This window comes from Lampetra fluviatilis, chromosome 10 (genome assembly GCF_964198595.1).
Source record: "Lampetra fluviatilis chromosome 10, kcLamFluv1.1, whole genome shotgun sequence".
Lineage (NCBI taxonomy): Eukaryota > Metazoa > Chordata > Hyperoartia > Petromyzontiformes > Petromyzontidae > Lampetra > Lampetra fluviatilis.
Window position 1 is genome coordinate 5,968,331 of NC_136284.1, and position 270,551 is coordinate 6,238,881.

The following is a 270,551-nucleotide window of genomic DNA, read 5'->3' on the forward strand; positions in this document are numbered from 1 at the left end:
GGGGGGGGTAATTGACCATTCTTTACCACGCTGGTTAGTGCGGGCTGGTGAAGGCGTTGGAGCATAGTTGTGAGGGCATATAAGCACACCACATCTGATTTTTATTACTGGCGAAGCGTCGCCAGTAACCGGTAATTACTGGCGAAACGTCGTATTCAGATTGTAAATGTTGTGGATTTGCTCTCCAACACACTTACTAATTGGCTGTGTCGGTTGGTGGCGGGTTTAATGACACATATTTACGCGATTTAACCACCCAAAAAACCTGCATTATGGACATCTGATTTTGCTACTGCTGCTGCTGTTTATACTGCTGGGTGGAGAGAGATAAGGGATATTTAATTCACTTGCCCATCATTTCAACTTCGACGCCAGATCGAATCGAATGGGCGACATCTGGATTGCAAGTCCAGTGTGCTGCCCCTGAACACCACGGCAGCCATCCATTGAAGTATTCATGCGCCCTAAACATACACATCCTTGCTTATCACTGGTCCTGTTGGTTTAGATGCGTATCACGATTGCTTGGTCTCATGGAGCAATGGCCAGCGAGAGGTCTGACGCGACAGGGAGGATGAGGAGTAGTCTCCCACAAAGAATGTGGGCGCAGAAATAGAATCTGTGGTGGCGCGTGGCCAATGCCTAGAGTTCAAATAAACTTCAGCGCATGCAGACAAGTTAATAAAGCCAAACGTGAGAGGTTTAACGCTCATCAGAACTGGCAGCATATAATAGCATTTAAAGTTTACGGTGGGTGTCGTGATTCCACACTCTGTCGCAGCACGTTGGCTGAAAAGTAAACTTCTTTACCTCCTTCTCGTGAAATTAGTTTTCCAAATTGATTTTAGTCGCGCATCTCTCCACACACTACACACCTGAAGCATACGTAACTAGTCTGAGACAAGCATAGTCAATCATACACACAGATAACTCGCTTTCCCCTTCCCCCTCCCCATATGCGCTGATAACTAAACACAATTATATTATCAAAGGAAGGAAATAAGAGTGATAGCGCAGTGGGTAGGGCACTTCGCTACGCACCCGGGTATCTGAAATCGTCTCCCGGCATCGGCGAACATCAGTGGGCAGTGATAGTTGAACCGTACAAGTTCCGTCCCTCCACCTTCACCCACTCAGCCGCACTGATCAGCGTACTGATGTTACCGTCCACCGCATCACCGACACAGCTTTGGGGGAGCCCTTCATCCAGCAGTGGATTGGCATAAGGATGCAATTATTATAATTGTATTTAATTAAAGGACGAGTGTATTGAAAGTTAAAAAAACGCTGGGTGTTAATTCTAAAAGCCAATGCTCAAAACATTGTGTCCGCTTTCATCAATGAATAATAGGCTACTTGGGACAGGCTGCGTGGCTAAAAGATTCGCATACCACGGTCGCAATAATTCCCGAGAAAGCCAGGAGTGGCGCCAGCTGATTAACTGTCACTTGTGTTAACGTCACAGAGATCATTCATTCAATTTGTGCCCGCCCGGACAATATGCATATGGTACTGTCCTCCGTGAGGATTTATTCGTACACGTAATGATGAATAAACGCACTGGCTCCGCCCTATGACCGAATCACCCGAAATCCATCCCATCTCGTCATATCCCACAGATGTTAAGCAGCTTGAATTGGTGACCGCAATGCACAATAGGTGTTATAGGCTGTGGGACTACGTTGTGGGCAGTGTCGAAATACACCGTTGTGCTATGCTTCTAACCGCCCACGTCCATGCTCCCTGCCGACACCAAACCACGGTGGGAAGGGGCCGTGAGAGGCCTCCTACAGTGGTGTATTGACTAAAAAGGGCTTTTTATACGCCGTATCTGTCAGTGTATATCATCATCATCCATTATTCTCTATCCACTGGGTGAAGCCACCCCACCCACGCGGTAGCTGTCCCTCGCGGGTCATGTTGCTGCCACCCTGCATCTCACACGTGTACATTCACTGATCCCATCGCTGCATCTTCCGCGGCGGTCGTCATCTTGAGCGCGTTGTAAGTACATATATAGAGGTAAAGCTAGAAGTGCAACCCTGCAATTGCTTTTACACACACCTCTGTCAGCGGAAGGGTTTCCACTGGAGAAGCCATCTCGAGGGCATTTGGTCTACTCTTCCATGCTGGCCGGACGTCTTGGAGGAAGTGGGAGTACCCACACTTTACCCCACCACACGTGACCTGCCCATCGACTGTGGTAAACCTCATTATTACACCTCCGCGTACACTTTGCACATTTTTTGTTAAACTGCCGCTGCGGGACATCGAACCTGCGCCATCTGGATTGCCAAGTCCCATGTGCGAACCCACACGATGACACCACGCGCGGCAGCATCCCATCGCGGCATTTTAAATACAGTCTCCCCATAAATGCGAATCCTTATCCTGTGTATTTCTTGCAACTTCACCGAGTCTCATCGTGAATGCCGGGTCTCATAAACCAACAGCCAGCCACTGCACTCACGCAACACGGGGGGGGAGGATCCCATATGCAGTCTACACATTAATGAAAGGATGAAACCCACTTGCCACCGCTGCGGGTTTAAGGCGGACTGCCCGTGGCCGCCGGGGTTTATAAAGCGACTGAGTGAGAGCCGCACACACGGGGCCCGCGTGCGGGGAAACGCGACATGCGGTCGAGGCGGCGAGCGAGCGCCACGCAGCTCCGGGGAGACGCGCCGAATCGATTCACGCGGGTACTGCGGCACACGCGCGGACGCACGCGCGCGACGAGTCCCTGATGCTTTGCGGATTGGTCGTTGCCAGAAACGTCGCAGATTACACATATATATGTTTTATACTCTTTGGTTCTTTTGGTAAAGTCACGTAGGTGAAAATAAAAAATAATAAAATACATAAAATAAAATGAAAATAACTAAATTAAATCACGACGTTTCGGGCGCAACACAAGCGTCCGTCATCAGGTGGGGACAGACGCTTGTGTTGCGCCCGAAACGTCGTGATTTTATTTAGTTATTTTCAATTTTATGTTATTTATTTTATTTTCACCTCCGTGACTTTACCGAAAAAACCAAAGAGTATGGATCCTTGCAGTCACGAAAACTTCAAATCGATATATGTTTTGTTTCTATTTTAATGCAGTGTCATTGATGAATATGTTTTGGATTTAGAAATTCAGTAAAGTCGGGTCATAGGACTTTGCAGGCTCTTTGTCATATTGTTGAAATATATGAATGTGGCTGTTGGGGCAGGGAGTGGCGCAGTGGTTAGTGCACTGCGCTGTGAACCCGGCAAAGAATTCGTTAACCGTTCATAACATCGGTGGTGATATATATTTGGACCGCTCATTGCTATCCCTCCCCTTTCACCCACTCGCACATTACATAGCGTGGTGAATTATGGTCAAATAACCCCCACGGGCTGTACAGTATGGTGACGCCCTCATCCATTAGTGACCACATATTGTTTGACGAATATTCGGTATACTGTGTAGGGAAACGCCGGGTCAGTGATACAGAGAATCGGCATATGCCTATAGAGACAGTGACTGTGCTCGCGAGTTGAGAATTCTGGCATTAAGATAGTACTGATTAAGTGGCATTAAACTCGCGGAGTTGTTAAAGGTCCCTTGATAAGCTATGAGAAAGTTCGCCGTTAATGTACGTTGGTTTTGTGGCCAAATTAGAAATGCATCTTTCTCGTATTATGGTGTAGAAGTGATTACATCTTCGTAAAAATATGAGTCCCTAGTCTTAAGCTCTCTCCTGTCAAATTACTCCTTTGGGATTGTACATCACAAACATCACTCCCCTCACGTGAAAACTTGGCAGAACCCTCCTGAAAAAGAGTCATGAGGCTCTTAGAGGCTTTCTTTGGTAAACAAACGTAATATAAATAATAAAAACTGCGTGGAAAACGCGCCTGTTATGTTTTCGTGTTAGTTTTACCTCCAGGGTACACACCAAAGCTTAGCGAATAGCTCTCTTGAAAATATTCACTAGGTTCTTACCAGTTAGTATATAATCTGGACGTAGGCAAAACTTGGAGATTAATTGACGACTAAATATTTTCCAGATAGCTGGTAGACTTAAGTTCAGTTTCAGTTTTATTTATTAGCTATAACCCTGTGAGCCATGAGGCTCTTGACTCGGGTGCAACCGCAACAAAACAAAACATGAACAAGACACATCTTAAAGTGATTATACGCAACAGAAAAAATCCTGGAAAAAACAGCAAAGTCTTCCAGAAAAATCACCGCATTTCAACGCTATGTAGGTACGTGACTAGTAGCCATAGCCCAGAGGCCTATTTTATGTAGTGATCCGGGTGCTGACCCGGACAAACCCGGTCGAAATGACGCCCTGGACTAACTAAAGTCAGCCTACTCCGCATGCCGTGTTGTAGAGGCTGTACATTCAACAATGGTAATACCTATTCTTAGTTCTTTCGGTAAGGTCACGTAGAAGGGAAATAATAAAATAATAAAAATTAAACATAATAAAATACGCTGCCAAGCTTAGCAGTGTTCATTAGGACGCTGTCTTTCAAACAGCTCTGTTCTTCACCTGAGGACGGCTGCTTGCGTTGTGGCCGAAACGTCGTGAGAATTTAATTGTTGTATTTTTATTATTTTATTATTTCCCTTCTACGTGACTTTACCGAAAGAACCAATAATATGAATCCCTGCAGTCACGAAAGCTTTAAATCGAAATGTAATGGTAATACCATAAAGGGGTGCACGTTTGCTTTGAATCGGGAGCCGTGAGTTCGATGCACGGTTGTGGATAATATCGGTGGCAAGCGATATCTGATTCGGCCATGGCCCTCTCTCCCCATTCACCAACCTACGCTTGCCAGCATGATGAGGTACGTTAAACATTCTCTGTTTTCGACACATTCGTCAATAACACTGCCTTAAAAGAAAAACAATAGGCGACGTTTCGAGTGATATCCCTTCTTCATAGCACATGAAGAATGTGCTATGAAACGCATGGAATATTTTTTTTCTATTGAATGCCAATAACTCAATTAGGCTTTCTTAAGTACATAATTGGCGTGATTGTTACGTTTCATCGTGCTATTAGTAAAACGTATAGAGAGCATGCTAAATTACCTAATTGTTAATTAAAGGTGTGTGTGTGTGTGTATTCACAGTGTATTGGTTACGTCGTGTATCTTATGGGATTAAAATACACGACAGTTCACAATCCTTATCAATTAAAATCGCGAATTAGAAATTCTCATTTGCTTCGCGATAGAGCCTCATATTAATTACACGTTTCGGGTTTTGCACTAATTTAATGAACACACGCGTACGTGTGTTGCCATCACAATAACGAGTGGTATCAGTGAAAAGCACTGCTGCAGAATTAACTGACGACCCTCATACATTCAATATAACAACTAATATTCCTGACCGGGAATCCTCTAGCTCAGCGGTGGCCAATCCACCAAGCACTGGTGCATCCCAACGGGCTCTGCGATCCACCAGGAAAAAATATCTATGACCAACAATTACCCGGATGCAGAGGTCGCAAACGGGTTTTGATTCCTTACCCGTACCCATACCCGGCCGCACCAGGGTCGCAAACGGGTACCCGATACCCGCACCCTACCCGATACCCGGCTACCCGTACCCGGCCGGGTATCGGGTAGGGTACGGGTACGGGTACCCGATTGCGACCTCTGGGATGAAGCCATGTTTCAGACGCGGGTGGGTTGATTCTAGGAACTTGAATTGTGAGAAGAGACAAGACGTTGGGAAATGAGTGACAAACGGTGACTCACCAGTTACTCACGGCCTACCCGTACCCATACCCGGCCGCACCAGGGTCGCAAACGGCTACCCGTACCCGTACCCGGTCGGTTACGGGTAGCCGGGTATCGGGTAGGGTACGGGTATCGGGTACCCGGTTGCGACCTCTGCCCGGATGAATGTAACCGTGCAATATCCGAGACAGCAGTGTCATTCATTGCTAGGCCTGCGGGCGACTGGCAGCCCCTGGTTGGCTTTTCGTGCGGATCCTGGCGCGCGGCCCCCCATCACAATGCACAGAGTGTGTACAAACGCCCCCCACCATCATCCATAATAGAGGTGTTTTTTTGGGTTAGATCGCGTAAATATATAAATGTGTCGTTAAAACCCGCCAACATCCGACACAGCCAACTAGTAAGGGTTGTCAATAAACAGAACGTGGCCAATTCGTCACTGGTACAGCACACCGGTGTGTTGGAGAGCCAAGCCACAAGATTTACAATCTGAGTACGACGTATCGCCAGTCGTTACAACTAGCTTCATCAGGCGACAGCCAGATTTGTGGAGAAGTCCACCTGTTTCGTTCCTTATATAGAGGCGTAGATGTGGTGACCACACATCTGCGCTCTTGCGCAAAGTGGGGGTGGGGGGGGGGTTAATGAGTCAATGGCTGTGTCGGGTGGTGGTGGGTTTAAACGATACATTTATATATTTATGGATGATAAAAGCCATGCTGTCAAACCCAATGGTTTCAAATGTGTGGCGGCCCTCAACACTGATGTCTTATCGGCGAAAGTGTCCCCCCCTCTGGAAATGAGAACACTGCTCTTAGAGTACTGGCATACACATTAAGCACTAGCGCTATCTATCCATCGATGTTATTGTTTAATGTATTAATTCTTCGTTGGGGATTTTTTTTGCCGTCATCACTTGGTTAAACAAAATAAACTAGAAACATGGCACTTATTGTATTGTTATCTCTTGGTCACCCCATTCTATGTGAACCACCACCTTTCCATGTAAACCACCAATCCTTGCCTCTAAAGCACTGGATAAACAACCTTTGGTAAATACAGCATAGTAACATGTACTCTCCGGTGTGCTGTCAGTTTGTGCTTCGAGTTGTTCGGCAAGATGTCAGACGTGCTTCTCCATGTGCTCTTTCGGATCCTGAAGCTATCTTGCTAAACAGTGTGCGGTACAACCCAAAATAACGCTTCCTCAGCACCAGAAACTATAACCGAGAAAAAAATATCTTTTGACTAAATACATTTAGTATTCAACATGAATGTAACGGGGTTTTTTTTGTCGGAGCCTGCATGAAAAGCCCTAGCCGAGAGCCTTCACAGATAGGTCGTCGCAGAGCCTGGCTATTAATGGTGGTTAGAAGTTAGAAGAATACAAGCGCAGGCACCCAGGGAGCACAACAACAGACGTAATTCGAAAGAGAAGTAGCTGAGTGGGGAATCACGAGTGCAAAACAGCTTAGCGTGTCTCCACCTGCAGGCATCACTTTCTTTGTCAATCAGTCGGGTGTCTCGATTTGCAGTGAGGGTATACCTTACTAACATTGAGTCAATGCATTTAATATTCTTTAAAGCTCATGGGCATGGATGGATGCGGGCAGGGGTACAAATGGGATGCTTGTCCAAGGCCATAAACGCCAAAGAGGCCCACGATTGTAACATAAGTATACTGTAATGTAGTGTGTCCTGGCTGCAACGGTGGAGGAATTTGTGTGTGTTAGGGGAGGGATCTTTTCTACGCTGCTGCCCCATAGGCAAAGATAACCTACACCTGACTCTGCCGATGAATGTAGTTGATATATTTTGATTCATTTTAAATACTTTGTGCAAAATGGACTTTAATTGCCAAAAAATGGCATGCATGCATACAATGCCTCTGAGGTTAACTGGCACAATTTTCTAAGGTCTTATGACAATTTGGTGCATCTGTATGTTGAATGGAGCAATCGTTGCTGTCGTCTGTATGATTGTGCAACATGTACATGTGCAATGGTCCCGCAATTATAGAGAGGGCTCCACAAATAATATGGATTTCTCTCGGTGCTGATCTCTTTTTGGTGTTTCTTTAACCGCTTTCCCATGACCACTGAAAAGTAGGCTGGGCAGGGTTTACAAAATGGGCTTGGTCAGAATTCCCCCAGCACTCTCACCGGGACAAGTGAGCTGCACCATGGCAACATGGACAACTGGGCCATGTAACTCAACTTTTAGTGGGCTGCTTAGCTTTCTTTGCAAAATGAGCTATGCTGGGCCACCCTCAAACAGCCATGGCGTCTCTCGATTAGGTCAACTTAAGAGCCAATGTTTTACGATAACAACGCGGTGAAAATGTACAAAAATATCATACGACGTGATTGATGCTGCTGCATTGCCAGTGGTGCACAAGCACAGTACAAAAACATCAACACATTCGTCAATAACACTGTGGCCTTGAATGGAAAACGATATAATAGGCAACGTTTCGTTCAATGCTCCTTCTTCATAAGCACATACATAAAGAAATGCAATATGATCACGTGACATAACATAAGCATGTTCTCGTACCTTATTTAATAAGTAAGTGTGGCGAAAGCCGGAGAGAAAATGCTAAACGTGCAGCCCAACCTCGAAATCGGCACTGGCAATACATTAAACCTTGTTACAAACAATGATAACTCAGGGTTGCTTCCTTGAGGCAGTGGAGGGAACAGAGAGGCGGTGAGCAAGAGGTCCTGTTGAACTCATGGATGCGGACAATAGGACAAGAAACGGCCTGGACTTGACCTTTCCAGGAATGGACCAATCACTACCTGGGGTCTGATTTCTGTGGCCATGGAAGTGCAGCATTTGTCACTCTCTGTCTGTCTCAAGGCCCCATTTAGGCCCGCTCCCCATTCAACAGCATCGAGACAGTTCTGAGAATTAACGACATGGCAGATAACGCATAAATGACAGTTATATGTGATGTCCACCAGCTTGTAACATGTCACAGTATGCTGGCCCAATGGTCGGAGGTGAGTTGGGCACGTCATTACATCCTCCAACCGTCATTTGAATATTGGTGCGTGCGCCTCTGTGCTGATTAAACACATTCCTGCGGAGGGAGCTGGTAGGAACGTTGGGTTGCTCGGTCAATGGCCAGGGTCAACGGCGGCGTGGTGTATTCCGCAAATATGCCCGACTGTGAGGGCGGGCACAAGCCGGCGTGAGTAGGTTAAACGTTGAGTTTTATAAGGGCACCACGGGGTGACCAGCCCCTCCCCACCCAGCCCCACCCCTCCCACCCAGCCCCACCCTCCCCACCCAGCCCCTCCCCACCCAGCCCCTCCCAACCCTCCCCACCCAGCCCCTCCCCACCCACCCCTCTCCAACCAGCCCCACCCCTCCCATTTTTGGATGCACGACGGACGGACGGACACAATAATCCCCTGTGGGCTGGTGGAACCAGGAGGTTCCTACCAGTATTATGGATCCTAAAGTAGGTTGGCCCAGCACACTTCCCCAGCAGTCGTGGAAACGCCGCACGTATGCCCATCAACAAAGCATTGAGCAATTGAATGCGGGAGCCGTGCAACACTGTGCACGGCGTGCGTGGAGCGTGAATTCACTGGCCATGTCACTGAAAGCCAGGTGGCGCCATTTGCTTTAACGCTATGAGCAACACACGGAACTGAGGGAAGCATAACAGTTTAATGATTCAAGCTGCTTGTGGATAAGTTGAATTGCTACGATGCTGAGAAGGGCAGTGGAAAACACAGAATGAACCTGTAACGCAGCAGGGGTGAATCGTGAGTGGGTAATCGAGAAGAGAAGTGTGCATAAAAGGTACGGCGTGCTCCACAATTAATGACTTGCACCTGTGCACGTCCCAAAAGATCTTCACGGAGCACCACAGGTGCAGCGTTTTAATATGTGGACCGTGTCCATTTCCCTCCGGGGGTGTTTTCAAGTCGCGTCCAAAGCTTTGCGAGCTCTCTCTCTCTCTCTATTCCACGCCAAGAGCAAAATACAAGTGCATGTGAAATGTTGAGATCCTTAATTTCTTTGGGGACCTTTATGTTGTTCCCAGTTAGCCCAAAGCAGACAGTTCGTGACTGTCTATTGGCTTGTGGCAAACGATACGAGAGCATGGAGCCTGGGGGAGCAATCAGTCTTCCGGCATGTCCTCAACATGCTGCTTACGACTAATAGGACAAATTAAAGCTATTGTGCAGTAGCTCAGCCATTCACTCTCAAACGCATTCGCATGCTACTGCATGATCAATGCCAGAATATACTGGCGCGTAAAAAAGCACGTTGTTAACAGTTACTATAATATCAGCAGTCTCGCTATGTTATTATGGCGTTAACAGTGGGTGTTCACTCGGTTGAAGGTCGTTCATATAATATTTCAAATGCATTTTTCTGGAGTTATGTATATTAATAATGTGAGACCATTAGTATGAATAGCATTTTTATGAAACTGTATATTTATTTGACAAGGCAATGCAATCTCTAGCCATGATTTGTAAAAAAAAAACGATAGTAATTTGATAAATATATAAATGTAACTGAATGTGTCAAAATGGCAAGGAAAAAAATGACTTCATTTCTAGAATCATCATTTCACACACAAAAACATGAAACAGGTTTATATTTTGCGAATGTGCCTAGTGCTGTGAGTGTGGCTTTAGGATGGAATAATTTATCAACCTTCGTGCGATTGTTTTCATGCCATTTTTTTCTGCCTTGCAAGGGATTTTGTTTTGTCTCTTACCAGTAAATCACACAACCTCTAAAATTGACACGGACCCCATTTGTGAATACAACACACCGTGCCATATGTAACGACAAGCACACGCCTATCACCCATCCCGCGAGTGTGCAGGTCAGGTTGAGTCTATAAAACATCAATAAGTAATTATTGTCCTTTTGGCATATTTCAAGTTTGAGTTTGTGGTTACAGTGACACGTGATGTCGCACATACCATACACGCGTTATATTTACAGGGCGCGTTTCATATGTAATACGTTGATGGGCACGATATCCAATTAGTGTTTGGTTCACTGCAGAGCCTATAAGTCCACGAGTGACCTGATTTAATCAGCTCATTGGAATTTCTGAGCAGTCCAGAAAGTGGATACTGCTCTTCACATTCCTTGAGCCTCAAATCCTTTTCATGGGAGAAGCGGTCGATCGGTGACTAATGAAGGCACCAATTAATCTCTCTCAATGCTGGTGGCCTCGCCGGTGTAGTGCATCAAAGGTGCGTGTCTTCTTGGTTCGCGTGCCTGCAGAGGCGTCAACAATATATCTTACACATGCCATCATGCTGTGTATGCACACGGTATCATCATCATCATCCGCCGTGGACAATCCACTTTCTGATGAATGTTTCACCAAGCCGTGGCCACCTCTTACGATCCCGCGATGTAATAATCCACTTATCACCTGCGCACGACCTGACACACACGATATCTGTAACATTTATGTTACGGTGTGTGTACATATGCGCATTTGACAACCCACACTGACAAGCGTGGTGAAGTATGGACAAGCATAGCCCATGACCAACAACAACATTGGGAGGCTCTAATTCAGCATTAGATTGACAAAGGGCAGTGATTGTAAATATATAAACATATACCCAGTGTACAACTTAAGCAGGAGATCGTGTACTGCACATATGCAGCACTATATATAGAAAAAAACAACCTTGCTTTTGAGTCAGCAGCTGCAGTATACATATTTGATCAGAAAAAAATCTGGACAAAAAGGCATTTGCTACAGTGGAACAATTTTGTTTTGTATGTGACAGACTTTCATGGTCTGTGTGCTCTCTTTTGGATTGAGTACTACAAATGTATTAATGTACCGCTTGTTTGTCAATCAACTGCTGGATGAGGGCTTCCCCACAACATGTGGGTATGAGGGGCTATTTGACCCTTCACCACACTGGTTAGTGCAGGTTTGGTAAAGCTGGGGAGAATAAGCGTGGGAGCATAGTCGTGTAGTGTTACAGCGCCGGCCTTTGGACAGCAGAGGCAACTGTGGTGGACAGACTGCACACACACGCCGGTGAGCGTGAGCACGGGTGTGTTGGCAGAGCAGAGGAACTAGGATAAGGGTCACAGAGGACCCCATTTGGAGGCCGCTGGAACCTGCTAGCGGGTTCGAGAAGGGAGGCGCGGTCAGGGCGGAGCCAGGCCGCGCTGGGAGCATAAAAGGAGCTGAGAGTGGGGGCTCGAGGCTGCCGGTTCTAGGAGTGGACTCGTCTCATCGTCGCTGTCGTCTCGTCGCCGTCGTCGCTAAACATCTCCGCTAGATATTGCGCTACAAGATAGTAGTTGGCTATCTCAGTCAGCTCCGTCAGTGTTAGATGGCTAGTGTAATGTACAGGCTAGGCTGAGCTACTGTGGAGAGTGTGCGGACGAGACCGTGAAAGTTGTTAATTTGAAAGTGCCTCCGAGAAACTCTGGCTTTGAATCGTTGACACTACAGTAGTACAACACATTTTACCTCACTGCCCTATTGACCACAGTGTATCCCCAATCTAATAATACATTTACCTCCTGCAGTTAAGTTTTTATAACTATACATTGGATGCATACTGCCTCGATAGCTCATTTGAGCAATGAATTGGAAATCCCAATCCATTGGAAACACAGTCCATCATCCATCTGGTGGTCAATAATACAAGTGTAGTGACTGACTTGGAGACGTAACTTCTTGGAGGCAATTATTTCATTAAACACCAAGCACACTTTGTACACGTTATACAATACACACCCTACACTGTTACACGTTCTCTGTCTCTCGCTTATACGCAACTCTACACTGGTTGCTAGCTGACAACACAACGCTAGCCGTCTGACACTGACGGCGCTGAACCGAGACAGCCAACTACGTCTAGCAGCGCAAAATATATCAGATGAGACGACAGCGGCGATGGTGACGATCTTCAGCAGCAATGCCGATGTCGACGGGGATCCCACTCCAAACGACAGCCCCGAGCTCCCATTCGGGGTCCCCTTTTACCCTGTTAGCGTGGCCTCGCTCCGCCCCGGCCACGCCCCCCTTCTGGAACCTACGAGCGGGCTCTCGACGTGTCCTTTCCATAACCTTTCCCCTAGATCCCTCTCGGGTCTATCACGTGGCCTGCTGTCAGTCAGGGCTGCTACAAGCTGCAGAATTCCCTTCCCTGTCAGCAGCCATCGCTATGCTACTTAGTGACCAATTCTATGTCACGACCCAAGGACCGATTGGTGGGCATATATATGAATAGCCTGATTAGATTGTTATTGCGTTGTTCATGCAAATTCCATCTCACAATTGCTGAAGAACCACAGACTGGAACCACAGGCTGCCAGGTAGTGAGCTGGCGCCATCTATTGCTCTGCAGTTCTCTATGTATTAAGATGTTGTCAGTCAATTAATGTGTTTACACATGTGGGAGGAAAATGGAACACCTGGAGAACCCCACGCATGCGAGGGGGCAACGCTCAATCCCATACAGAAGGGACAGATGATATTCGTCCTCACTTTGCTGGGCTGCATTGATCTGCGAGCCAGGACATCGAGGCCCACGGGAAGGGAATTTTGTAACATTTGTGATTTGTGCAATCCGCCAATCTACGCCTCCACTATGCTAAATTAGCAATGGTGGGTCGAGATTGGGCCCTGTCAGAGGGCAGTGGAATTTCCACCACTGGCTTGGGATCGTAAATGGAGATGTGCATTTGTCACCGCTTGAAAAATCAAGGGGACATGCTGACTTTGCCTTGACATGTGCAGCAAGCTGTAAATACGTGTGTGAATTATGTATGTGTAACAGACATTCCACACGCATTTCCAGACGCGATATTATTTTCCTTTACCGTATTTCCAATCGCACGCAGTTACTTCCCACCGACCCAATTTAAAAACTTCCATTACCGTCCCTGTAATTAAGACAAAGCCGTTACAATTTTACCACTACCGTACTTCCTGGCGTTTAATTAAATTTGGGTTTTCATATTTAAGCATTCTCTTTAATTTACTCACTGCAATTAGCTGTGTATTCTATGAACATAAAACTAGCACATATTGTTGCATTGCGCGTCGTCTCCTCCTCCCCAGCTGTGTTTTCTTACGACTATTTAAAGTTTATTTTCTACGCACGCAGGCGAAATAAAAAAACCCATCTCGACATCTCTTGTGGAATCTAGATAATTGAATGAATGGGGGGTGGGTGGGGGGCACGTGGGCTGCATGGCTGAGCTAGCGATCTTTTTTTGGAGAAACAGGCAGCGCCGGATGGATTTATAACATTAGCATGTAGATCGCACTGGCTTAGCTCACTCTCACCCAAAACCCAACCCCACCGTACTCGCTTCCTCGCCACAAATGCCGTCGTCCCACGGTTCGCAATGAATGAAAGCAGCGTGCGCGGCGGCGGTGGCAGCAGCGTGCGCGGCCCTCTGTATCCAAGCGTCTGACAGGCTGCCTGCCGGCAGGGTTGGCTATTGGTGGGGCTATCTCGCGCGCGCAGCCTGGAATTCACAAGGAGGCCGTCCCATCTCCCCCCCTCCTCCTCCCGCCTCCTGTGCCGTGCGCTTCTCTGCCTGAGATTTCCTTCCCTCGGTTCCGCGGGAGACCGGCGTCTTCCCACCCCTCGCCCGAGTGTGAGCAACGTGAGCGCACGTTTGTGCACCAAGCGTCTGGTGGAGGAGGTTGGGGAGGGGGGGGTGGTGCTGGCGAAGCTGCGTGGTACGGCGCAGATGGGATCGCGGTTGGCGAGCTGTATCGGCGGACGATCATCGTGGCCCTCCGCGACGCTTCTCAGCTTCCTCGGGTCACTGCTCGAGCCAGGCAGGAACGAAAAGGGGTTGTTGCAGCGCCCGTTCCACGGCCTGTATATTTAATTACAGCCACATTCTGCGTTGCTGTACGTTACGCGCGCACTCGGGATGACACCGACAATCCATCTCGCTCTTAACGTTCCCTCGGAGAACGGACCTTGTGATATACAATTGGATTTTTGTTTCTCAGGAGCGGTGCCACCGCTTGGCCGATAATTGCTCGTTGCTTAATTCTTCTCTGAAGTCGCGCCGTCGGCGAAGACAGCCGCAGCAGAGGAGGTGCAAGATTTCAGAAGGGGTTTTTTTTTTAAATCTGAGAGTCTTCTGAGAGAGAGAGAAAGGACAGTTGACTCTGCTGCTTTGGATGGGAGTGCTCCATCTCTCTCATCCTCGGGGATACTGTGCATACGGAATCCAATATCCTGATATTCCCAGAGGAGAGGTCTTGAGGGTTGTACCCAGCAGAAACAGCAGCAGCAGCTGCAGCAGAGTCACAGTGGGATGTGATCCTATGCATGATGCTCGACGTCATTCGCGGAATCCCGTGCAATCACGTTGCTGTGCTCGGAGAAGTAGGCGGATTTTTTTTTTAAAGGATTTTGGAATGTCCGTATGACAAGCGTGGATCTTCCTGCAGCAGTGGGCATAGAATCTAATTTTCTCATCTTCTACCCGGCGGATTATCCCCGCGTGAGTACTGCATGCGTGCAAGTGTGTGTGTGTGTTTGTCGATGATATTGCAAAGGGGGAACTTGCAGAGCTGTGGCTGAGGGTGAATGGCTCTCAGGTGTTGCTGCAAGATCTAAAATGAAATGGAAGCAGGGTCCTTATTCCAGTGATAGACTCTGTTCAGCATGCTTTATATCTATTCAGTCTGGGGGCTTCGGATAAAGCGTGTGCCTATCTTGGGGAGGAACATCTTGTGGTTTAAGCTCTACAGAGCTGATATTTTTGATTATTTGTGGTTGTATTAATGTATTATACAATTGTACCGGGCACTTTAAATGCAAATTGTGTGTGCATTTGACACGATGTATAGAGATTGTTTATTCATAACATCTAGTTTAATTTTACATCTTGAATAATACATCACTATATGACAAAGAGCATATTGCATTTACATTTGCTATCATACAAACGATGAAACTCCAATACTAAATCATTTTAAAAAAATATACTTAACGTGAGTAGTACGCATGAACGACATGTCACTGAATGCCATACGTGGACCATCAAAATGTGTTTATTAAAAGTTATTCGTTGCTAACAGCAGTGAGAGATTAAATTACAAATTGCGGACATATGTACTTCATCCAGATGGATCAATTTTAATGAGTTTAAGGGGCGTATACGTGCAAATAACTGTTCACGCCTTGCATTTCTAGGGGTGAGGTCCAGTGCTGGACCAGCCTGGGGTGGTGGCCTCAGGAAATCCCTGCGAGGGGAGCTCAATTGTCCGCTCCAGAGTTGTCCAGGACACCGCCGCCACCACCGCAGTGAAGATGGACCTGAAGGGCGCTCGCTCTGAGGAGAACGTGGAGATGCTCGGACACTCCACGCTGGAGAGCTTCGCCGGGAGCTCGAGTCTGCACGGCATCAGCCACATCTTCTCGCCGGGCCGGCTGTCGGTGCGTCGCCTCCTGTGGGCCTTCGCTTTCCTGGGCTCGCTGGCCTTCTTCGTGCTCGAGTGCGCCGAGCGCGTGCAGTACTTCCTGGAGTACCCGCACGTCACCAAGCTGGACGAGATGACGGCTCACCTCATCGTCTTCCCGGCCGTCACCTTCTGCAACCTCAACGAGTTCCGATTCACGCGCGTGACGCGCAACGACCTGTACCACGTGGGCGAGCTGCTTCACCTTCTGAACGAGCGCATGGAGATCCCCAACATGCACCTGGCCGAGGCGCACGTCTTGGCGCAGCTCAAGGAGCGCACCGACTTCCGCACGTACAAGCCCCGGCCGTTCAGCATGCGGGAGTTCCACGAACGCACGGGGCACGAGCTGCGGGAAATGCTGCTCTCCTGCAAGTACCGCGGGGAGTCCTGCTTTCAAGAGGACTTCCAAACCGTGAGTGGCCCACCGGCCCTCCTTGCCCCACCACCACCCCCCCGACCCCGTAACAGAATCACCTACCGACACCACCACTGCCACCACCGCCTCTGCCGTCGTCGCCACATATCACCATCACCACCGCCTCCCGGTTATCGCAACTTTTATGATTAACTTAAAACAAATTTTTATGAACAAGTCTTACTGCAGACACGGAAAGGAGGCATGCTTTCGAGAAGACCAGGACTCTCAGAGCATGTGTGTCTTCCTGTTACATATTCAACTACGGACACCGCCACACACCACCCTCCCCTGTAGTTTGCCACTTCATTCCCCGCCCCCCTCCATCATACAAAATACGTGAACACACATGAACACACGTGAACACACGTGAACACACGTGTAACTAAAGAAATGGTAGCATTTGGTGGTCCACTGATGAATTTTATTGTTGGTGATGTTTATATGTTCTTTTCTCTGGGAGGAATGCTATAGGATGGCATGTTTTTTTTGTGTTCCCAAATAAAGTCGAAGAAAATTAGCAGGCTACCATCACCATCACACACCACCTACCGGTTACACCAACTCTTGTAATAGACCGCAAAGAGAAACTTAATTAAGAAGCCTGAATGGAGACAAGGTGGAGAGGAATGCTTCCCAGTAGACGACCAAGGACTTTCAGGCCGTCAGTGCCCTTCCTAATACAAAAATAAGAGAGGACCTAACCATACCACCACACATCATCTCTTGGTTATACCGGACTCTTATGATAAATTGGGAGAAAAAATTGCTTATTACAAAGCACAAATGGAGACAGAGAGAGCGAGGTACATGTTGCAGCAAATCATTATTGAGGACTTTCAAACCGTGAGTGCCCTCCCGTGAAAAGAAATCACATAACGCCACCACCACCACCACACGCACCATCTCCAGTTGGTTCTTGTGATGAACTGAGAATAGAGACCGAATTAAAAGCCTGCACGGAGACAGAGAAAAAAGGCACACTTCCAAACAGATCACTATGAGAATGAGAAATGCATAATATGTTTTTCCGAGTTGATCGTGCTGAAATGTAACAGTGGTATCTCTGTGTGCGTTCAATCTATTTTAAACTTGTGAGTTATTTCAGACATTGTTGTGTCGGAAGTTTCAATTAATGTAGCATTAAATAGAATGTATTGGTTCATTACGTATTGGATAGAATAATAAGAGCTGATTGGTAGATTTACAATAATATTAATGCTGCATTATGATTGTGCCTACATCATTTCCAGTTCTAGTTATCGCCTCATTTGAGGTGAAGTGGTGGTGCAGTGGTGATCGCACTGCACTTAGAACTCGGCAACCGACGCTTGATGCCGATCCACAGCTAACATCAAGTAGTGAGTGATATTTGTACTGGTCTTGGGCAGCCCTACTCCCCATTTCACCAACCAGCACTGGCCAGCTTGGTGAAGTATGGTCATACATACCTCATGAACAATAGAATTGGAGAAGCCTTCATCCAAAAGTGGATTGATAAAGGAAAAGGGCTGTAAATGAAAAAAAGTCGTATATTATAATAATCATAATATAGGTTTTTGGGTCAGATCGCGTTATTTATAAATGTGTTGTAACCCTCCACCACCCGACACGGCCAAATAGTAAAAAATGTGTCACGTTTTTTAAAGGACAAAATAATTCACTTCTTTAGCCCACCGGTGTGCTGAAGAGAGAATCAACAGCATTTTAATAATAATAATAATACCAAAAAGTACACATTCAAGACCAACACTTTATATTGCATTTTCTATTTTTTGTTAATAAACATGCCATGACTGAGGCAATGTTTGGAAGCCTTAATCCAGCAGTGGATTGATACAGCGCTGTAAAACCCATGTTGCTATACAAACACCTTCAAACCTGTATTTTGTCAAAATCTGCAATTACTTGGTGGGCAGTTAAATTAACAAGTGCAAATTACTATCGATTCGTAAATACGGTGCTTGTTTCATGTGTCACGGGTTGGTAAAAATAATATAATAAAGATTTGTGTGGAACAGAGCGGTTCGCTTTTTTGGCAAGCAGTTTAAGAAATCGGTTTCTTCCAACATGTTCCTTTGTAAAATGCCACAGAGGTCAGGCAAATCAACGTAGGTTCAACATCACAGCACTTGTCCCTGATCCATCAACAGGTGATCAAAAAACAAATAACACGGATCCAGTCGAGATGTAAACATTTCTGAGAAGGCATGTGACACCAAATAAAGTAAATCGATCGGAAAGAAAGTAAAGTGGAAAAATAATGTTCGGCCCTTCCATCGCGATATGACAACTGCTAACACGAGCACATTGCAGTGCACACATTCTCACAACACATGAGGAAAATGAGAAGAAATGCAGCAATAACGGGTGCCATTCAGGCAGTTGTTTACCAGCGCATGTTTATACTTGGCCACTGCGGAGCTCCTGAGGTGCTTGTGAATTGAACGATGCGTGCAATAGAGGCAGATAAATGCACCTCAATGCAAAATACACCATGGCGTGTATCATGGGAGGCAACGGCTGCTGGTTGTATGGATTGGGGGTGATGAGAGAGGGGACATGCGTTCAGGGGCCTGCCCGGTCCCTTCCCAATATTGTCTTAAAATGACTCATTCCCTCAATAATTAGGTCCTCAAATCTGCTGTGGGACATGTCCTGTGTGATTCAGCACTCTGCAGCATGGCGTCCTTCTATCTAAGTCTCCCGTGTGGTTTTCAGGGTTGGACCGTGTGACGTTCGGCAGGATGTCTGATGTTTTGCTCCGCGTTTTGCAGACTTATTTAGGAAACTGAATTTCAGTGTTTCGATTCAAAAATTGTCAGCCTTCTGAATGTCAGCTTCCAGAAGAATCTCCCAGCGTGTTGAGCTGAAATTCGACATTGCGCCGAGCGACACGCGGGACGACCTGGAAACGCTTTGGAGAGATACACAGCACAACCGCAAAAACCTGCATAGAGATGAGGGGAGGGGGATATCCCAGTCTGGAGTAAAATTCGACTTTTGTCTCCCTGGGATCACTAAAACCGGTACTATTTTTTTCAAGAAAGTCAACCGTGTTTGTCCGAGGTATATGTATTTACCAGAGGTGTGGACTCGAGTCATGTGACTTGGACTCGAGTCAGACTCGAGTCATGAATTTGATGACTTGCGACTCGACTTGGACTTGCATAACAATGACTTTGTCCCACCTATGAGATGTGGACTCGAGTCATGTGACTTGGACTCGAGTCAGACTCGAGTAATGAATTTGATGACTTGCGACTCGACTTGGACTTGCATAACAATGACTTTGTCCCACCTCTGGTATTTACAGTCACGACTCTCTCACGAGAATGTGGATTTTCTATTCGTGTTTCAAGTCTATGATCAAAAATACCTGGAATGAGCACGGTTTTTTGTCAAGTAACATAATAATTACTTATTTTCCCAGGAAAGCCACACTCAGCCCAAGGGCTCTTTTTATGAATGTCATGCATTGGATTTTTATTTAAAGGTATTTTTCAGAAGATGTATGAGTGTTTATTCAAGTGGGAAGAAACTGGAACACCCAGAGAAAATCCACGCAGACGAGGGGGGGCAACACCCTATCCCCATACAGATCGAAACTCGTGGAGTTTAGTCCAGTTGCTGTACTGCCTTCTGGAAAGCTGGGGTATTGACACCTCCATGCCCACGGGAAGGGCGTTTCAGAACTCTTGTTTGATCCACCAACCCTTGCCTCCACAGTGCTGGATCATAGATGTGCGCCACCACTACCCGGCATGTATCGAAATCTAAGAAGAATTGAGCCTGAAAAGTGCTTGGATGGATGACCATCATGCACATCAGACGGGTGCAGTACATGTTGTAGGCAGTATAGGAAAGTGCAGCAAACTCCATTGTTGTTTTGCGAAGCGCGTTTAGAGTGTTTGGCTGATATAAATCTCCAATGATAAGCTACTTTGTTGAGCTATCATTTGTGGCCAGGTCGTTCCTGAAAAAAATCTATATAGCTCGGTGGACCTTATCTGACAAAATAAAAAAATAGTTTAATAGTTTAAATAGTTTGGTTCAAGTTTAGAGCTGTGGAGAGGAGATTAGCACCACCCATGCTCATTAGAGCAGGAACGTTCTTTTACCTTTGAGCAGTACAAGCACGTGTGTGTAAACCACCAAGACTAAGGTTGATACTGAATATTTGTGGAGTTCGTCTGTGATGTTCATGTATGATTTAGCAGAGTAAAAAGACCGTGTATTCATTCATTGGGTTTAATTTACCATCTAGGATGCTCCGTTCTCAGGGTGAAGAGGTGAGTTAAATTTCACCAAACCTGGAGGCGGCCTGGGTGTTATGCAGCCATAAAGTCCACAGGACGGACAAACGTTTCATGGTGGGTTTTCAAAATGTGCACGGAGGCCTGACAGTGTTGTTATCGTAGATTTCAAATTTGTGTTGTGACTTTTGAAAATTGTGTTTTGCTCATACGTGAAATGCATGAAGTGGCAATTGCCTCCGGTTCATTCCAATTACTTTAAGCTGCCACCTGCGCCTGGTGGATAAACGCTTTATTAGTATAAAAATATATATATATGCTGGCACTCAGGGATTTTCCCTCTACACTAAATGACTGCCTTTGAATATTTTGCGTGATAAAGTATTTTTTAGTCGTGAAAAATTAATTTTGCTGGGACTTATCCTTTCACGGATTGGGAATAATACATGTACAGTGTAATCGCGCTAAACATTGAATACTTCCGGCTGCTGGCTACCCTTTGATAATTTCCCATAACCAGGCATCGTATATATTTGGCCACATTTATGCAATTTCACACGGCGATGAAAGTAAAACAAAAATGGAAATGTGGGTGAATAAAAGAAGAAATAGCCTTCTCGCAGAATTGAGGCCCTCATGCAAGATTGTCAGCTCATGCCATCTACGTCGTTGAGATTGCGGGGAAGGAGCCGGTTTTTGGAATCGTGCAGTAAGACAGGACATGCAACCACAACTCTGGGTCCACAGAAGCCCTAAGCTCTGATACATTATGCATAGTGCACTGATTTTAAGACATGCGTTTACAAAAAAAACACCCGATGATGGATTTTAGTTATTCGAGCATTAAATCATCTCCCTTCAACAAAAATTGCCAGAGTTATTTTCCACAAACATAAAATCCGTTTTGTGTTAAATGACAAATTGAACATCATATGAACCTGAATGATCTAATGTATTAAAAAAAACGTTTAAAAACTCAAGTTTAAATCAAGCAGGTAACCTGTAGGTGACTGTTTAAACATGTGTTTTATTACCCATTTAAAATTTACTACTACCCAGTTTTAATCTTGCAGCATTGTCCCATTACTTAATTTACAATTCACCTCTCATCGTGCAAGGTAGTGAATGTAAGCGCACTATTGCGTAACGAGTGCAGGCACAATCCGAACATCCAAACATAGTCAAAGTTAACAAGAAAAATGATTTATAGTTGCTTTGAAAGACTGTAAATAGATTCATTGCGTCTTGTTTGTGTGTTTTTTTTTTGCTCTCAATTGTAATGCATGGAAGCTAACGTTGAACTGAAGGTTCTGTGATATGATCAGGGCAGTTATGTGTTGTGTGATTAATGCTTCGTTCGCCCTTCCCGTCTCATTGCTCCGCCTAACGCATTGCCCTCCCATCTTCTACCGCCCCCGCCGGTACCCCCTCCCATCTAACCAAAAGCTTCCCTGGGATGGAAACTGTAAAAGTTGATAGCATCTCTTTTTATTGCCTTCAGTTCTAAAGACTGAATTGCCACCATCATATTGAAAGCATTAAAATCCAATAGCCGCCAGAGTTATCGTGGACCTCATGAATAGATGCACCGTGGAATAAACAAAATAATTATTATTTATGTCCTCATCTTATCAAGGTGACTGGCCTGGTGGGGCCGTAATGCGATGTGTACTTTATATCATTCATGTTTTTTTCCTCCCTCGCCGCGCTCGCTCCGTGCACGCATTTGCTCGCCGTGTAATATACACACAGGGCGCGTCTTGTGTGCCCATACCAGATGTGCAAGTGTATCGTGTGTCGTGCGGCATCAGCAAAAGTGAGCCTGATCGATGCCGCTTTGTAAGATGACACGCGCGCATGGATTTGCACGTGCTCGAGAGACGGGCGGTAGGGTAGGGATTGGATCGCGAACGCCAAGGGCCCCGACGCGACCGCGAGCGGTAACCGAACACGTGGCTAATGGATCCAGGTCGCCAAAGATCTGGCCGATGGGGTTCGATTCCCATGGAATGCCCGCCGGGCAGCCCAGACTCGTGTGTAACGAGCACCCTGCATCACGCCGCCGCATCACACACTGCTGACATTGTCCGACTTCAGCACATTCTGTATCGGATCCGTTGTGGAACCTTGCTACAGGCGAACCGCGGAGCCTGCCAGGGTGGCCGTTAATTTAAGTGCTTCGCAATGACAGCTGCTTTTTTGCCGATTGCCTGACCAATGGCCATGCAATAATGACCAGTTGGAAAAAGAACATTTTATTCTGCTTTCGCCCATCTGTTCGTGGTACATTTCTCCTGCTATAGCATTAAAAGGTCACAATTGTTGACAATTCCGCAAAACGTATTTTATGACTGTTGGAGACTTCCATCCAACAATAGACTGGGAAAGGGCTGTACATATACCATACAGTACTGCAAAAAATACACACTCGGGCTTTAAATGTGTATTTTTTATCCTATTGCCATTTTGCTACAATTCCTTGTTATTTTTCTGCATTTAAGTAACATTTGTTTTAATTGATTGTTATAATAATGTAAACATTTCTTGAATACTTAACAAAATTATAACACTACGTAAAAAGTTAATTGTACCATATTGTCAAAAGGGTTACACCGATATTTGCAACATACAAACACAGATTGCGTTTTTGTACCAAGTAGCAAGGACTGTCCATAGTCTGTGGAGCTTGAAAGGAAGATATGTTTTACTTGCAATTCATTTCCCCCCTTGCCGTGGTATTTGAATTTCTGTCCATTATGAGCATGGGCCTATTCATCAACATTATTTACGAGCTGGTGCATTTATTGGAACCAGTGCATTCATTTACTAAGTGCATTCATTTACGACGCATTTGCTTGCACAGGGCATTTATTTTCTGCATGTGGGGAGTGTCTGTGAGAGGCTGGCTCTTTAACAAATTGGGGGGAGGGGGTGGGAATGGTTCCCTTTCTCGCACTGTCCCCATTATATTGAACTGAAAAGCAGATGGCATTCATCCTGCCAAAAACAAAATGCCACTTAGGTGTTATTTTTATTTATTTAACTAGGTGAGACCCTTTTTAAATTGCAATATTTTTTTTCTAGGCGGATTTTGGCAACTAATGAGGGAAAGACCAAAGCTATTGCTATACTTCAAATATGTCTTTCTTTCATGGGAGCGGCTTGTGGCCTAACACCATTTATTCTTGTTAATGGCGTCACGCAACCTTTAAAATCTACAGTACAGTACTTTAAAGGGGATGGGGCCTTTTGGTAACTCCCCAAAGCGTCTTCGAGGCAGCTGTGGAGGCTGAACCATTAACCGTCTGTAAACCGCTCCAGTGGACAGAGATGGTCAGTCACAGTGTAAATATTGGACGCAGAGGGTTAAATTGCCTGCTGACATCCTGGTAGCAAATGAAGAATAAATGAAATCATAAAGGGGGCTTTTATTTGGGAAGCTACAGAAGCAAATTTATTACAATTACAACCATTGAGTCGTCGATTTCCGTAAAAAAGGTGAAATATTATTGTACGATAACGGGCATCTTAGCCACCAGGAAAGACAAGCCCTAAAGCAGGGGTGGGGAACCTTTTTTTCTGCCAAGGGCCATTTGGATATTTATAACATCATTCGCGGGCCATATAAAATTATCAACTTAAAAATTTGCCTGTTATATTTGGTCAAAGATTTAATGAACTCACCCCTAATGTGATGGCTGGAACTGCTTCTCTTTGGCGAGGCGTGTGATGATGTTAGCTGGTATTGATGATGTTGCTACTCGCAACTGCTTTTCCAAGTTTGCTCCTAGATTCATTGAATTTCAAGTCCCGCCTGCGGTTGCCTTGGCAGGGCCAGACCAAATGATTTCGCGGGCCTTATACAGCCCATGGACCGGACGTTTCCCACCCCTGCCCTAAAGCATGACTTTCTTCTAGATTTGAAGCTTTCGTGACTGCAAGGATTCATATTCTTAGGTTTTTTCGGTAAAGTCACGTAGGTAAAAAAATTAAAATTAATAAAAGTAAAATAGAAATATTTTTGTTTTATCTTACTTGATGCAGCAGTCGTGTTGTGACAGTTCTACCTGAAGACGGAAGCTTGTGTTGCCTCCGAAACGTCGTGATTTTTATTTTATTTTTATTTTACTTTTATTAATTTTAATTTTTTACCAACGTGACTTTACCGAAAAAACCTAAGAACATGACTTTCTTGACATGCCGGATTTATACGACGGCATTATCTCACCACAAAAGGTGCAACAAATTGTCTCAAAAAGGGTGGCCCCTTAACCATCCCCCGTACCGGCTGAACGGGACACGTTGGCGTCACAAACTACACAACACTCGTGCATTTTTTCGCCGAACACTGTACACAAGGATGATAATATTCGGTCTGTACAACAACGTGCGCTTGGCCGCCCGCAATGCTGGTAGATGGAGCTCCTCTTGCGATGTGAGTTAGGGTGAGATCGGGGCAACGGTTAAGTATGGGGCCGGCAGGTTTTGATAGAGTAGGGGACCGGCTGGCGGGTCGGGAGGTTGAAGTGATCCCTCACTGCGCTTGCAGGTTTCCCCGGTATACTGTGAAAGAGGGCAGATTGAGAAGACAACGAATTGTATTGAAGTGAGATTGAAATCACGGCCCGCAGCTGTCGTGGGTAGTTTGTAAAACCAGCGGTGGACGAATCTGTCTCCCATCATCACTGGGCTGTGCTCCTGTCTGAAGGCTTCAGCTGTGGCCGACACCCAGCCGTTTTAGGGGCCGTCCATAAATGACGTCACGCGATTTTGGACGATTTTTGACCCCCCCCCCCTTCGTCACACGGCGTCACAAAAAGTCAGACCCCCCCCCTCAAATATGACGTCACAAAGCTCTGCCCCCCCCCCCTCCGAAAAAAATAAAACATGCTTCAAATCGCTTTAAACTATTGTCATTGTAGTGCGTATTTAATGTGGCGCTGCACTCTGATGTTGTAGGTGAAAACATGTATTAAAAAGTCTATTTAATTAAATAGAACGTGTTGTCTATATTTATTTAAAGTTGCGCATTTTCATGTGACGTCACATTTCTCAAACTCCCCCCACCCTCTTCTTGGTTCTTTCGGTAAAGTCACGTAGAATGGAAATAATAAAATAAAACATAATAAAATAATTCTCACGACGTTTCGGCCACAACGCAAGCAGCCATCCTCAGGTGAAGACCAGGTCTGTCGGGGAGACAGCGTCACACATCGTCACAAATGTCTGACCCCCCCCTCCCTAGGTGCGTGACGTCATTTATGGACGGCCTCTTATGAGTGCACACGGTATTCTCCCGAAGGCCCTCGCCAGTGAAACTGCGAGGCTGCCCCATAGCGTCGGCGAGGGGCCTGGGGGGGGGGGGGGGGCTCCCCCTCTACCCAAATGCTCAGCTCCCCAATTCTAAATGGGTTTTAGTTTGACGATTGTTTCACATTAACTCTGCCGTGCCCCCCCCCCTCCCTGAGTTTTAGTATGCACCCCCCTCCCCCGCTCCCTTCTTTAAACAAAGTCATGCTACAAGGTTGTTGACAGCGCAATTATACTGCAGATTAACCGAATTTGTGAATTAATGCATGTTACCCGTTGTTAACGTTTATAGCATCCATCCGCGTCCTCTCGTCACACGTGCGCTGAGCATTAAGATTTGTGCTGCGCGTGACTGCAGCGGTGTGATGTATGGAGTACCACTAGAGGCAATGAATGAGTGGTAGCATTTTCCGTAATGGCTTGATGGTGTCGTCTTGACCCAGCTAAGAGGGGACTCTCTATGTACATTTGTCTTGTCGGTCTCCTGCCAGCCGTACCACGCACAATTTCAGTGCTCACGGCATGCACTCATCCGAAAGTGTATCCACACACGAGTGGTTAGATCGGTGCTTTGAGAAGGCGTTCTGAAAATAATTTAAAACAACACGGGTGTTTTTACACGGCTGGGTTGCCACATAGGGAAATTGTTCAAGCAGGTGGGTGGAAGCAATTGTAAGAAGAGAAATCATCGAGATAGAACAAAGCGGTAACACTGGCTACGGAAAGAGGACCATGATGGAAATTCATTTAGCCCCATCGTCGCAAAGTAGCTGACTGAAGGAACATATTATGAAGACTCCAAAACGTCTACATTTTCTCTTATGTGTTGTTTAAATGTGGCTGGTTGGTCACTATTGCTCAATTGCTTGATGGTAACGGAAAACAATATCCATAATGCAGTTCTTCAGGAACTGGTGGTATTGCACTATGCGTAAGGCTGAGAGATGTTTGTAGACAGCATGTTTTTGTGCAAACTGTATGCTCGGCATGTGATGCTATACAGCAGCGTGGTGACACAGATATCTGCTTTGAAAGGCAAACTGTGTGAATCTCATCTTCTTTGGTTTTTCGGTAAAGTCACGTAGATAAACAAAAAAGGAAATAAATAAATTAAAACTTCGACGTTTCAATCACAACACAAGCGATCGTCTCCTGTTTTATTATGACACGCTTTTATTTAACTCACTGTCGTTGTTGTATCCTCAAATCTTGTAACTCAATTTTAACCCACTTCCCAATGTGCTATCGACTGCAAACTTGGTATACGTATGTCATACTGATGACATCATAAAAAAAATATTTAAAACATTAATTTTATGTTATGTTTCGGCTTGGCTCTAATTGTCCACGGTAAACTGATGTTGGCTGTAAATCACCACCGGCCCCTTACGTTATGGCAAACTTCGGAGCCATTTCCTGGAGTCGTGGAGTTCTACCATTACTCGTACGGTACATTTCATTAAAGCGTGTTTCTAAAAAAGTGTTTAAATATGACTTATTTTTCAACGTTTTGTTAACGGTTTTACTTAACTTTGACTCCTAAGTTTGTTGTGGTCAAATCTTGTAATCAAAATTTAGTCTACTTCCTGTTGTCCAATGAATTCCAAATGTTGCACACGTACTCAGATGCGGTGACAATGCGTGCCTCTATCAAAAGCGGCATCAATGAATTGGCTCTTTTAAAGCAATTAACATTTTGTATGGACGGAAAATTAATTAAATATTTATTTGGGGAGGTCTAAAACGCCGCGGTCCTTAAACTCTGGAATCGCGTCGCCCAAGAAGCAGGCGCCACGTGTCGTCTCAGGTGCCATCACTCCACACAAACAAAAGTTGTACATTGAAGATTCATTCATAAAATAATCAATTAATTCCAGTAAGCGTTGACGTGGGAGCAGACGCCGCATCATTGGCGTACTTCTCGACCGTGAGTTAAATGAAGTTGTGAATAAAACTGTTGTTTTTTTTATACTTGTTTTTTTATTCCTCCTGAAGACGATCCGCTTGTGTTGTGATCGAAACGTCGTAGTTTATTTATTTATTTTGTTTACTTTATATTTTTGTTATTTTTTGTTATTTTCATTGTTATTTTTCTTCTATCTACGTGACTTTACCGAAATAACCAAATAACACGAATTCCTGCAGTCACGAAAGTTTTCAGTGCGAATCTCTTTGTCCCGTTCACAGAGCGTCCAATCACTTGACTCATCATCATCACTCGCAGCCAAGATCGATCCACTGCTGGATGAAGGCGTACCCGGGCCGTTGCCAAGCCGTCTTGGCCATGCGATGCAACAATCAATCCCTTCGGCACCTGCACACGAGCCGATCTCATCGCTCCAAATCCTCGGTCGATGTCCCCTCGAGCATGTTTCTCTCCTTTGGCTGCCACCACCAACCAGGTCGTTCGTCTCGACCACCGGCCATTCGTTATCCATTCGAGGCACCGTTTCCCTGCTCGAGCTCGCGAAATTTGACCCAATAATGAACATTTGGCGCCCTACGGTGGAGTCAAACTGTGCTGCTCCTCGTGCTCTGAATGTGTGTGGACCATGCGTGCACGTGGCGCATGCTATCCTACAGTGAGGGGAAAAAGTATTTGATCCCCTGCTGATTTTGTACGTTTGCCCACTGACAAAGAAATGATCAGTCTATAATTTTAATGGTAGGTTTATTTGAACAGTGAGAGACAGAATAACAACAACAAAATCCAGAAAAACGTATGTCAAAAATGTTATAAATTGATTTGCATTTTAATGAGGGAAATAAGTATTTGACCCCCTCTCAATCAGAAAGATTTCTGGCTCCCAGGTGTCTTTTATACAGGTAACGAGCTGAGATTATGAGCACACTCTTAAAGGGACTGCTCCTAATCTCAGATTGTTACCTGTATTAAAGACACCTGTTCACAAGCAATCAATAAATCAGATTCCAAACTCTCCACCATGGCCAAGACCAAAGAGCTCTCCAAGGATGTCAGGGAAAAGATTGTAAACCTACACAAGGCTGGAATGAGCTACAAGACCATCTCTAAGCAGCTTGGTGAGAAGGTGACATCAGTTGGTGCGATTAATCGCAAATGGAAGAAACACAAAAGAACCGTCAATCTCCCTCGGCCTGGGGCTCCATGCAAGATCTCACCTCGTGGAGTTGCAATGATCATGAGAACGGTGAGGAATCAGCCCAGAACTACACGGGAGGATCTTGTCAATGATCTCAAGGCAGCTGGGACCATAGTCATCAAGAAAACAGTTGGTAACACACTACGCCGTGAAGGACTGAAATCTTGCAGGGCCCACAAGGTCCCCCTGCTCAAGAAAGCACATATACATGCCCATCTGAAGTTTGCCAATGAACATCTGAATGATTCAGAGGACAACTGGGTGAAAGTGTTGTGGGCAGATGAGACCAAAATGAAGCTCTTTGGCATCAACTCAATTCGCCGTGTTTGGAGGAGGAGGAATGCTGCCTATGACCCCAAGAACACCATCCCCACCGTCACACATGGAGGTGGAAACATTATGCTTTGGGGGTGTTTTTCTGCTAAGGGGACAGGACAACTTCACCGCAGCAAAGGGACGATGGACAGGGCCATGTACCGTCAAATATTGGGTGAGAACCTCCTTCCCTCAGCCAAGTCATTGAAAATGGGTCGTGGATGGTGTATTCCAGCATGACAATGACCCAAAACACACGGCCAAGGCAACAAAGGAGTGGCTCAAGAAGAAGCACATTAAGGTCCTGGAGTGGCCTAGCCAGTCTCCAGACCTTAATCCCATCGGAAATCTGTGGAGGGAGCTGAAGGTTCGAGTTGCCAAACGTCAGCCTCGAAACCTTAATGACTTGGAGAAGATCTGCAAAGAGGAGTGGGACAAAATCCCTCCTGAGATGTGTGCAAACCTGGTGGCCAACTACAAGAAACGTCTGACCTCTGTGATTGCCAACAAGGGTTTTGCCACTAAGTACTAAGTCATGTTTTGCAGAGGGGTCAAATACTTATCTCCCTCATTAAAATGCAAATTAATTTATAACATTTTTGACATGCGTTTTTCTGGATTTTTGTTGTTGTTATTCTGTCTCTCACTGTTCAAATAAACCTACCATTAAAATTATAGACTGATCATTTTTTTTGTCAGTGGACAAACGTACAAAATCAGCAGGGGATCAAATACTTTTTTCCCTCACTGTATATGCAGGCTACGTCTGTGGGTGGCAGCACCGTAGTAGTCGCAGCGAGACCTTGTTTAAAGGAAGGGCATTCACAAACAACCTCAGGGGAGGGGGGGGCAACGACACGGACAGTATTGAATACACTTTGAAAACAAATGTTACAATCGAAAGAGAATGTGTAATTACGTAATCTGCTTTTGCCTTTACATGCATGTCTGCTCTTAACGCTCGCCGCTATGTTTGCATTGGACCAACATTTACTGACTTGGCTATAATAATTTACAATTTAGAAGGGGGGGCTGAGCCCCCCCCCATCCCGCATGCTATCGGCCCAGTGGGTGGCATTGCGTGTTCTGTTTGCATAAACTCTCATGCGTGCCACTGCGAATGAAAGCAAAGATAATGAAATTACGTCCCTGATATAATTCTCATTGATATTGCAGCGAATGCTCAAATATCACCGGAATTAAATATCAATAGCTAGTTTGGCAAATGCATTGATATTTGCATTCCGTGCGCATCCTCGTACCCATCCGTGGGCACATTTCATTAACATTCCATAAGCACGTCGTCATTACAATCGGTGTACGTTCACAAACAGTACACGGTACTGTACGTACATTCCTCTTTTTGCTCGCACGTGAATTCCACTGATACACATGATCGTCGTCAATGCTCTCCTTACATCATCAAGAATTTGGGAGGCGGTAGGGGAGGGCGGTGATGCAGTGGTTGGCACACGAGACTTTGAATGCGGCGACCTGAGTTCGATTTCCTAGCTTTGGCTAATATTGGTGGTGAGTGAGATCTGAGTCAGCCCTAGGTGGTGAGTGATGTCTGAGTCAGCCCTAGGTGGTGAGTGATATCTAAACCAGTTCGAGGCACCCCTCCCATTTCACCAACCCTGCTGTGACCATCGTGGTGAAGTATGGTCAAACAACCGACACGGTGTCGGGAAGCCTGTATCTACAAGTCGCTTGACAATGGCGCTATAAATAAATAAACTGTAGTACACAATCATTGTACAATAAAACAAAATGCACCTGTATGGCGTGCACGTTCTAAGAGCCTCGCATTGAGTTCCACAAGCATGTTTGGCGCAGTTCACACATGCAGCAGGCATCGAGGTTATGCCTGAGCCGTTGTGTTCATTTGTACGTAAGTAGTTTGCTTAGAGGCTGTACAGTATTAATTATTGTTTTAATATGGTACAGAAATTACAGATAAGACATAATTTTGTGTTAATACTGGTAGGAACCTCCTGGTTACACCAGCCCACAGAGGATTGTTGTGTCCGTTGTGCAGGAAGGGGCTGGGTGGGGAGGGAGGGGCTGGATGGGGAGGGGACGGTGGGGAGGGGCTGGGTGGGGAGGGTGGGACTGGGTGGGGAGGGTGGGGAGGGGCTGGATGGGTGGTGGGAGGGGTGGGGCTGGGTGGGGAGGGGCTGGTCACCCCGTGGTGCCCTTAAAAACTCAACGTTTAACCTACTCACGCCGGCTTGTGCCCGCCCTCACAGTCGGGCATATTTTGCGGAATACACCACGCCGCCGTTGACCCTGGCCATTGACCGAGCAACCCAACGTCCCTACCAGCTCCCTCCGCAGGAATGTGTTTGTAACCTTGTAGTAGAGATTAAACCGCATTAAGAATGAGCAGATTGTGTTTGCCGGGGATGTTTTGCGCAGCACAAGGAACTCTTTCAGACTCGCCACAGTTGAACGTGTGCCAATTGTTGCGAAATCAATTATATAATAGGAATGGGCAGACTAATGTGAAGCCAATTAATTTCAAGGTGCTAGAAGAGTCGGAGTCGCTAGGGGAATGAGGAAACGAGGTACTATGTATTAATTAGCATGTGAGGAACGGATATGGGTGCTGTCAAAATAAACACATAAAGCACCGTCTTCCTACATCAGAGGGTGTTGGTTTGCACTTTATGAGCTCTGCATGCTGGAAACTCTCTGAAGGCCTTTATCAAGTTTTGTTTGAAGCTTTCTCTTATAGTTTTCTATTAGTTACTTTGAAAATGTTTTGGGAGACGTGTAGGTAGATTTGTTTATGGTCTTTGAAGGATGTGTTTTTGAGGTTAGGTGTTGATTGCATTTTGTAGTGGTGCTGCTTATGCGATTATCATGATTAAAAACGGAAATGTACTTCTTAAATGCATTTCCCTATCAAAGAGTTGCTACATTCTGTTTTTTTTTGTGGGACAGAAAGAGGAATGTATGGATTCGAGAAAACAAGCAGGGCTTAATCACATCATTTAAAAAAAATATTTTGGCAAAGAAACACATTCCTGCGGAGGGAGCTAGTAGGAACGTTGGGTTGCTCGGTCAATGGCCAGGGTCAACGGCGGCGTGGTGTATTCCGCAAATATGGCCGACTGTGAGGGCGGGCACAAGCCGGCGTGAGTAGGTTAAACGTTGAGTTTTATAAGGACACCACGGGGTGACCAGCCCCTCCCCACCCAGCCCACCCCACCCCTCCCACCCCCACCCAGCCCCACCCTCTCCACCTCTCACCCAGCCCCATCCTCCCCACCCAGCCCTTCCTCACCCAGCCCCACCCTCCCCACCCAGCCCCTCCCCACCCAGCCCCTCCCCTCCCCACCCAGCCCCACCCTCCCCACCCAGCCCCTCCCCACCCTCCCTTCCCCACCCAGCCCCTCCCCACCCAGCCCCTCCTTGCACGACAGACACAATAATCCCCTGTAGGGCTGGTGTAACCAGGAGGTTCCTACCAGTACAAGAGGGCTTAATCACATCATTTAAAAATGGATTTTGGCAGGACAGGTAACTAGAAGGAATGATGGCCAATTGCAAAGAATAATGATGGAGCGGCAGGGAAGGGAGGAGGGGACATGCGCAAGAGTACGGCCGGCCATACGGAACAATGCAATCATCTCGCGTGCAGGGGCTGGATGGATGACTTCATCACAGCATTGTGTGAGACAGCGACAGCTTGGGGAGGCCTTCATCCAGCAGTGGAGTGACCATGATATGATGATTGATGTTTGTGTTAAATGAAATATATGTAAAGTTGCTCCCCTCCCTGTTGTTGATGAAAGATATACATATTTTGGATGGCTGGCCATCATCAAAAAGAGATATTGTTTGACATGCATGTGGAATTCATACAGCTGGATAAAACAAAATACTATTCGTGTTCTTATTATTTATATTACCCTCGTATTGTGTTAAGGAAAGTATAAAGAGTGAAACTCATTACATACAGTTAATTTAATTACTATTTGTATTATAAAGCCTTGCACGTTTTAATATCTGTTGTAGTCATGCATTAAACAATATTGAATTAGATGATTGCTGTTTCATTAGCTTTTTGGTTTTGATGTCTCATTAGTTTAATATGTTAACAAAGCCATCTAAAAGGTCAAAGTGGAACTTGCCAATATCCATACAGAGTGCTGATAATTAATGGATTTGTGCAAATTGTCATGTTGAGTGTTTAGTTCCAGTAGAAAATAGCTCGCTTGCTGAACAACCTGCCAATTCCACCATGTGCCATCTCTGGCTTTAACCAAATTACCAATGTGATGCAGAGTAATTGCCATGCTGAGGACACTTAGCGTTCGGTGGCAGCTGACATAAACCGTACGTTATTAGCATAATAAAATAGTTGTGTGGGGCTTTCCATGCGAGCTGCTAAAGATCACAAAAGGTGGAAAGACCCATGTCGTGGGCATCAACTGTCAGTTTTGAGGATGACACCAGATGTGTGTGGCCTGATGGGAGGTAGTGGGATGGCAGCCTAACGATAGTACGCCTAATGATTTTGCCAAACAAAATAGATGTACATCTGCCTCGCCACTTACGTTCAGTTCGTCTGAACAAGCGATTAAATTATCTCAATAATGAACTGTGGCTTTCACTTTGCCTTTCACGGTGGCTGAGAAATAGATGTGAGCATTTTAATAATGATTCGCCATTAAGAGCAGAACTAAAGAATACAATTGCTTATGGCCAATTGCTGACTTTAAAACTGCAGTAATTAATAATGTTGGATTACAATTAAATGCACATTTTGGTCAGTAGAATGGAAGAGACTCGATGTTTTTTTTTTCAGCCAGCCTTCAGAATATGCATGTTTGTACATCTGCCATGCTGAAGTGCTAATTCATTTCCGTAAATATTCTTCACGTTATTTGTATTCTTTATTCACTTTATATAAGCACGGAATAGACAATGAAGCAACAATAGATACCCCATTGATGTATAATGACCCTCTTACATTCTGGCTTCTCAATGGGTGATTGGATATTGTAAAAGTAATGGCTCTATATTTTACAGAGGAGAGCGTTCAAATATGTAATAAGTGTATTGAGACTCTTTGGGTCTTTCGGTAAAATTCCTGGAGTCACGAAAGCTTGAAGTCAAGATTTCAGTGTATTCAAGTTGGTGGGAGATATGCAGAGGGATGAAATGTAACATTGCTTTCTCCAAATATGTCCAGCCAACCGTAGGCCCTCCTTCCGGAGGTGCACCCCGTTGGGACTACGTCTAGATCCTTGAAGGATCTGTGAGGCCCTCACACAATCCAGCCTGCTGGTTAACCCCAGGATGGATCGTTGGTAGACCAGCCTGAATGTTTCTCATTGGCGTAGATGTTCCTTCGGATGGGTCTAGGTGTTTCACAAGAATCGAGAAGGTAGGAGATACTGTGGCCGATAACACCTGGAGCTTAATACGGAGCAACAGACAAAGGTAGCTTCCACACACCGTTACACAACTGATAAAAATATAATGCCACTCGACACATCCGGAGTGAGACCTCTGCTACCAAATCGGAACTAGTCATGTGAACACTGGCCAGGCATGGGAACTCGTCCATTCTCTCCACGACTGCCTCATGACTCATGGGGAAGTGAGGGGGTGGAGTGTTTTATGATACAAAATACCCAGGCAAGTGGTTTGTTTTTGTGGGGCTGATAGGGCCCCACCTCTTAGTGGCACATTCCAGGTTCGGCAGCAGTCTCCAACTCCACAAAGTGAGCAGCAATTACCAGATCATTAGCATACATAACATTTTTAACCAATAGGAAGCTATCCCTTGACCGCACATGGGCATCAGTCAGGCTCCCATTATAATGGTAGGAACCACCTGGTTCCACCAGCCCACAGGGGATTATTGTGTTCGTCCGTCCGTGGTGCATCCAAAAATGGGAGGGGTGGGGCTGGGTGGAGAGGGTGGGGAGGGGCTGGGTGGGGAGGGTGGGGAGGGGCTGGGTGGGGAGGGGAGGGTGGGGAGGGGCTGGGTGGGGAGGGTGGGGCTGGGTGGGGAGGGAGTGGTCACCCCGTGGTGCCCTTATAAAACTCAACGTTTAACCTACTCACGCCGGTTTGTGCCCGCCCTCACAATCGGCCATATTTGCGGAATACACCACGCCGCCGTTGACCCTGGCCATTGACCGAGCCACCCAACGTTCCTATCAGCTCCCTCCGCAGGAATGTGTTATCTGTACCTGATGGAAATTCCTCTGGTACAGCCATGGAAAGCCCCTAAAACTACTATGTTAAATAATCTAGAAGCCAGAGGGAAACCCAGTTGCACCCCAAGGTGAACAAGAAATGGCTCTGCGCCATCATGAAGGTCCTTAATGATTGTAAGCAGAGAGTTCGGGACCCTGAAAGCACAAATGATAACCTTGGAACAACACAGACACTTAATTCCTCCAGACACTTCGATTGTACCTGTGGCACAATTACCACTTAAACACTGCCATCTGTACCCAATTAAGAAAAAAACCCATTGTGGTTTCTCTTTGTAAGGGAATTAAAATAAGACACAAATACTTTGGTATTTTTGTGAGGTGATGCATTTGATCACGAGCGATGATCTACAGGTGGAGTTTAACATTTCGACGTTTTTGGTTTTTGCTCTTTCATGAAGTGTAGGGTGGTATGATTGTCATTTAGTTGTACGTGCTTTAAAGCACGATGCCTATTTCATGAATCGTACATGGTGAATGCACAGTTCTTTAGGGTCAAGTTCTCAGCAGAGAAGGTTTTTGGCAGGAGTTTAAACTTGGTAGCTTTTTACAAGCTTTGAAGTGAGGGTCTGCTCGTTTAAATGTTGTAGACTTGCACTATAACGCTTTTCGCGATGTACTTGGTAACGAGGTGTTAACAGATGATTTATTTTTGTTGTCAACAATGGCATTGAATTTTGTACCTCTACCTTTGCATTCCTTAGCTGCGATTATTAAGAGGTGTTCAATATCTGCTGTGATAAAATAAAATAAAAAAGCAAAGCAAGGTCATGATGGCAAGCGTGCAAAGTAAGAACACTTACGCCGACTTGTGAGAGCCATGCAATTGCTGAAATGTTCAAGATGTACGATTGAGCCTGGAATAGGGTGGAGAGCAGTGATTTGCGCACTGCACGATGCACCCAGTGACCTGAGTTTGATTTCCAGCTGGGGTGAACGTCACTGGTGAGTGATATTCGAAGTGGTCCTGTGACCCTCCCTCCCCTCCCCCGCCCACTTCACCAATCCACACTGACCAGCGAGATGAACCCCAATGACCCATAAAGTCTGGAGAAGTCTTCATTCCAGAAGTGGATTGATAAAGGGCTGTAAACTTGATGTGAAGCTTTCGTGACTGCAGGAATTACTCTTTGGTTCTGTCGGTAAAGTCACGTATGTGTGTCTCAGTGTTGTCTCTCTCTCTGCTTGTGTGTCTGTCTGTGTGTCTCAGTGTTGTCTCTCTCTCAAATTTAGTTCTACATGTTGACGGTTGCTTGTGTTGCAATCGAAACGTCGTATTATATTATTTAATTTATTTTCTTCCACGTGACTTTACCGAAAGAACCAAAGAGAAAAGGGCTGTAAGGTAAGGTGTAAGGTTATTTAGCAATTCAGCTTCCAGACTGTGATTAAAAACTCAAAATTAAAGTTCTTATTTATGAAACTGTCTGAGCTGCTTGATGTACTGACAGTAATTTGCGGTAACATTACAGAGACATTACCAAGGACTCTAATACATCACTCTCTTATTGCTGCGACTCCATTTATATTTTTGAGTGACGATGCTGGAATTAAGTAATCACGTGTAATGTTACGAGTAATGTTACGTGTAATGTTATTAATTGTGAATCTGTAACAAAAAATAACGAAGATGTAAACTCAGGGTTGGAATTGCTCTTTTTTTTGCAAACTCTAATGCAGTATCAATCGTACCATAGTACTGTTCTTGAAAACGTGTGCGAATTTCTCAAAAACACTTTTGAGGTCTCTTTATGCATTTACATCAATTGAGCTCGACTCACGGGAACGGTGGCAGCCCCCGAGGCCTCTCTGCGATTAACACACAGCGGTCTCTAATCTCGTCCCCACCCTCTGCAGGATTAAGGCTTTCGTGCCCAACGAACTCTGCAGTCTTTGCTCACATCCTACTGCCCAGACACCCAAAAGGAGCCCACACTGAGGCCTGTTTGTAGGCCGTCCCAATGTCCCCCGTGGCATTGCGACGGGGCAAAACAATAAAGAAAGAAAGAAATGCACCGTCAATTTAAGGTCTTTAATTTTGTACCTTTTTGCATGAAGCTTGAATGCCGAATGGACGTCAAGGAACTATTGCGGTCGCCACTCAACAGGAGCCATGTTTACGATGCAAAGGTCTGAGCAGCAAAGGGTTATGCGAGTGTGCGACGTGGCACAGCGAGCCTGTACCACACGGAGAGCCGGCAACCACTCATGCATGAGATTGCATTTCGTCACTCAGGGCCTCTCGGTGGCTCACGGTCCCGAGGAGACGGTGAGGGGCTCCAGCCTTGCGAGTGGCTAAGAGGCCACGTTTGAGGTCTGCCAATAATTTTGCCAAAGCAACCGGCCAATGATCGGAGTAATATACGGCTTTGGCTCTGCATTATTTCGCCATGAGCTGCTCTAGATTAATGGTCTTGAGTTGTGATGGCTCCGTTCCACGCGAGAGGCAATCCCAGTGCGGGGTTTTGCGGTCCATTAGCCCTTGCTGTAATCGCGCAGGTGTGATTACGATTAAAGTATTATATTTCGCAAACAATAATACGAAGAGGGATAATTAGCATTGCATAGAAGTGATGATCAAGAATGCACTTGCACATTGCAGAGTGTGCCGCCAGTGTGGGTGCTTTGTCTCGCATTTGTGGAACCATCTCGCGTTTTTTCCTCATATCCAGCAGCTGCCAGTGCTGGGAAAGAATGATCCTGCTCATTCATGTGGCTTGGTTTCTTTACACCTTCCTTATATAGAAAGAAAAGCATTTGCGTATATATTTGAAAACATGTTTTAAGTCTAATTTTAAATATTGTATTCTTGTGTTTGGCTTTGTGTAGGAAACTCATAAATCCACATTCAGATCCAGCCAAAGCGCAGCCTCGTGAGAAGCTGATTGGATGTCTTTAACGCCTCCGCCGAGTTTAACCGAGGTTCACAGCGTGCTCCCCCAGGGTCTGCACAGGATTTCCACAGTCGCATGCCACTGGGCTCTCTCTTAATGGGTGGTGAAATGCATCCGACATAACATGTTTGCAAAATTATACAAACAAAAAAACACTGTCGGTTATGTTATAGGTCAAGAGGTCAAGGGTCAGGTAGAGTGAGCGGCTTGCAATAGAAAGGTTGCAAGTTCAAATTTTGGTGAGGTTGACTCGTGCATCCGTCTGACATCATTAAAATGAGTACCACTTTGTTGGGAAGTAAATAGTGGTTAACCTATGGATAGGCTTGCCTCTGCAATAAAAATGTAGAACATACACAACTGGCGCAGCGATGTAAGCTCGTTTGAGCAGGACATCACTCTTGACCGTTGACATCTGGCATAGCAACGTCTTAGCAAAGAAAAAAAATCCCCACACTGTTTCTAGGTCAAGAGGGCAAAGGTTAGATGCAGCGAGTGTCTCCGGAATCATTAAAGCTTGCTGCAGCCCATAGGTTGCTGAGCGATGAGCAAAGCAGACTCCTCACTTATTAGTGTTTGATTGACAATGCCGTTGCAGAGGCAGTTAATGTACATGTGGCACATGCAGCATTGTTTTTCGGTGCGTCAGTGTGGAGCGGTTTAGCAGCCATACACACTGAGCCATAAATCTGGCAGCCTGAGTTTGATTGCTGGCCGTGGCTAACATCAGTAGGTGAGCGATAGCTGGACTGGTCCTAGGTCCCCCCCCCCCCTCCTTTACTCACCCTGAACAGTGCGGCGAAATATGCTGTAACAAACCAAATAGCCGGATGGACAAAGGGCTATAAAAAAAAAACGTACATCAGCAATGATGGAAGTATTCCACGGTCGTCCCCAACGATGACCCCAAAAATCCTAAAACCGCCTCTGGTTTTTTTGTGGCCGTTGCGGGAAAAAAATAATTTAATGCGTCATTAGCTGCAACACGTTGTAAAATGCGTGCTTTATCAGCTGCCGCATGCTGCGTACTGATGGGCGGAAATAAACTCATGGTAGAGCAGATGTATGCATGGTTAACCTCCTGTAACCTGCAGGCACTCTTCAGAGAGGCCGTGTTGGTCAAACTCAAGAGCCAGCCCGGGGCCCCGTTGTAAATCCTGCAGGAGCCACGGGACTCATGGGGCCTTGAGGATTCAAACACTTTGTGTGGCATTGCTTGCAGTGTTCCATGCCAGGTGCAGGAACTTCTGGCATGCGCACCACACTTATGTTGCACTCTTGTGCTACCAACACTTCCACAACATATTGACAGTTATTGAATTTGGAATCCTTTAGAACAAGCCTGCAGAGCCAAACAAAGCTGAAGATATAGATATAGGTGAGGAGGGGTAAAAGAAAACATAGATAAGGCTTAAAATTTTGATTTAATGCTTTCGTGACTGCAGGGATTCATCTTCTTGGTTCTTTCGGTAAAGTCACGTAGAAGGGAAATAATAATAAAATAAAAATAAAAACATAATAAAATACAATTCCCACGACGTTTCGGCCACAACACAAGCAGCCGTCATCAGGTGAAGAACAGGTCTGTCGGAAAGACAGCGTCAGACCTGTTCTTCACCTGAGGACGGCTGCTTGCGTTGTGGCCGAAACGTCGTGAGAATTGTATTTTATTATGTTTAATTTTTATTATTTTATTATTTGCCTTCTACGTGACTTTACCGAAAGAACCAAGAAGGCTTAACATATTGCAATGTTGCTATATAAATGGATGTATTGTTTAGTAACCATGGAATGTGCCGTCTGTTTTTGTTGCTTCTTAAAGTAATCAATGTTTTCTTGCCGGCACGTTTGCAGTCACGTGGGGACTGATCACTGACCCGCAGCAAGCGAGGAGCAGCTAATAATGATGCCAGTGCCTGAGCAAAGATACTTTATGGTTCACGAGTAATCCACAATACGCATAATCCACAACATGGATAATTGAGAGTCAACTGCATTGTGTTTTCATTATTGGGGTTTGAGCCAGATGCACGCTTTCCTCTGCCACGACGGGTGAATACATTCCCACTCAGTCTTGCTCGGTTTGTCACATTGCACCTTACCATTAACACCCAGTGCTTGCACGCACAAGATGTATACCTATCTAGTGAGTTCACAATATTAATTTTATCCAATTGTACATCCACAATCTGAGTACCTTGCTCACCTAGCTAAGCTCGCTATATCCCATCTTCCCTTTTATGACCTCCCAAACCATTACCAGCCCAACAGCTGTTCCCAAAGGGAGCCTTACATTCATTGGCATGGGGATCTGGGTGGGGGATCTAGCTTGCTTCTACTAGCTTCCTTGGGGAAATGATCTTACACACACACAAGCTAATCCATTCTTGTTTGCATTACTCACTGGCACACTAAACGAGTTGATTTTATGGAATTGTCGAGAAAAATTATGGTGAGCTGAAATCAATGCTGCATTTTTCATCTAATGCCACAGTTGATAAAGTTAAATGCTGAACTAACGTCGGCGTGGCGTGTTCTCCATTGCAAGGGGCTCGCGGGTGTGTGTGTGGGTGTAGTGACGAGCGAGAAGGGATCGGTGCGCATCGCCCACGAGCAAACAGCATGTTTAATTTGCTGTCTTGCTTAATCTCATTGCAGGTGCAGAAACACAAGCCACGGTATCTCGCAGCTCTTGATACCAGTGCACTGAGAGCTACCATCGGTAGGATTACTGTAAATATTGCATTTTATAATGGAGTTCGTTTTTTTGCAGAATGCTTTATGGTATAACTATATAATATGTACTCAGATATAGACACGCAAATCTTGCGTATATGCTCAAACCGTCTCGTGTTCCTCCTTTGCAGATACAGTAACTTATCGGCAACCATAGATCCATCTTTAAGATGAATTGTTTTCTGCACCCAGTAAATTTGAGCACATCAATGTATTCTGCCCATGGAAAGGTCAAATGAATTTGACTTCCTCTTTTCCAATAAGAAAGGAATTATTAGCTATGGTGCTATGGTGGAACTAAATAAAAATGTGTGGGAGCTCATTTAGATAAGGCTGTTGCAAAGGAGGCCTAGGGTTTGGAAATATAAACTGCATTATGGCCTTTAACTCTCCTCTTCCTTCCCTTTCCGTGGCGATAATACCTTTCGCCCCAAATTTAAATGGCCTATTGGGATTTTTTCCCTTCAGCTATCCAACGCCTTTGCTGTGACGTCTCTCAAGTCTGTATCATTGGCTCTGTTCTCAATATACTGTACTTCCATTGCCTTGGTGAAAAATCCCTGACCAGCACTTTCATGTTGATAAAACTAAACTTTGTGCCTTCAGTCTCTTTCCTTACCTAAAGCTGCTCCTTGTTAATGTCACAGTGCTGTTTGTTGCTGGATTATCTAAAAATTGTCTTGAGTGCAACTTCCTTAATCAAGAGGGATCCATGCCTTTGCCACACCCGGGCACCATTTAACCCCTCCGTTGCATCTGTTCCAGATGGAAAGTCTGTTGGTAAAGCTATGGAATGATTGTCAAACTATGAGATCCAGAGGTGGGCCGTCAGGGCCCAGCAAGGCCTTCTCTGCTGGCCTAGAGATTGTTAGAATCAGAATTTTTTTTTATGACTTAATATATATTTTCATTAATGCTATATGTATTTTACAAACTTCGTTCCCATCAGTGTATTGACGTCATTTCATTGCTACTCTCTCTCGCAGTTGTGCTGCTTCCAGTGCAGCTCATAAATTAGAGCTTTTATCCAATCAGATTTTCCACCTGTGCTGTCTCCGCCTCTCTGGGTGAAAAATCAACCCTGATGCCTTCAGAATGTCGAGTGAATCCCCTCTGCTGTTGAAGCAAATGGGGACGATGTTGTTGATTGTCATTACTTAACCAATCGGATTTCGAGTTTGCCATGTTGCGCGTGTTCTTTGACACGCCGGAGCCTTCTAGCTGGCCTAGCCGCCTACGTCAGCATTTTTCGTGTGGCATGATCGGAGGGCCAGTTAGCTAACTGAAGTTAAACTAGCTAGCACGTAACGTAGCATCATCATAACATTTATTACAACTTTTTTTAGTGACGTTTAGATTTTTAGATGTAGTGCTTTAGATTTTTCTTTCTGCGGGGAAGACTGTTGAATCCTGATTGTGTTATTTGTGTTTTACGGCATTTTTGATTGCTAGGTGGTCGTATGAGTCAATGTATCTGCATCATGGGACCTCCTTTGCCAGTACCAAAATATAAGAATAGTTTTTTCCCCTTTTTTTCTGGCAACAAAACTGAAACCTTTTTACGAGGAATCATGTCTGCATTAACCACCATACTTGTGGTCAGAATACAAACAAAAAACATACTCTGATCATATATGCATTGTCCTTGAAACTGATTGGTCCACACCAGAGACAGCTTTCTTTTGAGCCTTATCTCAAACGGTGTTAGACCAGAGGACGCCAAAAGGCGTACAGCACAAAGACAATGTATTATCAGAGTAATGAGAGCTCGGGGTGAGCATCTACATCACGGGACCTCCTTTGCCAGTTCCAAAATATAAGATTAGTTTTTTCCCCTTTTTTCTGGCAACAAAACTGAAACCAAATCAGTTTCAAGGACAATGCATTTTTGATCAGAGTATGTTTTTTGTTTGTATTCTGACCACAAGTATTGTGGTTAATACAGACATGATTCCTTGTAAAAAGGTTTCAGTTTTGTTGCCATTAAAAAGGGAAAAAAACTATTCTTATATTTTGATCAGAGTATGTTTTTTGTTTGCCACACAGCTTTTCCTGAGCCTGTCATTAATCATGAAAGTCTTTGATGATCATGAGCAAGCGCTAAAGGATTCCAAAAGTATATAGAACAACCCAAAGTTCTGGCCTATCAATGGTTTCTTAAGCAATGATCAGGTTAATTAAGGAAAGGTGTATGTCCTTTTGAAATTCTGTTCACTTCCTCTGTAGCACATGGATAGAGAATGTGGCATCCATGCAGCACCGTATCTCGATGCACCCACATTGGGGTTCCACAAGCTTCTCCTCAGCATGCCTTACAAATGCTATTGGATAATCGTTGCAAGGATCTTTGCCATTACCTTAAGAAGGGAGATGACTCAATAGGTTGTGCAATCCACATGGTCCCTTTTTTATGTTGTGAGCAAGACAGACTTGCACAAAATCACCACTCTCCATGAGTCATTTCTTTTGGAAGGTAATCCCTGACTGAAGCGTGATGTGTTCCCAACTCAAAATCACTCAGTACACTTTCTTGGCAGAGGGAATGCACGACTACAAGCAACATCAGCAGCTATTAAGACTGGACAGCGAGTAGCAAAACATTTCCCAACAGGCTCAATAAAAGCTTGTCCAACCTGGTGATGCCGGGACCGCATTCCGTATGGGTGTTAGCTGCGGTAGTGCAAGTGTAGTGACTGACTCGGAGACACTAAGAGTAGGAGGCACTCTATCTATTAACAGCCTTCACAGTCCACACAGAGTAACTACAGCTCCCAGTCAGGACAGCTGGCAGACTTCCCGACTGACGATGTCGAGCAGGTGAAGACGTGGACAGCAGCGAAGACTCCAGCAGCACGACGAGGGGATCCCACTCCAGGCAACAGCCCCGAGCTCCCACTCGGGGTCCCCTTTTATCCTCCCACCGTGGCCTCGCTTTGCCCCAGCCACGCCCTATTTCTAGAACATACTAGCGGGTTCTCAGGCTTCCCTCACGTGCCCCCTCTGTAACATTTCCCCTACATCCCTCTCTGGTTTATCACGTGACCTGCTGTCAGACAGGGCTGCTGCAACTGCAGATCCCTTTCTCTGCCAGCAACCAGCGCTATGCTACGTAGTGACCAATTTTATTTCACTACACAAGTGTAATAAACCACTGCGACGACGATCTGTAACTTGTGTCTTCTTTATCATTAATAATTCTTTACAGCTGGACAGCTCCACGCTCTTCACTCTGACGCGGCTGCACTCCCATTCCCGCGCGGTTAGATGTTGTCGCTCGCGCCAGCTCGCTCACTTCCGCTCCCGCGCGCCGCTGACAGGCGGCTCGCAAGGAGGAAGCCTCCGGCCCGTCACGTGGCCGCTGGCGTTCCGGAGGAGCGAGACGTGGTCCCGCTCCTTGACTCCACACACTGACCCCGAGCCCCTTCCGGCTTCCCCTTATATCCCCTGACCTACGTCACCAAGCCCCGCCTACAGCCACGTCCCTTCCCGACCATTCTAGATGGTTACTCCCCAGGGCCTTTGAGCACCGCCCTTGAACTTCGGCAAATCCCTCTGATTGGTTGATGGCCCAGGCGGCGGAGCCTATTCCACCGATCGGCGATCGTCGGTGAACTCTCGTATTACACAGGTATCAATGAGTGGGACTATCTTGGCCAGGCCAAGAACATGAGCCGTGCCTGCGGAGAACAAGACGATGCTTCATCTGCTCAAGAGGAGCCACGACTCTTAAAGCTGATGATTTAAGCACTGTCATTGAGGCTGTGTGAGGGCCTGTGCCCACATGCTTATCACTGGCCTGACTATATTGATATTATGGACATGAAATTATGATGACATCCAGCCACTCGTTGTGTGGCTACTACTTATGACCTCTAAAACCTACACGACATCTACAAGGTCAGCGTCCTCAGACCCAATGATTGTTATTTTGGGCATAGTTGTTGCTTGTCTCCTAAGGCCTCAGAAATGCTCAGCAAATCTGCCAATTATCATCCTTCCCCTTTATGATAGAAGTTAGAGTGGTATTGCAAGTAACATTTTTTGATGGTATTCAAGTGTGTGTTGTGATCATGTAGCAAACACAATAAAAGCCTAAGAGTACAATATGATACCCATTGGGGGTATGACGCCAGATTTAAAATACGATGCTATAAAGTTTAGAAACTATGCTCTCTTTATGGATCAATTTAAAAGCACTCTTCGACTAGATCAATAACATGTTATAGCAAAATGCACATGACATTTTCAAAATCCATTTAAAAAATTCCGCTGATGTTAAATTGCCACAGTCCGATGTTTGCTTGTATCGTGATGAATTAAACATAATTACCTTAGGCTACTGTAATTGTATTGCTAGAGTTTGCGCCAGTCTTTAACTTAAATATAGATTTGTTTTTATTAAATTGCAGCATCTTGTCTTTTGATTTTTTGCAGCATTTCACTGTGAAATAGCAAAGTCTGTAATCTGCAGGAGTGTGAATTATTACAAATGTTATTTAGTTTCACTGTAACGTGCGCTTCTGATTGTTTGGGACGATGCCCTAAGCCTTCCCTTGTGTCATTCAGTGCCGTGGAAATTGGTCCTTTTAAGTTTGAAGCTTGGAAGTTTCTCATATTGTTCCCATAATTTGAGTCGTGACCTTGAGAATACCTCCACCGACCGCAAGGGAATGATGCATACACAATGAAACATATCAGACACATCCACTTGTTTTTATCTTGTCTGGCTTAAGTCAGATTACCCATTTCAGTTTTCATACAGGGCAACCTTTATCAGAATATAAAGTTGTTTCAAAGACATGACAAGTAGACAAACAAGCATGGTAGAGATGCACACCGGGAATTACGTTGAGAGACAGAAGGAGGGGCACATGGATGGGAGAAGATAAGCAGGGTTAATGACATCATTCGTAATGTTCAGAAAAATAAGTGGACTTGGGCAGGACATGCTAGTAGAAGGGATGATGGCTGATTGTCAAGAAAATGATGGCGTGGCAGCCAAGGGATGGAACGCATACCAGAGGATATCGTCTGGAAATTTTGAGCAATGACACCACCTCGTGTGCAGGTGCTGGATGGATGATTGCATCGTAGGATTGTGAGAGATGGTCACGGCTTCGGGGAAGCCTTTATCCAACGGTGAATTTATCAAGGCTGATGATGAATTTGATTTCAGTATTGCATGTGTTAAGTTCAGTTGTGCTCTATGTTCTGTTTCGTTGGTAGTTTTATACGAGGGTTTTTCAAAAAGCAAAGATACTTCTGATATAGTTGTGTCGTGAATGGGGCATAAGACTGGTGCACTTGCAAAATACATATTTTCTGCTATATTTTGCAACTACATGGCAGATTTCGATTTAAAGCTTTCGTGACTGCAGGGATTCATCTTCTTGGTTCTTTCGGTACAGTCACGTACAAGGGAAGTAATAAAATAATAAAAATTAAACATAATAAAATAATTCTCGCGACGTTTCGGCCACAACGCAAGCAGCCGTCCCTGAGGACGGCTGGCCGAAACGTCGTGAGAATTATTTTATTATGTTTTATTTTTATTATTTTATTACTTCCCTTCTACGTGACTTTACCGAAAGAACCAAGAAGATACATGGCAGATGTACCATGTGATCAAATATGGTGGCTCTCTTGCACAACTGCAAGTAAGGAAAGCAGTGAGCCTTTGCACGTTTTATGTCATCTCGGTATGTAAAAGCAAGTGATATTTATGAAAGGAATTTGGTAGAAACGTGGCAACGTTTACAAATGGGTGTAATGGCTGCAAGCAGAGCGTAAGCACGTAATGACGACAAAAGTGTTAATCCAGTTGATGCTTTAACTCCGGCTAACATCTCTGATGTGGAAACATTATTTTCAATAACAGGAGAGCAGAAATTAAGAACTTGTTAGCGATAATTGATTATTGAATCAACTGTTCCCGATTTTTTGTATGTATTTAAAATAAACGATAAACTATTTTCATTTCACCACGTAAGGCCCACTGAGCTATATCGCTCTTTTTCAGAAGCGACCTGGTCACAAATGATTGCTCAACATAGTCGCTTATCACATTGAAAATGTATCATCATCATCATCACCACGATTCATGGGCAGATAGTCCATAAGTGTCCACTGCATTTTTCATCATTTGTTTCCACTTTCCTCTATCTTGTGCCAATATGCTAAAGTAGTGCCACGTCTTTCTGGCACCAATCTCTTATGTCGTCGTCGCCAAACCATTCTCTGTTAGGTCTTCCTCTCTTTCCTTTTCCTTAACATTTTCCAAACAACACCACTTTTAATCCTATATATGTATCCAAATAGTGGCAGTTTCCTTCTCAACACTGCATGCAACATCCGGTCTTTTTCTTACTTCTACGTTGGTCACTCTTTGGGTCCAGCAAATAAATTTCGAGTGAAAATATATTATCTATGTCAGTCCCTCTTAATGTCAAAGTTTCACAGGCATACACCGTTGTACTGAACACGCACGTTCTTAAGATGTTCAGTTTAGTCTTGTAGCTGATTTGTCTGCTTCTCCAGATGCTATTGAATCCTGCCATTACTCCATTTGCCTTTGCAATCCTCACTTTTATGTCTTTCGTGCAGTGGTTGTCACATGCCAGTAGACTTCTCAAGTATACAAATTCCTTTACATTCACAGTCTTGCTGCTTTCTATTATACTTCTCAATGGCATCCCTTCCGAACACCATCGGCTTTGTATTTTCCACATGAATCCTCAGTCCTAAATCCTTAACTGACTTATTCAGCATATGCATATTTTCCTGCAACATTCTTCCATCAGATCTATGCCGTCCGCGAATGTCAGGTTATTTATGTTTTCTCCTTGCATAGATATTCCTTTGCCACTGTCCTGAATGGCATACATCACTGTTTCGAATTAGGTGACGAACTTGCGTGCGCCTTTTGGCGTCATCTGGTCCAACCCATGTGAGGCTAGGCTCTAAGTAAAACTGTCTCGGGTGTGGACCAATCAACTTCAAGGACAGTGCACATTATCAGATTTGTGTTTTTTGTTTGCATTATGACTGCAGGTATTGTGGTCTATGCAAACATGACTCCATGTAAAAAGGTGTCAGTTTTGTTGCCAGATAGAAGGGTAAAAAACAATTATCAGGTGACGAACTTGTTTAGTGATAGTCGATCTCCCTGTCCCATACCCATTGTTGTTGGGAACCAGTCTCTTATTTCCTGTCCAAACTTTACTGCTGACTACCTATATATTGCAGAATCTGTATCAGTATTTCCTACTCTTTACGAGCCTAATGTTTCCCAAGTTATATTTCGCTTTGTCGATTTAAATGCATTCTGGAAATCTATGGAACAGTTGTAAACCAGCCTCTTTCTTATATTTGCTTTCTCTGCTATAAGCCTTAACATCAAGATTTGCTGTACTGTGTTCCTATCTTTCCTCAACCCTGCCGTTCATTCGCCAAATAATCCTCAGTCTGTGCTTTTAATAGATGTAATAGGACTATCATGAGTATCTTCCCCACGTGATTCATTTAGTGCGATGGTTCTGTCATCTTTATAATCGGTGACATCTCCTTTTTTGGGTATCATCTAAATTACGGATTTTGTCCACTCTTCTGCTATTCCCCTTCTCTGCATACTTGTTTGCATAACTCATGGATTTATTTTATAAGTCCATTCTCTCCAGCTTTAATCATTTCTCCGCTTATGACATCCACTCGTGAACTTTTTTTTCCAGATGTTTTATTGCCTTTTATACTTCTTCGTACCATAATTTTTTGTTCATCATCCCTCGGTGGTGGAGATATATTTTCTAGTTCATCCAGCAGCTCTTTATTTTCTCGATCCATATCCCTACACAAATCGCTGCAATGCTCAGTCCATTTATTTTTTGCTCTTCTTCGTCCATCACATTTATAGCAGCCAAATACTCCAAACGCATGTCTCAAAATCTGGAGGGAAAAACCGGAGGACCCGAAGAAAAAAACTCTATGTGACCACGGGGAGAACATGCAAACTCCAAATATACAGCAGGTGTCAGGGTCGGGATCGAACCGACGACCTCCTGTATATCAGGCGAGGTAGTTAACATATTTCCACCATCGCACCTCATTTAGTGCTACGATTGCCTATATGTGTTCGTATATACACACACACATTAAATTTTGGTTAATTGTGGTGTGTGGTTAATTACGAGTCATTTCTGGATTTGTGTGTTGGTCAATTCAGCGCACTTTTCCCATACAGGTAAGGTCCGAGCATGTGGCTACTCCAGCGTCTGTTGAGTGAGCTGCACTCAGGCACAGTCTGCTGATTGGGGTTTACGTTGCAGAAGAGCTATCAAGAACAGTTTGTGAGGTGTCGCTCCATGGCGTGATATGGCTGTTGCATTGGAGGAAATAATGGTGCATGGACTCTGTATTAAGATGCATCAAATGAAATGAAATCGTGAGTAGATTTAGTATTTGTGCAAATTTTAGAGCGCAAAGCTATCACAAAGGCGCTGTGTGTCACCGACGATCGTATAGACTAGTAATTCCACAGGGGGCGATATCATTGAGTTTTAAATTAAAATAGCAGGTCATCTTTAAAATTTGGCAAATTTATATCGTGACTCCAGCACACATGGCCGATTTGTTTTCGAATAACCGCATGGGTTTTTAAATATTTACTGTGAAGCAGACGGCGCATGCTATATATAGTTAATACACCCGCAGTATTAACCAGGGCTGCTGCCCGGCTCCCAATCAGGAACCTCTGCAGTCAGTAGCAATGTCACCAGCCCAACAAGAAGGTGAAGCTTTATAGGAAGATGGGTTAACGTCACAACCTTTGTGAATAGAAAATCTGCTTTCTTACCTCCGTTACTATCCGTGCATGGATTTTTGTGAGAAAATTTAAATAATATCTAAAGGGATCCAGGGAACCCACTTTGGGATTAATTATATGCTGTAGTCATTAGTCACAGATGTTCACATAGTTCGTTTACTTAGTAAAAATGTATTTTGTCCAACTTCATTTCTGGACCCAGGGGTTGTTTAGGATAAACATGTTGAATGCGCACAACTGCAGAGGCAATCGTGCAGTTTTGAGGAAATAAAGTTTGGAAGATGTGGTTGCTTTCCTGCTTCTCGTACAGTGAATGTATTGATCAGCCACACAGGGATGAGAAGTATTAACGAAAGAAAATAATGGTTCACATCACCCCCCATCCCCTCCACACACACACTTCCTTTTTTTATCTCAGCGATTCAATTAATGTGATTCAGGATTGTGAATTGATTACATCATATTTTTTACACGAGGAATATAGCAGCCTCACGTGACAGTAAGGGGGCACGTTAATCCTCTACATACAACTCTACATACGATACGAACTGAAAAATAGATTCTTACACACAATTCCAAGCCATTGTTTTTTTTTGCTTTAGGCTCAATGTTAGCAATTGAAGCTATGCGTTGTTAGGCCCCTATTTAAATTCATAACCTCGGTTTTCTGGGCCGGAACGCCTTGCTGCAGGGTTACCCGCTTTGCTGCAGCAATAACCGAATTCATTCTCTAAACCCCAGCAGTGGTTCAGGCGATTGAAAGCAAAGCAATGAAACACTGTAATTTAAAACATATTGCAGCACTGCTGTGAAGGAAATTTTGAGAATGTTGGTAATAATTTTATTTTTTTCAGAATACCGCCGTGGAATCTTTAAACCAATTTGCTTAAAATAGATTGGACTCTGTGGCGATGATGCTTTCATCGCCTAATGAGTACTGCAAAATATTACCATCGTTCCTTGCACGATAACAGAACTCTTTTGAGATTTAAATATTCTTATTTTAAAGCCCTATCATAAAACATTCATATTTGAATTGTATAATTTGCATAAAAAAAGCAATTCCATTGACATTATATCTTGAATAATATCAAGGTACATAATTATTTACAACAAAAATACGCTACTTAATAACTAGATGTCAGGAGGACATAGAAAACATTTTACATTGGTACATGTTACGAATGTAAATGCAACGGCCATGATTTTCTTTGTTTACAGCGAATATTTAACTTTGCTCCTAAATGCCAGGTTTGACATGAAACAAACTCATTACTTTGGAGCAAGAGGCACAGCTGCCTTTCCATCTGCTGGTGTGGAAACTTTCTGGAACCATTTCTAATAACAACCAAAGTCATATTTACTTGAAAATGCAGCCGGGCACGTATGTGGCCATATCATCTGTTCAGCGTCACCCCCCCCCTCACTCCAACTGTGGCCCTGCAGAGGCATTCTGATGAAGGTTCTCTTATCGCTATACAAATACTCGGTCCGTTCTATACTTTGGCTTCCCAGCTCATGGAGGCCCTTTAATAAAGTGGACCTGATTCGTGCAGAACTTTTGGCCGTCATCAGTCACTTTTTGGCTCGATGTATGTACATATGTTGAACTTATTTCGCACCTTATGTAGCCAAGCGTGCTAATCGGAGGTGCGGTGGAAGGACAACAATCTAAACACAAAAAGTTCTAAAGAAATGAGTTTTCAATATAGATTGAATGGCGCCCGTCTTTGCATTAATTCAAGTGTAGCCGATTCTGCACGAAAGAAAAAAAACAATGCCAATCATCAGCTACTCATCCACAATTGGGGTTGCCTAAGGAGGGTGTCAATCACTCTGTGTGTGGCATGGCTTGTGTGTGGAGTGCTGCCATGGTTCGTGTGCTTGAAACCTCCAATCCACAAGATTTCTGTAGAATTTTCACACACAAAAAGATGAGAGCACATTTTTACGCTCTGAACCTTGCAGCTAGTGGCAGAATTGAGGGACTCGTGTGCATGAACAAGAAGACTGTGATGACAAAAGTAGATAAAGGCAAGAATGATGATGAAGGCGATAATGACAATGGCGTTGCTGTTGCAACCGTTGTTGCTGATTTTGCTTTTGCTACCGGTGATAATGACTGATAAAGATAATGCTGATGATGACAATGATGAAGATGATGCTGCAGAGAAAAAAGACCTCTGTAAGTCCTAAGACTAATTTTGACAATATTTTGCATGTGGTAGGAAACTGCAGTTACCTGAGGAAAGCCATGCTTGGAGGAGATAACAATCAAACTTCCACACATTGTTTCAAGCAAGGCCGTAATTATAATATATATTGGGGGGACACATCTCCCCAATATGCAAATATGCTCAAAATGTCCCCCCCAATATATTGCTATAAACAATATTTTTTTTAAAGAATAACAACAATTTGCTTAACCTTGGCCACAATATCTTAGATTTGTCTTCATATAACAAAGCATAGATTTCTATTTATATGATTGTGGTTATGGTTGTACTTTATTAATCCCTAATCTCTGCCATTACATATGTATTGTTGTAAAGGGACGGACTTGTAAACTTCTTTATGGCACACACTGTTTATTGTCTTAATACACAGTCCTTATCACACAAAGGGGTATAAGGTCCCCTCACCCGTTACCCTGGGAAGGTACAGCCTCCTGACCCTGCACAGCTCACACTCACTCTTTGCTCATATTCTACGAAGGTACAGCCTTCGGACTTGCTGTCTATCTAATCTTCCTGCTAGCCTAGCGTCCTCCGGCTGGGACCTAGGGGAGGCACACCGACCCGCCGCTGGCCCGGCGGGTCCCCGACCTCTGGTCGCTCAAGACCTTCGCCCTCACAAGGGCGGGAAGGCTGGGAGCCAGGGTCCTATCCAGGACCTATCTCCCCTGACCACTGGTTACACTGAGCCCCAGCCCTGACGAGGGCTGGAAGGCTTGGTCCAGGGTCCTAGCTGTCTTCAGCCGACTTGGGTCTTCGTGTAGCAGAACTCCACAAGAGCTCTCAGCGCTCTGGCTTTTATACCTGTTCGTGGCCGGGTTGTCCAATCCCCGGCCACCTCGTGGACCCCTCCGATTGGTCCTTCCCAATCAGGCGTTTGGATCCTACCTCACCCCATTTGACCCTGACCGTTAGATTGAGCGGGAAAACCTTGTTTACTGACTGCTCTCTCACAGCTTGCGAACAGCGAGTAGTTATCACCACTACACATACAATGAAACAAGAAAAGGTAACAAAGAAAAAACAGAGCAATGTAATACAATACACTATTAGACATTATTGTAAAAAAATATATGAAAAGTCCATCCCATGTGTTAGTGAAATTTTTTCATATTTTGGCAGGAAATTAGTTTTCAAATTTATATATTTTTTTCTGGGGGGGGGGGACCCCTAGACCCCCTGGAAGATTTGGTCCCCCCCAATGTTGACTCCTACGGCCTTGGCTTCAAGTATCCACTTGCTGTACTCTCCTCTCCTGGCCATTTCGCAGCCCAGCGTATTTTGGAGTTACTAAAATCATAATGTTATCCTCCAACCTCCATAAGTGATGGATTGCCAGCGTTGTTGCACACACTGCACCAGACACTCATTCAAGGCTTCGTTTTGCAGAACTTATATGTATTGAAAGAAAAGCACAAAACCAAATTCTACATTAATTGAGCCCAATGTGTCTTTTTTAAAGATGTTTTCTTGTTCATGTTGTTTTTTGTTTGTTGCGGTTGCACCCAATTCAAGAGCCGAATGGCTCACAGGGCTATACCTAATAAATTAACTTGAAATAAACTTGAACTTGTCTTGTAAAGGAGTGCTGGGACAAATTAAATTATTACATTGATTTCCTTTGTTACTTTAAATGTACTGTTTTTTTTATTTCTCTCAATACATGCATTTGTAAGTCCTAACATGTCTCCCAGGGTTGTATTGCTGAGTAACCTTTATTGCCCCCAGTGCAATATCCAGATTCATGTCCTGTGCCATTCTCATAATGTTTCACTCACAAACACCGTATTTTATATACGGATATTTAGTACTGTGCATAGGAGGTGAAATCTTGCACCTCCTCACACCACTGCTAGTGGAAGGACCTACACTCGAGGTAGTGCTAGAATGCCTCTATAGAAGGTATTTTGGCCTACTCTTTCACATTGACCAGACATCTCAGAAGAGGTGAAGGTCGCCACACTTGACCTGCCGATCAACTTACTGAGGTGTACCCATTTATACTGCTGGATGGACAGAGGCAGGGGGTTTAGGAACTTGCCCGATATTTCGACTGCCATGCCACGAATATTGAAGCAGCAACTTCTGGATTGCAAGTCCATTGCGCTAGCCATTACACCATGGAAGAATTTCATATTGTGCAAATATTTAAATAATCATTTCTATTCCCTAGGATTTTTGTGTGGGTTTTTTCACATTTCCTGCAGCGGCTGATCTTAGCGGGGGCCGGGGGGGGGGGGTGCTACGCTCTAACAATGAGAGGCATTCAGACGGCGCGGTTGGGAGGGCACTGCCGCCAAGTTTCTGTTGCCATCGCCGCTTCCTAAAGTCGGTACGGAAAGCGACTAATTAGACTTGAAATTTTGACACGGTCGCTAAAAGTGTGCCCGTTATATCTGTTGACTTATCTCACAAGGAGCCATATTCGTTAGCTCGGCCATCTCAGCTCGGTGAGAGAAAGCAGCATTTCTAATCATGGGGTGGTGGGGGGGGGGGTGGCCGGGGTGGTGGGGGTCAGAAAATAACTTGATATTATGAGTGTTACTCATCTGACATAGGGTTGTGTTATGTAATTCATAATGCACAGAGGTTTCATGCTGGTCTATGATGTTGTCGAAATGTTAATGGTGTGGCAGCGACCATGGCCTCTGTCTAATTTAAGAGTTTCATTAACGTGAGTTGGCTGTGTTTGTAATGTGCTTGAAGTACTGCAGAGGTGATGGGTGAACCATCGTAAACTTAACCCCACCGTTGCGCCGTTTTTTTTTATTTGGCTTGAGCAGCAAAATGATTGTGTTTAACTACATGCATCGACACAGTGAATACATAATTTGAGATGTGAAAATGCTTCCTGAAAATAATAAAATAACACAACGTTCTTTTGCATTCTTTTCATTTCAGGGAAAAAAAGCATTGTTATTCAATTGCATTTTGTGATTACCTGAAAACCCCTTTGTTGGCAATAACAAGAAATTTAGGAAACCAGGCACAGAGACACAGAGTACTTTCATAAAGCATAATTTGATTTTCTGACTGTAATTTTCATTTATTAAAATCAAAGGATTGTTTTAGGTAATGCAATTAGGCATTGCTTGTTATGCATAACTAAGTTGATTATGGAGTGGAGTGGTGATGCAGTGGTTAGCACGTCGATACACCTGGTGGCGTGAGTTTAATTCCTGGCTACGGCTACAAAACAGTGGTAAGTGATATCTGACCTGGTACTGGCCTTCTCCCTTCACCAACCCAGCATGGTGAAGTATGGTTCGACAAAGGGCTGTAAATTTTATACAACTGATAATACAAATTTTAAACTAGGCTTTACACTATATATATGGTGTGTTCTAGAAACAAATTTTTATACAGTTTTATATTTACATATTTTATCTGTTATATTTGTGCCCAAATAAATGGTTGAAATGGTGTTAGGAGAAAGCAGTCTGTTTATTGTTCTGCACACTTTTTTGATACAATTATGAGGGCCAATGCCTGCCAAATATAATTACATTTGAACTATTTGGGAGCGCAATGTAATTTAAGATTGATTAAACAATTCTCAGAACACTCTTGAACAACATTGCCTAAAAATAAAAATATATAATCAGTGATGTTTCGGGCAGTATTGTTGATGAGTGTGTTTAGTTATTTATTCATGAATTATGCTCGTGTCTCACTGCCGAGGCCGCATCACCAAATAATTTGTACATTTTTTACGATTCATAGTCGATTTTCGGTCACAGTTATGACATTAAGCGACTTCACTAGCCAAAATAGTGGAGCAAATTAAATTGTCACGTGTACTAGCATTTAACGCCCTGGTTAATATTGTTTCAGCTTACCGGGTAGTTGAAGAAGCATTCTCAGAACTAAATTTAGCAATGGGATGCAATATTTTGCTTGAAACTATGTCAAGCATCATCAGGAAAAGGTCGAGGAAGCTAAAATAAAATTCCAAGAAGTCAGACTTCCTGCATTATTATTCTGTCAAACATTGTATCTAATTGCTACTTGTATTGTGACAATCGTTCTTCAACTTTCCAGTGAACTGAAACAATAATACATTGGATCGTCAGTTACTTGTACACCACATGACAATTTCCTTTGATTGGCTCTGTCGGCTGGCGGAGGGTTTTAGTGACATAAATATCATTACTTTGCCTAACCGAAAAAACAACCATTAATCATAATTACATTGGCTGCAACAATCTACGTGTTAATGGAATTTATAATAATAATAATAATAATTTTGCAACTTGTGTTTTGGCATAAATGCTACAGCTTTATAATGAGAAAAAAATGCAATCTTAAAAAGGTATTTTAATGTGCTGTATCGTGCGACTAAATACATTTCTCTTTACATTCTTATACCGCTTACCAAAATCTTTATTCATAATATAAAACCTTATTGTCTGGCAACATTCTTGAAAATGCTCTCCAGTCCAAACGGTTAAGAGGAACTTTTCCAGCCGACTCCAGGCTCGTGTAAACCCCCCAAAAATATATATTACGTGCTGTGCTTGAACATATAGGTGGGGAAAATGTGGTGCAAAAACATCACTGGGGGGAAGGGAGTGGAAGAAAATGTTGCAATGTAAACATGCTCAATAAACCGCGCAGACGTGACACGTGTAAATGAAGCTCAGCATGCCGGCTGGCGCAAAGGAGTGGCATTAAGAGTTTGAGCATGCACAAGCCCGCAGCCAGCTGGTGTCCGTAGTGAGATGGTTAGATCTTGTTTGATGTTGCTGTTCTATGCTCGATCATGAGATTAATGAAACTGGCCTGGCATTTGCAAGCGCTCGTTCCTGACGGCGGAGGCAGGGGGACTGGGTGGTGGGGTTGTCGACGCCGCTGTTGGCGGTGTGGCGACGTAGCGTTGGTGCGGTCCCTCCGAGCGAGCGGCACGGGTTTTGGACAAAATCCATGCCTGTCTAAGCTGTTGTGACATCTGCCAGCCGACGCATTATGGCCATGAGATTGTAAAATTCGGTGAAACATTGATTTTTTTTTCACCACCACACCATTTACTATCATCTCATATGTTTCCGAACAAGCATCTGCTCTGTACTCAATCTCCACAACATAACAGTTACGGCAATTTACAGACCCTTGACAATCCACTGTTGGATGAAAGCCTCCCTACACCGTATTGGTCAATGGCAAGTCGTTGCACCATACTTCACCACACTACTCAGTGCGGGTTGGTGAAGGAGGATGTCCTGCCGATGTTAGCCGTGGCCAGGAATACATCTTAGGTTGACATGTCCATAGCGCGGTGCACATCCACTACGCCACCTCTCCTACAACGGTATTGCAGTATTCTCTTATCTTTTCTAAGTGGCATCTGCACTATGCTCAATCTGCACGATCATGGCCATGTTACGTATAACGAATGGGACATCGGGTGTAGCGGTTAGGGGAGATTAAAGCGAGGATTTGAAAACCGCAGAATCACCTGGTTCAATCATGCTGTGATGTTATGGAAACTGATGGGGCTGCCTTGTGTAGCCGGATGTTTAGTCAGACTTTCTTATCAGGTGGGTTTATTCGATGAACCCGTTCATCACGGGCCGCTTGTCTTCTGATGTAACTGCAACACCGGCATGTATTTATTGCCAGATCATGGTTGAACACTGATACGACCGCTAATACTTGCTTCCCCATAAATTGCTAGTTGCGCAGAGTAATGGGTGTTATTGCTGTTGTAAGGATCGCCTTTTGTTGGCGTCAGTCCTCCTGGCAAAAGTCACGTGCTTATCATGTTTAAATAAACACCGACAGGATATTCCTTTCTATATATATAAAAAATGCATCACTTAAGTAGTTGGAGCACCTCTACAGCCTGAATAAAATGACACATTACGTTATATAAATAGACATAAATGCACACCACCGAGAGGGTGACCCACTAAAGATATGCAGCGAAGATGGCATCAGCTCATGTGCCGTAGCTATATTGATCGTTGCATCACGGATGGATTATTGCATCAGATCGTGGGGGATAGCGACGACTTTTAAAGGCTTTCACTTTAGCAGTGGACAGATCGTAGCTGATGATGAGCTACATCTGTTGACACTATTCACAAACACCTTCTCGTTCTGGTTCCTTCCCTCTCACCGCTCAACGTTGGGATGCCCTCCCGTCGTCTCTTTTCTCAAGCTCTTAAAACCCTTGCTACATTCGAGGAGCATATTCACGCACCTTTTACAAATCTAATAGTGTTGCTTTGTCGTTGGCTGCGCTTGAAATTTTTGGTCTTTGCTCAGCAACTTTGTAAATATGTATGTACGCATGCACGCACGCACGTGCCTGTGTGTGTGTGTAAACCACCCGATGATGTCAACAGATTTGAACCGTGGCTGAAATCTGCGGCTTCGTGCACTTGTAGCCACAGGGCTCAATACAAACACCCAAGGCTTAAAGAATCGAACAACGGCGACGCAATGGGCCTTGACAATTGAGCGTGAGGCGCAATCCACAAGGACGAAGCGTGCCGCCGCAGCCGGGCTACCCGGCACAAGCGGGTTTCCGCCCGTTATTTGTGGCGACAGGCAGAAGGAACGGCGGCGGCGGAGGCTGTGCCGGGAAGCCGTGCATTTCACCTGCCGTGATGACAGCTCCAAGGCTCAGGCGTGTTACTTAAAGGTTATTGATGGCAAGAACACCCGGGCCAGGCCAAGGGCACGGGTAGCATGAGGAGACCTTTCTGAAGCAAATTGTGTTTTATCCAGCACTTTAAATATCACACCATGCATAACAGGTGGCAGGCAGGAAGCAATTAAACTGCACGCAGGTCATGCTTTATGTACGTTTTAAAAGAAAAATAATTGATGCCCTTGTTTATTTTGTGTCCTATTGCGAGTGACGCTTAATGCGCGTGTGTTTTTCTGCCCTTCTCGTCTCTCGTGTGTTATTTTGCTTTAAAGTTTACAAACCACCGGTGGACGTGTAATCCTGAATTACCCATTTACATTGCAAGTGGCAATATCGTGCCCGCGTCTGTTTCATGGCCCAGTGGCAGAGCGAGCGGCTCTCAATCGTAAGGTTTCGAGCTCGAATCCTGGTTGGGGGTTGACTCGGCTCCATCGTTTTTTTTCTGGGACAGATGAAAGTAGTACCATTTTGTCAACAGCGAGGTGCCTTATGAATGGTCTTGCCCCTTCCATAGGAATGTCGAATTCCAGCACTGGCTCAGGGCCACAAACAGAAGGGGTGAGCATTGCCTCGTTGCTCATTGAAGCAGAAAATCAATTTGACTCTTTTTTTTTCTCCACTTTGAATGTTTCGTAATGTGTGCGGGTTGGTGTGCATGTGATCTACAAAAAAGTTTGGTGTTGCGCTCGGAAGCACCGCTATATCGGCTGAGATGAGATCTACGGCACCGTCAGTCGCGCGCAAAAGCCCCAGCCCGTGTTGTCGTTGCGTACGTTAATAAGGGCAGACTTACAAAGTACTCTGGAATCTAAATAACACACTGTATACATAATAGATTGATTGCGCATTGGCTGACTGTCTCCGTGGAGCTCACTGGGGACGTAAAAATTGGCAGGAGGATCCAAGAGAGAAGTCAAACGTCGAGGGAGATACGCACTCGCTGACACCACCTTTATTGCTGTTGGCAAGGATTTGCAGCGCCGCAGCTTAATTGACATACAAGCGCACTAATAGGGGGGGGGGGTGGGCTGCACTGTGATGGCGTGATATTTGCAACGCCACCTTGACCAGTGGTAGCACCTGCTCGAAACTCACCACGGCCAAGCGGGGCATTGCTTAATGTCACACTCGGAGGCCCAAATTGCTTTTTGTTTTTGTGCGCCATACGTTATTGTTTCTAGCTACCAGACACATGGCGAAAGTTGTAGAACATAGACTTATTCGTTGTGCCCTTAATTTAACCAGGAGATGAAAAAACACCCCATTGAGACTCATGAAGCATTGCTTCTTTTGCAAGGGTGACCTACAAAGTAGGTCTCCTTGATGGTGCTGTACAGCTTTGAGATGTGTTTTCGCGTCGTGCTGTATGTTGTTTGGCACGGTGTCTGACGTTTTGCTCCGCATGCCCCGGGAGCTTCTTCAGAAGCTCTCTCAGCGTGTGGAGTGAATTTTTGGACAACATCGCCGTACGTGCTCGGAGCTTCTTCATGAACCTAAAAGGCACATGGCGCGAAACGTCAAACGTCATACAGAGCAACATTCAGTATGAGCTGAAACCACATCAGAGAGCAAAATACAATCTGGCTGATCAGGGTATTCCACCAGCATGGTCCTGCTGGTGTTCCTGATCTTGTTTTCCCTTTCAACGCTTATTCAGCTGGCAACGGTTAACTGCGCGATGCACTTGGTCCAGATTGCGCGTCACAACTGAATTCTCAATATTGCTCAGGTGGCCAGCTTCTGTATGCCACCAATGCTGTGCCTGCACTAACTATTCAACGATTTCCTGGTGCCCGATGCTGACACATTTTTGGCGGCGACGAGCGTGCAAATTCAGCGACACCTTGGAAACGAACTGGGCGTGGGATTGTTGTCGGTGTCCACGGGCACAAGTCCCCGCTCCTTCCTTTGTTTGCTCCACGGCAAAGCGAGAAGGACAAGAGTCAAGGGCAGCAGCAGCGAAGGGTGATGGGTGTTCATTGGAGCGCGTGCACGTGCTCGCTCGCCTCTATCTTCATCTCAATGCCTCTCTCCGTCCACGGTGTGGATTGCGCGTCAGAGAAGAACGAGCCTGCGCGACAGCTCCCTCTGGTCTGGTTTAGGTTGTGAGAGAGAGGATCTTTTGACCCAATGCCCCGCTTTTACAATTTATTTGATGAAGGCATATATTTTATCTACATATAATGTTCATCACATACACATGCTTGTGTTTATAAGCCTGCCTGTAATAATGCCTCCCTCCCTCCCACCCCTAGAGCTGTCACTTGCGGTTTTACGCTGGCCTCACTTTCACTTCGCCGCTGCAATTATATTGAGGTTAATTTGCAAATTGTTTAGCCATGCGAATGTATCGCACGGGCTAATCCTAAACAGATTTCCTTGATTTAATCCATTCAATCGCGTCTGACTATCTTCTGCAGATTTCACGAAAAAAGTCTAATTAGGGTGCAGAATTAACTTGACTTTACGGCACCGAAATGCATTTCAGTCACACACGAGTGAGGGTTGCTGCATGGCGGTCGTGATGTGATGCGGTGGTGCTGCCAAAGGCCACAGATACACTTGCCATCCTCAGATGGATGTAACTCACTACTTTTTTTCCGGCGTGGTGCACAGACTCTGCTTAACAGCACCTGTGTAGTAAAGACGACGAGTCCCACAATTAATATGGTCTAGTGCCTTTCTTTACCTATGGCTGCTATCAATGAAAGCTTTGATTTTAAAATAATAAAATGTTGTCCTCTATCCCAATTGTATTCCAATTGTGCTCCCAGTTACATGTCATGAGACGAAGGTGCAGTATATTATTTATAAAACTCTCGATGAGCAGTGGTGCACCACACGTTAAAGAATGGCCTGCAAAATAAGTTATCAGAAATTACATCTGAGAGCCCTTCCAGGAACTGTCTATCTGCTTCTGCACGTGCCGTGCTGTCACACTTAATTTGGAAAAAACTTGCAGCTCTGACAATTAAAAAATTGTTTTTACTGGTAGGAACCTCCTGGTTACACCAGCCCACAGGGGATTATTGTGTCCGTCCGTCCGTCTTGCAGGGAGGGGCTGAGTGGGGAGGGGAGGATGGGGAGGAGCTGGGTGGGGAGGGTGGGGAGGGGCAGGGTGGGGAGGGTGAGGCTGGGTGGGGGGTGGGTGGGGTGGGGCTGGGTGGGGGGTGGGGCTGGGTGGGGAGGGGCTGGTCCCCCCGTAGTGCCCTTATAAAACTGAACGTTTAACCTACTCACGCCGGCTTGTGCCCGCCCTCACAGTCGGGCATATTTGTGGAATACACCACGCCGCCGTTGACCCTGGCCATTGACCGAGCAACCCAACGTTCCTACCAGCTCCCTCCGCAGGAATGTGTTTACTGTCATAACAACCACATTGAATAAGATGGTATTTGCTATATACTTTGGTGGTCAAACTGAGACTATCAACCTGATAGATGTGTTAATTACAGATGTCTGGACAGATTTCAAACCCAGGATGTGGTGTCAGCTCAAATCTCTGACTCCTCAGCCTGGAAGCCACCTCACCCTGAGACCTTTCAAACGTGTTCATTTGTGCAGGTCATCTGTAAGTTGTGTACCTTGTTTTTTGCCTTTCTATTCTTGTTCTTGAAAATACCATTAACAAAAAAATAGAAATCACAGGAATTGGTGAATGATATTTCTTAAGATGTTGGTTTCTTTATTATGTTTTGAAGATTATTGAGTAGCTCTTATACCTGGTTCTGTGCTCATAAGGTTACACCTCTCACCTTTATTTATTCACAACCTTTGTAAGAGAGCAGACTTGTTTACTTAGTTTATTCTACGTCATATATAGGGCTCACATTCTTAAGTCCATGTAAACAGATTTGTACTCGAGGCTGGAGATAACATGCCCTCATTAAAAATGCATTCACGCACGATCGCAATAATTTACTGCTGTGCCAGTTGTCAATTGAAATGGCTGTGATGCAGTGGAAAGGGAGTTTGCATTTGTGTTGGTGTTGTACAATTGTAAATCCCTTTTGTGAGAGAAATATTTGACAACCGCAGCATAACTGCCGCGGTTTGTTCCTTTCCCCATGTGCACTCTATATGACGCATGCGAGCCCGGGTGAGTCAGCGTAGCGTTTTGACAGTGGACTGTGCCAAGAGATCGAATCATTTATTAAATTACGGTGAGATGACTGATGTGTCTCACCGGCATTACTATTCACATTGTTTTACATTGTGCAACATTGGGATGTGCGCCCGATTTTATTATTCATTCGAAAAATTATCTTAAAATCAGGACTAGATATGAAATTTTTGACGTTCCTAATTTTTAGTTTGGTTCGGAGCATTCCAGAAGCTCTAAGTGAGGGCACTTTGATACTGGCACCTACGCACTTTTTGTCACCAACAGCTGTGTCACTTGGCATCGGGATACTAGAACTTTGTGAGCACAAAAACATTTAACACGAGCACATAATGTAAATGAATTGAAAATGTTCCAAAATTGTCCGAAATGTTTTCATCCAAAACGGATCCCTAGTGTGTGCACACTTCTCATTGTAAAACGATGTATCATTGAAAATGTACAAAAACAAAAGGCAAAGCAACAATTTTCTAACGGTAACATTATTTACTGTAGATAGTACGTTTTTTGTGAGTATGGAAATGAACGTGGTACCAAGTGTTTGTGTGCTACATTTACTGCCCCATATCAGAGAGAGAGAGTGATTAATGAGTCAGAAAACACGTTTGGCCACTTATGTTGAGTTTAGAAATTCAGGGCCAGCAATACTGAGTTAATTAGTGTGCAGTTCTCTCCCCTCTCTACTCAGCTATACTCACACATGTCCAAAATTCACGAGTTACTGTGAGTGATTGGTTGATGAACGACTCTTCTGACAGAACACTGGACAGAGTCTGTAAAAATGAATCTGCCACACTGATAGCCGTGGAGTGCCTGCTGTCGTCAGGTCTGTGCTGTTGCCCCAATATCTCATGTTTTAGTTTTTTTCCTGTTGAGAGCTTTGCACTGACCTCTAACGTTTCTAAAATATAAAACCTGACACTTACTATTTTTTTAAAATAAGAAAAACACTTCTCAAAGCAGCATGTCATTCATGAGATGCCTTACCTCTGAAACTGTACTGTATACTCTGTTGATATAATGTTTAGATTATATACTGTACCACATTTATTGCATTTTAGAAGTCCAAACATTAAAATTGCTTGTTTAAAACTTTTCTCTGAAGTGTTACGAGCCAAACATTTTCAAATGTGCTGTGTAATGTTGCCATTGGCATTTTAATGAATAAATGATTAACATTTTATTTTTCCAGGAGTTCTAGGAAATAAAATGTGACTACAACGTGCGGGGAAGGATCCAATTGTAAATGGCTTTGAGGCATCAGAACATCAGACTTAAACAGAGGAATAAAAAAATATATATTAGCTGTGCATACTTAATAGTAAATGTCACATCTTGGTATGAAAACATTTTTGATGCAGTATTCGTAATAATATGCATTTAGAAATCCATGCATAATTGCTCGTTTTTTTATATTTCATATATTTATTTTGTTTGATTAAAGTGAATGTTGGATAATTTTTTATTTCCACAGAGAGAATTTTATTTCATGTGCTGCATTAATTAATCACACTTTTGTTCGGCGTGCCAAGGCTTGCATAATATAATCACATTAAATGACATATATGCATACAAAAAAGTAAAAACAACACGCAGATTTGTGTTTGATTTTTGTTAACTTTTTTTTGACCACCAAATTATTTTGGAAAAATACGAACAAATACTGAAGATAGTACTTGCAATTATATATATTTAAATCAAACATTAGTTACCTACATTTTTGTAAGAATCATTTTTAAACTTATGTCCTCCTGTGTTTTTGCTGTTTGTCTTTACACGTTTATCATAATTTTTGATTCGTATTAAAACACTGTCTTGGTGGCGGGTCTGTGGCACCCTCTGGCTACCAGGGTCGGGTCATCCAGAAGGACTTTTGCATACCCAGGGGCTCGTACTTATGTGACTTTTGTTTCTCGCATGAAATGTAGAATAACGGACGCATTTTATTGTTTAATAAAAATCATAATGACAAATTAAGTAATTATTCTCATTCCACCATCCATCCATGTGTGTGTCTTTAGTGACTGGTCACAACCAAGCCAATGGCTCCGTTGAATATTAGGGTCCACTGTCCAGGTCAGGTTAGGCCTTCTCAAAATACAAACTTGCAGTTTGGTCAGATAATTATTTTTTGGTTTCCCCCCCCCCCCTTTATTGCTCATATGCGAGTTACAAGCAGAATAGTAATCTCACAGGAAATCCTTAGTAATGTAATGATGATATTTTTTGTAAATGACAGCATTGTGCGGATATATGTATTGGTGATATTGACGCATTTTAATATGTGATTACAACTTTAAAAAATCTAATATTAGTACAGAATGATTCGTAATAATGCAGTAGTAACGATAACTGAAAATATTGATGCCTCTCAAGAGCAATTTGCATGTTACCCAAGTCATAAGCTCCTGGCATCTCTCAATCCTTTTCTATGTTTAAACTTCATGCTTTCCCTTCCACCGTCCCACCTATCCAACAGCCACCTTCTCATCATTTATCTGTACGCGGCTTGCCAGATTATTATCACTTGGTAAAAGGTGCCCAAACTTCTGCACAGTAAGAGGCCAAAAAGCACCACATTTTGCCAGAGTACATTTAAAAGAAGAACACACGTTTCGAAAAGTATTCTTTCTGATTATTTTGCACAACTCAAAGAAAATCCCAAATGTGCACAAAAATCACCCAATCTGTCAATCCTTTATGTACCGAGAGCCAATTCATTGGGCCGTTCACTTTGCACCACGAGGAACACTCTTGCAGAGTTCACTTTCTCTCTCATTTCCCCTTCATCTCCACTTGTAATATCAGGCTGGTGACCTTCATTTTTTCACATGCAGTTTTCCCCCCTTCTTCCTCCTTCTTCCTCCTCCTCCCTCCACTGATCATGTTCTGTGTTTATTCTAACGGAAATTGCCAACCGTTTTTATTCGAAATGTCGTTCTTGCTTCAGACCAGCCGCTACTTTCTCTGAACTTTGTGACTGGTTTGGATGAAAAAATAACCACCAGATGCATACAATGATGACCACAGGTTTTATTCGATTGAACCAAAAAGTCTCTGTCTGCTCATTCCTGCCAGAAATAAGTGCGTAATTATTATAATGCTAATTTATTTCCAAGGAAATACTCAATGAGTCTCAAAATGTTTGACTACTATACGTAAGAAATACTAAACACATCAGGGCAAAAATATGGGAAAACAGAGGGTAAGAAAAGTATAACATTAATGAGTCTTTGAAATGTGGGAGGAAATTACCCATAGAAAACCTCTGCATACAAAGCCATGAAACTGAACGTTCTGTGAAATCCATTGCTGGATTGACATCTCCTGGCCACCTCATAGCCAAATTCCTACAACATTTGGCAAGCCATGGTGGTCACCCATCAATCTATTAACCAAGCTCAGACTTTTTTGGCTTTTGGGATCTGACGACATTATGTGTATTTGGTCGTATGTGGTTTTTTTTCACGTGGATTCCCTAGCATTTATTCTATGCCTACTGTGTACATTTATACTCAAAAGAACTAATACAAAACTGGAACTCTCCCAATTGATTTAAAAATGCGTTCATTTCAACTTGTGCTTGGCTAAAAAATTAGGCCCACATACAAAATTATACCACATAATTTTTCGCCAAACAGCTAAATGGTCTCATAATCCTTCTGATTTATCACAGCTCCACACATTGTCGTTGTGACCCAATGTCTTACACCAGGTCTGATTGCAGTTTTGTATATCACTCGCTTGACCTGAAAAGTGTCTTGTTTTACAAAATTCTGCACAGTGTTCAAGTGGTACCACATCCATTCCCTGCTCCTGCAATTATACGACCTTTCCAATTCCAATCATGATTAATATCTTTGCCTGGCTGCTTGAGATTCCGTGCACAAGTCGTGTCATTTGAATTTCATTGCCCTAAAAAAATGTTTGCTCAGACCACTGTAACTGTATTCACTTTATTACATTCTTAAAACTACCTCAGGCTGATACTGCAAGGTGTGCAATCAAGACAATAACATTTACAGTGCAGCATTTAGTATCATGCATATACATGTAATGTATTGTGTGTACAAACCTGAACATTAATTTAAGGTTATGTGGTCAGGAATGCTGCCATGGTGTAATGGTGGCACACGGGATGTCCAATTAATTCAAAGGTCGCTGGTTCTTCTCTCAGAGGCGCAGTTGACACAATGGGGCAAAGTCTTAAATGCTCCCCGTCGCTTCTGTCCACCCAGCTATATATATGGATACACCGCAGGCAATCGCTGGGTTGCATGTGATGAGGGTAAAGTGTGGGTACTCTAATCTCTTCCAAGAATGCCTGCTCGGTGTGGAAGAGTAGGCCAAATGCCCTCTATAGGGGCTGCATCTTGCGTAATCAGGCTGGTGCTGCGTTAGACATTTGTGCCATGGAGAGTCAAATGATTACAAACTAATTGATATGCAACAGATGGATCGTGCTTCTTCAGCACACAGTTGAAGTTCCCTTTGGTCTGATGCAGATTGTAATGCTTACAAATGACTGTTTCTGAAGTCAGAACACAGAGTTAACAGCGGCCTATTGGATAATCATCCAATTAGGACATACACAGACCCAGAGTAGATTAATCGTCACGTCCACACTGCAATGCATGGTTTACAATATTTTAAAGCAATTTGTATGTTGTACTTAGACGTTCTTCCATGAATATAATATCTGCACCAACACGTGTAACGTGCAGTGCAGTCAGTCGCTCATAAGTGATTCGTAACTTTATTAGTCAGAGGGTAAAACAAAAAACACTTTGAAGGAAAGCCACATTGACCAAGATAAGTAGTAGGTCATAAAGTATGATCACGTGTGCGATACACACTGCCACTTCATTGTAATGTGTCTCGACATGTACAAGTGTGCTTTTCCCAGACTTGTGGGCATTGCTTCATACATAATGCACATGTTCAGCCTTTTATCAGTTTGCTGCTGGATGAGCACTGCCCACCCTCCCCAACCTTCATATCGGGCAGGTCTTGAGGGTTATTTTACCACACTTCACCATGCTGGTCAAAACAGGTTGGTGAAAGCATGGAGCATATATGTGGAGGGCATAGAAGTACAGTACAATGATGGATGTTGCTGCACCGACCCCTGTTGCTCACACTGGTGTGCAAGGTGATCGCCCATATTCAAGCGTTATCTGTCTTAAGCTTCCGAAATCTGACGAGATTTGGTGCATTGCAGGTGATTCGGTCGTCGGCAGCTTCATCAATCAATCTCCATATATATAAAAGGCAAAGTTGTGAATATGTGTGTCTGTTCAAAATGTTTAGCGTACTTCCCGACATGCAACAAATTTGCCATGTGGGTACTTTCCAGACTGTACACCATGCAAAAATAAAAATAAAACTTTTTTTGGGGGGGGGAGCTCAATAATGTAGAGATTTTTTGCACAGCAAATGAGCTGTGACGTCAAATCTGTCATGTGACCCGCGCATGTGGAAGCGTAACGCATTGTAGTGTAGCGGGTAGCGCGCCGCGCTACGAACCTGGCGACCCGAGTTCGATTCCCGCTCACGGCCACCGCCGCTGACGATTATTTGAACCGGTCCTGGGCCTCCCCACTAGGTCCACTCAGTCTCAAACAATAACTGGTGTGGTGTGTGTGAACATCGCCACTGGGGAGACAAAGGCGGCCGGGCGTGGTGAATAAAGTCCCGGGCGAAGCCTGGGTAGTACAGCTAGTATCTGTATAAAAGAAAATGCGTTTGAAGTGAATCACCTCACCTCTGGATTAAACGATGTTGCTGCTCTTGGAAAACCCAGAAGTTGTTCACTCCCCCTGCATGTGCTTCATCTACTCCTCCTCACACAGGAGACACGTGGACGGAGGCTCATGCAACGCACCACACTTGACAGACCTTGCCCCCTTGGTTTCAGTTGGAACAGTTTTACGTTTGAAATTCCATATCGATCCATACAGGATATAAATATTTCTGCATTGAAAATATACAGCCGTGGTAACGTATCATTTGTTTTGCAATAAATGCACATTTTCACACAATGGAAACATGGCTACAGCAATAAACATAATATAACAATTTTAATTGCCTTCGTTAATCAACGAATTAAGCTGAGGGTAATTAAGTGTGTGTTTTCGTGATTTACTGCCACTAATTAGATTTACCGAAATCGTACCTTGCCGTTTCACTCATGGCCAAATAGGGTTATAACAAATGATTTGTGTACAAATGGATTTGTGTAATCTTGTCTCTTTCGCAGTAAACAAAATTAAGTGCCATTGTTTTATATTTTAGTGCCAAACGCAGGCATTGCAGTTTTTTTCATTTAAACATAAAACAATGTTTCTTGTTGTTTAAACTTCACATTCTCATTAGCGAGAGGCTCTCATCCGTGCGCGTCTGTACTGCAGGATCATACAACAACAGAATAATCTTCCAATTCTTTGTCCTGCCCTCTATCAGATCGCAGCTGGGAAGTCAATCAGATACGAATTCTAACTCCCCCCTCCACCAGCGTTTATTTGACAAAACAATATAAAAGATTTGTCGGGTTGTTGCTACCAGCATATTCGAAATCTGGAATGTCATAAATGGAACTGTTGGCAGATTGGCCTTTAAATGAGAGTGCCAATATGTGAAATGGTCGAGCTTGTGAAATCTAGCAAGCAACATGAACAAACAAGTGTGGCCAGCAAGCAAAGACGATTTAATGCGGCACCGCATCAAGGTGCGTTACAAATTGCACGCGACCAACGGTGATGCTCTTTTCATTTTGCAAGAGATTTGTTTTTCAACGGGAATCCGTGCGATTTAATATCGCCTTTACTATAGCCAAAGAGCTCACAAAATCGAGTCATGGAGATGAAGTGTAAAGACAGTTCATCCTTGCTCCATCATGTATTGTAAATTGCAGCGATTCTTTGAAGAAAAAGAGTTAAAGTCAGGTTGACACTTTCAACAGGACATTAATGGATTACAGAAAGGTGTGACAAGATTTGTGGGCGCAACATGGTACTTGGGGTCTGGGTAAAGAGCCGCCGCTGATTGGACCAGACAAGGCCCTGTGAAGCGCAGGGAATATTATCACAATCCGTCTGGGCTGCGCACACAGGGTTTTCATAAGTGCAATTAATAACGGCACCGCAGACGCGTGTCTTAATTTGTTTGATTGAGTGTCTGATCTCGCGCTGGCTGGCTAATGCTAGGCCATGCTATTGCCTGTTGCAGTGCGTCTTGTTACAGAGTGAGGACTCCTGCACTGCCTAATTGGAACGTATTGGGTTTTGGCGCATTGTACTTGGTCTTTGTGATTGCATCGCAGACTTGACCCATCAGTGACCTTCCCGTGAGATCAGTGTGAAGAGTCTTTCCATCACTTCTGAACGTTACGCCAATGGAGACTGATAGGAGTGGCTTCCCATTTGAGAACATTGCTGGTTGCCAAAATTGGAGTGAGGCAGAGTCTGGAGAATCCAATTAAGTATCGTAGAGTTTTAAAGTGCTTTTAAATTGGTGACGCCTTTTTTAAAACATGAGCGCAATGAAAACTAAGAGTTTATAAATGTTTTGTGTTGCATGCATTGGCCTCTTTAAAGGAATTGTATTCCAAGTGAACTTTTTAATTATGCACATGTAGACATAAGCTAAATATTCCCAATACATTTATTTTAGTTTTTGATTGAAATGTCAATAACGTGTGGAACATTACTCTCGAAAATCAATGTGCATTAATAATATCGTAAAACATTTTGATAGAAATCTCATTTTAGAAAACAAACAAAAAACGTAGCATCGTTGAAAGCCACCTCTTTACATGCCAAAAAATCAGCAAAACATAAAATATATTTACATCCTCCATATATTAAGATGAACATAATCCATTAAAATGTCATGATTACATTCACCCCCCTCTCATCTTCGCACCTAATAGGCACACAGTGTTGACATCCTCTTACTCTATTTAAAACTGGAAGCAGGAAGAATTCTTCACAATTCTGGCAAATCGTCTGATGCAGCTGGTTGCAATCACCAGCAAAACATCGTCCTCAAAATGTAAACGTTGTGGGATTACTCTCCAACACACCGGTGTGCTGAAGCAGTAACTAATTGGCAAGTTGCGTTCGTGTGACAGCCCGTACTAATTGGCTGTGTCGGGTGGTTTGGGTTAACGGCAAATTTATATTTACGTGATTTAACCCAAAACAAAAACTTTATTATGAATAAAATGTTTTTTGCAGCAGTTCACATGTTTTATTTTATTGGAGTAGTTAATATGGAAAGGTGAACGAGCGGCCGACATTTCCTTGCTCATGAAGCTATAGAAATACCTCTCCATAGAACATTTGGCCTACTCTGCATGCTGGCCAGACACCTTGGGAAAAGGTGGCAATAGCCCCACACATTACTCCAGCACACGTGGCCAGCTGATCAACTGTGGTTTACCCAATTACACTGCTGTGTGGACAGAGGTGGTGGGGATTTAAATCACCTTGGCGATTATTTCAACCTCCTACCTCTGGATTGCAAGGCTAGTGTTTTTCAATTTTCTTGTACTTTGGGGTGTGGGTGTCGCAGTTGGACCAGCATTTATTGCCCATCCAGAGATGTGCTGAGAAGGCGTTGGAGCTGGGCCTTCACCTTGAATGGCTGCTGCAGTCCCTTGCGGGTGAGGGTGACCCAACAGTGTCGTTTGCCAGGGAGTTCCAAGGATTTTGACTCGTCGACGATGACACTGTGCTAACCATTACACTACGGAGTAGTTAATAGATATCGTGAATTAAATTAACCGACACGAGGTGGTGCACTCCGAGGCTGGCAGGCTTTCTGGGTCCAGACAGTTAAGCCCAGCAAGATCCTGGCCACGCGTGTGCGTTGTGTGCGGGAGCCACAGCGGGCTCCATGGCCCAGCCCCACGTTGCCACTAATCACGTCGCCACAAACCGCACTCGCGGTGTGCACATGCTGCCCGGAGCTCCAGGGAGGCGGCACCTCCTGAAGTGGCCCTGACAGCGCGACAAAGAGGATTTAGGAGCCTGAAGGGCAGCAGGGCCAAGTGCTGCCAATGGTCATTTGTATCCCGTCCCATCAGACGAAGGCAAAACGCATCTCGTTTTCTATTATCCTTGCCCAGCAATTGTGTTGCCGTGTAATCATTTTAGGCAATGAGTGTCTTACAAAGTATCCTTTGAGGCTGAGTCAGCCTTAAAGAAGCAATCTTATGGTCCTTATTTTAGGCTAAATCAATCTTGAAGAAGCCTGCGTAAGGTAGTAATTTAAGGATATCCTTGTGGTGAATGAAAAGAGCTTTAATAAATTTTTTTATATCTCAGATATGTTCCACCAACTTTTTGAATACTCCGATGTGAATTCACGTCTTTTTTTAGGACTTGAAACAACGTTGAGACATTTATCAAGTGTTGTATTAATGCATGACAAAATTAAATATAACACTAATAATTTATATCATTACCGATTTCCATTGTGAACAGCGTAAATATATTGAAACATTAGCAAAGTGCATCATAATCGGAACACTGACAACAACTGACACCAATCCCCTGGCTCCATGTTCCGGCAAACGTTCTGTCACCAAATATCCACAGAGACATCACGAAAACTGCAGAAAGTCTACACATTTTCTAGCCAACGACAAAATACCCTTCAAAGAAAACCTCAACAATGCACCTCGCCGCTGACTCAAGTCCCGATCCCCTTTGTGGGATCGCACCGTCGCCATCTTAGAATATCTTTGAGATACAAAAGAATGCTGTCAAACAGAACGAAACAATCCCGATGTCCAGCATAAACACCTCATTCGAGAGCCAAACATCGGTCAGACCTCCTGGCTTTCACATTCCTTGAAGACACTGGTGTAGCATTGACTGCATCAAAACATCCACAGGCTAATGCACACATCTCCTTTACGAATGGAAAATGAAAAGACAAGCCACAATGCCATTATGGACATGCAACCAAAATGTTGGACCATATCGTAAATGACAAGTATGCGCTTCTTCAATGGAGGAATATCAAATCTACACAAACTCCCTCCTGAAGCCTTCTCCTGGCCAGCAGACCTCGATATTGGCATTCTGCTCAATAAAACGCAAGAATAGAATAGCACATTGGCAAGGCCAATTGTAAAACAAAAAGTGAGCAGAATTTGGGAGGTGGGGAAATTCAATAACTGCAATAAAAGTAAAATATTCCATGAGAAAAGAATTTGTTCATCAACCTCTGTTCACATTTTTACATCTTCAAATGCCCGAATTCACATTACAATATGACATGTTAAAAGTGAATTGAATTTTCATAATTAACGAGCCGTGTTATTTAGCGTTTGCAAAATGACCTCAACACACATGTATGACATATGAGACCTCTCTCCATACAGCCCAGACTCCGTTATTGAGTGTTGCTGTAAGCACAACAGTTTGTGCGCTCTATATGAGAGCCACTGAAATGGTACAGCATTAAAATGAGTTTTGTATTTACACATTTTAGATAAAAAAAACATTTTTGGATGAGTAAGGATAATTTCTAATTTATTTCAGATTTTCAGATAATTTACATGAAGTAATAATTGTACATGTCTTCATGCTGACACAAGTGAGTTCCTGACCTGCCCCTACTGGACATCTGTGAATAAAGAGCTTCCTAGCTCATCGGATTCTTCTAGTATAGATAAAGATTCTGAATCTGACATCACTTTTGGTGACAATATTAGAGAAGCGCCGAAATAAAAATGAAAATTGCATAACTTCATGCAAAGATATATTTCAGAAAAATAAATCGGATCACCCAAAATGTGGTATCTCGGCCTGATTTTAAGATTAACCTAAAATTCGGGAACACATCCTAAGTACAGCAGTGTTTGTGTTCGACATGAAAGCCACGAAAAAGTGTGCATTATTAATGGGCCTATTGGGTGCCACGGTGGCGAGAGGGTAACTACCTCGCCTGGTATACAAGAGGTCGTGGGTTCAAATGTTCTCCCAGTGGTCGCGTGGATTTTTTTCTGAGACTTTTTCTCTCCACATCTATAATTATCAACATGCATTTAGAGTATTTGGCTGCTAGAAATGTCCACATGATAAGCCACTTCGCTGAGATATCATTTGTGGACAGGTCGCTCCAGAAAAATAGCTATACAGCTCCAGTGGGCTTTACCTGCCAAAATATCGTTTTTAATTATTTACTTTTAAAAAATGTAATCCAGACTTTTAAAAGAAACAATTTGCCAAAATACTATTTCAAGGTAAGCCAGGTTTGTCTACGTGGTCACCTACATCATTATCAGCTGTGAAACGCTCTGGGCTTTCCCGACTTTTCTCTGAGAAATATAACTGATAAATCATAAAATGTGAGTGTTTGTAAACTGTTGTTTTCATATGCCTGTTGTGGTTGTTAAAGAAACGTGCAATACACTCTGAGAGTGCAATGGGATGAAGAAAGGGAAATAATGGCTGCAGTATGGGTGATGTGTACTGTCCTGATGTGTGCAACCTTGTGGCTGATCGGATGCATGTAGTTGATGTAGGGGAGAGTGGCAGAGTTTTCAACGTCAATAGTTTAGCCTTTGACACCCAAACAAATCCCATCACCCAGTGACATTTCAGTCTCCGAAGGTTGCGGAAATAAAATTTGGAAGTCGTCAACAAAAACAGCATTTGCCATGCACCCACATAAAGCCATTCAAAAACATTCCATTTCCAAAAGGTCATAACATTGGAATTTTAATCTCCTGTGCACATTATGAAAACGAGTCAAGGGACAATTTAGGGCAAATTAATTATATTGATTGCGTGCTTTTTGAGCTTTGAGTGTCTGAGGTGGTTCAATTTGAGATTGGTGGGTTTTTTTTGTCTCCCGTTTAATGTAGGGAAAAAAAACCCCACCTAAATGAAAATTTTATTTTTGAATACTTTTTCGTCACGTACAATACTTGAACGTTTCATTGGATTATTTATGTACTTAGCACCGTAGCGATTGGCCCCAGCTTACACTGGCGAGAACTGCATTATTCTTATTGGTTATTTATTATAAGAAAAAATACAAATATCCTGCATCCAAAGTGAGCTTCAGCCTGACCTGTGGACTCCAGCTTGGTCTGGCCATGTGACTCAGATGAAAACACTAAGTGTCACACATTTCATATAACCTAAACCCATTCAGCATTCGCTTAGATGGCACATTAATTCAGTATTCACTTACAGCACAGAAGACTTTTGCATTCACTTATAGAACAGCTCAATACAGCACTCGACTACAACATGGCCCAATGCAGAAATTACGTATTTGCTTACAGCAGAGATAATGCAGTGTATTTACATACCGCACAGCTCAAATCGGAATTATCTTACAGCACAGATCAAATATAGCCAGGAGAGTAAACTAAAGAATTGACGGTAATATTTTTTCCTACGCGCGACGTAAAATAAATTTTTGTTAATTGAGGCCCCCTGGAAAATATGGACCGATTAATTATGTTTCACATTAAATAATACCCTTGTGGTACTTTACGAAAATATATATGAGGTGATTCAAATTAATTGCCAAATTCATTTATGGTTATAGATTAATGAAATTTGGTTCTTCAAGTTCAATTCTGATAAATTGTCACTGGGGAAACTTTACCTTTACGTCATAATTAATATCAAGTCACTGGTGATGGCCAGTTGCAGATACTACACTGAACTAATGATGTATTTTTTTTTAAACAATGAAAGACGTGGAACCTATATCTTTTCATATTTTAGGCAAGCTGAATGAAGTGAGGTCAGTAGCAAGTTCGAACACCTTGTCTAACTGGGGTATCTTGATCAGGATGGGACCAAGATGCCTCCAGTTAGGCAACGTGGGACCAAAGCAGGTGTCGGGTGCACTGAAGCCATCCTGAATTGATGTTTAAATGCCATAGGTCATTGCCAGTGAGTCCATTAGTTACATGGACCAGTAAACCTTCATTTAAATGATGGATATGCTTAAGACCCCTGCCTTTCCAGTAGCTAGTGATGCCCCTGAACTTGATGGAATTCATATTGCCAGCGGCAATAAATGAATGATTTGACTGGCCATTTTTTAACACAAGGCTACCATTTGTTTAGTTCCCCCCCCACCCCCTTTGTTTTGCTTTTATGACATTGAAATGGACAGTCAGAGTAATGAAGAATTCAGTAACTGCTACAGAATTCTGACAAATATCTTCACAGCTCATTACTGCCGGTGCCATGTAACACAACACGCGCACTGAAACTCAAGACTCTCTCTGCCCCATAAACACTCAGCCTCCCACCTCTGCCCAGCAAATTTTGCTCCCCAAAATTGAACATTTTTTTCTCGTCGCTTCTTCTCTACCAGGGTCCTTCTGGTGTCGCCGTTATTGCATGGGGCCGCGTTTTCACCGGCGCTGGCACGAGAGGGATGTTTGCCTCATTAACTTCCCTTTGCCCCCGCTCGTTACTGCGTTATAGCAATATGGGAGAACACGCGCGGCCCGATCAGTGACGAGCGTGGCGCTACGTTATTCCAGGTGTGCCAAACAGCGTTACATCTTGTTGCAATTTGGAGCCGCCGCTATAAATCTCGCCGCCTTCCCAGTCCGTAGGCAGTTAATGTTTCACATCTGTCTCACACTCGAGCAAACCTGCTTCGCACATGTGCGACAGCAGTGAGATGCGGATTGCTTCATTCGGCTGTTTCCATATTGTCCCGCTAAATTGGCCACCCACCTTCCAAAAGGAATGAAGCTCTCAGACTTTTCATTGAAATTTACATTCATGCTCTGCAATATATTTGTGATCTGACATCCTGTAGTGGGTGGCATGCTGGAATTGCACTGTAGGGGTACTGCGATGGATAAAAACAAGGTAGCTAAAACCTTGGAACAAAAACATTATTTATCTGATATTTTCTTAGTTTCACCAAGTACAGCAATATTAGATGAAGAAATCACAGTGGAAGATTTGTTGTGGTTGTGAAATGCGTAAGGGTCCTCATTCTTCTAAGCCTTTCAGCCAGTGTAAAATGTTTTGTTATATTACAACAGAGTATGTAATATTCATTAGTGTCGATGCTAGTAATTAAAATACACTGCTACAATGGCGAAAATTGTGAAATTTAGGCAGTGAGCACAGTGCTGTTTTTTTCTCATTTCCAAATCGATAATTCACTGCCATGCCACGTGATTCAGGGAACGTGAATTATTTAATGACAACTACATGAAATGTTATCGGAGGACCTCTCCTGGAGTTTCATCTTGAGGTCATGCTAAGGGAAATTAAGTAAAAACAACTAACCTTTAGAGGCCCTTTGTCATGTAGAGATATCAGTTACTGTGGATTAGGTATGCTTAATAGCCTTTATATTTACGTACTTGTGTGTTGTATATAATTGTAAACCTCTTGGTTTCAACAACACTATGCCTCATTCAATCTTATACAATTTACATGCAAAGGGTAGAAATGTTAACGTAAATCCCTGTTGTATGTTTTCAAAGTTACTTATTTTCAATAATGAATTACTCCACTCTTAGTCATAATTCACAATGTGTGTCATTAATCACTTCAAGATTCAGGGTCCACAATTCGAATCAGAAATGCTTTTCTTTTTGTCTCGTTTTCTTCTGTTTCATTTGTATCGTATCTCATATTGTTTTGTGTGGATCCATTAACCCAAATTTAACACGAGTTTTTTTTTTCATTGGTCATCAATAATATATGTTCATGCACCGATTCCATGCATATATTGTGAGCATAATAGTCAAATTTTAATGGCGAATTGCTTAACCATTACTTGCCCAATAATTCACCGCGTTTTGCACATCTTAAATAAAAAAAAAAATTATTGAATTGATGCATTAACTTGTTTCTCTTTAATTGCTACAGCGTTATCCACTTTACCATTTAAATTCACCGTGTGTGCATTTAAAATGAATTCGTTCAGTAAAGGTTAAACCGTCTGCGTGAACGATAAAATAAAGTACAGTGGTGCTCATTATTTAAAATTACAACTTTAATAAGGCTTCGCAGCAGGGGAGGGGCAAGGACATCGCCTTGCCTGGTTGCTGTATTGCAGCAGATGTGTAACTTGCAGGGTTTTAATCTCTCACTGATTATTTTCTGGGCTCCCCTAACCCCCCAGGCCCCCTCTGCTCCCCCGCTGGGAGGGGAAGAGGGGGTTACGTGTACCGCAGCAGGGACATATTTTCCATACCTCTGCTTTGGACAGCTCCGGCTGAAACCAAGCAAAGGTAATGCCCCATTTTCACGTTCTACAACGCCTTGCACGCTCCTTTACAAGTGCTGCCTCTGCCTCCATGCAAATCATGGCAATAAAATGTGAGCAAATCATAAATGTAACGAGCGCGCACGCTATCCAAACACTAAATGGCAAATGCATTGGCTGGCTGCTGCGGCATTAAACAAACACCTATAATTGCACACCTCGCAACGGAACTGCGATTCCACATTTCCAGTGTGTGTGTGTTCAACCTGGTTTTAATAACGTGTGATAATAATTTTACTTTCCGTGTTGCGGATGGCATCATCTCAGGGTAATGGTGCCAACGTTGCTTGTTCCCCTCGTGCCGGAGAGGATGGCGATAATTGACAGGAACGTGGACTCTGGCTCATAGTCGTCTGGTAATTAAGCCGTCAGGATGAGCGATGCGAGCGCGCAGACTATAAAATATTAAAAATATGCTCGGTTAAAATAACATTGCCTGCGGTGCACGGAGCTTAAATTTAAAAAGGGGCTTTCACAGAACTGCCTACATCAGCATGTCGCGTTGTTATAACAATGAGCCGCTGCCGTTATTTTGTCTAAATATTTATGTAAGAATGGATGTGGCCGTGGTGTAATGGTTATCGCAACTGCACTTGCAAACCATTCGAGCTCATAGCACGCCCGTTCAAACGAGAGGCAGGTTACTTTTCCAGTGGACGCCCTTCCAACAGCAGTGGTTTGAGCAATAGATTTCCGAGCTGCACCTTTATCTATATACAAAGAGAAGCTGCTGTATCCTTGTGGCAAGAGCGTTTATTCTCCGACAAATTAACGGTATAGTTTGCTGTCAAGGGAGCATATCTCATCCTTAGAGGTATCTCTAAAATATTTGTGATTAATTTGATTTTAAGCAAACCAGGCCAGCGAAATCAGTAAAGAAAAGCAAAGAGAAATATAGCCGTGAAAGTATGTGGGGGAAAGCTGTTAAACTATTCCTGCTATTTTCATCTTATTTTGAAAATGAAACACTGTGCAGTCAAAATGTGTGAAATATCGAATGACATTCCACTCTTTAATGAAGTCTGAAATATAATGTTCACCAATGGAAACCTAGTGTAATGAAGCTTTTGCATTAGCCAATGCTATATATTTTTATAATTTCACTTTCAAAGCAGCCGCACACCAAAGCCTAGCTTTAATAAAAGCACACGTTTTATTTGGTATAATAAGGGCTATCGTGGGTTGTGTGTTTTCTGAGAGATTAAGGTTCTGCTATCTGGTGAGATAAAGATGAATATCAGTATGTGATTTTTAAATGCTGCTGCTTTTCCCCCTAATTATTCTGAACTCTTTGAAATAATAAATGCCCCTAGCAAAGATACGTGTTCAATAGCACAGTAGCGACGATGATGCGTGCCATCCAGTAGTGCATTCCTGGCTCTCAATGCGTTGGTGTCTGACTTAAATTCTGATCAACTTGATGGCAGAGATTGTCTTTATTTGAAAAGAAAGCACGGATAGGATGACAACAAATTACATGTCCAAAATAAAATTCACATATATTAAACTTTGCTTATGACATTTTGCAGCCGCATGATGGACCAGTGAGATAACCTTGTGGATGTGTCACACATCACGAGTTGCCGTTGCTCGGAGTACAGAACAAATTCTGTTTTGTCGGTAAATTGTAAATTGGTTGGGACACCAGTAAGATGCAACTCATTCGGTTGTTAGCATCGACTTTCTCCAGCCAATTATAATTTTCTTCAAGGAGAAATTGTCACTAATGGATTTGTGCTCTCCGCAATATTATTATTATTATCACAAAATGCCGTTATGCCAGTTGGCTCTACGAGGCTCGGTGTGGCTTGACCCTGCTTGTAGTCGTTGGGGGTCACAGCTAGTTGTTAGCAGTGCTGAAGAACTACTGCACTATGGCTTAATATTGGTGAAGTGCACGGTTCATAACAACTGAAGAAAAAATAGTGGGCTTGGACAGGACACTTCGCTAGAAGACACGATGGCTGATGGTCCATGGTCAAGATTAATGAGAAAATGGCAGCCAACGAAGATGTGCAAGAGAGGGTGTCCACCACGGATAATGTAAGACTGTGAGCGATGGGGATATATCAGGGCTTACCATAATAACGAAGACTGTGTAGCCTTAGCCTTTTAAGTGGAGAGAACATGGGTTTAAATGTGTTCTCTGAAGGGAGGTGAATGGTGAGTGGCAGCGATTGAGTTTGAACTCGTGATTTCGTACGTTGCTGTGTTCTTTTGAACAAAAAGTAAGACTTTGATTCCAGGTTGTGGCATTAGGAAGAAAGCTGATGATGCATCAATGAATCTATCACAATCGAGTGTTAGTCCTACAATACGCTTCTGCGGCCGTCTGGAACGCTCTTTCTTCTGATATTAGGAAGCCATTCGAGCTATGCACTTTTAAATCTAGATTGAAAACTAATTTATTTAAAACTGAATTTTGTGTTTTGTCTGTTGTCCTTCTATCGCACGTCCGATGAGCACGGTTAGCTACTTACGTTGCAAACGATTTTCAACATATATACAATACATTCAATAAATTGTGTATGAACAGATTATTTCTAGATGTTGTGAATTACATGCACAACTGTGACAAAATGGTCCGATGATGCTGGATGTAATTACCATTTCAGCGGTGGGCTGAAGGAGTAACTGATTGCCACGTTTTGTTTACGTGACAAACATTACTAATTGGCAGTGTCGGGTGGTGGCGGTTTAGCGATACATTTATACTTACGCCATTTAACCCGACAACACCTTATTATAAATCATGTTGTTTTTTTAATTCACAAACAAAACTGCACGAGCAAGAGAGAGAAAGAGAAGAAAAGGAAACGCGGTGTTAAAAATGTGACAAAATGAAAACCACTCTCGAACCGAATCACGACTCTGAATTGTGGCAATTAATTGACTGCTCGTTGGGAAGAGTTCTTTAATGTGCATATTCATGAGGGTTCTTCGGTAGGATCTCCACTTTATCCAGTAGAATAATTTAAATTGCGCCTGTAACTGGTATAAAACTTAAGTGAAGCTGCCAAAATGTATCACCTTTGGGAAACCTATACAATATTCTTAGGCTTTTTCGGTAAAGTCACGTGACTTTACCGAAAAAACCTAAGAATGTGAATCCTTGCAGTCACGAAAGCTTCAAATCTAGAACCTATACAATGTTGCAAAGGTACAAACATTAAATTCGTTTAGTGTTGATATTGGTGTGCAGTAGTTATATGCATATATATGATATATTTATATAGCTGTGTTATTAAACCATCGCACACACGTGCGCACATGCCTTTATAGATGGGAAACAATATTTAAAATAGATGTAAGTTATGTTTTATTACGGTCCTTATAAAGTGACAATATTGGCCATCGCTGCCACGGCAGCATTACGATTTGTACACAAACAGCCACATTTTAATTACGTATAAAGTTTAAATCACGTCATGTAAAACCATTGCTCTTTTCTCTTATGAGAAGAGCAATGGGGGGGGGGAATGGAGGCGGTTGGTTATTTCGGGGTTCCATGAACTCCAGCACACACATCTGTTAGGCCCATTGCAGTCCTCCGCATTTGCGACTCTCACGATTGCGACGCGTAAAAGTGCTTCTGCTCTTCACGTGTCACGAGGGGAAAATGGCTCAAATTGAATGCTTATGTTCCTTTACACTAAAAGCCTCCCACTTCATCCTTCGACTAAGAGCCTCCCATTATGGAGAGAATGTATATTTGTATGAATGAATACGCCTTTCAGATTCACCGTGAGCGAATATGCAAATTGTGCATCTCCATCTATGTCATGTCTCTTGCGCGATAACTGAAAATGATTCACACACACGCAGAAGGGGGTAAAGGGAGAGGTGCAGCCCTGCAAGCGATTGCCCACACCCCTGTTGGTGGAAGGGCCTCCTCTCGAGTGCCTCTCTATAAGGTGTTTTGGCCCAGACATCTTGGGTAATGCGGGAGTACCCACACCTTACCCCACCACTTACGGAAGGCCCATTGACTGTATGGTATTCTTTGGGTCTTTTCAGTAAAGTCACGTAGATAGGTTCAAAGAAAATAACAAGAAAATATGACAAAAACTACGACGCTTCGATCACAACACAAGCGATCGTCATCAGGAGGAAAAAAGAGGGAGAAAGCTGCTGATTTAGACTGTTTTAAATGTTTAAAATGGGTGTAACCCAAGGGTCATAACCGAAGTGGGCAGGGCTAGTGATGTTAATGTGAGAGATTAGCATGTTAATGTAAGATCGGAGGGCAACCTCCACGACGATGGCGCGGAGGTGACTACGTTAATGTGAGAGATGAGCATGTTAATGGGTGATCACAGAGCAGCAAAGTCGAGCTCGGCGAGCGAGGTGGCTCTGTGAGTGTGGGAAATGTAACTTGTTAATGTAAAATCAGAGAGCCTAAAATAACAACTAACATCTGAAGGTGGTAGAATGTGAACATCACAGCCAGTTATTACTTAAACTGGTTGATAACGTCCTTCCAATGCTTGCTCAGTTTGTACCCATCTTCTCAATTGAAGTTGTGTGTATATGTGGATGGCTTCATGAACGAATCTTTGTTGATAGCCAGTGGGTTTGCAAAGTACCTTCGTCTTAGAGAAATCAATATCGTGTGAGCCCACCGCATTAAAACAATGATCAGCCATGGCCGAGGTTATTGGTCCGACCGTGTTTCAGATCTGCTTTATGTTCACGAACACGGTCCGAAACATGTCGCTTAGTTTCCCCAATGTAACTACTGCCGCAGACACAGCTTAGTTTGTAGACGCCGGAGTATTGCATGTCAGGGATTACATCCTTCACAGATGGGATCAGATCACGAATTTTATGTACTGTGTTAAATCGAACCTGGATCTTGTGTTTGCTCATAATTTTGCAGATGTTTTTGGTGACCCCTGCTATGTATGGCAAGGTGATCGTTTTGATTGGGTCCTCGGATGGTCCTTTCCCAATGGTTGGGGTGATAGCTTTACGGATTGTTTAGTCTGAATATCTATTCATCTTGAGAGCTTGGTGTACGTGTTCCAGTTCACTGGCTAGGTGAAATACATCGAGCTCTATGGTGTAGAGTGTTGATGAGGGAATTCTTCTTGGATGGATGGTGGTGGGAGTCAGGTTTTATATATGCATCCGTATGGGTGGCTTTCCTGTAGACAGTGTCCCATTGAGCCATCTGGTCTCCTTTCGATTAAAACATCCACGAATGGAAGCTTGCCATCCTTTTCCACCTCCATCAGGTGGGACAACCACAGCAAGAAAAACTGATGACGATTGCTTGTGTTGCGATCGAAACGTCGTGATCTATTATTTTTCTACCTACGTGACTTTACCGAAAGAACCAAAGAGTATGGATTCCTGCAGTCACGAAAGCTTCAAATCAAGATTACCTTTAACTTGTTTGTAGAAAGTTTCATTCCAGGTGACGTCGTAGTTTTTTGTTATTTTTTTTGTTATTAACTTTGAACCTATCTACGTGACTTTACCGAAAGACCCAAAAAATATGAATTCCTGCAGTCACGAAAACTTTAAGTCAAGATTTGACTGTACGGTTACTCATTTACACTACTGGGTGGATAGAGGTGAGGGGGTTTATACGAATGTATATAGAATACACAAACAAAAATTACAGTTTTTTTACGAAGTCGCTGCTGAATAAGGGTCCTCCTTAATCTTCTTGGTTCTTTCGGTAAAGTCACGTAGAAGGGAAGTAATAAAATAATAAAAATAAAAGATAATAAAATAATATAATAATATAATAATATATAAAATAATTATTTTTATTATTTTATTACTTCCCTTCTACGTGACTTTACCGAAAGAACCAAGAAGATGAATCCCTGCAGTCACGAAAGCTTTAAATCGAGGTCCTCCTTAAATTGTTGTGGTAATGTAGTTTTTTTGACTATACTACATCACTCTGGCCAGTGCACGTTGGTGAATGGCCCAGAGGGCTTACAGCCATTTTAGAAATTGCTCGCCACTGATGGTAGCCATGGATGGTAATCAAACCCAGGTTGGTGAGTTCATAGTGCAGTGTTGTCACTCACTGCTTAGCCACTGCTCCACCCCCACGGCCGACACCCGTGACGATTATCTGAAAATGGTCCTGGGCCTCCCCGAGGTCAACTCAGCCTCAAATGAGTACCTCGTGCGGTGTGTAAAAATCATCGCCGCTGGGGAGATGAAGGCGGTGAGGCATGGTGCTGGACATCCACCACCTCGTGTGCCGTGCCAGCCGTCATAGGTGCTCGCTAACAGCACTTTCCCCAACAGCCTGTTAAGGCTATACGGGGGATCTTTGTCTTTGTTTTGTCTTATAGGGCATTATTATCACTGAGAGTCTCATAACAGAATGTGATCCACCAATCCTTGCATATAAAGTGCTGGATTATCGACATAAGTCGCAATATCTGGTCTTTTAAAATAAAATATAATGTGCACGTGTATGTTATTTTGTTTGGCAGATTTTATTCCGTGCCCCCCCCATCCCCTTCCCCCCACCCCCCACCTCCTTACTTTTGTTCCTCTTACCTTGTCTTCCCTCCCTCCATATATAAAATCCTACCGCTTCCCGCTCGCTTGCAGTCCCTACATGAGTGGGGCAGTGAAACCAATCTTCTCCCCTCCCCTCGAGCCAGGAGCACTGAATTCGGGCTTCGGGCCACGGAATTTTTGTACCCTCCCCCCCAGCCCCTTCCCTTGTTACGGTTCGTGCTTTCTACCGGGTTCTTGCCAAATGAATAAAATTCTTGTTATAATCATCAAATGCCCTGGCATTATCGTACGAAACTTATCCATTGCTTGTCATGCAAAAGTAAAGGTAGCTGCTATGTGCCCCGGCCCCACAATTTTTTTTTAATTGTGATGCCCTTGTCAGCAAATCGAGCTCATCAGACAAGTGCTTCTGGAATGTGTTTTACTTTTCGTAGGTACCTAGGACTGATTGTCATTCTGCAGAGAGCTGCTAAAGAGAATGGAAAGCCAAGCCTAAGCCCTTTAGAATGCAAATGGTCACTATTGAATGTCACTGATTGAGCTGGTGATCAAGTTATTAAGTGGTATAGTGCCAAAATGTACACGAAGAAACTCAATGTTCTGTCTTTTAACATTTCTCCAACTTTTTTTGTACATTAACAGTTGGCTCTTTTTAATCGGCTTAATGTAACTTTTTGTTCAATATAGTTTAGGGTTTAAATTCGTAACATGTCCCTGTTTTCGCTCATGCTTGGTATAAACTTGACCATTAACTTAACTGTGCCGTTGGCCATAGGATAGAGTAGACGGCTGATTTGTCACAATTACGCCTCTCCCTCTGTATGTAGCACCTTTTACAGGTCGGAACAATAGTTCCACACTGCCACCAGGGATTATTTGTCTGTCATGCATAGCCCGTCCCAAACATGTACGTTCCCGGATTGGTTGAAGTACGTCACGTGACCGTGAGGTTTCTGTCGTGCACGAATGTGCTGTCCAACCAAGTTCCTACCTGCCCACTCCGAAGAAACGTGTTCATAATATACAAGATGTATTTATTTTTAAGATAGGTACTTATATATGGCAATGTTTTGGCGGGCAGTGGTTGGAACACTGTTCCATGATCCCAGCCACCTGAGTTTAATTCCTGGCCATGGTTAAGGTCAGTGGCAAGTGATGTCTGAGCTGATCCTGGTTCTCCACCCTCATTCACCAGTCGGTCATGACCTGCGTGGCAAAGTTTTGTCAAACGATACTCATGACTAAAAGGCACAGGGAGGCCTCCATCCAGCAATGGATTGACAAAGTACTGTGAATGATGACAGTTTATTTAATCATTATGTACATTTGTATATGATCATATGTCAGCATGAAACTACTGTACTTGTACCAGCCTCCGCCGATGTATATTTAAACCAAGACATTTCTCAAACATTCATGCAAAAACACAATTATCAATGCACGTTTATCTAGTTCAATTTTAAGCACTATATAAGTCCACCAACAGACTTTTCTATTAAAAGATTAGTGAAACTTTTTTTTAAAGTACCTAGAATGTCAGCAAAAACCCTACTTTGCATAATCCACAAAGCTGGTATTTTACTTACGATTAAAAATATCACATTACTGATTATAATGTAAATTGGACAGTGGTCTACGGTTATGATATAAACTTAGTGCTTTTTTCAGTGATAAAGGGTTTGTTGCAAGGATCTAACTTTTTAAATATAGACCTTACAGCTCATTTTCAGTCCACTGCTGGATGAAGGCATTCCGAATGCCATATTGGTCGTGGAGTTTGTTTGACCATACCGCATCATGCTGTTAAATGCGAGTTGTCGAAGGCATGACCCAGGACCAGGAATCAAACTCGAGTCATCAGGTGCATGGCGCATTGTGCTGTTGTGCCAGCACTTCACCTCCAACGTGACCGTAATTGGGGAATGTACGGTGATAATAAGATGACTAAAAACCTAAATAGAAAAGTTAGCCATCTCCACAAAACACAAACACGTTCAACGCCTGCTGCATTACAACGATTGTTTTCTCTCTCTCAGTGCACCCCCATCTTCAATATAAAGCGACTCCAATGAGCAACAAAGCTAATTAAGCAAAGTGTTTATAGCCAATAATAAGGTTAGCTTGAAGGGCAATGTCAAACTGCACGAAATTAGGAATTTCCAGCCAACGAACACGACTTGCCGACCTCTAGCAGCATGACTAGTGGTGCACATCGCCCAAGCTATCCCCTGGCGCATTTACACTTCCTTATAAACGCATCCCTCAAGCTGCCTTGTCATTCGCAGCCATGCCTGCCTGCCCCCCCCCCTGGCTCGCAGTACGTTGCTCTAGGCCACCGAGGGGTTGGGGAACGGGGATGCTGGAAGGGACTGAGCTCCTTCTGATTACTAAGCCCCCCCCTCCCCCCCCCCATCTAAATTCAAGTTTAAAAAAAAGTTGTTACGATTATTGACACAAGGGGCAATTAAGCAATGGCCGTTGCAGCCTCGAAGAAAGATAGCGGGTGAGAGCTGGAGGAGAGTGCATGATAAACAAAAGGAATATCATGTTGCAACTGATTCTGTTCGCAATTAACATTTGTACTCTTTGGATCCATACTCTTTGGTTCTTTCGGTAAAGTCACGTAGATAAAAAAACAATGTCGTTATTTTCATAACTAAATAATTTAGTTATTTTCATTTTATGATTTTTATTATTATGTTTATTTTTCATCTACGTGACTTTACCGAAAGAACCAAAGAGTATGGATCCTTGCAGTCACGAAAACTTCAAAACTAGAATTAACATTTGCTTAAGATTTGTTTATCGTTGACCACCTTTAAAAGCAAGGTCACGCTACGTGGCCGCATGCAACTCCCTCCCACCCCTGCCGCCCTTCCCCTCGCACGTGCGCTACGCCGCCTCTTCTCCCTGACTCTCAAGATCACTGCGCCCACTCTCTTGTCGGCTTGCCTGTGAGCCAGAGACCGCGTGCGCTCGGCGCGAGACCACGTGGCCCCGTGGCCCCGAGACCACGTGGCCGTGCTTGACACGCGCGGTGCAGTCCGAGTCGCGTCGCGCCTGAGAGAGCGCGTGGTCGCGCGTCTTCACGCACGCGCGCGTTCGTTGGTTCGCGTGTGTTGTCACACTCTGAAAGCAGTACAAACAAACACCCGACGGCTTTGGCGGCAGAGCCTTCGTTGCCATGCGGTGGGTTAAACTCAGGGGTGGGGAACCTTTTTACCTGCCAAGAGCCATTTGGATTTTTATAACATCATTCGCGGGCCATACAAAATTATGAACTTAAAAATTTGCCTGTTTATATTTGGTCCAACATTTAATTAACTCACCCCTAATGCGATGGCTGGAACTGCTTCTCTTTGGCGAGGCGTGTGATGTTAGCTGGTATTGATGATGTTGCTGCTACTCGCAACTGCTTTTCCAGATTTGCTCCTAGATTTATTGAATTTCGAGTCCTGCCTGCGGTTGCCTTTGGCAAGGCCAGACCCAAATTATTTCACGGGCCTTATACGGCCCGCGGGCCGGACGTTCCCCAACCCTGGATTAAAGCCTTGTTGCTCATTCACAGTCGCCGGGCAACAGAACTAGGAGCGTACGAGACCGAAGGTTGCGTGAGAGTAATTTGTAAGAGTTGGGTGATGTCTTGCAGGTGTGAGTGAACGGTTGGTGAGAGCTTCTGCGCATACAACTCACAGGCTTTCTAACCCTCAGCTCACTTATAATTATGATAGTATAAAATACAATTCCTTTGAACAACGAGAGACACACCCCTGCCCCTCCCCACATTTTACCGGTGACACGAAAAATAATAATAATAATAATAGAGAAATAGAACTCGGAGACGCAGGAAAATATTCCTAAATATTTCCTAACACTCGAGCCCTCACATCCCCCCGTCACCCTCCTGGGTATGTGTTAAAGGAAGTAGAGATGATAAACGGTGTAAAAACTATTCAAGTGAAATCTATCGGATTTGCTGCGGAAGAGTTGGTTGGTTTGGTCATGTCATGTGCACAAATTAAAATAACATTTGGAGAGAAAAAAAGGTTCCGTCTTACTATGGGTAGTTCAAAGGTCAAATCACTCTGCTTTCACCACTGAGACCCTGGCTTCTATTCCAGTTTTCAGTAACCCATGGCTCAACTGGGCCTTCAAGTGGTGAGTTAAGTCACCAATTACTGCACCAAAAGACCACGATATAACATTTAGTTTTCCAATTACATTTCTGCTCTGAGAATTAAAAATGTTGCTTTGACTGCTATGTGACAAAGATTATCTTGGCAGAGTAAATGGGAAAATATGCCACTATTATTTAAAGGATAAAGTGGCCACAGTGACACATATTTGTGCGGGGCACTTTCTGACACATGGATTTTTTTTTGGACTATTTAAGCCGCTTTGGAGGAGTAAGATGGCAACTTGAATGTTTAGAGATAGGGTTTGAGCAAGGAGCAATAGCCATATTACTGTAGAGGTCAGAGCTGGACTTTAACAAAGCAACTCGAAAATAATATTCTCACATATGAGTGTATGTGTATGCACAGGACGTTAGAATTTAAATTACTAAATAGGGTAGGTATCTTGTAAATTCAGAATGGAATATGACACGTAAGTGATGTAGATGTAATCAGGAATATGAACCTGTAATGGGTGGGATATTTGTGTATGGTGGAGGAGGGAAAGTTATCAGGACAGGCATTAAAGTGACACCCAGAGGTTGGTGACCAGGCACAGACCAAAATCCAGATGGAGAAATACGGACCTTTGCAACTGAGTGTTGATCTTTCAAAAAACTGGGTCGAGCATACATAAACAATGGTGAGGTGTCTTGGCAATAACAGCGTGGCTCAAAATGACTTCTTAACTTTAAAGGATAATCCCACTGTTGGGCTGCAGATGGGTTTTTTTTTGCTGGACCAAGATTACCTGCATGATGCATCCCATGTGGTTCTGTGAGTCCATTCAGTTCCTGCATTCAGGCGACCACAGATGATAGGGTGATAAGCCAAGAGGATGCCACACTGGCCACCTTCGAGGTAATAAATCACTTAGGCAGGAAATTGCTGTGCAAGAATGATCAATGGGAAAATTACGGCCCTTTGCGTAGGGGGGGTACTTTTTTCCAGCATGATTTAGTGGTAGTACTTTACCGTCTCACCACTGAGTGTGCAGCTGTGTTGCAAATTGCCTGTTGGCTCCCGAGGCTTCTAAGATCAAAAAATGCGACACCCTCGTTTGTTCTAATTGGTATACTACCTTGTATTGTCTTTTAAAAAATTATTGTACTCATCTTGTCCACAACCAAATCACGCCAAATTCTCCAAACTATTTCGTCAGAGCTTGAAAGATAAGTAGAATTTAAGCCGGTTAGTACTTGGAAGAATTACGAGGAAAGACCAGTGCTGAGTGTTACCGCCTCGAATGATTACATTTTCTCAATGCCAATGACTAAACATCCCAATGCAGAACCATCCAGAAAAACATCTTGAAATTCAGTAAAACTTTCCTGGGTATATAATTGGAATTCTTACGTTCATTTTCCACAGGCTGTCATTCTGACGGTACAGGCAGTGCAGAAATAGTTTGAATATCCTCGTGGTATTTGCTTCTCTGAAAATTCCAGGGACACCACTCTTTTGTGCTCTCCTTTAAATCAGTTAGACCCATTTCCTCCCATAGCTGAAAAGTGGGACTCTGCAAACGTACACGGAGGTCTGCACGATAGCTGCGATTTCGCACGTTCTCAAGCTACGACAGACAACAACTGAGGTGTGATAACTGCCATGTGCATGCGAAAGGCACTTTTTGTCACGTTCCACTGGGAGCATTTTCAAGGAAAGTGTGAGTGAGAGTGCTGGTATCTTGACAGGGTTTGATTGGCACACGGGGGGGGGGGGACATAATTGCTATTAATCTCTTGAAATTCAAGGCTGGAGCTGTCACTTGGTGGCAGTTTGTTCTACATTGGTGATGTAAATTGCTTGCAGTACAACCGCTATTATTACAAAGGTGTTGTTGCCCACCTGACATATCTTTCCACGTGCAGGAAGTGCGGTGGATTGCTGCCATACAATGGCGACATGGCAAGGACAAATCTTTTCACCATTGCGAGTTCAAAAATGTATCGTCTATGAAAATTGATACCAAGCGGTTCTTTGTGCGAATAAAAGTGTTACATTTATTTATTTATCTCCTCTTGTCAAAACAGATTATGACGATCTTGATTATGACGAGTTGGTAAAAGCTACATTTTGTCAGACATATCTACTAAGCGCATCGTTTTTGAGCTTTTGTGGCTTTTGAGTGTGAGCATTAAAATAGGTTTGTGTTCGTTTGTTCCTTTATGTTTACAGATGCCACTGCTGTCCTCGATGTTGTTTCATTAGAACATAGGTCAGGAGCTGAGGTCTTAGAGTCACGCAAAGTCCCATTCATCTTCTGATTTTAATGAATCGAAGACCTAGAAAACAAAGATCACCAAAAGATCACCCAGACCAACAAGCTAAACATGTGTGTGTGTATGTGTGCGTGTGGGAGAGGTGGTGCAGTGGTTAGCGTGCTGCGCTACGAGTCTGGTGACACGATTTTGATTCCTGCTCACGACCAACACCAGTGACGATTACCTGAAGCGGTCCTGGGCCTCCTCTATGTTGACTCAGCCTCAAATGAGTACTCGGTGCGGAGTGTAAACGTCGTCACTGGGGAGACAAAGGCAGCTGGGTGTGGTGCTGGCCACCCACCCCCTCGTGTGCCGTGCCGGCCTTCATAGGTGCTCGCTAACAGCACTTACCCCAACAGTCTGATAAGGCTATACGGGGGATCTTTGTCTTTTTTTTGCAGTGGTTAGTGCACTGCATTACAAACCTAGTGACCCAACTTCGATTTTCGCTCATTGTTAATATCAGTGACAAATTCTCTGAACTGGTCCTGAGACTTCTCTGTGTTGACCAAGCCTCAAATGAGTAACTTGTGCGGTGTGGAACATCGCCACTGCGGAGACAAATGTGGCCGGGGATGTTTCTGGCCAAACCAATCTTTGCTGACCTTTATAGGTTCTCGCTAAGAGCACTTTGCCTAACAGCCTGTGTAAGCTACACAGAATGCCTTTATCATTGTGTGTGCACATGCATGTACGTGTGAGTGCATGTATTAAGTTAATAGTGCACTTTGCAGCACTGACGTGTCTATAATGTATTGGCAGATTGAGCCTCTGTGTGTGGTTCCAATTTAATTTTACAACGTGAAATTACGTCTCCAATCCAGGAGTTATGCTGTTGGGGGAATACTACACTTAGATTATCCGGTTTTCTCAATTTTCCTTATGTTCACCTGCTGTGAAACTGTTCCAGAAATTGCAGCTCCGTGCCCAGTCATAGCACAAAAGAACAAGCTGGCAAACCAGTCTATAAAAGGGGGCCCACATTATTGAGGGATTTGATAGGACATAGAAATGTAAGCATGGAAACACGAGGTCTAAAATTGTACTGGCACCCAACAGAACGTGCATTTTTTTTCGGTTAATAAAAAAAAATTGGAATTATTTTGTGATACATTTCGCATAAAATTAAACAAGTACAGATGAGGTAATTGGTACCAGTAAGTTGTATGCACATTGAACTTCTTTCAGACCATACGTAGCCAACCATGCTAATCGGAGGTGCGAGAAAAAAAATCTGCTCGGTAAGTCTTGTAGCAATTTGTTTTTGAGTCTTTCCATTTTCATGAAAACATGTGACCGGCCTTGGCTGGACAGACGGACAAACGTCTGGATACAATATTTCCCAGTCGTGATAATGAGTAATCCATCGACTGACTACCATAAAACATCTGAACACATGATTTGGTGATACTGCATCGGCAGTAGTGCAAAAGCACAAATATAAAAAAAAAAACTCAACACGCTCTTCAATAACACTACCCTCATAGAAAAACATATATAATAGGTGACATATTTGGCAATGACCGTTATTCATCGCTCTTCAAATCAAACATATGTTTCACGATAGTGGTCCTTATATTGACAGCTCCTGATTTCGGCTTTGGTAACTACAAACTCCAGTTTGAGTTTTTTTTTCCAAACTCAGGTGATGTGTGCAGATAAATTACGTGAATAAATGTATATGATGATAAACAATGGCTAAATTCTCATGATGCCAATGGTGGAATCGGAGCTTATTCCAGCAGATGGCAGCACTGAAATCTGTGCAGCTTCCCATGAGAAATATTCCTCATTTCCACGAGCATTATAATTTGGTCGAAACTGGCCCAGAAATGGCCCAAGAGTGTCTCAGGAATAACACTCATTTCCCCACACTCTGTTAACAATGACGCTCCATGGGCTTGGCTTCGCTCCAGTTCCATCCCCCCCTTAACCTAATCTACCTCCGCCCCTTCTCCACTTTTTTGCGGCTGGGAGGTGGTGGTCGATGAGCGGTCTCAAAAAGTGAAGAGTTTTTTTAAAAGTAAAGTTAATTTTATTTTCTACGTGACCGTTAATCAACCAGGCTATGCATTAACTGTGTGTTCGGCGACTCTCTGCATTGCATTACATTACACTCTCTAATTTAGCTAAATTTGTTGTCAAACTTCCTATTTTTCTCTCGGCGTGTCTTTGTGTTGTGTCTTTTTCTGCTTGTGGGTCTGCCTATGCTGTTTCCGTGTCTGTGTTTTATCACATTTTACTACTAATTTAGCAATCTTTGGAAGAACGTTAATCAACCAGGCTATGCGTTAATTGTGTGTTCAGCGACCTTCTGTGTTGCATTGCATTACACTTCTTAATTTTACAAAATTTGCTTTCTCAAACTTTCGATTTTCTTGCTCTAAACCATTGTCTCTCCTCCGGCCACTGTGGTCCAGAATTCCATGCAGCTCCCTCCTTGTCCCCTCGTCTGTCAGCTGGTCCCCTCGTGTGTCCGCCTCCCCAGTCCTATCTCTGCCCCGGCTCCTCCCCCCTCTCTCTATTTAAGGCCTCGGCACAGATTCGTTGTCCTTCTGTTCGTCTTGGTGTGTGTCTCGCTCGGTGTGTCTTTGTGTTGTGTCTCTCTTTGCGTGTGTGTCTGCCTATGCTGTTCTCGTGTCTGTGTTTTATCATTCATTCCTACCTGATGATGGTTGCTTGTGTTGCAACCGAAACGTCGTATTCTATTATTATTTGATTTTATTTTCTACGTGACTTTACCGAAAGAACCAAAGAGTAAAGTTAACAAGTATGGGTTAGAGTCGACTCTTCTATGTTAGAGTGTTTTTTTAACAATCTTTCAATGTACACCTTTTAACATGGCTGGGGAAAGGTTGAACTAAGTGAGTGACATGGGCTGGCCCATGGAAACGAGGCATTGGTCTCGTTCTGGTCCAATGCGAGTGCATTCAAGGTGCACGATGCAACGTGTACATTGAAGTGCAATTCGTGCCCTCTTTTCACGTCTTCGTTTTCCCCAATTGTATCCCCATTGCACTGCCGGCTTCACGTCACGAAACAATGCATCGATCGCATCTCTCACAGTGCAGTGCAACTCCTTGTACTACAGAACAACCGATGGAAGCAGATATCACAAAACTACCTCTGATATCTCTTCGAGTGATCACTATGCCACACAGTCGAGGGGGCAGCACTTAGCACCCACTCTGCTACAGAGAGTAATCTTCGTCTATGACAGTTCAACCAATATTTGGAATTTTCAGCCAGATTAAGTTCAGAACCAATTTAAGTTCAGAACCAAATTTAACGTCAATAATTTTTTTGCAGAATTCATTGTTCATAAGGTTGAGATCATCAACTAACTACTCTTGAGAAGCTGGTTTGTTCACAGGTGGCTGCCTTGATTCGAACCCAGGTTCTGAATGGCGCCAGCTCAGCGGTTCTGACATTCTAACCACCCTACCACTTCAAACACAGTGTGTACCACTTATTCTTAGGTTTTTTCGGTAAAGTCACGTAGGTAAAACATTAAAATTAATAAAAGTAAAATAAAATAAAAATCACGACGTTTCGGAGGCAACACAAGCTTCCGTCTTCAGGTGGAACCGTCACAGCCACGACAGCTGTATCAAACACAGTGTGTACCACTCTATTCTTGCGTAAAATGGTAATTCAGGAGCTAAATGCCAATGTCGAGGTCTGCGAGCCAAGAGAGGGCTTCAGGAGGGAGTTCTGCTTTTCATCCTCATTTGAAAGAGCGCAGACGACCGCGGTTTACTATACGGTCTATACTTTGTTGTATAGCCAAAATCACACCGTGGCTTGTCTTTAATTTGTCATTCATGAAGGTGATACACATATCGGCCTGTTGATGTTCTAATGCGGTTGATGGTACATGATGTATGGCGTCCGTTTGACAATGTAGAGTTTGGTAGCTTTGCAGGCTCCATGATGGCAGAACTCACAGACGTTTCCCCGTTCATTCGGCCATCAAAACCTCCGTTGTGGCTTGACAAGGGTGGTGGATTTATTAAGTGAGGCATAGGTAACTTGATAAGACAATTGTGGACACTGATAAGGTGGTAGTGTTTGTTTGGCTTGAGTCTCACTCACGGTTGCCATTCATATGCCTGGCTTTTGTCAGGGCAGTGAGCCGAGCCGTGCCTGTCGAGTTCTTTCATTCATCTGCTGCAAGAATTGTGGGGTGTGGGTATGGGAGGGGTCTACCCTCAGGAAATAATTGCATTTGCAAAAGGGAGCTTGTTTTCATAATGATGGCTGTATCTCAGGGTTGAGCTTTTGGGAAATGAAGAAGCCTTCTCGGAGAAAGCCCTAGGTAGGCATTATGCAGAGAGCTATCAACTCAGCCGACATATAACTATTACACCATGCAAACCGAGGTTTGGCGATTATGCCACATGTCTCACACCGCCACTTCGAGAGCCCTTGAGGGCACTATTTCCTTGACGCAGGGCCTGTACAATATTGGTGCGAGTTTCTCATAATTGTTTTATCCATTCGATTGAAAACGATTTTTGATCGTTTGGTAAAACAGAACAGGGGTTTCATCGAAATTGACAGGCGTGTTTGTAATGCCATTTTGCATAAACTGCCTCCGTGAGCGATGGTGTCAGCGGTTTTCCGCTCGATGTGCGTACGCCCTTCAAGGCAGCTGGGAGCCGTTGTAATTACAGCCGGGCGGACGATAACGGCTCCCCCGTGGTCCACTTAAACAAGAGTCCACCCACGTAAGGCAGAAAGCTTTGCTTGCGTTAATGACCAGCCGTCGACATAGCCTGTGGTGATCCTGGTCTGCTGTCCTGCTGAGTGATTCTCGAGACTTGATGGCACAAGGGAGCGAGCAAGACAACATGCAGCCAGGCAAGGATTTTCGTGCTGTGTGCTCAACTTTTGTATTGTTGTTGATTTTTTTCCCCCGCACCCTTCGTTCCGCAGCACGCTCATTCAAAGACAAAGATCCCCCGTGTAGCCTTGACAGACTGTTGGGGCGAGTGCTGTTAGCGAGCACCTATGAAGGCTGAAACGGCACGTGAGTGGGTGGGCGGCCAACACAACGCCCGGCCGCATTTGTCTCCCGAGTGGCGATGTCATTTGAGGTTGAGTCGACCTAGGGGAGGCGCAGGACCCATTCAGATAATCATCACTGGTGTTGGCCGTGAGCGGGAATCGAACTCGGGTCGCCGGATTTGTAGCGCAGCGCACAAACCATTGCACAGCCGCTCCCCACTACACACACACACGTATGCATTGTGACAGTATTTTAAAATAATGCCTGGCTACAGATCGAGGAAAAGAAGGTGCTTTTAATAATTTAAGCGGTCGGCGAGATAGCCGCGTGGTTTTATCAAAAACCGCACCGGGCGGTGAAAAGCCATCAATTGGGGACGTCTCTCTCTCTCTCTTTCTCTTCACAAGTCTCCCAGCCGCATGCCCGCTGCGCGCAACGCGCTACGCCGAGCCACATAACGAACTCCTCCTTCGAGTTGATTTCGTCGCACCGCCCTTTTCGACGCCCTCTTCCATTCCCGCAGAATGTCACGCATTCGTACGTTGTCTAGCTATTGATTTCGTGACAAGGCTTTGACTAAACAATGTTTTAAACACACTCACACACACACGTTAGTTATTGCCAACTTCAGATGTCTCCCTGTCATTTGCAGTCAAACGTCCAGGTGAACTATTGTGCAGTGCTCTCCGTGATTATCTGAAGGCATTCATGAGCTTCGTTCCAAAGTAACCAGAGGGCTGATTCTCTTCTAAAACATATATCCATCCTCTGTGAAATCTTCAATTCCACCAGTATCTCATGTTTTGACAATCTGACAAAAACATGCCGGGCCTGTATAAGCAATGAGGCAAATATGCAGAGTATATTTACTGTTTACGTAATTTATTAAAAACTTCTTGCAGTAAAGGAGCGGGTTCATTGAAGCAATGAAGCATTATTTTTCCCTTGTAAGCATTTTTATCTATTTTGGGTACGCGTTAAAAAGATAACATCTCCATTACAAAATAACGGCACTCAATAACAGCCTCACAAAATGAGAATTTCTGTTCTGCCAAAGGTTATGTCCCTTTCGAGTCATCAACCGGATCCCAAGGTGATTATCTCCTCCCTTGTGACACAACATAACTCCGAGGCCAACGTTTATTTCAGAAATGCATCATGCTCCTGTGCTTACCACTCAGCACTTATATGAAAACAAGTTGCAGCGCCACTTTATCATCCTAATTACGACTCTCGAAACACCCCCACCCCCCCATATCGGTAGCCGTGGTACAAAAATCTCGTGCTCATCAGTTTTAGCTGTACCGTCTTGAGGATCCTGTGCGCACACGTCTCTCCTTGGCAAAGTGTGCAAGGCTGTTCTTGGCATGGAAAGATTACGGCTGGCCCTCACCGGCGTGCCTTTAAGTGGCCCACCGAGAGAGGGCTTGACCGCTGTGGGTCCTCTGCGGTCAGCATCAGCACTTTGTCGGAGCAATATTTATCCAGGTTCTCGTTAAACACCGGTCCCCGCTCTACGGGACCACTGTCGTCGGCGCTGTTGCGTCACGTGCGTACAAACCACCCCTTTCACCTATAAGGGCGGCTTTGGTCAAACGCACTGATCACTTTATTGTGTGATTATGAGCCGCGCGGCTGCAGGCTGCCTTCTAAATCTCTGAACTAACATTAATTGGCTCACTGAGAATCACGATTAAGATTGTTTTTGTTGAGCGGTTGTTAAAAGAGTTTTTGAAAAGTTTAGGACCCACGAAATGTTATTTATTTTCCCTCTGCTGAAGTCTTGACAATTCTTTTTTTGGAACATTACAAGTTGCGATAAACTCACAGAAATGCTGCATTTTTGGGCACGAGAACAACTGAACTGTAGCCGCCACAACACTGCCATTGCCGTAAAATACCAATGACGACAAAAGCACGTTTTCTGCCAACAACAAATTGCGCAAACCTTTTCTTAAAAAAAAAATGCCAATCAGCATAATCTGCAGCATGCCTCTGCCGTTCGAAGAGAGGGCAGCCGAGTCGCCCGCAAAGGGACGCGACCTGGAGAGGGAGCGGCGGCGGCAGCGGCAGCAGCAGCAGCGTGGGGGCGATGGAAGATTCGAACGGGAGGTGGACTCCCCGCCAGCACCTTCAGCGCCCCCGGCCGCGACAAGCGGCGGCGGCCGCTCGTTGTCAGACTTTGCCGGCGGTAGCACGCTGCACGGCGTGTCGCACGTGTTCGCGCCGGGCGAGCGGAGCGGGCTGACCGCACGGCGCACCCTCTGGGCCCTCGCCGTGATCGCCTCCATCGCCCTGCTGCTGCTGCAGTGCGTCGACCGCGTCGCTTACTACCTGCGGTACCCGCGCATCACCTCGCTGGACGAGACCTCCAACCCCAACGTGATCTTCCCGGCGGTCACCATTTGCAATTTCAACACCCTCCGCCGCTCGGCGCTCACGTACAACGACCTGTTTTGGACCGCCGAGCTCCTGGGTCTGCCCGAGGGCGTCATTGAAGCCGAAGTGGCCGGGGCCGATCTGGACGGCGAGCGTCCGAGCCTGGGCGCGTCGCTTGGGCTGCCCGGGGTGTCCACGGCGGACGCGCGGAGGCCGGGCCCCGGGAGGACGTTCAACATGTTGGAGCTGTATGCGAGGGCTGGCCACCGCATGGAGGACATGCTGCTGCAGTGCCGATATCGAGCCGTCGAATGCAAGCATGTCGACTTTGTCACAGTGAGTGCCGGTTCTGAGCCAAACCATTCGGGGACCATGGGGTTACTCGCAGGTGGATTGGCGTCTCGGCCGCACGTCCCGTTAGGCTGTCAGTTGTCGAGGTTTTGTTGTGGTTTTTGGGTTTTTTTAAATTGTTAAATATATTAATTGTGCTCCTTTCCAATGAAAGCAGAATAATACGAATTTTGGGGTTTTTTGATCTTCTAACCAGTCGTGAGTGCATCGTGGTGGGTTGGGGGTATGGTTTGAAATGACAGTTTTTGATTATTCTATAAACTTAAAGGTTTAAACTCTATTTTATATTGGTCCTTGGCGTGCAAATTAGCTCCAAAATGGCCTTTAAATAGTTTAATGTTTTTTTTCTGACAAGTCTAACCTCATTCAATCAGTAGATGCATAAGAGAACAAATGGATTTCCTTAATAAAATAAGCCAATCCCATTGTATTGAAGAATTTCATTGCACATTAAGTTGAAACATTGAGCTATTTTACTGCCTTTCGTGGCCCACAATTTTACTGCTTTGTTCAGTTAAACCATGGATGCTTAATGCCACGTTTTAATTGAGTTTGGTTACATTAAAACAAGTGAACCGTAACAGAGGTAACAACATAAATTTTGTAGAAAGCTAACAATAACAAATATCTACGAAAAATAAATGCATATTTGATCGAGCACAAATGACCTTGCGATGTGGCAGTAGCCTCCCCCATTGTGCACGTGGCCTGTTCGGAGAACGTATTGCTTCACAAAAGTGCATTGACAATTACCAGGGTAAATTTCGATTTAAAGATTTCGTGACTGCAGGGATTCATCTTCTTGGTTCTTTCGGTAAAGTCACGTAGAATGGAAATAATAAAATAATAAAAATAAAACATAATAAAATAATTCTCACGACGTTTCGGCCACAACGCAAGCAGCCGGCTTCAGATGGAGAACAGGTCTGTCGAGAAGACTCTGTCTTCTGTCTGCGTTGTGGCCGAAACGTCGTGAGAATTATTTTATTATTTTTATTTTTATTATTTCCATTCTACGTGACTTTACCGAAAGAACCAAGAAGATTAATTAGCAGGGTCTCTTTCATGAAGATATGCCGTGCATTTTACGACGTAATTTTTTGGGTTGTCCCGCGCGTAGCTATTAATAACAGCAGCAATGTGTTTGTAGCAACAATAAATGTGAAATCCCAGTACAAAATGAGAGTGAAACGTACCATTTTAATTGACTTGGCGGTGTGTCAATACAACGTGGATGCTTTTATTTGCTGTGCGCGTAAGTAAATTGAGGAATGCGCCACCACTTGCCATTATTTTTTTGCTCCTGAGCGACTCATTAGCGGCATTTCATTTGTCTACCGGGAACTGCAGGAAGGGCTGACTTGAGTCAGTCAGCTGTGAGCGCGCGAGTGCATTATTACCACAATTGTGCCAGTGGAGTGGGGAGAGATGTACTGACTATTGAAATTAAAGCGCTAGCTCTCGGCAGCTGTAATTATTGTGAAGCCGTTTAGGGGGGGGGGGAGCTTCATGTTTCTGAAGCTGCAGTTGCAAAAGTATATTTATTTTCTCTTCCTTAATCAAGGCCGTGTCAACGTTTTCACACCCAACAATAATTTGGAGAGCTCGGTACCATTCTGTTCGTGTTTTTTTTACGCCTCGATCTTTCCCTGAAGCCTCTGATGAAATACTAGCGTGGATGGTGGGTTGGAGGAGGAGGTGTTGAAGGGTAGGCAATATTTGTTTACATTAAAAGTGAGCAGGGGCTAGTTTAGTTTGTCAAGTTTGCCTTACAATGACTTGCTCACAACACTGACGGTGAAAGGGCTTCCATTCAAGGGAGCTTTAACAAAAACCCATGTAACCTATATTATGAATAGTGGTTATTTTTCGATTTAAAGCTTTCGTGACTGCAGGGATTCATCTTCTTGGTTCTTTCGGTAAAGTCACGTAGAATGGAAATAATAAAATAATAAAACGAAACATTATAAAATAAATATTTTATCATAAAATAAATATGTTTTTATGTGTTATTTATTTTATTATTTCCATTCTACGTGACTTTACCGAAAGAATCAAGAAGATGAGTGGTTATTTTGTTCTATTTTTCCATGATGGCCAGACTTCTTGGAAGAGGTGTGAACACCCACACTTTACCCCACTAAACTTGTCGCACCCATCCACTGACTGTAATATGCCTGCTTATACGTGGGTGGGCAGAGAAGGGGCGATTTAAAATACTTGCCACATTTTTTCAACTGTGGTGCCAGGAAAATGAATTGAACCGTCGACCTCTGGATTGGTTAAGTTGGTCCCACCAAATATTAAGACACATGAATCCCTGACACTGTCCTATATCTTTATCATCAGCAGCAGCCATCATCAATCCACTGCTGGATGAAGAACGTCCCCAAGCCTCCACCATCTGTCATGGTCCTACAATGTTGCAATCAATCTTGCACTTTTGGGGCACATTTCATTCGTCTTTATAAATGGCCATCGCCACTTCTAGCGGCGTGTCCTGCCGAAGCCCACACACGTTTCAACATCTCCCTATTGTTTAATCCCATCACTATTTCTGCCATACAAAACAACAACCTGTTTTCTTGCTTTGATACTTCGCGTTTCAATCACAATGCAACAATAAGTTGATTTCCTTGCCAAGGTTACAGAAAGCTGTGTAGTTGCACACGAACTTAATGGCTCTTGAATGCAATTCGATGGATTTTTTACGTTGCTTTTTTATGTTAGTTGATACTATTTAAATGATTAAAGAGTCACTGCAACGTATTGGTGATTACCGTATAGCAAATTTGGCGTGTGTCACGGTTGATGGTTTATGATGTTTCGAGTGAAATTCGGAATATCTCATGGTTTACATAATTTATATTAAGTCACAAAATAATTTACTCGGGATAATTATGGACAATTAAGGGTTGCAATGCTGACTTTGGGAACATAAATCTGCAAGTGCAATTCCAAGTAATTACATTTTCTCTAAATCACTGATTTAGATTTGCTGATTATCTATTCATGATGCATTTTCTGCTCTAAATCTCCAAAATATTTTGCACTGTAAGTATGCATTTTAAAATGTAAACCTAGATAATTGTATTACAAAAATTAAACACATCTGTCCCACTTATATAATTTGTAGACTTTAACTGGCACAAGATATGCGAAGACATGCTGATTTTGATATGTTTATTCTGCAGCCAAGTGTGCTGTATCTGAATTGAAAGGCTGCTCTTTAGAAAGCACAAGTTTAATTTCTCAAAATGTATTTAATTTGCATACATTAATTAGAGATAATTGTATCCAGCCATTGTTTACATAGCAACCAAAGCCATGGCCTTGTATATGATTAAATAGCAGTATCAGTTAATACATTTTTTCCCCACAAATCTTAATATGCATATGCGTTAATAATTGTGTTGCCACGCTACTGATGCACGAAAACATATGTGTGTGTTTTCCACGTGCATATGTGTGCATGTGCCTTTTGTACCACGTGTATTTGTGTGTGTACGATGTGCACGTGTGTTGGAGGCTGTGTGGTGGGGAGCGGTAGTCTAGCGGTTAGCGCACTGCGCTACCAACCCGGCGTCCCGAGTTTGATTCACGCTCACGGCCAACACCAGCGACGATTATCTAAACCGGTCCTAGGTCTCCCCCTAGGTCGACTCGGCCTCAAATTAATACCTGGTGCGGTGTGTAAACATCGCTGCTGGGGAGACAAAGGCGGCCGGGCCTGGTGCTGGCTACCCACCCCCTAGTGTGCAGTGACTGCCTTAATATGTGCTCGCTAACAGCACTTGCCTCAACACTCTGTTAAGGCTATACGGGGGATCTTTGCATTTGTTGGAGGCAGTGGTCATTAGCAATCGGGAATGATGATCGCATAGACTATGGGTACAAATCCTTTAAAGCGTCTATCACCCTCAATCAGTGTTTGTTAATGGCCTCACTCTCAAACAACCGAAAACAAATTGCTTGTAAAGTGTGTTCTTGCAGACTCGAGAAACTGAGAATTAATGATGTGATCACTCCTTGTCTGACATGATGCCACACATCTACTGTATATATATTAAAACATGTTTGTGGGATATTATATCCATTTTTACATTAACCGAGTTGAATCTTCTCTACTTATAAAAAAAATTTACATACCTAAATTTGTCCGATTTTAGTCCAGTAAATCGATTTTCCATACGTCTAATTTATGACTGCATACAACATAATTACCTCTGTGTGGAGAGCTCCTTATTTCTTTGTGTTATTCAACAAGGTAGGCAATGCAATTACAGGACCAAAGAATGGCTTTTCCCGAGCACTTAAACTTCCCTTCTTTAGTACAAATTGTAAATGTACACAGTATGAAGCAGGAAAAAAAATCGACAAACATTATTCCAAGATAATGCATTGTTCGTAATTTTTTTTTTAAAATGAGTAACAGTTGCTAGAACACAAATTATGTATTAAAATTAATATTTTTATGTTGTCCATTTGCATAAACCTGCTAAACAATGTCCATGTAAATCTAGAAATTAAAATTGTATAACACATTGTGATGTCCAGTTCAGAGTTCATCCATCACAGCTCAGCTGCCCCTTACCGCAGAAGGCTACTCGAAGTTTATAGGTTCAGATGAGACAGTCACCATGGGCGGAGCAGTGTTGCGGTTCACGTTGTACACTCACATGCACCTCCCTCTTGATAATCAACTACTGGACAAGGGCCTTCCCAATGCCATGCACATCGTGGAGGTTATATGACCACACTTCACCACGTTGGACCGTGCAGGTTGATAAAGACGGGGAGCGATATGGACGTGGATGCGTTAAAGTAAAGTATTGTGTAGCATTCTCTTTGGTTCTTTCGGTAAAGTCACGTAGGTGAAAAAATAAAATAAAAAATATACTCACGACGTTTCAGGCGCAACACAAGCGCCCGTCATCAATGCATTTTGCTACACTGCCATCTGCTGCCCGCCACGACGGGACTGCAGCCCCTAACAATGATAAACCTCTTCTTGGTTCTTTCGGTAAAGTCACGTAGAAGGAAAATAATAAAATAATACAAATAAAACATTATTTTCCTTCTACGTGACTTTACCGAAAGAACCAAGAAGATGAATCCCTGCAGTCACGAAAGCTTTAAATCGAAAAATGATAAACCTCGTCAAGCCCGGCAGTGGCCCATGCAAGCATTAGCCAGTCTTAACCCGGCTTAGCTTCCGAGGTGTGACGAGGTGTGACGAGGTCGTGCGGATTCTGGGTGATTTGGTCAGAAACAGTTCACGTTGAGACGGAGGGGCACTTCAGCCGAATAGCGAAATTCACACTTCCCTCTTCCCCACCACAAGAGGGAGCCACGCTTCTTTGTTGTTGGAGCCGACAAGGGGCCGTGATGTCGTTCCCAGGAATGAACGCTGAGGGACGCTGTCCACTGCACGGGCAAGCAACGAGCCACCACCGTCAATTTAATCAGAGTTGTTCTATTTAGGTGAGTAGTCTTAAGTTTGCAGTCTGTGGATGGCATTTAGTCATTCTCTTAGTTAAGTCGACTAAAGTTGTAAAATGTATACTCTTAGTTCTTTCGGTAAAGTCACCATGTAGGTAAAAAATGAAATTAAAATTAATAAAAATAAAACAATAAAATCACGACGTTTCGGAGGCAACACAAGTCTCCGTCATCAGGTGGGACCTACGTGACTTTACCGAAAGAACTAAGAGTATGAATCCTTGCAGTCACGAAAGCTTCAAATCTAGAATTGGTAAAATGTAGTCCATTATTATTGTTGTCAGGCCAGTCTCTCAGTTGAACTCGGTAAAGTATAGCAAGCAATTGGCATTTTAGTCAATCTTCAGTGCACCGCTGTCTCTAATAATGCTACTAAATTTTATGTGTCTGTGTCTTCATTCAGACAAGTTAATTGTTATGTCATCATAGTCACGAGTCATGCGCTGGTCACGTCTGATAATTAATGTTTGTCAACCCGTCGTCATTGTTGATTAAATAAAATAAAACACATTTCTTTGCGAACATATTCGTCCCGAATTGAATTAAGGGAATGAACACTGCACACCTCACAAATGCAATTATGGTAAATTCTCACTGCACTTTGCCTATAATCCAGCTCAGTATAACGAATCGAACCAGGGTCCACATATTGGAGGGGCCTAGTGCTATGAAGAGGGGGGAGTGGAATAGGATAAAACACTCCATTTTTACTCCTTCCACGAGGGCGCAGGCCACGCTGTGCTGCTGATCCATTACTCTGCTGTCACAAAATTGCAGTTTAGTTTTTCTTTTATGATTTCGATGATTAACTTTCTCTTTTTGAAGATACCAAATGTTATCAAGGCATTGATAAGTCTGTTTCAGGCGCGTCGTGCGATTACGTTTCTTTTCCAATTTCACCAATCTGTTTTTTTTTTACCCCCGGTGCGTTTGACGGAATAGATGACGTCGTGTGTCAGCAACTAACAGAAATGTTCATTTGGCCACTGACAAATAGACAATCTTGCACTGACTGCGATGGCCCTTACACTGCACGTACAACGATTCTCGTCACGATACATTGCTCTTCACAAAGATTAATTGTAAAAAAAAAACTGCCCAATCGATACAAGCGCTCTTGTGAAGGCCATTCAGTACACGCTTCACAATCCAGCCAGAGCCTCACCAGCGTGTGGAGACAAAATACCTGCGACACTGCACGCGTTTTCCTTGTGAAATCCGCTCGTACACAGCCGTCGCCTTTAGGTGGGCACAGCTGGTCTCCCGCTTGCTCCATCAAACTGTCGGATGCAATTTGTCGCTTTGTGTTCGAGAAAATGTTTTCCTTCAAACCTCTCTTCAATCCCTTCTCTTAGCGGCCCTTGGTGCCAGAATATGGCGACTAATCACCTCCCTTTATGGTTCTCAGTTGTGCCCAGAAGTACCTTGCATTCAACATTGCAGAAACCACAACATGGGTTTTCTATTACATCCGCCTGCTGACCAAGCCTTCTTTCCAGAAATTCTGTATATCTCCAAGGGCTTTGTGGCATTTTTTAGTATTCAAAAGAGCATTCACCTCCACAACTGTGAAATGCCAATTTCATGAAAGAAACCCCATTTCAATAAACCCTTCTCGATGGTTTGAGCAAAATGTTAAATACGTGACTGTGTACTTTTTACAGGGAAACCTTTTACCACTGTAAATCAAATCTAATCGATTTTACACAGACAATATGTGTCAGATGGATAAGAACATTAAACGTCATTAACTTGAATCGAACTTCATGGGAGCAGGTTAGGTAGAAATAAACCCATGGAAATAAATCCATGGAATATTTGAAAGTTGGCCTCATACAATAGCAGATATGCATTTTAAATTCTTGTCACAGAAGGAGTTAGAAATGCGGAATCGTAGTGTACGTTTGAAAAGTTGTTTGTTTTATAAAGGTTGGTATAAAAGATTATTTGGTTGCGTACAGACCACCTCCATGGACTATTATGAATAAAAGATCCCGTGGGAAGCCGGACTATGGGTGATGGATCCCCAGGGAGATGCATGTCTCGCGACACCTCCTCAGCATTGGAATTACCATCACAACAGCCGCACATTGTCCACCGAAGGACACATTCGCACAAACTGTGTTCATTACATAGGCTCCTTTATTTATTATTTTGGTACCACACTGTTAAAGTGCATGCTTTTTGCCCTTGGTTTAATTCTAAATTACAATCCATGACATAAATGCTGTGTATTGTATATATATTTTTTTACAATATGTAGATTCGTAGCATTTTTCAATTATAGAAGGAAAGTTTAATAATGCAATGTAGGAAAAAGCAACGTAATAAAATATATTCACGACTTAACAGCAGCTTGCTTAATGTGTTCAGGGCTATGCCGTGCCTACTGCTTATCTGTTAATCTGATTATGAGTAATAGCGTCCCCATTATTAATGCTCAAGCAGAAATTGCTTTCTGATTTAGGGTTCACGCGCTGATGGCGTTGGTTGAAGCATCGATTTTTTAATTATTATTTTTGAATTCATGCCGCTTTTCAGCTGCACTTGGTCACGTGACGTATTCCCAATTAAGACTAATAACATTCCTGCAGCTGGGAAATTAGTAAGGCAAGCGCCAAAGTGAAACAATTATGAACAAAATCTGCGGTAGATTGTCGTGATGTATTACATAAGGAGTTGATAAATGAAAAAAAACGAATCCACTGCAATGCTATCAGCGGGGAGAGAGAGTGTGACCTTCATTGTGTATTCCAGTAATATTTGCTGGCAATGCTAATTCAGCATTACGAGGAACTTAATTTGCAACTCAGATTCACATGGAGCAATTCATCATTGATTAGCAAAATAAAAAATGTTGGTCTGGGGGACTTATATATATTAAGGAATAATTTACCAGCGTTATTACAGTTGTAAAGAAAATCTGCAGGAATATCTAAATTCAATCAATCCAAAGGCAGTTAGGTCCAAATGAGGCTACGTGGCATTCGCGAGTGATTGATTTCCGTTAAATTAAATGTGCTCGCTTAGGTCCATGCAGAGTCAAGCTAACGTGCAATTAATAAACCCTTTTTGTACCAGCTGCACATTTCAAATTCTGGAATGCATTTTTCATGCAACGCGAGCCGCTCCAACTCACCTCCACAGCCCTACCCCCAACCATCCACATCCCCTGTCCCAACCGGCTTCCACTCCTTGCTTTCTATTCCCTGACCACACCCACCTGCACGAAGGCTGCAGACTGAATATTGCACGCTGCACCCGGAGCCAAACCTACCCAGTCAGGACAATTCAGGGGACACAAATGTGTAGGGGACTTTAAGGAGGAGAAAAATGAGGGGCTCGGGTAGGGCACACATCTCCTGGCTGCTGTGGACATGACAGAAATGTCGGAATGATTACTCAGTCGCGTGCGTGCATTAAAACAAAACAAAAATCCGAGTCAGAGTTGCAGCAACTGCACTGCTGGTGCTGTCAAAAGTTCCATGTGCTTGCATATTTGTTCAGCATTTTCCAAGAGTTCTGAGATGCCTCTGTTCGTGTTTGCTTGGACTCCTGCAGATACTGCCTTGAGGAGCCCCAGGGGCCCAGGGCATTCTGCATGGTTGCAGTGAACTCCCTCTGAATTTCACAACCGCTTGCCAAGCAACACCATGGCGGCCAGGCAGCCTCCCTGAGAATGGGCCACGTTCTCTGCTCTGCTTAGCATTCCGCACACATGTGAGCTCACCCAGTGGAATAGGCAGACTCACAAACAGCAGTGCTCATTTCCACGCTTGTGTATGGAAGGATCTTTCTACTCCATTAACCCTTTCAGCCACGACGTTGTGTTTATGTCCAGCCTGTTAAATTGAAATTCGCAAATGTGTTGGCGTGTGATTGGGTAGCTCCTGAGGTTTTGTTTCGCGGCCTGCGTGTTTGCGCTCAAAGTTTCACCGCGTTAGACGGCACGCTGTCGCACACCCCACAGGCCACTCATTTGTGGAAATATATCTATTTTTTTTTAAACTGAATTTTTTTTTTTGCATTACACCTGCAAATTGCCCGAGTGAGGGTTAACTCCATTAATGTGTTGGGTGATGCCTGGCGATCTGCCCTCGTGCAGCCAATGGATTCCTTGCTTTACATTCAAGTTTGGCTCAACTCATCCTGGAGGCAAAGCTGAATGCCAACACGTGACCTCTAGAGCTCAGGATGTGGAGGCTCCTACCAAAGTACTCTTTTTAACCGGTTATTTTTTTCTATGCCATATTGCCTATTTTGTTTTAATTCACATTGTCTACTCTTTAATCATTCAGTTCCCTTCAAGCTACTGTCTTGTCTTCTATTCATGAAGCATGTGCTGCTTGGTAGCACGAATAAATATTTACAGTAAGGGTGCATTGCTGCAATTTCTTGCTTACGACACTGCCGACGGAAGGACCTTCGATAGACGGGCGCTATAAATGGAATTTGGCCTACTCTTCCATACTGGCTAGACTTTTTGGAAGAGATGGAAATACCACACTTTACCCCCACCACACGTGTCCTGCCGATTTACTGACTCCATTCACACTGCTGGGTAGACAGAGGCAGCAGGGGTTGGAGGGGGGGGCTATTTCAGAAATGCGCAGCATCATTGTTTCAGCTTCCGTCCCGGGAGATCGAACCGACGACCTCCGGATTGCAAGTCCAGTGCGACAACCATAACACCGCGGCAGCATCCTGCCTGGTAGCATATTATTTTAATTACTGTCATCATTATATTCCTTTCCGTGATTTATAGCTGCCTTTGTTCTGCTGAGGTGAAAAATATTCCTTAATTGCGAATCCCACCCCCCTCTACTATCATGAAATTAGGGTGCATCTTGAAATTATGGTGGCACGAGAGATGTTGAGTTGTATGGTTTGTGCTTGTAGCTGCGCACTTATAAATACCATTAAAGCCTAATCAATATCACAACTGTTATGAATAAATATTTGTTGCACCTCCAGGCCACACTGCTCAATAACGCAGACAAGCCGTCGCACTAATCCATATTTATTTAATTTCTATAGCCCCAAAATCACTGAGACAGGCATTGCAGTCCAGCCCGCCGAGGAGATGTCTGCTGTCATACATAATGTTTGTAATAATCGTGTTCCTTTTTTCTCTCTCTCCTGTGTTCACGCACACACGCTTACGTAATTGTGTCTGTCGCCTTGGGATTCATCCTGTATTAAACATAAGGAATGCTGACAAGCAGACAACGGCCTGCGCTCGCTGTGTGCTTGTGTGGCAGACGTATTTTTGGTTCATTTTTTTATTTTAAGATAGTAATTTTCTGAAACTTAAATTGCCATATTTTCATCCACCCCCCCCCCATCTCAACTAAACCCTTTGTATCATAGCCAAAAAGTAATTGGATTTATGTTTTTATTCTGTAGCCATGCTGTGTTTTACAATTCTCGCATTGCTCTCACTGTTGGGGTTTCAGGTGGTACAAATCGTATTTCAGATAACTACACGAGTGGAACACACGAACACGTGCTTACACACAGTGACATAGGCTCATACAAGACAAAGATGCCTTGTGTAGTCTTATGGACTGCGCTGTTAGTGGCACCTGTTAAGTCCGGGACGATGCACAAGGGCACAAGGGAGTGGTGTGGCCAGCATGGCCGCATTTGTCTCCAAAGAGCTGATGTTTGCACACCACACCAGGTACTCATTTAAGGCTAAGTCGACCTAGGGGAGGCCCATAACAAGTTCTGATACCAGTTTCCATTAACGGATTGATGATGAATTTAAGTCCAGTTGTTGCCATGTTCATTGCGGAGTGTGCTAACTGCTGCAAAGTAGCTCCCCACAGGGTCATATACTCACTTACACAGTCACACGCACAAACGCGTACACATACAGATAAATAGGGACGCACACACAACGATTCGGTCGCTAAACGTCAAAAACAAAGCAGAGAAGTCATTAAAGTTTAACGGCTCCTTTACGTCAGCGGTGTAATAATGTCAGGAAAGAGAAAGGGCTTATCTCTAAAATTTATATCTGCATGGTTTATTTTTTGCGCGTCAATTTTTTTTCCCAAAGAAGACCTACGGTGTGTGTGTGTGTCTTAATCAACACCAACTCAAGGCTCCCCGTAATGCTATAGCGGTGTTCACCGAAAGGGTTTTTCAAATGGCGAACGCAAGAAGGGAAAACACAGATTCGATCTCCTCACCTGCAATTCATCATTCTCTTTTTTTTTGGCAATGATCACGAATGTAGAGACTAATATGACTTGATGCTTGCGAGTTAAATTGAAAGCATCCGCCTTAACCAGCGCGCGGGGGGGGGGGGCAACCTCCAAGGATGGATGAAGAGCTGCCATAAGAATTAATTTAATTCCATTGAAATATGACTCTTCGTATTTGTTACCGTGCACTACAATGTATTGCTTCATGTAAATACATTTGAGAGGCAGCGAACAGTGACTTCATTGTGTGTTTTACTTATATCCGATATGGGATGGGGGGCTGCATTCTGTGTTTTCACAGAGTGGAGCACGTGACTGGGGTTCGTGTTTAATAGGACATCATGTGCTGTTTGCTCGTTTTGTCTAAATACTATGAAATATTCCATCCTCGATGCGGGCTGTAACAACTAAGCACAATAAGCGTTAGCGCAGGTGTGCCTTTTTGTCTGGCTCCCCCTTTAAAAGAAATTAGTTTTTTATTTGTATATATTTTTAGTGATTTGCTTACCTTTCCTATACTTTGCACTGCTATCGTGTTTTTGAATTGTTGTGGTAACGTTCTGACCCGCCCCTACTGGACATCTGGGGGAAATTGATTTATAGCTCATCTAGAATTGAAGCTTTCGTGACTGCAGAAATTATACTCATTGTTTTTTTCGGTAAAGTCACGTATGTAGAAATTAAATACAATTTAAATAAATTAAATTAAATCACCACATTTCGAACGCAACACAAGCGCTCATCATCAGGTGAGTAGATTAATAGCTCGTCGGATTCCTCCAGTATAATTTTATATTCTGATTCATTAATGTGTGATGGTACTCTCTTCAAGTACGTTCGATTTTGTAAATGCTTTTCATCGTTTATAAATAGTGTATTTATTGATTTAAGCCTTGATTTCTGAGAGCGTGCATACATTTCGTGACGGATGGTGGCAGCTTGCAGAGGTCTTCATCCAGCAGCATTGACCATGGATGATGATGATGATGATGATAATAAACTGCTTGATGCAAGGATTATACTTATACGAATTGACTCAAGACACATGGAGTGGATTGCTTTGCTCCTGTGTTGCTGTGTAAAGTGTGGAGCATGTTTATATTTCAATCGATTGAGAGGATTCCCTAACTTTATTTGAAGACTAGAGAGATTTCAAAGATATAAAAAAAAACAATATAAAGAAAATTAAAGAGCACTGCTATTATTATTACTCTGATCCTAAGACACAGTCTTTATATTTTACATTACAGTGATAGATGTATGTTGCAAGCGTCAAAAAAAGATACGTCTACACTTTTCCACCCAGCAAATAACGGGCCCATGTTTGCGTCGCATTAAATCAGAGCTAATTACGATTAAATGTCTTTTAAATGCCCTGAAGTGACTTAGCATGCTTCTATGCTTTGAGCAGCTGTGTTAGTGGGAAGTCACACTTGATTGTGTAGCACTGCAGCCAGGACACAAACAGGGGCACGAATTAGAAAATTAAGCTGTCGATCAGGCAGAATCCCAGCTGAATAAGCACGTTGTCACACTCTCTGCCAGTGAGTGTGTATTATATATGAAACATAAGGGGATATGAAGGGTTGTTTTTTCATCTCACTGCGTACTACGCTCAAGTGAAATCAAACGCCTCCTATGAGGGCGATGATGCTAATGCAGTCATATATTTCTTTAGTTGACAAGTTGCATTTTCAAGTGAGCTTGCGCATGAAATAGCAGGTTAGTTACAAAAATTGCTAGACCCACAATATGATATGTCCACACAATGAGAAAACGCTGTGCACTTCAGTTCGGCATAGGCAACCCAAGTATAATTTGTTTGCGATGCATTATCGATCCTGTTACAGTGTAGGTTTTCTGGAGATGGTTGAATCTTTGGGATGCCTTTATACTGCAGTGGATGGACCATGGCTGATGATGATTTTCTTACTGACTTCTACCATATACCTTCACATAGCAAGACTATTTAAGTATCTCTCTTGTGGAGTAAGATAACAAATAAAAGGTAAATGTATCTTCTTGGTTCTTTCGGTAAAGTCACGTAGAATGGAAAGAATAAATACATAAAAAATAATACAAATTCTTTCCTTTCTACGTGACTTTACCGAAAGAACCAAGAAGATGAATCCCTGCAGTCACGAAAGCTTTAAATCGAAATTTAAGGTAAATGTACTACTGATGGAGGGTATTCCACTAGAGGGAGCTCTAGAAATCCACTTTCGAGGCTATGTTGATCTACTCCCGTGTTCTTCATCGCAAGGCCCGCGGGTCACTAGCGGCCCCTGGTGGCCTTTAATGCGGCCCCTGACGTGCGGCCCCCAGACAATACACAACACGTGACAACGCCCCTTGCAGGCGGTGTGGCAGCCCTCACACTGACGATGTCTTATCGGCGAAAGTGGGCCCCCTCTGAAAACGAATGAAGGACACTGGTCTTCTCTTTCATGCTTGCCGACGGCTTGTCAGAGGCGGGAGTACACCCACACGTTGCCCCATCACACGTGACCTGCCTTCAGCTAACTGTGGCGAACCCATTTATACTGCCGGGCTGACGAAGGCGCGCGGATTTAAGAAGCTTGCATCATAGCTTCAACTGCTGTTAACGTTGGGCGCAACACGCTTAAATACCCATCAACCACTGACACTTTCCTACATCATAATCCACTGTGATTAATCCACTGCTGGGTGCTAATCATTCTATCACAGCAGCGTCCCCTGATGTTCAAATTAATATAATTCTTATTTCTTAAGTAACTGGATATTCTAGGTCATTTTACTGTTGCAAACTTACTCTTATGGAATTATTGTCGTCTGCTGGTGAGTGCGGCGCGAGTTTCCTCTTTTCCAGTCCCTTTTGCAATTATCGCTGTCTCTTAGTGGCAGAGCGATAACTGGAAAATCACTTCAACTTAATTTGACTAAAGCTAATCTATTTTTATTTGAACACAGGAGCTAGATGCTGTGGCAGATGTAATTTGAGTTAATATATGCGGTTTAATATCATCCGTATAATTTTTCGCGATTGATTTCCAAATTGCTTAAATGTTGTTATTGTTTTAGTATTTTATTTCATAAATGAAGCCGGTAGCTCGATGCATTCAAATTCAACCCTCTGATACGTGATGACTGATTAAAGCCAGTGTTCTGGCCGGTGCAGTCATTAACGCAGTAAATTGGCTGTTGGGCCAAGCAGCTACAATGTCATTGGCACAATCTACTCAAACCTTCGACTCGTGAAAGTCACATTGCGGCCCGATTGCCAGACATATGACTCCATTGATGATCTTTCTCTTTTAAATTTGGCACAATCACGAATAAATATCAATACTAAAGGCTTCTATTTTTTTCTGCATTTTAAAATTCCCCCACCCCCATTTTATCTAAACATGATCGCAATGGCCCACACATTGTCAGAGAGGTAACACAAAATTACCATAATAAATAGTTTTCCTAGCAGAACAGTGTCAATGAAAATTCATGCAAGACTAAAAATGATGGGCATGAATGGACTGTACTGCACTTGTAGGTAACCAATATTCATTCATTTATTTGAGAGTCTACCTTGTAAATTCCTCCTCAAATGTAATCCATATTGGGGAGGAATTTTTTAAAAAATTGTGCACCGTTTCTCGAGTTTTTGGTTATTTTAAGTTAAGTAGTGCGATTGAATCCGCCCGTGTCAAAACGAAGGCTTCTCGTAATTTCCAAACGCCGTTTGTCATCTGCTCAATGCCCACGATGCTCTCATGCTGCACGATATCGCATGTTATACCGTTCGCTACGTGGCCCCATGTAACACGATCAGGTTCCAATCATGGAAGGCTGCAATCGAATTTTCATCTGTCTCACCGTCCACCTGGAGCCAAATTCCCGTTCCTCATTTTTCTCCAGTTGGCCTGTCATGTCGCGTTGCCTGTCCCTGTGGCTTTTTTGCCAGGTGAGAAGATGTACAATAAAGCATTTCCTCCAGCGCGAGAATCAATACCAAACTCAGGCCATCTCGATAGCATCTTGGATGGGAAACAAGTGGCGTGTCGTGTCAAAGACACACTCTGTGCACGTGACATTTTAAATCCCACATCAGCTCTGACACCATTGTGCCACCTCTGCAGTGCTCATAACCAGCCCTGCTAATTCCATAATGTTACAGAACATTACGGACGATTTATTTATATATGTATTGGTCTTAAAATATCCTGAAAATAATCCATTTCCCAATTGCGTCATCAAGCATGGCTTTGCCTTGACAGCCTGAAATTGTTGTATTGCATATGAAATCATATCTTCAAAAGTATTCTGTTTTTGTTGACGCTTTCATGCAGAGCGTCTTTAAATGAATAGTGATTCGCATTCTATGCCCAATGGAGTGCAGGCTGGTAACATCACAGGCACTTAGAACAAATGTCTGGTCTGGGTTGAATATCATGGTAAACTACTTAAATAAATAAGCGACTAACTAAATAAATCACATCCCCATCACAAGGCTGCCCGAACATCTACATACACGTACTCACACTGATGGGATGCACGCCAATACCCTTTGATCCCTCGGATGTCGAAAACCTCATTGCATTCCGATTCATTGAAGTAAGAATGTAAGTAACCATTTCTGGTAACAAGTTATTTCGTGATTATTTTATAGAGTAAATATGAAGATGAGAGTACTCTGGGCACTTGCTAGTAATGCGATGATAAAATGCTTGTCAGAAAGTATCAAGATATTTAAACCCACGTGTTGTATCTATGCATTGTGAAGAAGAGCAGATGACTGAACAGGTCCTGACCACCTATTTCATAGAATTGCTTTTAAATAATACAAAATATATTTCTATTCGTGGTCAGAGTATCCCACCAAGGAAAGCAGATGTTGAAATAAACATACGTTTTATGAAAATGACATATTAGCCCTACGATACGATTTTGAGTTGTACCACGTATTGTACGAAGCTCCCGGCAAGTGGAGCGAAACGTCGAACCTCATGCTGATCAACATATGATGCGACCCCAAAAACACATCATCGCGAAAACCTATGCGGAATAAAGTGCTCGTGATTTTGCATGACAGTGTTTAACTCTACACATCCACACTTTATCGACAAAACTCAAACAGCATTGTGCAACATTAACTGTAAGTCTGTTTCGCTTGAGGGTAAATCGAGGTGCTCCTTAAAGGGCACGTGCGGGGCATTCTCCCTCAGTGGCAGATCCAGGCAAGGGCGGGGGTTGATTGACACAAACCCAATACCAGAGATGGCGCGTTGCAATGTTCTATTATCTCACGTCACGTGCTGCCAAAACGCTGTGATGTTGCACGCTGGGTATGGGGCGCTAGTGGATGTGTAACATTTCCTGGAGGAGTTGCCTCCATCCATCTCTCGCTGTGCTGTCGGCTTGAGTCCGCCGCGAACGGCTTGGAGGATGAAGTTTCCTTGAAAAATTGTGCTTTGATGGAAAACCCCGGCGGCATATCATCGGTGTGGATTCTGCGATTTGAATATGTGTCGCGCTGTGTTAAAATTTAGTGGAATAAAAAGTTTCTGACGAATGTATGTCAACAAAATATTACATTTTTATTTTATTTTAGTCAATACTGACGATGAATTGACAAAAATCACACATGACGATGACTACCACGAAAACTACCCACCAAAGACCAATGATTGACTGGCTATGAAACAAAATTTTACTTGTCTGAATGGAGACGCATTGGCTAATCTGATAATATTGGGGGGGGGGGATAGAATTGAAAGACTGTTTCTGCTATGTTCGACGGGTTTAAGAAAACTGCTAAATGAACTTCACAGACTAAGCCTCGACTACAATCTCAGAGGTTGTCATCAATTGGACTAAAACTAAATTTTAATGCTGAACAAATTACCACTGTGATGAGAGACAGAATGGGGCCCACACAAAGCACAGCTCATACATTCTTCTCACGGCGATGCAATGGAATAGCATTGCGTCGAGCTCTCCGATGTGTGTTTTCGGGTTGTACCATGCATGTTGTTTGGCACGATGTCCGACCATCATAGAGAAGTTCCCAGCGTATGGACGGAAACAATGGACATCATGCCAAACAACATGTGGTTGTGGTTGGTTCTATCTGAAAGACAAAAAAACGGAGAGCCGTACAGGGCAGTGGTGAAAACCCTTGCAAGTGCCATTGCGTCTCACCTGCGTAAAAAAACAATAACATTTCCTTCACAGTGACCGTTTAATGGGCAATTTTGATTCTTGATTTTTCGTCGCTATAAATGTAAGTGCTTTGGAACTATACCCTATAGAGCATAGCTAAAATGTATCTTCCTGGATATGTAATTATATTTTAATAATCTGCACTGCTTTCTTATTTTATGGTTACAATCAAATGTTAATCATGTTTCATGACCAAGCAGCCTCTGGAAGACATTTAGCTGCTAAGTTCCCAGAAGGCAGCTTTGTACCCCTTTCAGAGCTCTGTTGGACAATCAGCAGCCATATCACCGCCTTTATCACATGCAGCATGCAGACTTTATCTGAATAACCAAGGCTTGTTAAATTGGAGACCAAATTGATGGGCATTAACTTGTATATACCGTCGTTGTTATCAGTGATACTTCTGAAGAGTGGCAACCTTTATTATCATAAAGGGAGAGTTTTCCATAACTTATGAAGGCGTGGGATTTTTAGCCACTCCAAAAACCATATCAAGTAATTGTGTTTATATTTTTAATTTTGTTTATGCGTGTGTTCCACGTATGTCCAAGTTCAATATAATATAACATACGATACAATTTGGATGTATCTACTGTCTGAATTCAACCACATCTCAAGACGCTGGTCTCAGTGGAGTCTCACCTTGGAATCAAAAGAATCTTGAATCCTCAAATAATCGGTTTCTTGATGCAGACATGGAATGGATGTTTTGTTGAGCAGCCTTAATTGGCTATTCGAATCTTGCATCACGGGGGTGGTCAGTGTTAATGCACAAGACTTTACTCATTATCGTATAGCCTGTGTTCCTTGGCAGAGATAGCACACTTGGAATAATGGCGAAAGCTTCTTCAGAACAGCCTCACATGGTGCCTTGTGGTGTCTCATTCCACTTACGTTTGTGCTTTTGATTATTTCCCATGGTATGTTTATCCATTTGCTCAACACTCTAAGTCACAATCTATTACCTTTAGATATATGCACTGTTTATCTTTCTGTAAACTTTACCGCTGTTTATTATTGTTGTGTGTTTTTTATGCACCTAGATTTGTTTTGCAACGATTGGTCCTGGCTTTTAAACCTTTATTCTTTTGGACCAAATGCAAGTTTTCAGAAAGCAAATTGATTTGGTGTTTCGTTCATTTGTACATTTGTTTGCTCATAGGAGTAACAATACATTATACACCTGCACACGAGCTGATTGCATCACTACATGTGTAGAGTAGGGATGTACGCAGTGCACGCAGTCGAGAGGGTGCAATTGGGGACGAGCAGGTGTGCGCGTTGGGGCACGGGGTTGGCGCCGCAGAGGCGGGAGATGGGGGCGATCATTTGGGATTAGCGAGTGCGAGAGGCGCCGAGGAGACGACAGCTTAAGTGGGGGCACGTGAGGACTCGGAATGAGGAGAGGTATATAAGCAGGAGTGTGCATGAGTAAAGGAGAGAGTTGTTTGGGGACCAAGAGAGAAGACATCCCGCTGCTGCTGCTCAGGCCGTCAACGGGACCTCGCCTCTCACGCCGTTGCCCGGCAGGTGTTGGCGTGGGTACGAGGCAGCATGGGGAAGAGCAAGGGGGCAGCGGAGAGATAGGAGAGAGTCGGTGAGGTGCGTGGGTAGATGATAGCGGGTAGTAGGAGGACACAGAATGTGTGGTTACAATGAGAGACAGTCATAGGTGTGCCTACAACTGATGCGAGAGTAGGATTAATAAAGAGTAAGCAGGTGACCTGTTACTCCATGTCAGTGTGAGTAAATGCAATACACTACATTTGGTGTCGGAATTGCTGAAGATCCTTCGCCGTCATGTCCAAGGCAGCGGTAAAGCGCAGAAATCCACCTGTTGTGCCGTCCGATGATGACGCCGAGCAAGACGTCGTTTCTCCGACAGCTCCGGATGCCGGGGCCCCGATCACCCGTTCCGACGACGCGCTGCCGTCTGCCCAAGAGTGCATGGTGACACTAGCCCAGCCGCCTCCTTTGCAAAGCTGGCTGGACATCGCCAGTCACCTTGGAAGATTGCTGTCATCTCTTTGAGCGAATGACAGCTGCAACTTCCACGGGATGCCAGGATGTGATTCCCGCTGATGATGCGGCCGAGGTGAGACGGGCGCTGGACCTTCCTGCCATTTCTGTGGCAGCAGCCGTGCTCTGCTCGTCCACCATTTCGAGTGATCTGCCCTTGCCGCAGCAGCCAGCCGCCATCTCCTCCCTGCAGCAGCAGCCGCCAATAGCTAAGGTTGAAGCCACCTCATCGCCCTTGCTGGGCGCTTCCAAGTCTCGGCGGCTGCCACCGGTTTGCCAGTTCACCGCTGCAGGAGGAGCTTGGATGGCTTTTCATCGTCGATTCGAGGCCCCCTACACCTCGGTGGGATGGACATCCCATGAGGTGCTCCAAGCTCTTCCCCCGGCCCTCGACGACGACTCGTAGGCCGCTTTTTTTGTCATTCCCAAGTCGGATAGAGCGACCCTCGAGCGCGCCTGCGCCGAGATGGCCGCTGTTTTTTTATCCACCGTTTAATGTTCAAAGAAGATTTATGCTGAGGTGATGGGGAGAGAATGAGACGCCGCTGGCTTATTGCAGTACACTCCTTGCCTTGGGGCACGCGGTCTACCCTCGCATGGACAGAGTCACACTGGATTCCCTCGCCATGGAGCGGCTTCTCTCCTTGGCTCGTGAGTTGAGGGTCGCCCTCTTTATGGCGGAAGTGGACGACCTAACCTCTCTGAGGGTGGCTCGCGGCATCCAAGCACACCTCAACCTCAAGGATTGGCCGTCCGGGGGCTGGAGGGAAGGAGCGCTGGGCTACGTCCACCATCACTGGAGTGGCACTCCAAGCTGGGCAAGCTGCCGTGGCGTTCTTCCCGGACCTGCTATAGGTGCAGCCGCCCGGGCCACATCGCTGTCAACTGCCGCTATGGGACTGGCAGTTTCTCATGGTCACCATCATCCTCCGGCTTCAACACCTCCTGTCCCCACAGTATACAGGACCGGAGCGACTAACGTCCAACGACGGGGCAGCAGGGACTCCCGAGGTGGACCACCCCGGGGGTGGGCGTCCTGTTTCCCCAGCAGCGTGGAAGAGGCCTCGCTCTGCCGCACCGTCGGACCATCCTCAAACCCGGGCGACACCGGCTCTGCCTGCGGTGATGGACCTGCCGCACCCACTTGCTCTCGACGCATCACCTTTTGTTAACCCGAATGACTGTTCCCGCCATCACAGTACTGTCGTTACTGTATATTGTTGTTCTGATTGCCCCCCCCCTTCCGCGGTAACCGCTTATGATTACTTTACTAGTTTGTGGTGCGGTCACACACATGCACACACGCTCACATCAATTTGACGGCCGGGACGGCTGTGTTTTATTCGCGGTGCAATTGGGGAAGAGCAGGTGTGCGCGTTGGGGCATGGGGTTAGCGCCGCAGAGGTGGGAGATGGGGGCGATGATTAGGGATTAACGAGTGAGAGAGACGCCGTGGAGACGACAGCTTAAGTGGGGGCACGTGAGGACTCGGAATGAGGAGGGGTATATAAGCAGGAGTGTGCATGAGTAAAGGGGAGAGTTGTTCGGGGACCAAGAGAAAAGACGTCTCGTTGCTGTCGCTCGGGCTTTCAATGGGACCTCGCCTCTCACGCCGTTGCCGGGCGGGTGTTGGCTGAACCCCCCGCCCGGGACAGAGGGGTGAGTGGGTACGAGGGAGCATGGGTACGAGGCAGCGTGGGGAAAAGCAGGGGGCAGTGGCGAGATAGGAGAGAGTCGGTGAGGTGCGGGGTAGATGAGAGCGGATAGTAGGAGGAAGCAGTGTGTGTGGTGACAGTAAGAGGCAGACATCGGTGTGCCTACAACTGGTGCGAGAGTAGGATTAATAAAGTGTAAGCAGGTGGGTGACCTGTTACTCCGTGTCAGTGTGAGTAAATTCAATACACTGCACATGTATTTGTTTAAATTAACATATTTAAAATATCACTTTAAAATATTTAAATTAATTGATATGAAATTATTTATATCTATTACTACTGAAATGAAATTTACATTAAAAGCTGGTCCCTAGAGTAATAACTCACGATTTTGTCAGTTGCTGTGTTTCATCAAATCTTAGGGACTAAAAGGCATGTCCAAAGAAATAAATCATTGTGATCTGTTTCATTACATTTATCTGACTGTGGACTGGAATTCCAGCAATTCAAAGAAGTAGTGCATTATCTATTTGGACAAAAACGATCAACTCAAATTTTTGACGGGTGGAATGATCTTTCGTTGGTTTGCGGTGGTGCGCTATTAACCAGGCCATGGCTAACTTTGGTGGCGAGCGACATCCCAACTGGTCCTGGGCCCTCTGGTTTACCGACCTGCATTGACCAACATGGCTAAGTACAGTCAAATATCTCTCATGACCGAGACACGGCATGGGGAGGCCTTCAATGAATTGACTTACTAGATGAATATATATTTGGAATGCTCTACCTGAAGATATGTGCTTGATTACTGATATTCTCCCATGGAGATATAAACTAAAAACATACTTATTTCCTATGACATGTTGGATAATCTCGAGATGTTATTTTTTTTCGAATACATTTTACTGAAGCCATTTGTTGGGTCTGCTCTACCTGATAACATTTTAAATAAAAACAACATTTCGAACATTAGTAACCTTCTACAAGGGCTGTATATTATTATAAAGTTCAGAATATGGTTGACAGAAGTGAATGAACACATTTTTTATAAATATATATACTGCCAAAAACATTAACGTGTAAAATATTTTCTGTGAATTTGGGATTTTTAAAAAACTACGGTTGTAGATGAAACTATAATCCCAGAACGCTACGCACAGCAAACTGCTTCACTTAGATGATCTCTGTTTTGAATTATGCTCTGTAGCAATACCCTCCTAGAGGGGCTCTCTAGAGCTTTCTTTAGCAGAGGCCCTTCTGCCAGCAGTGGCGTCAGCTAGAAATTTCAGGGCTGCAACCTTGCCTTTACCAAATGCGTTGTGCTATAAAGTGATGGAATAGAACATTGCAATTCTGACCATAGGTACGCACAATAAACGTCCAGGTGTATTGCATATCAATTGCACAACAAAGTACATTTTGTATGCTCCATTGCGTTATATTTTTCGACTGCAATGCAGCCTGTATTATTATGAGGGTGCCTGGAACATTTGTAATAAATACAGTGAGCTGACTTTGGTATTAAAAAAAAGATTGATTTATTTGACCAGCCAAATATTTGTATTCACAAAACGTTTTGTAGAAGGTTACTAATGTTAGAAAGAACCAAGAAGATGAATCCCTGCAGTCACGAAAGCTTTAAATCGAAAAATACATAGGGGTTGTTTCTTATTTGAGTGTCATTGTAACCTGGGCTATAACACTTGCTCTTGATGATTATGTGTCTAATGTGTCACACAATAGCAGGTGGCATACTTGGTTTGTACCCTTTTCCGATCATCAGATGGCTGCCTGAAATCAAGGATGAATTCCATGCAAACTGGATGAGTGGTGATTGTGCTGAGCACTAGGTTACTCTATAATAGAGGTTTCGTTCCTTATGTATAAGGAACGAAACAGACTTCTCCACAAATTTGGCTATCTGATGAAGCTAGTCGTAATTACTGGCGAAACGTCGTACTCGGATTGTAAATGTTGTGGCTTGGCTCTCCAACACACCGGCGTGCTGTACTAGTGACGAATTGGCACGTTCTGTTAACGTGACAACCCTTACTAGTTGGCTGTATCAGATGGTGGCGAGTTTTAACGACACATTTTTATATTTACGCGATCTACCCAGAAAAAAAACCTCTTATGGATGATATTGGTCACGAAAGCCTACGTGTTAAACTAGGTTACTCTGCTCAATCATAGAATGGCAGGAAACTGGCCACATTACTGTTCAGATTCTAAGTTGGCGTTTGTCACTATTTTTCCAGTACTGTATGTAAGCAGTTCTAGTGTATAGTTATTTTTATATATAGTATATGTTAACATGCTCTCTTTCTCACACATACACACACATAGCAAAGACACACACAGCGAACACAACCGCATACATACAGAGCTCAAGAAGGTATCGGAGATTGTAAAAAAAATATGAAAATGGTAGGTATTTACCTTGGCGCTTGGAAAGTCATTCCAAGCCGATGGCTGTCCGGGGCTTGGACAAACATCATAGAAGTGGAATTTACAAAGGTGAGAGCCAGCGTTAAGAGGACAATCAAAAGCAATGATGAGTGTGCGTGGCAATATATATTTGAAAAGATGACGACCATGGAGGGGACTATGCAAAGTAAGAATTTTATTTCCATTATGTATGCAGCCGTCTCGTCCATGATCTCACCGGTGCCACTTGAAAACGAGACGCTGTATGGATGCGATCGCACGCGGGATTGCCTCCTGCAATGCTCTGGCCAGGGCAACTGCTGTCGAAGCTCTCCATCTTGCTTACGCCTGCCTCACTGCTCACGGCCTGAGCCACGCCAACAGTTGAGACGACCGCAATAAGCTGGCTGCCAGGAAAATGCAGCGTCTACAAAATGCAGTGCAATGTTGAGGGATCTGCTAGAGCCCAACAGTGGCGCGCATCAACACCGCAGCTCTTAAAACAATTTGTATTCATCGTTTGTGTATGGACGAACGCATGTATGAATGCGTGCAATCTCCTTTTTACTCTGTGAGCTCGTGTCGGCATATGTATATATGTTAAAATGTTTTGCTGAGTCTGGGATTTAAGTTAAATGAAAAAAATCAGGTACGTAAATATATTTTAATCTTCTTCTTGGTTCTTTCGGTAAAGTCACGTAGAAGGAAAGTAATAAAATAATAAAAATAAAACATAATAAAATAATTATCACGACGTTTCGGCTGCTTGCGTTGTAGCCGAAACGTCGTGAGAATTATTTTATTATGTTTTATTTTTATTATTGTATTACTTCCCTTCTACGTGACTTTACCGAAAGAACCAAGAAGATGAATCCCTGCAGTCACGAAAGCTTTAAATCGAAATATTTGAATCTATCAACCTGTAGGTCTTCTAGACAAAGGTTTTCCACTGTCATTACCAAATGTGAATTCACATTTTATATATCCGTATATATTTAAAATCCAGCAATTATGATTGTCAACCCCCTGTTAATCCATTACTGGATGAAGGCCTTCCCATGTCCTGTCAGTGATGGGGGTTGTTTGAACATATTTTTCATGCTGTTCAATGTGCATTGCTGAGGTTAGGATCCCAGGACCAGTTCAGATATCGCTCATCCAGTGATGTTAGCCACGACCAGAAATCAAGCTCCGATCCCTAGATTCTTACTGAGCAGAATGCGCTAACCGGTGCATCACCGCATCCACCGCGTTGTATAGCGCATAAAGGGATGCATGTATTGTCAAAGGCACATTTTCATGACTGCACATTAAAAAGCCCTTTCCACAGAACAAAGTATTGACGATAAATATATTAAAGGATTTTCCATCCCATTAAGGATGGTCATGTGAGAAGGAGAAGAAAGAGTGTCATGGCCTTTTGTTTTGTGGATAGATTGATCAAGATGCCTCTATGTAGCACAATTCTCATGCTATAAGTTTCATAATGGCATATGGTATATACGGTATGTGGGAAACATGATCTATAAGAGTGGAAAAAATTGTTACATTAAAATTATTTGTTCCTTTTGATCAAATGGATTAGATGTTCATAAGTGAAATGATTGAAAGCTGTTTGTTGAAGAAAAGGTCCTTTGAAAGGCACATGTAATGCTTATCCTAAATTCTCAGACCATTAATTTATTTTTGTGATTTTATAAACCGTTGGAAGAAGACAGAATTGTTAAATAATGGGCCATAAATTTTAACAATTTGCTTTTTTGTGCGGTGGATTACATCTTTATCTGGAATCTGTAATGAGCTTTGGAAAACAATTATATATTTTTCTCAAGCTAAATTGTTTTAGGCATCAATGCCTGGGTCTGTTTTCACTGTTTTATCGTTACATGTTCTGAAAAGCTTTTTTATTCACGATTGAAAATTACGAAAATGTCTCTTGCTTGTTCAGGCTTGTCAGCGGAATAAAAAAAGAGGTGGACTTAATTAGCAGTTTATTCAATCCTGACGTGTGCAAAGAAGAATGAAATTAACAGACTGTGCATGTGCTGCCTGCTGGTTCCTTTGTTCATCATTAAAATTGGCGGTTCGTGCAAACGGCCATGCCCAACTTACTATCCGTGTTCTATTTAGGAGGCAAATGCATTAAGGAATCCGAAGCCTATGATTAAGGCTACGATTAAGTGAAACCTAAGAGGTTAAATGTCACCAATGACATAGTTTGCGTGACGCTACTAGCTCTGTTTTGTCAAGTCGTGGATGAGATTGGCGTGTGCTGTAAACTACTATCAATGCAAACTTTTATTTCACTGTCATCACTCAATGCTGTCGAGCAGCCTTTAATTTCCAGATGGTCGAGTACGTCTATAAATGTTTAACTAAGTGAGAGACAAACGAGGCCTGTGAGGGAGTGCTGCGCTCTGGAGTAATGAGTGTGATGTGGAGTACAAAGTTTGACCTGGGTCATTAGGAATGGCTTCATATATAGATTATTTTGAGCATTCATGCCTTTTGTTCTCAATTGGAGTCGAGTCACGCATCGCTCACACATACATAATTATTAGATTTTTTGGTCGTTGTGGAAAAATTTGCACCCTTGAAAAATATTGCTCCTTTTCGGGAATTTGTGATTGAGATGAATTGTTAAATCATGCATTCATGCTTTTACCAGCGACAGAAACGGCACACGGCATTTCAAATAGTCTCAGCGGTTTTGGGAACGCTTTTATCCTAAAGACATATTCTCTTTCTGTTTTAGTGGATAAAATACAATTATATAAATCCGCATTTTCTCTGTTTGAACAGACGTGTGTCTGATACAAGAAGTCAGCCTCTGATATTCTGATATTCCCACAAAAAAAACATGCGAGGTCATACATTTCACCCTGGAAGAAACTTTGAGATGTCTCCAAGAGCTCTTTAAACAATCAGACCTTTCCCAGAAAATGCAACAGCAAGCACAATCTCTCCGTGCACTGGTGCTGAAGACAAATGGGACACTTTTTAAAGCCATTATTTTGCCCAAGAGTCAATATAGTTTTCATTTAGTTTTTTTTTGTTTTGTTTAACATAGACAAATCATAACGTTTATGAAGCAATGTGTACATTCACGTAGCTGTGTGAGTTAATTAAAATTGGCAATGGTGATGTCTCATCTTATACATCATAATTCAATAGCTGTATGCCATAAACTGTTTTAGGTATATCAATATTTGACTTAAAATGTTTAAGAGCACTCAGAAATGTCTAGCAAGGCAGTAAAATAACCTGCGATTGGAATATTATATTCACCAGTGGAGTGTAAACATTGTGGGTGGCCTTTCATCCCATTTTGTCAGTAAAGCCCTTGAAGTGTTGATTAAAACATCAGATAGACGAGGTACCCAGGAAGCTCTAACGTGACACAATGTGTGTTCTACCCACAACAGAAGTAAGGATTGTTCAAGAAAGGGGAAAGTTTATCTCTATAAAACCCCTCCACCTCTGTCCACCCAGCATTGTCAATGGGTTTACCACAGTTAGTTGATCGGCAGGTCGTATGTTGTGGGTTAAAGTGTGGCTACTCCTACCTCTTTGAAAATGTCTCACCTGCATGGGAGGGTAGGCCAAAATGCCCTCTAGATTTGGTTCTCTGTAGCTCCGTCGAGTAGAGGCCCTTCCTCCAGCAGTGGAGTGAGCAAGCAAATTCAGGGTTGCACCTTAGCATTTTCCTTTTTAAAAATACAAATAAAAATTGGTTTGGATATTGTTTCATTTTTGCATACTGTATTCATGTTATTTTGGTGCACGATGTCACATCACAGAATCTGAAGGAGATATAATCAAACAATGGAATTATTCCGTTAACACAATTCTATGATGTATAACAACTAGTTTGTTGTATATTCTATATATATATTATTTTATACCTACGTGACTTTACCGAAAGAACCAAAGAGTATGGATTCCTGCAGTCACGAAAGCCTCAAATCACGAAATAAACAATTTACTAATAATAGGGTTTTTTCCCTTTTTTCTGGCAAACAAAACTGAAACCTTTTTACACGGATTCATGTCTGCATTAACCACAATACTTGCAGTCAAAATGCAAACAAAAAACACACTATGCCAAAAGGCGTCCTCTGGTCGAGTACCAATTGGGTCGAGGCTCAAAAGAAAGCCGTCCCTTGGTGTGGACGAATCAGTTTCAAAGACAATGCATATATTATCATTGTTTGCATTTTGACTGCAAGTATTGTGGTTAATGCAGACATGAATCCTCGCAAAAAGGTTTCAGTTTTGTTGCCAGAAAAAAGGGGAAAAGCTATATTATTATATTTGGGTACTGGCAAAGGAGGTCTAATGATGTAAACAATTTACTCTTACACGTATTTAAAAATGTTGTTGATTTATTACAATGTTGCTCCAGGTTGCAAGCAAATCTGGTGAGCCCTTTTAGAGACGACTTGAGGTCATGTTTTTTACTCGAAAATCCAATTTAAACTTGCTGTACCCGCCCTTACTGGACATGTGTGAAAAATAACTTCATAGCTCATCGGCTTCCTGCAGTCTAAATAAAGATTTTTATTCTGAAATAATTTTAAAGGGGCACTTTCTAGGCCAACGAAGTAGAAGAAAACCCGTTAGTATTCACGCCTGCGAACATGCAAACAGATGCCGATGTTTCATCATGAAATTAGAAAAAAAATCGAGCTGCCCGTTTTTTTAAATTTCTTTCATCTTTAATGGGCAGATTAAAGTTCATCATGGCGCACCGTTTGAATTCTCTTTTTTTTCTCAGCGTGGGTGGGTGTATCTGCGCGTGTCCCTGTGCACGTCCGCGATGTTAACTTGAGGGATCGTGATGAGCAGTGTTCCTTGGGTCGTGTGGAAAAGACGCTTCGTAGAGAGAACGTTGTCTGCATCCTCGCGCTGTCTGGAATAAGTAGCGGGAGGTCCACCAAACATTTGGCACCTGCTGTGGGAGAACAAATGACAAATTGTGGTTCCACACAAGACAGAGTGATTATCTCCACAGTCAGTCCCCTTAAAACCCCCAAAAGTCCTCATCAATTGTTTGCATTATGTATTTCCTTTTGTCACATTGTAAGCTGTATATTTGTGGCACTTAAAAAAATCTATTTCAACAGTATAGAAGCGTATTTTTATTTCCACTGCAAATTAATGCTTGATTTGGCTGCTAGTTAATGCACTTGTTCCTAATGTCCTTGATTTAAGGATTTTAAATCATTATAATTGTAATAAATTATAAAACTAACCAATATTTGTTTTTCTCTCCTCCAAATGCCCAGTATGCTATGCGTGCCTTTTTTCTTTCTGATAACAGATGGCATGTTAAGCATTTAGTATTTATTTAAATTACGTACAAGACGAAATATGAAACGCGTGGAATGTCCCCGGTTTAATTTGCGCGCTTCATCTTCATTTCAAATTCAACAATCGTCCATGTGTATAATGGATGGGGGGAACCTTTCCAGGTCAGCTTATTGATTCTAGGTTTGGAGGAAACAGGCCAGCAGGGAGCCAAGAAAAGCAGATGGATAGAAGGGAGGCCTTTATAATAGTATTATACAAATATGTAAGCTTTGTGTATTATATACAGTAAATTCAGGCGCTAACTCAAAACAGATGTGTTTGGCAGGAATTCAATGAGGATGACAAAACTTACATGCCGTTTCTATTGAGCACACAGCACAGTTATAATGATGGCCCTTCACAGAGCCGTTGGAGTCACGTTGCAGGACCTTGTGTAAATAGTGTGCGGTCCTCTTTGTATTACCCGTAAGCGTGCGAAGACTGCCACACCATGAGGCAAAGTGACCGCAGTCTGCATCACAACGGCATTGCCTGTGATGCTTTTGAAGTATTGCTGTAAAGGGGCTAATACATGCACTGTGCTACGTTCTCGAGAAAAATGAGAAATCTCGTTCCAAACTCGTCGTCTGAAATGCACTGACGTCCATACAAGAACATGTGTTCATTTGCTGTCGGCTTTTTTTTTCAGAAATATAAGTAAATGACAGGGATACTTCGGTGGTGTGATGGTTAGCACACACTGAGCTCGATGCGGTGTCCTCGGCAAGATTCTCACTTCCCTCCCACCTCTGTCCATGCAGCAGTGCGTACATCGGGAACACCCTGGGTACACCGCAGTTTCGTCGAATGGCAGGTGCCGTTTGGTGGGGTAAAGTGTTGGCACTCCCACCTCTTCCGTGACATTCAAAGGCGTCTGCGTAGCTTTGAAGCAAAGTAAACACATTATTGAGCCGAAAGTATTTTCAAGGGCTGTGCAAAAAGTATAAAACAGCGTCAGTGGCGATCGGACGCATCGTTTGCATCGTGTACACGCACCGGCATTGATTCTGCTTAAAAGTGGCTCGTGGAGTCTTAGTTTTAAGCTGCTGGTTCTCTGGAAACAAAAACAAGCATTTTAACAAGGCCACCTCTGCATTGGGACACTTCTGCAAGCTGCGTTGTGTCCACTCGGCTGCAAAATTGTGGGGGGAACTATTTATTCTCGTTATTTCTTAGCCTCTGGGATTTGCGAGTTGTCCGCTACGTATTGACCGCCGTGTGCATTCGCGTGGCTTATGAGCAGCAATTGAAGCGTGCTACATCCTGGGATTGACAAAAGGGTCGTGTGGGTGGGAGGTGCAGGAGACTGCACGGCTGCACATCTTTAAAGGTAGGCTGGGGGAGGAGGGATGGGGGCGTTTATAAAGCCAAGCGTTAACGCAGATGCCGGTGGAAGCATGGAAGGACGGTCCCACTATAAAGAAATGCACTGTGGGTTGTCAATAGATAGCAGCCATTAGTGCCCTTTGAGTGTCAAATTTCCGACAGGGGTCAGTGGACATGCTTAGAAGCACTCACCGTCATTAGCAAAGTTAATATTTGTTTTCGAATGTCATTGCAAAAGGACGGGCGAAACCATTTGTAAAAGCTGTTTAAATGTTCTGTGAAATTAACCGTGCCATAAGAGCACTGGTAGTAAATTACTAAAAATGTAGTTAACGCTAGCTTGACTCGATAAAGCCAGATGCTATTGCTGTCCAGATTTAGGGTAAACATTGATTCCAAATGCATTAGCTGCGAAGTGCTGAACAAACAGACTGAATGGTCGGGTGTGTGCCCCGGGTGAACTGCTCTCCACCCTCCTTGTGGCGTGTGTTCCACAGAGCCACTGAGTCACCCACGGTCCCGATGCTTTTAGCTGCAGTCGAGTGCGGTATTTAATTTATTTACATACTCATCTTCTTGGTTCTTTCGGTAAAGTCACGTAGAAGGGAAATAACAAAATTATAATAAAATAATTCTCACGACGTTTCGGCCACAACGCAAGCACCTGAGGACGGCTGCTTGCGTTGTGGCCGAAACGTCGTGAGAATTATTTTATTATGTTTTATTTTTTTAATTTTATTATTTCCCTTCTACGTGACTTTACCGAAAGAACCAAAAAGATGAATCCCTGCAGTCACGAAAGCTTTAAATCGAAATTATTTACAACTCTTTGTCAAGCCACTATTGTACTGTACGTAGGCATCCCCCACACCGTGGGGGTCATGGGGCGGCGCGTGGCGATGGGGGGGGGGGGGGTTGTCTGTCCATACTTCACCATTCCGGTCGGTGTGGTGGGTTGAAAGGGGTGCAGCTTACATGGTCGGTATTCTTCAGTCTTTTTCGATACGATACAATGCAACGTAGCTTGGTATTACATAGAGCGACTAAATGTGACCGCATATTTATTTTATAGAGGGAAAGAGGCAGTAGTCATGGGAAGAGTCAAAACGAAGGTGCTGAGCCTGTATCTAGGTCATAAAAAAAACCCCGCTGAGACTTTGGGCACATTCCAAACGTGAGATACAGTATGTGGAAAACTAGAATTTGAAGAAAGCAGAGTGGCGACAGACATTCCACACCAGTTGCGGAGAAGACTCTCATTCACGTAGACAGGTCAGAAAGGAGATTTTTTTTTGTATCTTTCTACAAGCTCTACACTGCCCCGTGGGTGAGTGTCTCACACGTTGAGTGTGAGAACCAGCGAATTATTTGCATTTGAACAATGTTGATACTCCTACTGATGCTCCTGCTGTTGTGGAGTGACTCATGCAGCCAGCTATGGCTACAGGGATTGGTGGTACATGTTGTTTATGTCGTTTATTGTGAAATTCCGGTCACAGTTCCTATGATCACTGTTACATTGCTTATGGCTTTATTTTGGTGATTTCGAAAAGTATTTTGGTTTGGCCATGTTTGTTTGTTGTGGTATGGAGTTAGAATGATGGCTTTAATCTAAGTTGTCTTGTGGTTGTTGTTGTTGTTGTTTGACTTGCATCCCACTGGGATTTTTGCACAGCGTTGATGTGCGGTGCTTTTTTTCTGGAAGACTTTGCAGTTTTTTCCTGGATTTTTCTGTTTGCGCATAGTCACTTTAAGATGTTTTCTTGTTCATGTTTTTTGTTTGTTGCAGTTGCACCCGATTCAAGAGCCGAATGGCTCACAGGGCTATACCAAATAAATGAAACTGAATTTCACATCTCTGCCAGAGCCACCAACCCCAAAACATTCGAATTCTCCTTTTTTAAATCCTCGTGGTCTCCGTGACTGTTGGGACACATCTGTTCCTTCTCAAAGTATTGCTGCCTCCAGGTTGTTCTATTTTGCACCTCTTCCCTGATCCGTAACCTTGAGAGATTACAATCGCATATAGCCCCCAGACTCAATCAGCTCTGTATCATTATGTTTATTCTTCAGTAGGGTGTATACAGAGGAAATAAATACACCCGATGGTGGTCTCCAAGATTTGAAAGACTTAGGGACAGGTCAAGGTTAGGTGTTGTGTTTGCTGACGTGTTGAACGTCGGGGCACGTGGCAGGGCAGGGTAATGAAGGGGGAGCCAGGTGGGAATTTAAAAGGTGAAGGCGCACTTTGATTGGTGGATTATCTGCAGTAACGGTGAACAAATATGCACACATGATGTGTGCCACCTTTACGCGATCTGGTTTTTTTTTGCCTATCTTTTTGTCACTCGTACGAACTGACAGCATCAAAGTGTTTATATTTTGAAGACAAAAACACGTATAAAATCTCAAGCGGATGTATTGTGTTGGCTACTGCATTTAAATCTGGAACCTCCATGGATATCTTTTCTCCCCTGAATTTGAGTTTTCCGTGCAAGGTTTGAAAATGTGGAGGAACGGTGGCAGCACTTTGAGCTCTCATTCATCCGTAACACAAAATCAATTTCAGCCCAATCCGTCCCATTTTGTTCTCTTTCTCTCCTCTTTCCAGTATCTGGACACGTGGTAAATCATCACCACAGGAAGCACTCTGGGGGGGACGGCGGGGGGGTTACCCGACTACTTTTAAACAAGGGGTGGAGCGGTGGTGCAGTGGTTGGCGCACAGCATTAAGAACCTGGCGACCCAGCTATGGCTAATATCAGTGGAGAGGTGATATCTGAACCTTTATTGGGTCCCTCCATTCGTAAAGCCGCACTGGCCAACGCGGTGAAGTATGGTCAAACCACACCCATGACTGACATGGCATGGTGAGGCCTTCACCTGGCAGTGGGCTTATAACGCTTTTAAAGAAACGTAAACAAAACCTAAATCTTTTTTTATAGTCCCTTTTTGTGTTCACACTTTTCCCGACATCGCATGTGTTGTTCACTGCTGCACACGATGCAGTGCTCTTTTGGAGAGAAAAAAAATCAATTATCGTGGCATGTGGTTAGGCCACAGTGTATGACAAATATGAAGGCACATGTCTGCATAATACGACCTCACGTGGCTGTAATGACATGTCACGTGTGCTTTATTACATTTGAGCACCAACTTTATTATCCAGGAGGACTATTAATAAAATCGACAAAGTGACGCATTATATAAAAACTCAATCAAAGCGAAACATGGAAAAAAATGTCCACATTGATTTTAGTGTAACCATTACACTGGTAATTTTAAGCTCGCCTTAATAGCTTCGGATGATTTTCACGATTTAAACTGAGCTGTATATATGAATGCACATAGGCCGGCATTGAGCGAGAATAATCATTACAGCGCGATAGAGATCTCCAGCGTTCATTTTAATGTGACATTTAACATGTTTTAAAGATAAGAATAAATGTGCAGCCCACTCCTGGTGGAAGAGCCCCAGCTAGAGGGAGCACTATAATGTTACTCTAGAGAACAATTGGCCTACTTTTACACCTCACACGACCTCCCAATCCATAGTGTGTTATTTACCTATTTATGCTGCTGGGTGGACAGAAGCACGGGGGTTCAAAAACTTGCCCCATTGTTCAACTGCCGCACTGGGAGATCGAATAGAACCGACGACCTCTGAATTAATTAATTCAGTGTGCCAAGAATGACACCATGGCAGCGTCTGAGTTTAATCAATGAGACATTAAAGGCTCGTTTTTTGTAATCGACACAAGTTTCCTTAACCTCCCACCAGTGTTCGCTTGCACCATTTAAGGCAACACATTTTTGTTTAATTTGCTAGACTAAAAGCAAGTACAATTGGTTTTCTGTGGACAGAACATCTCGATTATTAGGATAAATTCTAGATTGCCTTGAGTTAATATGGTTAGTTCTTTGTCTGTTTTTCCAGAAATGCTTTATGTGTTTTGGATTTGGTTCCACCTCAATGAAGCAGATTTCGAAAGCAGCCTCTTTCATTGGCCAGGGATACATTACGTGCAAGTGTTTTACAGCTTTGTAAGCCAGCTGCATGCATGTGAATAGCCCTGTTATCATCAGACGCAAAAAAAAACTTAAGACGTCACGCAACGTTTTCAAAAGATGAAATGTTCGAGCTCAGTAAAATATAATAATATTTTTTCTATTCATAAAGTGCCTTTCATAAATGATTTCAAAGCACCGTACAAAACACAGCAGACACTAAGCATAAAAAATATAAAAATAACGAATTAATCTAAAAACTAAGAAACAACTAAATAATAAACTATATACTTAAATTCTAGATTTGAAGCTTTCGTGACTGCAAGGATTCATATTCTTAGGTTTTTTCGGTAAAGTCACGTAGGTAAAAAACATTAAAAAGTTAAATAAAATGATATAAAAATCACGACGTTTCGGAGGCAACACAAGCTTCCGTCTTCAGGTGGTACTTAAAGCCAAATGTCGTTTGCTATCGCTAGGTTAATGGTTATCAACGCATATCTCTGAAAAATGTAAAAATGAGCTTCACAGCCGACATTTGATGGTTCATTAGGCAAGAGGCAACTGCACCGCAGCTCGGATTTTTGGTCATGCATTATTTATAAAAAAAATAAAACATTTATTAATTATTTAAGCCATGCAAATCGCGACCCTTACTATGCGAACGTGACATCCTCAAGCGCACCTTGGTCATATTTATCCATAAAATAAGCGTATTATTAAATATTCATTATATGTGGCTCCCAATTTGAGAACAAATGTTACACAGTTGCAATGAAAAACAACACATTTCCTCATTAGACCGATGTGAGAAATATAATTTCTAAATTTCCAATCTTTAAGGCATTCTTGGTAGAAATCACATATTATTCATGTATGGATGTTGTAATAGGATGCTGTCTAATTTTTTTTGTTTAAATCGCAGCTGATCTGAGCCGCAAAGGGTTACAGAGAAACGACCTTTCAGATGATTGGCTAAGGCTCCCCCATGCCAGACTTTACCCGCGTGGAGATCCGTGCGAACGCCGGTACGCGCGCACACGCGATGTCACACGCGTGTGCCACACACGAAGCCACTCCGCTGGAGGCCGAGAGTGGGAGACGTGTCGAAAGCGGGGAGAGCGCACGAGAGCAAGATAAACAAAAAAAACACAGCGATGGGGCAGAGAACGTGTGGGATTGTGCCTCCTCGCTGTGCCTCTTCGTCGTCTGACTGTGGAGCAGCCTGCGTCTTCAACTGCGTCGCCGTTCGCCAAATATTTTGGCAGCTCTAAGTGTGTTTTTTTAGTGGCTGCTGAAAAGTCCTACGAATTCTAGAACGTCCCTTGCGTTCGGCCGACTGAATACATTTGTTTTCCCCAGAAGCAGTTTATATGAGTTCGGGCTAAAGCCTTTGAGTCGAGCGTGAACGAGAATTTTTTTATATTTTGCAGGCACCTCCCGTGGACTTTTGGAATATTATTCGCAACATTGTGTGGATGCCGGGCGCTGTGCATTCGCCCTACTCTTGAGGCTGAGTACTGTACTGCGATGTTTTTGTGAGACTTTTCCGATGTCATCCCAGATCGTAACTAGTCATTGCATGGTGACTAACCTGCGTGTATCGTCAATGTGAAGTGCATGTGTTATTTATTCAAGGATATATTAAACGTCGTCTGTTATGTTTTGCATCCAAATAGATTGTAAAGTCAATGTGGTTGTTAGGAATTGCTTCTCGTTGTAACGATATTTTTTTAACATATCTATTATTCATTATTTTAGTTTAGTCCAGCTATATTGAAGACAACATATTCTGCCTTTTAATAGTTGCTGCAGTCTTGTTTGGTTATGTAATGTAATAATTGTCTCATGAGAGGAAAAATCGGACACTGTTCAGAGAACAAGAGGCATGCATGCAAATTAAATCGGTGTTATTCAAACCTGTGAACGAGAGCATTCCGGCACTCTAAATCAGGCAGTTTTTATTTCGGACAAATACTCTACACCATATTTATATTTCAGTCAATGCGGTGTGCAGTAAATATAGCACGTAGGTTGGCAGTAAGTAGGGTGAGCGATTACATCATTTCTGTTTTTGCACGTCGTTGTGTCTCTGTGTTCATGCGCTCTTCTGCCTCTTGGGGAGCGGGAGATTGGATTGATGCAGCCCCGTGTGTGCCTCGTCCTTTCCCAGCAAAGACGGAGGTGGTGGTGGGAGGGGGTGGGTGGGTTGTTGCGTTAGTCTCTGAGCTCTCTTCTCTGCCTGTGGAGATGGAGGTGAATTCAATTCCTGCTCATGGGAAGAGTCTGAAAAAATGATCGACTGCGGTTGTTACACAGAAGCGCCGCATTGGCGCGCATGACCCGTTTTCACGAGAGCCACGTAATTTTCCACATTTGAAGCCAGAGTTTAATGAAAGAGGGGATGGAAAGATAGGGAAGGTGATAACGCTCTTAGGAAAGTCACTGCTAACAGTCACCGTTAAAGGCATAATGTGCCCTCAGCTATAACGTCTAAGGCAGTCACTTTGGATATGGATGGCTATCAATCCAATGGATGTCTTCACTTTGAGAAAACTGAATCGTGTGGTGATTTTTCTCTTCAGGGTTTCCATTTATCCTATTGCCTCTCGAGCGCGGCGGCCGTGTATTTCTCCAGGGCTCTTTGCATGTGTCGGTCTGGTGATGCACAGTTTGGGTGCGCCTCAGTCCTATTGATGTAGAGCTCCATAGACGTGGCAGAGCAGCCTTTTGGTGGTGTGTTTCAAATAATTTATACAAATCATGGCCTACTGCCATTATCATTTGTGTTCTTAAAAAGCCACTTCTCGTGTGTAAATGCTTTCCGGCAGTAGAAATGCGATTAAACGGAAGCTGGAGAAGTGACACTGCAGATAGAGGGTGCGAGTAGGCGATTGCAAAAGATATGATCTTTCTGGACAGATTCAGCGAGGGGGAAGCGGTCTTCGTTTGCTGCGGCCAGAGTTTTTTTGAAGCTGTCGTGCAGCTCTGAGTATGGCCTCTAGCCCCGCTGATAAACAGCCTCCGGACACCGAAGAGCTCCCCATAGTTCCCCCCACAAATCCCCCTGCCGAGTCCCCGGCCGACCCCGCTGATCCGGCCGATCCAGCCGATTCCAATAATGAAGCAAATGAGCAGAACAACCTGGTCGAAATTAGCCGAGAGCAGGATGGCAACAACACAGAAGCTGGTGAGACGGCGACGACGAAGACGACGACAAAAGCTGAATGCCCCGCCAGCGAATGGCTCCTCCGTCCGCCGCGTGGCCCAAAGGCTGCCCACGCCGCATTTGTCGGCCGCGCCAAGATCCACGGCGTTCGCCACTTCCTGTGGCCCCGGGACGCTGTCACCCGTCGGATCCTCTGGCTCCTGGCCTTCATGGCTGCCCTGGGCCTTCTCTTCGCCTGGTCGGCTGACCGCATCCAGCACCTACTGTCGAGGCCCGCGCACACCAGGGTGAGCACGTCTTGGGTGCGTGGCCTTCCCTTCCCGGCCGTCACCTTCTGCAACAACAACCCCGTTCGCTTTCCTCGGCTCACCAAATCGGACCTTTATGTGGCCGGCATGTGGCTGGGCCTGCTCACTCACGCCGAGTCTCAACAGCCGCAAGCAACCTTTGCGGCGACAGCCGCGAACCTCACGGCGAACCCGCACATGATGGCCGGTCTCTCAGAGCCGAGGCGGCAGTGGTTTCAGCGGATGTCTGACTTCTCGCGGTTTCTACCGCCCCGCGAGGCCCCGGGCATAAGCCAAGGCCTTCTGGACCGCCTGGGACATCCGCTCGATGAGATGGTGCTGTCGTGTCGCTTCTGCGGCCAGGATTGCAAACCGCAAGATTTCATCACCGTGAGTTCTGTTTGTTGGATTTTTTTCAAATGTCTCATGTGTCCTGACGTTAAGGTGGAACGAACTTGACTGCATTTTACAATTTGGGCATTTTGGTTTATTGCCCTGAATTAGATGATCAAATGTCAGCTGAAAATCAATTTTGGCAATTAGTCTTGATAGCTCTAGCTGAATAAATATATATTTGAAAATAATGTGCTGCTTTGTGCGCCCAATCAATCTGTTTTGCTAGTGAAAAACTGGCCAGCTATAATAAATTATTGATCATTTAATGGAAATTAATTAAGAGCCAGCACCCTCTCGATTATTCATTATCATTCACTTAAAGAGCTGTTGCATCATGCAACAAAAATTCAAAAGGAAAAATCATTTGACAGTAATTGCGTTATAATTGCTATTGATGAGAAATTGGTAAACAGTGATTTTAAGATATAATTTTGAATAAATGTTTGTCCAAATTTACCTGCTAACACTTAATTGTTAATCCCAAAAAAACATTTTTGGGGTCTATTAGTAAAGTCACGTAGATAGTTTTATTTGAACCTATCTACGTGACTTTACCGAAGGACCCAAAGTATATTAATTCCTGCAGTCACGAAAGCTTTAAGTCATATAAATAATTGCGTATAATTTTATCTGGATATGTCAATTAATATAAGCTCTACCCATATAGCTGGTAACAAATAGCACCTTTTTTCAGTGTGCATGTTCAACGTCTCTACGATTATCGCATTGCGCGAGTAATTATACAAATGAAGACATGCACAAGAAAGTATGCATAGGTTGAGGTAAAACAAAAATATCTCTACCAGACGAATAACACTGGTCAACACACTTTTTCTGGCATAAGGTATTCCAACGGTTTTGGTGTAATTTTGGGGTGCTGATTCCAAATCTGACATCAGTTTTTGTCTATCAAATCAGGTTTTTGAGATATCAAATATTGCATTTTCAATAAAAACTGCGGAAGAAAAATATTAAATAAATGTGGATATCTACATAAAATGTTATTATAAACACACTATCCTAAAAATACAGCACCATATTTTAACACTAAAGCAGTCACTGACTCGCAACAACTTGCAGTCATAAGTGACAGAGTTAATTTCGGGTAAAGTCAATGAAAATGGGGTATGCCGATAGCATAAAATGAGATGTGATAGAGCAAATCTGAGATCAGATTTGGAATCAGCACCCTCAAATTAGTATAAAACAGCTGCAAAAGACCAGGCCAGAATTTTTTTTTTGTTGTTGACCAGTGTAATCACTGCAATTTTGCTGCTATTTATTTGTTTGCACTGCTTCCCATTAGTGTGCTTTTCCAAGGAAACATGACATTTAAAGGGAAGTAGGAGTTCACTGCACAATTAGTTCGTTGGCTGATCTTCCTTATAATTGCAGAATATGGTGTCTTAAAATTATTTCTAAAATCTCTCTCCGGCTGGCATTTGCACAATGCTGTAATTTCAGCAGGGTTAACTCTTATTTAAGCATTTGGTATATATATATCTCTCTTGGAGGTCTTGATAATCCATTTTAAGCAGAATAGGTGAATTGGTAATAAGTCTTTGTAAAAAAAGAACGCCACCTGCATTACATGTTGCTGTGGCTGGCATCACTTGGCACCATGATCACCATCTGTGCACAATTACAGGGGGAGAGAGCACCAGATAATTTGAAGCCATGAGCTAAAATTCATCGTTAGCATTCGACCTTTTACGTTATATTGCTATTTCATTCATTGTGTCTAGGTGTTAAATATTTAGAGTCTCAATATTCAAGTAAAGCACTATCGTGCATTCAATACATCATTGTCATGAAAACGAGATCATGACTGATGACGACCACTGGCAGCTTGTGTCGTGGACATGAGATTGTTTTACCGACGTAAGTTGTGAAAATCATTAATTTCAAAAGAGTAAAGTGAGAAGCCTCGAAATTTGGCAGCTCTAAGCGTTATTTTAGAGCCGCGAAAATAACTGACCCAGTATAGAGAGGTCTTCATTCAGCAGTAGATTGACAATTAGCTGTTAAATGTTACGTTCAGTTATTATTAAACATATTATTGTACGTGTGTAAGAATAATTTAACAGCTAACTCATAACACAAGTTTCAAGTTTTTCAAGTTCATTTATTAGTTATAGCCCTGTGAGCCATTCGGCTCTTGAATCGGGTGCAACCGCAACAAACTAAAAACTAAAACATGAACAAAAAACATTATTATTTGTATTCTATTATTTAATTTAATTTATTATTTTATCTTTAGACGTGACTTAACCGAAAGAAACAAATAATAATTCCTGCAGTCACGAAAGTTCTAAAATTAAGAAAGAACAAAAAACATCTTAAAGTGAATATGTGACTATATATGACACCTGGAACATGCCCCATGACCTACGTCCTCCTCCCAGTGAGCCTTTGACACTTCACGTGGCCTCAAAGTGCATTTAGAAATATGCAAGTGCCCTGATGATGTCACCATCACTTTGTGTTGAATGGCAATCGCTGTAGTTGTTGATCGGAAACATTTAAGTGTGTTTTTGTGCATTTTCGCAAATGGTGGTAAATTTGTAAGTTTGTGTGTGTGTGTGCGCGTGTGCTTTACCCCTGAAATGCATTGCGTGTGAGATGTGCAGACCAATCACACCCATGGGGACAGATGAAGCTGTCAATGCTCGCCACGTGCCCCCTTTGCAGATCAATTGGCCATGTCTCCGGTCAGGACAACTACCCTTGGGCTTCTCGGCAGCACTCAATACTTTCATTTAAAACCTGCCTATGTTGGATCCAACTCATAAATAGCTTGTCAATGCGCAATAGGCGTTTCAGTATTGCACTTTGCACCTGCGTGTGCAAGTCGTGTTTGTGTATGCCTCTTGGGTAGTCGTGCAGTGTTGTGGTTACCGCACTGCGCGCTGCGATCCTGGCGACCTGGGTTACATATCCGGCAATGGCTAACATCATTGGTGATTATCTGAACAGGTCCTTGGAGGCCTCCCTGCTTCAGTCGACTGAGTCTTAAATGAGTACCTGGTGTAGTGTGTAAACATCAACGCTGACAAGACAAAGGCGGTCGGGCGTGGTGCTGGCCACACCACCCCAAAGTTGCTGTGTCGTCTTTCATAGGTGCTCGATAACAATATTTGCCCCAACATCCTCTGTGTGTCTCTACGAGGAATATCTGTCTTCATACGTATAGTTCAGCCTCTTGACAAGGAAGAGAGACTGTTTTTCTGCTTTGGTCTGGACACCGTTTTGCAGGGATAACTTTTACCTCGAATTAAGCATACTGTAACTTACCTAGTGAAATTATGAAAGCCATTTTTATTACATGAATACCTTTTCAAGACGTAACAATTATAATCTTGCTTTACAAACCACTGTGAATTCACTGCTGAATTGAAGGTCTTCCATGCCATCCCAGTCATGGAGGTCATTTGACCATACTTCACCACACTGCTCAGTGTGGGTTGGTGAAGGATGGAGTCCAAGGAAGATTTAACTTGTGGCCTAGATTAGCTGTGACTGGAATCTGAGTCGACCCTTCCCCCCTTATCTTCTGATATCCTTCATATTAGTCATCAACGGGTGATCTATTAAGGTGAGAGTTAGGATGTAATGACCAACGTTAGAAATAATACAATAATTTATCATCTAAATTATGTAGATTACTATATATGTGGTAGATCACCAATGACAAGAATACCTACATTGTGTGCCACCCTAGTACAGTGGCTAAGGCATCACCGGCAGGCTGCATGTGAGTGTGATCCCCTGAAGATGTGCACAAATACAATGCGTGAGTTTGTGAAAATACCTTTTGGTGGCTGCTTTACACGGACTGTCCCCCAACCTGTCATTAATCTCGCTCAGTAGACCGAGACCCATTCCTCTGGCCACCTCGCTCCATTTTACACGTACAAATATAATGCATGAATCTGTGGTGTCCTGGCTTTGCCTACTCCACACGCTGGTTGTCCCCAAGGCGTTATTAATCTCACGGCCAGCGCGCTGAGACTCAACAGCTTGACAGTCCGTCCTGTCGGCCACCTCTTTCCTGTCACCACTCCTATCACCCCCTGCGTGCGCTCGAATTCCAAGAGCCTGTGTCATCAGCACCCCCTTACCGTCCACCTCGTGACTCCACTGCCAACGGTGGCCGCAATCCATGTGGGGACGAAAATGTAAAACGCGCCCAATAGAATTGGCTTAGATCCATGGCCAATGATTAAATCGGGAGCTGCCTTCCCCGCCGCCCCTCCCCCAAGAGGGAGTCAAAATAGATAAGTATATGTTAGTAAAAAATATATAAACTACATTCTGTGTATGATGATAGTGGAAAACCAAGACAAATGTTTCTAGTGCATTAATTTATACTCCGTACTGCGTATATATTTGCGGTTGTGCTGGAGAGCTTCGTGATTCGTTATCACGAAGTTCGACGTTTCGCTGCACGAGCTGAGAGAAAAACATTGGACATGATACAGATCAGCACGCGGTGCAACCTGCAAACACACCGGAGAGCTGTCATTTGTGAAGATTATGGAAATGGATTTTAATTGCACTTAAGCTGCTTGCAAGTCCCGTTTTAAATATGAAATTTTCGTAACAATTTAATTGAGCATGATATTTCATGGGTATTTCTCTTGTTTTTCTTCATTTGAAAGTAAATTTCGACCTCTTTCTGCTGCCATCCACGTGAGCTGGCCGCTTGTGAGCGGATATAGGTTGTATAAGGCCCCAGAAATGTGCAGCAGATTTATGAGAACAGAATAAAGATTGAATGCAGCACGAGTGCCTTTTATACTCCTATACTCCCACATCCATTTAATTCTGCAGACCTCCCCTGCCATTATGGTAGAGAAAAATGCATGGCAGTGTGCGTGACGCATCACTGTTTATTTATTTGTTTAAAATCTTTGGATTGCCCAGAACAACATGGGCTCAATGAGCATGCCCTGGCACCGTCGTGACACTGCATGCACGGCGCTCGATGTTGAGAAACATCGCAACAAAATGAATGGAATGGGACTTGGTGGAATAGGGTGAGATGGTAAGGTTGATGAGTGTGTAGCTGACTGACTGACTGGCTGGGTGCTTGGGGGGGGTGGGTGGGTGCTTGGCTGGCTGGGTGGGTGGCTGGGTGACTGGGTGGGTTTACACTTGACATTTGCCCATCAAGACACCTGGCATTTATGCGACGTTGTTTGGCATGTGCTCTAGTTCATGGCTAACTTGCTCACCGGGCAAGTAATTGAACTTGCGTCCATCAGCAACTTGCTCAGCATTAAGCTGTGTGTACCCTTGAGCATTGCTCAAATTCGGCATCTCGGTATACATTGCATGGTTCTCCACGTTTCAGCAAAGCTGGGCTCTCTTACAGCAGCTTCTGCAGCTGCTGCCGCCTTTGCAATGCGCATGTTGATGAATATATTTATCTCACACTTGGCTGTGGCTGAATTCTCCACCTACATATATAATTGCGTTATTGCATTAACATGCATTGGCAGGTATTCTGTCCGTGGATGGCAGTGCTGCTTTGTCCCAGGTGACAGAGCTAGGTAGAACTCCGAGGGCTGATAAAGGCATCGCAGGACTCCTTTGCCGATACCCAATCGATGCTCTCTCTTGATTACATCCACTCTTCATAGTGTGGCCTTTTTGTTGGATCAACAAGCAATTTCCACCCATCCCTTCCAACTCTGGTACAAAGAATATACAGTATATTTTGGCTATTCTTTTTTCTTCCATGCAACCGTCAAAGGTTTTTGCAAGAGACCGTTAAGCAAAAAACTACTTTTGACCCTCCGACTGGCATCTGTGGTTTACTTTTTTCCATTTCTCTTTCTCTCCATTCTAGGTAGGAGTTGAACGCTGATAGGTGACCTTAAATCAAACCACACAGGCACTTCACATTTAAATCGGACATGATTACATTCAGAGAGCGTCCCTTTTTGTTAGGGGGATATGACTATACAGTACAAAAACTGAGGACTGAGGTATAGGCGGATGTGTGAAAATGTCAGATATGATGCGAAGGCATCGATAGAATTTGACCGTGAATATCGTGCACAGGAACTCTACTGGGTGTGGGCGGTTAACTGGGTGAAGGGCGGATGTGTGACAGTTAGATATGTGACGCTCTGTAAACACGCACACACACACACATTTTTGAAGGTATTCCACTGCATATGTTACCCTAAAATCTATACATATCTGTGCACTGATATTGATAAGTTATGTGGTGGATGAGTGTTTATAATGATTGGTCAGGAATTGTGTAGTTTCTGTGGAAACCAGTGACGTATTCTTACACAGATGACTGTGGATGGATGCATGAAACTATTTCCCAGCCTAAGCAACACGTAGCCTGTTAGCTTCTATTAAAAATGAATGTTTTTTTCACCGATATTAAGATGTTATTTTTTTAATGCAGGTTAAACAATAATAATGCTCTGATCTCATTATATTTATTTTATATTATGATGTAAATATAATGCTGGCCCTTCTGTCAGTTGTTTTTTTGCAATGGTATATAGAATGATGCCTTTGGAAAAAATAATAATAATATGAGAATTGTTGTTAGTCTCTTATCTGATTGTTTAATCGTAGCACTCTTTGAACACCACAAAAACCATTCAAGGCTGGCATCCCTTTCATCTGAAATTATTTTGCAGTCATTACCATTTCAGCTTTAGAAATGCAAAATCGGTCAATGTTAAGCTCATAATTTATCCCCTTACATGTAAAATAGAAAAAAATTAGCGCGAAGGATATTTGTTGAAAGTAGTATTAACATCTTTTGTGAGAACGTTTGGCCAATTTTCAAATGGTGAGAGCTGAAGACGACACAAAAACAAGTGCTAGGTCGTTTTATTTGTACATCAGCAAAATTGGCATTCGTGTTAAAACGAAGTGTGGTTCAGTGAGTACATGTCCTCACATCTTAGTGGGTATACGAGTGCAATAAAATATATGTACGAGTAATATGTATTATCTACGATCATATGTATAATATATGAAGAGCCATATATTGGTGCATGAATGAACATGACTTCACATATGTGTGCATGTATAAATGTTCGGGAAAAAACACATTAATGCATAATCTTAACAAAACAGAGGGGAAAACCCCCTACTAAAAACAGAGAGGCTGCTGCCATTGCAGCAGCAGGTGCAGCAGATCTCCGTGTTTGTTTGTGCGTGTGTGTGCGTGCGTGCGTTGTGTATGCGTGCATGTGTGTGTGTGGGGAGCGGTAGTGTAGCGGTTAGCGTGCTGCGCTACGAACCTGGCGACCCGGGTTCGATTCCCGCTCACGGCCAGCACCAGTGGCGATTATCTGAACGGGTCCTGGGCCTCCCCTAGGTCGACTCAGCCTCAAATGAGTACCTGGTGCGATATGTGACCATCGCCACTGGGGAGACAAAGGCGGCCGGGCATGGTGTTGGCCACCCACCCCCTCGTGTGCCGTGCTGGCCTTTCATAGGTGCTCGCTAACAGCAATTGCCCCTACAGTCTGTTAAGGCTACACGGGGGATCGTTGTGTGTGTGTGCGTGTGCGTACTCCATGCGTTTGCTCCCTGCACTGCCATAATAGCCCTGGGGCCTGTTTATTCCTTGATTAGACCTGACCTTGACATGGAGCACGCTTGCACGACTTTCAGAATTAATTTTGTAGAAACATTGTCTTAATGTCTGTGGACTTCAAGAATGTTTACTTGAGGGGCTCCAAATGAGATTTTGTTCACCCGCCATGCACACCTTATATTTTACAGAAAAATGTACGTTTTATTTGTTTTCAACTTTATTCTCAGAGTTTTTAACAAGTGTGGCCAAGCAACATAACAAAAACACTGATTGATTTGCAACCAACTTCAATTTAATAAACCATCCATCAGCACCCAACAAACCTTTACATGGTCCATTGGGCAATTGCATAAAGGGCTCCCTTTGATCTGTAATGTTCACCATTATCCATCCCACAAGAAAAATTTGGATTTTTTTTCGTGATGTTCAGCTGTCCGAGGATTTGCTTAATCTAATTTATGTGCAGCGCATCCTCTGTGGAGGCCACGTGCAGCACACTAGATTAACTGCGCTAGGGACACACTGGATAGACATTTATCTCGGCAGTTAAACATGTCATGCTTTTAATTTTGGCTTGCAGAATTTTTTCATTGATGTTTGCACAATACGGATAAAGTTAAGTCCCTTTACAGTGCTTTTATGCCCACATTTAATTAACAATAAGCACCGTTGTAGATGGAAACGAATCCCATGTTCCCCACCCATGAAAGCAAAGAGTTTGAAAATTAAACTCGGTGACTTACAAACCCCCACTGTAACTTAACCGAGTGCCTGCACAGCATTTGTTGTGACTACAATAAAAATTGGACAGGTTGTGTTGAGAGATATTGTGAGTCCAAGGTTGTACATATGGCAAATAATCCGAGTGGGTTGCTACATGGTTGGAACATCGATGCTTTGCTCCTCAGTACAAGATGCACCCCAGAGTAGTGAGGTGCACGACACACTCACCATTATGTGTTGCTTTAAATGCAATTATAACATGTACCATACTGTGTGTTTCGGTAAAGTGCAAATTCTAATCACATGTAAATGATATGCAGCATTTTAATTGGATCAAAGTTTAATGAGAGATTAATCATGCACACGTGCGGATGAAAAGACACAACCTCAAAGTTAATTTTAGGATACATTGTGGTATTAAAACGTTCAAATATTAATTTAAAAAATAACAGATGCTTATCAGTATATATTTCAAACAAATCACCATATTTTCAATTCGGCACAATAAAGTGCTTCTCACGTAAGACATGGGAAAGTTTACACTTTCAACCACTTCACTTTTCCACTTCAACAGTGGTACACTAGCTCCAAATTCATATCGATCGAGTCATTATGTATGCAATGCTTTCATTGATGGGCTTCAGAGTCTTGGCTGTGTGTGCTAGCTGAATGGACAGTGCATTGTAAGCAGCACTGCATTATGTGGCTATGGGTATATGTCGCTGTCCATGGCACTTGGAGTGGGTAGTAAGCAGCACTGCACTGTTCAGCTCCGGATAGATGTTCCTGCTGCGGTTTGTTATGCGAATCTGGGGCATCAGGAGCTGTCACAGAGGCACAGTGGCCCGCATGTCACTCGGCCAGTGAGCACACCTTTGACAATCCAAATCCTGCATTTAGCGCATGGTGCGCTGGGACATTTACGAAGCATGCCGTCTGCTATGAAGCGCTGCATGCCTTGCTGAAACCTTGTGATGTAATTTGCAAGAGCAGGCAATCGCGTGCCAAAGGCATGGCCCAAAGTTCCAAATTGGAAAATAATCTGCAATCATGAATTTGGTATGAAAACATATTCCCCTATGGGCACTTGTGCATTCCTGACAGTGATATGTGACATGTCAGCGGTGTTATCCAGCATAAATAATTTCTAAATAAAACAGAGCCTGCGGGGCAATGCAGGCAAGGTGAGGGTGGAATGGCAAGCGGTTGCAACTGGTGGGGTGCTTATCCTCACTGGGATTATTTGGCGTGACCAGCAAGACCATGAAACCTGGGACTACCTCAATACCATATCACGCAATCATCACAACCTGAAGTAAGGTCATGTGGAAGCCAACCACCCCAGCAATGCCACAAGACACATGAAATATTAATACATAATTAAATACATTTGGTATAAGCACAATTCTTAAAGCGCAAGGCGATCAAGAAGGCACTCTATGTTTTACAGGCGGTTATAGTTTTCCGGTAGAGATAAATGTTGCTTTGTGGTTTCACATAATTATTTGTGAGATTTTTGTTTTTGGGACACGATACCAACACAAATGGCCTTTTTTATGTTTAAATCATATAACAGGGTCTTTATCGTCCACTGTTCAGCTGACGGCGAGTTGATGCACCCACAGTATTAAGCAGGGTGGCCGCGTGCCTTGAACCGTGAACATCTGCAACAAGCAGCAAGCGCGACAGCACACAGCCTTTGCATTGCACTGGACAGGAAAGGTTGCTTTTTTCCGGGCCGGGTTGTGAGGTTACGGAAATAGAGAGTGTGGATGGTTTGTCTCAGCAGGAGATCAAGGGCGTGCTTATGGCTGCAAGCGCATTTCCCTTAGCCCGACATGAAGCTGCTCATCTGGGGCATCAAGGAGCTCTGAGAGCCTTTGGATTGTAAAGAGTAGTCAATGCGATCGAATGCTATCAAGAAATCAGCGACGCACGCGCGACGCCTCGAGTCGAGTCATCCTTCCGTGTGAGCATATTCCCCTTGCCACAGTTTGACATTAAGCATCCAATGTCACACTTGGCAAAAGATCCCGAAACATTGCTGGTGCATTGTCAAGCCGTTGCTAAGTTATGAGTGGCGCTATGAGTAAACGATTACAAATATCACAATACAAATAAAATTTATAATGTCAGCAGCATGGCAGGAATGCCTCGTGCATGCTGAGTGAGAAGTAATGGCATTGCCCTGCATGAAGTTTACCACAATTGCACGGGTAGCAGGATAGATGTGCTTTTGGCAAAGCAATGTGATTCTTGTGTTATTGTGTACACTTTGTTTTCACTTACTTATCACTTATTGCACAATTTTAAATTGTTAGGGGAAATATAACACTGTACACATATGGAGCCAGCAAGGCATTGTTACATGTGCATTGTGGGAATACATCTACAGAATGTACAGACCAAATTAACATATAAACTATTAGATTATATTTTATCCAGAAAGGTAATATACTTATATACTGTGAATCTATATCCTAATTTATTTTACAGGAATATTTCAGTTTTCTTGTCAATAATTAATGGGAAACCTTGAAAATATCCCATAGTTTGAAATACAAACATTACGTTAAGGTGGTTAAAGTTAAGCTTCTGCCAAAGCGTGCTTTAACCTTTTTAAGGCGCTCTTCCACCTCCAACCCAGCATATATATAAGCTCCTAGCTTGGTAGTGTCTCATTCTTCACCTGAAGACGGCTGCTTGCGTTGTAGCCGAAACGTCGTGATAATTATTTTATTTTATTATGTTTTATTTTTATTATTTTATTACTTCCCTTCTACGTGACTTTACCGAAAGAACCAAGAAGATGAATCCCTGCAGTCACGAAAGCTTTAAATCGAAACGTGCTTTAACCTATACAGTTTTTTTTCTTAGCAGTGTGTGTGTGTTATAGGCTGCAAGATGTGATGATAAATCAGCTGAGGATCTAAAGTGTTGTTCCACTGTTGGCACAGCGGTGCAGTTTAAGGCTGCAGATTGCCAGAGTGTCCCGCAATAAACGTCACTTGCACTTAATATATGTGAGCGGCAAGGGTGTGTGTGACTGCATGCCCAGCGACTTCCAATCAGTAGGTCATTACAGCCTTTACAACAAACACGTTGAGGAATTCAAAAGTCACATTTTGTGTGACTCCAGTTTAGCAGATTTTTTCGCTCCTGCAGCAAAACACGGCCTGCTGTAACGATTGCCTTGAGACAAACGTAATATTTTTAGCGTAACTTTTAGTACTTGACCAAAATCATGAATGCGCCTGGTTTGGAAGTGGGCATTTGTTTATTATTCTCTGTGCTTATACGGGAAATCGTAAAAGCGCTGACACTGCTCTCTCATTCAATCAAAAACGTTGCATTCTCCCCTGCTGCCCGCACAGTCTGGGCCTCCCTTCCCTCCAGCCGTCCGTGCTGATGATCCCCTGCCCCTCGGTCAATGGCCAGGCTCAAGAACGTCCTATTCTCCTCTGCCGACAACTGCTTACCACTTACTTTCCATAAAATAATTTTGCCTACTCTGTCTCTGCAGCGTCTTTGAGATGCGGTTGCATTAAGATGCTATATAAACCCAAATTATTTTGTATATTGTGTTGCATTAAATAAGTCCTTGATATGCCATGTTATTTATACTGTCCTTGATTCATCATAATACAAGCATTAGCGTACATAATGTTTACGAATTTTTAAAATTACTGTAAATACATTGTTGGTGCAAAAATGTATCATGTTCCTAGTTTGTATTCTATGCGCTTGAAACAGCATGTTTGTCATTGTGAGTGTAAGTGGCTGCTTGTGGTTTGGATGTACAAATAGATTGGGAGATGCGTAGGTGTGCTGATTGTGAATGTGTAGAATTGCAATCAGGGTGGAGTCTATGCGTAGGTGTGTTGGTTGAGAATGTGTACAAGTGCAGTCAGAGTGGAGTCGTTCATCAAAGGCCCTGCTTTTAAGTTTGGCAGAGACAGCCCCCAGCCAGTCAAGCAATTTACATCATGAAACTGTGCAAAGCCTCAATAATTACTCTTTAAGGAAATTCCACAGAGTGATGTTGACAAAAAAGCACCCTCATTGTGTTCCTGATTTGACTTGTGCCAGTTAATGATTGGCTTTTCCAAGTCAGAGTAGTTAAGAAACGCGTTTTTTTTGTGATCACAGTTGGTTGTTGCAATAATTGGAAACCTTTTTAAATAAAAGGCCCGAGTTACAACCGTATAAAAAAAATGGCTCAAGAAGCATTTCAAACTGGAAGCGAACGTTTAATAAATACATCAAATTTTGATTTAAAGCTTTCGTGACTGCAGGGATTCATATTCTTGGTTCTTTCGGTAAATGCACAGAGAAGGGAAACAATAAAATAAAATAAAAATCAAGTTTGCTTGAAATTAATTGCTTCTATACTGCTTTTCAATCATATTTTTTTCAACACATTATTTGAGATTTTCAACCTCCTTCGTTTATCATTTCACTCTTTTTGTTGAATGAAGCTGAATGTATTGCAGTTGGGCCATTCACAAACTCTCACCTTAGCCACGGACGAAGAAAATTAATCACGAGAATTTTATTTTTTAAACAAAAGTGTCTGAACGAAGGGATGCAATGAACTACATGCACATCCATCCAGCATATTTACCAAATTAAAGTATTAACACTTTTAAAATGTTTAAATGTCTTTCGTTGTCAGTAACACTACTATGTTGTGATATGTAAAGCACACCATTATCGTACAAAAAGGGCAGACGAGTACAGTGACACGCGGCATATAAAAAGTCATTTGTGAATGCGGTTAAAAGCTTGTGGGACATTGGGTCCTTTTCTCCCCCACCTCTTGTGCTGCCATGAGTGGTGCTTTTGGTCCAATACTTGAACCGTGTGCGAAGAGCTTGAGAGAACGGGGATGCACACGACATCAAGGCCTGATCCGATGTGACGTTTGTTTTGACCAACACCACTGAAAAGGTCCAACCCGCTGTTATTCCTCTGCCCTGGCTATACTCAGATTATTAAAGTATTAGATTGTGACTTACATTCATCATCTTCATCAGCAGCCATGATCTATGCGCTGCTAAATGAAGGCCTCACCAAGGCTCACACGAGCTGATTTCACTGCTCCATATCTGCAGTGCCTGCCCTCTATTATTTATGAATACATATGACTCTGAATTTTAGGGTTACATCAGGCATTGGAATCATTAAATAAATAATTTAATGGAACGTTAAAACAATGCAATTTCAGTAAAAATATCAGCCATTAAATGCCGACAGGATGTTTACCATCGAGGTCTCTGTGTAGTCGAATCAATGGACTTTATTGTTTTTTCTGAAATTACTTAGATACTCAAAGGAGAAATAAAAGCAAAAAACGGCTTAGCTAGAGCAATGGTGCAGATGTGTATGTCGAAACAATCCTGAAAGCATCAACAGTTCTGTGTCATTTAACAGAACACTGAGCAATTACCATGGCAAATCTTAATTTGAAAATGCTGGTTCAATAATTATTTGACAATATTTATCAAATGGGATCTTCATGAAGTGGAATATTGTTCTCGTTTTATGCTTAACGCAGTTCAATCTCCCCACTCCGGCAGTTGAAACAATGCGGGTAAGTTTTACAAATTCGCCTTGCCTCTGTCTACCCAGCCGTATGAATTTGTACACCACAGTTAGTTGATCAGCAGATCGCGTGCGGTGGTGGTGGCGTATATTGTGGGTGTTCACACTTCTTCCACGACGTCTGGCCAGCGTGGATAAAATAGGCCACATTTACCCTCCTAGAAGGGCTCTGGGGCTCTCCCTCTAGTGGAGGCCCTTTCGGCAGCAGCGACGTTTAGCATATAATTGCAGGGCTACACCTTTATCATCTATCTTTAAATTTCATTTAAATGTCCAAATGTTGTCTCGCAAGCAGTCACTATCTGCGGGATATTTGTACAGCGTAGATCTGTTAAGCTTCATTGTACAGCTTATTTCTGCAAATGTGTACCCTAACCCATAAAAAAACCCCCATGGCTGAAGAGTTGCTCATTGATTTCATCTGCAACCAGCTCATTTTCTAGTTTGCAGTGTGTGAAGTCACTATATGTGATTTCACCGCTGGAAGTCATAGCATTGGTTCTCTAAGGCTCCTTCAATATGAGCCCTGAAAGCCTAAGACTGTCCTCAGTAGCCTTACAAAGCTGATCTATTTATTTCATTGAACTACTGTGAATGCATTGCCAGTACTGTGCGTCTGTTAGGTTGCATTTAACATCATAATTTGTTTTATTTGTCTTTGTGTGATTATTATAGGAATTCATTACCGGTAATGAAAATGCCTGTGACACTTATAGAGATCATCTCGCAGAGAATGTCGTAAAAAAAATACTGTGTGATTACATTCACCAGCTTTAGATCTGTTATCGCATCATCCACCGGTACATAAAATGGAAGGTTTCAAGCCGCCCTCAAAAGGTTAGAAAACGGCATGGTGCTTTTTGAAGGGCAGTATTAGCAAAATTGGTTTTTGGTCCACTAAGTAGTGGGTGCACTCCCTCAATTGCCTCTGTTCTCTCAGATAGCTATATAGTTATTATTTTAAGTTGGGCTGTAAAGCTTGCACAGCGTGTTGTTTTGCATGGTGTCCCAGGTATTACTGCACATTACTAAACTTAAACTCAACTATTTGTATTTTACCAGGTAAAGCCCACTGAGCTACGTAACTCTTTCGCAGAAGCGACCTGGTCACGAATGATAGCTCAACGCGCAGTGGCTTTTCACGTGGAAAGTTCTAGCAGCGACGTACTCTCAACGCATGTTTATACTGGTAGGAACCTCCTGGTTACACCAGCCCACAGGGGATTATTCTGTCCGTCCGTCGTGCATCCAAAAATGGGAGGGGTGGGGCTGGGTGGAGAGGGGAGGGTGGGGCTGGGTGGGGGGTGGGTGGGGCTGGGTGGGGGGTGGGAGGGGTGGGGCTGAGTGGGGAGGGGCTGGTCACCCCGTGGTTCCCTTAAACGTTTAACCTACTCACGCTGGCTTGCACCCGTCCTCACAGTCGGGCATATTTGCGGAATACACCACGCCGCCGTTGACCCTGGCCATTGACCGAGCAACCCAACGTTCCTACCAGTTCCCTCCGCAGGAATGTGTTAATGTGGAGAGGAAAACCGGATGACCCGGAGAAAATCCACGTGGCCACGAGGAGAACATGCAGTCGTTAGGGTCGGGATCGAACCCACGACCTCCTGCATACCAGGCGAGAGAGATAACATCTCGCCACCGCGGCACTGGATCTGATATAATTTAGGAACAGAATGTAATTAGTTGGTTAATAATTATTTGTATTACCAAATTCAAGTAGCAATTGAAGAAAAAGCCAAGGGTAAATTGTTTGGAACTTTAACGTTTTGGTGTTGCATAACGCTAAGTCGATTTGCATTCTAATTGTGTATTATTATTCCGAGTAATACACATTGCAAAAATGTACCAATTTGCACAGTGTTCTGTACAACAGTCTAAGCCACAAATTGGTGGCTGTAAAAATAACTATTAAGTGTTGTGTTTTGAGAAGGTAACTTTTTAAACAGAGCATTAAAGCATGTAAATTGCATGCAAAACGAACTGGCTCTTGCACCAGTATGCGTTTTACGGTAATTTCCCATTTGCAAGTTAAATTTGCGAGCTCTGAAAACATCACTAATGCTGCTACAATTTTCTGGACCTTCGAGAGCATAAACATCGAATTACTGAGAACCTTTTGTGCGGACGCTTTCGAACCCATATGCATCACGAGCCGTGACCCTCTGTCGATATCCAGTTTCCAGAGAGGGTGAGTGATGAGTACGATGGTGCCGTGGAGAGAGGGTGCCTCTGGCGAGACTGGTGCGTGGGCCTTGCTGTTTATCGGCACGCAATTGTCTGGGTGGTGGTGGTGCCTTCTGTTGAAAGAAACCAAATCTTGAATGCTATTGATTAGTTTTCACCTCTGGACATCATTTTGTGACCAAACCAATGGTCTCTTATGCTACGGTTTATTTTTCTCTTGAAAGCATTTCAAGACATAAAGGGCTGATAAATATTGTTTTAAATAACACTGCAGCTATTTGTAAAAAGAAAAGTGACTTGGATGGAAAAAAAGTTACGTATGGCATTCTAGCAAACAGCATTAGTCTGCTTTAATTTGCTGTAAGTTTGGTGTGTGGCACCACAAGTCAATTACTGTCAAAACTTTAAAAATTGTCTGTCACATGTTATTATGGCTTCATTTGTATTGTTATTTTTTTTTATTATATGCATACACAAGTAGGGATACTGTTGTGGTGAAATGATTAGCACGCTCGACTTGCAATCCAGCATTCACCAGGTTCAGTTTTCTGGCACTGCAGATTGAAGCGTGGTGCTTATATACCCTCAGCTCTGTCATTCCGGTAGGGGTGCGGTGGTGGCGAGTTAACTACATCGCCGAGTATCCAGGAGGCTGTAGTTTCAATGCAAACCCTGACGTCTGTATATTTGGAGTTTGCAAGTTCTCCCCGTGGTCTCGTGGATTTTTCTCCACGTCCTCTGGCTTTGCGTTGAGAGTATTTGGCCGCTATATTTTTCCGCATGATTAAGCCACTTCGTTGAGCTATCATTTGTGGCCAGGTCACTTCTGAAAAAAGTGCCATATAGCTCTGTGGGACTTACCTGGTAAAGTTTAAAATATAGGTAGTTATAGTTAATAAATGGGTGCACCAGTTAGTCACTGGGTAGGTAATGTGTGGTGGGATAAAGTGTGGATACTCTGACCTCTTCGAATTTGTCTGCCCAGCGTGGAAGAGTAGGCCAAATACCCTCTGGAGTGGCTCTCTCGAGCGTCCTCTAGTAGAGGCCCTTCTGCTAACAGTGGAATGAACAAGTCACTGCAGGGCTTTTACACGAGTGTGTGGACATGAGCAGTCGTTACACATGTGTAGTGGCATAGAATAGTAATGTAGCAGCATAGCGCTGGCTGCTGGCAGGGAAAGGGGATCTGCGGCTTATAGCAGTCCTGACGTCAGCAGGCCACGTGATACACCAGGGGACGATCTAGGGCAGGGGTCGGCAACCTGCGGCTCCGGAGCCGCATGCGGCTCTTTTGAACCTTGACCGCGGCTCCGGGGCGGATGCTAGCGAGGGGAGGAGGCGCACTGTGACACCTGCTCTGGCGTTGCCGCTGCTGACAGGTCGCCGCTCAGCTCCACACTGCCCGCCCGGTGACAGGCAATAACGTTGCCGTTGCTTTGTCACATGTTTTGAAGAAGTAAAAACCTTCCTGGGCAGCAAAGAGCTCACCTTTGCTGAGCTGGAACAGCCAGAGTGGCTGGAAAAATTACATTTTATGGTAGACATGACAGCACATCTAAACACGCTAAATACAACCCTTCAGGGGAAAGGAGGCACAGCCCTGCACATGCTGGAGGAGGTTTTGGCATTCGAGCGCAAGTTGACAGTGTTTGTCAAAGATTTACAGAGAGGTACACTGTCTCACTTTCCCTCTTTGAGAGAGTTCAAACAAAGTCATGATACGATAAATTTGGAATATTTCAAGTCTGCAATCACCACAATGCAAAGTTCGTTTGGGAAACGATTCTGTGAGTTCAGAGAGGAAAAAACGACATTATCCTTCCCTGTCACTCCCCTGGCGATCGATCCATCCCTATTGAATATGACTGCATTTGCAGGTGTAAGTCAACCTGATCTTGAGATGGAACTGGCCGATATAGCCGACAAAGATATATGGGTGTCCAAGTTCAAATGCTTGACCGCTACTCTTGAGGATGTTGCCCGTCAGAAGGCCATTCTGGCTCAGAATCATAAATGGAGTGATATTGAAAACCTTCCCAAACAGGACAAACTTGTATTCGAAACATGGAATGCCATCCCCAACACTTATATAAACATGAAAAAGTATGCATTTGGAGTCCTGTCGATCTTCGGCTCCACATATGTATGTGAGCAGGTCTTCTCCAACATGAACTATATTAAAAACAAACATCGATCACGCCTCACAGATGACAGCTTGCAAGCCTGTGTGAAAATGAAGGTGACGTCTTACAGCCCTGATGTGCAGACACTGTGCACTGAGGTTCAGGAGCAAAAATCCCATTAACCAGGTAATTTAGCTATTAATTTGCAAAAATATATTTTACATTGTTAAGTGAAAAAGTCCTTTTTTTATTCAGATTGACAGCTGACTGCACGATCCTGTATATAGCAATAAGGTAAGAAACAATATATGCAGTGTTATATTTGTTTTAATAGTTGCAATGGTTTTGCGGCTCCCAGTTTATTTTTTCCTTCGGAAACGGGTCCAAGTGGCTCTTTATGTCTTAAAGGTTGCAGACCCCTGATCTAGGGGAAAGGTCACAGAAGGGGCACACCAAAAACCCGCTGGTGGGTTCTAGAAAGGGGGCGTGGCCAGGGGCGGAGCCAGGCCACGCTGAGAGTATTAAAGGAGCCCCTGTAGGGGACCTCGGGGCTGTTGACTGCAAGTGGGATTCCCGTCGTGCTGCTCAAGTCCATCGTCGTCTTCGTCACCATTCTTCTCTTGGTCGCCGCAGTCGTCGTCGCTTGATATTGCGCTGCTAGACGGTTGTTGGCTGTACCGGTCAGCGCCATCGGTGTTAGATGGCCAGCGTTGCGTATAGGCGAGGGTGTGTGTAGCCTCGGCGACTTTGGGGTGTGTGAAGGGAGATTGTGAGTATAGTAAAAGAAGTGCCTCCAAGAATTAGTGCCTCCGAGTTGAACACATGTATGCCACACGCAAAATGATGAAGTAGCGCACAAAGGGCCAGACTAAGGCATCGCTATTATTCTTACGGTTTAATATTTTTCACAAGGCTTAAAGTTGGACTAATTCTACCTTTTAGGATTATTTTGGTCAAACTTTGATGCTCAAAACTCATGCAGACAATACCAAGAAAGGCAGAGCTTAGGTGAGCCACCTAATCGACTATATTTTTACAAAATTAACTTTGACAATAACATGAAGGTATTTGTTTTAGTGCATAACGCACACACGTACATTCAACTTGTACCTGTGCACCACTACATTTTTGCCGCACGGTTACCAATACGAACCCTTAATGTTTGTGTCTATTGACTAAGAGGTTGATTATTTATTTTCAATACATTATAAATTGTATATATATTACATGCATTATATATGCTGTTTTATGTTACGTACAGATGTTCTATAAATACTAATACTACACACTGTATTTAACCGCAATGCTATGCAACACTAGACAATGAATGTTTGTGCACAGTACTATTATACAGGGAGCTCTAAAAACATTTTAACACTTCCGAGAATTTGCAACAGCACCACAAGAAATGTGCCTCAGGGCTCTGGAGACCACCTGGAGAAGATTCCAGGCACGTGTTGACAACGATGGCGAACAAGTGGAGATTCTTTGACTTTTGAAGCTATTAACATCCATTTGTTATCATGTTACAGTTTATTGTCCGTTCTTTTTTCCATTAAAAACGATAGTCCCATATAAGTGTTAACATTTCTTTGAAGCATCCTGTATTATGCGCCAATGGGCCACATATGTTAAATCGGCCGCTGCTGCCTATATCATTTCGCAACATAATGGTAATGAAATAAGTAGAACAGCTGTGATGCTGCTGACGAGACCCAGAAGGTTGAAACTAGTCACGTTTTACTTTACATAAATTCAGTAAACAACTAAACATGGCAGAAGTACACAAGGCCTTTTGCCATCGGACAAAACACAAATTATTCAGAGAGAGAGATGAACGTGTGCATGTTTATTATTTATATTTAAACATATCCAACGTTATACACAGAGAGATGCAACTAAAATGTTTGTTTCCCGCAATATGGCCCGATCACCCTGAGGATACTAGATTCAAAATTAAGTGCATTTCAGTGGCAGCAGGAGCCTCTTCTTGTGTGCATCATAGTCCCAATGCTGCTTAGGGACGGGATGCTCAGGAATATTTCCGTTCAAGCACATCTTGGAATTAATTCGCCGATACAAACTAACAAGTGAAACTAATATGCATCGCTGCTGTTGTGGTGCAGAGATGTGGCAAAAGACTTTCCGCACAGAATGAGCGTTGACAATTAAATGTATAGTTCAGACTTTTAAAATCTCAGTCACCAAATTGATGCAGATTTTGCTTATAGCATAATCATCCACATACATAAGCGTGTTTAATATTTGAATAACACTTTATATTGTTGGCATATCAGCTTGAAATCAGTACTTAGCTGTTCGGCTTAAACCATTTCTAAGCTCTCTTAGCCTGCCCCTTAATGACCCAAAGTCCTGCGATTATCCTTCCTCTCTGTGCCGATCTTAACCCTGTTAATTCCTATTCTTAGCAGGCCATCTCCACGGGCCTGTGCATTTCACGGGAAAATTATGCTCTAATAAATTGCAAATATTCTCAGCTTTTTCTCGTTACCAATATCAGACTATCGAATTTAACTTGTGCATGACGGAATTTTAAATTGTTTTAACTTTACATCGAATTCAATACGTGAGAAAAACTGACGCGAATCAAATCTTAAGTGGATTTTATATTCAAATCACGTTTTGTATGCCCAGTATTCATGGCACTAATATGGTTCTATATTAGTGGTGTGGTGTTGAAATTGAATGTGGTGTTCCATCGTGCATCAACTGAGATTGGGAGCACATTTAATATTTTATTTCATGGGTTTTAGAAAAAAAAATTACAAGGCAGTCATCGCTGGAAATTTCATTTTTAAAAGAACAAAGCCTTAAGGAGTCAGAATTTCTTCAATGCAAGAATTGTGTAATCAATCCCAATGACACATTAAGCTTTAAATTGACTATTCGTTGGCTCACCAGCAGTAAGGCACAGGACTTACTGGAAATAAATTGGTCACGATCTTTTAGAAATGTATGGCTAACTACTAATTAAAAACTATATTTTAAATACATTACAGTGTCAAAATAATGTTTGCGTCTGACTTTTCTTGACACGATTATTGCTGGCATACCTCACCGTGACATGAAGGTGTTGTGATCAGATGTATTAAAATTCCGTGGGCAAGGACATTAATGATGTAGCAGGTCAGCAAAGTGTTGAAAGGCTAGGGCGTGTGGGCTGGGGGAACTGTGACACAGAGGCTGCAAGGGCACGCCTAAGTCAGCTTCCCGTTTCAGATTTTGATGGCAGTCTTTATTATTTGGGAATCTGTGCAGAATGATTTAATCCGACATTCGGCAAGTTATTTAGGGCTAATGTGCTCTGGAAAATGAAACCCAATCGATCGACTGTTCAGCATAATTCTGTTGTGGACCTGTACCGCTCATACAGACATGGAATTGACTGGTGGATTATTCTGCCATTTTCTAAAAGAGCAGCGATGTAAATGGAGTGCAAAATTATTTGGCCAAGGAATCTAATGAGATGAATACACAATGTGGCCTTGCCATCTTAACATGTATTTTATATTCTTGGTTCTTTGGGTAAAGTCACGTAGAATGGAAATAATAAAATAATAAAAATAAAACATAAAAAAAATTCTTACGACGTTTCGGCCACAACGCAAGCAGCCGTCCTCAGGTGGAGAACAGGTCTGTCGAGAAGACAGAGTCTCCTCGACGTGACTTTACCGAAAGCTTTAAATCGAAATGTATTTTATAACTTGTCATTTTTCTTTTCAAAACATTGCAGTTGCCGTTTATTAACGTACCTCTTGGCTTCGTATGTGTTTTGTTTCAGTCATGTACTTGTTAACGCAGTTCGCTGTCATGCATCGGCGCTCTTCTTGATAGAAAGCTAACACGGTGCACCGCCTAGATATGAGTTTACATAAGAGATATTTTGTTTAGTTTTGCGTGAGTGCAATGCATAAATCAACATTTGTTCTTGTGTGCGGTCTTTTTGGACCGGTATTTTTTGTATTGGTTGGACCCACTATATTGAAGAGTGTATCATTACAATACTACCAACATGATACAGTTCAGTTTATTTAAGTGACATTTTAATTAATTGTTGATGTTTAATATGAATATTAAAACACTTACAATTAGATAGTTTGCAGAGTGCTCAGAGCTCTGAGCTGACACGAATGAGATTCTGGATTTGATTTCAGGCAAACATCTGCAATTAATTTAGGTTCTCGGGTATATTGGTTGAGTTGATCGTCTCAGTCCGGTCACCAATTGCGACACGAATTAAAAAGCATCACGTGAAATTTGGTCATGCGACAAATATAAACCGGGTGGGAAAGTGCTCCCCTCTAACTTCGTCGAACTAGTGGTCACGTGATAGGACGTCATAGGTAGCGCTGTGAAATCTGCTTCTGTGGACAATTCTGATAAACGAATGGTTGCATCACTCTGCGAGAGATCCGGCTGGGTTCTTCGTCTCGTGACATTGACGGCGATTGCACAATAGGGATAACATTTTGAAAATTACACACGAAAAAAGTGCCACTCTCCGTAGAGTGTCCCGCATTGTCCACGATTTCAGTGAGGTTCAAAACTGCCGGTGCAATGGCTCGGTGCATTTCAAAGGGATTTGGCAGGTGTACTTTATACACGGTGGACAAGTTAAAGGTGTGTACTTGAAAAAATATAAAGTGGTAAAGAAGGGCAGATTGGAAGGTGAACTAACCACCCGCTCGCCGTTGGGGAGGCATTGCGCAAGCGTCACCATGCAGCGCCGCGTAATAATGATCTCCGCAGAGAGCAGCCGTCCAACCGCTGCCCGAATTACCAAACGGGTTTAGCCGCCGGTAATTACAGTACATTCAGGGATACTGAAACTTATCGGTCACACGGCAGGCAACCTTAATGATGAGCTGAGCCATTATCGACTGCTTTTATCATTTTAATGAGTCTTCTTCCCTCTTTCTGCGGCTGTCGCTGCGTGGTCGCCTGCATTGTTAATGGCAGCACGCAGCCTGCAGGGACATGCAGAATTGGCTCACATAGTGTGTCCACTGGCCCTAATAACAGGGTCCTGAACTCCCTGCCTATCTGCCAGAGACGGTTAAAGTACATTTGCTTTTCATTTTAAATTCCTCCATTTCCTTTACTGCTCCCCATTTTGTGCCCCGTATATTTTTTTCTGCCTTTTTCAATTTTTATTTTACGTGCGTGTTCGTACCGGTGCATTTTTTTAATACTTTTTTTTTGCAAACATTAGCGGACATACGCGTAAAAAAATAAATGTGCTCAACAACATGTCATCTTTTAATAGATGTAATTTATGTTTTTCAATTTAACAAAAAACATTAATGGAATTAACATACTGCTTTGTCCACATGGAAACATTGTGTTTTTATATATTTTTTGCTAAGGTTTATGTCTAACCAACCCTAGCAAGCCTCGGGCATAGGATAAATGAAATGAGTCATAATTTATCAGGGGAATTATTCTACATTATTAGTGTTCTGCGCTATCATTTATACATTTTTAAACAACATTTTCAGCACTTTCCTGGGAAATCTATTTTTTTCACAGTTAATGTTCCAAATAATTATAAAAAGCAAATATCATGGAACATGGAACAAAATAACAAGCCACGCAGTAGTAAATAGTGCACACGTAACACCCGAGGCTGCCTGTTAGGGAATAGTGAGTGTGTGTGTTTGTATAGGTACACGTGAAAATATATATATGTATAAAAAGACCGTACACATATAAAAAATGCATGAGTGCTACATCTTAAGGCCCGGCAGAGAGTGTTGAGATGGTTATTACAAATGTGTGCCAGCAGACGATCGGAAGCCTCATTCAGGGGCAGCCCAGAGCACATTTTTATGCATAACTTCTCGAAAAATGTTGCTAAATATTTATGATTTCAATTTCAGCTCAATAAAAGTCAATTGATTTTTTTTAAAGGCTCTCCAAAATTATGTGACTTACATTCCTAATGCATTGGACACAGGTTTGTGTCCACCTTTAAATTTGGCCGTTTATCTCCGTAATTGTATTTCAAATCAATATCTGTTTGTTTCTATGCAGATGTAAAAAATTACAGGCTGATTTAATCATCCAACACAATGAGGAAATCACCATGACCCTTGACTATGTATGTAACTGTGGCTGGCATATCTGATCGATATGACAACCTACCTCTTAATCACTTTAGGTAATGATATTTATAGAACTACCAGATATCATAATTGCATGTTCTTAATAAATTGGTTCTCCAAATTATGCCTACATAAACAACATATAAAATATATCCAACAATAAATAAATGTTCCATTACGATAAATAACTATAATATGTAATTGCTCAAATAAAATATTGGCCAACTTTTTTTTAATAAATTGGTTTCAAGCTTTTGCGAATTTCTGATAATAGGTAAATATTTAGCAAAATGTGATTCCATCAAATTCACGTGCACATTTTTTGGCCAGATTTTCTGTGCTGAATAAGGAAGCTTCATTTCACGCAACACCTCACGGCCAATCAGTAGGTGGGGGTACGATGACATCATCGTGCCTATCTTGCTAATGCACTGAGCTGACCAATCATGCAACATCTATCTCACACATCAATATACACACACGCACGTGCTAATTTGTGTGTGTGCGTGTGACACCCTCCACCGAGTTGGAGCATTCAGCCAGAGAAAGCTGAGCACAATGTGAAAACAATGACGATTGCGATAATGACGAATATGATGTTGCAGCAGCAATGATGAAGATGATAGTGATGCTTATGATGATTGGAATGATGATGGTAATGGATGAAAAGGACAATGACAATCGTGGTCGTGATTACAATAATTATGCTACAGTCGCTGATAATGATTCACCGACTCATATCCCGTGGTGATCCACCAATCCTTACCTTAATTTTAGATTTGAAGCTTTCGTGACTGCAATGATTCATATTCTTAGGTTTTTTCGGTAAAGTCACGTAGGTAAAAACATTAAAAAGTAAAATAAAAATAAAAATCACGACGTTTCCGAGACATCGTGATTTTTTATTTTTATTTTATTTTACTTTTTCATGTTTTTACCTACGTGACTTTACCGAAAAAACCTAAGAATATCAATCCTTACCTCTTGAGTGCTTGAATGCCGATGTGCACCTGCAACCTACGCACATAGCATAAGGCCGTGGCTATCGTCAGTAGTGATTTGTATGAAAAACCTGTTCTGATCATCTCCAAGGTTGGCTCACCCTTAAATTGGTTCCGGTGTGGTGTGTGCATGACGAATGCAACACATCAGTTTGCAGGCATGGGTTGGTGAATTATATGGGTATGTATTAAATTCCCAAACCCTCTCGCCAAGAGAAAACACTACACGTGGGTTCTTGAAACTCTTTGTATCGATATGTGAGCGTTATTCCCTCTAACGGTCGATTTCTCTGCATATTTTTCTGTATATTACTGCTGCATGCAAAACTCGTGAATTGAGTTTGTTATACTTGGCGAACCTTTCCAGGGAACAACTCTTCTGCATCATCATTCTTAACGTCATCAGCAGCAACAATATATCAGCACCCACAGCAGAAAGGGGCAACGTCTTCTTGGTTCTTTCGGTAAAGTCACGTAGAATGGAAATAATAAAATAAAAAATAAAATAAAATAATTCTCACGACGGTGAAGAACAGGTCTGTCGAGAAGACAGAGTCTGTCTTCTCGACAGACCTGTTCTTCACCTGAGGACGGCTGCTTGCGTTGTGGCCGAAACGTCGTGAGAATTATTTTATTATGTTTTATTTTTTATTTTATTATTTCATTCTACGTGACTTTACCGAAAGAACCAAGAAGATGAATCCCTGCAGTCACGAAAGCTTTAAATCGAAATTTAAGGGGCAACGTCGTTCACATAAACATAATCACCATAATCTTACCTAATCAAATCTTGACTTAAAGCTTTCGTGACTTGCAGGAATTCATATTCTTTGGGTGTTTCGGTGAAGTCACGTAGTAGATAGGTTCTTTGAAGTGCTTGAAAGCACCGATCTACGTGACTTTACCGAAAGACCCAAAGAATAATCTAATTAAAACTATAATGTTTGTCTCCGCCTTTTTCTTCATTAAAGACCAAATATATTCTGTATCGGCTTAACAGACTGTTGGGGCAATCTCTCCTTTACTTGATACAGCTGTCGTGGCTGTGACGGTTCCACCTGAAGACGGAAGCTTGTGTTGCCTCCGAAACGTCGTGATTTTTTATTTTATTTTACTTTTATTAATTTTAATTTAAAATTTTAACCTACGTGACTTTACCGAAAAAACCTAAGAATATGTTGGGGCAAGTGCTGTCAGCGAGCACCTTTGAAGGGCATCAGAGCACACGAGGGGTTGGGTGGGCAGCACTACGCCCAGCCGGCTTTGTCTCCTGAGTGGCGATGTTGACACACCGCACCAGGTGCTCCTTTGAGGCTGAGTCCACCGAGAGGAGACCCAGAACCGGTTCAGATAATCGTCAACGAGGTCGTCGAGTTATAGATTTGAAGCTTTCGTGACTGCAAGGATTCATACTCTTAGGGTTTTTTTCGGTAAAGTCACCTAGATAAAAAATAAAAAATATTAATATATATTTTATTTCTATTATTTCTTATTATTAATTTTAATAATAATATAAATTGTATTTCTATTAATATTTTATTATTTATTTATACATACTTGACTTTACCGAAAAAACCTAAGAGTTGGTAGTGCAGCGGTTAGCACTGCCACTGTCCACGACCTCTTTGTCTTCATGGCTACCACCGTCCGACTGCTTCGTGTGCATACGTGACTGCAATCTGCCGCTTTCCGATAGGTTTACTAAAACCCTACCCGAAATATTTGCGGAGGAAACAAGCGTGCGTCACCGTGCAATCTCAGGACTCCCTGCGCGAAACCACGACCCCAAAGTGTGATCGACGTAACTCTGCATATCGGCAGAGGTGTTCGTGTAATGTTCGTAAACTTTTTCCATGGTTGGCTCCACGATAACCCCCGTCCACTTTGAGTAAATTTCGTAATAGCACATGAGCAGTGGCAAAATGGGTGCATTTTTAAATCCTTTATATTAAGTTTGCCTGCTTGCGTGCTTACGACTGTGCAAATCTTTCGGTCGTTTTTTAATACACTTCCCGTGATCCAATCGAGCTGACATTTTGCACACAGACTCGTTGTGCGTGACAATTAATTTTCGTGAATTTTTTTTCTCCAAAATTTTACACTGTTTAGGGAATTTTTTTAAAATATTTAATTACCAATTACTTAATGCTGGCAGACAATCATCTGACCCATAGGTGGCAGCCATCTCAAGCCAGAGGACGAGAGGACTCTAGCCGCCCGTTTTAAAGACCAATGTGGGCTGGGTTGTGGCCCATTGAACACGCATATAAAGGATTTATAGTGAAAAACTTTGTTTTTACGGGTTAATTTTTTTTTTGCTTGGAATCGCTCGCAAAAAAAATTGCAAAGTGCAGAATTGGTATGATGCTGTGCGGAAACGGCCATGATTCCACCAGAAAGTGGTAAAACGATGGCTAGAATAGCTTCACAAAGCGTAGGCTTTATGTGTGTTAGTGCCGCTGTGGATTGTGTGCACCACTGGCCACACATGCATGCGCACATATGCAAAGCACTAACTCATGTCTATTTAGAGATTCCATTTGCGTGCATCGAATTATTTTGATAATTTAATTATTATTTTTAAAGAAAGAGAAATGCTTCGTCAGGTTTTTTTTTAGAGTTAGGCATTAAGTAGCATAGCTCATAATGTAGGAAGTTTAATGGTAGATAGGAAGGCAGATGGAGACACATTTTTTCTGTCCTTTACAAGGCCATGGCAGAGAAGTGGGACCTATCACATCCATTTTTTACGCACCACCTGGTAAAAAAAAAATTTGCGCCGTGTCACAGCCAACCAGATGCTGCCTCGCCCAGAAATGGGACCGCCACCAAGGTTGGTTGGGGTATTCATTTTTATTACTGAATATATATCAAGTTAGTTACGATGCTCTTTTTATGAACTTCTGTTCGTCTTCCAAATGTCTCCCATGCATTTTTCATATTGCACGCTTCATTGACGTTTCGCACGTGTGCAATGACGGGGGCAGCAAAAAATATCGCTCCTTCCAAATCTATTGTTTTTGTTTGGAAACAGAGGCCACCTCTCCAGTTGTGAACAACCAGTTATTGCTCTCTCCACCTCTCCACTGCTGTTAAGTGTCCAACTATTCATTCCTTATGTCATGTTGCTGATGTATTTTTTGCCCGACGGATCAATCGATGCTGCTGCGACCTTCTGTGTGTGTATTGTTCTCTGTTATTAAGGGATCCAATCAGCTACTTACTGCTGTGCCTGAGAAAGATTACCGTGCGTCTTGCCATTCACCTGTCCATCCCATGATACTTCAAATGCTTCCACAGAAATACCACGAAACCACTGAACCAATTGCAAAGTAACCTACCACTCAGCGTTCCAATACCTATACAGATATTGGCATGGTGTTTGGCCAATATTGGTAACGAAATACTTTTGTAAAAATGTTTGTGTTGTTGAAATATGTAAGTGTGATTGGGGTGCGTGCATTTGAACGTGTGAATGTGGGCGCGCGTTTGCACACCGATCGTAATTTTACATTCGTGTATTCGTTTGTGTTTGTTATGGTTGTTTCTTTGTATAGGCGAATGCTTTGACAAAATATAGGCTCCTTCAATGGATTGTCCTGCCAGCTTGTGTTATTTATTGTGGTTCTACAGTTGGTAAATACTGGAACATTGTAAACGTTCCCATTATTACTTCATTATTTTCTAATGGAACATGGGGGGAAAAGAAAAACACCAAATTAATACTCTTTGGTTCTTTCGGTAAAGTCACGTAGGTAGAAAAATAATAAAGGAAAACTATTTTTATTTTATCAAAGAGTATGGATCCTTGCAGTCACGAAAGCTTCAAACCAAAATAATAACCTCTTAACATAAGAGTCTGCTCGTATTTACGGTAAACAAAATGTTTTGTACATCGTATATGATTGCAGTAACAGCAATCACCCTGAACAATGCATCCAGCGGTCTTCATAGGACAGTATGGTTGTTTCAAACAATTTGCGTAAAAGCACCCTCTAGGACAGCATGCAATAAAATTTGACTCTGGCGCTCATGGTTCGTCATTCGTTAATTGGATATGTTCAATGTGGAAAAATAAGCGAGCGTGAGATTGGCGAAGAATAGCACTATAAACAATAGTTCACTCCCTTAATCTAATTCTTTGCATATTTATCAAGGCCATGCTTTTTATAATTACTGCTGGCATTTCCATTTGCTTTTCGTGTGTTATTTTCCCTCGTAGAATTCGTATATCACCTGTGCACATGTACAATAGTGTTCATTGTGGTTTGGTGTATTTTAGGCCAGAACAATAAAATTCACATCCTATAATATACATAAAATGCATGCATATGGTAGTGTTATTTAAAATATTTATTTCCACGTGAATTCTGTTTAATGAGACTTTTTTTCACGTGTGTCTGAGTGTGCAGACGATCCCTAATTTTTAAATAATTATTTTAATTTGAGAGTGTTTTGCATTTAAATTATATATCATTTTGTAGCTCGATCTTTGGGGACGATATTAAATTTATTTTGATTTAGCGAGCAGTCTGCCACTTTGTGAATTATTAAAAAGTGATTTTGCTTTGTGTTAATTATTTTAAAATTCAATTAAAGATTTTAATGTTAATTTTATTCATCTAATTTATATTTGCATTTATATTTCTGCCTCTATTTAATGATACTGCGATTGGTATCCAATAAAAAAAAACTGTATTTTTCTGACTTTTAGGGTACATATCCACCAACTTGAAAACATTTGTAGTTTTTATCTACACATGTTTTATATTTAGAGGGTTCAATCATAACAAATAATTTGAAAAGCTGCTAAAATAACACTTTTGGTATTTATCAAACAAACTTATAATGGCCTTCAATAGCATTAAATTCTAATGATTTTCACATTTATGTTGACTAGGTCACTATCGGAAATGAGTTGGAAGATGGCCACAATTAGTGTCATCTCCGTACCAAAGACAAAGATCCCCCGTATAGCCTTAACAGGCTGATGGAGCAAATGCTATTAGCTAGCAAATATGAAGGCCAGCACAGTACATGCTAGGGTGGGTGGCCAGTACCACATGTGACTGCATTTGTCTCCACAATAGCGATGTTTACACACCGCACCAGGTACTCATTTGAGACTGAGTAGACCTAGTGGATGCACAGGACCGGCTCAGATAATCGTCACTGGTGATGGTCGTGAGCGGGAATCAAACTCGGGTCGCCAGACTTGTAGCGTCCGAGTGTTAACCGCTGCGCCATCGCTCCCCATCTTCACACCCAACACATGGACACAAACAATCACACGCAGACGGAGGAGGGCCAAACAAATTTCTAGTCGCGTTGAATTTAAAATCGTTCACTGATAATATAACAGCCCACATGCAGCATCAGTCTTTAATATTCTGTAAATGCATTTCTGCTAGCTGTCTAAAATGTAACCGTCATCAACACACGTTCCTCAAAAATACAACACACGGAGACTAGTTTTGCGTGTATATAGAAAGGTTTTTTTTTTCTCTCCCTAATCAAAATTAAATAAATTGTGAACATGATCGAGCTGTTTTGCTGCATAATGGGGAATTTGCAGAGGTAATGTGTTTTTTGTTGTCAAGCTGCATGGCTGAGCTGCTCTTTAAAGATGTCCGCGTGTGTTTCTCGGCAGTGATTCATGTCTCCTCCGTTCGTGCTTGGCTTTCTTGCCCAAACTGCCCACTCCAGTTGAAAAGCGACAGGACGCAGGCGCGGTGTTTATGCTTCTCACAATAACGGTGCTGATCATTTACGGCAGCGTCGACAAGACCAGTTCCCATGTTGCGAGGGTGTTTAATTCTCCCATATGATCAACTTAATAGTGCTTTGAATTTGTTCTCCTGCCCACCATAACATCATTTCTGAACGGTAACATGACCACATATTTCGATTTAAAGCTTTCGTGACTGCAGGGATTCATCTTCTTGGTTCTTTTGGTAAAGTCACGTAGAAGGGAAGTAATAAAATAATAAAAATAAAACATGATAAAATAATTATCACGACGTTTCGGCCACAACGCAAGCAGCCGTCCTCAGGTGAAGAACAGGTCCGTCGGAAAGACAGCGTCTGAATGAACACCACCAGGCTTGGCAGCGTATATCTACCTGCGCTTCACCTGAGGACGGCTGCTTGCGTTGTGGCCGAAACGTCGTGAGAATTATTTTATTATGTTTTATTTTTATTATTTTATTATTTCCCTTCTACGTGACTTTACCGAAAGAACCAAGAAGATGACCACATATGTGAATGTGAAATATTGATTTTAAAAGTCATAACATTTACAGAGATGTTTACCTAATTTACTTTGTTTGCCCAAACTACGGTCATCTAATATCAAGTAATTTATTTTGTTGTGTGAGTAGTAAATAAAAGGGTGGTTTCACTTATATTGTAAATAGCAGGGTATGGTTCTGGTGCAATTGTACCTGATCAAGTGGTTTGGGCCAAGACTATGATCGGATTCCCAAATGAGTGGTTCCAATCATTGTTTTTGCAAATTTGATCTATATCGGTTCAGTTGATCCTATCTGAATAGATTTGGATCAGATTCTAATGATTAATTACAGCAATAATAATGACAATAATAATTTCAACTTATAACGTGCGCAGTATCCACTCTTGAAGAGAGAGAGAGCGATCGAGAGAGACGTGTGGAGGAACCACAGACAAAGCAGCAAGGCGGCCACGTGGTGAGAGCCTGCACCACGTGGTGAGAGCCTGCACCACGTGGTGAGAGCCTGCACCACGTGGTGAGAGCCTGCACCACGTGGTGAGAGCCTGCACCACGTGGTGAGAGCCTGCACCACGTGGTGAGCGTCTGCACCACGTGGTGAGCGCCAGCACCACGTGGTGAGCGCCTGCACCACGTGGTGAGAGCCTGCACCACGTGGTGAGAGCCTGCACCACGTGGTGAGCGCCTGCACCACGTGGTGAGCGCCTGCACCACGTGGTGAGCGCCTGCACCACGTGGTGAGCGCCTGCACCACGTGGTGAGAGCCTGCACCACGTGGTGAGAGCCTGCACCAACATTCGCTGGCTAGACAACAATCTAGCATAGGAGGGTTGATCAAAACGTACCAGGGCTACTTTAATTTCGACAAAAAGCTAAAGGACGACATGCCTAATCAAATGTATCTCCATCAAAGTCGTCTCCTCCCGATCGAACACGACAGTGATCCCAGCGGTCCTGACATTTGTCGAGGCATCCATGGTACTATTCTTTCGGGAAGCCTTTTAGGAGCCGAGTTGCATTTTGGATGATGGTATAATGAAACATCTTTACACCTTAAATAACCACGTAAAGGTTTTGAGTAATTTTTTGTTGTTATTTAAATAATAAAATGTTATTTATGTATTTACTCGTAAAAGCCTCACTGAGTGAACCTCAAGACTTCTACATTGAGATGTTTGGGTAAATTATTTTACCATTTTTAACGGTGCTTTGAATTGTGGGACAGAAGAGGGTTATCTGGAGAAAGTCCACATACACGAGGGGTTAAGAGTCAAGGGTCAATACATGCGGGTTCACCAACCTAACCTGTACGCTGTCAACTCATCACCTTACAGCCCAGCAGGCTTGTGGGTTTCACTAATCTGTGTGATCTACCAACCCTTGCCTTCAAAGCGACGAGTCACAAAAGCATCTGCTACCACTCAATAAGACATGAACAAAAAAATCAATTCAGAAATCTCGTATCTTGACCCCCCCCCCAGCCTCTTGTATATTCTAAAAGCAAACAATAGCAAAAACAGAAGCCATTAGTGAGATAAATTGTTGCTTCCTACGGTGACCATAATAATTGACAACTTTTGTCAGTCCACTGCTGGATGAAGGCATCCCTATGCCGTTTCAGTCATAGGGGTTATTTGACTATACTTCATGCTGGTCTGTGCCAGTTATTACTGATGTTAGCCGTGACTGGGAATCCAACTCAGGTGAGCTAGGTTCATAGTGTTGAGTGTGAACCACTGCATCACCGCTCAACCTGGAGCTGATACATATTCTCAATATTCAGATTCTAATTCTAGAATCCAATCAACCGATCAAGCCTTGACCCAATTACCATCACAGTATAATCCACACTACGTCGATCCAATGCACAGAACTTGTTCTGCCTTTAGTGAAAAATGTGGATGAATCAAAATTCCGAGCTGACATGTGATGGTACACCCCAAGCAAAACACCCAGCCTATTATATTTGTTGTTGATAATTGTGATTGTCAAAGGTTCCTTTAAAAACTTTTCACATTAGATTGCTTTTGACATGTTTTATTGCCGTTCCTCGTTTAAAAAAAACAGATTACCCTTCACATGCGACACATCGCTTTTAAAAGTAAATGGTTTTGAATAAAAATTTCAAGACATGTGTGGTGTAAAAATAGCGTTTCATTATATATTTATCTGCACTCGCAGAAGGTATTTTAAAAAGTAACATTCAAAGTGAAATGGCTTCACTTTTTCGGATTGTTGGGGCTTCACCGAATACATTCGCAGTATATATTTGAATACATGGCCTCACACTCTCCCCTTACCCTGTCATTGCATCAAATGAAAATGTTTAATGCAGCAGTCGCGAAGACACACACGTGTGCCATTTCAGCAAATTCCTAAAATCATTCCAGTTCAAGTGTAGCGCTCTATACTTTTTCTACATTAGTGCGGCGTGCGAGGCGTGGCGAGTTTTGTTATTAATGCACCTTGATGGGAACTGGTACGCGACGCGTGAATTATGGGGACGCGCACACGAGACGGTGGCTGAGAAGCGCTCCTGAGCGGCATCGCTCCCGGCGCAAACGCACCGGCGTTCTCCTCCTACGAGCCGTGTTATCTCTCCAATGCACCTTCAAGCTGTACCGGGAGTCCTTCAGCATGATGCTCGACATCGCCCCCCACCCCCCGCCTGCTGGGAGCTTAACCAGGAACCTCATTGAGGAGCTGCATATGTCCTTCCTCGATTACTTAGCATCTGCCGGCCACTGCTGGTGTTGAATGCAGGCTAGACGACCTTGGTTTGTGTCCAGCAAGAACGAGAACAACCAAGTTTGCGTAGCTCAGCATCAAGTTGCTGCTGTTGCCATTTTAAGCCAATGTCAGTATTTTCATATTTATATCCAGAGACATAAACAGGGCGATGTGGCAATTCTACTGGTAGGAACCACCTGGTTCCACCAGCCCACAGGGGATTATTGCGTTCGTCCGTCGTCCATCCAAAAATGGGAGGGGGAGGGCTGGGTGGAGAGGGGAGGGTGGGGAGGGGCTGGGTGGGGATGGTGGGGAGGGGCTGGGTGGGGAGGGGCTGGGTGGGGTGGGGCTGGGTGGGGAGGGGAGGGGCTGGTCACCCCGTGGTGCCCTTATAAAACTCGACGTTTAACCTACTCACGCCGGCTTGTGCCCGCCCTCACAGTCGGCCATATTTGCGGAATACACCACGCCGCCGTTGACCCTGGCCATTGACCGAGCAACCCAACGTTCCTACCAGCTCCCTCCGCAGGAATGTGTTAACAAATCCAATGTTGGAAATTTCCCCCTCTGCTTACTCTCCCTCTCCTTATGTTTTATTGTGGCTGTTTTCCCAAGGAACCCATCCTATGGATAAAATGTCACTCATTGTGCAGCCACGCACCGAGGCTTTGAGTGCCGTCCTCCAACCTGAGTGTGACTTTTCATTTAATTAGAAAACAAAGATTGAAAGTGATTTTGGAAGCAATCTAGCGATGTCACTGTGGTGTGACTGACGTACATCTCAAGGCATCGTCACTGCAATGACATCTATACAGGCCTACCTACGAGTTACTCTAACGTAGGCGTATAGCAATGCATCAAATGACGATTATTTGAAATTATATACTAACGTTACATTTAGCCTAACAAAGCAAACGAAATTGTAAACGTGAGACTGTCAAAAAAAGAAACAATGGAAACGGCACAAGAGAAATCATGAAAATGAGACAAAATAATCTGTTCTGGAATCAAATTGTCTCAATTTATACAATTAAGGGAGGTGAATTAACACTGTCTCTATAAAATAAATATACTCACTATATCTCTACAGCATCTTGAGATATGATCACATTAATATACTACATACATCCAGATCGTATTGGAGTGTAAATTATTTTTCTCATGAGCAGACCTTCAAACTCATATTGGACAGCCCTAGAGACACAGGCTCGGTACAAATCTACAAGATCGAGATCAATGCTGTGTTTTTTCGGTTGCATCTATCTGAAAGACTGGGCCTTGCCCCAAAGTGCCCCTTAGCTTGTACATCATGGTGATGCTCGCTGCTCCGTGAGATAGTTTACATCTTGTGGGATAATGTTTAATTTAGCCGCAGTGCAGCACATGAAGGCCCACTCTCGCGAGGAGTGCCTTGTGATCTTTGCCATTCGCCAGCAAGCATATGGGAAAGCTGGGCTTAATATTGTTCTTTGAAGGATGCGGCTCTTAAGGCTGCACCAGACACAGAGCGAAGATGTTCGGTGGCCAGGGCGATGCCTCTAAGTGGTGGTGGCTCACAATTCGGAGCTGGTAGGGCCAGGGCCGCACAAGTGGCTGTGACGTGGCCCAGCGATGGTGCGCATTTGCTGCCTGTTAGAGAGGAACGTGATTCGAATCAGGCAGGCCGCCCTAGTTATTGTTGCGGGTGTGTTAATCGTAAAATGCTACGTGTCATCTGCTTCACAGTGGAGGTTAAAGATATACCATCGCGTGCAAGCGTCATGGTAAACATTTGCCATGCTTTGAAAATGATATGCAAATGACTCAATAGAAATTACGCAAAGCAATTTTTGCCGCCTGCTGTGAAACTAACGGCTTCTTAGAAACTATGTACGTCTGTGAAATAGAGCGCAATTGTGATAGTCTTATGCTATAATGATGGCGAGAATACCAAACGTACTAATCTATTATTACAGTACTCTTATTGTTAAGTGAAAATAGAAAAAGGAAAAAAACTGAAAATTTACCCACAAGGCCGCCACTACCTCTGAGACAGCCCTGCTGCTGTGTGCATGCTTCCATTCGCACCTACACTGTGAATTTGTCTGCAAGGTGAAACGGGTTGCATCCACAGTGTAGTCAATGAGTAAAATACTCTGTCCACACCTGAGGAAACACCAGCACAACGGGCTTGAGTGCAAATGAGCATCTCCAACGCTGATGACGCCTATCATCAGCGTAGGAGATTTTAAATATTTTCACAGTGGCATTAAAACATTAAAATGGTTTATTCTTTAAATTAATATTTTATTTATTATCATTATTAATACCTATTTTTCTTCTTCTTCAGATGGCATTTAAAAATTATGATTAAAAGTGACAAAAGACGAACGAGTTCAATTCGCTTTAATATACACTAAAGAAGAATCTGGAATTATAAAAAAAAAAGTCCCAAATTCATTTCAAATGATAATTCATGCATCATGCATTCATGTTAATGGCAGTCAAGTTGAAACGTGTTCAAATAATTCAAATAATTCAAATAACCCAATATGATTGGTTAAAAAATATATAATAACTCTAAGTGTATTACCTTTGGGCCACCCTGTATACATTTATATCAAACAAAAGCAAGATCTCTCCTATAACCTTATCAGACTATTGGGGCAAGTGCTGTTAGCGAGCACCTATGAAGGCCTTTGTCTCCCCAGAGTGGCAATGTTTACACATCGCACCAGGTACTCGTTTTAGGCTGAGTCAACCTAGGGGAGGCCCAGGACCGATTTAGATAATCGTCACTAGTGTTGGCCGTGAGCGTGAATCAAACTCGGATTGCCGGGTTCGTGGTGCAGCGTGCTAACCTTTGCACTACTTGTTACAGATACATATATATATACACTTCAACAAACAGGCCATTGCATAGGCTGTGTACACTTCTCTGAGTTGTATCGCGTGATGTTCGGCATGATGCCTGACGTTTCGCTCGACATTGCTGGCAGCTTTTTTTTAAGAGACCAAACGGAATTCTTTAGTTTTCTGAAACCATTCAGTTCCCGTAGTTCCAAGCACGTGCAGTGCAACATCAGACATCGTGTCAAACAACACACGATTATGACCTGCAACCACATCCCACGGTAAACCCACAAAAATCATGCGCAGTACCTATTTAAAGTTGCATACATTTTATAATGTCGATGTTATTGAAAGCACGCACTGTATAGCATTGTTGATGTGTTCCATCTTGAATGCTGAGCAGTTCATATTTAGTTATACGCTTCAGGGCAATAGAGTGTAAATATTTTAATGTATTTTACATGGAAAACGGCAGGAATGTTCACCGTTTATATGAATCATAATACTGAGGCAAATGTGTCCTGTCAGTATTGTTAGGTTTTAAGGCAAAATTCGTACATTTTTATAGTTTCTTCTTTGTAATGCACCTGGTAAATAACAAAAACCCAAGCGGAAACCATTTGATACCAATTGGGGAAAACACAAGCCAAGGACCCAGTGCTGGATTTCCATAAACCATGGTAATGTTATAGTAATTACACAGGTCACACGTATGTTCATTTCTGGACAGCACAATAGTACATCTTTATCTTCTTGGTTCTTTCGGTAAAGTCACGTAGCAGGGAAGTAATAAAATAATAAAAATAAAACATAATAAAACAATTCTCACGACGTTTCGGCTACAACGCAAGCAGCCGTCTTCAGGTGAAGAATGAGACACTGCCAAGCTTGGAGCTTATATATAAGCTGGGTTGGATGTGGAAGAAGAGCGCCTTAACAAAAGAATGTGCATACCTCTTGATATGCACATTCTACGTGACTTTACCGAAAGAAGCAAGAATATGAATCCCTGCAGTCACGAAAGCTTTAAATCGGAAGTACATCTTTACTCTCGCCGCGTGGGAAGTGGTGTCTTCAGGCCTCAGCCCAATGGCAGATCTTTGGCTGAATCTGCCTCCATCCTGTCCAGCCTTGAGCTTTCTTCTTCATCTCACTGCACGTTCCTCCCTCACCATCCCACCCTTCTGTCTTAACGTCACCAAGCAGCATCTTTCTTCCTCTTGACCTCTTTCCCAACATTGTGAGGTGTATTCCTTCGGCAAAATGTGACTCATTTGGAAGTTTAATCAAGATTGGAAGACCGCTCGCCAAACACTGCAGTGGGTTCGACTTAAGTGAAGCAATGTTAAAAAGTTATGGTTCCAAATTGCCTTCGTAGCTGTACTGATCAGCCAAAAAGTGTTGGCTGAAATGTAGTTAATTCAATTTGTTGTGTACATTAAGATCGCATTTTTTTACCGCTGTCAATTGATGCTTACTTAGCCTTGAAGGGACACACACACACATGTATTACCTGCATGTGGCAATTAAACGTTACTTGCATTAAGCACCTGTGATTAATTTGTGCACATCTATCAAAGAGCGTATTAGAATGCCTCTCGTTACCGTAATATATTTACAAAATGGTGCAGCTTTTAGCCTGCCACAATTTACAACAGCAAAATGCTTCGGTAAGGATTTTTTTTTATATATATCGAACGGTACCAAATGAAATGTAATGGTTGTTGCCTGTGGTCAGTAATGATGGTTACACGTCAATTATATTTTATAGGGAAAGGTATCTAAAATAAATTGATGTTGTTTATTCCCATGATGTTTACTGACACAATGAAAGCACAAAACATTGCCTGGTTATTGGAGTTATTTGGGCTCGAATGAGACTGAGAATGAGGAGGCTGGTATTATGTTGATATTATGAGAAGTATGACTAATATATTGCTTATTTATTTGTTTATTCACCCAATTTCATCCTGCATATGACAATATTTAATGTTAAGTGCAATTCCTTTCCAAAATTAGTATAACATATGAATAAAAAAATACTGTACAAGAATATGCAATCCCCCAACTTAAAATGAGTCTTGTTCTTCAAGAGCAGCCGAGTTTATTTTTACATTGAAAAGCGCATTCAATCACATTAAATAAACTACTGCAGTCCATGCTCTCAATCATAATACGCACATATTAAAATTACACAAATGTATTATTGCTTTACACATTATTACGATGTTTAATATGCAACAATAATTATGTTTTACATATGGTTTATGACATGATCTCATTTTTCGGTTCGTGTGAGAATAGAATATATTCATATTCCTTACGTCACCACAGGCAACTGGGCTTCATTTGTATTTAATATATAGAATTAGCTGCCTCGCCTTGTGATGGTTGTCTTTCCTCATTTTTTCTCGCACTGGGGCAGATGGTGTGTGTGTGTGTGTTATTTGATTAAGCTTTTTTGAATAAGACTCGATGATGCGCTTTCGCTCCACCAGGGAGAGTGTCACGGGGGCCCCGCTGATAATGAAGCGAGGCGTTGCTCTCGGTTTCATGCCTAGGTGCCAGAGGTCGCAAACGGGTTTTGATTCCTTACCCGTACCCGGCCGTACCAGGGTCACAAACCCGTACCCGTACCCGGCCGGGTACAGGTAACCGGGTATCGGGTAGGGTACGGGTATCGGGTACCCGATTGCGACCTCTGCTAGTCAGTGTAAAAGCCCTTTCCTTTCCTAATCTCTTCTACACCTCAACTGGTATTCTTACTTAACCTTTTCTACTTGACTGCATTTAGCATGCCTTGATTTGTTACATCCTCAGGTCGTTTATCTCTCGAGTTCTCTTTATTTTGGGAGTTTTTGGAAATATGTCACGCGGCCGGGTACGGGTACCCGTTTCCTACCCGTACCCTACCCGAAATGAGTAACAAACGGTGACTCACCAGTGACTCACGGCCTACCCGTACCCGGCCGGGTACGGGTAGCCGGGTAGCGGGTAGGGTACGGGTATCGGGTACCCGGTTGCGACCTCTGCTAGGCGCCAAAACCTGGTTGCCTCCCTCAGCCTGGCGCTCTGCCTCCAGGCCTCCGCTGTGAAGTGACCCAGAGGGGGGACACCATCCGGTGCCTAAAAGAGCGGTCGGCCCTGCTGTGGCTACGATCACAGAGTGTAGGATTGAGATGTCCTGGGTGGTAATCTCTTTTTTATTTAATGTTATTTTTAGCACCACCCTTTTTCATGTTTAGCACCACCGTTTTAACTGGCCAGGTGTCGCAGTGGTAGAGGGCACAAGGTAGTAAGTTCATATCCTGGTCGGCGGTAAACTTAGGTCCTCATCCCTCTGCGGTTTATAAAATGAGTGCTGCTTTGTGGGGAATTCAGCGGTGTCTTGTGATATGGGGAGGCTAGCATTTCCCATCGTTGTGTAGTATATCTACCACTGGTTTAGAGCTGTAAACAAGTAAAAGCATTGCTCCATTTTCAATGGAGTGGGTAACCACGTTTATCTTCTTACTCTTTTAAATACGTGTAAATACATGAAGATATTTCAGGATTTTCACAACAGGGAGAATGTTGTTAAAAGCAAATGTATACCTGGTGGTTGTGAATCTTCTATTTGGGCAGGAATTAAGAGAACCATAATTAATTTAATCATTCTCTATAATTGTTTTTTATATACAGCAACTCTTGCATGAAATCCCATGCTGATTTTGTTTAATTTAATTTATTTGTATGGAAATATTTGTCACCGTAACATTTAAAATGCTTTCTGAAAACAGTGCTGCATTAATCATGGCTGTCAAATAGTGAAATTCACAAGAGCCTCAGGTTACAACTCAACAATGCATCTAGACATGACCAAAATTGCAGCTTAGGCAGCCAGAACAAGAAGACGTCTTGTATGAGTTGCAGTGGCCCAGTAAGACCATGACTTACAGTCACCCTTAGAATGATGTGTTGTTGATTGGCACATAAGCTGCTTTGCTCAGTGTCGGACACGCACATACTGGCAGATATAGGAATCTTTAAACACTCTAGCTGTCTTGATGACCATAGCAGTTACCCCTGCGTGTTCTCTAAAATCCATAAAGTACCATCCTCAAAGACACCCAAATGTCAAACTGCTTACCCTGGCCTTACGTATTTTACAGGATGATATTTTGCCTCCCAATGTCAATTGGCCTCTATTAGTTGTCGTTTTTCATTGGCGTACCTTGGGACCTTGCGGACCGCCCGCAGGCTGATTAGCTTTTCACGCAGCTGTAAGGGGGTCTACAATCACCGGGTTGTGAACCGCTGCCCGAGGACGACGTGACCGGAATTTAAATTCGGACGTGAGCGCTGCCCGGTGCTCCTGCACTCTGCTTAATTCAGGTCACATTTGAGGTATTGCACGCGTACACCAGACGATCTGTTCACAGAGCGAAATTCGGGCCCATTGCTCCAAGATTGCTCAATCTAAAAAGGACAAAGGCATCTGTCATGAGTGTCACTTTTACAATTATCCCTGAGCGCCGTGCGCTGCCGCAGTTGTGCCGCCTGACAACGGGAGCTCAGCGTCTATCAATGGGGGTATAACTTGCACAGATAGCCACGTGTGCAGCACGGCACGCTTATCTGGACAACAAGAGGGGATCAAATTTGATCCTATGCAACAGAAAAACAACAGGAGCTGATAATCTTCCTCGGACAGCACACACAACTTGTTTTCTGGGCCAGTTCATGTGTGGATTTTAAAATAAATGTTTGCGCAAGACACGGATGGAAAGTTGTTCAACTCACTCGGCTTGGCTCAAAGTTGCCCTTAGGCGCAAGTGACAGATGGGTTGGAAAGCCCACTGAGAATTTCATTTGAGAAAAAATCTGTAATTTCACACTTCATTCAGCACAAATGGTTATGTCTGAAGCAAGAACCCAAGAAGAGGGGGATTCATGTGCTGAATGAATCAAGGGGATTGTAAAGACATGGAATTGTTCCTTGAAGTCTCTTCACTTCTACAAATAGATTCATTCTAAAAGGTGCATTTATGTAATGTCTTTTTACAGCTCACCGGTACATACAGTGAAGAGTGGAGCACTGCTTGGTCCATCTGCAGTCTTACTTAACTGGAAATTGTTATTACGGGAAACATTTTTTTTACAAGAAACAACATCAACCAAAGTTGATGCGCTTTTCCTGCACATTGCATAATACCTTCAAATCACTCAGACACTCCCAGGGGCCTTTTGCGGGCACAATGATACTTAGAAAGTCTTTGCATTGGCCAAGCTCACACAGTACAATGCAAATACTTCTGGGCAAAGTTATGAGGGGCTGTCATAAAGTTTTGCGGAAACGTGACATTAAAAGTATGCCTATTACTTCATTGCTCAATCTATCGTGGAAACTCTTCATGTCAGCAGAACTTCAAATGGGCTCACATTGAAGATATTTCAGCACCAACACTGCACTCTTCAAAAACATTTCACTGCACTTGAGACCCCCCCTCACCCCCACGCCGCCCCATATTACCAGCCATCATGTGCATGCAATATGCATGTGTGTACACTACAGATCTTTGTCAATCCACTGCTGGATGAGGGCCTCTCCAAGCCTTGCTTATCGTGGGGGTTATTTAAGCAAACTTTGCCCTCTGCTGTCCATCATGCAGACCCGCAGTTTGTAGTCTCAGGTGATTGCCCATCTAAGAACTATCCATCCTCAACTCTGTTTAGCGTCCTAGATTTGACAAGATCAAGTGCATACTGGTATGATTTGGTCATAGGCAGCGTGATTGAATTTAAGGATGGATGTTAAAAGATTGGTTGTCATGGTTGGTAGCGAAGACTGGAGTTGGGAAACGCTGTGTTAGAGTGCCTTTCAGAGATGAATCTGTGTCAGTGTTCATGCTTAAAGGAGTACCCATCGACACCTATCGTGTGTGTCCGTTAGTTTTTCTTGCATATGGTTGCATGAATAACAAGTTATTAGTCTATGCCCAGTCTAGTCATCCAGAAAATGGCTTTGGTTGATGTGCGGTGGATGCTTCGATGGCTCCGTTGATATATTGGAAGTTTTCAGTGGATCACTGCTGTGTGGCCAATTGCATGCCGGGCTTCCATTGCATTTCCAACTTGTGAAGGTAGTCTGTGGATCTGCCATGGAAGGTGCAGATTCCAATTATATATGGTCCATTCTAGTTCAAATCCCAGAGATTCTTCCCTGGGAGCCATCAGTTGAGCAGCAGGGTGGTGCAGTGGTACAATTTGTGCTCCCGGGCAAAAAGGGCCTCGGTTCCATTCCAAAGAGATTGGAGTTTGCATGCTTTTTCTCCATGTCCTGCAGGTTTCCTCCCATAGCTTTAAAAAAGACCTTACAATGTAACTGGTATTGGCCAAACATCACAATGCTGAACATGTGCCTGCAAAGTACTCAATTTGGATTAAATGTGGTATTGAAAAATCGGCAAAAATCGATGCACTTGAGCAATTTGTGCAGATATAGATTCTCTATTTGTATTCGTTTTAGTCACTTGCTTAGCTTTCCTATACTTTGCACTCCTATCGGTTTTGTATTGTTTGTTGTTGTAACTTTCTGACCTGCCCCTTACCGGACAACTGTCAAAAATAGTTTCATAGCTACTCGGATTCTTGCAGTCTAAATAAAGATTTTGATTCTGAACATCGCTGCCTACTGCGAAAAACCTGGCATGACCCTGCTGAGGAAGAGTATTGAGGCCCGGTGAGGCTATCCTGGGTAAACAATGACAATAATCAGTGACAACAGCCATACCCACCATTGGGCCCTTACCTTCCACCATCACCACTGCCAGCCACATCCACCCCATGGGCCCTTACCTTGTACCATCACCACTGACAGCCACATCCACCCGTGCAATGCCCCGTTTTGTGGTGCGTGTGGTGCCCAGGTGTACACTCGCTATGGGAAGTGCTATACGTTCAACTCGGGCAAGGGCGGGCGGCCGCTGCTGACAACGGTGAAAGGCGGCATGGGGAACGGGCTGGAGATCATGCTGGACATCCAGCAGGAAGAATACCTTCCTGTGTGGGGCGAAAACGGTCAGTGCCAGCCACTGTTTTCACAACCGTCCCTCACGCACACGCATCCAACCAGGCTGACGCACCACATTTTTAGCACGGTTGGCTGTGTACGGTGTGAAAAAAGTTCATCATACATACGTTTATATCTGACACACTTTGACTGCAATAATGTTAGTACAAGACGTTAAATCAGTAGTGTAGATATCGAGTGTGCAGGCGGTGTAACTGCACCAGGGGCCCAGGCACTGAGCTACAAAGAGGGGGTCTCAATGTATTCCTTCTACCAGGTCTACGCCTAGAGTCTGACATTCCCTCACCAACTATCTGTCCCTGTTTAAGCTCGGGCTCAGGACCTTCCTCTTCTCCTGTGCCTATCGCTGGCCATCTTTTCTCCATGACATTTTTTTCTTAGCTTCTCATGTAGCGTATAGACATTCTCATCGACGTCTTTTCAGTAGTCCCCCAAGAATGAGCATGTGCCACAGATTTTGTAAGGCGTCTTGAGATGCAAATGCATTCATATAATTAACAAATCAAAATTTTATTGTGATTCATATTTATCTCCCCCTTTTAAACGAGAATGCATCTCCTCACTTATTCATTGTTTTCTCCATCACTACTGTCACGTCTATCAGAATTACTCCCCTCCACCCTCACCCCATACCTCTCTCGCTTCCTTTCGTCACATTCTGCCCTTCTCACTTCATTAACAAACACACATCGTGCAGACACACAGTGATCTTTGTAAAGTCTTAAAGGCACACAAAGACAAATCTTCCTAACCTTATAGATTGTTAGAGCAAATGCTACAGTGCATGGAGAGGTAATGTAATGAGGACCAAACTTACCCACTTTTGTCTCACCATTGCTCATTGTTCACATTCTGTAGCAGGTACTTAGTTAAAGCTGAGTTGAATTAAAAGAGGTTTAGGACAGTTTCAGACACCACTTGTCACTTACATTAGCCACGACTGGGAATCAAGATTCAGGTGACCTGATGTGCAGCGCATTGCAGATATACCACTGCACCACCGATCCAAGCGCATACATTGGATATACACCTCACTGCTGTTATTTACAGACCTTTATCAATCCACTGTGACATACGTTACCATTCTGGTCAGTGTTAGTAGAGTGGGGGGTGGACAGGTTTAGCTATCACTCGTCACCACTACAGTTAGCCGTGTCCAGGGTTAAAAGGATATCTCAGTTCTTTCGATAAAGTAACGTAGAAGGGAAATAATAAAATAATAAAAATAAAACATTATAAAATAATTCTCACGACATTTCGGAGGCAACACAAGCTTCCGTCTTCAGGTGGAACCATCATAGCACGATTGCTGTATCAAGTAAACAGTCCTTGTATATATACTGGTTGACGGTGGGAGGAACCAAGGTAGGCCCTGGATATTATTATTGTGACACAATAATAATGTTAGTACAAGACGTTGTGGCACAATAATAATATCCAGGGCCTACCTTGGTTCCTCCCACCCTCAACCAGTATATATATACAAGGACTATTTAATTATGTTGTATTTTTATTATTTTATTATTTCCCTTCTACGTGACTTTACCGAAAGAACAAAGAAGATGAATCCCTGCAGTCACGAAAGCTTTAAATCGAAATTCAGGATATCTCAGGTTGACGGGTTGATAGTACAGTGCGATGTCTGCTATGCCACCACTCTGTTCACTGTTACAAGTACAAACTGGAAAATACCAAAACAATTATTATAAACTGCTATTTCCCCATGACATTTCAACACGAATGCTGACAGCGAAGTAAGGTTTCTTTTAATATCGCGAAATATTACTTGCATGGATGTTTTGCTGATGTCCACGACTTACCCTTTTCAAAGCATCTTAACAACACGAAACACCTAAAAGCCAGCATTTAATGGTATTACTGTGATGCTGCTAAATGTTCTCAATGCACACTTATTATTTTATTGTCGTGGTTTTGCATGCTTTTTGTCTGTCCACACGGTAATTACGCTCAGGCTAAGGCGAAAATTGGGACTTAAATGTAAATTAGGCATATCTCAGCCATGCCTGCTAAATAGACATTTGAAACGAGTCCAAAACTGAAAATTATATTCTTTTTTGTGCTGCACAATTCATTTAAAAGTAATATTTTATTATTCCAGTACAGATACAGGCATATTTATTTACGCTGTGTACATTGAGTTTCTGAACACATAATACGAAAATAAGCAACTGTGAAATGTAAATTAGTTTTGTGTGTGCACAGCCATCAAATTTTATTAAATTCTAGGCAAGATTTTTGAAGGAACTAAGCCCTGAGCAACAACCTCTGAATTTTTAAATCGCTCGTGGCATTTTGTGTCGCGATTAGGTGTGCGCATGGGGTGGCAAATGGCTTTGCCTCTCTCCGGAGATATAAGAAACACTCCCAGCACTCTGCAATCAATGCTTCCTCATGTCGCCACCACAACAGCAATTGCTGGTGCGGAATGTTCTTGCAATTAGCCGACGGTTATGCCACGCTTTGCAGCAGTAGGGGGGGCAGATTTGTGGGTGCCTTGCACCAACGGCTCCCGCTTAGATTTTCTGTCGGAACAGTTGGTCCGCAGAACGATTAATTTGATCAGTAACAGCCCAAGGTTATTTCCGTTACTTGCTGAAGCATTTTGAGCTAAAAAAAAAGATTGCTCAGTTATAATACCTTTTATATTTTAATATTTCTATGTTTTTGTGCAGTTTCATTTGAATTTATATGAAGCCACGGGCTCTGTTAAAAGTGGAATGGGGCCCCTCACACTTGAAATTGGTGCGTGCTGGGTCACATACACGTGTTCAAGTTAACCCCCTTGTGATGGGAAACGCACCCAGTTTTCTCTCTTAGAAGAATTGCACCACTCAACATTTTTTTTGAAGAACTAAGAAACCACGAGGTCAAGGGTATTCACACAGCTCCACCAATAATCCCAGCTCAAGAACATAATACCGCAACACCGCCACATTATTTCTATTATAAATAGCTATTCATGTTCAATTTATATTTCATTGCCATGATTATTTTCGCGTTATTTTTGCAATCAGTGTATGGCGTTAAGTGTCTCTCAATTTTATGTATGTTTCGTGCTATTTCTCACATATATAAAAAAAAAGATTTGTGAACATAAAGAGACCCGAAAGAACGGGTCTCTTTGTGTCATGCAGTCAACGACTCTTATTCCATGAGCTTCTAGAGAATGTAGCTCCAATGCGCTTCTTTTGTGGAGTATCTGCCTCGTCCAGTTCTTACGTCAGAGGCCAATCAGGGGGTTGCTTCAGACAACAGGGCACGTGCTTTTTTATTGCACGGTATAAATGCAATGTACAATTTGGATTTATATCGTGTCTAGATGCAAGCACATCTCACGGCACTGTACAGAACGAGCAGATTTATTTCTATTGACAGGAAGTTATAGTCATAGACAGAGGTTAAAAAAATAAAGGTCTTGAGCCTGGACTTGATACAGGGGCAAGGGGGTCAGCATGGACAGCTGGGAAAAAAATATTTCCAGACTCTGAAGGCAGCAAATGTTTATTCGGGGCTTCAACAACATAACCGTTTTGGTTGCTAGAGTAGAGAGTGCGTGCAGGAGTTTATAAAAGATCTCGAAGATGATGAGGTGAAGAGGCTTATTTAAGCGTCTCCAGAAATTCATGTTTTGCAACACTGTTTATTGTTTAACATAACATCAGCACCCAATGTCAACGTGCAGTTGTAGTTTTCGAAATAATTTCTCGTGAAAGGGCATTTCAGTGTTGACGAACGTACGTGCACAGCACAAAGCTTCACGGACAAAAGTTATCTTCTTGGTTCTTTCGGTAAAGTCACGTAGAAGGGAAGTAATAAACTGAAGTTTCAGACGCTGTCTCCCCGACAGACCTGGTCTTCACCTGAGGACGGCTGCTTGCGTTGTGGCCGAAACGTCGTGAGAATTATTTTATTATGTTTTATTTTTTGTTATTGTATTACTTCCCTTCTACGTGACTTTACCGAAAAAACCAAGAAGATGAATCTCTGCAGTCACTAAAGCTTTAAATCGAAAAGGACAAAAATTATTTTACATGGTGCCTAAATCTCCCATAATTACTTCCATGAAGCCATGGAGACTCTAACATAGGTGTAAATATCACAAACAAACCAGCGTCAAGGACTTTGGATTGTACTCTCTTTTGGCACAAAGCTCACTGCCTGCAGCAATCACCTGGCGGTTCTCTGTGTGGCCCCGACTCAAGCCTGCTCATGGCCTCGCACCTTGAAAAGGTTCATCATCTTACCCTTGTGAAAACAACCACCAGTACTAGCACACCCATCTGTCCTGATCCCAGCAAGCAGCTACAGGCCTGAAGGGGGACACAATAACACACCATGGCTCATTGCATTTCTTAATTATACCCATACCAGCGCGATGGCCATGTCGTGCGGAGGAAAAGGGTCATAATGTTGTAAATGGCATTTCTGCAATAGAGTCAATGATTTATTTGGATTTTCATAGCAACGTTGGGCTAAAACATCTGATTAATGGGCCCAATTACCCTGGTCGCCTTGAAAAAAAATGCGCGCTCGTAAATCAGAGGCAATTTGTGAAGTAAAAAAAAATACATTAGAGTGTTTACATTGTTTTAATGTCTGAAATGACACATTAGTATAGGCGTTTAGTAAACACGTTTATGAAAGAGGCTAACTCACACTTGGTGGTATTTGTTTGATTTATACGTATCTTAATTTTTTTTATGTAATTTACGTCTTTAGAGGTTTTACCAGGGCAGTCAGCCTGTAGGGTCTTAGAATGCAACCGTTTCCAATTGGGGTTTTCCCTGAATAAGTGAAATGGTTTTGCATTAATATGTTAAGTTTCCACGAGTCCTTAGTGATTATTATATCTTTAGGCTAGCAGGGGAGAGCAGCTGCCAATCATACACACATGTGCCTGATTGTCCGAATATTCTAATTCGTATGCTTCGAGAGAGGTGATTTTTTTCTTTCACTGTAATAGTTTTTAGATATTTACCTCCAAACAATCTCACGTGCTTGCACATTATCAAGCTTTCGCATGTGTTCCTGACTGCAGCCCTTGCCCTTAGAGCCTTTGGTTTCTCTTTGAGAGAAAACTAGAACAGTCAAAACATATTTAGAAATGCTCTTTGGTTCTTTCGGTAGAGTCACGTAGGTGTAAGGTCAGCAGTTCTGCTGCTGTATCTGTTCCAACTGATGACAGTCGCATGTGTTGCGATCGAAACGTCGTGATTTAATTTATTTTAGTTTCTACCTACGTGACTTTACCGAAGGAACCACAGAGTATGGATCCCTGCAGTCACGAAAACTTCAGATCCAGATATTGAGAAATATTAACCAAGTGACAAAAACATCAATGAAGGCTCTGTGTTCTTTTCTGCTGTTCCTGGACTTGTGTCTATCAAGTAATCATCTATTTACACGGAAATACTGAGGGGAAATGTGCAGGCTAGGGCAAGGCACGTGAACTGAAAGGATGCTAGCCAGTGGTCGAGAATATTGAGAGTGGAAGTTCTAGGAGGAAACGCTGCTGAGAGGTCTTCTGCCTCGGAAATGTGGCAATGAAATCAACTCGTGTGCTGCTTTTGAGAGATGGCAACAGCTTAGAGAGGCCTTCAACCAGCAGTGGTTTATTCATGGCTTATTGAATCATTTCCCCCCCCCCCCCCCCGAAAATCTTCTATCGGTATTTGAGTGTCTTGAACGAACTAATAATATTGTTAAAGTGAAATATTGAGGTAATATTAAGGTCATTTTGAGGTAGATATATTGGTCCGTGGTCTGTTTTGAGTGATATGCATGTATCAGGGTACATTAGAAAAAACATATTAGTCAAGCAACGACCTTAATTTCACATTTTCACCTCCTCTCTATTAACATGAATTTTATTAAATTTTGACTTAAAACTTTCGTGACTGCAGGAATTCATATTCTTTGGTTATTTCGGTAAAGTCACGTAGATAGAAGAAAATGTATACTAAAAAATAAAGTGAATACATTTTTTTTTAAATAATCTAAACAAAAACAACACTAATGTAGACTTTAGTCTGGTTCTTAATCGGAGTGAGTGTACTGGCAATCGATAATGTAGACTGTAGCCTGATTATTAAGTTTGGTGAGTGTACTGCCAATCGATAATGTAGACTGTAGCCTGGTTATTACATTTGGTGAGTGTACTGGTAGTCTAGAATGTAGACTGTAGCTATGGTTATTAAGCTAGGTGAGTGTACTGGCAGTCTATAATGTAGACTGTAGCCTGGTTCTTAACCTGAGTGAGAGTACTGGCAGTTTATAACGTAGACTTTAGCCTGGTTCTTAACCTGAGTGAGCGTACTGGCAGTCTATAATATACTTATTATTGGTTCTTTCAGAAATACAAAATAAAATAAAAACAAAAACCCACGACGTTTCGATCGCAACACAAGCGGTCGTCATCAGGAATGGGCGTAGCCCAAACAGGTCAGCAGAATGGGCGGGGCAGCTGATGTTAATGTGGCCCAAGTGTGTCAGCAGCATGGGCGGGGCAGCTGATGTTAATGTAGCCCACGTGTGTCAGCAGCATGGGCGGGGCAGCTGATGTTAATGTGGCCCAAGTGTGTCAGCAGCATGGGCGGGGCAGCTGATGTTAATGTAGCCCACGTGTGTCAGCAGCGTGGGCGGGGCAGCTGATGTTAATGTAGCCTACGTGTGTCAGCAGCATGGGCGGGGCAGCTGATGTTAATGTAGCCCACGTGTGTCAGCAGCATGGGCGGGGCAGCTGATGTTAATGTAGCCCACGTGTGTCAGCAGCGTGGGCGGGGCAGCTGATGTTAATGTGGCCCACGTGTGTCAGCAGCATGGGCGGGGCAGCTGATGTTAATGTAGACCACGTGTGTCAGCAGCGTGGGCGGGGCAGCTGATGTTAATGTGGCCCACGTGTGTCAGCAGCATGGGCGGGGCAGCTGATGTTAATGTAGCCCACGTGTGTCAGCAGCATGGGCGGGGCAGCTGATGTTAATGTGGCCCAAGTGTGTCAGCAGCATGGGCGGGGCAGCTGATGTTAATGTAGCCCACGTGTGTCAGCAGCATGGGCGGGGCAGCTGATGTTAATGTAGCCCACGTGTGTCAGCAGCGTGGGCGGGGCAGCTGATGTTAATGTGGCCCACGTGTGTCAGCAGCATGGGCGGGGCAGCTGATGTTAATGTAGACCACGTGTGTCAGCAGTGTGGGCGGGGCAGCTGATGTTAATGTGGCCCACGTGTGTCAGCAGCATGGGCGGGGCAGCTGATGTTAATGTGGCCCACGTGTGTCAGCAGCATGGGCGGGGCAGCTGATGTTAATGTCGCCCAAGTGTGTCAGCATAATGGGCGGGGCAGCTGATGTTAATGTAGCCCACGTGTGTCAGCAGCGTGGGCGGGGCAGCTTATGTTAATGTGGCCCAAGTGTGTCAGCAGCGTGGGCGGGGCAGCTGATGTTAATGTAGACCACGTGTGTCAGCAGCATGGGCGGGGCAGCTGATGTTAATGTCGCCCACGTGTGTCAGCAGCGTGGGCGGGGCAGCTTATGTTAATGTAGCCCACGTGTGTCAGCAGCGTGGGCGGGGCAGCTGATGTTAATGTAGCCCAAGTGTGTCAGCAGCGTGGGCGGGGCAGCTGATGTTAATGTAGCCTACGTGTGTCAGCAGAATGGGCTGGGCAGCTGATGTTAATGTAGCCCACGTGTGTCAGCAGCATGGGCGGGGCAGCTAATGTTAATGTAGCCCACGTGTGTCAGCAGCATGGGCGGGGCAGCTAATGTTAATGTAGGAGAAAGCAACGCCAACGCAGTGGGTCTACACCAATCAACAGGGCCGCCAGGCAATCATTGCACCTCGCTTCACACACCCACGCTGCTGACGGTGGAGGTTGACAAGAAAACACAAATCAAGTCATGACCCAAAGTGGTTCATGACATCTTTCCAATGTTTGCTGAGCTTATAACCATCCTCTCGGTTGAAATTGTGTCTATGTCTGTATATATGGATGGCTTCATGAACGAATCTTTGTTGATAGCCAGTGGGCTTGCAAAGTACCATCGCCTTAGAGAAATTCATTTCGTGCGAGCCAGCCGCATTAAAATAATGATCAGCCACGGAAGAAGAATTGGTCCTACCGTGTTTCAAATCTGCCTTATGGTCACGAACAAGACATGTCGTTTAGTTTCCCCAATGTAACTGCTGCCGCAGATACAGCTTAGATTGTAGAGGCCGGGATATTGCATGTCAGGAATCTTGTCCTTCACAGATGGGATCAGATCACGAATTTTATGTACTGTGTTAAATCGGACCTGGATCTTGTGTTTGTTCATGATTATGGAAATATTTTTGGTTACTCCTGCTATGTATGGCAGGGTGATGGTTTTGATTGCATCCTCAGATGGCTCCTTACTCACGGTTGGGTTGATGGCTTTGCGGATTGTGTAGTCAGAATATCCATTCGCCTTGAGAGCTTGGTGTACGTGTTTGAGTTCACTGGTTAGGTGTTCATGGTCGGAGATACATTGAAATAAATTTAGCTCTGTGGTGTAGCGTTTTGATGAGATAATTCTTCTTTGATGGATGGTGGTGGGAATCAGGTTTTAGGTAGGCGTCAGTTTGGGTTATTGATTTTATTATTTTTATTGTATCTTTATTATTTTTATTCACTTTCGTTTTCATTATTAATTTTCTATCTACGTGACTTTACCGAAAGAACCAAAGAATATGACTTTAATTCTATTCTATTTCGGATTTATATTCTATTCTATTTCCAATCTCGTGCTGCAGAGAGAAATGCGCAGAAATATGTTCGACCATTTTAATAAGCGCTTTCATGGAGCCCGGCGATGGGGCTGTTCATCTTTAAGACTACCTATTAACGCACACCCTTTGATGTGTAGATTGCATTTGAATTGGTGTTTTAAGCTTAAAGTTGTTATTTTATCCCAGGTGAAAGAATTTTTTCAAAGTCAATTCAGGAAACTTCACGTGGTTTAATTTGAGTATATGTAAGAAATGATACCTATCAACAAGTGTCATTTGCATGGAATGACACGATATCAGTAGATCATTATCTGATGTGCTGTCGGGTTGTACCTTGTATTTTGGCGGCGTGATGTCTGACGTTTTGCTCCTTCTGGAACTGAACTGAGTTTTGGTGCAAGTGCTGGGAGTTCAGGAAACTGAATTTAGTTTCCTGAAGAAAGCTCCCATCATGTGGAGCGAAACACGAACATGGTGCCAAACAACACACGGTAGAAACCAGAAAACACATCAGGGAGCTGTACAACACAACTGCAGAAACCCACGCAGCTGTGATTACCAGTAGATTCCAACATTGCCTTTGGAGAGCAGTATTCTCACATACACCCCGAGTCTCTTGATACCCTGGCAGGGCCATATTGCTGTGTTATGCATTGTGTTATTAAGCCATCGGGGACTTTTGACATGTTCTGTTGCTGCAGACGAGACTTCGTTTGAGGCCGGGATTAAGGTGCAGATCCACAGCCAGGACGAGCCTCCGCTCATCGACCAACTGGGCTTTGGCGTCTCGCCAGGCTTCCAGACGTTCGTGTCGTGCCAGGAACAGCGGGTGAGTTCGGTGCGACGGCAACCAGTGCCAGGAATGCAAAAGCCCCCCCGATTGAACGCATCGGCACACAACCCGGGCACACGCTCAACATATGTGCGCACAAATCGTGCCGAGAGCTATGCGTGTGCACACATTGCGCCATGCTTACGCAACTCACGATCACAAACCCACACACACACACGATCGCCTACACAAGCACACGGCAATGTACGCTCACAACAACGCGCGCGCGCTCTCACTCACACGTGCTCACAGCCGCAATCCAATACATATCCTGTAATGTTTTTTTTTACACACAGCACGTGACCTGTGTGTGTGTTCTGCAAACATTACCGTGGTGATGCGACTGACACGTAAGCCTCAGAGGTCTTTCTGCAGGGAACTCTTGCTTAGACGCCCTGTGTGTGTAACTAAGGGAAGGGAGAAGTAATAAAATAGCCACTCCAGGGGCTACTCATGTAATCCAGGCAGAGGTGCCTTCACGTGGATATAATGCGGCCCAACGTCATTCATTGCAGTATTCGACGAGGCCGGGGCTGAATAAAGAGAAGGTAGAGCCACATGGATCAGGAACCCCTGCTGGGCCACATCCTTCTTGATACACTCTTTAGGATCTGCCAATTGCAGCACAGTCCTCAGACACAAACACTGGGGTATTGTCTGAGAATAACTCTAGCCTCCTCGTGGCCACTTAGAATTGGCACGTGAACATGCTCAATATGGGTGTAACGTGGCATTGATTAAAATTGATTATCTATTCTTAATACTACTACGACTACAGTAAGTAGGCATTCTTGCTTTGCGATGTTTAGCTGTCTGAAACGTTATGGGGGTTTGAAGTACATGACATGAAACCACATCAGAGAGATGTCGAATTTTAAGCTCTCCATACTTGCTTCAAATTGAGTGTTTTTTGTATTCGTTTATGTTGTTTGTAATAGACCTACATGACCCATTACAATTAACCACATCCTGAAAAAAAAATGTTTGATTCTTTAATCAAGACAATTAATTGATGAACGAGGTGGTTTAATTGCTATACCCTGCCACGCTTACATTAACAATACTGAACTGGAACTATTTTGATGATGCAGAAATTGTTATGATGTTTACTTGCTGCCAGTACTCTGGCAAATATTTGTTGGCTCAGAAGAGCAGTGGATTATTTATATTGTTTCAGGCACAGACCCCACTTCATATAGATGTCTTCATTGGGCATCAACTTTACCATGTGTGTGTAAGTCGGACATTAAGCCAGGGAAATACTAATCAGCCACAATATCCAAATGTTAAGGTTACTGTATATTGTTATGAGTGTCCTGATTGTATTAAAATCACCATTCAATTCACTGATGATGTACAGTAATGCCATGTGATGATGATAATATATCACAATAGTATATTATTATAACGTGTCAATCCACTGCTGTATCAGTGCCTCCTCACGCCATATCGGCCATGAGGGTTGGTTGACCAAACTTCACCGCACTGGTCAGGACGTGCTGGAGAAGGGGAGAGAGGGCCAGGAATTGTTCAGACATCACATGACATCGATGTTAGCCTTGGCTGAGAATTTAATTCATGTTCGTAGGACTCAAAGAGCTGTAGCAACACTGCGCCACAATATTAGTACAGGGACTCCTCTACTTATGAACATTCGACTTCCGAACTTTCAGAGATAGAAACAAACTTGTCCGTATGTCCAGTTGCCCGTTCGGACTGAGAGTTATACGTTTAACCGCTGCGCAATCATTGGCGGTGTGGAATCTACATCTGCAGAACATGAAAAGCCAATGACATCTATATCTACAGGAGATTATACATTTTAAAGCCATTCCCTGTGTTTAGTGTACATGCCCTACAACGTTTGGAATTGACAGTGAGTAAAGTTGGACTTACGAACAAATCGACTTACGAACAGACTTCTGGAACATAACTCGTTCGTAAGTGGAGGAGTCCCTGTAACTGAAATTAAAAGTATGCAATACTTAGGAGCATGAATTAGCTTTGAATGTCTGATTTTCCAAAAAATGTTGCCACTTATTCACCATCCTCAGAATCTGTTGATTGGAAGACAATTTAAATACAGTTCTTATGACCAAGTGCCTTACCCACCAAGGATGAAAACCCATTACACACGTGTTAATGCAGAGAAACTGTGTTTAACATTCCGTTAATTGTATATTAATCGATTTAGCGTATAATCAACACCTATTTAAATATAGGCTGAGGTTAAATTAATTGAAACATGATTAATCTTGGGTGTTTTTTCCAACCCTGGCGGTGAAGCGAACGGCCACTGCTGCCCGATTTCCACCAGCGAGTCTCAGCACCGCTTACGTGGCTGTAATCTTTTAACAAATGGAAAATTTCCATGCAAATTAAACAATTATTTATGGCCGTGTCCGGGTATATCTGGTAGTATGAGATATACAAGCGCACACACACACAAGGTTAGTAAACAGGCCTCGTCTGTTCAAAGGAAAAGTCTGAGAGACGGCACCTCGGGCAACTGTGAAATAGATATTTAAGTACGACCTGCAAGTTTAAGCGAGTTCGCACAAATATATCACTTTTAGATGAGTAAAATCAAACAAATCGCCGATTGTTACTTATTCTTCCTCGGGTTATGCATCACATCCTCGAGTGTCGATGTGCTCTATTTTCAGATCAGCTACGTGACTTATCAGTGTAGAACAAATAAAGCAACAAACATATCTAAATTTCTGTCAGCATTTGCAGATACAATTCCAGCAGGCCACTCAACAGAAATGGGCTGTTGGTTCTATTGATCGTCAGGAAAATGGGTAATAATTATACGTCATAGTTTGTTTTCACATTATTTTCTCCCTTGTCCCCGTATAACCTTCCCCCTCCCGCCACCGATCCTGTATTCGCACACCCCCCCCCATTCACCCCCTCCATCACTTCACTCACCATCCCGACAAATTGTATCCCATTTCATTCGTCGTAATTCCCACGTCCACAACAACAACAACAACGTGCCCTTTTCTCTGCCTTCCTGACCCTTCCCCCCCTCGCAGCTGATTTATCTTCCGCCACCGTGGGGCGACTGTAAGAGCACGCCCATCTCCTCGGACTTCTTCGAGACGTACAGCATCACAGCGTGTCGCATCGACTGCGAGACGCGATACCTGGTCGAAAATTGCAATTGTCGTATGGTGCACATGCCCGGTGAGCCATGTGTCCGTGCGTCCAGGCCTACAGAGATGTTAACTACCTCACCTGGTATACAGGAGGTCGTGGGTTCGATCCCGAGCCTGACGCCTGCTGTTGTATATTTGGAGTTTGCATGTTCTCTTCCCACGATTGCATGGATTTTTCTGCAGTCACGAAAATTTCAAATCTAGATTTTCTCCAGGTCCTCTGGGGTTTCCCTACACTTTTAGAAACATTCTAGATTTGAAGCTTTCGTGACTGCAAGGATTCATACTCTTAGGTTTTTTCGGTAAAGTCACGTAGGTAAAAAAAATTTAAATTAATAAAAGTAAAATAAAACAAATTAAAAAAATTCACGTTGCTTCCGAAACGTCGTGAATTTTTTAAATTTGTTTTATTTTACTTTTATTAATTTAATTTTTTTTAGAAACATGCGTTGAGAGTATTTGACTGATATAAATGTACACATGAGCTACCGTTTGTGGCCAGGTCGCTTCTGTAAAAGAGCTAGAAAGCTTAGTGGGCATTACCCGGTGAATAAAAATAAGTAAAGAAAAATAGTACAGAAAGACAGAGCCGAGGTCACCACAAATGGCGCACATGGATCGATGGATGAAATGCGCCTTACAAGTGTAAATTATCATTGTTCTTTACCATTGCCCTACTCCCCTAATGCTCTGTTGTAACCCTGTCCCAAGGCATCCTCCCTGCCCCACCTCTATCCACTCAACAGCATGGATTTGGTGCGCCTCAGTTTAGTCGCTTGGCAGATTACACGTGGTGGGGTAAAGTGTGGCTACTCACACCTCTTCCAAGACGTCTGGCCAGTGTGGAAGAGTAGACCAATGTCCCCGAGATGTGCTCTCTCGAGCTGCCTTTAGTGGAGGCCCATCCACCAGCAGTAGTGTGAGCGAGCAATTGCAGAGTTGCACCTTGAACTTAACAACTTGACCTTCTTCACACCTGAGCTTTGTGTGCAGAGCTGACCCAGGTAGGTGCTTGCTGACGTCCCACAGGATGCCCGAGCCAAACAGGTTGAACTGTGCGCATCAAATGAACAGATGCTAAACAAACAGTGTGATACTGGTAGGAACCTCCTGGTTACACCAGCCCACAGGGGATTATTGTGTCCGTCCGTCCGTCGTGCATCAAAAAATGGGAGGTGTGGGGCTGGGTTGAGTGGGGAGGGTTGGGAGGGGCTGGGTGGGGAGGGTGGGGAGGGGCCGGGTGGGGAGGGGAGGGTGGGGAGGGGCTGGGTGGGGAGGATGGGGCTGGGTGCCGGGTGGGAGGGGTGGGGCTGGGTGGGGAGGGGCTGGTCACCCCGTGGTGCCCTTATAAAACTCAACGTTTAACCTACTCACGCCGGCTTGTGCCCGCCCTCACAGTCGGCTATATTTGCGGAATACACCACGCCGCCGTTGACCCTGGCCATTGACCGAGCAACCCAACGTTCCTACCAGCTCCCACCGCAGGAATGTGTTGTGAATTTCTTTGTGTAGGCCCCAGAGCTGCACGTAATATATCGCCCTTACTCGCACGCCTTCCCGCTCAGCGTTGCTGCCGTGTGACATGTGTTCAGATGTGCCATCGCATAATTCCCTTCAATTTAGGACTCTCTCAGAGTCCCCCCACTCTTTGCTCACACAGGGACCAAAATGATGATTGATATATACGCACTCGCACACACACACACACTCCACTAGCATTACTCAGCCCGCCTCACAATGGAGAGAAGACGTCTCATCGGCATGCGTTGCAGTGGCGAGCGGTGGGCGAATAATATTGGTGGGGGTCATAAACCCGTGGGCGTGGGGGGAGCGGGGGGAGCGGCGGATGGAGGGGCAGTGAGCTGGCCGTACGTAGTTTAAAAGGTTTAAAACGAGCGGGCAAGTTTGTTCACGTTTTTTTTTCTTGTATTTATTCACTCGTGAGTCCCAACCCCACCGATCCCCCTGTAGACAAAGCTACCGCTGCGTGGGTCGATTTCCCTGTTGTTGACTCCCCCCCCCCCCCCCTCTGTCACCCGTACTCCAGTGGTAAGCCATTCAACCTACTAGAGCTCACTTGTGAAATGTATACCATTTTCAATCAAATTGACAAGTTGCCAGGAAACTCATCACCCAGCAGTCATCGTGGCGATTCGCAATGCTTCTCACTCGCAGCATAATCATGAGCGAAGGCATGGGGAGCACCATCTTTTTCACCATCAAATACGGCGAACAGACTGCAACTTACACTAAGAAACTGTTTAGCTGCGTGAAACAAATAACATTTTTACTTATTCATGCACTGGTCATGCATAAACCATGCAACTTTTTATGAATTATTCATGAACGGTTGTAATATTTCAGTCGTGAGAGCCCTTTTTCGTCACAGTTGGGTTTGTGTGGGTCATTCACACCTGGAGTTGCTTTCATTTGTGGCCATAGACAGATCAAGTGAGGGGGGGTGGGGGTAAAATCGGCTGTCCTACTGGTCGTTTTCTCGACTGTTAACACCCACACTTATGCTGCTTCCTCCATTAAAGGCCATCAAGGTATGTGCCGGTGCAAATTCATTTTGCTTCCATCGAATGTTTGTACCCCCAGGGAAACGAATATTCGTTCCCACCAGCGAATATTGTTTGTGGCTAGGTTTAGGGTCACTTACAGAAAATGAAGCAAGCACAAACTTTCGGAAGGGAAACTAAATATGTATTCCTCGGCGGCACATATATTCGTTTTTAGGGGGAACATGTATTTTTTACAGAGGAAATTCTCTTGAAGACCTCAGATTACTCTACTAATGCCACCCCCTTCATTAATCCCTCGATCCCCAACTCTAAAGGCAGTCTTAGATTTAATAAATGGTAAGACTTTATTTTTGAAGTAGTGTATCCATTTTACATGCTCATAGTCATGCCAACTCCAGTTTCGTGAAATCCGACTCGCATAGTAAGTCGAGAGCTGTTTGTGAGCACTCAAACTGCAGAACGCTCAAGTGCCACGCTTCCGGCGTGACACTCACATACTTCGGTGCTTTCTCACAAGCTCATGGTGATGCAGACAAATCTCGCGTATTTCTGGTTTGGGGTAAAATTGCTCTGTAATACCAAAGCATCATATTAGCCACAAATCTTTTTTTTTTAATTGGAGTCCACAAACACAGTGGCAATCCCCACATCTTCTACTGCACCCCTCCGCTACTGGCATTTCTTTTATGATTTTCAGCAACAGTACAAAAACAAAAACAGAGAATCGGATGGAGCACACAGTTATCAAGTGACCAATGCACATCTATAATACCATCTTCATCCCCAGATGGGATCTAGAAGGATAGACCCAAGTACCGTTGCACTAATAATATGGGAACCTCATTTGCCAGTAAAAATATGATAATTGTTTTTTTTACCCTTCTATCTGGCAAGAAAACTGACACCTTTTTACAAGGAGTCATGTTTGCATAGACCGCAATACCTGCAGTCATAATGAAAACAAAAGACATAACTCTGATAATGTGCATTGTCCTTGAAGTTGATTGGTCCACACCCGAGACAGCTTTCCTTAGAGCCTAGTCTCACATGGGTTGGACCAGATGACGCCAAAAGGCGCGCAACTCAAAGACAATGCACCATCAGAGTATGAGAGCTCGGGGCAAGCATCTACAATATGGGAACCTCATTTGCCAGTAAAAATATGATAATTGTTTTTTTTACCCTTCTATCTGGCAAGAAAACTGACACCTTTTTACAAGGAGTCATGTTTGCATAGACCGCAATACCTGCAGTCATAATGCAAACAAAAGACATAACTCTGATAAAATGCACTGTCAATTATCATATTTTTACTGGCAAATGAGGTTCCCATATTGTAGATGCTTGCCCCGAGCTCACATACTCTGATGGTACATTGTCTTTGAGTTGTGCGCCTTTTGGCGTCATCTGGTCCAACCCATGTGAGACTAGGCTCTAAGGAAAGCTGTCTCGGGTGTGGACCAATCAACTTCAAGGACAATGCACATTATCAGAGTTATGTCTTTTGTTTGCATTATGACTGCAGGTATTGCGGTCTATGCAAACATGACTCCTTGTAAAAAGGTGTCAGTTTTCTTGCCAGATAGAAGGGTAAAAAAACTATTACCGTTGCACTGTCTGTATACTCGATAAATATGCCACTATCCAGTCCACCATACCAGCAAAAGAAACACTTTCCCAACTTTAGAAAGCTGCACTCTGTGCTGTTCAGTACAGTGAACGTATTGAGATGGCTCCTCTTGGATGAGGTGGCCAGTAGCGCTGCTGTGTGGGCCACCATGAAAGGGATATTACCACGGAGAGCCAACGTGGGTGGCCGTCCAAAGGGACATTTGGTGGTGCAGGGCTCAGCCCATCAGCCTCCTAGCGCTGTCCCTGGTACTGAGCCTGCTAAGGCGAGGCCTCGGTCAATCTGAGCCCATTAATCTCAGGGCGGAGTGCGTGTTCATCAAAGACTGTATACACTGACACACACTGACGCACGCTGCACATGACATTGGCAATGCTCAGTCGATACGCTCTGTAATGCCTGTGAAAAAGATGGCAGGTAGCGCAGCGCCATTAACAGCTGCAGTCGATACGCACGGTTCCCGTGGGCCTCGGTAATACCCGCGGAAACAAAATGGGGCCTTCTTGTAAACAAGCTTCATTTCGCTTAATAGAGCTGACCCGCACAGAGAGATAAATGTGTGCTTTGGTGCATAAACAAAGCGTGGCAACAGTGAGCGGCTGATGCATTGATAAATATATTTTAAGTAAAATAAATAAATTATCGTGTTATATTATGTAAACATTGAAGTGCATTGTCTCTGTGCATAAATAAATATAACTCAAAATAATAAATCCATCACAGTACTTCATTATGAGAGTTAACAAGCAATTTGAACCACATAGCTGAAAATGCACTGCATTTAATCAGGCAAATATGGGTTAGAATTATATCCAGTGTCATCCTGACCTGCATTGCTTCAATAAAAGCAATGTACACGCGCACACTACACACACGGTGTGTGAATGTTAAATAATTAATATTTCCATTTACATTTTAACCCCTTTTCAGTCCCCATTAATTACTTTCACAATTGCTCTTTTTATATGAATAATTATGGACCTTTAGACTATCTGTTCATGGGTTTTCTTTGCAATTTTCACCATAAGGTATCTGGATATAATATACACAACAATGTTTTCACACATGAAAGCTTCAGAGATTTTAAAAAACCCATAGGTCTCATTTTTTTTTCAATGACTGCTGTTCAACTTAGGAGTCACAATTTCCATCTCCGTTCTGCATGTGCCAGCTCGTGTTTCCGTAAATATTTATTTCTACTTTTTTTTGCAGCACATTGAAAATTGTGTCCACGTCAACCTTCACGGGGCTTAGAACAAAAATAGACAGGTGGTCCCACGGCTTAATTTCTCACCGAATATTTTCAGATCGTTGATAGGCTGGAGGTGTCACGTGACTGTGAACCACAGCCATAGCAAGAGGAACACCTCAGCCAAGTGGCGATATGTATGTACATTGAACTTCTTCCACACCATATCTTTCAGCTCGCTGACCCAGACAGATCTGGCTAAAATCAGCCCAAGGTGGTCTTCTCTTGTAAGGTAGAATCACATTCCTCCAACAACCTTGAGAAAATTCACTCCTCAATTTCACCTCCGATGGACTCTTGAAGAAGATAGGCAAAATGACATCTGTCATGAAATTCCCTCACTTTTCATCAGACCTGTTCAAATTCTCCGAGGAACAATATGGGACTGTGTCAGTATCCAGCCGCCTTTTGGCTTTGAGAATAATTGTTATCTTACTGGAATGTGGAGACTCATTGCTATTGCCTGAGAGTTTGATCTCAGATGCTGGGCATAACACTGCTGGAACAGAAACAGTGTGTGCGCTGTTTAACTGGCGTACATGAATCCTAGTTCAAACTGTAAAGACATTATTTTTCGAAGAAATCCAGTGCTCTTTTGTGAACGCTTGACTAAGCATATCTCACAGTTATATCAGTCGGGCGGGTGTTGAATCATAGTAAGGGTTTTAGCTTTTTTCAGACGTATGGTTTTCTTTGACACATGCACACAATATCATAGAACTACAACGATGCCTTTAAGGGAGCCTTGTGCAGATACATTGCAGGAAGAAATAAAATACCACGATTGTGTGCCAGCATTTCAGCGTCATTGTTGTATAATCACCAAGTGTGCCCAAATCTTGTACTTGTCTGAGATATCGACCTGGCCCAGTCCACACAATTGAAGCAACAGAGCTCTAAGCGATTGCTCCAGAGTTTCCCCGGGTTTTTATTGTCAGACAACCTTGAAGGGTGATGCAATAATATACACTTACATGGCGCTGTTGCTACCAGATCGTAATAGCCGTGGCACAAACAGAAAGCCCAGAGGCCCGTTGCCAACATTCATGATTGTTTCCCAAACACCGCCACTGCTCATTCAGCGGCAGTGGAATTCATTATCTTGGAGAGGTTCGACTCTGGTGGGAGGTTATATATAGCAGCGGACCTTGTCCTCCAGCTATGCCGCTGGCAATATGTGCCCTGATCCGTGCGGCAGACGAGCTGGGAATGTAACCAATGTGTGTGTCTAATTGCACGCGTCTCCATACTGAAACAGACGTGCGAAGCATTGAATGAGCAGGGGTGGGGGGGGAATTATAATTTGTGTGGGGGGGGGGGAGAGTCCTGGACATTTTGTTGGGGTTTGCGGAGTGCTGCATAATGCGGTTCAGCACTTATGAAGCTGATGGCCCCGCGTCCATGGGAGATTGTGGCATGAATTGACAGTCACTATCTCTTTTAAAATATGCAAATGTGCAACGGCAGATTATAGCTCTTCAGAGGATGTGTGACAGCTCTATTCTGGCTGTGCACATCTCTTTAGCTTATTGTCCACAGTGTTTAATCTGAAATACTTTTAAGTTTGAATGGTGATGGCCATCAAGGTCATTGACTTAATTTTCACATGTGAGAGCACCCGAACACAAAGAAGCAATGAAATTGCAAGAACATCCGGTATAATTATGCATTCATCACTTTGCACGGTCATGGAAATGTACATTGCAGGTATCACCAACAGAACACCCGTAATTGTTGCCACTCAGAATAAAATGGATTGTGTACGTAATAGGTATGTGGAAAATGTATTGTCCCTCCGTAAGATTATCATCACTGTTTGGAATGGAAAGTAACCGGTTATTGTCGGATTGAACGACTAGCCACTATCAAAGAAATGTAGAATTTCCACGATGGGGCCAATAATCTCAATGGAGATGAATGCTGAAGTCAGGAAGCAGGTCCGAAATTCTTGTAAGTGGTGAAACCACATTGATCGCTCGATCTGTGTGCCCAGCTCTTGAGCCTGGTGAACCTTTCACTTTCAAACATTTGACCTCAATAAAACAATTAATTTCTTCGCAGAAAAGTTCAACAGTTGCACCACAACTCCCATGATAAATGCCCTACCCGATGCGTGCACATTCACATTTGCGAAGGCAATTATGTATTATCTCGGTGGAGCAGAAAACATAATTCTATTGCAAAAAAAACATTCCAGCAAAGTATTCAAAGCTCTGGCGAGATCGCCTATAAGTCATTAAACGACAACAAAAAAACGAAGTTTAAATTGTGTTGATTAAGCCCGTCGTCGTTATGCTTGAAGAATGCCAGCAATTTATAATGACTACCAAAAATGTTGCCTTGGTATAATGTTTAGTCCACTGGACTTTCTATCCAGCGATTGCTAGTACGATCTTCTGGCGTGGCTGTTGAAACAATGGGCTAGTTTATTAAATCCCCCTGCCTCCATCCACCCACTAGTACAAATGTGTACACCACTGTTATTCCATCGGCAATTAGTGTGTGTGTGCTGGGATAACATGTGGGAACGCCAACCTCTTTCATAACATCTGTCCAGCGTGGAAGAGTAGGCCAACATTCCCTCTAGAGGGGCTCTCTGGAGCTGAACACTCGTGGAGGCCCTTCCACCAGTAGTATCATGGGCAAGATATTTCAGGGCTGCACCTTTGCCATCACCATGTGAGGAAGAATTCGCTGACCTCAACGGTATGGGACCACAAGCCGCTACGACACGCTGTGACTGATCCCCAGAGCGACTCATTTCTGTCAAAGATGAGCAGTAGTTTTATGAGAAAACACCTTTCATAACAGAAGTTTATATAACTGGAATGAGGTGTGAAATAAGTCATCAAAGAAGATGATGAGTTACGAGATTCATCTGTTTTTATTTATAGGACAAAATGTAAGAAAAACGATAGAGGCAAGGAAATGGCTTATATTGATCACAATTCTCCTCTGTGGACACCAACATAATCCCTTTTTTCTGTTGAGTTACAGCTACGGTGTGTTTTTGCCGATTGGAGAAGTGAAGTTTGCAAATAAATAATTTAATAGTTTCACTGAACAGCCTCATAAAGCGAGCTGTAAAACATTATAAAGGTGCTTCGCCAATCGATAAACTATATAAATTCTAACAATAATGAAAATAAAACAAGCTTTACGAAAACAAACAAAAGTAAAAGTAATAAAGAGTGTAAACTGGAAGACGCAATTTAATTTACAAGGAAGACATCTCTTAAACGTAATGCTGGTCATTTTTACTTGCCATAAATACCGCGCAGTTACGTGTGGTCCGGCGAGGACTGCCTGAAGGGGGAGCTGATCTCCTTTCATTATAATAATATCACAACTTCTACTTCTGCCGCACACGGTATTCATTCACTCTTGTAGAGAGAGAACGACTCAGAGGCGAGGAGAGGAACCACAGACAAGTAAGAAGATGATGAGCCGGCAGCCAACAATGTCCCAAGCTCTCTCTATATATGAAGGTGATATCGGCCCATTAATGAGTATTTGCATGGGGAGGAAACCGGAGCACCCGAAGAAAACCCATTACATGCGAGGGGGAAACACGGTATACCATGCAATCCGTGCAGGTTGGAATCCACATGTTTGTTGTACTGCCTTCTCGTGGCGAGCCGGGGTTATGACACCTCGACGCCCAGTGGAAGTGAGTTTCAAAACATTTGTTTACGATCCACCAATCCTCGCCGTCTGAAATTCTGGATTACAGGCTTGTCACGCCACTGCTGCCAACGCAGAAAGACTGCTTTGGTTCATCATTTTGGGTGGCCACAGACATCATGTGCTGGACATTTATGTAACTAATTACAATTAAAGCAATTTTTCTTCTTGGTTCTTTCGGTAAAGTCACGTAGAATGGAAATAATAAAAATAAAACATAATAAAATAATTCTCACGACGTTTCGGCCACAACGCAAGCAGCCGTCCTCAGGTGAAGACCAGGTCTGTCGGGGAGACATCGTCTATTATTATTGTTTTATTTTTATTATTTTTATTATTTTATTTAATATTATTTTATTATTATTTCCATTCTACGTGACTTTACCGAAAGAACCAAGAAGATGAATCCCTGCAGTCACGAAAGCTTTAAATCGAAATTTAAAGCAATTTTGATAGTGTTATGTATGCATGGAAAATGTATGTTGAAATTCCTTCGCACCGCAACATTGCCAGCTGTGCTAATCAGAGGTGTTATTAGAATGATGAGCTTTTATTTTTACTAGGATCTCAAAGCCAGCGTATTTTTGGTACACTTGTGGTTTTTTTTATGAAACAGGAGCCCTTTGAGGTTCTTGCAGCCCTAAGCTCTTGCTTAGATTTCTTGTGCCTAATGCCACCACCGCTAATGTCCACCTGATGAGCTGTGCATTGCTTTGTCCAATGCTAACGTTTTCTCAGGTTTAAATTTAACATTGACAAAAAAAATCTAAAAACTGCCTTAAAATGTAAGTGATTTTTTGTAGCACAGCATATTCATATTTTATTTAGGTGAGTTGAATTTTTAATGCGCAAAGCTTCGGCCGTTAAAAGATCTGGCATAGTTGTAGCATTAAATAAGTGAACGAGGCACGCGCGTGAACCCACAAAGTGGACGTATCCCACGCTTCAGTGGCGATTGCAGGAGACAAATGTGCAGCGTGACACGTTGTGTTTGTGTCACTGTCAGATGTGGACAATCGATTAATTGAAGGCGAAAGGTTTTGTTGAATTGTATTGCAACCTGGATTCACTTCCACACCTTGTGTGTACCTGTGACCAAATCACCGTGATGAATGTGCCTGATCTCGTTAGATCTCAGCAACTAAGCAGAGTTGCGGCTAATCAGTCTGGTATGGAAGACTGCATGGGAATTAGTAGGTGTTGTAGGCTTAGGCTGCGAGGTAGCCAAGACATGGCAGCAGAGCAATGAATGTGTGAGATATCTGTGTGTGGAGTGGTATCCTTCTCATGTGCATTGGTTTTCTCCGCATAAACCCAGTTTCATCCTACATTTCAAATTCTCATCTATGCAATTTATCTTCTTGGTTCTTTCGGTAAAGTCACGTAGAAGGGAAATAATAAAATAATAAAAATAAAACATAATAAAAAAATTCTCACGACGTTTCGACCACAACGCAAGCAGCCGTCCTCAGGTGAAGAACAGTCATTCAGACTCTGTCTTCTCGACAGACCTGTTCTTCACCTGAGGACGGCTGCTTGCGTTTTGGCCGAAACGTCGTGAGAATTATTTTATTCTGTTTTATTTTAATTATTTTATTATTTCCATTCTACGTGACTTTACCGAAAGAACCAAGAAGATGAATCCCTGCAGTCACGAAAGCTTTAAATCGAAATTCAATGCAATTTAGTTAAACATGACAGTACAGGACCCTCCTTAAGAAATAGTCTTGAGACCCATTGAGCTATTCCTGGAAAAACAAACAACTGATATCATCATTTGAGTGGGAATAGTGGTATAGTGTACACTGCTGGATGAACCTGGAAACCTGACTTTGAATCCTGGCCACGGCTCATAGTTGTGGAGAGTGGGACATGAACTTGTGCTGGGCGCCATGGTGGCGAGATGTTAACTACTCTTGCCTGGTATACAGGAGGTCGTGGGTTCGATCCCTGTATATTTGGAGTTTCCATGTTCTCTCTCCCCACGGTCGCGTGATTTTTTTCTCAGGGTCCTGGGGTTTTTTTCCTCCACATTTTAGAAACGTGTGTTTTGAGTATTAAGCTGTTATAAATTTCCACGGGATTAAATCACTTCGTTGAGTAATCATTTACAATAGCCAAGTCGCTTCTGACAGGGAGCTGCTTAGCTCAGTTGGCCTTACCTCGTAAAATAAAAAGAAAATAGTTTAGTTTTATACTCTTAGTTTTTTCGGTAAAGTCACGTAGGTAAAACATTGAAATACAAATAAATTAAAATAATATAATAATAAATCACGACGTTTCGGAGGCAACACAAGTCTCCGTCATCAGGTGGGACCGTCACAGCCAGATTTGCTGTATCAATACATTTTTATTAATTTTAATTTCAATGTTTTACCTAAGTGACTTTACCGAAAAAACTAAGAGTATGAATCCTTGCAGTCACGAAAGCTTCAAATCTAGTTTAGTTTTAGTTTCATCCTCGACCCCTGTCCACCACCTGACACTGACCAGGAGGTTGAGATACGGTCATGCGACCCCCACACCCGACTGGCAGTGGGTTGCCGAAGGGCTGTAAATTATTTTTTATTGTAGAAAAAAACACGTATAATAAATGCTTTAATCTTGACTTGAAGCTTTCGTGACTGCAGGAATCCATACTCTCTGGTTCTTTCGGTAAAGTCACGTGGGTAGAAAAAAGAATCAAATAAAACACGACGTATTCTTAGGTTTTTTCGGTAAACACAAGCGGCCGTCTTCAGGTGAGAAAAAAAATGATCTGCTGTTGTGGCTTTATATAGAAATTTACACCTACTAAAGACGATCTAATTCTGTGCACAATTAGGTCAACTTTAAATCTAGTTAACTAGCCTTTTGCCCGTCCAAGGACGGGTGTATTTCAGTAAATCTAAAACTTGCAAGCGAAAATCAGACCACGACGTGATATATTCATTGCATCCAAGCGTGTGCAATTTGTCAGGGTGCGGTGACACAGACTTATTTCATTTAAAGGTTATGATCCCATGTTCATCATGACGTCTTTTTTACTTTGATGTCTCAATAGCGTTACGGAGAACACGTGACGTGGGGTTCTGCCTTTGTAGTGAGGGTTGTGAGTTGACGCCGAGGAGGGGGGAGGAGGCGCCTCGCCCCCCATGTGGAGTGACGTCACCCGCTAATTATTATTAATAGGGGGAGGGGGGTGTCCATTTGGAGGACGTCACCTGTTCATGAATATTAATGAGGGGGCTGGTCGATGTGGAGCCCCGTCACGCGCGTTAAGGACAGACATTCCTCGGTGATTATAGTCGTTATAACGAGGATGTGGTGACAACATTAAATGTGATTGGCACAGTACTGTCACATTCTCTGTAGATTATAAATTATAAATGTCACTTTATTGTATAGCAATACTGAGCAATGCGTTGACGGAGCTTCGAAGATAAAATCATAATATGCTTAAACGAATTATATTTTTGATATCCAAAGGGTAAACACAATCAAGAATGTTTCACATCCAGACAGCACAGATAAGAGAAGAAAATACCAAGAAAATGATCTCTCATGCAAACATGCGCACAGTGATTGTGATCTAATGGGTAACTTAATTTGTCAAACTCTAATCTCAGTGCTGCGAGGCTGCACTGCATGTGTTTGGCATACATTTAAATCCTGGAGCATATTTTGGAATTAAATGCCTGGGTGATTGCTCACAGAGCTTTGTTAATCGTATCGAGTGTAATGCAGCTGATTCCGTTGGCGTCAGCTAGGTGGAATACGCAAATTGGCGTCGGACCTAGGGTGCTCGTAAAATTAAACATTATTGATGGCATGCGACTGGCATGCACCACACTGTTTGCAGCATACCCCAGCACATGCGCAACTCCAAAAGGCCATTAACATTCACGCATCACGAGCGTTTGCTTGTTATATATAGAAAAAAAAATTAACCCTTAAACTGCTGGCGTTTAAGTGTGAATTTTAATTGCGGAGCACGTGCTAATGTCTGAATTATAATCTTGTAATCCAGGTTAAGTCCACATCACCACGCGTGCTTTGTGTGAACAACGTGGTACTTTAAAGACGTCTACTGATTTCAATTGCAAAACTCTGCATTAGTACAAGGGCTTCAAACTGGCTGGAGTTTAGATATGGCAATGGTTGCTGTTTCGTGAAGACTCAGATGTTGAATGAATCATTTATATTCAATCGTCTTTTCAGCCTCAAGAAATTTGGCAGTCAAAACAGGCCATTTAATTATGTAGTTTGTTGTCGAAATTTCCTTTTGTTGCTTCTTTTATACAAGGCAATTTAATTTACAGAACTCAGACCGACAAAATGCAGCAAATGTTAAATGTAATTTATAGTTGTGAGTTGAAATGTTCATCTTGACCTAAAAAACACGATGGATTGAATTTCAAACAAATTTTGTATTGGAAGCTAGATATTACAAACGATTTGCATACAGCAGTTGAATCCAGCCGCGATATAAATAAAATCTGACCATGCATGCCAACACTGAGCAAGCAATAGTTATTCCTTATTTAACCAGATGATAAGCCATTTCAGACTTTTTAATCTCTTGCATGGGAGACTTCCGTAACCTCACTGGCGAATCATAACCGGAACAGTGAAACCGACGCCAATCCTCTGACCACCAAATAGACATGCGAACACTGCGAGGGAGTTTACGTGTTTACTTGTCAGTTACAACCTTCCCATCAACCAAGACCTCAACAATGTACATTGACCGTGGACCAAAGTCACGATTTCCCTCCTGGAATTTCCATTGCTGTCACCATTCTAGAATCTCACCCAGATGTGGAAGAACGCTGGGAAACAGAGTGGAACAATGCAGACATCCAGAATAAACACCTAATTCGGGACTTAAACATCGGCACATCTTGGCTTTAAGACTCCTCCTTAAAGACATTGGTGTAACCATCAACCGCATCAGAACATCAACAGGCCCATGTGCACATTTCCTTCATAAATGGAAAATTTAAAACAAGCTGCAGTGCGATTGTGGCCAACCAACCCAAACTATGGACCACAGAGTAAACCACTGTAGTCTGTATTCCTTCAACGGAAGAACAGCAAAACTACCCAAACTCACTCCTGAAGCCCTCACTGTGCTACGAGACCTGGACACTATGAGATCTCTTTTACCAGTGGCAAAATATAGTAGCAGGTTTTTACCCTTTTAAACCGGTACATAACTGACACCTTTATACAAGGCATCATGTTTGCAATTACCACAACACAAGTAGTCAAAAAAAGCAAACAAAAAGAAGCAACTCTGATAATGATAATAATATGCACTCTAAAGAAAGCCGTCTCGGGTGTGGACCAATCAACTTCAAGGACAGTGCATATTATTATCATTATCAGAGTTGCTTCTTTTTGTTTGCTTTTTTTGACTACTTGTGTTGTGGTTATTCCAAACATGATGCCTTGAATAAAGGTGTCAATTTTGTACCAGTTTAAAAGGGTAAAAACCTACTACTACGAGACCTGGACATTTGCATTTAGCTCCTCAACATTATTCCATACGAAGAATAGAACTAGCGAATCACATTCATGGGACAGACTGGTGTTTTTTTTGTGTATGTGTATATGAATACTGATCACGAACAACCCTTGTAGCGATCTAATTTTTACAGAAAGACCCAGTACGTCGGTGCGTGCCCACATAGCAGAAGTCGCAACCGGGTACCCGATACCCGTACCCTACCCGATACCCGGCTACCCGTACCCGGCCGGGTATGGGTACGGGTACCCGTTTGCGACCCTGGTGCGGCCGGGTACGGGTACGGGTAGGCCGTGAGTGACTGGTGAGTAACCGTTTGTCACTCATTTCCCAACGTCTTGTCTTTTCTCACAATTTAAGTTCCTAGAATCAACCCACCCGCGCCTGCAACATGGCTTCATCCCAGAGGTCGCAATCGGGTACCCGTCCCCGTACCCTATCTGATACCCGGCCGGGTACGGGTAGCCGGGTATCGGGTAGGGTACGGGTACGGGTACCCGTTTGCGACCCTGGTGCGGCCGGGTACAGGTACGGGTAAGGAATCAAAACCCGTTTGCGACCTCTGCCACTTAGTCCTGTATTTGTAACTGCCACGTGCAGTGGTGGAGTGAGAAACCCACCGAGGAGGACAACATCTCCTCCATCTCATCTCAGCAAGCAATGAGGTCGTGTGCCCTGTGTGTCCGTGACAGGCAGAGGGACACCAGCAGCCGCTGTAAACACAGAGAACCTCCCTGACCTCTCCACTCTTATCTTTGCTGCAGGAGATGCCCCCTACTGTACCCCGGAGCAGTACACGGAATGTGCCCGCCCTGTACTCGGTACGTACAACACAGGCACCTTGTGCCACCTAATGATGAACACATAATCCCATGTAACACTCACATGTCTTGTATTGGCTTTTGTGGATAAGGGTTTCTCTCCGTTTTTTTTTTACTTTGTGGGACTATGTTTTTATTCACATTTTTATTCGAACTGTTCTCATCGGGATCGTGTCAGGAGATGAAATGTCCTTTCGGAGCACTTCCAGAGTGATGCATCACCATGCAATGAACAAAAAGCGCCCACTGAGGATATACCACAGAAATTCATCTGACATCTCTTCAAGTGACCTTTTTATATGCACACTATGGGGCATACTTTCCAATTTTCTCTTTGACAGAGCAATGTTCAACACACGTAATTCAACCTAATAAAAAAAATAATTGTCAAAGCGATGGTTTATCCGCATCAAACAAAATACCAAATTTAACATGAAGGGTTTTTACTGCAGTCATTGGTGATTCTTCTTATATCTTCTTCATTTAATAACCTGGTTTAATCACAGATATTTGTCCAGATTTGAACCCAGAATCTCAAAAATGTTGGCTCAGTTCAATGACCTCTAAGCCGCCCAGCCACTTCACGGAAAATATATTTTAAAAATAAAGTTTTGCCAAAACAATATTGAGTACATGTAATGATCCATGACAGCTTATAATGAGTTTGTGTACGATATTGCTTTTACGTTGAATGGGTTTCATAGATTATATATGGTTTATATTGTGTCCTTGCCCATAACATATGCTAAACCAGCAGCATTTGTTTAACAAACCTGATTACTGCTGATGAAACCAAAAATGTTGAAATCGGTCCAGAATTTGTTTGCTTAAATAAATTGTGTTCTTGAAAGACAATGGGCTGATGAACTTAAACATATTTGTACCGATATGTGGACACAGAGAGTGGAGTGGTTCTGCTAATGTTTGTTTCCTTGAGGACCACATTGCAGCTGCAGCTATAATTCTTTGCCAGACGACCAGAGTGAACCACTATCCCCTTGTCTGTCACAGACGTCTTGGTGAAGAGGGACAATGACTTCTGTTTATGCGAGACGCCGTGCAACATGACACGCTACGGGAAGGAACTCTCCATGGTCAAGATTCCAAGCAAGGCCTCGGCCAAATACCTGGCCAAGAAGTACAACAAGACAGAGGCGTACATCGCGTGCGTGCACTTTCTGTCCCGATTGCGATGTAACTGGTGGCTTTTGGCTAATATCTACACACACACGAAGTCTGTGCCCACGACTGTGAATTCGTGAGAATCATCTGAAACGTTGTGTTGATATTGGTGTACCCCAATCTCACAAGAACATCACATAAACGTTCCTGTGTTTTTGACATTTTCAGCAAGACGAGGGGCTGCCATTGTCACAACGGGATGCATGACATCTGAAATGTGTTCTCCTTTTCATAGGGAAAATGTGTTGGTGCTGGATATCTTCTTCGAAGCCTTGAACTATGAGACGATTGAGCAGAAAAAGGCTTATGAGGTGGCTGGACTGCTCGGTCAGTGTTTAAGCACCTTCATACACGCATATTGCTCACCTTCATACACCTAACCCAGTGGTTCTCAACCTGGGTTCGATCGAACCCCAGGGGCTCGGTGAGTCAGTCTCAGGGGTTCGGCGGAGGTTAAGACACACACCCAACTCATATTATTGTGCACCAGTAAAACATATACCTATGTTTTGAATTTGAAAAAATCATATTTTATTTTTCCAATTAAGAAGGGTTCGGTGAATGCGCATATGAAACTGGTGGGGTTCGGTACCTCCAAAAAGGTTAAGAACCACTGGCCTAACCTGTCCTGGTTTTCCCAGGAGCGTCTTCTTTTTGAGGTAGCTTCCGGGAAATATTTTAGTCTTTCCCCAGGACATTAAGTCCTGATTTTTTTGTTGTTGTGAATTGTGTAACAGTATACCACTCACAACAATGCATCCACGTGTCGTTCTCCCCTATCCTGGTAAGTTTTTCACGGCATGTCCCATCTTCTTGTACCTCGAATGTTGCCACCTTACCTACTTGTACCCTTTGATGGGAAGCCAAGGCAGTGTTCCCACACTCCCTGTGGTATGGCCATTACATGCATCAGTTTGATTATTATGCACACAGCGCTCACCCTAAACAATGTGTGCCGGGGATGACATCTATTCGCCTCTGGAGCTCCACACGCAGGGAAATACCCATAATTCCTCGGCGGTGACTTTTGACAGTGAGGAAAGTGGAATAGAAACACTTAATCTACTCGCTTTTGCAGACTGAAACAAGAGAAAGAGTTTTACGGCTTGAATGGCGCACCTTTCTACCGTATGTTACACGAAGCGATTTCAACGTATTTAGCGGCGTGGTGCCCCAATGTACAAGTAAATCAGCAGATAGCAAAGCGTGTGCCAAATTGTCTCCCTTTGTTTACGCCGGAACAAACAGTAACTCGTAAGGTGGTGTTTATTTTTTTTTATCAGAGATGATGTTTTAAGTCCACACACTTTAATTATGTTTTTTTAAATATATAACTAGCTTTACTACCCTGCTTCGCCCGGCCGCCTTTGTCTTCCCATTGGCGATGTTCACACACCACACGAGTTACTCGTTTGAGGCTGAGTCGCTGGGTTCATAGCGCAGCACGCTAACCACTACACTACCGCTCCCCACACACACACACGCGTGCGTGCGTCCATAGGTACACACACACGCGCTTGCTGCAGATACACAACTTTCAGGGTGCGTACGGCAGTAAACGACTGAAATAATAAAGCAATGCTGCGCGAAGAACGCCTGAGACCTGCAACACATTTGTATGGCACTTTACCCGCGATCACACGGGTCACATGCCAGATGTGACGTCGCAGCTCACTTGCCGTGCACAATATATGCATAATTGCGCCCCCCCCCCCAAAAAAAAATATACAAAAGTCTATTTTTATAAAGTTTTCATGCTGTCCAGTCTGGAAAGTACCCACATGGCAAATTTCAAGTTTGTTGCATGTCGGGAAGTACGCTAAACATTTTGAACAGATACACATATTCACAAATTTCCCTTTTATAAATATAGAAGAAGAAGATTGTATCATACCCACTGAGAACTAAATGATTGTTTCATTTGCATTCATTGGCTTCTAATAGCGTTTTGCAGTTGCAGTTTACAACTATTCATGCGTAATTTTCTTCTCCAGTTACTATGTAATTATGCGGTAATTACAGTTTTGTTTTACAGTCTTTTATAATATATTGCTAATTATTTGAAGTAGTTCAGACTGTAAACTACTGTCTGTAATATTCTTATGTTCTGCTAAGAATAAAAGTGTGTTACCCTCATTAACCTCGCAATGCTTGTTCTGCCAGAGATTTGATTATAGGGTTGACATTCAGCCAGTCATCACAGGAGGGGGACGGGGCGTGAGGGGTGGGGCAATAGCGCATTTGCTCCCAGAACGATAAACACCTTGGGATACAAATATATATATAAAAGCTGCTGGACCGCCTGACTGCAGACAATAAATTAACCACCTGTGGTGGCGGTCTGTCAGTTGAGTGTTAAGGAAATCTTGGAATGGAAGATAAGCTGGGTTGGAGAAAATTGGAGAAAAAAAAATATAACGGGAATGCCAGAGATGTCTTCTGAGAGGTGGTCCACTCAAAATGACCCGGGCGGTGTTGAATGAGCCACGACCGCTGTAGACTTCACTTTTCGTCATCGACAGATCTGTGAGTGTATCAGACTGCCTGTGGCATTCCACGGATTTTTATTTTTACATTTGTTTTGACCACATCATCAGTGGCATGCTTTCTAGTTTACAGTATTGGGCGGTGATATTCTGCAAAACAGTGTGCGCCAAAAGGAGGAAATTACTGCAACGCTGCATTTTTTTTTAATTGAGGCCATTACTTTGAGCAAATGTCTCATGGCGGGTGTCCATGCTGGACGCTGTGAGCCTTGCTGTGCAGGTCCGTCGCTGCCACTGCTCACTTTACTCTGCTGTCATTATTTACATTTTTATTATTTATACGTGAGCTACATGGCCAGCCGCTTCGTGCAGTAAGAAGCCACCCGTCGCATCGCAAGCATCGTCTTATAATAATTACACTGCCTGGCAGTCAGTGCAGCCAGCGGCCCAGCCCATAACAACGCCACATGGCTCCCGGTGAAAAAAATAAAACGGCCATTTGGTGAAGCCCAACCGATTGACGGCGTTCCCTTGGAGATTGCCTCGGGTTATTTTTTTTATTAAGATTAACATAAGCTGAAAAAGTCAATCCCTGAAAATGTAAGTCGGTTCATAAAGGGTATCAGATTATGGGAGATGGAGTAAATAGGTGTGACCGAGTGAGAGAAAAATAACTGATCTCACACCCTTCTCGCATTCTTACACAAACAGGGGACATTGGAGGACAGATGGGCCTGTTTATTGGGGCCAGCATTCTGACCATCCTGGAGATATTTGATTACGTGTATGAGGTAAGCAATGCTCAGTCGTTCATGCATGTGCAGCCAAGACTTTTCCCTGATGATACACAGAATGCTGTAAATCACAATGTTGGATTTGTTGAAATGTGTTGGAAATGTCCAATATAGAATTAGCCATATATAACTCACATTTATATTAAATGTCTTGGCTCTGCTTTATTTGCTGAACCCACTGTATTATTAAATGTACAGTAACGTTGACTTTAAACATTCATATAAGCAATACTGTGATAACAATTTTTACTTCAACATTTTTGTAAAAAGCAAAGCATATTTAAAGAAGTACTGTCAATCATAAACGTACAAACATGCACAGATCTTGGTGCGTGAAAACATTGTATATTTGTAAGATCATGTTTTATTTATGAATACCTTTAAGTTCTCACCCTGCATTATTTCCATATTCACATATATCATTTGTCTTCCATTTCAGTTGATCAGAGACAAAATCCTCTTCTACTTTCGAGCCAAGAAGAAGCAAAAGACCGAAAGCAAAGACACCTCCCTGCCCATGACGGTCAATCTCCTTCTCTCCTCTCCTTGCAGTTACCTTTGACTCCATGGTCTGCTATGCAGTCCTCAATGAGCTGTTCATCTTGGTATTGTGCTATATAGTGCCGACTTTCAGACCATTCTAGTTCTCGCTACCGACCAGACTAATGCCTGTTTGCAGGCCAGATGCCGAGTCATCTTGTGCCCACAGGGACAGCTGCCACTTGGGAGTGCGCTTGCAAATGTTTAAGATGAGATGTGAGATGTAAAGTGCTCTGAGATGCCCCGGTGCGATATCAAACACATTGCGTTCTCATACATGTCAACCCATATTCATACGTAATTTTTCTTCCGATTCAGTTGATCTGAGACAAAATCCTCTTCTACTTTGATGTCAACCCAAAGGAGTTGTGTTGACATGTATGCGTGAAACCCCCGCTGAAAAACCTGGGTGGAGGGAGGAAAATGTATTATTATTTTTAACACAAACCAAAATAATATAAAAAAGAAAAAGAAAACTCTACATGCAAGTAAACGCGAAGTGCTACCCAAATGAACATTATCACAGCACGGTCAAAATTGTCACTACGTCATTTTTGTCCTGAAGTGCTGCACCGTCAGATCTTCGTACACCCCTGATGCCACCAGTCATGCTAATGTCCCATCTACAAACCGTGCGGAAAGCAGCTAATCGTTTTCCTAGTTGTTGATGCCAGGACGCCGTCAAACTCGAGTTGTCCACCGTGGCAAACATTGCGAGGAATAGATCTCGTGTCACTTTTAGGTGGCTCCGTGTTTTGCTCTCAAGCGCCGACTCTCTGAGTAATCCGTGCAAAGAAACATTTAACTGTCACGCAGCAGGCAAGGGCGAATCTACTTTTAGAGAAAAGAGCGGTGGTGCTGAGCCTTACACAAGACCTGAATCATCGGCAACAGCTGCACTGCAATAAACAGGGCTGAATGTATTATTCCAGGTAACCGAACAAATAACATTGCGATCCATTGCATGGCCGTGAAACACTCAAAATTGTGGGTATCGAGGGTAGTCCTTGAGACATGACATATATGCCTTCGACACGTGCTCGATGATTGGTGAACATGCCCCAGGTGATGTGCAGTGATGATTCAAAGAAGATACAGATCTTGTGTGTGTATGTGTATTTCATGGCCTCAACGTGCACATGGCCTGGCACAAGCAACGTGGTCACCTCACCGCCACTTAGTGGCGAATGGCGGTTGTTATTGTATTCCATGTGTTTACCAAGTGTGTGCAGCATGCAGGAACCTGATTTAAATTGGAGAGAAAATTGGTAAATGTGGAAAAAATTACTGTGGTGGGCCGTGGTGAGCGGAGTTTAGGAAGCTCTGCTGCAGAGCATTGCTAGACACTAGGTGAAAATTAACTTAATTAACTACAATAATAAGTATGGCTGCTTTTGAAGTGTTATGCATCATATCTATAATGAGACGCACTGAATGACAATGCAAACTTAGCCTTTTGAAAAGGTGTCTCTATTCGAATTTCTGATTTCCTCAACGTTTCAACAATAGCTACAGTTTCTACCCAGACATCTCTTACCAATTAGGGCACTTTGAAGATGGTGTAAAAAAACGGGGCCCACAGGCTGGAGGGGTACTGGCACCAGGCTATGAAGAGGGCTATGAAGAGGGGGCTGGGCACCCATCTCATTCCTTGCACTAGAAGCCCAAGCCCACACGCCGCTGTCCCCTAAACCACAAGTGAGTGAGCCGAGATTACGTGTAACGCCACCGGATTCGCTGCCGAGCTCCTGGGCACTCCACTCTACATTGTGCCAAGCGACCCGTGAGAATGAATGTCCCTATTAGCTCTCACTGCGTGTTTTTTTTCATATCGTGCCGCAGGATATTTGTCAATGATGTCAAACGTTATGCTCTGCAGGTTCGGAGCGTCTTCATGAACTGATGGAAATGATAGTTCCTGCAGTCTTAAAAAAAAGCACATTCTGACAAAGAATTGCATGAGGATCGAAATATAGAACTCAGCTCCCGAAGGAGCTCCAAGCACGTGGAATGAAACGTCAGACATCATGCCGGACAACACTCGGCACAACCCGAAAGCACAGCGGCGACACCCTACGAAGTGGTAACGTCGTCCCCCCTGTGCCACCCACCCCTTTGCCACCCACCCGTGTCCGCACAGGGCCCATGCGAGGCGCTGCGTGGCCACAGTGAGAGTGCCGGTTACGCGGCCAGCATGCTGCCCCCCCCGCACCACCACCACCAGCACCACGCCTTGCACCACCACGCGGGCGGCCGGCCCGGCTACGAGGACTTCACCTGCTAGGCGTGGGCCTCGCTCTCTCGCTCCGACGCCCGCTCCACTCCGCCTCGCCCCACCTGAGCGTGGCTGACACAGCTCCTGGTGGGGCGTGGGGGGTAAATGCACCTGGAGGGGAGAGTGGCTGCGAGGTGTTGGCGGCGCCTGAAGACCCCGGGGGAAGCGAGGGAGGTGGAGCACAGGCGGCGCGGTGGAACGGGCTGCCCGCAAGTCGCTTAAATGAATGGCTGCCAACAGGCTTTATAAGTTCACAATGTGGCCATGTTGAGCGGTGGCTGCTGGGAATGTAGGGCAGAGTGGTTGGGGAGTGTGGAGGTGGGGGGGACATATTCTGTGTAAAAATATAATTGACGTTAGCCCAATTGTAACCACGTAAACCATCACTGTTCCACGTGCCATGTCGGGAAGCTACCTCTGCAGAGGATACCCCTGTACCTCTACTCGTGGTGATAAAGGTTTATTTTTTTTTCACATTTGGTTACAATCCACTAATTCTGTATGGAGTAGCACAAACGTGCTGCATTATTGTTAAGTGCGCAATTAGCGTTAAAGGGACGTATGTCGTTTTCTACTCCAACAGACTCCAACTCTGCTCATAGCTTCCGAGGATCAAACAACCACGGTGGCTCTGTACAAAATCTAACATGGCACTGCGCATGATGTCCCCATCACTCCGACCCCCGCCCTCCCCGCGTGCTGAATTAGCCAAGGACAATCCTTTGTCAACAACACCTCATATTGTCTTCTCTCAAGTCTCGCTCGTGCGTAGGGAGTGAGTAATCTCCATGCGTCATCTGTCATCTCACTGAACCGCAGGGACTTTGCTGGTTAGACTTGACAATGAACAAAAAATACAATGTATTGAAGTTCTCACCAAGGTAATCCTCTTATATTTTTTGTATCTTATCACAAGCATAAGATTGCAAAGCTGATTAGATTACATTTTAAGTGGTACCTCTTGCAAATCTTGCAACTTGTGAAAAGAAAATGGTACTCGTGTGCCATTTGCTTTTTTAATTTTTTTGCAATGCTTATAGTTTTAATTTTTTAAGGAAAAACATGTTAATAACAGTCGCATACTTCTAATTTTACTTGCACACGTATCACTTTTTCTCAATTGTTGTGCGTAACGTTATGTAAATTTTCTGCGACACCGTTGGGTCAAAAAGCATCGTAACCACTGCTTCACAAATGTACGTTTCTGCGGTGCATTTCACAGTGAAACCAAACACTAAATGTCTTCGTGGAACGGGCGTGCAGCCAGTGATGCGTTCGTATCCTTAATTACAACAACATCTCTGAACGAGCCAGCGGCATGGCCATGGAGAGTAGCTCCCCTACGCCAATGTACACGTGTCAAGGGGGGTGACGAGGGTTGCCACCTGTAAGGTACAAAAACCGCGATATATCAACGAAAAGAATAATATCTCAACACCAGAACGAGGGGAGAACTATTACTACGCTACGGACAAATTACAGGCATATTCGCGTCCTGATTTTTCTGGACGGCAAAATGATATTCCTGGGTAAACCAGGAAAGGTGGCAACCCTCGGGGTGGCTCTTGCGGGCCATGCGGCTGTATCCGTGCGCATCCCAGATGGTTCGCCGCTGCATGGTTTATGTTTTGGGGTGCCAAGAGAGAGCCGCCGCCGGCCTGAATCGCGATGGAATTGTCGCATCGGCCCTGGTTTACTCAAGTCTGCCTTGCATTTCGTTAGATGTGTGTGCGCCATGATTTGAGCCGTGCAGTGTACAGCGAAACAACTTGCAGAGAAAAAACCCCGATGAACCCATCTTGCCGCGAAGTAAAATGCCTCACCTTTATTTTGAAGAAGGCTGTGAAAATGTCCCGTGAAACTTGTTTCTAACTGTATGATATTTTGTTATATAGTAACCATTTAGTTGCGATGAACTAGATTACGCAAAGTATGCAGCGCATTCAAAAGTGTGAGAGAGCAGAGTGATGTTTTTTGCATGAAAGATTGCTGTTGTTTGAAGAGATACCATTGAGATTTACTCTGAAAAGTTCACAAACTACACATTCTCAAGCTAAAATTGCACAATTAGTCTCCACTGAAGCATGTAAAGTATTTTTTGTTTAAATTACTAAAACATATGGAGGGAAAAGATTTGTAGATTTAGAATGATGCAAAGAACCGGCTGCTGTAAAATATCATACTGAAATGTTTCCCACTTAAATCCACCATTATAAGTGCACATTAATGACTGTAATTACATGAGGCTGGGAAACCAGGAGTATAATATCAGAACATATTACTCCTGTAGCTGAAATCTGGGCCGTATTCATTTTTTTAAATCTTCAACACAGCTCATTTATTCCAAAGAAGTAGCAGCAAAAATATAAGTCTATTGTCACGGGAAACGAGAAAGTAACACTGTGAGAGTAATCATGCTGATGAAACACAGCATACCATTTGTCACCACACCTCCCTTTCCTCGCTTCCATAGTTCGCTATTTATGTAAGCGCACAAGTCGTTGAACTTGTAGGTAAATTGTCTATTACATGTGATTCTCTGTGTACTGCTTAAATAGTGTTTGCCATTTCTGACAAATACAAGTGTTAAGTACAGTATTAGCAACATACTTAATAATGCTATATTAACGTGTTTTTTTGGCTACCAAAATTGATATGTCAAGAACTGACGTGGCTTAATTTAAGCATGTTTTGTACAGTGTATACATATTATGCAGTGCGCTGTGTAGCATTGTGGTCACAAAAAACTAAAGTGGCCATATTGGACTAATTTGTATCATTAAGTCAATTAAAATGTCATTTATGCATGGGGAATTAAATATAAAATGTGAATCTTATTTGCAGGTGCATCAATTACGAGCAAAATTTTAATGAAAATCAGTTACATTTGAGCCAACATTTGCAAATGTTTAAGCTGGAACTATTCAACATTTCTAGGTGGACTTTTAACACAGCATTACACTTTTGAAGAGGCTTTTCATCGAGGTTTTAGCTCAAATCTTTCTTTTTTTAACAAATAAAGCAGGCTCATGTTACGTTGGTCACATTTATGGTGACCGCATGAAGTTCTCCTGAAGCCTCGCTTCTATTGCCAGCAGGAGTGCTGCGCTCGGATCTGCCACGTAGCACCCTACACGGTGCGGCGACGTTATTTTAAAGAACATGTGGAGCTGACTGCTCTGATTTACTGTTAACGTGGAGGGCACCAGGGTTATTCCACTGTAAAATAAAATGAAAATGTCCATCTTCGCCAGGTTTTGCCAATGTAACTTTACAGCCTGAGCTGTATTCATCGCGGACTGACATTGGGCCCGGCCGAGTATGCTCACGAAATATTTCAGGTGTAAATAATGCAGAAAAACTATAGCACCGCATGAGAAACAAAACATTTAATTTCTCATAGATATTTTTCATACAGACAGTTAAATACCTTGATATTGAGATGCAGTTTCTCAAGAGCTGATTTTCCACCACCTAAATAAAAACTATAAACTAAACTATTTTTTTTATTTTACCAGGTTTGGCCCATTGAACGAAATAGCTATTTTTTCGAAGCATCCTGGCCGCAAATGATAGCTCAACGAAGTGACTTATCGTGTGGAAATGTATTGCAGCCAAATACTCTTAAAGCACGTTTCTAAATTTGGAGGGAAAAACCAGAGGACCAGAAAAAAATTCCACACGACCACGGAAAGAACATGCAAACTCCAAATATACAGGCGTCGGGCCCTGGGTTGAACCCACGACCGCTTGCATAACAGGCGAGGTAGTTAACAATCTCACCACCGTGGCACCACCTCTATAGGTTCAACAAATGTGACACCATTACCTAACGTTTATTAGAACGTGGGGTCGGGGGGGGGGGTCGAAGGTGGACAATGTCCATATGCGTATTTATCCGAGAGATTCCCTCTCCAGCGTATGCTCTCTTTGTGTGTTGTCTCTTGAGAGCTGCTAGGGATACCAATGTTTTCAGCATGTTCATTTTTGCCAGTACAATCAGGGCAGTGTTGAGTCTTCATCGTGTGAAAGGGGCCCAGTCAAACCATGCCTCCCTCATTGTTTCCAACAGCAACGTGTGTTTTTTATCGCGGAGATAGTGCTTTGTTTGCTAAGGAACCATTCCAGCCACTTGCTAAATTAAAAATTACATGTGTTCATATATACAAACGTCATTCTCGATCTAATGGGGTGAAGCTACGCATTGTTTTCAGTATGCTCTGATTTGCATGGTGAAATGAGGAGTATCGAAAGAAGTTTGTAATGGCTCATATCACTTTATGTTAGAAATTATATTAAATATTCCAGTATTATCATGCTAATTTTATTTTATAGTAATACTGCAAACATAACATTATATTTATAGCATGCCATACAGTCAGTAAAATTAAATCATAAATATTCCGCTGTAAGTCATATATATGCATATTTGTATATTACATACAATAAAGGAAATGCCTATTTATTTCAAATATATTAGCATCACTGCGCCCGAGTGCAGTACTAATGAACAACTGGCAGCCCGTTTAGACTGAGGTTGGATTCTGTATATATGAGTGGATTATTATTTTTAATTGAATGTTGAACCAAGACGTCGGGCGTTGTGTCAAGCTCAAGGATGGGCCCTCACCATGGGTGAGATTGACGCGGTCTTTGTGGTGGATTTCACAAACTGGCCAGCGGAGTAACTATTTCGACTGTGAAGTTATTTTCACGTCGATACCAACTGCGCACCTGTAAATAGAAACTCTACTGCGGTGACATTTACGCGGCTCGTAATCATTGACATCCTTGTGAACATTGACATCTTCGCCGTAAAACGACAGAGCCCCCCGCGAGATGAAGGTAAAGAAACTAAAACTGGCGAACTGTTGGTGGATGTGCTATTATAACATTTCGGGGGCAGATCTTTCGTCTCCCCCGTTTTTGAAACATTTTTGCTCGTTGGATTGTTAACTGAAGAAAAAGTGGACATTTTAGTTTGCGTAGCCAAAATGTAGCTTCGTTGTTACTTGTGTGCAGATGGAAGGTTTGCGTCTGAGATAGGGGTGTTTTTTGTTGGTTATATAACAATCTGCTTCGGACACCACCCCCTGTACACGTATAATTTATACGTTCTTATCTGCTGTACCCCTGCCACCCGTGTTGTTGTGATGCTCTCACGCTGTTCTCTGGCTCAATAAAATGAACAATCAGTGAGCCCTGTTCTCTGCTGTCGCCTTTCGAGTGAGCCGACCGTCCCCAGTAGAGACCCCCCGCCGCCCTCAGCCCACCCCTCGGGGAGGAGCACACGTGCCATTGACAGCACTCCCATCCTGAAGAGCACAACAAACACAACTGTAGTGGGTGCTGCAATTCAAAGTGATCAATTATTCTGATTCAATTTGATGGGTTTAAAAAAAAAACGGGTATTAATGTAGCACAAATAAATGTCTGCCAAGGGTGATGGTGAACCCACAATTGCTTGCTCACGCCAATGCAGGCAGGCGGCAGGAGGTCTCTCGACAGAGCTCTAAGAGGCCCACGTGACACAATATTTGGCTTACTCTTCCACGAGGGCCAGACATCTTTGTAGAAGTGTGATTACTCACACTTTAGCCCACCGCACGCGACCTGCCGATCGACCAACTGCGCTGTACGTATTTATACTGCAGGGTGGATAGAGGTGGGGATTGAAGAGACGTGCACAATTGCTCAACTGCCACGACGGGAGATCGAACCGGGAAGTTGAAGTCCAATGTGCTAACCATTGCACCGGGAGCAGCATTAGGTATGGTGAATGTAGCGGCAGCTAATGGCTGCAACATATTAATCTAAATACATGGATTCTTTCACACATACACGTTGATCTAATTAATTATCCAGAGCAAAATAATATAGAATGCATGCATTGTTACATCTATAAAAACAAAAACGTCCTCCACACAGTGACCGGTAAGTTGACGAACAGAATAAGCGCCTGTTAAAATATTTAATTGCTATTTGCTTCAAGAAATTATACTCTAAATACGAGTGTTTTAAAGTATTCATTTATCAAACGTAGCTTTTAACTAAGGCCGACTGAGATAAGTCTTAGCCCACACATTTGTACAGAAGAGGGTTTCCACCTCTGAGCTACATAAAAAAACAAATTACTGGAAACATCATGGATAGCAGAATATCTCACAAAAATTGAAGAGGGGGAGAACTAAATGAAACTTCGAAAAAATATATGGACTTATAAATGTTTCATTCTCCAGGAAGAGTGGCAGACTTACTTGTCAGGACAGCTACTACTGGTAGGAACCTCCTGGTTACACCAGCCCACAGGGGATTATTGTGTCCGTCTGTCGTGCAGGGAGGGGCTGGGTGGGGAGGGTGGGGCTGGGTGGGGAGGGTGGGGAGGGGCTGGGAGGGGAGGATGGGGAGGGGCTGGGTGGGGAGGGTGGGGCTGGGTGGGGGGGAGGGGTGGGGCTGGTCACCCCGTGGTGCCCTTATAAAACTCAACGTTTAACCTACTCACGCCGGCTTTTGCCCACCTTCACAGTCGGGCATATTTGCGGAATACACCGCCGTTGATCCTGGCGATTGACCGAGCAACCCAACGTTCCTACCAGCTCCCTCCGCAGGAATGTGTTAAAAAGATTATGGGAAAATCCAGGATATGTGGCAACCCTAGTTATGAGCTCTGTAAGCATATTAATTGACTGAACACCGAAGCACTTCACATCCAGTGCAGATCAGAGCAACGGTAGCATTATTTTTTTTTACCAACAGATGTGTTCAATGGGGAGGATGATGCCCTCCTGTGGACACTGTTGTCCAAGGTTTTCTGTGAGTAATCGACTGGCCCACCGCAACTATTAAAAGGTGTCTGTGTGACACTCCAACAGGAGTCCCTAAAAAGCGTGTCTGTGTTTCACAACCAGCGGCAAAATGTAACACTCTAACCCTCGCTTCGTAAATTCGAAGATGGAGTGAAAATGTTCCCTGCGTGTGTTTGACAGGTGTGGGTTTTTTCTCATCGGCATATATTCTATAATAGCTTTACCACCCGGGACTTGGATTCACCACGCCCGGCCGCCTTTGTCTCCCCCCCCCCCCCCCTGTGGCGATGTTCACACACCACCACGAGTTACTCGTTTGAGGCTGAGTCGACCTAGGGGAGGCCCAGGACCGGTTCATATAATCGTCACCGGTGGTGGCCGTGAGCGGGAATCGAACTCGGGTCGCCGGGTTTGTAGCGCTGCGCGCGAATCGCTACACAGTCGCTGACCCCCCCCCCCACACACAGGATAAAGACAAAGATCCCCCGTGTAGCCTGTGAGACTGTACGGGGCAAGTGCTATTAGCGAGCACCTATTAAGGCCGGCACGGCACACGAGGGGGTGGGTGGCCAGCACCACGCCAAGCCGTCTTTGTCCCCCCAGTGGCGATGTTCACACCACACCAGTTACTCGTTTGAGGCTGAGTTGACCTAGGGGAGGCCCAGGAGCGGTTAAAATAATCGTCACCGGTGGTGGCGAAGAACGCCTTAGACCTGCAACACATTTGTATGGCACTTTACTCGCGGAGGGTTGGGGGGGGGGTGATTGACGTCAGCAGGCACACTGCGTGACGCTTCCGCATGCGGGTGACATGACAGAGGTGACGTCACAGCTCACTTGCCGTGCAAAATATATGCATTATTGCCCCCCCCCCCCCCAAAAAATATACAAAAGTCTATTTTTATAATTTTAGCATGGTGTGCAGTCTGGAAAGTACCCACATGGCAAATTTCAAATTTGTTGCATGTCGGGAAGTACGCTAAACATTTTGAACAGACACACATTCACAAATTTCCCTTATAAATATAGATTCCCTTTTATATATATATGACACGGACACGAGCTGTAATTAAAGCCAGAAGGGAGCCCACTCGACCGCCTGTGACGGTGGCTTCCAACAGAAGGAGATGACATCTGCCAGAGATTCCCAGCTGATAAGAGAAACCCTCCATGGGTAATAATGGCAACCTTTCTTAGGATGACGTGGTCCTGTTTGCATTAACCACCGTCGGCAAGTAAAATATTGAACGTAGAAAAAAATCCAAAGCTGACTCCTGCAGTCTGGACATTATAGGAGTTGTCAAGTAAATCCAAGTTGAACAGAAACCCCCACCCACGTGACCCACCGCCCACGTCCCACCGCTTGGTTGTTTAAATTTTGTGGGTCAGATTTACACGCGTTTCTTCTAACAATGGGGGGTGGGGTGGCACGTGCCCCCCCCCACCCCCCAATGATCCGATCGAAATCCCTAATTTAGATCGGGTCATTGGGGTTTATTCGTAATAAATCGGCATTTTGCGACCCCCACTGCCACTGTGTAGCATATTATGACGTGCCAGGACTCTATGAGATGATAGGACAATAGTCTGAGTCCATAATTGGCAATAAGTAAAGGCAAAGCGGTTATAAGTGACTCAGAATGGTGTGCAGTTGCGTATTCAGTCCACGACTTCTATGAAGGAATTCACCTTCAGCGAGCGCGATGCCGATCACACAACGCGGTTCGAATTCGACCCTCGATCGATGGCTGCACCATCGCCGCACACGCGTCGAATAAAAAGCAAGGGACAAGTCCTTACTTAACAACTCCTCTATCATTTTTCATTGCTGGAAGGGTTCCCCCCCTACCTGAAAATCTTGGCTCCGCCATTCATAATTTACCCATCGCCAGCAACGTTTCCACACGGGTGCGTCGATTAGCGAATTGAAACTGTTAATTGCTACCAGTGTGATTAATTTACATTCCACAAAAATATCACCGACGGCAGACTCGTGTGGTGTGTGTGTGTATTTGGTGTTCCGCGTCATTTCATTTCCCTTCCATTTTCCTTCCCAGAGACTCCAACGCACTCTGGCATGTTGAGTGCACCGCATTTAGCTGCAGGTTAAAAAAAAAAACCTCACAGGGTTTTTTTTCTCCGTTTTGCCTGTGTTTTGATGAAGTTTCTGCCATGTCGGCGTTCTATATTTATTTCTTTTTCAAACCCCACCATCAGGCAGCTTGACCTTCAAGCGTTGCCACACACCGCAAGCGCAGCAGCGGTGCAAGAGCAGATGGAATCAGCAGAGTCGCACCCAATCCCTCTCTAATTAACTGAAGCCTCCCACGCCATCGACGAGCTGCTGCTGCTGATGATGACAGCAGCAGCAGCCGTGTGGCACAGGGACACAAGCCCTGAAACGTCGCGCAGCAGTGGACTTTTCATTTCGGCGGCCCCCCATTGCAGCTCGCAGTTTCTGACGGAGTAAATAATTCACTGGGCCATTAATTTCCATATAGACGCACGCATTAGCCGATAGCTTAACAGTTTGGACTCAAAGTTCTTTTACTCTTTTCAGCATCGCGTGTCGTTAAACGTGACCTTTAGCTCTTTTTATTGCTTTAGCATATGAGTATGTATGTACGTATATCTGATGGACTTGCGATTTGTGGTTGTCAGTATCAGGTCTTAGCAGAGCATGTTTAATGGGACCATTATCTAAAAGGCCACCGGAGGATATGGGCTCACACTGTTTATTATCAGCCCTTCGAGTTGCATGAATTGTTAATTAATGCACGCATGCGCATGTGGTCCCGTGCTGATTGCTGCACGAAGTAGGTTGTGATTGATAGTAGCGTTAACATTTTTTTCCCTATTAATTTTGGAGAGCTGCATCATTTCTGAAGGCTCACTCTCTGCAAATTAGCACGGAATCAGTGACTGCATTGTCACCATAATTGGAGAACAGTGTGTCAAAAGTCTTTAATTATCAATTGCGCCGTTCTTCCTAATGAGCTCACATGCTCTCCTGCTGTCAGCTGCCATCTAGTGAGGGGGACCCCCTGCAGCGATGAGCCACGACCAGGCTTCACAATGCTCACTTCAACACCCTTGGCACTGGAGGGAGATAACGCGTGCAAGGCGATGTCAAAGTCAACATCGCCGCGTCCTGTCGAGGCGGTGAAATGTCAGGGTCTGAGCGCGGGGTGCTGCAATTGTGCAATCGAAGGGGCTTGGGAAGCATGTTTAATTCACTTTCGGTGACATGCCACGCATATTGACCCACGCGTCGATGGCCTTTGGAACAACGCGCCTTTTTCACCTGTTCTCTCCCCTGCATCGACGTCGCAATGCATCACCCAACCAGATATACGCAGCCTTTCTCTCCCGCTCCATGCATTTAGTTCGGCTGGAATCCGAGCCCTTCTGATCCCCGTGTGACTATATACAACAGCCTGCTCGAGCTGCAGAGCAATTGGGATCCTGTTTTTGGTTCAGACATGAGTGTATCACGACAGTAAGACACATTGAATCGCTTTAGATTATGTCACTGTTAGACTGCTCGAGCGCTTGCTAGTTTTATGATCTGCCATGTATGTACTGACATATAACATTTATATTGGAACATATACGTTGTTAACTTTGATCATTACAAAACTGTAATACGATCGCCATCTCTAATCTTGGTAGGCGACTGGTATATTTCCAATTCGAACAATATGAGTTAATCTGCCAAAATGAACGCTACGTTTTTCTGCTTCCTTCCCAAGGGCTGCAGACAAAAAAACATTTTCTAAAGCAAAGGAACTACAAATATACGTATAGAATTCTAGATTTGAAGCTTTCGTGACTGCAAGGATTCATATTCTTAGGTTTTTTCGGTAGTCATATAGGTAAAAAATTGAAATTAATTTTAATTTCAATTTTTCTAATCTTGGTAGGCGACTGGTATATTTCCAATTCGAACAAGTCACGTAGGTAAAAAATTGAAGTTAATTTTCTTTTCAATTTTTTACCTACGTGACTTTACCGAAAAAACCTAAGAATATAGGTATGGAAATATTTTTTACTTGCAGGTACACAAACCAAAAATAGCTCAAGGAGGAAACGTGGTGTGCTTTGGCAAAGTATAATTGAGCACGCCAAGAAGATGATGAATATAATGGTGACAGTTTAGTTTTGTGCTGGAGGGATATTAAATGGGAGTATTGTTTGGCATGCTGTGAATACTTTTTATCTGACAAATCTGCACCAATTACATCTTGAGAATGGGCCCAGTCATCTTGAAAAGTTCACATTCTTTCTCTTCTGATGCCCAAGGTTTTTTTGGAAGAGTGAGCCGACTCAAATGTTGTCTGTGCCCCTATATAAATGGTGTTTTGTACGGCACGGAAAAGTCCATTGGGTTATTCTAAAATAAGTGTGGAGTGTTGAAGAGAGAGGGCATACACCCAACCCAAAACACAAAGGAATATTAAAAGACACAGGATAACTTTTCAATTGGATTGCTTTTTCATGTTCATCCCCTCTCTAAATGTCTCAGTGGAGGTATCACCGCAGCAGTCTCTCAACAATTGTTCTCACCGTGACTTCTTTATGGCGAGTGCCCCAATTTAGGGAATGTTGGAGGGGTATAAGACACATCTCTGATGATCAATCAGCACTGGAGAAGAGGGAGAGGTGTGGAGTTACAGATCTAGATGTCTCCACCAGGATCACCTTGAAACAAGAGAGCAAACTGAGCACAGCAAACACAGACATGTGCCGTTCATCCTGCCTGCTAATGCATACAGTTGCAGGGTGTTTTACCTCTGCCACACTTTCAGAAGTTTCTCACATTTTAATGCTGCCTTCGTTATTTTAATTTAACTGAATACCCTTTACTCTGTACTAGATGAAAACTCAATTTCCAAAGAAGACTTGGGGTGTGTGTATGCACGTAAAGATAGGGCTGTGTGTACTTTTAGAAATTTTGCAGGGCAATATACTTTTGTGAACGATGTAGCAGCTCTTCACTTTTCACTTTACATGACGTGAAGTTTGTGAGCAACAATGAGCCTTGTGCACACTAACTCAGCAGTCACCACGAGCTGTTCACTATGTTGTAATTTAAAAAAAAAACTGAACTGCCCATATTAATGCACCATCATTACAATTATTTACGGAAATAAAATAAAAGACTTGGTCTTATTGAAGGAGGAATGTAATTTAATGTAAATCCCACTGAGGTAGGAGTGAAATTATAGCATTAAATTGGGTCCATCATGGAATGGTAAGGCAGGGGACAGCGTGGGTTTAATTTCTACAATTTCACATTCTTAAAATGTTACCAGTCTCTTCGTGTTAGCAAGTCGGAAACACTATTTTATAATGAGATTAATATTTGATCTATTATACAATCAATACAAATGAGGCGTTAAACTCCAATAACAATATCAATGAGGACTAACATTTGGTTTGTAAAAGAAAGGACGTTATTCATACATTTAACACGTAGCCGTTCACCTACGTGTCGTGTGGAAGTGGGTGTACGACACATTTACATTTATGCGATTTAACCCAAAACTTTATCATGGACATATATATTTTAAATCAAATATGGAACAATGCAAACTGGTTATGTGCACGATCAACTTTTCCTCTAAATCCAATATTTTTTAAAAGTGTCACATGAAGCACAATGCTGTTAATGTTGCTCGGGTAAAAAAGTTGTCTCCAGTTATGTTTTCCCGTGACAAGATAGATAAAAAAAAAAGAAATATCCACCTAGATTTCAGGAAAAGAATGCATTACAAATGCTGTTTACGTAGAGAAGCCATACATGAATGCCAAGTGAGTATGGTAATATGATCTGAAAATTCATTCAGCGAAGCAAAAAGAAACGTTACCTGTCTACCGAGGTGATTTATTTAAGATCGGAGAGGAAAAAAGGTATTCAGCACATGCTCCCTACACGATAGTAGATCATTTTGTGTAAACAAGGCTATGACAAATTGCTTAGAGAATTGCTTTTTGTAATTTAGTGATGGATATCAGTGCTATGCTCCTCTCGCAAGGAATACTGTAACAGCAGCCACTTGCTGATGGTTGTATATTATTTCCTGCAATGTTCATTCATCAGCCCTGACGTTTTGCCCTGGCCAGCATTCTGCCAAAGCACAGCGGATGGGTAGCTTTTTTTCTAACATTTGCTCTGAATGTTACTTGATGGTGATCTCTGTGATTTATTTATTCATTCACTTGGCTCTGGGAGATGTGTGGGCTTGCTCAGCAGCATAGATTTAACATGTCCATTAGACACAAAATACAAAAGCCTTGTAAATGTAATGAAAAATGAAGGTTCAAACTTTTAAAAGATTATGTGAGTATGCGTATTTAAATAATAGAATGTACAACATTATATAACGTAAATTATGTTTGTATTTTGGATTACTTTTATGCGAATTATCAAGCACTGCGAAGTAATTGGTTTTTTAAATATAAAGTTTAATGCCAGAATATTTCACTTTCAGTTATTAATTAAATCTTTTGTAAAATACATCCATCTAGGCTGTCATTTCCTCATACGTACATGCATTCAAATTACGTGTTTATAAGTCATCACAAGCAGAAGAAACATGGGGGAAATTATCCGACAGATCAGTATCACGGTGACACAAGGCACTTGCAATCAAGATTGCCTTGGGGGAGGCTGTGTATGGTGTGGAACGATCCAGGCAGCAAAGAAGAGAATGAGCACAGTAATGGATAACATTTTCAATACGGAGGAGGGGCTGAAACTGGCTCCCTATAATGGTCAAATCATCAACCGCATACGCCACCAGGAAGTGCCACTGACAACTTCCCGTTAGTCACAGAGGGTGGTGACAAACCACAAGTGGATGTGCCTCATCGTCTGTAGAACGAGTTTTGCCAGAAGGGTTTTGTCAGGTTCACCGTCCAAGGATTTTGAAAGATTAAGGGAAATTATTGCCACTAGGGTTCCACTGCAGAGAGCGTTTTATGGCTCATTGGGTTCACTTTGTGGAGCACCATAAGTTCTGCTCTTAGTGCCAAAGACAGAACAATTGCTAAGACAAAAGAATGATTTAATCCAAAGTGGCTGAATACTACTCATTCCCAAAACTTTTTTTATGGCCTGGAGGAAAATTATAGAGTAATCTGATTTTAAATATTTTTGTTCCATTGAAAATATGAAAAGAAAATGGCAATCAAATATTCACTTTGAGTCCGGTAATCATGTTCGCTTTGGACAATAGCAAGAGAGCTGAAATAATAACTGAGCTTGAAAAAGTCATTTATTTTCTTTCGCCAAGATAACATTTAGTCAGTGTCACTACCTAAGTGCATAACTAAATGTATAATTACGAGTGTGGTGTCCACGCTCATGCTGTGGTGAGATAACACAATATATTCACACTAATATGGGTAAATAAAAATTCGATAAAAAAATAATGTTCTGGAGATATTGCAAATGTGTGAGTTTTTCAGATATCTGTGTTATATAAAGTAAGCAAAGATAGGAATATTTTGAAAATTTAAAAACACACTTCAATCGTGATATTATGAAATGAATTATTCAATAAACTTTGTTTTGGAAAGTTTATTAGATTATGCCAAAAACATTCCATTACAGTTTTTTGTTTTTTTCAAAAAGAGAATGTAGATTATATGTGCCTTGTTTTATGCATTTAATAAAAAATGCATGTGTGCACAAATTAACACATTGATTCAAAAGTCAACCAAATGATTTAGACATTTTATTTCAATGTACCGCAAAAGAAGTTCGTTTTCATGAAAAAATTTAAATCTATACTTTTGGTCTAAAATTACAAGCATATATTCCCTTTTTCTATCAATATAAATCATTGTATCCAAAAGAAACTAATATTTGGAACATTTTCATGAAAAATAATATGCAATTTTTTAAGTTAACATTAGCCCCAAAAACATTTTCAGGCCAAAATAAGAAATGGTGCACATTTATTTTTAGTTGTAAGAAAGTCGCTTAAACTTTTTGATGATTTTTTCAAAGGAAATCTTTCATTAGTTTTAGCTGAAAACACAATCCTTAAAAGCAAATATCGTCCAAAGGACTAGCGTGTCGTTTAATTAGTGGCTGAATTCCATGAATGTGGCCGGGGTTTGCTTGATATTTCTCATTGTTCGATGAGTACATACGTTTTTCATATTTCTAGACACCACCGATTGGTCGCCACAAGACGGCAGTGCTCCGCTAGAGGAGAGCGTCAATGTTTTTTTGGTTATATATTTACGCGATCTGACCTAAAAAAAAACTGTATTATTGGTGACATTGGTCGCGAAAGCCTTACTACGTGTTAAGGTGCCGTCCATAAATGACGTCACGCGATTTTGGACGATTTTTGACCCACCCCCCCCTACGTCACACGACGTCACAAAAAGTCAGACCCCCCCTCAAATATGACGTCACAAAGCTCTGCCCCCCCCCCCCCCAAAAAAAATAAACATGCTTCAAATCGCTTTAAACTATTGTCATCGTAGTGCGTATTTAATGTGGCACTGCACTCTGATGTTGTAGGAGAAAACATTTATTAAAAAGTATATTTAATTAAGTAGAACGTGTTGTTTATATTTATTTAAAGTTGCGCATTTTGATGTGACGTCACATTTCTCAACCCCCCCCCCCCTCGTCACACATCGTCACAAATGTCTGAACTCCCCCTCTAGGTGCGTGACGTCATTTATGGACGGCCCCTAAACTGTTTTGGTCACACTTGAACTTTGTATCACCTCCAACAAGGCACGATTCTTCCTGCCTCTGTTTCCTCAAATAATACGGTTACAATTTCCAATCTGTTGCGTTGGTGGTTTCACGCAAAACTGTGTGGATTATGCCTGCAGTGTGGTGCTGCCACGTACCAAGGCATGACGGGAAGACCGATCCTTTGGTCACCATCATCCCTTTTGCCGTCTAGAAATCACATTTTGTGTCGTACGGTTTACATAAACATCTATACATACACACCAATTTTGGTGTCAAACCAAGTGGGCATACAATACTGTAGTATATATACAGTGATATAAATTTATAGATAACCCACTAAAATAATGAGACATCGTAGGAGAAACACAATTTTTATTCAAAGTCTCAATATGTCTCGCACCTGTCTCATTGCATTTAGTAAGTCATTTTGAGACTTTCGTGTTAGATGCGGGACACTTTTAGATGTGGAGCCATCACTTTCAAAATTAACATCTGTTGAGAAGGGTCATTGTACAAAAATCTCTAGATATGTATTTTTTTCTGCCAACTCAGAATCACAAAATATGTGTTTAATGTTGACAAGCAAGTAAGATAATGGGGTATCTATAAATGGATCGTCATGTATTTAAAATGTTTATGTTGTTCCATCTGCCTATTTTACTGTAACCACTACGCAGTCACGAAACCATTTGCGTGTTCTATCAGTAAGGGTCTGATGTAATTTCTTGATAAAAATAATTGAGGACTGATAGGGGCTCCCCAAGGCTGCTAGTTGTGGTAACAATATGATAAAATTATCAATCATCGACCATCATCAGTCATGGTGCATCATCAGTAATCTACATCATCATCAGCAGCGGCAACAATCATTCTCATCATAATTCATCATCCATCAATCATCATAATCACAATAAATCAGGCATCGGCATCATAAGCAATCATTATTAAAACTATTTATAAAACTAAACTATATATTCTTTATTTTACAAGGTAAGACCCACTGAGCTATCTAGCTCTTATTCAGGAGGGACCTGGGCACAAATGATCGGTCCACGAAGTGGCTTATCATATGGAAATGTATAGCAGGCAAATACTCTACACGCGTGTTTCTAAATGTGGAGGGGAAACCCGGAGGACCCAGAGAAAAATCCACGTGACCACAGGTGTCAGGGTCGGCATCGAACCCATGACCTCCTGCATACCAGGCGAGGGACTTAACATCGCTCATCATACTGGTAGGAACCTCCTGGTTCCACCAGCCCACAGGGGATGATTGTGTCCGTCCGTCGTGTATCCAAAAATAGGAGGGGTGGGGCTGGGTGGAGAGGGGAGGGTGGGGAGGGGCTGGGTGGGGAGGGAGGGGCTGGGTGAGGAGGGTGGGGAGGGGCTGGGTGGGGAGGATGGGGTGGGGGAGGGGAGGGTGGGGCTGGGTGGGGGTAGGAAGGGTGGGGCTGGATGGGGAGGGGCTGGTCACCCCGTGTTGCCCTTATAAAACTCAACGTTTAACCTACTCACGCCGGCTTGTGCCCGCCCTCACAGTCGGGCATATTTGCGGAATACACCACACCGCCGTTGACCCTGGCCATTGACCGAGCAACCCAACGTTCCTACCAGCTCCCTCCGCAGGAATGTGTTTAAATTGTTTCAATGGTTAACGCAAGCAGGGGGACAAAGCCTGTGAAGCCACGTTACACCGAGCACCCTGGTGAGCTTGGCTTTGTGCTGTGCCCAGTGGGTGGTCCAGGATGGCCGTGGTGTCACTTTCAAGCGAGCTTCCACTGCCATGTGCTGGAAGCGTGTGCCACCTCACAGCGCCATCGTGTGGAGTTTTTACGCCATCCTAGCAGGAGCTCTTGATAAAGCCCTCCTAATACTGTCACGTCACAGTTATTTTTTTTCTCGTGATATTAAATGGTAAATATTTTTTGCGACTTAAAAATTGTATTTAGAAAGTATTAATTCATTATTTGAAGTATGACAGACCCCCCCCCCCGCTACGCACAAATGGAAAGCCCCCCCCCCCCCCCCAGGTTCGTCCGGTGTTGAGATTTTTGAAGCATAAACTTCCTTTTTTAATTCACGAGAAAGCCTCACTGAGTCTTCTACTTTTTCCAGGAGGGTCCTGATTTTGGATGTTCAGAAAAGTCAATGAATGAGGGTTTGGCATGTGTGGGGTGGGGTGGGGGGGGGAACCCCATGCATAGAGGGAGTAACACTCCAACATCCCTACAGATGGATTCAATCGGGCATCCATTGCATGGATGCACTACAGCCCACGCCCAGGAAGCCTAATTTACCGAGGCAGTCTCCCATTAAAGTAATAACGAGGTTCAAGCATGCATAGCGTCAGAGATCTGAAGAGTTTGGGTACATTCACAATGATTTGGTCACAGTCGTTGACCATGCCTTAGTTTATTCACAATCTCTTGCAAAGCGAACAATGGGGTCAGTGGCTCAATACAATTAGTCTAAGGGAAAGTCATGGGATATTTCAAGATCGATAATATCTATCTCTGGAACATTTCTGTTAAAAACTATAATGTTCTCTCACCTCAGAAATATATTTTGACAATAAACTTAAGTCAACATTTTAAATGAACTCTTTATTTCTATTGTTCATAAATAATACTGCCTTATTTTCTGTTTTACTTTGAAGCTATAGCTATTGACGAAGTTAGATGATTTTGTACTGGTAGGAACCTCATGGTTACACCAGCCTACAGGGGCTTATTGTGTCCGTCCGTCCGTCGTGAATCCAAAAATGGGAGGGGTGGGGCTGGGTGGAGAGGGGAGGGTGGGGAGAGGCTGGGTGGGGAGGGGAGGGTGGGCAGGGGCTGGGTGGGGAGGGTGGGGCTGGGTGGGGGGTGGGAGGGGTGGGGCTGGGTGGGGAGGGGCTGGTCACCCCGTGGTGCCCTTATAAAACTCAACGTTTAACCTACTCACGCCGGCTTGTGCCCACCCTCACAATCGGGCATATTTGCGGAATACACCACTCCGCCGTTGACCCTGGCCATTGACCGAGCAACCCAACGTTCCAACCAGCTCCCTCCGCAGGAATGTGTTTATTTGTGTTTTTACACCACTGCCAACGCAGTATCACCATATAATGCCTTTATTTAGATGCATCTTTTGCATTGCAATACATTTGTGTGTAATTCGTGCTTAGAGAAATATACTAAAACAATATTCTATATTGTCAGTTTAACACGTAGGCTTTCGCGAACAATATTATTGTATGACAGCAATGTAATAAAATAACCACTTGTTTCACAGACAATTAACACGTAGAAAATAAAATCAAATAAAAATAGAATACGACGTTTTAGTTGCAACACAAGCAGCCATTATCAGGTAGAATGAATGAGACACGGTGTCTCTGCGTGTGTCTGCCTATGTTGTTTCCGTGTCTGTGTTTTATCATTCATTCTTACCTGATGATGGCTGCTTGTGTTGCAACCAAAACGTCGTATTCTATTATTATTTGATTACATTTTCTACGTGACTTTACCGAAAAAACCAAAGATAAATTCCTGCAGTCACGAAAGCTTCGGATCTAGTTTAGACATTTACACTATGAGATCTCTTTTACCAGTGGCAAAATATAATGGTAGGTTTTTACCCTTTTAACTGGTACAAAACTGACACCTTTATTCAAGGCATCATGTTTGCAATGACCACAACACAAGTAGTCAATAAAGCAAACAAAAAGAAGCAACTCTGATAAGGATAATAATATGCACTGTCCTTGAAGTTGATTGGCCCACACCCGAGACGGCTTTCTTTAGAGCCTAGTCCCCATTGGTGTAGGGCCAGATGACACCAGAAGGCGTACGGTACGCCTTCTGGTGTCATCTGGCCCTACACCAATGGGGACTAGGCTCTAAAGAAAGCCGTCTCGGGTGTGGGCCAATCAACTTCAAGGACAGTGCATATTATTATCCTTATCAGAGTTGCTTCTTTTTGTTTGCTTTATTGACTACTTGTGTTGTGGTCATTGCAAACATGATGCCTTGAATAAAGGTGTCAGTTTTGTACCAGTTAAAAGGGTAAAAACCTACCATTATAGTTTAGACAATTAACACTCGGTTACATTTACAAACTAAGAAATCTAACACACGTTTGACATTTTGGCACAGTGATATTTACAATATAATGTGGACTATTCAATGCTACAGTCATAGGAGAACGAGTACCATTATAATCCATTATTTATACCACGTCTTCATGCAGTGCATCTCGAGCCACTAGGACTAAGGAGTATTTGAAATCGTTACTCAGCAAGGATGTTTTTGACGACCAAATACGATGTTCAAAACAAGACAGTGTAGACAATGCACACAACCAGAACAAGCTACATTTTCAAATTCTAAACCATCTTTGTATACGTCAGGACCGTGGGTAATCACATGGGTCTCAAAATTATCCACAACAAAATATCGCCCCCTTTCACCTCACGCCGATGCACGTGCCGGCTATAACTCATTGTCTCTAAGGAAGAGGGGCATCATAACTCTCCAAAATGTGTCTTTTCCCAAAGTCAAGCCAACCCATGTAATCGCGGTCCATTATCTGGTGCTCCCTGCCCCGCAGGGACTGTGTTCTCACGCGTCTACTTCTGGGCACACCTGCAGAACAACAACAAAAATCACAAAACATGTGATGATTAAACGTTGTAATTACATCTTGAATTAATCATGTTAATCATTGAGCGATGCGGTGGAATGGATTTTAATACAAAGAAATAAACGTCTATGTTGGGAAATAACTCATTTGTATTGCAAATTAGTCACATTGTTATATGCTGATGGTGGGTTGGTAAGGGCTACCATTATATATTTAATGGATAGGCCGTATGAGGACTATCAGTGATAGGGAGTGAGTGCTTGTATGAATGTGAAGAATGGGGAATGAGAATCGCTGTATTAACCCGTGTGCAATTTCTTCAATATTGTGGCAAATCTGCAGTAACCAGCATGGTGAAGTATGGTAAAAAATAACTCCCAAGATATGCACAGCATGGGCATGCCCTCATTCATCATCATCATCCATTCAGCAGTGGACTAACAAAAAATTAAGTACGTGTAATTTAAACGATTGATGATGCAGTAAAATTAATAACTACATTGCAAATCACCTGTATGTGCCTGATCTCCTCAGAGGCTAAGCAGTTTGAGCCTGGTCAATACTTGGATGAATACCAGGTGCTGTAACTTTGGGCTGAAAGGTGATCAGAATATGATTCCATCTATCTGTTGAGCACTTCGAGAGATGCCTCCCCATATGCATTGCTTTTCTGTATTTTCTGCAGTTTGCCCCGAGATGACACTCATGAATGGATTTGGCCAATCATCCCAATGCAGGATGCTTCTTTCGACTCGGTTAGAGACCATTGTTAATGGCGAGCGGTGGCAGTGGTTACTGAACTGTGCTCTGAAACCACTGACAATAGTTTAAGTTCCAGCCACTGACATGCACTGACCAGGGTATTTAATTCTAGATTTGAACCTTTCGTGACTGCAAGGATTCATACTCTTAGTTCTTTCGGTAAAGTCACGTAGGTAAAAAATGAAATTAAAATTAATAAAAATAAAACAATAAAAATCACGACGTTTCGGAGACTTGTGTTGCCTCCGAAACGTCGTGATTTTTATTGTTTTATTTTTATTAATTTTAATTTCATCTTTTACCTACGTGACTTTACCGAAAGAACTAAGAGTACAGGGTAGTTAATTATGGTGAAACAATCCCGTGACGGACACTGAATGATTATCATTCATTATCATTGTGATTGTCAAGGCAGTTCGATTCACAAGTAGGCGCCTCCAAGTCCTGCGACGTGTGTGAGCTGTATACCTGCCGTGGTGAAGGTGTGTGTGCCCAGCGCTGGTGGGTGGAGGGCAGTCGCCAGGAAGGTGGAAGAGCGTGGCACTGCCCAGCTCCTCTCGACATTGACCACAACGGGTCCTGGGCCGGCCAGCGGGCGGCACTGACAGACGTTGACCAGCAGCGGCACCAAACAAATGCTGGTGCAGAGAGGCACGTTCACCATGGCTGCTGACACTGAGTGAGAGCACATCGTCATCAATCATCATCACCACCATCGTTGTCATATTTATCAGTCATCATCATCATCATCGTTTCCACTACAACCGCCATTACTGAAACCATAGCTTTCACCAAATGCCTTTCCACTACATTTCTCAAAGTGCTGTGCCACACATTTCAGACTTTATAATGAATCACGCTTTTCATATATGCATTTTTTTTAACTATGCACATTCACTGATCAGGACACAAAGCATGTTCTACATTGATCAATGTATATACACATATACAAGTTATATGTTTTCTTTAATATGCAATTTAACATTTTTGTTATATTTTTATTTAGTTTTCCCTATCTCTCTTTCTCCCCGTAGCTTTCTATTGTACTAGCATAGCCATGACAACATTGCCATGATTTGTTTAAATATTATCACATTTCTTCTTCATATGCACATTATTTTTGTTAAGGCGCTCTTCCACCTCCAACCCAGCTTATATATAAGCTCCTAGCTTGGTAGCTTGGTAGTGTCTCATTCTTCACCTGAAGACGGCTGCTTGCGTTGTAGCCGAAACGTCGTGAGAATTATTTTATTTTATTATGTTTTATTTTTATTATTTTATTACTTCCCTTCTACGTGACTTTACCGAAAGAACCAAGAAGACACATTTCTTTTGTTTAATATTTACACATCATATCTATGCATGCTAAAATTGCTCCGATACTGCGATTCACTCGCCAATCATGACACATTACACTCCAAACGTTTGAAGTCACCGTGCACACACGTGTCAAAGAAATTTAGCAATAAGAAAACGTGTGTAAATGAGCAACATTGAAATGGTTAAGATTCTGCAGTGGATTTTGATATTACCATATTAAGTACGAAATTATATGAAATGTAACCAATTTCCATAAAAAAAAGTATTTACACAGTGTACCGTAATGTTTTCACTGAGCAGCCCTGCATCAACATAATCCAGAGAAGCAGTCGAAAACATGGACATTAGGTTCGCTGAATGCATGCAAACTCACACAAAACGTGTATTAAATATATAGCCACCCTTAAGAATTACAAAATGGACTTTAAGATGGGTGTGAATTTTAAAATGTATACGCTCAACGTTGATATTGCACACCAAACATGTACCATTTAAGCATAAAAATGCTACATTGGCGCCTATTGCACAACTGTGCTCATCATCACTGCTGGTGGAAGACCTCCCACGTCATCACCAAACCCCTTTATGGTCTTGCAATGCCACAATCCTTTTTGCTCAGACACATCAGCTGATCTCAGAATCAGAATATTTACATATATTGGAGGGATTAGAGGAGCTGTAAACTTGTTTTTCACGGATGTCTCGATCTCAACACTCCATCTCTGCGATGCTTATTCCTTGAGCGTGTTCCCATTCTGTCACTAGTCTCGTCCATCTGCCATCATCTCTTCTCGTGATGTGGCCTGCCCAAGCCCGCTTACTTTGCTTAACAATCATTGTGAGTTCTTTAATTTGCGTTTATTTTTTTTATTTATCCACGTAGTTCTGTGATTTAACTGTTTTTTCGTGAAATTTCCAGCATACATCTCTCCATTATTCTTCATGTAATTTTCATCTTTTGTTCCATTTTATTTTTCATAGTCCATGTTCCTGATCCATAAGTCATAACTGGTAATGTTAACTGTTTAAATTATTCCTCTTGGTAAGTGGCATTTCGGAATAAAATGTTCCAAAAAGTCGGCTCTCACTTGTATTTTTTATTTATAATTTTGTTTCCTGTCCACTCTTAATAATTGACGGCGATGTGCATACTTTGTTGTGTTTTCCAGTTATTTTCAGTTGTGGCCAATACATGAGTACAAAATCAACGTGTTGCTGCCTTCATGATCATTTACACGTTTCCCATTCAATCGTTAAATACATCCATTATGTTGGTGAGGTTCCCTGTTATAGATTTGAAACATATCACATTTGGCTTGCAGTTTCAGTTTCGTTTATTTGGTATAGCCCTGTGAGCCATGCGGCTCTTGAATCGGGTGCAACCGCAACAAACAAAAAACAAAAACATGAACAAGAAAACATCTTAAAGTGACTATGTGACTTTGTGCAAACAGAAAATCCAAAAAAATACAGAAAAATATTGCAGAAAAAGCACCGTACACCAACGCTGTGTGCAAAAATCTCAGCTATCATACGCTGTAACGTGTTTACATTTACATTGATATAATTGGGATAAGTCAATTCAACTGTTTGAACATTCAAGCGGCACAAAAATCTAAACTCCATTGGCAACGACGGATGCCACCTGTCCTTGTCTTCCCAGGATTGTTCTATTTTTGACGTAGCCACCCTGGTAAACTTATACGTCTTCCCGGGACATGAAAAGTCCTGTTTTTTTATCATTTGTGTATCCGTACACCACTCAACACAACGCCCGCGCTCCCGACTGTGGGAATGCGGCATTAGTCTTTGTCCTCTTACCTCGTCTCCGTGTGTCTCTCTCGCTCTTTCTCAGTAAACTCGAGTTTCTTCCCCCGTGCATGAGCAACTGGAGCAGGGCGAGGAGGCGAATCTGCATGGCGAGGACCGTGATGAATTAAAAAAAAAACACAACGCATTTAAATATACATCTCCCCTCCTCTGGTATTTGTGTGATATTCATCCCACACTGTGTCCCAGTTTATTGTACCGCAGAGGTAGCAGCAACCCTATTGGCAACCGAAGAGCATCAGTTCGCACTTCGTTCTACCACAATCATGAGCGCACATCTGTCGTGGAGCAAGCGGGCTTACCTGTGCCTCGAAGTCCCGTGCTGTGTGTATGTAGAAGCGTTGCTCTACTAATGTCAGGGTTGTTCAGCTTTTATAGCCGCAAACCAGGCGTGGGTGTGGGGTGGAGGACAGAAGGGTGGGTGGGTGGGTGGCCGGGCACATGGGGGGAGACGATATGACTTGTTGCCAATGACACTTAGGTGCACTTTGCGATGGATCAACCTTTAAACGAGCCAGTGATTTTGGGGCAAAAACAGACGAGAAAAAAATGTTCACAATGTGGGTGAGAGCTGATTGAGATATTTTAAACCAGACCTACGATTCGATGGATGCCTGAGCGGAGGATACTGCAGTTAATTTGCCGTTTTCCCCCCAGCTAACCCTCCCATTGAAAGTTTGAGGTGTTTGCAGAGCTATGCCTTATCATAATGTATCATGCTCATTAAAACCAAGACTTCCTTATGGCTTGCCTTCTCACTTATGATAGAATATGTGTCTGTCTTTTTCGCCCGGGCAACGCCAGGTACTTACCGCTAGCAGAATATCTATGAGCCTGATATTGTAACTGGGGAGCAGTCGCCCTTGAAACAAAGCCGAGAGTGTGTGTATGATAGGAATATAAATAATATAAATGTCAGATATTCCCTATCTACTACTGGATGAAGCAGTCCGTATGATGGGACAAATTCATCTGGAGCATTGAAACTGCAATCCAGCCCTCCTTTAATATGGTTACCATGGTAATACATGTTCATGAGCAAGAGATGTCTTTCCTCATTACATGAGTTCATGCGTTGTTCGTTTGTTTCTCAGTGCGCTTGTCCTGGTGAGGGTCACGGCGGCAGCGTGTTGAGTAGTGGCAGTCCAGACCTCCCTTTCCCTGGCGACAGACTCCAGCACTACTGCACTACTATACACTACACTACTACACATTATACACTACTATACACTACACTACTATACACTATACACTATTATACGCTACACCAGAGGTGGGACAAAGTCATTGTTATGCAAGTCCAAGTCGAGTCGCAAGTCATCAAATTCATGACTCGAGTCTGACTCGAGTCCAAGTCACATGACTCGAGTCCACACCTCTGCGCTACACTATACACTGCACTACTATACACTACACTACTATACACTACACTATTATACAATACACTACTATACACTACACTATACACTACACTACTATACACTACACTATACACTACTATACACTATACTATACACTGCACTATTATACACTACACTACTATACACAGACTGCAGCTCTTCCTTTGGAGTTCCCAGGTGTCCCCAGGCCAGCTGAGCGACCTAGTCCGCCAGCGTGTCCTGGGCCGGCCCCGGGGTCTTCGACCTTCAGTGTGTTTGCTACAAATTATGACAAAGCAAATTCTCACAAAACTGCGAAAAATATTTTCCCAATTTTTTAAATCAAAATGATTACACATACTGATTGTTTACCGTCACTAAATCCCACTTGGTAATTATGCTTTTACTGACGTTAAGCATATTGTCGATCCAGTCATATCATGGGCAGATGTTTGGGTTTAGACAAGAATATTATAATTACAGTGTTAAAGGGATCGTACATGATTAATTAATTTTAATGAGCAAATACTGTGCTCATTCATAGACCAAGTGAGTCGTCGGCTAGGACCCATGGCTTGTCAACAGCGTATGTTTTCGTGTGCATTAGGATTTTGCAGCAAATAAAATGCACAGATGATCCCCTGTGGGTAAGCCTCACAGTAAGAATGCACCTTGGCCTTCTTACCACAAGAAGAGCAGCTTTGAGTATAGAAATGCCAAGACCTTTTCGCAGAGAGATAACATATGGCCAACATATTAATCTTAGCATTTCACATGATAATTAACTTTGGATAAACATTCTCCTATTGTATGGGGAAATTATGTATATTTTTGAAAGTTCATCAATGTGACTTTAGATATACTTGAAGTGTTGATCTAGAAATGTAAGAAACCTGAATAATTGCCATACACTTTTTGCATTAGAATGTTTTCCATAATAGATGTTTTTCGGAAAGATTTTGTTAATATAACACATATATATTGTGTTAATATAAATGTTCAAGCTAAACCCCCTACCACCCGACAGCCCATTAGCAAGGTTTGTCACTTAAACATAACATGCCAATTCGTTACTAGTTCAGCACATCGGTGTGATGGAGAGTAAACCCTCAACATTTACAATTCGAGTACGACGTTCCGCCGGTAATTACAACCATCTTCATCAGGCGACAGTCAGAATTGTGGAGAAATCCTCCTGTGTCAGTCTTAAATAGAATGTGTGTTAGTACACTGTTGGATTAAGCATTTTAAAATTTGTATTTGTAGCTGCCCTCACAACATGCAAATGAAATCATTAAACATTTGCCACAAATTTACCTAGTAATTGCGTTTGAAAATTGCCATTCCACCCACATCCTTAATCCGACCGCATGGTGGTGTTAATGTAGGTCCTGCAGCAAGATTTAAACCTCAAACACACTGATGTGCAATCGAAAGAGAAATCCAGCTTCAAAATATCACGTGGTCATTGCTGACACAGTGAATTTAATATTTCCTTCAGTATCACGAATAACGGTACACCTTTTTGCATAATACAATGGGACAATGAATGCCAGCAGAGAAGCTAAACAACAAACAAATCCACACGCAACTCGTCCAAATGGCAGACACATTTATCTTTTATTCCACCCTTTTGTGTACAAAGACCACTCAAAAAACATAAAATCCGCAATAAATGTGTAACCTTTACAGCAGCACTACAGACTCTCGTATTTAATTAAAGTATAGTACCATCTTTTACCTTAATCCACTGAAAACATTGTAGGTTATAAATAAAGTATCTACTCTTTATTTAGTTTTCCTCTGTGAAAACCTATGTCAGGAAATAAAATTTTTTCACCCGTACTTTTTATTTTATTTACAAGGACATTTGGAATATCAACGCATCCTGTATAACGTCACCTCGAAATCGCACTTCTCAGAAATATTAAATAAAATGACATTGCCGTGTTGAAACCATTATTAAATGATTCATTGTACTGGTTGCGTCAGGTCCACAAAAAATGGCAAAAACAGTATGCATTATGCAAAAGTTTAACATGTTTCATTACATGGGAAGTAGCAATTATGAGTACTGCAACAGAGCCCATCTTTATGCATTGTTAGCAATAAGCTCTACATGAATCATTAATCACTAATGTATTATGCAGCAGACAATTATTTGTCAATTGATTTACATAACATAATGTACCGGTTGTTAATTCTCTCTTTTGGCGAGAACCCAATGGCCCTCAATGTATCCAATAGAGAAAGATTAAATGAGCCCTGTTAATACTTTGGATGTGTGGACCACCAGGACTTGCCAGGTCCTGTCCGGGTGGGGTTTTAAGGTGGCCAGGAGATGGCAGTGCTGATTGTCCAGTCCCCCACTCCTGCAGTTCTTGGGGCTTTCTCTGCGTTCTTAAGTTTCTTTTCACACAAAGGCACTCCACTCATTCCCGGAAATGTACTCTGAGATCTGACGAGAGTGGACATATTTCGGATGATTTTGGTCATAGGCGTAGGTCATGTGCGTTTACGTGCTATAAAATCCAAAGTGTATAACATTGACTGCTCCATGGTTATTTTTAATGGTTTGATAAGTTTTAGTCAAGAATGGCTCCAAATTCGTGCCCGACACCCAAGATGGAACGTGACCAGTGCCGCATTATCCTAGTAACAAATGTAGTAGCTACAAATGCTACGGGCCCCGCACTTTCAAGGGCCCCGCGCTGAATGCTTTCATGCTATCAATTCCGGTTCAGTGATTCTGCACTTGCTTTATTACGATAGTACTATACTGCCTTTAACTTTTATGAACGACTGAGTGTTTAAGGTTATCGATTTGTCGTATTATCTGGCTGTATAGCAAATGAAAAAATACAATTACTTCATTATGCAAGTTAAAAACATGTTTTAATATATATGTGTTTTTTTTATTCAGGGCCCGCACTAACTTAATCCGGCACTGAACGTGACAAGTTGTTTTTATGCCATTGCAGTCTGCTGATTTTTTTTGCAGATGTCTAATCAAGGATGGCATTGCATTAGTCCGGGCGAGGGCCGACAATGCTACATGGCAAAGTGTTTGCAATGACATTATTCAGCATGGGGTGTATATCTCCAGAAAGACCTCTAGTCATACTTGCAGGCATGAATGATGTTGAGTACATGGGTGTCCAATGAGAGAGTCGAGTCTAAAGAGGTAACACGCATTTTAAAGTGACTGGACGGAGTGATGGGAGAGCCGGCAATTAGTAAATCAGGAGGCAGGGAGGCCCTGGTGGTGAGTCACTGTCTGGTGCTCAGTAACAGCGATTCAGATTTGGAGACGTTTAGGAGGAGGTCATGGGACCAAAACCAGCGATGTAGATTAGAGCTACAGTCTGTAAGATGCAGAAAACTTAGAACCAAAATTAACGTCATATAAAGCTGGATGTCATCGGCGTCGGTGTGGCATTTGATGTCGTAACTATCAATGAGGTGACCAATGGGTGAAAAAAGCAGAGAAATGTTTCTATCCAAGTGCGGATCCTTGGAGAACTCCAGTATCGGTTGCAGTAATTGGGACTTTAACAAATAAACTTCTGATAATTGGTTTTTTACTCTTTTATCTGGCAACAAAACTGACACCACAATACCTGCAGTCATAATGCAAACAAAAAACATAACTCTGATAATGTATGCACTGTCCTTGAAGTTGATTGGTCCACACCCGAGACAGCTTTCCTTAGAGCCTAGTCTCACATGGTGTTGGACCAGATGACGCCAAAAGGCGCATGAACTTCTGTCTTATAGAGAAGATGCAATTAACTAGACATAAGGCCGTTGATGGCAAAGTCTGGCTTCAGTCGCTTTCACAGGATGACGAGTAAAAGTGTCGAAGGTGGCAAAGACGTTGAAACCAACATATGCCACAATGGAACAAACAAAATATAAAATAAACAAGAGTTCAGATGTAATCTATGAACTTAACAAACTCACACTCCATGTAGGATTAAAGCCAGGCTTCTTAACTAAGGGGGTCACCTGACCTAACTTCAGAGAAGGCGGAAGAAGGCCAGACTTGGTAATATTGGTAATATTGTTCCTAAAATATCGCTCAAATTGGTATTGAGCTGAGGCTCAGCTGAGTGAGCACACTGGGCCAGCCCTGGGCCAGGATTCAGGACAGCATTGAGTATAAACTATTGTTGACAGGGTGTGTCAGCTGGAGAACTGATACATCCGTTGATAAAGGACACACGTCAGGCCAGAATCAATGTAGGTAAAAAAGTAAAATAAATAAAATCACAATGTTTCGGGCGCACACCACTTTAGCGGTGTGCTTTCGCTAAGCTGTCCCCACCTGAAGAAGGATGATTGTGTTGCGCCCGAAACGTCGTGCTTTAATTTATTTTAATGTTTTACCTACGTGACTTTACCGAAAAAACCAAAGAGTATGAATCCTTGCAGTCACGAAAGCTTCAAATCTAGAATATTCTCGCAAACAGGTCAAGTCAGTTAGCACGGGCTATGGGATCCGATGACGACGTGGGGGTGAGGGGGGTGGGGAATGTGAGCGTCAACAATTGATGCAGTGCAGCAGCATCGATGCAAGCAACGCTGCGCGAGAGATGGATAAATCTCCCGGATGGCTGCTCGGCAAACGATGGGTCCGAGTGGGAGGCGATGGTTTAACTTTGATTCCGTGATTGGCCCCCGGTATACATACGGATTAGGCCGTCATTAACCGCGATTAAGTTGCAAGAACATGTAAACTCGCCGAGGTGATGGCCGATAGATGTTTCGATCGAGCCGTGGGGCAGTTGAAATCCCCTGCGAAGAATTAAAACTACAGCCGTCACCGAGGCAAATGCCGATACGGTCAAAGACCTCAGTCAGAAAGACATTGATGTTGCCATCCGTATGCACGTATGTATGTTGAATTTTTTTTGCCAAGCATGCCAATCGGAGGTGGTTGACGATACAAGATGGGAACTAAAACGAAGGAAGGATTCAAGATGTATTTAAGGGCTTGCATCTTGAATCCTTGCCTCACTTGATGCAGCAAATCTGGCTGTGACGGTCCCACCTGATGACGGAGACTTGTGTTGCCTCCGAAACGTCGTGATTTTATTGTTTTATTTTTATTAATTTTAATTAAATTTTTTACCTACGTGACTTTACCGAAAGAACTAAGAGTATGAATCCTTGCAGTCACGAAAGCTTCAAATCTAGAACTAAAACGAAGTTCGAAAGAGGTAGGCTCGAGTGACAGCGGGCAAGACTCAGTCGCAAGTCCAACATTGGAAACCGTGGCCAGGTTACCACTGTGGCGATAACACGTGTGCAGAGTGTGCAGAATTACAATTGATATCGTGAGGTATTTTCCAGTCACATTCGAACATCCGAATGATTTGCCAGTCTTCATTTGAGAAAAATCGAATTCAAACCACAAGGAGAGATTGACAAGCCGACACAAACTTCTTTACTGAAGTTTACCTCATTCTTCTGCTCAAAGCAGACATTGTCTAGACATTTGCTCTATGCAGACATTATTCAAAAGCGGTGCATTTGAACAGGTACATGTTGTGCATTATTTAAGTTGTTTCGTGGAGCTGATAATTATGTTTTCCATATCCATTCGCGGTTTATAATTGGTAAAATGGATTAACTGAAACATATAATGCAAGAAAACCGCGATGATGCATTCAAATAACATGCATCATTATTTTGGTGGTGAGGTAGTTATTGAGTTGGGGTTTTTGTTTTGTTTAATTAGTAAATATGAAACCTGGACACCTATCGAACATTTAATGTCGTTAATGTCAACACTAAAGGATTTCTTGCTTAAAGCACACGTGTATAATGCTGCAGGAAATGACTCACTCGTAAATACATCTTTCCGCAGTTTTCAAGAGCCATTATTTGCCATTAGAGGCCACTTTGTACCGTCTGCTGTTCGTATCTGTCAATGGCTGAATCTTTAGTGTACCTTCATCAGAGACACGTCTATCGATGTAGCCATTGCAGACGATTTGTTGTGTCGCATATTTAATTGCACCGAGACCAACATTCAATTGTGAATGCACAACAAAGGGGGGGCTTGCAGGAAGCGTCTGAAAACATTTTAAAAATATTTCACAAGTAACACAGATGATGGAAAAGTGAATAAGCGCTGATGGTACATTTTGAAATGATGCCTGTTCATCTACGCATTTGTAGTGGGTTCCACGGAGGCACACACTTGAACTTGGAGGCAACACGTTTATTACAACACCCCAACAGGGTTTCTACCTAAGCGAACACTGGTTAACTAGACCACAACGGGGTAACTACATAACCAGATCAGTCAGTAACACACTGCCTGACCCACGATGCTGAGCGTAAAGATCGAAGACCGAGGATCGAAGAGACGTAGCACCAACAGGTTCCATTTCAACAGACAGCCGCAATTGCTCTCGGGACCTTCCTTTTATGCTCCCGAGCACGTGGCCTCGCTCCGCCTTTGGCCACGTCCCCTTCTGGATCTCACCAGAAGGTTCTCGACCGATCATCACGTGTCCCTCAAACCACCCTTTGGGCCCCCTCGCTAACCTGTCCCGGTCACGTGCCCTCTCGGGTTCACCCAGACTGTCACGTCCTTACTTGCCCTCTCTCTGACCGTCACCAGAACCATGCTCCCTAGGGCCCGTAGGTATGCCTACTCTGGTGCCAGAGAGAGGCTCAAGATGCACAGCTCCACTCTTGTGACAGTAGCTGGCGCTAAACACCATAGTGACTCCATTTACGTCACTACACATTCATAGAGTACCACAGAAGTGGCGGTGACTAAAGTACCCAGAATACTCTAAAGCTTGTCACATCTCTGAAGCTAAGCAGGCTTGAGGTTGGATAGGGCTTTAATTTTGTGACCACCGTGCATAACACGTGTTATAGGCTGCAGCGCTACGTGGTGGATCGCAGAGAATAGAGCAGAAACATCCACTGTTGTACTGTAGTTCACGCCACGACGTCTATGCTTACAATGCTCGCTGCATTCACCGACACACGGTGGGCAACGTGGTGAAGTATCATCAAATAACCCCCATGACCCGCACAGCATGGGAGACCCTCATACAGCAGTGGAGTCATACATATTCGTGTTACAAGTGAAGCTCGCTCCAAAATGGCACAGAAAAAGAGGCATACATGTGGGAATGTAAACTGATATGCAATTGCAAGATACATTTGATTTCCCACCTGAGCCATACTTTTTTTGGTTGAGACATAATTACAGTACTCTACATTGAATATCCAACTCCCACTTATCTGCAAAAACCAAATAACCGCCCACTCCCAGTGCAGTATTGTTTTCTACAGATGTTCACAAATCTGGACCTTTTCACAGATGTGCCCAATTATGATCATTGCCCTAGATTTTGTTTTATTGGTGCAAAGTTTGCATCACCCAGTGAATCATGCTGTTCAAACGTCAAGCGCTGCATATTGCCTTTTGAAATACTAAAATAACGGTCTCACAGAAGTAGCATCCGGAATGATGTTGGTGTTAAATGTCACGACGGAGCTCCAAAGAAGTGCGTAATTGGATTTGTGTATGGTGCTGACCAGTTACGAGTCTGTGGCCATAGTACTGAGCAACCATTCATCAATCTGATTGCCAAACTATGCGTTGTTGAAACTATGTTATGATTGTCACATCCATGTTGTTGTATAACGTATAACAATGTGCTGCATTTGCAAAAGCTGTGAGTGAAAGGAAATGCTGGCAATTCAAGGGAACCATGGTATCACTTACAATTATAATGCCACTGCTGCTTCCTTGCTGCACTTGACATCCATGAGCTGTCAAAAAGTGAAATTTTCCTGACAAAAGCTGCTTTACAAAAATAGACATCATCCAGAGCGACTGATTGGCCACTGTATAATTACGACCACAGGGATGTGGCAGGCCAACACAAAAGCCAGTATGCCAATTATAAAACAAAAACTACATAAAGTATTCTGAAACTGCTTCATATCTAACGCCTACAGGGCCCAACAAAGTATTTTTTTTTAAACCACAACATGAAATCCGTAATAACAGCTGCCAAAACATAAAAAATGTAATTATTGCAACCGATGCCAACATCTTTGTATCAATCTCTAGATAGTGTCCAAGAATGCAAGGTTACTATCTTAATTTTGCCACAAAAAGCTGTCATATTATAAATGCAGCCTTTGGTGGTGCTACAGTGCGATTAAATTCTTGAAAAGAAAATTTTACATAAAAGGTACTCATTAGCTGTCTCTTCATTGAATTACTGCAGCAAATTCCGTTCCATCCATCGTAATTGTGTATTTATTGTTGTGAAGTATATCCATTCCTATCCTTTTAAAATGATGTGCAATTCAAGCGACTGGAGTTATTTTCATAACTTCGGCAACACAACTCAGTTTGTAAATATCAAAATAGAGAGACAATACTTTTCCTTCATTTATCTGTCCAGATAAAAAAAATAAAAGTATTTCCTGAACAATCCATCAGCTGTATGGCCTTTTCAAGCGCATTATTTCAGCAGCGATGATTCTGTAAAGCAAACTCTTGACTGGTTTCGACATTAGCAGTCAGGCCGCTTGAATCAATGCTGGTTAACTGCCAGGTGTTATAAGCAGGGGTCATTTCTTAAAGATATGAGTCTGAGTTCGATGCAAGGAAAACATTCATTGTCATTCTCTACAATAACGCTCATGATTATATTCCGTTTGTAAAAGCAGTCTGATCAAGAATCTCATGTGCATTCATTCATTTAAATATCAACAAGTCATGTTAATGTGTGGCTTATCGTAACAACTTTTATTTGCTCTCTATTAAGAACATTTTAGGTTAAATATATTCTTGTACATATCCGTTTTTGAGTTCCCACTTAAATCCACAGAAAAGTATAGTCCACCTTGACACACTGCAACATTACCTGCTAAATTAGCAGGAACATGTTGGGTGTAATATTTTCTTTAAAAATGTCACAGCACAGGCGTTAAGCTGGCACCGCTGAGATCCTGCGTTCAAATCCAGGCGGGCGCCTGTGGTTACACCGGGGTCTCAGAGTATCTCAGCCCGGCCACTGACGAATGCATATACAAAAAAAAATTACATTTGGTTTTTCAATTTATTTGGCAAATTCCTATCTCAGTTTGACTGTAATGCGACAAACATTTCTCTCTGTAGCAATTTCCGTTTTCCCAGACCAGTCTCTAACATGGGGTGATGAACTGTTCTGCATGTTATAAGTTAAATTATTTTTTCTCGTGATATAAGTCCAATAGCACAATAACCATGAGGTTGGAAGGGGGGGGGTAAAATTGATGAAAATGGTATGTGCATAATGTGGCCTTACCCAAAAGTAAACATGGATCACAACACAAGGTCTAGCACAGTGCGTGCTCTTTGTGTCTGTGCCACTCTTAGACGAGGACACTCCGTTGACTTAAGATACGTTTCATTAAATAAGAATGTAACCAAAAATTCCACGTCGTTTGTCGCCTTGTAGGAGCATGAAGTTCACAATGGCAAGAATGGACGTCAATGACCAAGCCAAACGTCGCAAAGGACAAGCAGTGTGGCCTCTACTGGCGTAGCTTTGTAAAGGGAATGAAAGCAACGCATATTCTTAGGTTTTTTCCATAAAGTCACGTAGGTAAAAAATTAAAATTAATAAAAGTAAAATAAAATAAAAATCACGACGTTTCGGAGGCAACACAAGCTTCCGTCTTCAGGTGGAGCCGTCATCAAGTAAATTTTTACTTGATACAGCAAGCGTGCTGTGACGGTCCCACCTGAAGACGGAAGCTTGTGTTGCCTCCGAAACGTCGTGATTTTTATTTTATTTAACTTTTATTAATTAAATTTTTTTACCTACGTGACTTTACCGAAAAAACCTAAGAATATAAATCCTTGCAGTCACGAAAGCTTCAAATCTAGAAAGCAACGCATGTTGATTTATGCACATCACAGTGCAGAGGTGGTGCGGAGATACGGCCAGGATTCAATGTACGGGTCACGCAAAAGATACAGGGGCCACGCTCAGGAAAATAGTTAAATGCGCTGGCAAGAAAGGTGCGAAAAGGGGGGTAAAGGGGATTGGGTGAAAAACTCTAAAAAAAATACATATTGGCCGGGAAAGGAAGCGAGAGGGCATATATATAAAAGAGGTGTGGGACAAAGGCGGGGGAGGGCCTGCGGGAAGAAGAGGTTGACGTCAATAAGTGTTGGTGCCCTGCCCTACGTGTTGAATGGAGTATGGTTTTCCTTAATCGTATGGATATAGGGCCCAACTGTTGCTCTCAGGACCCTCGTTTGCATCTCTGTGATCAAGTTGTCATTTGTCAATACCGACAGCTGTAACGTCAACTCAATATATTGTATAATATAGAGTGGACATGGTTGTGATTATTTTGAATAAAATAGAAACATACGACCTTGAAGGAATATGCTTGTTTTATTCAGCAATAAAGTGGTACATAAACTGGCTATTTGTGCTCGAATAACACTGGTCAACAAAACATTTTTTTTCTGGCATGGACTTTTTCTGCTGTTTAATTTCATGGTGCTGATTCCAAATCTGATCTCAAATGTGCTCTATCACATCTCATTTTTATGTTATCGGCATACCCCATTTTCATTGATTTTACCCAAAATTAACTCTGTCACTTATGATTGCAAGTTGTTGCGAGTCAGTGACTGCTTTAGTGTTAAAATATGGTGCTGTATTTTTAGGATAGTGTGTTTATATCATTTAATGTAGATCATAATCAACGTTTTTGGGTTTAGATCGCGTTATTTATAAATGTGTCGTAACCCTCCACCACCCGACACGGCCAATCAACGTGACACATTTTTACTGATTGGCCGTGTCGGGTGGTGGAGGGTTACGACACATTTATAAATAACGCGATCTAAACCCAAAAACGTTGATTATGAATAACATTGGTCGCGAAAGCCTACGTGTTAAACTGATTTAATGTAGATATCCACATTTATTTAATATTTTTCTTCTGCAGTTTTCATTGAAAATGCAATATATGATATCTCAAAAACCTGATGTGATAGACAAAAACTGATGCCAGATTTGGAATCAGCACCCCAAAATTACCTTAACCCCGTTGGAATACCTTATGCCAGAAAAAGTGTGTTGACCAGTGTAATAGTACACCCATGGCTTGACAATTCCAGGAAACATAAATGGTACGTTTGGTCAGCAGATGTTTTGGAACGATCCTTACAAATGCAAATGTTCTTAAGTGATCTGAGATGCAACAACATGAACTCAACTCTTTACCATAAGATAAACGAGGTTTGTAGATTACTGTATTTTCAACTCTGAACGTGAATTGCAAAAAGCACATTTTTTTTGGTTATTATATTCTTTGGTTATTTCGGTAAAGTCACGTAGATAGAAAAATAATAATAAAAAGTGAATTTAAAAAACACTCATGTAGCCTGTAGCAATGGTTATTAAGCTGGGTGAGTGTACTGGCAGTCTATAAAGTAGACTGTAGCCTGGTTTTTAAGCTGGTAAACGTTTTGGCAGTCTATAATGTAGACTATAGCAATGGTTATTAAACTGAGTGAGCGCACTGGCAGTCTATGTAGACTTATTCTGGTGCTTTCAGTAATTAAAATAAAATTTAACTAAAAACAAAAACCACGACGTTTCAATCGGAACACAAGCGGTCGTCATCCGGAAAAGGGGGGGTTAGCCTCTAAAGGCAAACTGTTTATAAAGGTTTCGAAATGGGAGTAGCTTAAGTGTCTCAACAGCATGGGCGGGGCAGCTGTTAATGAAGGAGAAAACCCCGACACCGGCAGTAGGTCTACACCAAAGCATTGTATCTCGTTCCACACACCCACACTGCTGACAGTGGCGGTTGACATGACCCAAAGTGGTTGATGACATCTTTTCAATGATTGCTGAGCTTATAACCATCCTCTCGGTTGAAATTGTCTGTATATATGGAAGTCCATATATACACAAGCTTGATTTGTGCTTTCTAGTCAACCTCCACCGTCAGCAGTGTGGGTGTGTGGAGCAAGGTGCAATGCTTTGATTGGTCTAGACCTATATTCATATTCTTAGGTCTAGACCTACTGCCGGTGTCGGGGTTTTCTCCTACATTAACATTAGCTGCCCCGCCTATGCTGTTGACACACTTGGGTTACGCCCATCTCTAAATCTTGATAAACAGTTTGCCTTTAAAGGCAAACACCCCCTTTTTCTGATGACCGCTTGTGTTGCGATCGAAACGTCGTGGTTTTTTTTAATTTTAGTATTGTTATTTTTATTTATTTTTTATTACTGAAAGAACCAGAATAAGTCTACATTATAGACTGCCAGTACACGAAGGCTAAGAACCAGGCTACAGTCTACATTATAGACTGCCAGTACACTCACCCAGCTTAATAACCATTGCTAGTCTGCATTATAGACTGCCAGTACACTCACCAAACTTAACCAGGCTACAGTCCACATTATAGATTGCCAGTACACTCACTCCGATTAGGATCCAGGCTACAGTCTACATGAGTGTTTTTATTTATTTTTATTCACTTTATTTTTTCTAATTATTTTTTATATCTACGCGACTTTACCGAAAGAATAAATATTAACCCAAAAAGTAAAACTTTTTGGGTTAATATTTATCTGGTAACATTAAAACGTTTAAAGGTAATCAGAATTTTTTTTGGTTTATGTAAATATTGACATATATAGCGTACTACACATCAAAACAAACATGGATGCTGTTTACAACTGTATATAGTGTAAAGGGTGTCCAGAAAAGATATCGCACATTAAGAATCATAAATGGCCAGCAATTTGAACTAGACCAATAAATTTCTCTGTACTACTTGGTACTGTGAAGATGTTGTTACCGTACAAAAGTCTCATCCTTTCAGCCTACCACGTGTCCACCACGACAGCAGCAACACAAACGCTTAGCAAGAATTGAGCCCCGAGTGCTCATTAACATCTCAGATGTGACTTTAAAATGCTTCTATTTTGTGCTATTTAAGATCACTTAAGCGTCTTTAATTGAAACAAACGCAAGTGTATTAGAAATGCGTTGCTAACATTTCAAACACGCAGTTCAAACTGCCTAATTATACAATACACTTTTAAGACTGGGACATTGATTAAATATGCATTAACATTAACAATAAACAAACGTTATCGAAAGCAACCAAAATCACATATGCTGAGCTTTTCAAATCGCTAAATATTGACCTGATGTTAAATTACTCGTAAATTACTATTTTCGAAAGCAAAATTGGTCCAGATTCCACAAAGCTCTTTACGTAATTAAAACAAAAGATGGCTTGGGCCTGACACAAATCCCCTTGCCGCTGCGCTCTTCCCCCCACCCCCTGCCTACTCTTGGGCCCCCACGCCACTGGTGCTGCCGCTTTCCAACTTGCACTGCACAGAGGAACTCGGAGATTTTTCATCCCGTCTGTTTTCGGGCACCACACAATCATCTTCCCATGGCTGCTCTGGCACATCGCATCCCCTGTACAGCGGGTCAGGGTTCATCACGCAAAACCTTAAAAAAAAGGTTACATCGTTTAAAAACAAACAACCTTCATCTATCATACGAGACGTGTGATTAAATTAGATAATTACATTTTTAAGGTAGAGATCGGCGTACCGTTATTCGGAGGGTCCAAAAGCGCTGCAAGTTGTATATTATATCGCAAGTTTTTAAGCTCAAAGTTATACGGTTAAGTCTTCGCTTAATGCATGTTCACACAACGTATTTTCCCTATAATGCGGTTCTTCCACGAGAGAACACCTTTCCCACAACTGGGAACGCGCCTGTTTTAACGCGGTCTGAGCGGTCGACGAAGAACTAATTTTTTGAGCTGCGCGGCTGAGCGGTATACAGTATGCAGAATGATACAGTAAAGCAGCAGTGTACCCTCAGTCATTTGTCCCACAATCTTACTGAATGTGCCTACATCCTATCTCGGCAAACTTTATAGTTGCATTACACTGTGTAACAATTTTTTTTTTCCTGGGTAGTTAAGTGTTATTTCCTAATTGCGTATGCCTCAAAGGTACAGAAAATGGCTATTATTCCCCAGAAACTTTGCTTTTGTGACCAGGACAGTGATATTTAGAAACTTACCTATTTTCCAGAACATTCCAGATAGATTCAGTGCTGTGTAAACTTGGAGTAACTTCTAGAACATTCTAGAACTTTCCAGTAATATAAATAGTAGTATAAATACAGGGGCCTTAAGCCCACCAGTTCAGTTTAGTTCCAGCTGCCTAAGTGGATACATATCTGCATTTTTCTGAGATAGCATCAAGAGGCTGCAAGCATCCGGTAGACACATTTTGCTATGTCTACGGCCAATTTATCAAGACAAGAGCGAAAAAGTCCTGTAGAAGCATCTGCTAAGATGTGTGAGGCCTACAAGGCATATTTCGGCATACCTGTCGGGGATCAAGACAAACCCTGGGCACCTCATTTCACCTGCGAGCAATGCAAAAAACTGTGGAAGGTAAGATGGACAATTGTTGCTCGGATTTTATGTTCTAAAATTTGTTACAATTTTTAATATTGTAAAAGTTTTTAAATTTATGTTTTATAATTTTCAATGTTATTGAAAAAATATATCATGTATGAAAAATGTTGCGAGAATTTTTTACACATTAGTCATGGGTGAAATAAATGTATTTTTGTAGGATGGTACAGAGGGGAAAAGAGAGCCATGAAGTTCACTATCCCAAGAATTTGAACCCACTGACCACTCAAGCAACTGCTACTTCTGCATGGTGGACCCTTCCTAACGTCGGACTGGCAAGAATGCACCTGCTATCACGTATCCGGACCTTCCTTCATCCATCGCCCCATGCCACACTGCCATGAGCTCCCCGTACCCACTCCTCAGAAAGAAAGCAGCCATCTTAGAAGAGAGCAGCAAGTCAGAGAGCGAGAAGACGTTGTCGATCCAGATGACAATTTCAGAGGTGGAGCTGAGGCGAGAAACCGATAATACCCCAACCAAAAAGACCTCCACGACTTGATCATAGATCTCGGTCTCAGCAAGTCCAATGCTGAGCTTTTGACATCTCGGCTCAAGCAGTGGAACTTGTTGGATAAAAATATACAAGTCGCAGATCAGAGGAAGCCTCGCCAACCTTTTTGCAACTTCTTCACCCGTCAAGATGGGCTCTCCTTCTGCCACAGTCTGTTCGAGGCAATCGGAATCGCCTGTAACCAGAATGAGTGGCGCCTCTTCATTGACAGCTCATCCAGGAGCCTCAAAGCCGTGCTGCTCCATAATGGTAACAATTACCCGTCTCTTCCCCTGGCTCACTCGGTGCACCTCAAAAAGGATTACAACAGCATCAAGACCTTGCTGGACGCCTTGAAGTATGATGAGTACGGCTGGGAGGTCATCGGAGACTTCAAAATGGTGGCATTCCTGATGGGTCTCCAAGGCAGTTTTACCAAGTTTCCCTGCTATCTTTGCCTTGGGACAGCAGAGACACCAAGGCGCACTACCACAGGTGGGACTGGCCACAGCAGACCGAGTTCTCTGTGTGGAGGAACAACGTCAAGTGGAAGTCACTGGTGGACCCCCGGAAGGTGCTGATGCCACCACTGTACATTAAATTGGGCCTTATGAAACAATTTGTCAGAGCTGTAGACAAGGAGTCGGCAGCCTTCATGTACCTTCAAGACTTCTTCCCTAAACTGTCTGAGGCAAAGGTCAAAGCCGGTGTCTTCATTGGACCACAGATAAAGAAGATCCTGGAGTACAATGAATTCCCCAAGAAGCTCACTAGTAAGGAGAAAGCGGCTTGGAACAGCTTTGTCGCAGTGGTTCGTGGCTTCCTGGGCAATCACAAGGTCGAAAACTATGTGGAGCTGGTTGAGACTGGTGAAGAACTACGGCATAATGGGCTGTAGGATGTCCCTCAAAGCCCATATCCTTGATGCTCATCTTAAATCTAGAAAAACTACTCACTTCTAAATCTTTTGTAGTCATTTTTTTATTACTTTAATATAAATACATGTAAATTTTGATTCATGTTGTTTTTTTCTGACTTTATGTGAACGAAAAGACACAAATTTTCCCGTTTCTCATTGAAAATAGATACATTTCAAAATATTACTGTCCTAGTCACAAAAGCAAAGTTTGTGGGAAATAATAGCCATTTTCTATACTTTTTAGGCATAAGCAATTACGAAATAACACTTACTAACAGGACAAAAGTTGTGTTATGTAGTGTTATTTATTTCAGGAATGCATTTACCGCATTAAATGAGGACATGCTGTATACCATATGGAGCCAATTACATGTCATGAACACTTTGCAATCTCTCCTTCCAAGTGCATACAACACCGCATAAAAAGGTGAGCAGAGGGAGAGTGTTAAACTCACCACTTCTCTGGGAGGGTATCCAAATTTGTGCCGAGCGGAAGCTTCCTCCACTTGTCACATGTGTCACATTTCACCCAGTAATCTTCGCAGATGCTGCCTTTTTGTTTAAGGCCTGACCTGCAGTTTCTTCTCCTGCACCTCTTTCTGTTACGCCACGTCTTCACGGCCCTACAGACGTCAATGGACAGAAGTGAAAATATAATAAGCTTTAAATAGAGGCATGTCAATGACCGTATACATACAAGTTGAGTCGTCATTATTTATGCAGCAGTACATCATGAGGCACCAACACAGTTGAACTGTCGCGTGATTTGCAGTTTCTCTATTAAAAGGTAGACATGTAACGTGTGACCATCATTGCTATTTTATGAACTGCTGAGATTCATGGTCCCGGTATTGAATAACTTTAAAATGGTAACGTAGCTTATTCGGTGATTCTAGAGGTCACACGAATATATTACTTATACAGGCAGTCCTCGACTTACTACGATGGAGATGCGTTACGACGACCCCATCGTAAGTCTAAAATATCGTAAGTCGAAGATGGCCTAGCCTACCCAGGAGTCCTAAAGAATGGTGACAATTTAGCAAAACAGAGAAATTTACAGTACCGTACTGTATAAACTATATACTGTATGTATTTATTAATTACAATACTGTATTGCACAGTAAAATGTAAAGTAATAAAAAACCAAGGTAAATTCTTAGCCTACCTATATAAAAACTTTTTACATGCATTGAACACCGAGACAACTTAACTCCGTCGACCACTGGTAAGAGTGAGGCATGATCACACAAGGCGGGAGATGCGCACATCCCGGCAGCGTCCCAACGTACAGTATCATACCTCGTACGCTGCTGCGTTTGCCTGCCGCGCTAAATTAAAAATATTTTACAATTTTGTCGTATCGCTATCGCCATCGTAAGATCGAAATGTCGTAAGTCGGACCATCGTAACTCGGGCACTATCTGTATATCTAACTATTTGTTACACACATTCCATGCATGTATTGTGACCATAAGAATGAAGCGTAATTGCTTAACGAATGTATCGTTTTCTCGGTTCTTTCGGTAAAGTCACGTAGAAGGGAAGTAATAAAATAATAAAAATAAAACATAATAAAATAATTCTCACGACGTTTCGGCCACAACGCAAGCAGCCGTCCTCAGGTGAAAACCAGGTCTGTCGAGGCGACAGTGTCTGAATCCCTACAGTCACGAAAGCTTTAAATCGAAATTTGAATGTATCGTTTTAAAAAAAAACTCACCACATTCATCAATAACACTGTGGCCTTAAATCTAAAAATATGTTATAGTTGACGTTTTGGGAAATGGTCATTATGCACGATAAAGGACCATTGCCCAAAATGTTACCGACTACCTATTTTTTCTTTCAAGAAAGCGTTGACGAATGTGTTGAATGTTTTGTTATTTCTGCTTGTCCACCACTGTCAATGCAATATCACCAAATAATGTGTTTAATGTAGACTTTTCACGACATTAAAGGTTTTATGTAAACAATAGACGTATACATAAAAGAACAAACATATAAATAAAACACCAAACCCCATGATCCATTGCAGCATCTGCCGCTTCTCCGTCTGCTGTTTGAGCTTGCGCAAGTACTGCCAGTCCCTCAGACGGTTTGAGCGTGTTTCTTAAAAGACACCAGGAAAACGGCACAATGCAAACGTAGTCACCACAAAAAAAGCAATTTCCAGCCATCTGTTTACACACTGGAAAAAGAACGATATCCATTCCCACTTACGACGATGATAAATGATCTTGCCCACTCTCTCTGTGGTAGAAAACACTGTATTCCACTCATCTCAGGTAACATTTTCTTATCAATGCATGGTGAGAGGACAACATGCTTCCTTTGCTGTGCCTAAAGTGTGGAGTGGCCTCCCTTGCCGCTTTTTCAACTCTCCCATTGTTTAAATCTGCCACTGGCCTAGGTCATACCAGCCATGCCGTCGGTCTTTTTTGGAAATGAAGGCCGAGTGCTGTACTTCAAAGATGAGTCATCATTGCCCTGCTCTGTCAGCTCACGGTGATGACAACGGTTGCTGAAATCACACAAGTGCACGTAATTAAACCAAGGGCACACTGAGAACCTACAGCAGCAAAATACAAACTGACGCAAACAAAAATACAAATCAAAACTCGTTTGAGAACTTTGTGTCACCAAAACTGTCTTTAACAAATTGTTGTACTAAACATACATATTACTGCGCCCTGAGACATCTGTTACTTTATGTTGAAGTGTGCCGACAGATTTGCTTTGAGGCGTGCGCACTTACATATAGAGCTGCTTCTCGGCCAGGCACATTGAATGCCACTTGACATTCACCAGTCTCTTGGTTTCCTTGATGCCCATGCGTGGACATATATTCTTCAGGTGGTGCTGGTATTTCATTTTGAATTTAAGGAATTTATTCTTAGACAATTTTTTGTCGCTGCTGAGGTCTTCGTTGTTGCCTTCCTCTGTCGTGCCAAGTGGCAGCTCATAGTGGGCTCCCTCTGCCTCGACTTTTTCAGTATTTGAGCCTTTGACAGTAAAGCAGTGTTCAAAATTAAAGACAGTTTGTAAAGAAAAGAAAGCTACATTTAACAAAGTAATTTTGCAGTGCAATAACAGTTTAAAACCACTCACCCATAATGTTCTACACTTAAACCATGTACATATGCAATACCATAGGGAAACAGGCTGCTCGTACAATGATTACTACGAGCTACCTTGTATTATAACATTTTAATTGGGGAGATCAGGGTAAGAATGGATTACAGCTCTTCTTTGCCAGCTTGCATTTCACACCGAGGCAGTACCTTGCTGGTGATCTGGTTCAACATGACCGTTCTTCTGCATGTCCCTCTTCAGATCATTGATGTGATCACAGGTGCTGCTCATAATTGTATTCTACCACAGTACCAAATATGTGTGCAAACAGAAATAAAGATTAAGGACAGTTTCAGAGCAATTTTAGCTTGAGAAAATCATGTTATATATAGACGGAAAAAATACGTTTTACATAATACGTATTTTACATAAAATATATATTTTTGTACTCTTAGGATTTTTCGGTAAAAAATGTATAAAAGTAATAATAGAAATAAAATAAAATAATAAACCACGACGTTTCGGAGGCAACACAAGTCTCCATCATCAGGTGGGACCGTCACAGCTAAATTTACTGTATCAAGTGAGGAAAAATCCAAGAGACAAGCTCTTAAATACAAGTTAAGGGGGAGGGGGGTTATCTGAATGTGGTAGCCAGGGAATGGCACGGTGGGGGGCGGGGCTAAAAGAGAACAATGGTGCACATCGACTCAGGGTTGTGGCCGGTGTTAGCTGATAATAAACATAAAAGGAAGCAGCGCTGGGGATGTCAACACTCGGTAAAGTAGAATAGTACCTGTCAAATAAGATGGTACAAATATGTGTAGTTAAATCTTTTTTTTTACATGGTTAAAAGTTGGTAGAAGTCTTCCGGAAGAGTGTTGGAAAGTTGGTAGAGGTCTTCCGGAAGAGTGTTGGCAAGTTGGTAGAGTTTTAGATTTGAAGCTTTCGTGACTGCAAGGATTCATACTCTTGTTATCGCGGCATCTCTTGAGGAAGGCCAGCGTCTCGAGAAGCTGTGACTTATTGTCTCGTCTGTTAAAAACTCTAACAGATAGGTGAAATTCCTCCCCGTAGAGGGTATTAATTCTAGATTTGAAGCTTTCGTGACTGCAAGGATTCATACTTAGGTTTTTTCGGTAAAGTCACGTAGGTAAAACATTTAATTAAAATTAATAAAAGTAATAATAAAAATAAAATAATAAATCACGACGTTTTGGAGGCAACACAAGTCTCCGTCATCAGGTGGGACCGTCACAGCTAAATTTACTGTATCAAGTGAGGAAAAATCCAAGAGACAAGCTCTTAAATACAAGTTAAGGGGGAGGGGGGGGGTTATCTGAATGTGGTAGCCAGGGAATGGCACGGTGGGGGGGGGGCGGGGCTAAAAGAGAACAATGGTGCACAGACTCAGGGTTGTGGCCGGTGTTAGTTGATAATAAGCATAAAAGGAAGCAGTACTGTTAAACGCTGGGGATGTCAACACTCGGTAAAGTAGAATAGTACCTGTCAATTAATATGGTACAAATATGTGTAGTTAAATATTTTTTTTACATGGTTAAAAGTTGGTAGACCTCTACCAACTTGCCAACATCTTCCGGAAGACCTCTACCAACTTGCCAACATCTTTCGGAAGACCTCTACCAACTTGCCAACACTCTTCCGGAAGATCTCTACCAACTTGCAACCATGTAAAAAAATAAAAGATTTAACTACACATATTTGTACCATCTTATTTGACAGGTACTATTCTACTTTACCGAGTGTTGACATCCCCAGCGTTTAACAGTGCTGCTTCCTTTTATGCTTATTATCAGCTAACACCGGCCACAACCCTGAGTCGATGTGCACCATTGTTCTCTTTTAGCCCTGCCCCCCCCCACCGTGCCATTCCCTGGCTACCACATTCAGATAACCCCCCTCCCCCTTAACTTGTATTTAAGAGCTTGTCTCTTGGATTTTTCCTCACTTGATACAGTAAATTTAGCTGTGACGGTCCCACCTGATGACGGAGACTTGTGTTGCCTCCGAAACGTCGTGATTTATGATTTTATTTATATTATTACTTTTATTAATTTTAATTTTATTTATTACCTACGTGACTTTACCGAAAAAACCTAAGAGTATGAATCCTTGCAGTTACGAAAGCTTCAAATCTAGAATATTTTTGTGGCTTATTGTTTCTGTACATCATATAGAAATATGGTTGCATCTTGACACTATATTGTATTGATCTATCATTCAAAACAACAATATCAAAATACTATACGCCTACAAATCCATGCCACTCCACAAAAAAACATTTCTATAACCACGATGTTAAAACATTTTTTTTACAAAGTCTGAAGTACTTTCAATGTAAACTGCCCCTGCCAACACCTGCAATGCACTGTGAGCCAAGTGCCAGATCAAAGCCACACGTGCAATTAATCAGCAAAGTTACCCCCACTGAATGTGTGTGGTATTCTGAGTACCCACCTGGGTGTGTTTGGAGCTCCGGTAATCCTTGACATTTGCAGGCAGCTGTCGCCACGGATTTTTGAAGCCTTTCTGAATATCCTGCTTCCTCTTTCTGTTCCAGCAGAGCACAACCACTCCATCAGCATCGTCATATATCTATTGTACCTACCAATGTGCATTTTTGACAATACCTTTCACAGGAAACGAGAAAAATATACTTACTTTCTAAAAAACATCCAACCTGGTAGTTTATTTATGACGATATTAAGTAAAGCACGTGAATAACGGGTGATATTGTGCACTGTGTCCATTTGAATACATTGTACTTCTTGTTCATAATATAAAACGTAATTTCTACATTAATTGTAAATGAGTGCAACATAAAAGTAAAACGTTATCACTACATGTAACTGTTTTATTTCATAACCTGGCAGGTATTATTGTACATTTACATCCCTGCGATGTGCATTTAAAATGAGCTCATCCTTACTAACCCCTGCTCATTCTTACTAATCATCCTTTCGTGTTGTATGCATTATTAAGCACTATATATAGCAGTTGTTGTTTCATGTAACTTCTTCAACTTTACTTTTTCTACTGTCTCTATTGCACTGCATGCTTCCTTTTTCCGACTCACTTTTCCTTTCGATTAATGAGGACGCACTGTCTATCCTTGCTCTGTTTATCTTTTTGCTGTCTAACTGAAGCAGGCCTATTTTTCCTGCCCTCCATGACGTTTTTCTTCTCCTTCTCTCCTACACCAATATGACTTTCCTGATGATACATAGATGAAAATGCACACACACAAACAGAGACAAAGACGCATAAATGCCAAAGCAAACGATGCACCAGCAGCGAATGACATTGCGACATTACACACCTTCTTTGAACTGATGCAGGGATACAAAAGGATTCACATTATATATTGAATTCTGCCACTAGATGTCACTCTAAACTACTTTTTTAAGCAATATCGAAGAAACGGAATTAAATTGGGTTGTGTAAGCTTCACACCTTTGCTGGTATTAACAGACGATGCAAACAAGGTATTGTGTGAGGTGGATGGCAGAGCTTACAAGCTGGGTTCCTTGTGCCAGAGCCAAGAGTGGACTTGCACTGTTGACAGGAGGCCCATCAAAATAAGCAGCTTCATGGTCAGGCCTGTCCTGGTCTGTCCACAAAGTGAGAAAAAAAAATCCTAGTCACGAACTTCTAATTGCGACTAAAATGTACCTACAAATTTATACCAAGACTGAACTCACGTTGCATGTTTTAATATGTACATTTGCAAATATTATGGCAAGTTATTGAACTTTTATTCAATTAAATATATACTTGCACACAGATGGGCATTTTATATTAAGTGCAATAACCTTTATCTATTCCATGCATGGATTGTGAATCTGGACAACTGTTTCTGCCTCCATTAATGCAGTGTAGACCACCATCACCCTGCGAAACATTGGGCAAAAAGCAGCCACGTTTCAGTTTAACATTTAACAGACTTGCTCTGTAACATGTCAGCCTCTGTTAAACATTGATGTATATTTACAATGATATTATAGATCCTGTGACTTCTTACCTGAGAATCATTAGAGTGCATTACTTGTGGCATTGGAACATTGTTCACTGCTGCCCCTTGGCTATGAGCATCTGTAAAACAAAAGCAGTCATACTTAAACAAATTCAAAATCAGTGAAACTTAGGACTCAAATTTATTTGAACTTTTCATCAATCATTTCCAGATGCATATCATATCAACCTAACTGGTACCGAAAATAAGATGCCATTAAAAAAGAAGAAAATATTCCACAGCAGCATTGAAAACAATACAATGTTCATGGAGTTATCCATCTGCTATGGGGCTGTATTTATATAGCTGTTCAAAGTTCACATACGAAAACATATTATAAAAGACAGACTTAGAGAGTCCGAATTGTACTCTGCAATCTGAGCAGGTTGTCACGTCGTGCTGATGTACAATGATACATTCACAATTTAATCAAATTTTATGGCCCAACAGACATACACCTTAACATTTCTCACAGCACAATATTAAGCAGTGGTTCTCAACCGGGGGTATGCAGACCCCTGGAGGTATGTGGCAATGTACCTAAGGTGATTTATAAATGTGTAAAATTATATCATTCACGAGTCATTGGTGAATAATCGTATATGAATCTGCCAAAATAAAATATCTATGATAAAAAAAGTAATCTCTATGGTAATCTATAACGATAAAACATACCTTTCTAAACACATTGTTCTTAAACAATGTGTTTTCCAAGGGTAAACCAGCGAGTGCGTAAAATTATATCATACATGCAGAACATCCTTTTTTTTTTCTTGCAGTTACTAGGTAGTTAGCATGCCTCACAAAATTGGTTAAAATATTGATGTTCATTATTCATATTTATTTCTCAGACACCATGTTGGGTCAAGCAAGGGGGTACTCGATTAAAACAAAATTCAACAAGGGGTACAGTAGCAAAAAAATGTTGAGAACCACTGGAATAAAGTATCAAATAAAATGTAAAAAGCACCTTCGTTGCTGAACATCCCATTCTTCTCCACCAGGTTGCAGAGGTCTTTGAGGTTGTCCTCGTCACTCACCAAGTCTTTGATCTCCTCAACTGTGAGACCCAGCTTCCCGCTCAACTCGTCGAAGACATTTATACATTCCACAGGTGTCTGTCCTGGATACTCTGCTGGGTGAGCCATGCCTGTGGACATTTCTTGCTTCAATGTGGAGACATCAGGCCACAACCTATCGATTAGTGATGGCCGTTCTGCATCAAAGATGGAAACTAGTTTGTGAAGTCTGTTGGAATTTGGGTACGCATATTCTTCAATGTAGTTGGGATTCAAAAGCCATTCATGAGGCAGTGAACGTACCATGTGTGGTGCAATATTTGTGCAAGCATCGAATTCTTCTCGAGCAGTGTATCCTTTCATTGGTACATAGACAGGAATGACATTTTTGTTTGAGTGTGAAATTAAATGTGGTCTCAGTCCTGTGCAAAGACATTCACCATGATTTGAACAAGAACAGTCTAAAGTCTTTCCTTCAAAGGTGTTTTCACTGTTGATAGACCTGAACCTAATGTCATCGATAGTGCAAGTATCACAACCATCTTTTTGGAAACATACAAATTCTCCTTTTGAAGCACGATTGTGGGCTTCTATAAAATTTTGACTATAAAACTCAGCTTTTGACACATGGAGGACAGAATAGATGTTATTTTGTCCAAAGCCTCCATCACTTACAGAGTACTTGACATCACTCACGATTGGTGATATTGTTCTACAGAGTGTGGTGGGCTGCATGCATTGGCACCCACTGTCTTTGCATCCACCAACACCAAATATCAAACTTTTGTATCCAGCTTGTCTGTTGGTGGCAATATCTGAAAAGACAATCAATATTGACAATGATAAAACAAGATGCACAGTTTGCAACTTACTTAATCGAAAAGTACTTCAACGTTTATAATTTAAATGCACTCACCATCTTGATCATTGGAAGAAAAAGTATCTGTATTTTCACCAGAATTATCATAAGATGCAAATTGATTGACTTTTGAGTTGTAATAAGGCAAGTCTGTGTTATAGACAGGTCTTCGGTCTACTTTGTGAAAGTAAAGGACTTCACTTCTCTCAGTCTCTCGCACACTTTCTGGACAATCAGTTGGTTCCGTGCACCCTATCACTGCACAGACACCACCAGCTGAGGGACTTGGCATGGTCAGGTTTGTTTGCATGCTCAAATGTGCACATGAGTAGCATTCCTTCCATGATTCCACCCCCAAATATGTGCCGAAAGTGAGCTCTTTGACATTACAGTTACTGTCACAGAGTTTGGTGTTGTAGATGGTTTCATAGCTCTTTGTGATGATGTTGCTTTGGTCCATGGTCATAAGTGGCAGATCTTGGGTGCATGCACAATACGGCATGCTGACATGCATCGGTTGCTCCAGATCACTATCACTGGTCCCCTCCATCAGGTTTGCACAGGTGCTCACACCTGTCATGCACAGGAAACACATTCACCAAGCAGATGAAAAAGTATTACAATCAAACCCAAAAAAGTCCCACTGAGAGTTATTATTTCACAGAGGTCCTGCATTTATATATTTGGCCAATGCCATCAATGACATATTGGAGGAAACCAGAGTACCCAGAGAAGGTTAACATGTAGGAGGTAAAACCCATGTCTGACACACCTAACCTACAAGACTCCAGTCTCCAGGAGCTCTGAATCTCTCAGCCATAGCATCAGCTCGGAAGGTGAACAAACAGAGGTGGCAATAATCACTGTGTACAAATCAGCCACCTTTTTGACTCTGCAACCTTGTCAAACTGGTGACTTAATTGGGAGAAATACATTTTTGGTATAGTTGGACTCAGGTGATGACAAAATGAGCGAACTCCATCCATTTTATACTTTAAACTTTTTCAAGTTATAAAAACTTTTGCTGGTTGGCTGGACAGATAGTCGACTAATTCCAAACGCTATCACCAAATATATAGCAATTAGAGCTGACTGTGATTTCTAATCTCTCCAAGGCCGTAATCTCAATATATATAAAAGGCAAAGTTTTGATTATGTGTCTGTTCAAAATGTTTAGCGTAATTCCCGACATGCAACAAACTTTAAATTTGCCATGTGTGTACTTTCCAGACTGTACACCATGCAAACATTATAAAAATAGACTTTTGTATATATTTTATTTTGGGGGGGGGGGGGGGGGCGCAATAATACATATATTTTGCACGGCAAGTGAGCTGTGACGTCACATCTGTCATGTCACCCGCATGCAGAAGTGTCACGCAGTGTGCCTGCTCATGTCACCAGAACCGGCCCTAGACCTTTGGGGGCCCTAAGCCAAATTTGGTTGGAGGCCCCTTTGATGTATGATTTTTTTTCACCCACTCGCTAGCAGTGACTCTAGGGGGCCCTCTGCTGGCCACGGGGCCCTTTGCAATTGCAAGGGTCGCTTAGTGGCTGGGCCGGCTCTGCATGTCACGCACCCCCTCCCAACCCTCCGCGAGTAAAGTGTCATACAAATGTGTTGCAGGTCTAAGGCGTTCTTCGCGCAGCATTGCTTTATTATTTCAGTCGTTTTCTGCCGTACGCACCCTGAAAGTTGTGTCCGCAGCAAGCGCGTGTGTGTGTGTGTGGGGAGCGGTAGTGTAGTGGTTAGCGCGCTGCGCTACGAACACGGCGACCCGAGTTCGACACCCCACCCCCCCAATATTCAAATATGCTCTAAATGTCCCCCCAAATATATTGCTATAAAACATTTTCTTTCATAATTGCGATGCTACGTAAATAAAAACAACAATTTGCTAAACCTTGGCGACAATATCTGGACTTGTCTTCATATAAATCAATGCATAGATTTCTGTTTATATGATGGTGGTTATGGTTGTTCTTTATGAATCCCTAATCTCCGCCATTACATTCAATGAAACAAGAAAAGGTAAAAAAAAAGAAAAAACAGAGCAATGTAATACAATACACTATTAGACATTATTGTTACAAATAAATAAAAAGTCCATCACATGTGTTAGTGAATTTTTTTTATATTTTAGGCAGGAAATTCGTTTTAAAATTTAGATTATTTTTTCTAGGGGGGGGAGTTTTGATCCCCCCCAATGTTGACTCCATGGCCACGGCCTTGAATCTCTCCACGAATCAAATGTTTTGGGGATCACAAGAGCTATGGATAGAACTGCCTAGCTAATAGACAATTTGAAACATTTAAAAGCAATTCCAATGTTTCGTCGGCTGCAACAAGTCATAACGAGAAAGCCACGAAACTTCCAAATGTCCTCCCCACTCCTCAGGGACCTCAATGCCACGTTACGGAGTCGCGCAAGAAAATTCCGATAATCAGGCCGATAGAAAATTACGCATTCGTAAACATGTTTCGTGTTGATCATCAAGTACGACGACACATTCGTTTACTCCACGTACGTGGGTTGTTTGTGGGTTTATTTTAGGCCAAAAGTGGCGGCGTTTCGAGTTCACACGACACGGGCAATTACTCAAATCGTAAAAAAACGAGAAGATCCGACTACATGGCCTTGTGTGGTACAGTGTCTAAATTAAG

The 270,551-nt window shown here is 42.9% G+C and overlaps 2 protein-coding genes and 1 long non-coding RNA gene across 5 annotated transcripts; 1 reads left to right on the forward strand and 2 right to left on the reverse strand.

The window, feature by feature from the left end:
- Positions 1-14,254: 14,254 nt before the first annotated feature.
- On the forward strand, positions 14,255-222,712 carry LOC144934487 (acid-sensing ion channel 1-like). Of its 3 annotated transcripts, none has more exons than XM_078860300.1 (11): positions 14,255-14,370; positions 15,933-16,613; positions 181,898-182,048; positions 191,524-191,651; positions 194,696-194,846; positions 210,180-210,236; positions 211,248-211,401; positions 211,654-211,745; positions 214,616-214,695; positions 215,138-215,221; positions 217,379-222,712. In XM_078860300.1, the coding sequence occupies exons 2-11, from the start codon at positions 16,050-16,052 to the stop codon at positions 217,520-217,522; spliced, it is 1,605 nt and encodes a 534-aa protein (XP_078716426.1). In that variant the 5' UTR covers positions 14,255-14,370; positions 15,933-16,049; the 3' UTR covers positions 217,523-222,712. The 3 variants fall into 3 exon arrangements, with proteins under 3 accessions (XP_078716426.1, XP_078716425.1, XP_078716424.1); XM_078860299.1 differs by lacking the exon at positions 14,255-14,370 and adding an exon at positions 15,152-15,237; XM_078860298.1 differs by lacking the exons at positions 14,255-14,370; positions 15,933-16,613 and adding an exon at positions 136,173-137,823.
- Positions 222,713-237,116: 14,404 nt separating this feature from the next.
- LOC144934311 (uncharacterized) lies at positions 237,117-241,973 on the reverse strand. The gene is made up of 4 exons (XR_013637146.1): positions 241,885-241,973; positions 241,574-241,664; positions 238,901-239,107; positions 237,117-237,672 (listed from the first exon to the last, which is right to left on the reverse strand). It is a non-coding gene; the product is annotated as an uncharacterized LOC144934311 (long non-coding RNA).
- A 13,202-nt stretch (positions 241,974-255,175) lies between these two features.
- LOC144934312 (uncharacterized) lies at positions 255,176-261,376 on the reverse strand. The gene is made up of 4 exons (XM_078859989.1): positions 261,321-261,376; positions 260,922-261,012; positions 259,356-259,523; positions 255,176-256,500 (listed from the first exon to the last, which is right to left on the reverse strand). The coding sequence occupies exons 1-4, from the start codon at positions 261,325-261,327 to the stop codon at positions 256,329-256,331; spliced, it is 438 nt and encodes a 145-aa protein (XP_078716115.1). The 5' UTR covers positions 261,328-261,376; the 3' UTR covers positions 255,176-256,328.
- Between the last annotated feature and the right edge of the window lie 9,175 nt (positions 261,377-270,551).

Excerpts from the sequence above, each read along its gene's own strand:
- LOC144934487 (XM_078860298.1), top strand. The coding sequence starts at position 136,972 with ATGGCCTCTAGCCCCGCTGATAAACAGCCTCCGGACACCGAAGAGCTC. Across the intron at positions 211,402-211,653 it reads AAGACAGAGGCGTACATCGC|GGAAAATGTGTTGGTGCTGG; the intron begins GTGCGTGCACTT and ends TCCTTTTCATAG. Across the intron at positions 211,746-214,615 it reads TGAGGTGGCTGGACTGCTCG|GGGACATTGGAGGACAGATG; the intron begins GTCAGTGTTTAA and ends TTACACAAACAG.
- LOC144934312 (XM_078859989.1), bottom strand. Across the intron at positions 259,524-260,921 it reads ATGCTGCAATGGATCATGGG|GGCCGTGAAGACGTGGCGTA; the intron begins GTTTGGTGTTTT and ends TGACGTCTGTAG. Across the intron at positions 256,501-259,355 it reads GATACCCTCCCAGAGAAGTG|GTTTTGCGTGATGAACCCTG; the intron begins GTGAGTTTAACA and ends CTTTTTTTTAAG.